The sequence below is a fragment of the Spodoptera frugiperda genome, chromosome 27 (assembly GCF_023101765.2).
Source record: "Spodoptera frugiperda isolate SF20-4 chromosome 27, AGI-APGP_CSIRO_Sfru_2.0, whole genome shotgun sequence".
Lineage (NCBI taxonomy): Eukaryota > Metazoa > Arthropoda > Insecta > Lepidoptera > Noctuidae > Spodoptera > Spodoptera frugiperda.
The window spans coordinates 7,035,612-7,323,969 of record NC_064238.1 but is presented as its reverse complement, the minus strand read 5'-3'; the positions used below and the strand labels follow the sequence as shown (position 1 = coordinate 7,323,969).

Sequence of the window (288,358 nt, the reverse complement as noted above, 5' to 3'; positions counted from 1 at the left end):
GGTGTGGTGTGGTGTGGTGTGGTGTGGTGTGGTGTGGTGTGGTGTGGTGTGGTGTGGTGTGGTGTGGTGTGGTGTGGTGTGGTGTGGTGTGGTGTGGTGTGGTGTGGTGTGGTGTGGTGTGGTGTGGTGTAGGGTGGTGCGGTGTGTGGTGTGGTGCGATGTGTGGTGTGTATTATATTATTACTCATGATATACCAGAAGAGCTTCCGTATCATCATAAGTAAGTGACTTGATGTAGTTTGTTATAGTTTTTTTACAGTTGTAGTAGTTTTTATTGTGTACGTTTATGTTTTTATTAATCCTATTGTATAGTCTAGCTGAGAGGTAACAAAATTGTCTGCTCGCAAATTTGGTTTTACATTGGGTAACTGCTGCTATTTTATCATTTCTCCTTTTCTGTGTTGTGCTCACCTTATATGGGAGCGTTTTATGTGTTTTTAGGACCAATTGGGTTATATACAGTTTTCTCACTGAGAGTAAACCACTGAATTCATATAGGTTTTTAGTAGAGTATCTTTTATTTTTAAAGTACATCACTTTTATCAGTGCTCGTTGAGCACGTTCCACGTCCATAAATCTGGTCTTTGCTGCCCCTCCCCAGATGGGGATACAATACAGAAGAACGGATTGCGCTAAAGCAATATAAATCTCGTTAAGGAGGTTCCTAGGCCGCTTATCACTTCTCAACATTTTAGTTGAGGCTACATGTCTCAGTGTTTTGAACATCCAAGTAAGTTTTCTAACCCTACCGTTTACATGTTCAAGGTGAGGGTACCACGATAGAAACTGGTCAACCATCACGCCTAAATATTTCGTCTTAGGGACTCTGTTTAAGAATGGACAGTTACAGGATATGCTGTTTGTATCTCCACATGTGTGTACTCTAAGGTTGAGGTCATTGTTGGGTTGTGTCCGGTTACTAACACTGAAACATATAAAGTTCGTCTTGGTGGTATTCAAAGTTAGTAAGTTATTTTTCAGCCATTCTGCTATGTGGGCAATCCCTGCCTCTGCGCTCAGCCTAACATCATGCCAAGTATTACCAGCAAATACCACAGCAGTATCATCGGCGTACGCCAATACTCTGGAGTTTATTAACTTAATATTGCACAAGTCATTAATATATATTAAAAGAGGGTAGGTCCTAGAACACTACCCTGTGGCACGCCGTATGATACCTCTGCTTCGTCGCTTAGGTGCTGTCCTATTTTTACTTTTTGCTTTCTGTTGGACAGGTAATCTATGAGTAAGCTGAGCGCTGTACCTCTTATTCCAACCTTTTGCAATTTGTTTACAAGGATAGGGACAGAGACGGTGTCAAATGCTTTTTTGAGATCTAAGAAAATGGCCAAGCATTTGTTTCCCATATCCAGTTGCTCAGTTATGTGAGATGTTAAAGCAGTTACAGCATCTTCGGTACTTATAGCCTGTCTGAAGCCAAATTGTGAAGGAGATAGTAAATTGAATTTGTTGAGGAATTTAGTGAGTCTAGAGTTTATAATCTTTTCGAGAATTTTTGATATAGCTGGTAAGACCGAGATAGGTCTATAATTATTGACATCGTCCCTGCCCCCCCCTTTATGCACTGGGGTAATAATAGACTGCTTTAGGGGCGACGGGAAGACGCCTTGTTGGAGACAGATATTGGCAAGGTGAGTTATTACAGGAACGACCTCCTTCCTGACAAATTTTAAAAAATTTGTAGAGATGTTGTCCCATCCCGGGGCGCTATCGGATTTTAAATTCATCAATATACCGTTCACTTCAGTCACATCCGTGTCCAGTAATACGAAAGTGTTAGGAGGAGATGAATCTGGGTGGACAGGGATATGGACATTATTTAAGCTTGGTTGAATTTGTTGGGCTAGTTTTTTACCCACGTTAGCGAAATAATCATTGATGTAATTTATCGAGTCCTGAGAGGTAGGTTTTATGTTTAACAGTTCTAAATTTTGACTTAAATGTGTATGTAATATGTATATCATATCTATTTTCATTTTAAATTTCATTTACAATAGCGATTTTAGTCTTATTGTGGGAAATTACTTATAATATGTATCTATTTACTAAAATATTAATATATTTTCGTTTCGTATCTTTCAATAAAAGTCAATGGCCACGCTCGAAGAATTAAAGAAAAACAATGCTTAGGTTTCAAAAATAAATAACCAAACCACCTTCATACCTTTTTTTCATCATTATTAAGCAAGAATCCATTATGTTTCTTGCCCTAACGTGTCATCCAAAGTCATTGAGTCTGATCATAATTGAATGCATTTGGAAGGATAACTACATTAGATACGTTACTAGTTTTATTTCAACATTTCAATAAAAAGAAAGCATTATCCTACATCTCACCTCTAGACATAAGGCTCAGAAGATATTGGCACCAGATTGAACATAAAAAAGTCAACCTAAAAACATCAAATTGTTAAGGATTCTCAATTCTCCAAATGGGCAGTTTAGTAAAGAGTTTGATTTTGTGCCAGTATGAAAATACGTTCAACCTCTATAAAGTGGGATTTATAACATAATTGATGAAAAAATGTGTTGATGCATTGAAGCCCTATCTACCCTTTTGGCGAATAAAAAATTTAATATAACAAGGGACTCGTAACAAAACTAACAAAAAAAGTTTTACATTTTACTCTGTCTACCTTTTTTATGAAATCAAATGCGTTATAGTGTATCATGTGATGTTATCATAATAAACTGCAAATATAAATATACATAAGGTATTATAAACACATTACCTGAGCATCGCGCTGTCGGTTAAAAGGTACTATACTGACAGCCCTAGAACAACATCTGTAATAAAACGATATTCTGTCTTACAAGTTTTTGCCACCTTGATGACGTCTGATGAGCAGATCCTGTATTGATCGTAACAGCTGCTTAACGAACCGGTTTCAAGGTTTACCGGCACATACTCATATTCTACGAAATTGTTGATCGAAGATGGACGTTGATACTGTGTGGAAGAAATATTAATAATATTCAAGATATTTTTCAAAATGAAGTGCCTAGTATTTATTTGTGCTGCGTCTCTGGTAGCTTTGGCGACATGTGCTCCAAGAACAGGCATTAGAGGTTAGTATATAGTATCGTCTTGCTATTTTTATTAAATTAAACGTGAAGTTTACTTCGTTCGTTTGTAAATGAATGATTAATTGTGTTCGCCCGTAGTTCTAATGTTTTGTAGTATGATTAGGATGTGTGGTAAAATGACGCGCAAATCGGTTAGGAACTACGACTTATTTAGTGGTAAAGTGTAAATCATATTTTACAAGTATTTGAGTATAATAATATCGTAGTGTTTATTGTAAATGATCACAGATAGAAGTCAACTTTACAAACACAAAACTCATTAGTTTGATTGCCTTCACAGTACATTGATTAGATCAATATTTGTGCTAGAAACGAGTATTAGATATCTACAATTGTATTAACAGAAGTGCCAATACAGTATATTTGCTTTTGAACACTAATGTACCAAGATTATGTTTCAACGAATCGTGCAAAGGTCACTGACACTTTGTTATTCGCGGCGTGATAATATCACAGATTTGTAAACAAGGTTATACAGATTCAGTTGAAGAATTTTAGGCTCGGGTCTTTCCCGATAGCGAAACGAGTTATTTTAAATTATAATAAAATTGAATGACTTGCCTCGCCCGTTCAGAGTACCAGTATCGAGCAAAATGTCTTAACCTCGAAACAGTATTTCGGTAGGTTTTATGAATGTTCCGATTATTATAAATGCACGGACTCTTGAATTACTCGAGTAGATAACAATAACTACGATGCTTTTGTATAATTTTACAACATTTGAATTTAAATTATGAAGTCAGTATTAAAAGTTACATCGGATAACTTACATTTAATTTGTGCACCTCTGCCTACTAGTTCCATTTAGTAGTATGTAACTACATTATCGATTTCCACGATTACTGTTAGCTCAATAATATAATTTATTTCAATTAATCCACAAATAAGCAATTTTTACATGTCACAGTGGAGTTTTATCCCTTCGTCTACATCTACCTGAAGCGAAAAGTGCTGCAGTCAAAGTAGCAGAATTGATATAAAATAAAAAGAATACTCTTCTAGATAATTGGTTCTCAAATCATTATCGTATTAGAAAAAAAAAACAGGACTATCTAATGCAACATTCTTTTATAAAATCAAACTATCTACACTAACATATAAAACTGAAGAGTTTGTTTAAACGCGGTAATCTCCGGACCTACTTACTAGTCCGATTTGAAAAAAATATCTTTTTCTATAAAACATCACGCTACGATCAAAACGAGCAGAGCAGAGCGGGTGAAACCGCGTGGAAATAGCTAGTTGGTTATAAATGTCGTCACTTCTAAAGATACAAACTCTTCAACTTCCCCATTACTAAACAAAAAATGAACAATTAGTTAGTCGGATCTACTAATTATATTCCCTAGAAACAGTACTTACCTATAATTTTTGTTACTAACTTGATAACTTACACAAAAATGGTAATGCAGTGATAGTCTTTGACACGCTTATCTTTCAGAAAAGCAGTCAGCGACGCAAGATGTGACTGACAAGTTTGAACATGTCCACGCTCCAAGACCAAGACGACAAGCCTTGGATACCGTTGACATAGTGTACATCGATGCTGCAGCCATAAATCCATCGAAAGTTAATTTACAAAACAAGGAGACAATTCATCTACAACCAGTTAACGATGTGACCAATCTCCAAAATATGTATAAGTTCGCATCAGCATCCGACTCAAAATTAGAATTGGTGTCACAAAATTCCAATTTCGAAGTATATAAACTGAAGGATGGAGATGAGAAAACGCCACAAGCTTCTAACAATCAGTATTTCCAATATGACAATGGGCAGAATTTTGTGGAAGACAGGGAACCACCACCACCACCACCAGACCATCATGATCCACCGCCGCCACCACCCCCAGATCATCATCATCCACCACCACCGCCACCTCCGCATCACCATCATCATCCGCCCCCTCCTTATGGTTATCCTCCTCCCCCACATCATCATCATCATCCACCCCCACCACCCCCTGACGATTACAGATCAAATTACTATGACCAATACAATTCCTATTATGACGATTATTATAATAGACCTCCTCCTCCACACGACGGTAGAAGAATTTATGATGACAGACAGACAAGACAATCGCCAAATGACAGACCATATCATCGTGGGCCACCACCGTATCGCGGTGGACCTCCTGACAGATTTTATGGTAGACCACCCCCGCATCATGGTGGACCACCAGATCGTTTTGATGGCAGACCACCACACCATGGCGGACCTCCTGATAGGTTTGATCGCCGGCCTCCACACCACGGTGGGCCTCCAGATAGATTTGATAGGAGACCACCCCCACACCATGGCGGACCGCCACACAATGATCCCTGGTCGAACCGTCCACGGCCTCCCCCTCCTAATAGTGGCGAACAACCCAATGACAAAGAAAATGAAAACTACCAAAATGATTCTACTACTTCCACTACAACAACTACAACTGTCGCTCCAGATGACGATGATCAATACCAACTCGATGTAAGATTTGCTGATGATGAGAAATTGCCAGCAGATGAAACGACAAAGAATGTCAAGAATCCTAAAAGGGGAGCTGTTACCACACTACCTATTCTTTCTCGTCTATTTCAAGCCGCTGCTGTTACTCCAGCCGATTGATTCTATTTTTTACACGTTTCTGTATTATTCAAAGTATTATTTACACTAATATATACAATTGTAACTAGTTAACCGATGATTGTTAACTCTGATTCCTATAATTGTTAAAGTTTATAAAAAATATATACTGATTCAATGTTATTGCTGTTTAATTCATCCTATTGAATTTAGTCACGTTCTTTGACTAAGCTATGAAAGGCTTTAATCTGAAGAACATTAATAAAACATAATAGTGATCTACCTACTAATTAAGAAAAAAACAGAACAAAAGCAAAGATGGTTTTTTCAATGATGATACTGTTTTTATCAAAGCAACCCATCCATGTCAATACTTGTTGAGTTTTTTGCTACTCTATGATGAATATTGTATGTTACGTACATGACGTTTGAATAATGGTACTTATGATTGGTATTAACGTTTTTTGTGTTGTTTACAGAGAAGCGGTCACCTATGGGCCCACCTGCAAACCGAGGACCTCCACCTAACAGGGGCCCACCTCCCAATAGAGGGCCTCCTCCGAACAGAGGACCTCCTCCAAATAGAGGACCACCTAACAAGGGACCTCCACAAAACGAATATTATGATCAAGGTCCCGTACCTGGAAATACTGGTATGCCAAATTACAACGGTGTGACAGAAGGTTATCAGAATCAAAATCCAAATCAAGTCACAAATAAACCACAAGATAATGCAAACAAGGAACAAATTGTTGCCGTACTGCAAGAATTTTTAGGTGATCGCTTCAATGGTGATGCTACTGGAAAACCACCAATTACTCCTAGTCAGCACTACCCTCCGATATACCAAGCAGTAGCTGTAACTCCAGAAGAATGATTTATAGATAACCAGTTTACTATTTCCCGAGTGGTCTCAGATGAGGACCACTTTATTTGAAAATTTTATGAGAGAAAGAGACTGAAGGAAATAGATGAACATTTCGTATATCGTTCTACTGATCGACTGCCATTTTAATATTGTCATTACTTTTGTATTTAATATTTTTATAATCTAATTTAAATTGGCTGGAGTCCAGACTTTAGAATATATTATTTATTTATTTTTGTACAATGAATTCTAAAATTATAATATAGAAATTGTGTGTTCTTTTTCATTATTCTCCCTATGACACAAACATTAATATCTATTTCATTACGTAAACTTGTTATAAATACTGTTAATCACTTTAACTTGAGTTTTAAGAATTAAATAAATGGTCATTAAATTGCCACTGCTGGCCAAAGGCCACACGGAGAAGGTTTGAGCATTAATCACCAATTTCAATTTTATAATTAGAAATAATAAGCCCAGGTTTCCTCATAATGTTTTCCTTCACCGTTTGTCAGCAGTGTCTAAATAATCTTAGAAAGTACATATAACTCAGAAAAAGTCACAATGGTACTTGCCTTTGGTAGGTTTCGAACCCGTACACTCATATATAAGAAACGGGCGTTATAAACAGGCATCGGGCATTTTAAGAATACTTTAGTTAATTTTCCTTCACTGTACTATCTCCTAATAAATTATACTTGACAGTAAAATAAAACAATTAATTTAAACAAATTTAAAAAGTATACTTAACATTTTAATGTTATCCCGTACATTATTTCACTTTTTAATAAAAATAAATGACAAAATTGTAACACTTTTTCGTATGCCAAAATTATAAACAAATCTACTAGAAAAATTCGAACATAATGCACTTTTAGATACATATTTACATTTAAAATCACTGTTAAATATTAAATTCTGCAAAATTATAGCGGTAAAATAAATATAGATATAAAATTAGCAGGAAAAACACAAATTAAATGTAGATTATCCAAAGGTGGGTTTGCATCTTCCGTCGGCAGTGCGCTGGTAGCCAGTTGCACATCCAGCCGCGAAATTTTCTCGTCCTTTGTCATCACCATCAGTTGCATTCTTAGTAGTGGTTTCTACAGGCTTAACCGTAGTAGCAACAGTTGTAGGTACAGTAGGTGGCGTAGTCACTTCCACTGGCTTTCTGGCTGCTGCCGCTGCTGCTGCAAAATCTTCCTCAGACTTCTCCTCACGAAAGACAATGCTTGAAGCCGCATCGTTATTCTGCTGCGCCTTTTTGTTTTCACCAGGAAACAGAGAATTCAAGTTCTGACGAACTTTGCTTAGTGAATTATGCACTCTTTGACGATAGTCGTTTAGAAAAGTCTGCGGGATTCCATCAGCACTATATTGCAAACTTAAAACAACACAAAATAAAATGGCGATTGTTAATTTCATTTTGTGAAATGTCTCTGTTCGTGTCACGTCTTGTGATAATTTTCTGTGGACTGAAGTATCGAGAATGACTTCGGCTTATAAGATAACTTATTTGACCTAATAAAAATTATCTTACAACATACTCCAAGAATTGATTATAATAATACCAGTGAGCTAATGCGTCAAAATAATCTTCCTTAATGTAATACTAAACTTATTTCCGTCCATTTTCAAAGCGCCACCTGAAAATAAAAGTTTAAATAAAAATACAACCAAACTTTCTGACATTCAAATTAGGTACAATGTTAATTCTCGAATATTTTTATTATCATGTCATTAAAAAAGTACTTGTAAGGTTTTTCCTTTTTGAGTAAAAGTTACCTTATAATCGATATAATTAATGTCACAGGTCGCAGTACACATATCTTAATTAATCTTTGTAATTTAATGACTAAGTACCTAATCATACTTATGCTAAACTTGTCATAATAACCAAATTACAATACCTCAAAATCTCTGCCTGCAGTTGCCTAGTTTGTCACGTCTCTGTCCAATGGGGCATTCTAATTCTGGTACTCGAATAATTTGAGAATGTTGTGTCAAACTCTCCTCCGTCGTGGTCGCCATTCGTAGTTTTTCTTGAATATTAAACACAACTCGTGCATCAGTACGGATACACAAGCTCAGCACCATCACTATGAGAAACAACACATATTTCGCGTCCATGTTAACGTATTGTATGTAGCAAACTACGTTGCTACTATATATAGTTAGTGCGACCAGTCACCATGGTTGTCTGCACACTCCGTTAATGTCCATGTATGAGCCAGCTTGACATCTTTGCGCGTTAGAAGGCACATCTATCATTTTAGGCTGTGAATTATCATCCTTTTTCTTACGGTATGGATCTTCTCGTAAACTACTCGTTTTAGGAAACACCTTTTCTTTTGTGAAAGTGTTTTGAAAATCTTTTATTGGATTTCCAAATATATCGAGAAGAAACTGTCCAGTGAATGATGTGCTAGCGCTAGCTCCAACTAGGATGCTAATTAATATACTAAACACAATTAAACACGTCGACACAGAAGTCATTTTACAATACTAAAACATATCGGTCCTCGCTGTTCGTTTATCAGCTAACATTTACCAGGCGGCTACACAAATACGATAACATCCACAAGTCTCATGTTAATTTATCACCAATTAACTATTAGTTTATAATATTTGACATATTTTCGGACACATCACCTAAATATTAAATCAATACTATAGTATACTGTACCACTTAATTTATTTCTATCTTATGTATATTTAAGCACAATTATTCACCAACCACTGGGGTCCTTGAATTAATAGTCAAAACCAATAGATTTTTTTATAACTAGCACAACCACACACACGGTCTACCACAACGACAAGTGTTGTAAACTGATCTTGTTCAATTTATCGAAATGTAGGTCATTCCTAGTCTTGAACCACTGATTAGATCCACTGGACTGCTTCTAACCGTCATTTCTTTCACAAAATTTAAGAAGTTTTAGCGTATTTTAATATTGTCGTGACCAATCATGGAACTTATTTACCTTGTGCACATTTCCTCGACGGAAATATTTAAATCATTATTATTATTTTATTAAGTTCTTCCTGCACTTTAAATCTCTAGATATGGGCGTACCTTCCTTAGTTCCTCATTTAACTTATTCTTGTCACAATCCGGATGCATATCACAGTATAAGTTTAGCCACATGACCATTTGTTTGTTAGCATTATGTTTATCAACATGATGTTGAGTGTATGGTTCGAGGTCGAGTAATTCTGGCTTTGTTTTTACGATGACGTATTTATCGTAGTGCTCGTTCTTCTCAAGTACAACTTTATAATCTTGATTGTCCTTTGGTACAAGCACAATGAGCGCAAGTTCGGTGTTCCCTTTTGTGTTCTTCAAATAATCTAAACTGGTACGTTGGTCAGATTCATTTGGTATGTCAACTTCATAGAAATTTGCTTGTGGGTCCGAGTCTTCTACAGGCTTTTGTAATACTAGACCCTGACTTGAAAATCCGAAGCAGTATAATAGCACTACAACCAAAATTAAATTATCCATCACTGTTTTCTGGTTACGTCTGTCTAGAACTAGCCGCGGATAAAGAATATGAAGTGCTGCTGAGTTTTTAATCAATACTTCGTGCACGAGGTACCCTCTACTATAAATTGACCATTTGATCCCATTACATCAATTGACTTCTATCATTGTGTCTATTGCCAATTGACTAACAAAAATGCATGCCTACAGTATTTTGCCGCTGGAGTGGATCACTCCAAATTGAAAGGTCAATCGATATGTTTTACTCGTGTTTAGAAACTTTCTAGAATGATGCCATCATACACTTAGACACAATTATTCGGCAATACGTTATATAACATCACGTGAAACAATGTTTGATAATTATGAAAAGTTAGACAAGTTAGAATTCACATGTCAAAACTTTTTACCAATAACATTATTATTATTCTTTATTTATTTCCATTATTTTCAATAGTTGTTAATTCCTTTTTAAACATTTAATTATGAAAAAAAAAATTACAAATATAAAAAACAGTAGCCCACCAGTAACGGGAGAAACCCAAGCTACCAGCGGTCAGGGCTCAACAGAGAGGAATTTCCGGATAATACGCGCCGTATCCAAAAGTCCTGCTTTCTGCATCAGCCCCTTGACCCAACCATCTAACGTTAGCCTACTTAGGTTTTGGTCGAGACTTTTGGCTATGAGGCCATTAGCAGATATGACTATCGGCACAATGATTGCTGAATCTACATCGCACATATTGACAATCTCATGATGGTTCTCATAACAATTATATTTACTTAATACTTTAATGTTTTTTCTTCCTTCTCCGACTCGAGAGTCCTCCTACTCAATAGTGACACTTATATAATAAACACTCACCAATGACGCAGTCAACAAAAATGAACTCAGCACTCACAGAATACCAACCACAGAATAGATAGATACATAATGAAATACAACAACAAAAGCAGCTTCACAACAAGTTGTTAAAAGTTGAAACTAAAACAAACAGCAACTCACTAATCCAGTAAGTAATAACAACCTAATTGATGATTACGTTGGTTGGATAAAGGGCTCTCATAGTTCATCATGCTGAAATCCTCGTTAGCCGCTCCCGCAATACAAATCCGCTTCAGCGATTTCATTCGTTTCGTTTCGGAACAAGATAGACCTATTTTTTGTTGGGAAACTGACCATTTGAATTAAATTTGAAGCCTTTGCTTTGCTTCGAAACAAGTTACTTTGTCGTACTCAAAGACTGGATTCTGTGTTCATTAATGCTTTAATTGATTCCCTTCTTCGCAGAACTGGTTGCAGAATAATTATTTTCTGGCTTATTAACTGGTGTTTAAATTCCATTTTTTATTTTATTCTGTTCTTTGTTTGTCGTAAGACCCGTTTCTAGAAACCTGTTACTTTATTGCCCAGTATCAGAACGTACCTATAGGTAACAGCAAAAGATGTTAAGTTGTAAACCTTTTATTATTTGATTAACACATCAGTGTAACGTAGCACCGATAATAATTTTTAGATTAATATATTGACATGATATTAACGAAATTCTCGTTAATAGAATGAAGCCTGAAAATTTGGACTGCTCAGTTGGTGCGGTGACTGGGCAACGGGTAGCGGGTTCAATTCCTGCCCGAAGCAACTCTTTGTGTGATCCACTAATTGTTGTTTCGGGTCTAGATGTTTGCTAGGCTCCAACGACACAGGAGAAAATCCAAATGCGGGCCAAAGCTTTTTTAAAACAAACTTTACCCTATACTTGTTTACAAGTTTACTCAATCATACGGAAACTAACCACAGCCTAAAAGGAGTACCACAAAGCTTCAGCAAAGTGCATTTCTCGCTAAAAATAACGCTGAAAAGTCATTTTAATAAACATATAATACAAAAATATGACTAAATGCTCATGTATAATACAAAACAAAGCTGGTAGTCAACAAAGGCTGGTTTCTACCAGCTACAATATCGAACAGAATAAAAGGACCTGTCATATCCTTTGACGGCATTGCTGACGCTTTAGAGTGAAAAATGCCACGCATTGGCCTCACGTGGAGGCATTTCATGATTAAAATACCTACCTCCGGCTATGATATTTTAATTAAACACCACATGTTTATATTTACACGAATAATAGGTGTACAGCGAAATAATTTTATCATTTTATCAAATAAAACACAATAGAATACTGTATTAATGTAATGGATATTAAATATGTAGGATTTTATTATCCAAACAAAAGGTTTGGAGTACCTATTACGTAAATTATAATATATGTTTTTAATTAAGACATTTCTCCCGTTTTCAAGGTTTTTATATCATGTAAATTATCAAGTTGGATGTTGATTGGTCTTCTTTTTTTATGGTCAGAGGGCTTAGTACGAGTTTGTTGTACGTTTAACGAGATCGAAACGAGAGCGCGTTCGGCGCTCTGATTGGTTGGTCCATACCATTGGCTCCGGTTTCGATTCTACCACATCATACCAAATTCTTTCGTTCCTCTTTTTCGTCCAGTCCATTTTTCTGTGCGATTCGCTTCCCTCTGCTATCAGTCGTTTATCGTTCAAGCGGAAGGTTCGGAAGCTACTTTTGAAGAGATTAGCACAGTCATGACTAATAATATTATATGTATAATACGTTTAACTAGTATATGTAATATCATTTTATTGTAAGTAACATCTTAGTTTATTGTAATTTTATATATATGTATAAATACTTAGGATTATATTTACGCAAGTCTATGGTATTCGGGTTTTATTAATTATTTTTATTGGATATGCTTGCTTCTTGCATCCTCCTTCATTCTGCATCATTCAAAGATTTGGCTGGAAAATAACTCCCATTAAGCCTACCTACGGTCCTACGTACGTACATAATTTTGTCTATGAAGCCTCTAACAAGCCTTTGTAACATAATATTAACTTCCACATATTTTATAATTTCAATTGGGACAAAGTACCCGAATCTAGTGTTATTAGTAGGTATCTACACCCTTAACTCAACTTACTCTGCACCCTTTTGAGTCGACAGGAGTGACACCGCGGCTTTACACGGCTTTACTGTTTCACGTCGGTTTTCTGTAAAACCGACGTGAAACAACGTTTGTGTTGTATTTCATTGTGTGAGGGAGATTACCAGAAGCCCAATTACCCTGCTTCCCAATCCCCGATTCCCCAACAACCCCTAAATTCCTAACCCCCAAAAGGCCGGCAACGCACTTGTAAGCGGCGATTGCTTACCATCAGGTGGTCTGTCAGCTCGTGTACCGGCTTATACCATAAGAAACTATAACTTCAGAAAACTATAAACTTAATGTTTAGTCATTATCGGATACAAATATGTATGATAATGTAAACTTACTTACTTATTTACTTCTATATGTAGGTATCTTGTTCTTGTGGTCTTATAACCTGTTTCCATAATTACTTATAGTGTATTCTTGTACTTTGTATAAAATTAAATGCACATATATTCAAAAAGTATAAAGAGAAAATACAGTTTTTCGTCCTAATTCTACATTATTACTATTCAGATATCATACTCCTGAACTAGTTTCGAAACCCATATCAAATTAAATATGTACATACTTCTAAATTTTAAATACATATCATTAACGATGAACGTTCTCCATAAACCACAACCATATTTGTATACCTTTACTACTTTACATTAGGTCTCTGTCCGCGTTGCGTCATTTGACGAATGCGTGCATTCTTCACAAACGATAGGCGAATTTAACGTTGCCGCTTCGTTGACAGTTTTCATTGTTTCAAGGCAAGACGCAAGCATTCGTCGCTTATATTCTGTGAATGATGCATGAAATCGTCAAATGACGCAACGTGGAGAGTTACTTTTAATGCCAACCATAAAACATTTCTGTTATCCATACGGAAATCGAACTTGCGATAATTCAATAGCAGCTGATAGTGCTATTTAAATAATATAACAAAGTAATAAAACATTTTTATTGCACACATTTTTGGTATAACATTAATCACAGTTTAACATTAACATAACAAATTATTTAACACTGGTACCTCTACTGCTTGATTCTACTGAAAACTGTCTGTCCGGCTGTTGCGACTTGTTGCACAAACTTTAGCTTTTTGGTCCACCACATCGGGTCTTGAAATGTTTGGACTTCTTTGGCTGTAACAAAAAATCATTTAAATAATGTATAAAAAGAATTATAGAAACACCGACATTATGTAAATACCGATTAAGTTGCATAGCGATTAAGGAAAATATAGAAAATATTTCCATATTCTACGATATTTAAGAATTAACTTGTTGGGATAGAATCTACTGTTTGACATCTACTAGTTATTTGGTAGGTACATGTCTTTCTCTTTCATTTTCTTCTATCAAAGATTATCATTTCCATCTCTACGTCATTCCATACACTTTTGTTTCACACCAATTCTCACATAGATCATCCATCTTGGTTATATTATAACTTTCGTGAGAACTAAATTAATTATGATGTTTTTGGCTTACGCGCGTAACTTATTGACGAGGAACTCGACTAGTATCAAGCCACGCCACACTACCCAGCGAGCAGCGTAACAGTCACGGCGTCTAGTGTCGCGGAATGCAGCTTATGAATATAAGCCTTTAGCATGGCTTGAAACTAGTCGAGTTCTTCGTCAAATAGTTGCGTGAGTAAGGCGAAATACATAATAACAAATCATCCATCTTTTATTCACCTTTCATGGTTCCTTTCTCTATTTAATTTCTTTATAGTCTCTAATGCCCTATAAAAATACTATCTCCTATAAGTCTTTTACTATTTCACCAATATTATCACTCAAAGAACAACGAGACTATCCGCATACACATGTATAACCCCAATAATCTACAAAATCATATCACCTCTAGGGGGTTGTTGACGACGGCAAGAAGTCACTCGCCGTAAAATAGTATCAGTTGGCTGAACCTGGAACGAAGAATTTGTCCAATATTACGATTTACACTTATCGAAAGTGTAACAACAAAACCCCCTAACGGAACAGCTCACACATGCACACCAACCTAGGAACTACCAACCGACATTCAAACATGCTCTCAAAGTCTTAAGATTTATAATTCATCGCCAAGCCAACTAAAGCAGTCACACCCAATACTTACATACATAGAATACACCTGTTTTAAGATAGCTCAATAAACATACATAGAAAGAATAAATAAATAAAATACATACTACATCCTATTTTATACCCTACATTACACTATTTATACATAGATAGTGTAAAAACGCATAACACTTTATAACAGATTTAACGCACGCTTCCATAAAGAAATGAACCGTACAAATACAAATAATCATTAAATTAATAATCAATTTATGGGACAAGTCCGCCACAACCTCCCAAAACCGCTGCAACTCCTGTAAGTTAGGATCTACAGTAGATACAACCATGAAAACACCGAAACACTGAAGTCCAGCGCGTCCCAGGAACATGAATGACTGTCTTGGATCCCGCAACGAAATAAATCAGAAGATATTATTAGAGGAGAAGAAAAAGAAAACGATAGTTTTCACTTCCCTCGGTGTATTTAATGCGGAAGACAGGACAGGACAGGACTTTAGCCTAAAGGCACAAAATAGACTGCCGAACTGGGAGCCCAGTCGCCAAGCACCACCGAAATTTGACTTAAAACTTGTTCCAAGGCATTGGGAACACATAAGACCCTGATCTGAAACAACTCACAGACTCAAAGAGAACCGACGTGAAACAACGCCTGCCTTGTGTTTCGTTGTGTGTGTGAGGTTACCGGAGGCCCAATTCTCTCCTTCCCAATGTTCCCAATCCCCAATTCGAACCCTTAAATTTCCAACCCCCAAAAACCGACAACGCACTTACAACGCCTCTGGTGTTTCAAGTGTCTATGGGCGGCGGCGATTGCTTACCATCAGGTGATACGACTGCTCGTATCGGCGAGTTCCATGAAAAAAACTCATACTAACCTCGTAAATACAGTTGTAAGACCACTGTGGATCGTCTTCCTCAGAAGAGGAGGATGATGATGAGGACGACGAAGAAGATGATGAAGACGAGGAAGATGAAGAATCCTTATGTTTTCTTCTTCCCTGGAAAAGAGAAATCGTTAACATAAATATGTATATTTTTTAAGGTAAGTGTCCCAGGCCCGCATCGTACGCATTTTGTATGACGTCATCAGTACGCATCGCATGTAGGCATTACCGATAATATGGTCCGTACGATGCGGATTAGTGCACGTAGTTGTATAAGTTTCTATACCATACAAACTAAAATCCGTTGCGTGCGATGCGGGCCTGTGGATGCCTACCTTTATACGGATCTGTTTATTCTAAAGTTTAGAATTGGATTACAAATTTTTATGTCAATTATCTTTTTGTAACTGTTTAACTAGAAATTAATACGTGTTTTCAAGTTTAAACCTAAGACAATCTGTCAGTAAATCAGTGGCAATTTTATATTCTAAAATTTTCTAAAGCTATTCCACAATGTTCTACTATTTTTATATGAAAAAAATATCATTCAAATACCTGTATACGTATGTCTATCGACATGTACAAGGGCCCCAATCCTGCTATTCACGAGCATCTCATTGAAGTGTCCATTGTGTGCCGATATAATGGATAAAGTATGATTCAGATATTATCTAGTAATCTTCGTCATGCTAACATTAGCAATTTATGTGAATGAAAAAAACTACCTACGTATTTTTTGCCATGAATAGATATAAGTTTTATAACTCGTGTGAGACATATTCAATGAATTGTGTTTTACGACTAAATCACGTTATTGTTTGGTGATGTAACTAACTAGTGAGTAGTGACACTCACCGCATTATCGTACAAAGCTACTCATAATTATGAGCCCCTGGCTTGTCTTGAAACTAGTCAAGTTACCTCGTCAAGTTACGTGAGTAAAAGGTAAAATTTTAAAATCAGCTGTCATTTACGATTGTTTTTTTTTATAAAATATTATCAATATGAGTAGCTACTTAAGAAGCTTTACAGTCTTTTTTATGAGACACACAAACAAAGTTTGCTTGAATGATTTTAAATGTACCTATTATGTAAATGTAACTACAATGTAATATGCATAAATATGAACATTAGTGTAGCTTAGTCATGTGCTGTGACTAAATTAGACTGACAAATGTATGCAAAGTCTATGTTTTATGAGCAGAATTTAATTTTTATTCCCCCCATTTTAATGGTGTGGACTAATCACATTTTCTTACTTTTACAAACGACTATTTCTGATTTCTCTTGGGTTTAGACGGCTCTGGTAAATAAATAACTTGCAGTTTCACATTCAAGTTTGGATAATTGAGTCTGGAACAACATTTTGCATTTTTTCTTTCAAATATCTATTTTAGTTTAAACTTTAAATATAATCAAATGCAAGAATGATTAATATTACGATCGTAATTGTATACCACGTAAAAAATCAATTTTATTCAAAAAAATCATATAACCACATAATTATATTCTAGATACGTTTTAAAAAATAAATAAAAATGATAATAGTTGTAGTTAAACCAACTGTTATCGACATAATAATTAACAATTATAGGAACAATCTTTTAAGCAAGGATACGCTTGTGGTAAGCGATCCTTCTTTACTAAGTTTTAAATAATTTAGAAACTATTTTCTTTAAGAAAGTTAAAGTAAAATTTTATATAGCAATTATACCCGGTTTCTAATACATTGGAAGCAGGTAAAATACCGTATTACAATATAATATTAATATGTACTTATTTTCTAATACACAGGGAATTCACGTAAACACCTCGATGACCTCAGACAGGATGATACCTATTACCTAGGTAATTTCTTTACCCGGGTAATCCCTTTATGAATAAAACTTACAAATAAATATTTGGTTTTTCTATAAGTTATTTTATATTAAGGAGTAGGAAAAGTGTCACTATAATGTACTACCTACCGTTTCACACACATAATACCGATTATAAATATATTATATTATTAATTACTAACCGTTTCACACACATAATACCGATTATAAATATATTATGAATTACTAGCTTCGACTCGGCTTCATCTGCGTTCCGTGAGAAAACATAACCTACTTATATGTTATTCCAGACCATAATCTACTCCTGTTCCAAATTTCATCCCGATCCCTTCAGCCGTTTTGACGTAAAGGAGTAGCAAACATACAAATTACGTTACGAAACTTATACCATGAGGTCCATGAGTACCAATGGAATCTGCCATAGGGCCTCTTGTAGTCTAGTTGACCAACTAGAAAATTTAAAATCATTAGATGTCATGTTTTTATTTAAATTGATAAATGGGTATATAGACTCCCCTGAACTTTTAGAAAAAATACGGATTTGCGTCCCGCGTAGTGGTAGCCGCTTAATGAACCGAAAAACCTTCGTTCTGCCTCACAGTCGAACAAATTTAGGCCAGTTTTCTCCGATATCCCGTATGCTTTCTCTTGCTAACTCCACCCGTGATGACATTGATCTCTTTGCTGGTTCTTTGGCCTCAGTGAGGTCTAAACTCAGAGATTTGTTTATTTAAATTAAGAGTTCTTTATTATTCTCTATTAGTTCTTTATTATTATCTATTTGTTTATTTAAATTAAGTGTAGCTTACCTATATTACTGGTTTTCATTAATTAAACCCAGTTTGCATAATTATTTGGATTAGATTAGTTTAGGTATTATTTTTATGTGTCTTACTATGTGCATGCCGGATTCACATCTAGTAGATGTCAATCAGACATTATATCCTATATTTTATATATTGAATGTGAGATTGTACATCAGTTTTGTGAATTACAATAAAAAAAAAAAAAAAAAAAACTAGGATAAGATCATAATTTGTTTTTCTAGTTGAAATATATGTGTTATACTTACGCCATCACAACATCCACAGCACGCGCATCCTCTGTCATCCTCTTCGGAAGAGGATGATGATGAGGATGATGACGAAGATGACGATGACGACGACGATGAAGAGTCAGAGGATGATGATGAATCAGAATCGGAGCCACCTTTGCCACATCTGCTTTTCTGTAAACGAAATTAGAATAATTTGAGTCACCTAGCTTTACTGACTGACAGACTGACATACTATTTATTTTCTTATTACTTTTTTAATTATTTTTGTTTTGTGCTTATGGTTTAAATGGAATAAATGAAATAACCTACACTCAGACAGAAATCAGGTCTTTAAGAATTTATCATAGCATCGCGAATGCATTTTTAAACACAGTTTCTTAGTACATGCACATATTCTTGAGAATCTATTATTCTATAATCTATACCATTATTCTAGGAGATAGAAAGAGTCTGGTAAATCTGTAGTCTAGTGTCCCAAAAAGCCAGTTACGCACTTATAACTTCTCTGGTATTGCGGGTGTCCATGTGCGACGCTGATTGCTTACCGTCAGGTGATCCGTCTTTCGTCAAATTTTTGTTTTTTTTTCGATGGGATCCTAAATCCTAATACTCGAATGTAAACCACGCATCAAAAATGGAGATGGCATTTTATACACAAACATGATAGCAGACCAGATGTTTAGTGGGTTATAATAACAAATTGGCACAAATTCGAAACTACTGATACACCGCATCCTTCACCCGTGATCTGCTCTTAATATTATTTTACGTCATTTGGCTAACATGCTCAAGGCTATTTAGATTAATAGGCCAGTACTGTTATTAAAGGATTTCTTTTTTAGTCTGGTGGACTCGTATGTGGTGTCAAATTCTGCTAGACCAATCCAGTTGACCAATTAATGTACTAATGTCTCAAGGTCAATTACCAACTAACAGGACTTCAAAATTACTGCCATGCTACAAAAAGCGTACAAAAGTGACGGTTTCGTGTCAACCTTTTCTCCAGATATTATTTTATTTATTATCCCATTGGGTCAAGAAAATAAGTACATACCTACACAGATTGTACAAGTGTTTATTTCTCTAGTAAATCAAATAATTGAAGAAGCCTCATAAATGAATAAAATTTTGGTAAATATGCATTTCTTTCACTGACATTAATTATTTAATTTTGTTGTAGAAAAATACTGTGTTGTTATCCTATTTTACACTCTTTACTATCAACTATAGTAACTTAACTATTAAGTAATTCAAAACAATGAAATAAAAATTAATATAGGTATAAAAACAAACGATAAATAGCTAATTAGCAATAAAATATGGCGTCGATAAGGTATATCGCCAACACTCAAATTGTATGAGGAAAATGATAAAAAATGTACTCCTGCGCATGTTATGGTACTTACACAACACTGGTCACATCGTGAACGGGAACCACTGAAAGAAAAAAAAAACAAAATATGTATAGAAACTCAGTTAACTTTTTTTACAAGTTTTTGTGTAATAGTAAATCACGAAAGTGGATATTTCCACCATGTGAGAATTCGTGTATCACTATTGCATTAGCTCAAAGTTCACTTCAGATAAATGATCGTTTTTAATTCATATTCCCCAGTTAGTTGCAGTTGCAAAGAATTAAACCTTATTGCCATTCACAGGGCGCATTTCCATTCACATAGATGATACAAACGTTGCTTCAAAAATAATAATAACTGGTTTAAGAGTTACATTACACTAGGAAACAGCAATTACGATAAGCAATAATAATTTAACTCGTTAAAGCTGTTAAAAACGGCGACAGTCGCCAGTTATCGAGTGCAATCCCAATTCCAATCTTAAAATGGGGAACAACACATAAAAACGCAATTACACTTTGCTCGCTGTGGGAATTAGACGCCTTAGGAATCGAGTCTTGTGTGCCAGATTAGTAGTTGGGGTGAAAACTTTTGCTAAGGTAAAATGTTCAGTGTTTGGGTATAGACTTACCAAGACCTGGCTTCTGTTAACGCGAGTACTGCTAGTGTTACTAGTAGGAAGATCAGAGCTTTATTCATCTTGATGATGTCTCTGTAAGATGATAAAAATGTAACATAAACATTACGCTTTTTTTAAGAGGGAAGAAAATCATCCAATGGCTTCTCTCGCATTAGGTGAGGCGAGAGGTAGTGTCATGCTCTTACTGACTAAAAACTACCCTGTTTCTACTTCTGCTCTTTGAGTCGGAGCCCCGGTAAATTAGTTAGGTAGTTCACAGCTCCGGATAAACATCATGCTTATAATTTCTCAACGTGGTGTGCAGAAGTATAGGTACTTTAGTACAGCAATTTTAGAGACTAAACTTGAAAGTTTTGAATCTCTTTCAATCTTAAGCTTTCTGATGATGAAAACATTGGATACAATTTCAGGCTCTGTTATTTAATAGAGAATTTCATTAGTTCAATTGAGTTTTAAACTCACAATAGCAATAGCAACAAGCACTGAAAGTGTATTTAACATTCTACATTACTCCGAGAATGCGAATATTATTTTTGGGGTTTTCCTCACACGAGCGTTATTAGTCAAACTTTTTATATTTATCCCTGTTATCTATGCAGTTACTTTGAATTTCTATGTTGGAGAATTGGCACTCTATTGAATATTCTAATAACATTACCAAATAAATTTTAAAAGAAATAGTACTTACCAAATATCCCCAAATCAAAACAAACTGTAATTTTCAAACTTTCATTTAACACAAATACACTATCTCTCAGTCCCAAAGATCTGCACCAACTGAATTCTCTAGGTATCACAATTATCAAATTTGGGTCGAATTTACTTAACTCTTAGGTTCAAGTCAATAGGGTCAAATAAATAAACTGATATTGCAAAATATCGCCTCAAAAACCAATCTATACGATCTCACTGTTTAAAATACACAGTATCTCAGTATCTTCGCATTATATATATTTTTGTGTTCCCGTTATCAATATTATGTTGTTATTTTTAAGGTCAAGTCGCAAATGTGACCTTTGGTAATATTTTGATATGTATTTGAATGTAATTTTAATAAAAATATCTATAGTTTAGTTTCATCTTGTTGTCTTCATATGAGGTTCATTAGGAATTATTCTTATTATTTTAAAGTGCACAGAAAATCTTCAAAGGTGTTTAGTTTCTACGTCGTCAAGTGTACCAGTACAGTTATCTATATAAATATTTACAAATCGTCATTATCTAATGTATTCGTAGAACTACTTATCAAAATAATAACATTACACGTCCATTTTCAACAAGAACTTTGATTAACCAATTGTTATGTAAGTTAAAGTTCAGTTTAACTGGAGATCACTGGATTTTTCTCAGAAATAGTATGGAAAGAATGTGTTGTTAGGGAAAAAGAATGCTTAGAATTAGGCCCAGGGTCATTCACTGATAAGAATTTGAATGTTTGAGAATAATCTATCGTTAGATATATCAAAGAAGTTCACCACAGTCAAACAGTATTTACCTTTATTAATGTATTACTAATATTGAAATAAATTGATATAATATTAATTTAATTACATTTACAATGTATTTGTAGACTACGGTAGCTTTGATAAGGTAACTATTCAGGAAAAGCGAACATGCTTCATAGTAACAATAATGGTAAACCTAACTATGTTTATAACAGAACTCAAGTTCTCCTATAAGACCTATACCTAGATGCATTTTTAGGGATGTTACTGCTTAACCAAACTACCAAGTGATGACCAAAATAAATAGCTGAGAGACCCAAAGCGTACTTATACCGATGTCTGACTCCCTGACCATGTCCGCGGTTTTCCTATTCTACGCCATTATTGTACACGCTCAATTCACTCAGCTTTATCGGGATTATTCGATAAACGGTCCACAGTCAGCGAGAAAACAAGCTCCTTACACAAATAGGGGATTTTAATATCCTTAAGTAGTGATGATACTGGCCTCTCGTATAAAAGACTTGCAAAGTAATCCACAGAGGGCGCGCGGCTATCGCACGAATCTGCTTGAGTCATCTCATCCTTTTCAAATAAATAGGGTCCGAAATATCTGAAAGCAACGTTTTATTTTTTATCCATAATTCAATTGCAAACACATTTTTAAAGGGTTGTGTTGATGTCTTCCTTATTATTTTCCTCTTTGATAATGATAAGAGTGTTGTGCTTTGTCTAATGTTGTTATAGATTGGTGATGTTTTAATAACATTCATATATGTGGGTTGGTAGGTTGTTAATTACCTAAGTGTAATATAAAAACAAAGTTTAATTAGTATGACCTCAGTCGTTCGCTTTTCATGTTGCCATACGTAAATATTGCATTAATAAAATTGTGGCCGCAATTTTTCCTGCAAGATAAATCATTTCCAACCCTTTCCAACGGCGCAGACACGGAAACAGTCATTTGGAAAATTCAGCAGTGCAGGAAGCCATACGTCACATTAGGCACGCCGCTCACAGAGCAAAGTGTTCCCCTGAATGTGTTCGTGTTCTGTTCCGCTCGCACCACTATATCAAACTCATTATCAAACGCCCCCAATGTACGCAAATAAATCGCTTTTATTGCTCAACTCGCACTCATTGAATTTACCTTCCAATACTAAACGTTACGTACTCTCAAGTAAAATTATGAACCGGTTTAAAACTTCTCGATGAAGTGGAGTTCGAAAATAGCATTATAAATTCACCGGTTTACAATCACAGCGCTACTTGGCGAAGGCAAAAAACCTTGGCGGGAAACTCGTTCTAACTTTTCCTATTTTTCTGCGTTAATTTCACCTGAACCCATTACACTTTGCAACAATTCTTAGTGAGAACGTTTCTATTAGGCTGTTCAAATTGCATTTTAAATGACTTTCCGAGACTTCGGAGAGGACATCTTGGAGACCTTTCATGTTTGCTGATTACTTGTTATTGGCTTGTTATCAACATTAATTTTTAAGACTAGTATTCAAAAACAATCTCTTTTATTACAAATTTGTCCTAGGTGGTCTAGAGGTGAAGTTAAATGACTCGAATCACAGAAACTAGTTTGCAAACGTCACGCTCCGTTGTCCTACCAAAGATACTATTCTAGTGTAACTCGCTACGTACTCTAGTCAATCTTTTCGCAAAAAGTCAGGGACAGAGTACTTGAAAGTATTTATGTTATGCAAATCTAAGAGCTGGAGTTAACGGCAGGTAATCATACCGTACCCATAAGGATGAGACGTGGAAAGTACCTAAAGCGTAAAAGTAGTATCCAAGTTGAGCAATGAAATGTTAAGGATGAATAAGTTAATTGGCCCCCGGGGCGTATCGGCGGGCCCTCCTGTGGCACAGAGGAATGCATTTAAATTGGATTTTAAGAGTAGAAATCACCGGCGTTCTCTCCGCCTCTCCCAGCCTTGTTAGAGCCAATCTCAAAGTTTACGTAAACGAATAAACCTCCGCCGTGAAACCGAATTTATCGGTATCCATTCAAACTATATTTATCTATGATCGTTAGTCCATTTAAACGAATTGCAAAGTGGTGCTGGGAAATCTATTTAATATTAACGACCTGAGTATTGAATTCTTGTTTCTTTATTTACAATTAAATATTATACATAGTTATATCAATATTATGACTCCAAGATTAAAGAACGCCTGACCTCTACGCGAATTCAGATGATAAAAGTTAAGGTGCGAAAGCAAAAGTACGTATTACATTACTTATTAAATTTTGGTATTGAATAATGACATAAATTAATCATATCGTGCTCTCTTATAATGTCCTTAGATGAACAAATACTTTTATCGTCCTTTACAGTTGCAAATACACAATCTGTTACATTCAAATACAAAGCCATGAAATGAATAACAATTTATGGAAGAACACAACAGTTTAGTTCTTATGATACTATAGTTCCTAATAAATAACAATTCAAACATAATAATATAACAATTCTTGACTCAAAATACACAAAACACAGAGTTGAAATACAACGACAAAAAAAAGCAATAACAAAGTACTAAGAACCAATTCATATTTGGAACATGAGCGATAATTACGTAATAACAGCAAACGTTTTAATTACTTCTGCTGCAAATATTGAAATAATTAAGTGTTGAGAAATTAAACAGGAGAGCTCTTGTAATATAACGCTGTATATAAGGACTTTCAGGCATTTATTTGTACGTAATCATTATAAACTAAGTGGAATGAAGGATTTGTATTTAGTCGCTGAAACTCGCTTCAAACGAATTACCTAAATAAAGGCATTAATTAATAGCTCTGATTGGATATTTTATGAGACCTATTTCGTGAGCTATTTTCGTACCTAAATTATGTAATGTTATCTGTTAGATAGTAATGAGTCTACGGCCTTGCTCACTTAGCTGATATAATAAAAATCTTAAGCGTAAATTCGAGTCACTTTTGTGTAATTGAGTAAAAAGTTTTCCATTAATAATAAATAGTGAGTTCATTTAGTTAAATCGAAACAGCGTTAACTTAATAATCTTACTAAAGACCTCCTATTCAGTATAACGACTATATTGGATAAATTAACTAAAAAATCACGGTTTACTTGCGTACATTAATGGAGAAAAGCTCTACTAGTTTCGAGTCACAGAGGGACTCTTTATCATGAGCAGCGTGCGCAGACGCGGCGACATCGCGCAGCCTACTGTTTGAGTAAACCTTGATGGTTTAGTTAATTCAGTATGTCTCACGATAGTTTTTATAAAAATTATATTGGACAAACACTAGCTTTTATATTTTGGACTACGCGTTTTCCACTGTTTTTCTAGTACTTTTAGGCAAGTTCATAACCCAAGATTTTATAGAAAGTCTGTTTAGCTAACACTAAACCATAGAGGAAGTCATAATTTTCCCTGTCTTCTTGTACTCGTATAACTAGACATAGTGGGCCCATGAAGGGTCCTTAAGTCGAATTAATGAATGTATCCCCAATGTACATAATTAACATTTACGAGACATTATTCAAGTGACCTTGCCGTCTATAAATCTCTCGTCTCCAGGAGGTCCCTGCCTCCCTCCCTTATATACTGGATTTTTATGTAAACTCTAAACACTCTGATGCTTGTACGGTATCTTTTGGAAAATACATAAATACTTACTTATGTTGACCGAGTGGTTGCAAAAGCGAGTGCCGGCAAGGAGTCTCGGGTTTGATTCCCGGGTCGGGCAAAGTATTGCTGGGCCATATTCGGTTTTCGAAAAATTCTCAGTAGTAGCACGGAGTCTGGAATTTTGCCCAGTTAGCTATTATATGGGACTTATAACACGAATAGCAAAAAGTAGGTGTACATTGTACAGTGGTATTACGTGCCGTAATGTGCACCTTTGCCTACCTCTTCGGGGATAAAAGGCGTGACGATACAACAACTTACTTTTGTTTTGAAGTGATTCCTAGTCCTAGCTAGTTTAGTCGTCACCAGAATTACTGTCAGCTTGGCAGATATTGTTCGATTTCTAATTGTGAACATTTTAGACCCATTTTCAGTATTTATATTAGAAGAAGTATAGCAGAAGTCTAGAATATTCCGGTAGTCAATATGAACCAATAACTTTATTCATAGCAATTTGTAAGTTATTTTAGCCAATCTGCGGCTTACCCTGAGATTTCAGATTAATGAAGCAATCTAAAGCGTTATGTTGCTAATATCATTAAGATAATTATCAGTATTAGAGTAAATTATTTCCATTATATTTTCTATCTAGTCACCTACCCCGGTAATGATCTACTATCAGCTACATAATATTGGTTTTACCTTATTGTGTTTTATGGTGACATATTAGGTTAGGCTCCTAGTTTAGTTTACCTTTTTATTGATATTTATTTACTTAATAATATTTAGTTAATGTTGAGATGCCATTTGGCTTAGGCAAGCTGTTCTTGTAATTGACATTATAAGGACAAGACTGGTAGTAAATAAAAACAAAATTGGTAACTTATGAAATCCAAGATTTGTGTATCTCGACTTATTAGTCGATTTAATAACGTTACCCCACAAAATCAGTCGTTGCTATAATCTTGTCCTCATAATCAAATCATTAAACTTTCTTCAAACGAAACCTTGAAACTATAATGAAAGTGCAACTCAATGGAGTTTCTATCGATCACAAATCGACGTATCCAAGCTACATCTGCTGATCTTATTACAGCAACGGTGAGGAGCGGTCTCAGGAGAAATTGAATGGTATTGTTGAATTTTCGCAAATGGCCTGGGCCGTTCACGCCACACAAGCCGAGCCGTGACAGCTAAGAGACCTGGGACACTATTACTTGTCTCATGAATAAGTACTTGTAGATACATATACCATGTCTGTTTGTCTATCGACTGTTCTTGTTCTACTGATTCCTTGGCATATGCTGTCTGTTTATTGTATAAAGGGTTTGATCGTTTGACTTAGTATGGATCTTACAATTCATTGAACAATTGTTTCATTTATTTATTAAGAGGTAGCTGTTATGTTGTAGGAATTATTATGAAATGTAGGTCCATATAATACAATTCATCTTATGCAATGTGTTTCGCATTATAGTAAAACGTATAAAATGTCTCCCATTATTCCACATCAATCTCAAAATATAATAAGAAATTCAACCCCAACATATATGTCTGACCTTTCATGATACGATATTCCGATTTGTGTTCAACCCCCTGAATTTTTGTTACTCATCCACTAACCTGACCGGGGCCTGTCCACTTAACTTGAATAATGATGTGCGAGGGAAAAGGATCGGTGAGCCGAACCGGCAAAATGCGAACCTCCGTGCAATCCGCCCGCCGCCGCGCCGCCCGTCGAACCAACTCAGCGATTGAAAAACTAATGTAGAACTTTCCTTTTAATCTATTTTTAATCTTGGACTGTTCATTTTTTATCTAGAACTCTTTCCCCGTGAAAACGCGGATAATAAATCTAAGGACGTCAGATTATACGTCCTTATTTTGTAAACGAACGTAATTATAAATGAAATCTCGTGTGACATAAAATCTAGACGAGGCCTAATAATAAAATGTAAGCAGAAGGCGGCGATGTAGTTGCGGTGCGTAACCCCGTGGAAAGAAAACGGCTTTCTTTACGAGCTATTCCGCTGAGCCAATATTTCTCCGCGACAGTGCTCGGCATCATAAAATAAAACGAAAAATTCCAGCACACTGCCTCGAGCCGCCATGAAATCATAAGAGGCGAGATTTTATACCCTATCGGCCAACACACTTCGTCAGGTGATTAATATCATAAATAATACCAGGACAGGCCGCGTTGTTCTTTTTATGTTACGGACATTATGTAAAAGATTACAATGAAAACAATTACAACATAAACAATGTAGTTATTGAAATAACTTCGATTGCGTGAAATATTTATTACGCTGTTGCTTTCTACAAATTCAAAGGAGCAGAGAAGAATAAATGTTTGTGTTGATAAGGCTCGTGTACTGGTAGCGACTAGTCGAATGGGGGTGTGGAGTGCACTTATTATGTTCTGCGCTCGAGTCTCGTACGACAACCGCTTGACAAAATACTCTGCCAATTGTGTCGGAGTACCGCCCTCAATTGTTCCACATGAAAAATGGCCTATTCGGATTGTTCCCGAACAAATGCGTGCCGTGCGGGTGATTACGCTTTGTTTTAGGTATAAGTACGACAAAAAATTCGCTGTGAAAAAGCTGAAATTTTCGCTTCCGCCCTCTTGAGTTGTGAGCAAGCAGTGTTTAAACTAAGGCCAATTGTTTCGCCTTGAAAAATTATTTTCCGCAAAAGAACAAACATACTTATTCTTTTATTTAGAGTACAATGGAGTCGGTTTCGTGTTTTATATATTATATGTCCATTACATAGTGTTAAGTGTCCATTGTCAGCGTCAGAAGGCCAAACATTTTGTGAAATTGTAAGAATAATAATAATTTAAAGATGAACGTCGTCGATGGAAATCATAACAGGGATTTTACTGCTCAACGAGCGATTGGAGCGAGAATACCAAAGATTGTTTCAGAGCTCGAGCAGGATTGGGGCGATAATAACAATGTCGTCACTTCCTCAATCTAACTTCTTCAATATTTCCTGTCGAACCGATTTCCTATAAATTTTTATCCGTCTGGAATATTTTTATTTGGTTTCTTTTCGACTGTACCTATTTTTTTTTTTTAAGGAAGGAAAATCGTCATCCATCCATTCCATCACTTCTCTCGCCTTAGGCGAGGCGAGAAGGAGTGTCAGACTTTTACTGACTAAAAACCACCACGTTCCGTCTTCTGCTATTCGAGCCGAAGCCCCGGCCACTGCTAACCAAAGCCTCTTTTTACGCAAAGAAGGCTTTAATCACCATGCTTGCTCAATGGGGGTTGGTGATTTCAAACTTATAATTAGATATTATAAGCCCAGGTTCACAGTAGTTCACAGTTTGTGAAGGAAATATTGTAAGGGAGTCTAAATGATTTTAGAAAGTACATATAACTCGGGAAATGTCACATTAATACTTGTCGCTGATAGATTTCGAGCCCGCATCCTCATGCATGAGAAGTGGTCTTAAACCTTCGTGGTAACTATTTTTAATTACCTTCTCTAGAAGAATTATATACTTAGTCCTTTATCAGCTACTATATTAGTTATAAAATTTGTACCTAGTCATAAAAACTGACAACCGTCGTCGTCGTGTTGAACGGAATTCTCTTCAAGGAAAAATAAGAAATGCTTTTCAGAACGGAATTTTCCAAGAACATTTATACCTATATAATATAAATCTTACTAATATTATAAATGCAAATGTTTGTGAGTTTGTTTGTATTTTTGTTACTCAATCACGTCAAAATGGCTGAAGGGATCGGGATGAAATTTGGAACAGGAGTAGATTATGGTTTGAAATAACACATAGAACACCTTTTATCCCACGGGATCACGGGCAAAACAGCTAGCAGAAGCTAGTATGGAATATAAAATTATCGATCAAAATCAGAGGAGATGTCTTTAAGAGGATGACTATTCGATTTTCTCGTACACCGATGGTTTCGATACGTTGGTAGGGTAGACTGGGGGCCAACGTAACACATTTTGTTTGACGCGCTCTGGTGTAAAATCTATTTGTTTTTTATAAAAATAATTAGTGAATTTAGGGGCACTAGTTATTCATTTAAAGTATTTTTTACTCGTAATTGACTAATGTTATAAACGAAGCCTAAAAATTGAGTTAGATCTCAAGGCGTGTGATTGTTACAATTGTACCCATCGTGTGGTCAATTGTAACAAAAGATTTTTATGAAATAAAACACAAGTGGGTTGAGTAAGAATACTCGAAGTAATTTTTAATTGCAGTCTTATCAGTTATGAATCAGTATTTAATCACAAAAACAAATTATTTATTTAAATATTTAAACTGAACACAATTATATTTAAACTAGAAGCACATAGCTATTCTGGCTTTATTCAACAAACAAAAGCGATATTTATTTGACAAATTCAAATTAGGAGCCTTACTGTTCGTTTTAAGTTTGGTAATAGCTCTGTAACATTTATAAAACACGAAATAAACAACTTTTTTCTGTTTGTATGGTGTTACAATTGTCCACTGTTACAAATATCCCCATCCACGTGACTCATATTCATTGGCATATTAAATTATAAAAATCTAGAAATAAACTAAAACTCTGCTAAAACAAACAAAACAACTCAAGTTGAATAAAGTAATGACAAAAGAGAATATAAATAAAAACTAATCAATAAAGTTCTACAAAAACAAGACAAAACCACTCTTCGGCAGTGCAGGTCTTCGTCAGATTCAACAATATTTTTAGTTTTCTCTTTTTGCTGCTCTCCCTTTCGTATTCCTTTGCCCTTTCCTTTTTCCCGACCTTTTGTACTATCTGCACTAAAATTCTTTTTAATTTGTTTTGCTTTTTTCCTTGTTTCTGCTTCTCTACGTATAGGTTCTTTTTCTGGGGTATCTATATATTGCAGTCTTCCTTTTCCAATTTCCGAAATTGGACATGTGGACAAGTGTAACACGGGGACAATTGTAACGTTTCAATTGTCCCCGTCGTCAGTGGTACAACTGTCCTTAATACACAATCTGTGGAAAAATTGAAATAACTAATACTATACTAAATATTATTAAATAAGCATTAGGCTACGTAAAATACAATAGCTCAGAAGGCGACTTAATGAAAAATCTCGATAGAATATTGATAATTTAATTAGATATTACACAATTAATTAGTACGAAAAACTTACTTTGGTGCTGCAGAAATAAAATTTCGTCGTTAACACGTCAGTTTCGCAGCTCGCGCGCTGCTGGCTAGTGAGCAGGTCGGGAGGGGTCCTGCGCGTATTCAGGCTCACGCACACATGCGTTAATGGCTTAATAGTCAAAATATCGCCAATGTTACAATTGTCCACTGTTACTACTGCCCCCAGTCTACCCTACCTATCTTTAAAGGTATTTCTGTTTATCAAAAATCATAAATTTGAATTCCCAAATAATTCTTCCAGCTTTTTCACTACTACCTACACCATTGGTGGAATTACCGAATACCCGGTATTCGGTTCCTAGGTACTCGGTAATACAAATTTCGACCCCAATTTCTCATGTATTTTTTACTCTCTATCCTATCTCCAGATCCAGACACAAAAGGTCAAAGAAGAAGCAAAAAACTAGAAGCAAATATCTTTAGACGATGCGAACAAAGTCGCGGGTATAGTTAGTAACCTAAATAAAAGATATCCATATCACAACCATATTAATATTCTAAAACTGACTCAAAGGATCAAACAACAAATCCCTCTAATTAATACTTGAAAGTTCGATATTTACATGTCAATTAACGGCTTGAGTAATGAAACTAATTATAACAATTACAACTATGATTAACTGGAAATTAATTTGCGTAAATAAATTAAATCGTTCGCGGGATTAGGAATAACGTTTTATTAGGTAAGGTTAGTATAATAATTTGTTGATTGATTTAATAACATTTATAATTAGATATCGTATGTATACATACTAGGGTGTCACATGCTGAAACACGCGTCGGATTTGAGATAAAACTTGACATTTGTTGAGCTTCACGTTTCAGTTCACTCCAAGTGTGAAACTCAAGACAGATCGCGATGGAGGATTTTTATAGACGGAGGCGCCCTCTGCCCCAAGTAGGGAACAATAAAGGAAAAGTTGACATTTATCTGTTTTTTAAAAATGTTGTCCCATATTTGGATTTTTCCAGTATCGGATACAGATACCAATTTCATTCAGGAAAAATAGGTATTCTCTATAAAATAATTCTGTATCTTTAATATAAAAGTCGAAATTTAAACTTAAGATTTGGGCTTAGAACCCACTTTATACCTGCTGGAGCTGCGGACTACCTGGCGGGTTTAACAGGGCTCCAGTGCGAAAAGGAGGACTAGGAACTGGGTGGTTTTTAGTCAGTAAAAGTCTGACACCCCCTCTTACCTCGCCCGACGCGGGAGAAGTTATTGGATGATTTTCCCCACAAAACAAAATATCTTCAAGATACAAACAGGAATCACCTCTAGGCAAAACTTATCTTCTTAGGTGATTTCTTTTGATGATTGCATAAGCATTTTTAACACCAGATTAGATCTGATATAATGAATTATACATTAAAGTTACAAACTCATGTAAAATTATTTCTATTTCGTCTAAAATAATAAATATGAAAGGTATAATATGCCCGTCACGCAAAAACGGCTCATTCTGTGTAGTGTAGTAAAAATATTTTATGATTGTGAATTTATTCAAGTGTATAGGTGCGATATGTGCCTATAAAAGCAATATTCGTACATACTCTATGAATGTACTTAGAAAAAGTTTGACGTTCATAAATACGTTGAATCATTTCTACGTAGCACTTCGTAGCAACGTGTCTACGTTAACAGACACACTTTATGAAGAATCGAACTTCAAATATTCTTATCTTATTTCGTTGACTTGAATTTGATCTATCAAAGTAGAAACAGTAACAAACAAATTGATTACTATCATTTAGTCCATGTTTCCATAAATACGTGAATACTTAATAGACTTTTTATTAAACAAAAAAAAGTGTATTGCCTACTTCTAACTGGCAATTTACACATTCCATATTTGAAAATTGATTTAAAAAACACTTATTTAAAAAATAAAATATCACAGATAAAATATGCTACCATAAACACGTGAATACTTAATAAACTTTTTATTAAACAAAACAAAAAAATGTCGTCAACTTCTAACTGGCAATTTACACATTCTATATTTGAAAATTGATTTAGAAACAAATATATAAAAAATAAAATATCACAGATAAAATAAAAAATTAAACATACAAATTAAAGAGCAAGCCTTAAAACATTATCACGTCAAAGTTATCGGGATAAATGAATGGTAATTAATTAATTAGTGTGAACCCTTTGCGATGTGTCCCTGAAGAGTCATTACTTAATTACCATTACTCCTGGGCTGGCCCCAGCTCCACTAGATACGATAAGATATATTGCCACTACCTTTTATACCTGTTTTAGTAAAATTGTAGTTTATACAGAAACTTTTCAAATGACTCTTGTCTGTGATCGATTTATAGATTAAAGTTGTGGGTCGTTGAAGTAATTTTATTTTATTATAGTACTTTTGGTCAGAAATATTGTCCTCGGCTAAAATACTCGGATGAAAGTATTCACGCGTCTATTTATAGCGCAGACTATGATACTAGTTTAAGTGCAAATGTACCCCCACGCGAGGTATTTATTTTTAAACTTCAGTGGACCGTAACAGGTAACGTATGACCTTGCTTTATACTGCCATTTTCCTCCACAGGAAAGAACGCGGTGCTAGCATTATTCAAAGCCAGACTTTACTAATGCATTTTATGGTCGAGGGTAATATTTACGAGGCCCAGGTGAACGCAAAAAACGTACGTAAGCACCTCATCGGGGCCGATTTTAATATTAGTTTAACGCAATATTACTACGGAGCTCATCCCTAGCTTAAAAATAAAGTTCAACTTATGAATATTAAAGAAAAAAAAAGACGGTCTTGCCAAGCCAACAAATAAGTAGTTATTTATTGTTTGTTATCACCGCATTCTAATTGCTTGTTATCTTTCTTTTAGCACCCAGGACTTAAGGAGCCGTTCTATAATCCCGGTATTAAGAGTTATATGTGGCGAGGGATTTGAAACGTGTTTGCCCCTATTTTCGGAGGCCAAACCGTCGCGTCCCGCTATCCCTAAGGATTTCATTCCGAAAAACCTCCATAAATATTTCTTACAGTATTTGTATCTTCCTTGGAGTATCGTTAGCACAATGTTTCCCTTTTTCCTCTGAACACGGTAAGCATCTGCTCCCACAAACTAGATCTACACAATCAGTATGAACAGTGAAAATCTACAGTAAGTGTAAATTTTAAATATATGAATTACCCAATTTATTTTGATCATTCTGGCAAGTCTAACTAGACTAGCCCACTATGCAGGAAATATTAAAGTGCACAAGTGTATTCTCTCTGTTCTCTCACTCTCTGAACCTGATGGGACGGCAGACAGACACGACCGGAGAGAGTCACAAGACCAAGGCTTTACGTACTTTCTGAGGCACGGTGGTGAAACACCGCCGAACTTGCTGACTCCAAACTAAAAATTGACATCTTCCTCAGAAAACTCCATTATCACTTCTTGGCAGAAATCAAAGCCATGTTGCACAGGAGGCGGTCACCTAACCACTGTGCCAACCGTGCAGTCAACACAAGTCCAGTAGTTTTAGGAGCCTATTTAAATAAAGTTACAAGTTACAGTCACACGGTTAGTGTTCTACTAAAGCTTGACTAACAGTGCGTACCATCCCTCAAAACGACCAGCATTTTATATCAATTAGTGGACTGTCGGGAAAAATATGAAAACAATTTATTTCTGAGAGAATAGTAGTCATTTGTTCTGATTACATCGCGCTGTAATCAACATTATACAGTGATGTACGATTCATATAACTGACGGACGAATGATAAGGTGCTATTTTTGCCGTATAATATTCCTGTTTAATTCATTTAGTCATATGTACAAATTATTCATTTATAGTCTTTATAATTATGTAGATGATCCTTAAGCGCAATTAATAAGTGCAAAAATAATTCCCTACTATAATTTTGGGATCGGAATACACTAGTCACATTAAGTAATTTATTATCTTATTGATAACATAGATTATAAGGATATTGAAGTTATTATTTCATACATCTTTCCTAAGGAAATAGCATTAATTTAATTATGTTTTTATTATGTACCACTGCACCAGCACCTGGCTAGCTGGACGTGACGAACAAAAACGCTTTAATACATTTGCTCCAACGTCATTACAGTTTATCGGTACTTTGGCGCGAACCCGAAATAAATAGCCGCTATCAAAGAGCGATTACACAAACTGTTCACAAGCTCATAAAAAGACAAACATTACGAAATCTGTGATGTCAAAGAAAAATAAATCGGTAATAAAGTTTAACGGGCCAACAATAATGTTATAATGGATGTTACAAAAACCGATGTTTTACAATATTAACTGTCATTTTGTATCATACGTTCATCTTTAGGGATCACTCAATAATACACTTTATGGAACAAATCGTTCTCATCGGTTTTTTATAAGCTAGGTAAGTACATAGTTTTCCGTCTGCTACAAAGCCTTACTTTTTTGAGAGGGCAATCATCCAATGTTCTCCCTTGGCGAGACGAGAGATGGTGTCAGACTCTTACTGACTAAAAACCACCCACTGTACCTACACCTGCTTTTCGAGCCAGAGCCCCTGTAACCCGATAGGTAGTCTACAGCTCCGGGTCGGGCATTAGCCCTACTGGGCCCTATCTGTGGTGGTCTGATGGCTCTTTGAAGCACGCGTGACCCACACAGGTCTGGTTCTGGTCGAGCGGCGAGCTACCCTTGCTCACCGTTCGCAGACCCGTTGGCGATCCTGTAGAAATATCACGATAAAAAAATATTTATTGTGATATGAAGAAAAATTCCCATTTCGCGTTTCACAGCAATAATAAAACAAACTAGTCCAGTAGTTTTAGAGCTAATTCAAATAAACAAAAGAATAACCGAAAGTTTTCTTAACCAATATATAGAATTTTCTTTTCTGTACTCTGTATAATATACAGAGTTTCAATTATATTTGTAAAAAAATCCAATTTGCAAACGCTAAAATACTTTTCTTTACTCAGGAATTAATTTCCTCTGTACTGCACAACGAGACAGATCAATTGGAACCTAATTTAGGTCGAATGTGATGAATCGGTTACTGTTTGCGCAACGCTCTGCCTTTGCCAGCTAACCAATCTGACTTCACGTAACACCATGTGCTTTATTCCTCGAAAAAGATAGGCAGGACTACACATATTGAATGTAGTATCCAACTTTTTATAATTTGTGAGTCCTATGTATTAAAAAGCGTACCTATTACCAATTGCAATGTTGCACTTAACCCTTTAAAAGTCATTACATAATACCATAGAAATATTACATATATCTTTGGGTAGAGAAACCCTTTACTTGGCAGTCATGCTTAACTACCAACGAGGCAGTTAAATTCTTTTTTATTTACATATTTAATTGGGATAAAAAGTATCCTATGTGTTATTTCAGACCATAATCTACCCCTGTTCCAAATTTCATCCCGATCCCTTCAGCCGTTTTGACTTGATTAAGTAACAAACATACACACAAACTCACAAACATTCGCATTTATAATATTAGTAAGATAAGATGTATGAACATCTCAGAATGAACAATTATTCAACTACTGAGTCTAAAGATCTAATAGATGCCATAGTACGAGTATTATCTAGGTATTTTATACAAAAACTATTTTTCTCCTTTAAAAAGTATTCAGAGTCCATTATTTTTCTTTTCTTTTACATTCCAGTTCTAGTAGCGTAGTAAATTCTGCTTACGCGTGTCTCAACTTTAGATAGACTGCTTCGTCTCTTCCCGTGGGCATCGTAGTAGGTGACTTAGAAAATATATAAGAAAAATGCTCTTTGAATAACGGCTTTATAGGTATGAGTTTTAGGTACAAATGTTATTAGAACGTAAAACGTCATGCCTTTTAGCTCCCGAAGGGGTGTGCAAAAGTACATATTGTCTAAGAAGCAGTCCCTTTTTACCAGTTATGTCTAAGTCCTATTTCATAAGGATAAGGAGCCAATGCCATATACCATATTTTATAATATAAACCAGCGGTAAGCATTCGGCGCCACCCATGGACATCCGAAACACCGGAGACGTTACAATAGTGCGTTGCCGGCCTTTTGGGGGCTAGAAATTTAAGGGTTATTGGGGATTTGGAAGGGGTTAATTGGGCCTCCAGTAACCTCACTCACACAACGAAACACAACGCAAGCATTGTTTTATGTCGGTTTTCTTTGTATCTATCCGGTCGGGCCGACCCATTCGTCCGAAGCATAGCTCTCCCACACTTAAAATATATAGCCTAACACCAGACAGGTTAATTCCAGACACAAGACTGACTATTACCTATAGATAAATTTTCAAAAACTCCAATAATACTTTGCCCGACCAGACTTCTTGCTCAGCAGTAGTATTTGTGACCTCTGCTACTACGTTTTACTACACCCAAATCCATTTACCTACTTTAGCAATAGATTTTGTTGAGGTAATATAAATTTTATTGTATATATTTTGAAGGTATCGAAACTCAAGCTTAATTGCAATTCACGCCATTCACGTTTATGTGCCTGGCAAAAACATCTGGCCCGTTGATTGCTTACGTTTTTATGTGCACTTAGGAACTCAAACACCATTCCCGTGGAAAATGTATCCAGGTACCTAAATAATGCAATCACAAAGCTCCACATTTATTACCATATCGTAATTTATATTTAAATTGCCAACGGTATTTTTTTCACAACAAATGTTAAAAGGTTCTCTCGGAATTTCTGAAATGTTTCAACTTTCAAGCAACTATCTTATGATCATTTCGATTGTAAAGAGGTCTGGGTTACCAGATTACAATCTTCGCAGAATGTGCGCCATCTTGGCTGACTCCATTAGCAAATTACCTGTATTTCTGATTACATTAATGTCCCAATAGCTTTTCATCACGACTGTTGGTCGGAGTGGTATTTTTAGGGCTTCAGGTAATTTGAAAATCATCAATTAGGTTAAAAACATTTGAGTGAACAGCGAGTTTCATTGGTATTTGTCTATAGCAGATGTTATGTTAAAAGTTAGTATCTCTAATAATGCTCTCGTGAAAGCGAAACCGTGTATCTCGATCCTTTGGGGGATTTTAAGTAACCACATCGTAAGGGTCAACTGAAAGGTTTGACCATACAACAAGCACATGGAACCCGAACAATGGATATGGACATTTATTCATATTTAACTGTATTCTTTATTTTAGTGTATAGTTTTTTATTCATGTTACCTATATTTCCTTGCGTTTTAGTATTGTAATAGTAGGAATCTAGGTTATGATAGGTACAAAAACCGGTACTATGATCCTGGTATTTAAATGGAACTCTATTCATTTATGAAACCTAAAACCCAACTATAATTTAGTATTAGATACACACCATTCCAACAAACAAGCAAATGAAATATGAATTTTAGAGAGTCGTACCAAAAAGTTGGTACGCCTATAAATTCATTTTTATGACATTCACTAAATAAGTTATCTGTGTGTAGGTGGGTACGTTGTTTGTAATAAATACAATGCAGACAGATGGCGCGTATACTGTATACCAACCTACAAACTACAAATTACATTACGTATTTACAAAAAAAGCTTTTAAACATCCACACATAAAACCAGAGTTTATTAACAACAACTTTGAACTCGACAAAGCTAACAGCCAACATCAAATCCAACTAAATCAAAGTAAAACAAGAGCCAACATTACGCAAATAGTTTCCCAAAACTAAAATAATAAGATGTTGAAGTGTAACAACAGCCGGACACGGGATAAGGGCATTTGAATAGCCCCTAGGTGCGTTAGTTATTCAGCTCGCGACTCGCCGGCCGCCGCCGCGCGCTCGTAAATCAAACTCGCCATTCGCTTATGCATTATACAGTTTTATTTGTGCGAGTCCGCTGAATAGGTAATAAACTATGGCAGGTGAAATGCCCTGCGTGTTCGAATGCGCCGAGAATTTGAAACGTAGGCAAATATACGTCTGTTTACTACGCCCGTGGAACAACATATAGTGTTGCGATTGGATTACGTATGTTCGTGGTTTGCGACGATCTGACATGGGTTTTTAATGAAATTCGGTCAAATGTGTGATTTATTTCGTTTCAAACTGATAAACAACATCAGATTGGAAATGTACATTTATTTGGAATCTCATCTGTTTCTATTGATTTAGATTTTCAAAGTGTAGCTGTAGAATCAAATTCAATAGTTAGATGGACGACAAATTACCTACTAACGTAACCACAACATGAAACCGAGTATCTCCTAGTAAACTCTATACTGAAACTTTACACCTAATACGTATTAACCTACTAATTAAAATCACCATCTCATTTGCTAGTACACGGGCACAGGTTATTAGGCATTTTCCGAAGGTCCCTCCATCTAGCGGCGCGACGGAGCAGAAAATTCATTGCGGTCCTCACTCCACAGTCCACACGGGCCTGCACTAGTTCGTACATCTGAGGCCGGCCTGCGCTAATCCTCTTACTAATTTCATTATTTTACTACCAACTTTTTACCTTTTTTATCCATTCAATTAAGAGGTTTAGCTTCGTGAAACAAGAAAAGTTTTTCATACTGCTTTTCCGTGAAGTCTTTTAGACATGTTGCGGTTATATGATGTTTTGTAATGTGTGTAGTGAAAATAAATAATAAGAAATTATTAATGTTGTGTGATTACATACTTAAGTACTGTAACTAAGTGATTTTTGTGTGTTACAAAGAACAGCCTTAATAAGCTTATCGATATTCATGATTATAGAATTTGCTCATATGTTTTTTATATATACCAACAAAGGGTCTTCATCGACACTTCAAAAAAAACCTACATGACCTACAATAAAAAACCTTCATGATCTCGTTACCAGAACACAACAAAATAAGCACTTTATTGGTTGTATTGATTTTATTATTATTACAGGACAGATACAATCCGGACGGCGATCACCATTCATGTTAATGAAATAGCGAATAAAATGATCGTAATTACGAGAACGTTTTTACTGCATTGTTGGTGCCCGTCGCCGAATCACCTGACATTACCGTTGCGACAATATTTCCAACGAATTGGCCATTTATTCAAGCACCAGACATAATAACTTTTGTAATTACAATATCAACATTTACATTGCATAACCTCGTTCGTCATCCCGACGTTTAAGGGGATATTTTATCTACAGAAACGTGTATATGATTCGAGGATTTTGTATAGGGATTTTATGTTAAAAATATTTAAGAGTTTTAGTTAATTCCCTTAATTTTTTGCGGGTACAATACGAGGTTATAGCAGATATATTTAAGTGTGGGAGAGCCATTCTCGGGTACGAATGGGCTGGCTCGACCGGAGTGATATCACGGCCTCACAGAAATCTGACGTGAAACAACTTCACGTGAAACAGCTTGCGTTGTGTTTCGTTGTATGAGTGAGGTTACCGGAGGCCCATTTACCCGATCTTCCTAATCCTCAATTCCTCAAAAAATCTTAAATTCCTAACCTCAATAGGCCGACCGCAGTTGTAATGCTTCTGGTGTTTCGGGTGTCCATGGACAGCGGCAATTGCTTACCATCAGGTGATCCGTCCGCTCGATTACCGGCTTAAACCATAATAAATGCACCTATGTTATTTATTTATTACATCTTTATGTTATTACATCTACACTATTTTATTTGGTAGAGTCTTTCTTCAGCTGATATAATACGAGTTACAGTTTTAATTCAGGACCAATTAATTAACCTGATTTTTCAGTAATACGCTTCCCATATAATAGTAAACACATGCTCAAGGTAAATGGCTACGTCAACGATGTTTAATTTGATATTCTATGCGAGTGACAGGGACAAAGAGACTATCAAAAGGAATTTAATTGAATTTCACATCGTCTGATTATATGCTTCATACACACACAGATTAGTAACTTTGAGACTGCTTATAAACACAATGCTTTGTTGTTTCTGTTATCTAATTATATTAGAAATATAGGTACCTAGGTACGTACAAACTAACAACAGTTATGCATGATGTTATTATCTCTGTCAAAGTCAAAGTCAAATCATTTATTCCAATTAAACCATAAATAGGTAAAATAAAGAAATAAATAATTGTCTGTCAGTCGGATAGACTGACTGAGTTAGTGAAGCTAAATGCTCGTTCCAAAGTGTAACATCGAATGGAGAATAACGAGAAAGAAGCTCCATTGGTTTAAAAAAATATATGTTTATAATTTCTCTGGGAGATTTTTCCAATCAATAATTGTACATATATGTGAGAACAATGCAATGTTATTGCAACACGCAACAGAAATGGTAGAACTAGTTTAACACTTGTTCTTCTTCACACACACATAAACAAACACACACGCACGCACACACACGCACTCACACACGCGCACACACACATTCACATCTTTAATTATATTCTCTTTTTGTTGAATTTAATTTTAATTACTATTTTCTTAAGTTATTGTGTTAATTATCACGCTATGCAAATGGGGAGGGGCAGAGTCTTCTACTACAGGCATTTTTTTGTCTAAAAGAGGATTCTGTACACACTATTGTAAAGAAATTTTTGACACAATAAAAATATTCTTATTCTTATTCTTACATATAGGTATGTGAGAACAATGCAGCGTTATTGCAACGCGCAACACAAATGTTAGAACTGGTTTTTGTTCTTATTCGAGTATTTCTAATTTTAATTTAATTTTAATACTGTGGGTGTTCATAAACATTTCAATTAATTAATAGAGTACAAGTTTAGACCTAAGCCTACTTTTAGATGAACGATAGATGATAGTCATAATATTGACTATTAATTTTAGACTTTACTAACACTTTTTTTAAATAAACCTAACTATATTCGACAAACAAAATAATCATGTGAATGTGTAAAACATATATTGTATGTACAGTGTAAACAGTACGCATTTCATAAAACAAGCGTTGGGCCGAGTCTGTATATTGAGTGAGGTTTATATTGAAAGTTTGTTCCGAGCCGACGCGGGCCCTAAGGACACACATTCCACTTTGTTCTTCCACACAACTTTAAGAAGTTGCTTAACAGATGTTCGCCCTGACTTTTGTCCCCAAGTAAGTCATGTACCCCTTGTAACATACATTTTATGTGCGACGAAAATAATGTCTGTCTGTAGGCGAAGTAATATATTGTGACTGAGTTCGTGAGATATTCGATTCTAGTATTTATCTAGTAGATTGTATGCTGGTAGTAATACTTAACGTCTACTTGCGTCCCTATTGTGTAAGTATTTTATAGTTAGACGAGCTTCTACCCGCGGCTCCATCCGCGGAAAATTAAAAAAATAGGGTTGTACTATCCCTAACATTTAGGGGGATAAAAAATAGATGTTGGCCGATTCTCATAGATGATAAGCACAAAAAATATTATCAAAATCGGTCAAGCCGTTTCGGAGTAGTATGGCAACGAAAACTGTGACACGAGAAATTTAAGTATATATTAGATTTGACTTCTGAAGTAATCAATGATCATGAAAATATGTTTAACCGTAGGTACCTGAAATTTTACCTGTTATTATTTTCCTAAAAGTATCTTCATCACTGTTTGATGATTACATAATTTCTAAATGTAAAGAGTGCAACCTTTTAGTTTGTTTCTCTAAAAAGATAGGAAAAAAGAAAGTCTTGATCTGTTCCAAATATTTATAGATGGCGTTTAAACACAGTTGAATCTAATTGAAAGTAGGAAGCAAAGGTTTCAGATTGTTACAAACCAAGATATTTACCTCATCACGGCCGGAAATTAGTCTAACAGAAGGTCTAACAATTCAATAACTGTAAACAATAAAAATAATAAATAATACCTATATCTAACCTATTGACTACTTATATTATTATAGCAGCACCACTACGATTGTCTGACAGGCGAAACATATTTTCGAAACTGAAGTATCTCATTGAGTTGCAGGCGAGACCAAAATAGAAGCTCAAAATACTAGCTAAACGTGACTTGCCGATATTGCATCATTTGTACCACATCCGACCGCATGTGCACGTACTCCTGATCTTGAACGCTGCACTGTATTGCTCATAACTTATGTACGAACACACACCACTGCACTTTGTCATTCTAGTTCAACTACACCCAAATTAATCATACCGACATTGAGAATCAGATACAATTTCAATAACTACTAATTATTATATTCACGTTTAATAATCAGCGTTTGCACGGCGCATCAATTAATGATCTTTGATTATACTAGTTACACGAATGTCAGCTCAATAAAGAAGGTTGGCGAACTCATCGGTGCTTCAAAATTTAATTTAGTTCTAAAATGTGTTCTACCTTTATAAATTTAGATCGCCTACCTTCCGCAACCCACACCAGATTACACAAGCAATTAAACTGTCCTCCGGGATTTGACGGTGGTTTATTAACCTGCAACCTTAGAAAAACATAATTGAATGTAGTGTAAAATTTTTGGAAAGCAAAGACCTCTTCGAAAAACTCTCCCGTGTAATGGAAATCGTGCCCCTCGGCCCCCAGGGCATCGCGGATTCTCTGCACAAAAGGCCCAACAAAAAGGTCCTGCCGTCACATGAACATTGTAAAACTCGGCCTCGTATTCACGTCTCCACTCACAAACCAATAGCGTCTTAAAAACTTCACATGTAAGATTCAATTTTGTTCTACAAAGATTGTTTTGTAACAGTTTTTTCCAATCCGATAATGCGACCTTAGCGTCGGGATCATGGTTTACTACAAATTGTATTAGTGTAGTAGATTTAACTATTTACGCGGTGTACGGTCCGGCCGAGCGGTCGCGTGACTCCTGTCTGCCTTCTGGAATGCTGATTCTTTTGTTATCATACCTGTGCGATAAATTTTTAGAACATCGAATACCTACAAGAGAAGGTATAAAATAGTATTGGCTCCGTGAAAAGATTGTGTTTTGCAGATTGGATTCATATTTCGAGATTCATGTTTACGAATGTCCAATATCTTTTGACCATCAAGCAGACGATGCATGTCGAGATGTATATCAGTATCAAGGCTATCGTAGTACATGAACGCGGAACTAGTACATCGGAGTAGGATACTCAGCGTAGCTTCATCTCGAGTGCATCTCTCACGATCACGGGAGCTTTCGCCTCTAAGGAATCGATTATCCGTAGACGTCTCGCATTCCTCAGATATCGTCTTCATCTCGGCGCCGATATGACGACGTGCATTAAAATGTTTATGTATAATGTTGTGATGGAATCATGTTCTAGTTAGTTCTGTTGGTAACTAGTTTTGTTGATATCTTACAAGCAAATAATATGTTTACCACAACTTTAAGCCACAATCGTAAAACAATTAATTTTTTCTTGATATATTTGTAGCGAAGCTACTTTTTATATGAAAAAGTCACTATAGTTAACCTTGATTTTCATATCAAAATTCATAACAATATTTAAAAGGATTTCTTGTTTAAATTCTTTCGACAATCCTCCTATAGAGCTTTTTGTTCTCAACATTTCGCAGAATTTACTTTTGGTAAAACTGTTTAACTTAGTTTATAGTTTTTATATTTGTATCTTATCAGATTATCGAGCCTTTCTTATACAGACAATTTGAGAGAACCTTGATCTCAATTAAAATAAGTACCTTCTTGCCTATCCTCATTGAAGAAGTACGCAGAGATTATAGGTATGGATAGAAGAAGAAGGCATCTCAACGTACATGTCCGTAGAAAAACAATTTAGTGTTACCGTATACCTTCATATATACGTAGGAGTGGAATCTTAGTATGAAAATAACATAAAGCCACGAAAACACAACAACAAGCATTATCTCGCCAAAATCCTTGTATCGAGTTCTGGAATCGTTCGCATTGTTGTCCTTTGTGTTCGCGTTCGCATTCGTTTTCCATCGTACACCATTATTCACATTAAGTGGACAGATCTCGGGTCAGATCCAGGCACAAGAAAAGCACAAAAAGTGCCCGCTTTATCCGAGCATGATAAATCTACTTCAAATCCGAGAATAGCGTCTTTTATGAACGAAATTGAAATAAACCGACCGTGCGGATAACGGCTAAGTAAGAAGATCGAGATCCCTTTAGAATATATTGGTGAATCATTTTCATTCATCAAGCCTACTTAGAATACGTCTCCCAGTACTTGTGTAGATAGGGCCTTTCAAAGTAGTTTACATCATTAATTTATTTTGCCAGGGAACAAACTCTCCAATTTAGTTCGTGTATTTTTATTGTTGTACAAACTTGTTGGGCGGTCGGGTTGGACCGTGTGGATCTGCAGAATAATTCGGTCGCATGTTATTATGTGTTTTCGTGTTTACTTCTTGTATAATATATGTGTTTATGTGTGTATTACTGTGAATTAGTGATATTCACTACGAGAAATAAACACTTCCCACAATTATAAAAGAGTGTGTCTAGTCTATCGATCTCAAAAAAAATGTGTAGTTAGGTACATACAGTTACATATACAATAACTATTTATTTAACCAAAGAACCTGGTTTATTTTCTTTTAAAATAGTCAACAACAATTCGAAACATTCATAAACCAATTCTTTGATTTTATTTCTCACTGAAACATTTATTTTCGTTTTCTCTTATTCCACATAATAGATCGTTCGGAAGATATGTCCCTATTTTTAGTGGTAGAGATGAAATCGAGCGTGAAATGGTTACCACACGGAGCGGTTGTCTCGTGAACAAACGAATACCGGATCGCCGTTTGCCGCCGGGGCGTTTGCCGGAAAATTGGCTGGCACACCACTATGCTCCGGCTTAATAATAACAATGTATTGAATGTCTACCCTAGCCGTGATGGGGAACTCTACTGATACAATAGCTGTTACGGTGTATTGATTAATTAAAGTGATAAAATTATACCCTTACGAATGTATACATAAAGTAGTAGTTGCTGACATGGAATTACCTATAGTTTTATTTTACGACTGCCACGTTGGTCGAATGGTTGCAAGCACAACTGCCGGGCAAGAGTTCTCGGGTTCGATTCCCGGGTCGGGCGAAGTATTACTGGGCATTTTTCGGTTTTTCGAAAATTTCTCAGTGGTAGCACAGAGTCTGGAAATGTGCCCGGTATATGGCAATAGGCTCACCACCTATTACATGGGACTCATAAATTGTGAAATGTGGGTGAACATTTGTATTATGTGCCATAATGTGCACCTCTGTCTACCCCTTCGGAGATTAAAGGCGTGAAGTTATAAATATTTTTATTTTAATAGGAGTAATTGTTGCAGATAGAATTAGACCAAACAGATGCGTGTTCAAAGTACGTGATAATGTAATCACTCAAGAGCATATTACGAACTTCTTGCTCTATCTTCGTTTAGAAAGTAAAACTGTCATCGTTTGTATTTCAGAGATAGACTGACGGATTTTCCGTCGGTCTGTCATTGCCATAATTATACTTTTTAATGAATATCAATTTCGTTTCGGTTTTTTATACAGTTTAAAAATAAATATTTTAGCGTTAATCGGATTTCAATAGCGAGTAAATTGTTCTATACTTTGTTTCGATTTATGTCAAGTATAAGAAGTGACCAAAAATGAGCGATGACGAGCCTGAAGAGAACCAAATGCGCAATGCATTAAGTGAAATTGCTAAAGAAGTTCAAAAGTGTGTATTTATAATAAACTTCAGTATATTATTCAGTAGATGAGATCACAAGAAACCACTGGATACAGGTTGCTTCTAATCAGCCGATCTAGAAATCATTGGTCCTGAAATGGTGAAGATCATGATGGTATATACAGTTTTCAGGAGAGGACACTAGTCCGTAAGCAACGGTTTCATTGGTGTACCGATGGTACACATTAACTATTGGTACCTACTATCTAAGTAAAGAGCTAAGTCCTTACTTTATCGCAAAAAATGTCATTGTGATCAGGGCACCCTATGAATTTACACTACATGACTTCAAACCAGCCACCCTTTTCGCAAGTTTTAATAGATATGGGTATCCAAATTATTTCGATGTGAAAGATCACGGTCAGGTGCTGATCTTATTCGTGCTACGGTCTACGTTGCTACGCCGTAGCTACGACTGCGACCAATTTCGTAGGCTCGTCTTTTTAAAATATGTTTTAGTTCATCGCTTCATTTCTTATTACTTTTTCAGACTTCATAAGGACACTATATCTGCGAAAAATAGCAATATAAAATGTGACGATAATTGTGCTGAAGAAATTTTAGGTCAACTTATAAAATGCAAGACATCTTTGAATTTGAGAACAGTTCAAATAAAAAGATTAAAAAATACACTAAAAACTGCTTGCGGTAAGTGACGTTGATGTCTTCAATACGAATTTAAAAGGCATTGAGTGACTCTTATTTTACCTTTAAAAACCATTTATTATTATTATTACACCCATTATTTTTTTACAGCTGTTGCCAAAACTATGTCATCAACTAAAGCGAGTGAAATAGCAACGCTAACAAGTCACTTAGATTTTGCTAGAAAGAATTATTTGAATTTAATACGACAGCAAAGTGAGAAAGACGAAATAATTACTAACTTAAGCACAGAAAACCACGCTTTACGAGAACAGCTTCAATTTTTCGAAAAAGTCATTGATCTTGGATATCAGGAATTACAGAAAAATAAATCTGGAGAAAGGGTAGAAAATATTTCTAGCCTTGAACAACTGAAACAAATTTTAGCTTGCTGTGGACAGTATTATGCGGATTACTGCAACGAACACGAGAAACGCATTCGGCTGGAACAAAAAAATAGATTCCTCGACACATTGATTACAATGGAAAATAATTTAAAACCTAAAGATAAAATAGGCTCCGTTTGTATTAACAAGGATAAAAAATTCCCTGCGCCAATCCCACGGCAACGCGTTGCTTTCGCGCGGTCTGAGTTAAAACTAGGGTCTCATCAAAGAAACTTCACTAATTTCACCATGACAAAAATTGAATTAAATAAACATTCACTATCACCAACAAATAGCCGGGATTTAGACTTGACAACACATTTAAAAACAGTGAAGCAACTTCTTAATGATCAAAATAATCTCATTAAAGATTTGAAGAGCCTAACGAAAGTAATAAATGTTGATGAAACTTATTGAGAATGTTTATTTATAGTATCGTGTTAATGTGTATACTCGTATTTACAAGGTTCGTAATTCCGGGAAATCCAAATAAGCATGTTATGTATTATAGCAACAAATATTTTCAGTCCCTATAGGACTAAAAATATTATAAACTAAACACATACGTGTTGGCCGTTTATATTAAGTTGCTGGAGTCGTCGTCTCCTCTTCCCACCTCCCATTAGGTCGGCAACGCACTTGCAACAAATCAACAGATCCCATGTTGACTGTCTATTTTTGGACAAGCCCCCTACATCTTCTGAAATCGTTGCAACTACAGTTACTGTAAGTCAGTTACCTACTGACTGAACATACCAGTATCATTAGAAAGCCCATTTGGCGCTCTGATTGGCCGGCTCGAATGAACCAACCAACTAGGGCGCCGTATGTGCTTTCGTTTCGATTACTTTAAACGTAAAGCAAACTCGTAGTAAAGTTTCAGAGCAATGAAGTCCGGTACATTCTCACATTGGACATAAATAACTATCTTGGATCTCACAACAAAATAAATCAGAAGATTTTATTAAAGAAGAAGAAAAAAACTAGATTCCACTTCAGTCTGTGAATTTTAATGCATGTTGACTTGCCTATTTTACCGAATCTACCTATATTTTTATTATCTTTTATTACTCCCGCTTCTTTATACATATTATTATTAATTTGAGTTAAGAAATTAATATTCAATACTGAGATGAAAAAAAAAATCATCAATAATAAATGGCAACTATTTACACCATAGACACACATGAACAAATTAAGTACTGTCACTGTCAACTGTCAATAGTGTCAACGTGCAGTGCGTGACATTGACATTAGATTGTGTGATGTGAGAAAGAGAAAACGAAACGAATTCTCAATCAAATCTGCAAGGCAAGCCGTTGTCGCACGTGTTGTAACACCGCGGTATACGTAGTTACGATAATACATTTTATTACATTAATCTAAGAATAACACTGATGCATGTTGCTTAAAGTCTGTGCAACTACGATATTGAAACACAGTGGTGCAGTCAGAAAGTATAGCCAGTGTAGTAGAAACGCTAAAATGTCTTTAGAAGAAGCGAAACAATTCGCCGCACACCGGGCAGTTGATGAGTATGTAAAGAAAGATTGTATTTTTGGTGTCGGTAGCGGATCTACAGTCGTTTATGCGGTCCAACGACTTGCTGAACGTGTAGAGACTGAGAAGTTGAAGGTGACCTGCATTCCCACATCGTTTCAAGCTAAACAGCTGATTATCAAACATAAGCTTACATTGGGCGAGTTGGAGACGCATCCGGTGATTGATGTCACTATCGATGGAGCCGACGAAGTAGACGCCGATATGACGCTGATCAAGGGTGGTGGTGGTTGCTTATTACAAGAGAAGATAGTAGCCTCTTGCTCTAAGAAACTCATCGTTATAGCAGACTACACTAAAGATTCTGTGAAATTAGGAGATAGATACAAAAAGGGTATACCGATAGAAGTTGTGCCAATGGCATATGTTCCTATTCAAAATAAGATACAGGCTCTGTATGGTGGAGAAGTAAAGTTACGCAAAGCTGTTGCTAAGGCTGGACCGGTAGTGACTGACAATGGTAACTTCATCCTTGACTGGATATTCACCAACCAGGACTTGAGATGGGACAAAGTCAATAGCATTATAAAAATGATCCCTGGTGTGGTTGAAACAGGATTGTTTGTAAACATGTGTGAGAAAGCTTACTTTGGCCAGCCTGAAGGCAGTGTCATAGAGCGGTTTGGTATACATCCTTAAAGATCCAAAATACTAATATGTCATAAGCTCAGCTTTTCTTTTATGAATGTACTTTGTAATAGTTTTAAGTTTAATATCTTTATCAATGCTTTTAAAACTAAAACTTATATTCTTTAAAAGTAATGTGGGATAGAAATTTTTGCCTTTTATACAAGAAATTAATATCTACTCTGGCATAAATGACTAGAGATTTGATAACAGTTTTCATATTTTATTTTTACTTTAATATAAAAAAGACATTAGAAGTACCAAGTACTTCCATATCAAAATTTATAAATGAACCTATTGGACTGTGATATAAAAAAACATTTCATGAAATGATGAAATAGAGGTTTATCAGCACCAAAGACATGTTATCAGTAAAAAAAGTGAACTATTGTTACTTCGCAATCAAATGCCTCATGGTTAGTTTGTAATAATTTGATAAGCATTTTGTTCCACTGATTTAAGCCAGCATCCTACAACATAATCGTTGGGAATCTCGAATAATTATAGTACTAATCTTTCAGCAACAGAATGCATTTTTCTCCAAAATTTTATCTAATAAAGCATCATAATTATGTTTTGTACAAATATACTTTAGGTAGCTATGAACTGTAATATCATTGATAAAAAACATACTGTATATTTAAAACATTTAGATTTCATTGTAAACTAATAGAAATTGTAATTAGAATAGAAAAATCATTGTAGATGTTAAAATGAATCAAACAAGAGACACGCTACATAAAAATACACTAAAACTTGCTAATAAAAAAGATTAGAAAAAAACTAATAATGTAATTGAAACAACCATTGTACTTCTTTGATTTAATCAAATGAGAAACAATTCAAATAAAAATACAATTACACTTTGGCAAATAAAAATTAGGTACATAGAGTTGATCAAAGAAATCAATTTTAGAGGTAGAACACTGATTGAGAATATAATTATGTATGTATTAGGCCTTAAGCTTAAACTTAATGTAATTTAAAACTTACAAACTAAGAGAAATTATTTCCTTAGACAATAAAACCATATACAATGTGCTAGGCGACCAGATCTTAGATTCAGATCTTATCTTTACTTATTATAGTGTTTACCTGTATTGATTTTCATAGTGAACATGTTTAATACACATATTTGGGAATGTATGTTTGCCTTTTTTAAATATATTCCAATTGCATATTTATGTTGTAGCTATTTTATTTGGTCATAATATAATATAAGATAGACTCATGCACCTTTCAAGACGATAGATTTAACTATTTAGTCTTATTTGAAAGTAGGTAAAGGGTAAGAGTAAAGCAATGCATTGAGCACATTTAGAATTTAAAATGCTGCCAATAAGACATCAGACTGTTGAAATTTTAAAATTGAACAACTGTGGGTACAAATTAAAACAATAATTACAAAAACAAACAATTTGAAACACTCAATTTGTGCAAATAGTAACCAAACTATTGGCAGTATGTGTGAGACACACTAAACTAAAACTAATGTGAACTACCAACTAACAATTTTTTCATTGCATCCACTAAAATAATAACTGGAACATATTACTAAGCAATATTGATCACACTTGGTGTAAACTTATACTAAGACAAGATGCTATATAGCGATAAATCTTAAACAAGAAATAATAGCAGGTGCTGTCAAGTGGCACTGGTCAGCTCTAAACTATTAATTTTGCTGTTCTCAAGGTTATTTTATTTTTCTATCTGTCTGAATATTTGTTACATTATTTTCACATAATTGCTTGTTCTTCTCCATAGGAATCTATAGAATGAGCAAATAGCTTCACTAGAGGACTGACCGATAGACTGACATTTTTAATATTTTGTTTTGATGTTGAAAAGTGCTTTGAAATAAATTATTTTACCTTGACTTTGAATATTAAGGGTCTAATTCAGAATATTTTAAGTTGCTAATAGATTTTTTATGTAAAATACATAAAGTTATCCATCAGTTGGATTACCAGAATGTTAATTAAGATATTAAGCAGCAGGCTCTTAAAATAATAATGCCCAGCTTTAGTTGCCTTTAAAATTATCAATATTGTGTCTTTATAGATTTTTGTGACTTTTCAATCCACATAAGCTGTAAGTTACAATTAAAAATAATCATAATACTTTAAAGTTATAAAATATATATAAGTAAGTGGCTTCTTAAGTTTCTAATCTGTGACAAAAAGTGAGATTATACTCTTAAAATATGATATTTGTTTCCCAAAAAATAATTATTGGGGTGATAAAAGAGGAACTACTAGTATATTTATGCCTATCTACATAACATCGAGATATATTAATTTTTTTTTAATTGGCAACTGTATCTCCAATTCAAAAAGATATTTTTTATGATATTTGCGGGTAGAATGAAGACGAAATTATTTTTAATACTGTCTAAAATAAAAACTGGATACCCTGTGGAAGTATGATAGAGATATTTTCAGAAGATAGTAGATAGATGTAAATCTAAAATAATTGCATTATGTAAATGACTTAAGTATTTTGTTGCAGTCGAACATTTTTAGAACATAGTTACCACACATTGCTGCATAGATTCGGGTAAATTCTAATAGAGACTTGTTTTTTTCATTATGCGCAAAAACTCCTCTTGATTTATTTCTCCATCGCCATCTCTGTCCGCTTCGTCTATCATCTCATGCAGTTCTTCATCTGTCAGGTTTTCACCAAGTTCCTTAGCTACTCTCTTGAGATTCTTAAATGAGATCTTACCTGAAATGTTGAGGCAATACATTTAACATAGAAACCAATATGACTACACAGTTGGATCATCCCGCATGGAGCTACTCTGTGTGATCCACAAATTGTTGTTTCAGGTGTGTAACTTGTATGTTTGTTAACACACAACACAGGAGAAATTACCAGCGCGGAGCAACTATTTTTATAGAGCAAAAAAATGCTTGTTGTTATTTCTAGTTATGACTCATGACATAACATGCCATCAGATATCTTCACATAATCTAACAAACAGAATGATAAAAAATTACTTGACCTGTACAACCATGTTGAAACTTGGATGTCTTATTATCATTTAAATCAGTATTACACAAGTATCTTGGCTTTACAAATGATAACATTTTGTATTTTTTTTCTGAAATAAACTATAAATGGGATTATGTATACACAAACCTGTCTCATCATCATCAAACAGTTTAAATGCTTTCATTATTTCTTCTTTAGTATCTTTTTCTGCCATTTTGACAGTCATCAACTCTTGGAAGTCTTCAAATGATACTTTTCCATCACCTTTATCTATTTCTGCAATCATCTTTTTTATTTCTTCCTTCTTAGGTTCAAAGCCTAGAGCTCGGATAGCTACTTTTAATTCTTTTGTATCTATTTTCCCTGTATTTTCTGTGTCAAAAAGATCAAATGCTTCCTTGATGTCTTTCCTCTGTTCATCTGATAACTCAAACTTAGGCCCTGACTTCTTGCGGACGCCCCCTGTGTTGTTGGCAACTGTTTTCTTCTGAACAGCTACAGCGTTTGCCTGGAATTTCAAAGAGAGTATACGTGTCGGTATTTCGTTAGCATACATTAACTGATATATCCAACACGAAAAAAATAAAACAAGGTGATATTAGTATATGTTACGGTAAATAGAAGTTTCATTATTCTTTATGATATACAAATAAAACAGGGACAAACACAACAAACGGCGTGTGACAATAATAAATCAATATGTACAAACATTCACTTACCATAATTACAATTTATAAAACAATTATATTCCGAGAAGCGTTTCACTTTACCGCCTACAGGAGACGTTTCATAACTATAGCAGTTTACGAGGACCAGAATTAAATTCAATATATCGATCGAACTGCTATTTTTAATTTGAAATCAAATACCAATATTATTGATATGACCTGCCTGTGCCTGTTGTCTTGACAATACACTGACGTTTACTTGTCATCTGTCACTGTTACTTGTCATTGTCAGATTCATGGGGTGTCCATAGATAGAAATAGCTATAAACACCATAGATAAAAATAATCTTCTGTGATGGTTTTCCGTACCAAAATAAAATTCTTCATTACTTATTTTAAGTACACATTTGATCATCCCTGATTCCCTGAAGGGATAGAATATCGCTTACAGGTAATTGAAAATGAAAGCACAGTTTATAAAAAAAACGTCATGTATTGCATTTAAATTTTGATCGAATAAATTTTATTCAAATAACAATGGGTAGGTAATATTTTATAAAAACAAATCATAGAATAAATTAATATTTGATCTTTAGGCGGAACACCACTTTTAGGGTGCCGAGGGCATGGTTCCTATGGATTTCATGAGGTGATAGCAGTGGGGTAGGCGGCTTCTATGTCCTATTTTCTGCAGCGTGGCTGCGGCCTGGGCGAGCATACCGGCGCGTTCACCTGGCGCGGCTAGTACGGCAGCCGGTAAGTGCTTGCATGCCATGTACAGCGCTACTGCGCGTTCGCCGTCTCCACCGCCGCCTTCCGAGGCTCGCTCTGGTAAATGTTTAATCATTCGTCAGTCTTAGGTTTTTAGAGATATCGTTTATATTCATTCCATTTATTATGCTACCATTTATGTTCCACGAAAATGAAGCATGGTGTCGAGATGTAATAGCCAAACAAAAGGTTAACATAACATACACAATCAAAAATGCCTTCATACCTTTTCCACAAATAATAGAAGATCGATTAAGCCTGGGTCTGAGGCTACCGTCAAGCAGTTGCTGAGTACGTCGCGGCGCCGCGCCCGCCATCATACGACACACTGCAGATTGCAGGAACACTCGTGATGTCACCCACTGAAACATTATTATCAAACAATTTAGTTTTGACCAAGCATTGCTAGGGATTTTCTGTCGAAATTCTTATCGGTCTTTAAAAAGACCGAAACACATTCTTTGCTTCACAAACTTAACAAACATAAGCTTAATTGTTATTATTTTTACAAATGTAGTGAACTTTTTCTATACTCCGTCTTAAAAAAAGTATTACTGCAAGTTGAAAAACGATATTTGAAGTAGCGATGTACATATTACGAGCATAGACCATACACCTATGCCCATGTCTTATGCCGTACAAAATTGTCAGAAGATTGATTTAGTAGATATTATTTAGTAGATATTGTTGTGATACTAACCGGCAAATTCTGCGAGATCCGTCTCAAAGAATGCAGATCCCGTTGGAAAGCGCGCAGTTGTGCGTGCGGGGCGCAGAAACCATCAGTTTGTCTTGCGCCTGCCGCCTCCCACACTCCCGCGCGGACTTCTAGCACCCAGTCACAGCATAGCACCTGCATCAACTGCCCACACAACATAGCTTAGTTAATAACTACTTCATTATTATTTATACACAATAAAGTGTGATCTCCTTTTTACATTGATATGAAGGGTTATTAGAAAAACGATACATTTCTGGCAAAGGATTAAACACATTTAGTAGGGAACATATTATTATAAAGCATTTTAAACTGTTCAAAAAGATTTTGTTACCTAATTTATAACTTTTTACATAAAGAACATGAAAGGTACGGAATATTATATGGTATTTCTAATCACCCTGTATCTTACGTTACAAATCGATTGCAGCAGTAGGTTTACATTAAAATATCACAAAAGTTAGAGTTTGTCAGCATACCAACTGTTTTCCATATTTTCAACTTATAGGATTAGGTGCAAATAATACATTATGCACAATATTAATACATATTAACGAAAATTAACAACAGCAACGTTAAAAACGACTGAAAAGGTAACTAACAATAGGTTTTATGTGTCTATAGCTATTTACAGTGTTTAGTTTTAACTGCAAGTGATTGACTCAGCAAGGACAATGTTATTTAAACATAATGACATCACATGCTGCTATTTCAAAATATTTTGAAAATATAATACAACATACTAGAAACACTTCACGATATGTGAAGAGCTAATCTAAGAATTAAGTTTTGGATCAGATACGAACTATCGTTTAATCATACCATGGATAGGAGAACGTGCATGAGATCAATTCCTAACATAGCAACAAATTAAATAAATAATACAACAAATTAATGAATTTCTACACATGCTTTCTAGTAAAACTATTCAACAATGATCAACTACTAACAATAAACCCGCTAAGAATAAACTATCTACTTAAAACTAAATATAAAAGCAATAAAGATAAAAAAATAAACCATGCAAGAACATCTTCGATGCGGCGGATGCAACTAATGCGAGATTTGCTTTGTAGTAATATTGCACAACTCATGTAAACCAGTGCAATGCAACTACAATGCACTCCCGTAATAGTTATTTCTTCAAGCTCCATCTAGTTGCTAATATCATTCAAAGAATACAAAACTGAAATGAGCATAAAAATAACAAGCAAAAAAAGAAAAATAAAATGGTAAAATTTATATTAGAATAATGTGATTGAAATCGTTTTTGATAAGTTTTTGAAACTTACCAACATCAGCTGTGTGGGTTTTCGGCAGCAGTAGTACGCTAGGGAGTCTGCTAGTCTGGTTCCAGCGATGTCGCACACCTGTAATATGAAAATAGATATAATTTAGTTCATGTAATTCTAATAATTAATTAGTTCCAATAAGTTAAATGTACTCATTTGAAAATTGGCGAAAACTGCGTTACTTTTAAAGTAAACCCGAATCGAATAGAACTTAAAACCCTTCACATGTACTTTTTGTATAATAAGACAAGGTTCCGATTACTGAAGCAGGTAAAAAGAGAATATCTATCTAAACGTTGCCACTAAACCGAATGTTAACTATTCAAATCGGATAGCTAACAGCGTTGAGTGCTTTTTGCGACAGATAACAGATTGATCTAGGTATATTATACTAGATCAAAACACATAAAAGACGAGTACAATCTCTCACCGAACATTTTCACCAACGGATAAAATTCACTCACTGGCATAAAATAAACACTGAATGTAAATAAATGGCACACACCTTGAGTATCGTCTCAGCGGTCCTGTCGAACGAGCGTTCATCTCGACACTGAGCGAGGCTCAACAAGCCGCGCCGGCTTTTGTACGCCATATGCAACGCCCTACGAATAATAGTACAATAGCTATATTTTCATCAGCTCGTGTTTATGCTATGAAAGACAATAGTTATTAATACAACAACTATAAACTATACACTTTTGTTTTATAAACACCAGTGCGACTAGAATTTCTAAGTTTTCGCATGTATGACAATCTTCTCATTGTTAATTAGACGGCTGTACAATAATAATTTATTTTAATTTATATATGTTATTGACCCGCATTTTATACATAGACGATAATTATAAGGAGTAATCATTAATTTTGCTGCGTTTATCAGTTGAAAAAGTGTTTTAAACAAAAGTGTAAAATTCATCCCAATTTTGATTTTTAACTAAGGTAAGTTGCATAACAAACTCCACATGAGAATATATTAGTCCTTAATGTACCTAAATACCAAGTATACGTACCCTGGCAAGGGGTCTTCACAGTTAGCAAGTGGTTCAGGCAGCATGTTGAGACGGTCGTCGATCTCCACGGCTTTGCCGGTGTCGGCCAGCAACCAGGTAGCGGCGACACCTACGATGTTCGCCCACCACTCCATCACGGGGTCCCAACAACCTGGTCGGTGAATACCAACTATTTATTTAATTTTATGTGGTAGTTCATTGGTTGATTAAGGGAAAATTGATAAGTTGTATGAAATCTTAATGTCCTTCCAGCAATCTCCAAATCTCTGAATTCTTTAGGTTGTTGATCAGAAGAAAAAGTGATTTGTAATATACCTAATGATATTCTTTGTATGAACCACAAATAGTTGTTCCAATCTGAATGTTATGTGTGTGCTACATTATGTGTTTATTTGGCACCAGAAAAATCCTTATACGGGGCTAAAATTCGCACAGCCACCGAGAGACGGGTAGCAGTATTCCTTAAGTCATGGAGATATATATAAAATACGATTCTCAAGTCACCTGCCAAATCCATAAAGGACAGTGGGCTGATGATGAGAGTGGCAAAGTTGGAAACTAACCTGTATGATGTGGCGCATCAGTGGACACGTCATCAGTGATCAGCTTGATAAGTTCCAGTACATCGCGCGTGTTACTACGCTCGTCAGCACAGAGGAGCATTTGCAGGCTCTTCTGCAGAAGTTCCAGGTGATACGCCTGGAAATAGAGATTTGGTAAGTTCTTATCTACTTTGATATTCTTATAAAGTAAGATCTTGTTGTACTATTCCTTAAGCGTAATAAACTTCCTATAATCAGGTACAGAATAAGTTGTAATGAATTACAAATACTAATTCAGTTTAGAGGAAGCAAACGCTTTACCTATTTATATAACACTTTCTTATTTAATTTTTCAGAAATCCTGTTTCAAGAATCGTTTATATTTTGAAGTTAGCCTAAATCTCTTTTTCTGAGGTTTCGTAAAGGGAATTGTGAGATGAGAAGCTAAACTTAGCACGAACGAGGCGAGTGAGTAGGTATGGAATGTAATATTCTATTATCATTTGCTATAAAAACTATTGTACATTTCGTTCTCACATAGTAGTAATAAGATTAAATTAAGACAAACGTTCAAATCATTTGACTAAAAAAAAGCTTACATCAGAAAAAACCGATTTCCTAGACATTTGTCTTCTAAAATTCAATGCATTTATTAACTATTAACACATACATTATAACTTAACTCTTATCATACCAGTCTTAGCCAGGCATGATAAACATACCTCGATTTATGTAACGATACAATATTATGTCATAATATTGACAGCTCGAAGGGAAACTATGCTTAGGCTGATTCATTTGCATGCAGTGATACAATAAGATTGTTTAATTCATTAACTAATACCATCTGCTAGTGATGTCATTGATACAAGTAAGAGGTTTAGCTTAAACTATTGTAGAAGGTAATGTAAGGTAAGCTATTTTATACCTTAGGAAAGACAGTGTAAGGTTTTTATTTGTGTGGTATCTTTTAAGTGATACCTTTCAAAGATTTGGTCTCCTAATAATGTGTCTACTTACTCCTTTGTAAACTTCAATTGAGAAATTGTTGAAGAGATGATTTGGACGTTAATATCTTATTTGAATCAATATTTCAGAAGTTGTCTGTCCCAACTATAATCGAAACCTCATTCAAAAGTCTAAATGAAATTCATTTAAAAATGTTTTAAGAATTGTTGATCACGAATAACCAGTTATCTCTGTCAGTTTATTGTAATTTCTGCTGAGAAAAATAACCAAAATAATAATAAATAATCTCATACCCTCATAGCATAAGCCAATGGATCAGCAGGATCAGGCAGGCGACAGAAGAGTGCGGCGGCGGGCGGGTTCCGTTCGTAGGTCCAGCGGCGCGTGCGCAGGAAGCGCATCCCGCGCGCGCTGCCCACCCAGCGCAGGCGCACCGGCCACTCCGACAGACCGTCCGTCCAACCACGGCACAGGCTTAAGTAGTAGCTGGGGATTCAAGCAGATACTGATTATTTTACTTGGTTATTTAGTAAGTGCAAATGTGTTACTGGTTCTTTTAATAAAATTGCTTCTGGGGTGGGGTTCCAAATTTCGTCGTGAACGGCGTGGATGGTAAAGAAGAATGCATTTATGAGTAATTTCATATTACAAATAGGTATTTCCCATTATCAACAGTCTCAAGACAAAAAACAACGGGCAATTCCTTTGATCAAAATCATTTTAAAAATGAGTAGACAATCATAAACTAAAACACATTTATACTTACCCGCACAACCAATTGCCGAACTTAGGCATATAGTCCTTGAACACAAGCGCGGCAGTTACGTAAGTATCAGCCAAAAGGTGTCTATTGCCGGTCACTTCAGCCAAGTTAACAGCTTGGAGGGCCAAGAGCACTCGTTCACTCCTACCACTGTGACTTGACAGAATCTCTAGCTGTGCAAGCCTATGGGATACCGTTGATACTTCTGCAGCCCAGTGCTTTGTGGCTCTTCTTGAAGGGCTGTGAAACAAAAAAAAATAAATGTTGAAAGTAAATAATTATATGGACGTTTGGCACAGTGGCAGGGCAACTGGCTGCTGCGCAACGTCTTGCGTGTGTGATTCTACGCGGAACAATTTATTGTGTGATCCATAAATTGTTGTTTCAGGTCTGGATGTAATGTGTATTTAAAATTGTATGTTTGCAAAATGTACCTATGACAGAGGAGAAAAACCTAGTGTGTGTGGCCATGTATTTAAAATATATACCAACGTCTGTAAATTTTATGTGTTTAAGAAAAAAATTGCTATTAGAAAACTTACCTATCACTCCACAAATCACCAGCGCGCCGTGCAAGGAAGGATCCAAAGGGAAGTCTCTGCAATAACTGCCTTAGTACCGCGGCAGTGAGTGCAGAGTACTTCGCCTGACCCTGTCCACCCGCTTGTACGCTCTTCCCACAAACCGCTAAACTTCGATGTAGTTCCAACCGAGCGTTTTCCAAGTCACCCTGTAAATTATAAAATTCATGAATAAGTTGTTGGTTAAAGTCGTAGTATTGCTTATTACAGGCAATCCCACACTGCGTGCATCATTGAGAAATTCGAAAATCTTTCAATCAAATAACGACTTTAAGTAATATTGTTTTAAAGTGTAATCTGTATACCCTGGTAAACCAATCAATCAGTGAAGAGACAGTACAAAACTGCACTAGTTAGGTTCATATAAATTATGTGTAATGTATACTCACTTTTTTCACAAAGTTGTCAGCTTGCCGTTTGTGTTTGTAGAACAGACCAGCTTCCTTAGATTGCGACTTTGGTACGGAATCTCCATACACTAGCAACTTTATCAGACAGCCTCCCAGTATGAAAAAGTTGATTAGATATATGAAGAAAGTACTGAATAACCATGTTCCCCACGAAATTCCTGTAGAACCTAGAATGAGAACATTATAATTAAATTAAAATATTTTTTTAGGGGAAAATCATCTAATGTATTCTCCCAACTTGGGCGAGCATTTAAATCTATATCACAATACTGTAAAATTTTAATTTTACTAAATACTAACTAATTTATGATCAGTGAGTAAATAGAATATCAATTTTCTATTTGCCATTTCTAATAAGAAATAAGCAAATATAATAATATAAATATAAAGTTTGGTGGTTGTTTCTTATTATTATTTCCTTTGCTATTAGAAAAATAACCCAGATTATATAATAAAATACTGAAACTAAATGTATGAATAAAACTTTAAATAATCTTACCAAAGTCATCATCAGCCAATATTTTTCTTTGATCCACTCTTGCAGAGAAGTCTGTGACTGTAGACTCCAGCATATAACTTCCAAAGAAGGTGCTGAAGGGGTTAAATGCTATCAAACCGACCATGAAAGCACATAATGCTAACCGTGAATGATCACCCATACCCATGACAATCTTAGAATTCGAGTACTTATCTTCAACCTGGAAATACACACATTACACACAAAATTAATTTTATTTTAATATCTATCTTTATTTTAATCAAGTGTCAGGTAGTACACATTATTATGCATAATTATTTGTAATTTTCTGTGTGTCATCATAGAAGTCTAAAGTTTTTTTTAGACTTCTAAGACTAAGACTTTATTTGAAAAGACATTCTGATTTTCAGGTAAGTATATGTACTGCTATAATTCTATGTCTCTATTTGTACTCTATAAACAAATATGTAATTGGCAAATCTCATTAAAAATCATAAGAAATTACTGTTATGTCTAATAAACAATGACTCAGAGTAATAAAACTAATGGATCTTAATCCTCTTGAGCATGATACCTAAGTTTCTTTAATTTATTTATAAAATCATTATAACAGATATAGTTAGTTAATATGACAATACTGACCTTGCATTCAGGTGACGAAGGTGAATCACTGTCAAATCCATGCGGTGAGCTGGATGGTGATGAGATGTCACTGTGCGGAGGTGTGTATGTCACATCAAACATTGGCTCCTTCACTCCAGACTTCTGGAATGCCTGCTTCAGAGCCTGATTCTCTTGTTTTAAACGAGTATTCTGGTTCTGTAGGTACTTAATGTATTCTATTGTTTTCCTTAAAATAGCTGATTTGTTCAACTGGAATTTGAAAGAAGGTCATAAGAAAAAAAGTCAGTAATTGCAATTATAATTATATTCCAATGAGATCTTAGTAGTTTAAATAAATACTAGTAAAATGTTTTCATTTTAGAGCTTAAAGTAAAATTCTTAAAACATTCCTAGATAGACAATCTAGAATATTCTAGATAGATTCTTATTAGAAAAAGTAATCAATTTTAAAAGATTCTAAATGGAATAAAGGTTCATTAACCTGTTTATTTAATACTATCACTCAACTTTGTTTATCACTATTTGTAAAGCCATGATGAAAGTATAACAGTTATTGCATCATACTCTTAAAAAGCTGATGCAACATATTAGTATTAGTAAACAAATTATACATACTTTTGCTTCCTCTCCAACAAGCATATTCTTAAGTTCTACTATTCTATCATTAATACTAGTTCTGTACCGCCTCTCTATAGCATTGTGCGCACTACGTTTCACTTCTTTAACCTTCGGCACTCCCATATTCGGAGCCTGACTTAGAGTAATCTTTTCACCGTCTAGAACAACTGGTATTCCCGTTAAAAGTGTTGGGCCATTATTACTGGTGAAAAACTGTAAGGGACGGTTTTCTGTATTTGTTTTAGCATTTGTGATGATGCCTTGTGTGGTTCCTGGAAAATATGCAATGATTTATTAGTCAAATGTCAAAGAATATTTACTATACTTTTAGTTTTAAAAATGGTATGCCATACATTTCTTACATAGAGATAACATTTCTATAAATTATTGTTAGGTACATTGAGACCTACTATGTTAAGTATGCTGATATGGATTTTGTAATCAATAACAAAGTTTTTAAATGATAAGGATCATAAAAGACATTACCTTGTACAGGTGCACTGGTGTACATGAAAGTTTGTGTCTCTGGGCTAATGATATTAGATTGCAACACAACAGGAGAAAAACTTGCATCAGATGTTTTTAGAATAAGCGGTGTCACTCCTTTGGTATTGTTCTGTATCAGCAAAGGTTGGTTTGCAGGCTTCGTTTTAGCTGGCTGGGTTATTTGTGTAGTTCCAGTATCCATATGCATTAAGGGTTGCCGGCCGTCTGGGATCTGTTGCACATTTGGCGCCAAATTCACATAAACAGGACTCTGAACTACCTGCTGCACAATCATGGGGGCTTGTGCAGGCACTCTCCGGCGCCCATGCTGCGTGACATCAGGCAGCGGCGCACCATCATTAACAGGCAAATTATAAACGTCTTCTCTTGGACTCACAGCTTGTACAGGACTACTTTTAGGCTGCGGAGTGCTTATTGAGTGTGCCTTGGCTCTGTGTGCATACTGTGACACCACAGGATTTCCAATATAATTGAAGCATGGTGACAACTGGGGTTGTGATGGTACTTCGGACTTAATTTTAGTGTCAACACTTAGAAGCGGGTGATCATCAACACGAGACAACTCATCTTCAAGGGTCTTCATAAAATCACCGTCGCATCCACTGAGGAAATCTGTAATTATTCAATAGTTGCGTGTATTACTCATACTTAATACGACGTAACACTTGCAAGTAGTAAACACGACTTACCTTCTATTTCAGCGATGTCATTGATGTTAAACACATCCGAATTCATAAATGAGCCTTCCGGCCCCATTCCGAAATCCATTTTAATCACTTAAATCATTTAAAAACGTATTTTTCTATCTTCACAATAAAATAAACATGTTTACGTTTTTTGGCAGTTTTGATAGATAGCTCACATTTGACTGAATTTGACATAATTCGCATGATTCCATTCAACCAATCAAATGAAAGAAAATAGGTGGTGTGATACGACGTCATTTTCTTGTTAAGTTGCGTTCAAAAACTATTAACTTATTAGAATCTTATTAGAAGAGTGATTGAATGAAACTTTTCTTAATAGAACTTAACAAATGTAGGAAGTGCTCCTCATATTAATGTTAAAACTTATTTGAATAATTTAGATGCGTGATAATGTAGATCATTATGCAAATACATTAAACAAAATCTATTATTGCATGCCCTACCCTAGTGAAAGACTTTATTATGAGTACCTATTTTTTTTATGTAAAGTAAAATAAATATTATTATAATTAATTCTTCATTAAATAATGGTTTAACAAGTGCTCATTTTAGTTAATATTATAAATAAATCCTTGTACCACATACCAATGACCAGACCACCACAATAACCAATCCATAAAGATTTGGAATAGTAATAATATTTAGCGTATTTTTCACGCATTGATATCAATTACAGGTATGAATTTATAACAATTTGTGAGTATTCAAAACTAATGTAAAACAATTTTTTATTTCTCTTGTCTTTCTTAACTTTTAGTGTTGCCCACTTCCATAAACAGTGCAACCGAAATACGCTCTATGGTTATTATTTTCCCAGTCCGAGTAAAACCTCTAACAATATCTCGTTGGTAATATCACTACCCCTCACTAGATGGCGCTGTACAAAACATTTATTTTTATCCAAGCTAGATGGCGCAGCAGTGTTAATCCGTACAAGCCATATTATATATTTGTTTCATTTAATGTTTTGAGATTTTTTACTCATATTAATATTTTGTTATGTACTAATTTCAGACTTATTATTTTAGTTATAAGTTTCAGCGGTATTCATGTTACCACCACCCACTACTGCCATCTAGTGTTGAAAGAGATATATGTAAAACCGTAGCAGTCGTAGATCGTAGCAATAAGGGTAGCAAAAAAGGACTTGGATTTTTTAACTAGATTACTTTTTGTTTACTAGTTCTTAGGTTTTTATCCGTGGATAGTGGTCTTAATTATATTTTGCAACAAGGGAAATGAAATAATCATTCTTAATTGATATTAAACGTTTAATTTATATTTATAACATTATATTATCTGTAAATATAGAGTTCTTACTATAATAATATGTAGTTACGAGATAAACAAACTCGATCTATTATAACTTAAGTGTATAGATACAGTAGAACTACACATTAAAGTACGTAGGTACAATATTTTCAAAACTCAACTTAATTTATGAGCTATAGTAGTGCAATAACATCATACGTATTGACTTATATTTATGTAGGCACAAAAATGGATATATAATAATTACAATTTAACATTTAATTAACAAAAATGTGAGGTATTTAATTCTTAAGGCGATTAGATGTACGATGTTCGGCACCGGAGGGCGCCGAACATGATTCCTAATGCCTTAAAAGTGGTGAGAAACCACAGAACACAAGAGTGCCTAAGGTACACCTACTGGAATGTCCTAACATAGATAATGTTTAAATTACAACAAACAAAGGCACAAAATAGTGAGACCTACCGAAGTGTAGCTTCTACACACACAATCCGTGATTTAAATTAATTAATTATTTAGATAATATTTGCATACACATTAAGGTAGATACGTTCGTAGATATCTATGGCATTTTCAAACTAGACTAAAGTAACAAATCAGTCTTCCAATCAATTATTACCAAATAATAAGTAATGTGTTCATTAACTTAAGAATTACATAAAATTATATGGTTACTCTTAGGATTTCAATATACATTGACACTTAGAAATCATGTACATATTAAAAGATGTGATAATTATATAAAGCAGGTCGATAAATGAAGTTAAAATTGAAAATGTGCAGCTTTGTACACTAGATAATTTGAGAATACAAGAAACAAGAACAACGAGTCTTAAGATGAAATCACACGGTATCTAAGTAATTACACTCGTAGATCATAATAATTATATGAAAAATAAACTAGACATTTACGTATAACAGCGCATTGCAACGATTTTACTATTTACCACAAACCTAATAATAACATTGAGCATTCTTAACTAAGTGTTGATGCAATATCTTAACGCTAATATGAACCACCGTGCTTGTGCAAACATTTTATATTGAAGATATAGTGAGCACAACTAGATATTTAACAACGAACATTTATGGCAATCGACGAACAAATCAATAAATTAATCTAACCCGTAACGTAAGGAAACTATAAGTAATCTTGGTAGTATAGTGGTCAGTTTGAAGTAACGTCGCTATCCGCGGTGACGTGAGTGCGTCGCATGCAAGGTTTCTTCGGTATCGTTAAGTTAGGATGTATATACTATGTCATTCACTATTTCACGTATTAGTATGGCATGCTGCGACGCGGTGGACTAGAGTAGCTGTGGCTAGCGTGAGGTAGTAGCGGCATTTCAGTCTATAAACATCACAGTCGCGGACAACAAATTGCACAATAATATGTCTAGGCGGAACCGCCCAGGACGCGGCGGCATGGCCGGCGCAGCCTAAGTGTGAAGTTACCAGTTCAACTAATAAAATATTAAATACTAGTTAAAGCTAACTTATTCCGCTATTTATTAACAAAGACATAAATGTTATAAAACAAAAAACTAGAGAAGAAATAAACAAAAATAAAATCACAAAAGGTGTCGTCCAGCAACAAACGGAAATTTGATTTCGTTTTCAAGCTTCAACGACACTTTGAAATAAATAGAGAAGAAGAAGAAAATAGGGAGAAGAAGAGTGGCCGCGGGGCCCATTGCAATCACCCGGCCGGAGCGCCCGGTCATCGGCGGCGTGCGCGCGCGGCACGGCCTACCAGTTAGCCTACATAAGTGTCTTACTTCTAACTTTGTACGACTAATTCAGTCTTTTGAATGTACATTCCACGTTGTCGTTTGTTCAATCTCTTTCGCTTCCACAATCTAATGCAAAATTACGCGGCGGAACAATAACACCAGGCGGCTGGTCTATATCGCGACGACGAGGTACAGATAAATCTTCAACATGATCATCGTCCTGAGCAGGCGAGCGTGGCGAGTGTGGAGGTGACCGAGGGGGCGTGCGGGGTGCTAGGGCAGCATGTGCGGCTGCAGCTAGTGCCATCGCGTGTAGAGCTTCCCGCCCTCCGTCTCTAGCCCCTTCTAACGCTTGTTGCAGAAAAGAGGGATCTATCAGAGGCGTCGATGGGTTGCCATCATCACCTCCGCCTCCTGCTCCAGTTAAACCATACGGGAATGCTGCTCCATTAGATTCTCTTTTGACTCCCCGACTCATGGGGCGACTGGTTGTTATGCCAAGCTTTTTCACTTTGTCGTACAATGTACGCGAGGGCACGCCATATTTGCGTGATGCCTGCAGTGCACTCATCCCGTTTCGCACACATTCAATTGCTGATAAAATATCCGATCTTGTATATTGTTTATATCGTTTCCATTCGGGTTTCTGTTGAGGTGGAACGTACGGGGCTAGCCCAGCTCTCACGTCTGGTTGGAAATTAGTTGGTGGTGGTGATGGGTGGAACGTGCGTTGGCTTTCATCTTCAAAGGATCTTTCAGTGTATGGAGAGTGAGCATCTTCTGACCGGTCTGATCTGTTGTAATGAGGAGATGAAGCACGCGAGGATAGTCTACGAGGGCGGTAGTCAAAACCGCGGTGAGGACTCGAAGCGCGTTCAGATTCATGTGCCGAACCATTGGAGTGCAGGCGAGGTGGTGCGTGTTGACTAACAGGATGGCAAACGAGTGACATTGGCTGCGATGAATCTACCGGAGAGGTTTGAGCGAGAACATTTCTTAAGATTGGAGTGTCACGTGTGGCTAGCATACTAGATAGTTTCTTACGTTTGAGAGGATTCATATCAGCAGAGTCGTAGGCAGCAGAAAGGACGGGTGCGGCGGGTGGTGGTGGCCAGCGCGAGGGAGGCGCGGGTGCGGGCGGAGATACACTGGAGGGCGCAGCGGGCACCACGCGCGGCGGGGACGCGGCTGGAGTGCGCTCCGTGCTGCCGGGCCGCCGTCGTAGTTCCGTCATGTCGAAGAGACCCTTTACTTCCAGCTGTTCAGCGACTTTCATAATGTGTGGGATATGAGTTTGCGCCACGTTTACCTCTCCCGTGTACATGTATTCAAGGAGCGCACGCATCTCGTAATCTTTAACTCCAGGGAAAAGGATGCTGCAGTGGTCCATCGGAACATCAGCTAGTATGGACTGAAAGTACGGAGAGTTAGCAGCCAGAACGACTCGGTGGGCCTTGAAGGTGACCTGGTCGTCGACCACTAGTGTGCAGTCCACATACGTCTCTCCTTTGATGAGAGCTTCTAGGATTTCGACCAAGTTGGTCTTGTGGTGATTCCATTTCAAACAAAACGTTTGCGGTCCTTCGACGCTCCCCATTTTTCTTAGTTGGGATTCTGAAAACGAAAGAAAAATAATTTAGATAAGAATAATATATAATAAGGCATACAATATGTATTAATAATATTATAATAACATTGCATATTTAAAGTAAATCCGCCCCTAACACCCAAGCCACTGACCGTATATTCTTAATCACCAATATTTTTTTATAATAATACAAGAACACTATAAGATGAATAAGTTTAAGAAACAACTAAATAAGTTTTGTATTTAATTTTCAAGAATTAACATTTAAAAGTTGTAAAGAAGTAATTCACAGGTTAATAAATTTGTGAACAATAAAGAAAGTACAGGTTCCTAGTATTTGCAAATTTTAATTTAATTTCACGTCACATAATAATCACAAAATAAATTGACATCGCACTAAATAAACTTAAAAACTTTTTTAAACTTCATAATTAAATATATACCTGGCAAAATATCGTCATTAGTTGAACCGGGATACATTTTGGAAAAATATTCCAAGTCACGCACAACTCGATCGAAAGTTATAGTCCTTGCGTACACAAAGTTGGTGCAACCTGTGCACGATGCGCATCGCTGTGCGACTGGCACTGACTGACGACGTACACCGCGGCTCAGCGCGACTACTCGACTGCACCGCCCTTCCCCATTTACATATTACGCTCTATAGCCCTTCCACACTGCCAAATTGACTTTTTACCTTTTATTCGGCAGGTAAAATCGAAGTTAGGGGACCGATGAAAGCAGTAACGCCGGATTCCCTCCTGTTGTGTTCCCCATAAATTTGCACCACACCGGTTCACGCATTTTCGTCTTTATTTTCCAAACAATTATGTATAATATTCCGTAGCAAAATATTGATGCTTACTATATTTATAAAAACTATGAATACGAAACAGGTCCTCGATATCAGCCGGCTACGAATTCGTAGCAATAACACATCTACGAAAGTAAAATTAAAAACAATAAATGCAAACTTACCGCAAAAGAAAATGAATCCAGCTTCTACACGTCAACAATGTTGTTGTAATAAATTTTTGAAACAGGAAAACTCATGTGAAAATTGTCAGCACTTGCACTTATCCAAAGTTCGTAGCACGTTCGGGGTAGTTTCGCGCGAGTGGAGAAGTGTCGAGTACGCCCTGCGTGTGGGGGCGGCGTGCTCTTGCGAGCGTCTGGCAGTGACTGTGTTGGTGGAAGGCGGCCGGTCGCGGCCTGCGTTCGCCTCCTCCCCGCGCCTCGTGTGCGCTTTTTACGCACGCAGCGCAGCGTGCCGGAGTGCAGTGCAATTGCGTGCGGGCGAGAGGGCGCGGGCGCGGGGCCGGCGCGCCCGACGAATTGCAGCGCGCTGAGGAGGGCTTTCGACGCTGTGTGCGTGAGTGCGCACGCGCATCTATACAGCAATTGTCGTAGTGTGCGCCGCGAACGCTGCTTGCTCGCCGTCAACACGATAAAATAAAGCCGAAATCAGCTTATAAAAAATTAATGCCGCGCCTCACTGCTTCTTTGTATGTTAACGTTGAACTTCGCGTTCTGCTTTCGGAATTAAAAAACATCAATGGTCTTTAAGCGCCCATTGTGTAGATATTCTAATGAACATGCAGTTGTTTTCTTTACCTATAGGTGATTTATGCAGATATATTCATTTGATACATCGCGATCGTTACTTAGCTAATTTGGTTATTAAATTTCATTAAAAATTACAGGAGCCCTGTAATATTTTTGGTAGAGATAAGTCTGTTTCGTAAATAAGAAAATGCATAGCTACCTAGAAAAAGGACTGATAGGTTAAATAGTTTCATAAACAAAAAAATATACATGTAGAATGTAGACATCCAAGCACTCACAATAAGAGAACCCTTCTCTAAAGAAAGTCGCTGAAACCGCTGATGTAACTAATCAACCAACAATTCGACGCGCAATGATTAAAATTTCGATACAAACATGACCGTCCTAAAATTCCCAAAAGTGAGTGAACAACGCTACCAAACGGGGTCATTGACACATTGCTCGCGTAGGGAACGCTAAAATAGCGCGAAATGCACTCAAAAATAGACCAAGCTGTGTGTGCAATATTTTTTGTTAAGCGAGGCTTGTCTTCCGCCAAACTTGGGGGACGCATCTTCGAAAATACGTCATTCTTATTATTTTAAGACGCGTTTAGACGCAAGAAACTAATATTTACTTTAACATTCAAGCATAAAATTCATTGTTGTCTATCTAGAGACGAAAGAACTGACGTAAATAGATTAAAATTTCCAATGTATTGACTATATGCAAAAGTTTAGATAATTTTCACCCTAATACCGACCGAAATAACGCTTTATAAAGAATAACAAGCAATAATAAATGATACAGCCGATGTATGAAAGCTAAATTCACAACACATTAACGAAATAAAACGTCAATCTTCATGATCGGGGTTAAACATCCCATAATCAAGATGATACGGGATGCGAGACCATCCTTGGTAATACAATGAAAATAATATAGAATAGGGTATGACGGATAAATTAATGGCATTTATAGAAAGGGGGGAAACACTATGCAATTATTTATATGGTTACAAATAGTAGAAATAATATTTTAAAGAGTGTATACCAAGGCAAGCATTGTCTTAGCTTTTAACACGGTCTAATGAATCGTAGAGATTACATTGCAATAGTTCTTTAACAAAAAACACGATTTTTTAAACTCACTATTAAATAGCCATACTGTAGAGATACTTTTATATTAAGTATACTTACGTTCTTCAAACATCGATATACGCCAATATTATTTCGCCGAATCTATCACGGATTTTGTTCTCAAACTTTCTCACGATTCACGAATCTATGCAAAACCCGAATTCCAATAGTTAAACAATGGGTGTGAATGTCAGAGCAATTCTTTCGTATCAATAGTGAAGTGTGGAGTGCACTTGAAGCCTTTCAACTGCCATTTGCATATCGATATCGACCTCGACTCTAAGCACCAATTCTATTATTAATTCGATTACCTACGTAAGCGAATGTGGGAATGTTTTGTAGGCTATTAAATGTCAATAAAGTTTGTATAGGTTTGTAATAACTTTCTTTCTAAGCTACTGTAAGTAGTACTACTGTAGCCTGCTACTCCAAAACGAATGCCAGAAAGTACTTTTAATTTTAGTCTTGCCAATAGCAAATTCGTATGGTCCGGAAATAAAAATTAGCAACATATTTCATAACAAATTTGCAGACAATGGTATGCAACGATTAAATTAACAAAAAAGAACAACAGAACAGCGGTCAACCACACGACCGTTAAAATTTCACGATAATTTGGCTATTGCTCCGGAAACACGAATGCAAATGTGCTATTGTCAATACTTACAGTTATAACCTTTGATACGAATGTCGGCGTCGATAATTAGTTTAGCGATTCGCGGAAGATGTCTCATACCTACATTGCGTACAGGCTATTAAACCTTACCAAAACACGCATTTGCAATTCATTGCCAGCCATTGAACTTATATTTAGTGACAATTGATAAACAATGCGCTTAGTGGGGGATAAAAGTGCATTATGCTAATACCAGCATAAACAGAAACGCATCGCGACCTATCCCACGAACGCACGCGTAACAAAAACTGCGAGACGGGGGATAGAAAAAAAGCTAATAAAAAAGCAATAATGCCATCCCGCATGGTGGCTTGTTGAGATCCGAAATTGACGAGACTGATGAACTGTAAGGGATATTTATCTATGTACGATAACTGACGCGACACATAACAGTTCCAATTAAAATCATACGCGTATAAAAGTCAGCGAATAACATTCCTCCTCTGATCGTAAATTCCAAAAAGAATTTTGTCGTTATCAGTATTTTTCGTAGTATTTCGCATACGCATAATCAACGCTCAGAAAATATCACGTAACGTAAGTAGACTATAAATGCTTGTGTAGATACTTCATGTAATAATTATACAATATAAACATACAGTGGTTAGAGTAAATGCGTTAATTTTGCATAATGAGCGAAGGGTTGCCGGCATAAAGAGATAATTGTAATTTTACGCGTCCTCATCATTTGTCACCAGCATCCTGCCACGCGCCCTTACTGAATTTATTATTTTATATTATCTGTGGGGAGATTCTACCCTTATCTACAATTAACTATTAAGAGATATTAAATAATAGACTGTACAGAATCCCTCATTTCGCACACTTCACTTTTTTATAGGATTAAATAGATTCATTGTTAAATAGGATTAATGTTGGTTTGAGTTGACTTTGAAAAATGTTTTGACTCTACAGTAACACGTACACAATGTTGGACCGAAAATCTATAGTATTTAATTGTTAATGCTAGTTTTCATACAATTAACTCTTTTCTAGTATTTTTGGGGTTTTATTATGAAAGTTTCACTTACTTTAAGCTTGAGTAATTTAGTATCTAGACTTTCAAAATAAATCTTCCTGTTAACATTGGTCCTAAACTCACGCAACACATAGCACATAAAGTAAATAAGCCTCACGAAGTTTAAATGCGACGCTCACAATGATATCAAGGGACATGATGGCATACCTAATATATTCAGTTTGGGCCTGTGATCGTCGTCGCGGCGTCCACGCCCGGCGACCCCGGATGCGGTTCATTGTAGCGAAACTCCCCGGACCCCGAGGTGAAACAATACACTCTTTCCTTCTATTGTCTATTGCTCGCCCGCACAAGCTCCTATTCTAATTTCAAAATTTAAATACATATAAGTAAAATGCGAAATTATATTTTAAAAAGTATCTACCTAATGTTTATGACACAAGTAGGTACCCAATTTATTAGGTAGAAATGTTTCGTATGGCAACATTTTGTACCAAAAATACCACCCTTGCTCAGTTGTTTTATTCGAAAATTAGAAAGATATAATCATATTAACCACCCCAAAACACAATAAACATAATTCAAGTCGTAGTAACGAAAATGTCATTTTTTTTATTCAGAAATAACGTCGGTTCGCTCAAAAACGGGTCAAGTGGATATAGAAAAAAAAGTATTAAATTAAAAAAATGGGCGGTTCTGCTAAGTATCGTTGTCAAAATATCGGCGAGCACCTGCCTAGACAGAGCGGCGCGTAACGAACTAACGTATCTATTATATTCGGTTAATAATACCCAGTAGAACATTTACACATTTGCAGTTGACATCTTAGAAAAATTGCTGTCAATTTACGTATCAACAATTAAAACTTTTTTTACAATCACTCTTGTAAGCGCCGCCATCTTAAACAATTACAGACTCAACTCAAAGCTTTACGTATCTTGCATTTTACGACGCTTAAGCTTCATTTATCCGGCACTGCGTGATAAGCATCTTATAAAGTATATCCAGAGATAATTCGCTTCTCGCGGCCATGTTGCCTTCGACCGCGCCCGATAAAATAAAACAACCGCGGGCTCGACGCTTTTTGACTTTTTTTATACAGGATCATTTTTCTTGCCGACTCGGCCAAGGGATTATCTATGTGCCATGCCATTAGAAAATGGTCCTTCGGTACATAGTAATAAGAGTCCGTGGAATCTGGAGGCTGTAGAGTGGACGTCCTTGGGCGGACTCGATCTGCTAGGCGAGAGATCGTCCCATCGCGCTGCGCTGGTCGTTGCACCGAAACTATACTTTTAAAATGCATTGGAAAGTCGAAAACTTATTCTTGTGATATTTTCGAGAAACGGCTGTTCAATTACCTGTTTGTGAGGTTCAAAGTTGTTACTAAGTAGGTGTTACGTTAATTAATGCATAAATGGAAGAAGAGTTGGGTGTAAAATTAAATATAGGTATCTGTTAGCAGCCTTTTAAAACTGGACAATAATTTTGGAAAATAACTCTAACTTTCAACCAACAGATTTCTCCTCATTAGCTACGAAGTTAAATATAATAAATAGTACTCGTTAAAATATGCAAGGGAATGTTTTGTAAGAGTAGAGCAGTTTGTTTTAGTTCGCGCCCATCACTAATGAGTCAAAATGTGTTGCCCTCGAATTTACGACTTGACGATGTCGCTAAATGTTGAAAAAACCGCCTCATGTCGTAACAACGGACCAAACTGCCATCATATGGCTTGTTATCTACTGTTTTAGAAAACAAGTTTCGCAATTCACTTTGTCAGAATGCTTTAAAAACGCAGAAAATGTTACGTGACTGCCAAAAATGCAGCTGAATTGTTAGGAAATCGTTGATAAACATCTGAAAATGCGTAGAGTTCTTCGTTATAATGCTTGTTTACATCATTGTTTTTGTCAAGTTAATAATGCAACACTATTAATAATCAACTACATAATGATACTCAAACTACAAATTCTAGAATAACAGTCCTGAAAACTATGAAAAACTATCTTAAAACTAATGTTGAACAAACCTTCACCACAGTCATTCACAGACACATCCAAATTCAAACCGCATTTAACTCCACACACCAAAAAAAAAAAAACTACCAGTTCAACCACGCAAAATATGCACACAAAACAATACAGGGTGGAATAAAATAAACAAACAACGCGCTAGTGTTGTGAATAGTAACGTGGTGTGTTTTAGCAAAATCAATAGCATGTTATGAGCTTCCGTTATTTCCGTCGTACGTATAATAACTGCATGGCCGGTGCGAATAGATGGACCGTGCGATATGCGGCGGGGACTAATTACAGGTATCATTTGCAATAAACTCGTCCACCCTGTGTATGCGGTGCGAATGTAGGACTAGCTTTTATCGAGTGATGAGTAATTGCCGGGTTTCATGTAGCAATTGTATTGGGTTTTTCTGTTCGACAAAGAAATTGACGGTTTGTTTTTCGTTTCGTTGTTTTGTAGTAGAATTTTGTATAATCTAGTATTGTGGACTTGTAAGTGCTATTGATTAAGTAAAACAAGTTGCTTCTGACAAATTCACAATTCCCTTGAATGATTTCCTGCTAAAGAAAGTTTGCAAAGACACCAAATTTTCGACGTTATTTACCTTAAAGTACTACTAGGTATCAAAATATTACTGGACCCAAATCCAGTCTCCAAACATATTTTTCTAGATTCAGCTATCAAAACCAAAATCTCATAGTCAGCATACGCATTTACGACCAGTAATAGTCACTCAGTCAACGTAGCACTTATCAGATCTCCCAATAACTGACGATATTCTTTAACTTTGAAGACGACGATGAGTATGCACTGCACCCTTACTTATTACATTTCTAAGTAACAAAATGATAGTGCAATTTGTATCCAAATACCGATCAAGCACCAATAACATATGTCAATAGAGAACCCTACAATGTTTACTGGTTTTATGCTCGCTTTATTCGCGAACACCCCTCCGTTGCTATGGGGTTGTGGTCAAAATTGTATTTTTATTATAATTGCTACGTTTTTATTGAGACCCCGTCGAGGGTTAATATTGTATAGCCCTGTTAGAAACTAGTTGATAGCTAAAATAATCATTTATTAGTTTACTGTTTGTTTTGCGATATCTAAGTCTATATGAGACCTAAACTAGCAGTGCAAGAATTAAGAGCATTTACTTATTTTAACATCTAATTATAAATTAATTACTTTAAAACAAATTCGCTACGTTATTTGCTTTGCTTACACACGCATATAATATGTCGTCAACGTCGATACCAAATAAAAATATATCTCAATTTCAAACGATTGCGCAGCAAAAATACAAAACAGGAGAAAACAAAATATAAATATCATTTAAGCGTAAGATCACATTGACAGTTTTACTATTCAAATAATAGCAAAAAAAGCGAATACGTCCGGCTGTCCATACTCAATTGGACCCGCATCAAAAGGCTTACTATAAACCCCTTTTCTCATTTTTATATCACGAAAAAGTTGCCCACGACCATTTCGTTGGCAAATATGAGTTGATCCTATTGTCAAGTATCGTCCATAATAAAACTATTCGTGTCGAATTCAAATGTCCTTTTTACTACGGTGAAATTACTCATAATATGATGTGGGAGACAATATAATACTTTTTATTTATTTATTTGTAGATTCTCGGGATCTGAGTTGAGTTGTTTGCATTCAGTTTTCAATGAGTTTATTGGTGTGAAAGAAAACTTCACTTCAATTTTAAAAACGATAATTCAAGTTCAATAATTACTTACACCTATTTATTCTAAAAAACCGTCCTGAGGGTAATAAGTATACTTTAGTGCCTATATTAATGCAAAAACCATAATACTTGATTCCTATCAGTAGATGCTATCGGCCTATACATAACCATTTGTCCAAACGTCACCACGAGGGCTTGTAAATCACATTCGTTTGTCATTTGTGTACCAATTTTACCATCGATATTGCAATTTGTCATTCCGTTATCATCTATTATCGCAATGCATTAGGTTTCTGAGTACAGATAGCATTATCTCTAACTAGAATTCGCTCAGCGTGATTACGGAACGGAGGCGTAACGTGTCACGCAGATTTCTAGGCTCGTTTTTATATTTTTAAAGTTCTAGATAAATTTTTAGACTGCCTGTTACATTTAATCCTCGACTGCATAGGATGAGTTACGAGTATTTGGTCCCGTAGTAAAAGGGGGCGTATCTAATGCCGTAATGGGTACAATTCCAGGTTCTCTATTAATCATCACAATCGAAAAACCAGCTAGGCTTGTAAACTAACTTAAGTTCGGAATCGAACAAAACTCGAGATACTCGCAATTGGAACCTTGAGACCTACAACAAACAGTCCATTTCTGTGAAAATATTACCAAGTTATTTTGAAAGTATTGATGGAAAATGTCTATGTAGCTTTTCTAATCATGATAGCGCAAACATTGTCATTGAAATAACAATGTATCATTTTTTATGCTACCACGTGTAACACGGTAACCATAGCTTTTGGTATAAATATACTTCATATGTCTACATACATTGTACAAGGTGTCTCAAAAGAAAGTTCACATTTAAATATTTTTTTAAAAGAAAAGTCTTAGATTTATTGAAAAAAAAATTATTGTATATTGAAGTACACTCTTTGGGAATTTATTTTTTAAAAATAACATCGTCCAAATGTATAGGTTGCGCTCTCGAGTCATTTAGTCGGGCACTAAAATTGCCTATGACAGCTCGGCGGTAGTCTCCGTGAACTGCCATTTCATGGGATACTTTTAATTGTGCCAAGGAAGTGGGTTTATTAGCGTAAACTTTTGATTTGACATAACCCCACTGGAAAAAATCCATAGGCGTTAAATCGGGACTCCGTGGAGGCCTAAACCTCGCCTGGAGATTAATTTGTTAGGAAAAAATTCTCGAACTCGAGGCAGAGATCTGTTGGACGTGTGTGAAGTTGCTCCATCCTGCTGGAACCATGTTCTTTGGTTGTAACCAGGAAAGTTTTGCAGTTGGGGTACGAAAAACTAACATCTCCACATAACGCTCTGAATTCACTGTGAGTGTGCGTCCTCTTCCATCTTCAAAAAAGGGCCGATAATTCGGCCAAGTTATTTTGAAAGTATTGATGGAAAATGTCTAGGTATGTAGCTTTTCTAATCATGATAGCGCAAACATTGTCATTGAAATAACAATGTATCATTTTTTATGCTACCACGTGTAACACGGTAACCATAGCTTTTGGTATAAATATACTTCATATGTCTACTTACATTGTATTTTGAGATACGCGTGCCACCTATATGCAGGAACGTGCTTATTATAGTAATTGCATATGTAAGTAGCATGTAATATAATAGATAGCTAATTCCGGAAAATCCATACTGTCTGTGTTATCATGGAATAGCTAAATGCCTGGAAAACTACCAACATTTGCCTACAAACTGAATGGTCGTCATTGGCTAAAATGTTTAAGGTTAGCAACGCTATAAAAATCGGCAATAAAATTGTATTGATTCAATTGAAATATCAATACATTTTGATGGATTTTAATTCTCTTTTCAATTACTGTTTATTTTATTAGTAACAACATGCTATGTCCAATATCTATTCTACTATTAGTCAACGTGCAACTATGCCTCGTATCATCAGTTTCATAGTGCGTAACGCATAGATTTCCCAATCAACCTCACGTATTGTGAATTCTATAAAAAAATTGGTAACTTGTTTGCGAAAGTAGCATTTTATGCAACGCACATAATGCAAGTTAGGAACGTGTGACGCGACTATAATATGCGTATCGCGCAAAACGCACACGCACGATTCCTGCGCGCAGATACAGTGCGTACGCCCGATAACGCAAGCCGACCGCGATAACATGCCGTCCATGTTGATACTGCATAGAAATTTGCTCACACAAATACCCCGATGGACTTTTACCCGCTTATCTACGTTGATTATATTTCAAATCAATCGGCCAAATAAACTTCCGACGAGTAAATATGTACAAGAACTCGTAGCATATTAGCTTGGTTGTGGCTACGCACTCATACAAACTGAGGGCCATTCACACACATGCCAAAATTGTACGCATACTAAATAAAACAAGCGTACACACAAGGACATGGCTGTCTAGAGATATTCGCAGTATGAATCAAGGGGTATCCCCGACCTACAAAGAATTGCAAGCTCGTACAAATAATGCGCAGTCCACTTTTGTGGTTCAGTCACCGTAATGATGACATAACAATGACGAATGTAAGGCGCGTGCGCTTGCAAAAAATGTCTGCCTTTGTTGTAGGCGGGCGTGAAATTACGTCAATTTCGCACAATTGTACCAGGAGAATATGAGTCTGTAAGAGGTGTTTTTGTTATTGCGAATAATGGCCAGTCAACCTTGCGGGCGCGGGCGGCGCCGTGGCTTAATTGTTCTACTTTTTTCGCAGATTTTTTATCACTCTTTTTAATGATTTATTCATAAACGTTTTGCTGACAAATCTTAACGAATTCCATCGATTAATTTATGTTTATTAATTTCATCTTTAGTAAACAAATCGTAATTTTGATCAAATCTACCGTTTACCACGTCATATTACTTAACATTGTGTAACGTGATCTTTCATGGAGTAACTAATGAACATTAGTAATCGTTCCTTGCCTCTGCATTACGAACAGAATAAATAAATACCGCAGTTTAGTACGAATTACTTTACTTTGATCAAAACAAAATTGGTAGAAAATTAAATCTGTGCGGAGATTCGCGTAATTTCATTAGGATAGCATAAGTTGTTGAAAGTGATTTGGCGCGCTAATATGGCGGCAACACCTCGTGTCACCGCCATGATTAACAAAACATGATTGCTAGATATTTTATCTACAATAATTACGAACAAGGATTTCTTAATCGAAATATATCCGTGTAATCGATTACCTAGTTATCACCTATTTTTACGCTACTACTTAAATGTATTTCTATAATAAATTTTATAATCATTTACCCAAAGTTGCCAATGACAAAATCGATGTCATAATTTTTTTCGTCTATTTTGTATGTAAGTACGTATTGTCCGACAACAATTCGTGAAGAGAGGTCTACTACGGTTTCTGTCAAAATTTAATTCTATGTATGAAGTAGAGTAATTTTCTTCATAAACCACAAAATGTATGAACAAATTTGTACTAGGGTATTAGGAGGTAGCAGGAGTCGGCTGCTAAGAGGTTTCTCAGTACCACGTGACATGTATACATAATAGTCTGTGCTACTTATATAGCGAGATTTAATGACTATCAGCCATGACGAGTGATGTCGATGATTCATTTTGGCAACTGGTTGGCGAGGAGGCGTTGCCAATTTGTTATCGCACACATACACATATTCGCACACATTAGCAACTACCATGATAACGTGTTCTGATGCCCTGGTGCTTAGTATACCTACTGCTAAACGCAACGCTATTGGTTGATAAGTGTACGAATACATATTCATACAAAATACCATGTTATATGAAGATTTTATTTGCGAAACTTGTAGTGTTTTGAAAGAACTGAAATTGTTACAATATGTGGACGATACGTAGTCATCAGTACTGAAGAATATGAAATGGAATATATAAAAAAACACGTGTAAATAGATATATTTTATCTATTCCGTTGCGATATTTTTAACCTAAACAGATTGTTGAACAACGCAGCCGAGGCTACTCAGATTTTGAGGCCAAGGTTTAACTGCTAATATGTAGATATTTTATGTAAGATAAATACACATATATTTGTATTTTGAAAGGTTGAAAAACTGGTGGCATTTACCTATTTAAATGTTAACTTAAAGTAGACTGTGCATAAAATTATAGTTTAGCATAATGGCTGTGTTATTTTACATTGAATTATTGACCGGGTAGTGAACGTGTGTCACGTCCTCCGATGTATGTTTTTAGTTCATTAATTCGTAAATCAACCCCTTGAATGTGGTGTATATTGATAGTTTGAGTGAAGGGACGTTGTGGGCCGTCCGCGCTGGTCCGCGGCCTCGTGACCAAAATACGCGCTTTGAATAATTGAAGCATAGGGCCACTACCACCTCGACCCCCTCTCCACTAACTCACCGGACTTTTAGTTTTTATCGGTTCATTAAAATACAACGCGAATTATTGATGATCGTTCCAATACCCTCCACTGCTACTGAGAATTATACGAATTAATCGAATAAATATTTCACGAACTCAATGCTATTCTACCATTGAACAAAAAATCAAAAAAGTTGAACCTTATTCCTTGGTTGCGTAACTTAGTGAAATGTTTGTCAATTTCCGTAGCCTAGAACCAAGTCATAGAGTAAACATCGTTATCATTTCAGATCAAAAATCGTATTTACGCATCAAACAGCCTTTAGGCCCACCAACCAACCAAACAGAAAGCGGGCAATTTACAACAGTCACTCACGAAATAATTGAAGATACATTTGTCTATCAGTAATTACATAGAAAGATTCGGCTGTCGTAGGTTCAGCCACTATTTGTCTTCCACACGCAAATGTGGCGGGGAATTAGTGTGAATAATTGATACGTGTCATTTGGCAACCAACCACCCTGACCCACCACCTCGTGTCACCAAACTTAACATACCCACATTACCCACGCTTCTCCAACTACTTACCAGCTGAACATTTCTTTAATAAGTTTTTTTATGAAGACAGTTTCCCTGTACCTACCTATGTTTCTTCCTAATAAAGTTCATATTTTGAGGATGATTTGGACGGTAGTTTAGATGCAGATTCGTAAGGTAAGAGGTACGGGTGATCGTTTGTTTGTTTAACAGGAAGAGCTACTTAGACACAACATTATTCACGAAGGCTTGCAGTAAACAGATTTCTCGTGCAAACAATACTAAATATATCATGGAATCGATACCTAGACGAGAATACAGAATGAGTTTCCATGCCGTTTGACCCGAGCGAGAGATGTGCTAGCGGAATCGGTGTAATTATACAAAAACATTCGTTCAGTAAAATGCGTGGTCGATGAAGATGTGGTGTTGTCCACGCACTTTGGTGGTGGTATGGTGGTGATGCCCCACATCGATATTTCGTGCATTATTGAATAGTCGCGTGTGGCCTCCCGAATTTCCAATGTTTGGCGATTGATGTGTAGATTGACTTTTGTCATTTGCCTCGGCCATGTCAAACAGTAAAATGTTTTTCTATGCCTTCTCCACAAATTGTTGGATCGAATCGTAATGGACTGGCGAGTGATTGAAGTATATAAATATTTTTTGTCCCCCCATCTATCTGATTGGCACGGCGATGGATGAAAGCTGTTGTTTTCTTTATTCACGTGATCGATTAGTCGGTGTTTGTGGGTGTTACGAATTTGTTCGCGATCGATGATAACGAAATAATGAGGGGTAGTAACAATGCCTAAGCGTTACCTTGTCCATAATATGCCACGTGTGAGCTTGGTTACCATAGAAAGGAGTACACTATGATTCATATTATAAAAAAAAACTGAAAAGCATTTTATCTATTTTTTATAGAACCACAGGTTCTTTTTGTAATAGTGTTTACAGCCCATTATTGAGGTGTTGTGGACCGTTATGCTATAGTGATAAGAGTAACGCAACTTTGCGCAAGAGTCAGGAACTGTGGGTGGTCTACGCAAATTTTATGATAGCCAATTTTTTACGCAAAAGCGGTACCTTTGCAAGCGATGATATAAAATTGCGGCACCTTTTGTTCGTAAGCGCCAGTGCAGATATCGAAACCTTAAAAAAGAAAGTTTTATTTCCAAGAAACAGTTACATGGTTTTTTTGTAAAGATAGCGCCGCTTTGTGAATTGAAAATATGTTAAAGGATTTTTAAAGAAATGTTCTTTACTGATCCTCGTAAAAAGAGGAAATAGTTATCAGGTATTGCAGCTGTAGGCAACTAACTAAAAAGACGCTTAAAAAGATGGTATTTAAAAAGATTTTAGGATTTGATATGTTTTTTGGTATTGTAGAGTTTTGGTTAAAAGGCCTTTAAAAAATACATTCTAAAAAGGTTTTAGGATTTGATACGTGGCGGGTATTAAAGAACTTAGTGTCGTACTTCGTATACTCCTTTAAAATAAATCTTCATGAATATAAGTCGATGTTGTCGATAAATAATCAAATACAAATTATGTGGATGTCAACCATATTATTAAATAGAGCCTATACTTTTCTAAGGAATAAATATTCCCTGAAGTTATGCGAGGTATCTTAATAGCTCAACCGGGGGGATAAGTGCAGCATTGTAGAGGCTTTTACTCATACACTAACCATAAGACACTTAAAACGACCCAACTCCATCTGCAGTACTTTCTATGATAAATATTACTCGCGTGAAACATTTATCTATCTTCTACGATGTTTAATAGTTGTCCATTAGATTCGTGTAAAGGAGAAATGCTTTCGAAAAGTACCGTTACGGTCCTCCGAACGTCAAATAAAAGAGAAACCCTATCCCGCACTTATTAACTATTAACCCTTTAGCACGTTTTCTGCAGAGAATAGCGACGAATAGCGCAATTTTTATGACTTTACGACACAGCTCAAATGTTGCAGAACTTCCCGCAAAGACGCCGACACAAAATGATAATAACTAAATAAAGGGGTACTATAAAAACAAACGGAAAGGGTTTACAACAATGCGGAAAAATTACGCAATGACAGTTTTTGTGATGACATGAAAAAACTTCGCAGGTACGCAAAAGGGTCTTTTGTTGTGCCGGTGTTGGGTCCGTGCGGTTCGAAAAAAAGGTTCAGACTGCGAATACAAGTGCCATTCATTAGCACAATGACAGTGTATGCAAATATCTGCAAATGTTTTTACGATGATCCTTTATATTTTGACAGCAGGGCATTATGCGTACGGTCTCGGCTACCGAATTCGATTATGAATATTGTAAACCTATTATCGATTCCGGAAAGTAGTTCTAAAAAGTTATTTGTTCGAAATTGTTACGATTTAGTTGTTTTGTCCATTGTTTGTTTCTTGTTTCTTGCTAATATTGGTTATGTTCTTGATTGACATGACAGCGATGCTCCATGCTTGGACCAATGAGAGCTTCTATGTCGACTATGTTGTTTGTATTAGGTTGATCTTGTAGGTATTTATTGTTATACATATGTACATATATCTAATATCTATTCTATGATATGTTATTATTAGATACTTGCCTGTTTCTTGCTCCTACCATTACAGTATTGCTTGATCAGTTTCTAAATAAAGCACACTATTTCTTTGATGTGTTCGCTAATGTCATATCGTATCCAGGGAACACAGAAATTAGATCATGACCATCTAGTTAGTATATTAGCAAGTTTTGATTCTCAATAGTGTCAAGGCAAATGATGTGTTACTAGAATTAAATCGTTCTCGAATTTCCCAAAAAAAGTAAAAAAAGCAGATGTTGTCAATGTATTCTTACTTATCATAATATATAACATAATTTCGTGGTATTTCTCGTTAAACTAAAAACTTCTTTCACCAAAACAACGTCTAACCATATCAACTGCATGATGTTTGCCCCTTTTGAACTTGATCTTTTTATCAAGTGTGGCTTCGAGCCCAAAATTATATCAGCGTCGTCGCCGCATTCCGCGTTCACGCACACACGTATACACCCCACTCATATTAACAATATGCACACATCCACCACACTGGGTATGTCCAATTGGTTGGCGATCTAGGAAAATATTGAAATTGAGGATAATGTAATGTATGGTTGGGTATAATAAAAAGAGGGAGGATAAATATCCAGTTTTCGGCTCATACACACCATAAAATTGTAGTTATTTTATACTCACTTATTAATTTACATGCTTGTGATATTAATCATATTATTAATGACACACAAAAATGTCCTTAACTATTTTGAGTTTGGCGTACAGGTGAAGTTTCAGTCAAAATAAAATTACGCAAAAATATATAAAAGTTCAAAACTCTTTTTCGTGTCTTTCTTCTTCAATAAAAGAAGGAACAATAAAAATATACCGCCAATACAGTTCACAGACGTTCAAAGATGGTGCGAGACAGCATTTAATCTATCAGCATATACGAACACACATGCATGAAACTGCTTCAAGATGATGGAGGCAGACGCACACACCCGCAAGATTCGTGGCACGTACTACGAGGTTCAATCTCACAAACGATACTCGTAATAGAGCACAATTAACTTAAGGAGCTTATGTGCGTTGTGAGTTGGAAGTGAGTTTGATGTTCGTGGTAGGATGTCGTGCATCTATACGCACACAAGGGATTGGCTAGACACGAATATTGCTCGCTATGCTAATGCAGCGGAGATTGGGCAGGTCGATGGCCGCTCCCGGACGCTACGAAGTCATTCGGCAGAACCCGTCGCCCACCCTCGCTCGCCCTCACAATAATTTAATCGTCTCCTTGGTATCTCTGCCCAAAATTCTTGGGCTTGCTTTGCATTTTGCGTTAGACTGTAAGATGACATTCGTTGAGATTAGGTGCCTTGGTTGATTTATGATGTTGACGCTTTGTTTTCTAGTTTTGAGTGCTAGAAAGTTAGTAATGAGGATTTATGGGTATTTTCCACATATTTCTATTATATATTGGTTTGTACATAGAAGGAATTACATTAAAGGAAATTATTTTATAACTGGCCCTATTTGTCATATTTCGGTATTTCCCTATTACGTGTATCTAAAATGTCGTTAAATTATTGTAGGCACATAAAGTATTAATACAAAGTTTCCTTAAAATGCAATTATGTAATAGCAAACACGCTGGCCTCAAATGTCCAGTCCAAACTCTACACTACATAAAACATGCATTATGTCATGCAGGTAGGTAAGTATTAGTCAAACAGAAACTCCAAAATCTCAAATGGATAATAATGACAAAGTTAGAAGTGTCCGGGCGGCTCCGCTGGCCAGTGACCTTGAGTGGTGCGCGGGCGCAATAGATTAGTCAGGCAACGACACACATACGCGCCACCCTACGATACTACGCGTATGTGTGAGTAGCCACATAAAGTTGGGGTGCGGCCTGCATGTTTTTTAGATCCATATGATTTTGATAGCATGAGAACTTTGATGATATTATAATATTCGTGGTAAACACATCTGGCCAGAGGAAGCCTACCCCAACACGCTTGGTGGAGGGTTAGGTAAAATCAAACACAAAGGATAACTAAGTACTTACTTTAAGACTAATCACGATTTATCTATGCAGAGTATATGTATGTATCAAACATAATTTTGCCGTCAACTTAGACAATCATTTAAAAACAAAACTTAATAACCATTTTACTAAATTACACACGAATCAAAACTATACAATAATTTACCGTAAATTATCTTAGTTAGAAAAAATGTTGGTTGCGTGGGCGTTTTGACAGGAGAAAAGACAGCCGACGACGCAGCGCATAATGGATGCATAATAATGGTGTGCCACATCTCGTGAAAGTGCATCGCTGCAGCGGCAGCAGCCTTGAGCCGGAGCCTTTCCCTCGTCCATCAAACGCGCGCGGGGCTCGCCTCTTAACATAACACCATACATTAGGCTATCGAACGACATTTATCGCGCAGCCGAGACTTCATTAGGCGGCAGCCAATGAGGCGACACTTACAATATGTACGGAGTAAAATACATCATGTTTCAAAAGCATTCTCCTTATACCGCATGCGAATTGATTATACCAAGGCAGCTCCTGTAACTGTAAAACACGTTTCAGGAGTCCACATGTTTTGCTTTTCAAGTTTAAACAACCATAAACAGACAAAGCTTGGTATAAAACATGACTAGCTTTGATTCTGAAAGGGTTCGTTGTTTACAAAGTAACAAGTAACAGAACTCCCCTTGCGGTGGTGCGATAGGCGTGCCATGCATGGCTATAAGGCAAGTACATCCTGGAGAGCGCGGGGGCGGCGAGCGTGGGTGCGGGAAGACTCAAGCGGTTATTTCGGTATGCACATTGCATGCGGCGCGGGCGACGCCGGCATCGGCATAAGCGCAGCAGCGCACTTGCCACTCGAAATAGTCAGGTCAGGGACCGCGAGTATCGCCTCGATCCTGCCCCAAGGTCAAGTCTCTGCAGCACCGCCACCTCCCACCCCCGCCCCCCTCGAGCCGCCGCTATGCACATTAATGTAAACGCCTCACGACTCACGCCTTGCCGATGTTCTTTACAAAATTCGGTTACCGGGTCCATTTTAACGCTTCATTTCGTTGCACCGATATTACAATTATATAATTTATCTGACCTCACAAAATCGCACTACTAGACTTGCACAGTAGTTATGGCAGACGTTGATGATGAAAAAAAAACAATGCATTAGGAACAATATGAACAATGCATTCCGAAAAATGTCGCTAAACGTGACGCTATAAAGTTTTAATGGATTCTTAATTTCCAATATTTAAATTAACATCGCGAGATAAAACCGCGAACTGCGCAGTATCACTAAACAGGCACAAAACTCGCGATAAATGGCAAATGAATATCGATGACAAAAGATATTCAGCCAATAATTACTATCTAGGAGACCAACCCCTTAACTGGCCTGAAAACTACCCCTAAAATCTTAATTGTATCTCTAATAATTATTACTACATAGTAATAACAATATTGCTAGTAGTTTCCTAAAATTAACCTAAACCAAGGTCATTATTAACAAATGATCGATTTCAAATTACACAACCAATTATTGTTTCTTAATTAAATGGTATCCATTTTGCAAAACAGAATCACACGTTTTGATTAGTTCGTGCAAAAAATATGCACCAATATTGTTTTCAACATCTCTGTGTCTAAAACCTGTCTCAACCAATACTACAACTCCAAACCCATCACGATATAAAATCTGGTAGAAAATGGTTAAGATTAAAAATATTGAATTATACAAGAATACTCCAATATTTAAAGAAACCTTACATACGTTAAACTAAATAGGAAATGTACCAGAAAAAGCTCACTCCATTTGCAAAACAATTCACAAACAAACAGCATTACCTTCATAATCACAATTAATACTACGAGTAATTGTAAGTTAAATATTATGGATAAGGGCAAGGCTCCATAAATAGATACTTCCTATATACAGGAATACCTAAGGAACACAGCGACAAAATGCTGGTTCGACGACGTAAACAATAACAGGATTCACCCTCATGTTAACCATCATTGTTATGGCTTCAGCTTCCCTCAGGTTTAGTCATCGACACCAAATTGTAGGGGACCCTCAACCAAATGTCCTTAATTACACTGTCACACCTGAAAGCCGATATTGGCTTCGCCATCCTTCCTATTTTGGATTTGCAGGATAAATGAACTGGACGTAGCAGTTTTTGATCATTAAACAACAACATCAAACATTTTACTAGAACCTCTGTTAAGTATCGCTATTGATGATGTCCTACAAGTTTGTCATTACGGTACTTTAACACAGTCAATACTAGAAATCACCAATCAGTTCTTTACAAAAATATAGTCAATACTAGAAATTCCCAATTACTTATTTACTAAACAAAATATGAGTGGGATTTCCATTGACCATTATTATTTGAAAGGACTCCAGAATCAAGGATTTCCATGTTCTGTTCAAACTGTACAGTTATAATCATCTCTGCCTACGATAGGAAGCATCGTTAATAAAATCACTGCACAACATTCATCAGACATGACATCATAATTCACAAATCGATTAAATTCAATACAAAAATCCATTGTTTCCATTATCATATCAATTGTCCATCTTTGATCTAATCTTAGCAATGATTTAAAACAGGAATATTTTTGTTTAAAAAATGTCGATGCTTCTAGCAAAGGAGAGATCAAGGCGTCCGTTGGCGAGGACATTGCACTTCGTACCTCCCCCCCTCGGCCCTTTGGTCCTTCCCCCCAATGGCCCTGCCGAAAGTCGCTAACCAATGTTACCAGCTAGCCGACCGGATTAGAGTGTTTAGTCACCGTTGCACTTCGGATGTTTCGTTTATTTACGAAAATGATCCAACCCTGATGTTACGAATTAAAATAGTATTAGTTGCTATGACTCAATTATAATGGCACTTACGTACTTTGTTCTTTAATTGGATATACGATAATTTAATTTAATAACACATCTATAATAGTATCTGTAGTATATTAAGAAATAATCGATTTCATTCTAAAATCATTTTCGATTAGGTTTTACGCAGCCATTAATACTTAGGTAACCCCATTTTATTATCTGCGTACGAGTAGATGAACATAATCACTTACATCAGCTGTTTTGTTGCATAATAAAGCTGAAAATAACCACTTGGATAGTGGCATTAAACCTATATGTCACAAATTACAAAATGACTAAATATATTTGGACACGTCATCCTGTAAACACATAGTCAACAGCAACAATATTTCCCCTACATTTGTACTATTATTTGCCGTTACTATCTAATCATTTATTGGGTCATCCATTACGTATTAACCGTTCCATCTTTATAGTCGGAACGTCTAGTACATTTCCAGATAGTTATCTGGCCGTCAATTCTGAATCGGGCAAGTATCTGGAATTGAATGGGAGGATTGCATCAACACCGTCGCATTGGCTGCAACCGGCGCAGACGCACCGCTTCCCGTTACTTGCTATGTAACAAGTACATGGTTTGTATGTACTTACGTGTACCGTTAGCAACGGAACCCTAAATAAGTGTTTATCAAGGAGTTTTCGTGTATTGTCTTCATTATAAATCTACATAAAGACGGATTTTAAAAGAAATGACAATTCAAATTCAATATTCACTATTTGATTTTCTGAATATTTTTAAATTTAAATTTTTAGAGTTCTACTAAACTCTATCAAACTGATAGACACTACGATTCTGGACCATTCAGTGACGCTTATAAGGTCTTCCTACAATTCATGTCATTTAAACATCCAGCAATTAAACATACGACATAACTCATTTACTTAAACATAGAAAATTAACATTTCTTAAGTAAGTACCTACTTTAATTTTTTTTTCATAATTTTATTGTCCCTACACAAAGCTCCTGTTGCTGACGCTACGTCTACTAGAGTCACTAGAGATGCAGTGACGACGACGGGCGGTGCGCGCGGGGCGCGGTTGCTCGGCCTGCCTCAACATGCGCCGCGTTCTTCTATGCGCTCGCGCATGCATCGGCGCGTGACGTCGCCGTTTCCTGGATCATGAACTATGTACAAGCATTTATATTACTTAGCACTTTTATAATGGTGGGTTAATTTTTTGATATTAGTTTTGCTAATAATAATTATAGAAGTTAGTTTTGAATGGGTAATGTTGGTAAAATTAGTATGGCAAAATCAAATCATTGTATTGCATTTTGAACAAAGCAATCTAAAACATATAGGTACACAATAGGCGAACTATCTATTACCTAAACAAAACCAACGTTGTTATTTACAAACTTAAAAATAACTAAACACAAAAAAGGCCAGATAAATATAGAAAACTGTGATGTCCCACTTACGGGGAAGTGGACCGTTCCCGAAACAAGACAGGAGTTAAAATGTTTACCGAGACATGTCCAGCTGATTGGAATAACCAGCTCCGCTCGTCCACTGTTTTAACTTGTTATTAAGACTGCGGTGTTACAACGTCCTATTGTCCATATGAAAGGTCCAAACGTCCATCTTTTAACGGTTTTAAAATAGCCATTCGAATATTCATTCCGTTTGGTCCTAAAAAGACAGTAAAAATGCCATTAAATTAGTATTAGCTGATTTTCATTCCTGTCAGGCTTTGGAATTCAATTGTATGTGTGTGATTTTTACGGTTGTATCCAATGGAGTTGGTGTTTCTCATAGGTACTAGCTATTATTACTAGCAATTGATACTAGTTAGGTATTTATATAGCTATAACTGATTAAATAGTTTAGAAGAACGCTAATAAAAAAAATGCTTTTTCAAGCTACTTTTAAAATGTTCTTAACACCTCAGCATAATGTTTTGCTGGGTCAAACCTGTCATAACCTATAAAAACCGCATAGAATAATGTAGATAGATAGACCTATTTGCTGGAAAAACTTGTTAGGTATATGAAATAACAATAAGAGACAATGAGAATATAAGAGCACAGCTGCGTAAAGATTGTACACACAGCAAAATAGTACCACAAGTCATCAAATAGCTATTAAGTAGACATATTGTCAAAACTATGTCTTTGTCACACATTTCGGCGTACCGCATATTACTTAGTATTACTAATTCATATATTGGCCAGTCATTTCATAGCCTAGGTCTAAACCAAATACCTATACATGTGCAATGTACTGTATAAAAACTCTTCACAATGTTGTTCTTGCTACGGAGAGTTGATATTGTAGAGTGAGACTGCTGCTGATAATTTTATTTTTAGAGAAATTAAATAAATAATGCAAGGCACACTGAATGTTAATTAGTCATTTAAAACTGCGTGAAATGACTGAATCTGAGTGAAAAGCAACAAAGAAGTGTAAGCAGATGGATATATTATATTATCAATGTTAACCGGATAATGTCCACACTGTCCACGACTGAATACTCGAACAAACACGTTATTCTTTTAAGATGGAGTTTTCTATCATTTCCATACTTCGGTAGTCGGTTGACTACACTAAGATCATTAGAAATGAGTACACGGGCCCATCTCTCGCTAGCTTTTCTTAGGCTGGAAAATCATCAACGATTTCTCGCACCTTGGGCTCGCCCAAGGTGCGAGAAATCATTGATGATTTTGCGAGAGGAAATATCAGATTCTTACTGACTATTAAAATCCACCCCGTTCCAACTTCTACTTTTTGAGCCGGAGCCCCGTTAAACCCGCTAGGTAGTCCGCAGCTCCGGATCTCTCCCTAGCTTAGCAAAAGTTTAAGATAAGTATAGCCTGGTCTAGAAATGGCTAAGTAAAATTTATTACCAATTACATATACGAATAATAATAACTACCTGACTAATTAGGCTAATTACAAAATTTACTTTAGATTAGTAAATAAATAATCAATACTTTCTTTGTCTGCGAAATGAATAATCTGTTAGCAACTGGAACATGATACAAGACCTCGTTATTTATCTATTTGGCACGATAGAGTAATAGAACAATGAATTTTCTATTAACTTTTATTCTCTTCCCAATTTGTCATACAATAACATTGTTATGTTATTAATAGGTGTGACGTTTCACGCCTTTAGGTCTTCAAAGGAATAGGTATTGTTACACCTGCTTTTCACCAGTAATGTAATGAGTTCCAAGTAGTCTTCCAATTATATACATATATTGTTCTTAGTATAAATATTCAAAATATTGCTTTGTTATTACCGAGAATTATTGAAAAACCTTAATTACTTTTCTTGTACCAGTAGCCCAATCCGAGCTAGACTACGACAACCGAGCAAGGATCTTAGACTCTAATATATCAAGTATTATCTTGGTTCACAACCATATAGGTATTACTTGTACTTATTGAATTTTTTTTAAAAGATTCTCGCGTTGAATTTTCTATAGTAAAAATAAACAAACGACGGCGTATCGGTGAATTGCATTCACTATTCAATTGCCGAAAGAGTACCGTTGCAGATGGGGTTTACCAAAAAGCAGTTTTGAATGAAATAAAATTACCCACAGACAATGAAACGAATTTTTTAGAAAGCAAAGACTTGCAATAAAAAAAAGGAAAGGAATATTTTGAACTGGATTATTTTAGCGATCTCCAACCCGCTTATTACATATAGAGATTTTGGTAAACCATTTTATGTAGGAAAGCCGAAAAGTCCATATAGTAGAAGACGATGAACTTAATTTTAAACTCTTTAATAACATATTATGCTGTGATATAAATGGAAAAAATATTGACAAAAGTAAGTACCTATTCTGAGATTTCAGACGGTTTGCACAACAGTAACCGCACGTAGTCGATATGTTCAACTTTAAAAGGAGATATGTCTATTTAAGATTTAACATTCGAAAATTGGTAATGAGGTCACACATTATAATTACATATGTATAATAATCATTAGCTAACAATTTGTATATTTGATAATAGCGTAATAACTGTCGGACCTACGACAACAATGTCCCATTTATATATTTGTGTAGCAGTAACAATGATAATGCTATCACTCTGCAAATTATCAGAGTGTGGCCAAATCGCTAATTGTAATGGTCAGTTCCATAATTAGTTGTACAATTATAGTTGTTATTATTTATACAAGAAGGTCAGAAGGTGTACAAAATTTTCCAAAACCATAATGGGTTAGGTTAGGTTAGGTGCAACACGTGGTGTTGATTGCTAACCAATTAGAGAAAAGTGTTGTAGTAATCAGCTGTATGCTTATTAATTTATTGCGTACTCTAAAGTACACAGATCTGGGAACAAATGAGGTCTCTTTTTACTGGGACTCTATTCTTGCCAATATTGCAAAGCTACATGTTTTCCTAGTACACTCACTCTTGGCTTACATATATGTGTGTAAGTAACTACTAAGGTCGGCACCTGTGACTCCTCTGGTGTTCTGGTGTTGCTGGCGGCGCTGATCGTTTACCATTAGGCGACACGTCTAATTGTTTGCCCCCTTTTACCTAAAAAAAACTAACTACTTACTGTAGTGATTAGGTACTAGGCCACTAGCAAAACACGGCGAGCTTCTTATTTTCTTGAATAAAATATGATCGCAAGTCCCCCACACATTAGTAAGCGGATGGTGCGTTGTAAAATCAAAAAGAAAAGAGTTCAATTATATTTAGCAATCTCCCCTGTAATTACAGAGCAAGTTTCCTTAATTACAGTTCCCCAATAAAAGGATAGGAGCTTCCTACTTCCCACGTATGGGGGTGGGCAACGCATGCGCGACATGTGAGCGATGCGGCTTATTATTAAATAAATATAAAACTGTGTTTACCTGCGTAGAGTTACTGAAGAAGCTTCGTAGACATGACAGGGTTTTGTTGAGAAATTGTTTCAACTATTTTTTCTTCTTGAGTAGGTTCTTACATATATTATTTTAAATAGGAGCAAAATATTAGGTACGTAATCAAAGCAATTCAGACTTTATGCAGTTAAATAAAGTCTTTGCTTCCATGAAGAATTTGAAATAGAAAAACAATTAATTAATTATAGTTACGTTTATGATCTAGAAAGATACAAAGACATTAGCAAAATATATTTACCTGAATACAAAGTTGATTTTAAAAGTATTTCCATTTAAATGAAACCTACTGCCGAAAACAGGTAGCCTTATATTAGTAGTATATACTTAATTATTAGTAGTCTAGATTGCTCAAAGAATAATATAATATACTTAAGTATGTAATCTACCTCGATAATGGAATACTATATTAGTATAGATAAATCAGACACCTCTATCCATCTCTAGTTCAACATCCACATCTACGCATGTATGTGCGTAAGTTGATATAAAATAAAAAGAGATTAGTTCCGACTGCACATTAAGACCTGCGCATGCGCTCGCAACAGACGGAGTTTTTCAGCCGACAGCCACGATTAATTCATTACGTGTTATATTACATTAAATTCATTTATTTATAGCACGTCTACTGTTTATTGAAAACCTTTATAAATAGTAAATGTTAGGGTTTTGTGAGTAATGTTGAGTAAGGTAAAGGTAGATTTAATGAATAATTATTAAGATTTTTGGGTGAATAAAAAGTATTTACCTTAGTAAGATATCAACAGAGAATTTTGATAATCTGAAATCCTAATGACAACACGTGGTCTGTACCTTTAGCACGAGTTTGTAATACGTTCAACGAAAACGAAACGAGAGCGCGTTCGGCGCTTTGATTGGCCGGCGCGAATAAATCAACCAATCAGAACGCAGTCGGCGCTCTGATTTTTATAAAAACTATCGTGAGATATACTGCGCAGACACGGCGACGTCGCCGCGTCTGCGTACGCTGATCATGATGAAGAGTCCATCTGTGACTCAAAACTAGTAGAGCTTTTCTCCATTATAATACGTGAGTAAACCGTGGTTTTTAGTTAAGTTGATCTAGGAATATTACTTTTACCTAGCATTCAAGCCTACGACAACCCCACTAACGACTCAATGTGTAAATTTTTGTATTTTTATTATCTGAAAGTGAGTCGTAAAGTGTGCCAAAAAACTGACAATTCATTGAAAGAGGTAAGCAATTAAGAGAAAGCGGCAATCGGCAACATGAAAGCAAATCCAATATGGATTCGTAAGGATCTAAGGGACAGAGAAGGTGAAATTTTTACACAAAGCTTTAGGTTAACGACACTTTGCCGATATTTAGGAATCATTATTAAAAAAATAAACATTCGTTTAAGTCAAACACCAATGTGTAAATGGCTGTAAATCTCATTGTTTCTTTTTCGCTATTTGTCTTTTGAAAAATTGACCATATTGGGTGTTGAGGCAACCCTTTCGCTGTACTGTTTTAAAATTTCTTTTATTTTTTCTTTAGCTATGGTATATTATGCAAAACGAAATGACCAAAGGGGTACAAAGTAAACAATTGGCGAGCCAAGATTGTTTTTTTGTAACGAGTAGTAATTGTTGTTTTGTACATAATGTATTTGCAATACCTATATATAATGATGCATCATCAGCCTGTTCTCGTCCAATGCTGGACATAGGCCTTTTCAAAGGCACGTTAATTGTGCAACGTATCTAACAAAATTTTAAACTAAGAACAGATACATATATCAAAAGCCAATCAATAAAATATTCTTCAATCACAACAAAAAAGAAAATACAATTGTATTCGTATTTCGTTTGCACAGTTATTAAGATAGGAATAACATAGAAGGGTTGACATGGCCAGTAATTATCCGACGATATTACGGGAGCTACTTAATTGCCAGCTTAAGTATAGGTCTGGTGGAAACACAATACATTTGTAATCATATTGTATTTATTGAAATTTTCAGTTCAATTCGATTTGAGTTTTGATTTTTCATTCATTTTGATGTTTTATTTCAAATAGCATTGTTAGTAATATAAGTTTTTAAACTGACATGGTCACTAACAATATCATTAGAACTCGAGACGGGATATTTACCAGAGAGTGCGTGATCATGATCATCATGATTTTACAACAGTGCCAAAATATCGGAATCTCATAGAATTAATAAACATAGTTAATATACCGTTTTAAGCATACAGCATTGTTAGTAATTAGACTTAAAAAAAATGAGATTTTGGAAAGTCAGTTTTGCACCTGGGAATCGAATCTAAAACTTGAGCTTACGATCAATCGACGACGGACGAGGCAGTCACTAAATAAACATTTCATCTAAATATTTTGTTTTATCAATCAAAAAATACATTAAAACTACACACAAATATTTCATATTTTTTATATTAGATTTCATCTGGGGGCACGGCAGTGCCCCCGCCAAGTCGAGCAAAAAAAAAGCGGCACGGCCGTACCATCCTTTTCTCGAAGCAATTCGGGCCTTTTTCGACCCCCTATAATTCGATTGTGGATAAAGCAAGAAACCTGAATCTTCAGTAACTAATCCGGCATTGTATAAACACGGAATATTTAAGATTTCAGTCAATTTGAACCAGTAGTTTAAGAATGACAACTTGTTAAAGTTTCTAAATTTTGTCACTCACTGACTCACCGATCATCAAAAGTCCAAGGCACTTCTAGCAGACTTAGAAGCTTCATATTTGGAATACATATAGAGTTTAGTGTCTTAATCATGGGAAAACTTAAATATTTTGTAATTTCGGTCCAGTTTTCCAAATACACCAACTGCATCAATAACTTTGTAATCCCATATAAATATATGGGATTACAAAGTTATTTATGCAGTTGGTGGTTGGTGGTGGTTATAAATTTAATAGGTGTAGATAGGTACCTACCAAGAGGAAGACTACATATAAAAATAAGAAAATATCATAAGACCTTTAACAAAATTCGTTAGAAGTAGATGGTATCAAAAAGAAAGGCTCTACAAAAAGAAGTGAGATCCCATCAAAAACATCCTGTAAAAAACCCAAGTCTCGCAGCTCAGTCTTTCTACCGTCAAAAGTTGTGAGATCCATGTAATACCAAGTCGGTTAATCTATTTAGTGTCTACTTGAAGGACCTTCTGTCTTAAGTTATTACATAAGTTATTATCATGCCAATATTAAAAATATTTAACGTTTTAAACAAATAGATCGACTTGGACATCGCATGAAAACAAAATGAATATTACAATATTATATTAGATTCTTTAGTCTCTCGCGCCTCACGCGATTGAAACTCTCGTTCCTGTTGGTCGCTGGCCCGTCGTGCTGTGTAGTGTGATACATACTAATAATCAAATCAAGCGATGTCCAAGTCGATCTATTTGTTTAAAACGTTAAATATTTTTAATATTGGCATGATAATAACTTATGTAATAACTTAAGACAGAAGGTCCTTCAAGTAGACACTAAATAGATTAACCGACTTGGTATTACATGGATCTCACAACTTTTGACGGTAGAAAGACTGAGCTGCGAGACTTGGGTTTTTTACAGGATGTTTTTGATGGGATAACATTTTTATCATACTACTAATACAAAAATCACAATATATAAAAATACTTCAGCTCAAGAACGTCATTGTTCTGTAGCACATTCGTTTATTTCGGGGCAATATACTGTATGCTAATTATATTTTACGATTTAAAGTTCATTATCGCCAAAACTAGTAAACTGTAGTTTGGGTTTTCATGTGTGAAAGAGGTAAAATTATTCATATTTCATGACCGTGCGACATTAAATAATAACTTGTTACTTAAACAAACACTTTACAGTCGAATAAATAAGAAAAGGTATGAAGGGTTTTGCTATGCAATACTTAGAGAGTTACTGCCGCACTCAGAGACATTTAATCATTACTTAAACTATTTCTTAGTAAAGACTTTGTATCGAAAACTATTGCTAATTTCTGGGTTAAGTATTTATATGTCTCTGAGTGCGGTAGTAAGAAAAAGCATCGGATTTGATTTCATGACGATTTTTGGTTAGATTCTCAGATCGCATAGATAATAAAGAATATTTTGAGATCACGCTGAATTATTAGTAGCAAGTTATCTTAGCAACAAAACTCACAGCTTGCCTATTGGCAAACGGCCACCATAGCCTCCTGTGTGAAAACCTGACACCAGAGGTATTAACGCAAAAAAAAAAAAAAAAAAAAAAAAAAAAAAAAAAAAAAAAGAGGTATTAACGCACTTGCGTTGCAAACTGTAAAATTGTGCAATCGTTTCTGTTAGGTTAAACGACTAACTGAAAATGAAAATTGCATAATTTTTCAAAACCCGTGCGTCAGCATAGCATGACGTCAGATGATTAAAAAATACAAAACTCTATTCATAACCCAAACACGAATAAACGATAGCGATTCTAAATTCAAATAAAAAGAAAAAAAACAAATGCACTACGTTCTAGAGTGGCCAATGACATTTAACAGCCAGCTCGAAGTGTCACGTCGATCAATGAACCTCATTGTTGTGGCTTGCGAAACTGTATTAACATATTGACATTCTCGTACTCGCTTATAAATTGCGAATTTCATTAATTAAAACGTTACGATTCCACTTATTCAAATGGCCGGCGATTTGAATAAGTGGCCTGCCTTTACGCTGCGTGTTTTGCTCGCAATTTCATTACAAAACTCTGCCTAAGTAGTTTATAAATAGGTTTATTAATTCGCCAATTAACTTTGGTAGTTAAATAAGTTACTGGGTATAACTATAAACATTATATTAAATGCTGAAACAAAAGATTTTGTATTGATCAGAATTGTTAAAAAAATGTTTCATTACATCACATTTAATTATAAGAATTGGACATAGAAAAATACCAAGAAAAAAAACGTATTACCTACCAAATACTTTTCTTAAGACAAAATATTTTTTTTTTCTAACTATGCTTGTAGGTCCCTAGAGATAAACTTTTCTAAAATAACTCGTTATTTTCTAAACAATAAAATAACACAAAAAGCCGTTCCTAAAAAATATGCACCTTTTATGCACTTCTAAAAGTCCGATAAATAATAGCGTCTCCGAAACAGGGATGGTCAAGTCGTTGGCGGGTCAGAGGTGACCAACGTTCAGCTCGCACCCTGCACCCTTTCGCAATTGCATTCTAGATGGCCGGGAGACGGATAAAACTGACCGTTTTTGTAATTACAATAACAATGGACATTTTATTGAATGGATATTCGATTGATAGATGCGAGTTTATGAAGTATTGTGTGAAAATATTTACACCTGTGGTCCAGAAATTGCCTAAAAATAAGCGTATAGGTCAAACACAACCCTTATTTATACATTACTTACGTTATAGATATTTTTCGTAGTATTTTCAATGCCATATTTTTTTAATTACCTTACGAAAATTTTAATTTATTTTTAATAGATTTTCTTAATAAGCTTTATGGTACCTAAATTCTATGTTAAGTTCAATGTCAGAGTTAGCAAGTGAAATTCTCAAATACCCATAGGGTACGGAGTATCCCATGAGGTCACCGGTCATCGGTCAGGGGTGACCAACGGCCGTCCAAGGGGTTGCGAATAAAACTGTTTGACCGTGAACAAATACATCTTGTTAGAGATTTTATTACTAGTTTGGCGATTAAAAAAAATGTGTGTTAAGGAATTTGCTGGTTGGCATGGAACAGGTATAAATTATTATAGCACTAACATGGAACGAACTACAATATGTTGCGACTGCTATGAGTACGCATGATGATGCTTGTCTTAGTATAAGATATTCAATTGGTATAAACTGCAAAATTAATCGATGTTTTATTAAAATATGTTATCTTCATGTCGGCAAATTATCGTGTGCCTTACCATGTTTTGAGTAAGATAAATAGTTCAGAACTTTTCGTTCCAATATTTTTTCTATTCAACGTCACATTTGACATTATTTACATAAAAACAAAAATAAATACCAATCAAACAATTAATTTGTACAAAACACGTAACAACGAAAGCAACATGGATAGCAAAAAGCGAAAGTCTACCTATTACCGGTACAAAATGATGATGTTTTGACAATAACTGCTGACTTGCATAATACATTGCCGACTACACAACTATCGCATTGTTTATTACATTATTATGTAGAGCTATTAGTCATATGCGAAGTTCAATGTCAGGATTAAGTTCAAGTTCTCAGTCCCATGAGGTCAGCGGTCAGAGGTGACCAACGGATCGCGAATGTCCGAGTTCGCTCGCCAATCCCTTCACTATGCAACCCCACCTGTTCCCAGACACCATTGTCCAAACACAATACAACTTTACTCAACTCCATAACCCATTATCACCTCCCTAAAATATTTCGCAATTTTTGTCTTATCATTCACCTCGAATATTTTAGCAAAAGATTACCAATGAATAGCAACTAATAGCTATGGTATGCCAGATAACTAAAATATCGGTTTTAGCGATTCCGGAATTCGTAAAAAAGCAACAATAGATGCTCCAATTACCTCATTGCTAAGAATTTTAACGTGCGAATTGTTGAAAATTTACTCTTACCTAGTTTCGTAGTTTAAAAAAATATCCCACAAAAAGTGAATTTCTTTGTTGGATAAATAATAATTTGGACAATAACGGAGGGATTGGATGGTTCGTTGATTAAAGGAACCGGGTTTGTCCGTCCGTTCGTCACCTCTGACCCACGCTTGACCGGTGCGTCCCTAAGACGATCTGCTAAACATTTTAGATTAGCAAGGTTCTTGCTAGCTTCGACAAGTATTATTATTTTCATCTATAAAAAAGGTTGACATTGGGATAATTGTTATCTACTTTTCAATATCCACTAAAATTGGAATAATTCCACGCCAGTTTTCATGTTTTTCGTAGTTTTGTAACGATGTAGAAGTTTGTTAGTGTATATTTGATAATTATAACTTCATAATATGCAATCTCGTTTTTGCTATTAAAAATATTGATTTTATTAATTAGAACCTTGTATACATAGAGTTAAGGTACGATTTATTTATATCTTATTAGGTAAACGAGACACAAGGTATTTTCCGCACGATAAGCGTTTTATCTATGCGTTCGTGAATCAGCGGCGAATTTTTCGTTCGCCGTCAAAACATTACTTTAGGCACGTATTTAGGTACTTTATTTTGGCGGACAAATATTTTTTATGCGTAAAGGAAATAATCTTTGGCACTGAGGTTATCATTTGATAAGGTTTTAACCATTGTTTAATAGTAAAACACATTTTTACTATAATTATTATATTATAATAATGACTATATGATTGTTTCGTAAACATAATATTTGGAACTCAATGACTGAATTTTTCAGGTCATTTTAATTAAAATGTAATATATCGTATATAATATTGTAATATCATCGGACTACATTTTGAATTCATTAAATAATGATCACTTACTCTTTGGTCTAAGGAATATAACTTCGTAAATCTTGGGTTTTCTGAAATCATGTACCTATTATTTTCGAAATTCTCAAAAAGGTAGTATGAAATTAGAATAATAGAGCAAACAAGTTTGTCATATTCAAAATCGAGTTTCTGAGCATTATTTTCAATACACGAAATGCATTATCCACCGAAATTCAACAAAACTACGTTCCGTTAAACCACAATACATTTAACCAATCATTTAATAATAAACGTCACATCAAATTTCACACTAGTGCACAAAATCGTGCATAATACTGCACTGGACAGCGGTCAGTCGAATTTACGATTCTTTTATTTACTAAGCTTATTAAACCCTATCCTTTGTGAATATTTTAAGGGTAATTAATAGAAGGGGTTATTGTGCAAAATCTTTCTTTCTTTCCTTCTTTGTTCATCCGTGTTTGTGCATTGTGCTCAGCCCTTGTATTGTGCACAGTTTTGTTTAACCGATCATTAGCCCAGTGGGCAGTTTTGCACTGACCACGGGCATTGCATACATTTTCTCACAGATATAAGTTAGCGTGACCGTTAGCTTGTGATTAATGATCAAGAAATTATTGTACTTTTTTTGGTATGTTAACTTACCTAGATTTTTAGTTTCAGTAAAAAAACTAGCAAATGAAATAAGTAATCGATCTGTTAATACGTAACATACTTATTCTCACGTTTCATATTGAAGAAAATAAAAATATATAGTTTTTTCAGCGATATTTTATTTAGCATCACATACACTGACAATAATTTCTCTTGTAAGTAGAGTCTTACTCGACAAATATTAAATAGGGTGTTACATAGAAAATACCCGTATGTCAAATTTAGCACACATACAACTGAATACCTATCACATATTACAAAGCTCACTAGCTCAAGCATAAGTCAATCAATACTCGTGTAGACAGACCTAGCCATGACATAATTCTCACTGAAATACGTTGTGAAACTACTAGAAAACATTAACGTATTCACTCTTCAATACAACAATGGGCAAACTGCATTCATGCAGGACTGACCGCTGCATACAACTCGATCCTCGATGACCTCTAACCTCCAAGCGATCTTCATGCAACCGTCCGACAATTGTGCAAAGACTGGTTCCAAATCTTCATACAAAATCCGTGTGAATCAATTGATCGTATAAATAAAATAGTAGAATAATAGAATTGCGAGCCAAAACCGGATAAATATTAACATAAACTTAGTTAAAACCTGTAAATATAGATGCAAGATAAACTACACTCTTTGTATCTAACATTCGTGCTATGGTAGAGACTCTACTACACTTTATTTAATATAATATTTACCTCTTCAATACATAGTGTTTATGTCCGCCTGATACCACAACTACATACACAACTGTACATAACACACAAACGTAGATAACGCAAAAACAATTCAATGAGCAGATGTGAGTGTGTGCGTGTGTAGGTATTTGCAGGACGCGAAGCGATTTGCCATAGTCGCGTATGTAGTGGTTCGCGAATCAGATCAGACGAGAGGAAGGAGGATCGCCCTCCCGCGCGGCCAGCCAATGGGAGGACTTCCCGCCGCGACCGAGCACCGTGTAGACTTGTACCGATATCGCGAATATATTAGCACATGTACACGCTTCCTCTTGTATACGTATCATATCTTTTTTGTCTATGTACGTAGCAATTTAACGATGTTTCATTGGTGGATTTTAAAGTTCAATGAATATATAACGTGTATTTATTTACTGAATACCTATGTACGTTGTCATTCACGAGTGACGCAACTATGAATGAGACCTCTTCCGTATTATGCGGCCTTGGTACCGCGACGCGAACGCAAAGTTTCTACGCGGCTCTGCCGAAGGTTTCTGAACAATAGTTCGCGTTGAAACGTCAAACATCTCTCAATTCCCGGCCGGAAGCACAAAAACAAAAGGCGAGGGGTGAATTCTATTAAGAAATGGGAGGATTACGTCTAATGAGATTCCAAAACGCGGGGATTGGACTATGTTTAGCAATGCAATGTGCAACCCTTCTCCGTGTAAAATATCTCAATTTAAACGTTTTAAAACACGTGTTCGAGCTTGTGATCCCTGGAGACGTGCGGGATAACACATTGCTTGTTGCTCCAGTTAATTATGCTGGAAAAAAATTAAGCGCTTTTATACCGACATTAAACAAATTCTCACATTCTTGTGGCCGTTGCTATAATGAGATGAATGATTCAAACAGAGGCATAATAAATGAGCCAATCTAATGGCTTGTTTTGGCACAACGCCTAGCTATCTTAGCTCCAAAACAAAAAAAAATGAAGCTAATTTTGCTTTCTTCTTTCTCACTCATAACTGATTGAAAAATGAAAATCTGTCTAAATATACAAAAGAAAGACGTAGACACCAAAATTATCAAAACACCATCTACTAAATCTAAATATTAAAACAATACCCCGTTCAACCGCAACCCCTTTATAAATTAATGGCAAAAAAACTCAAGGGATGTATCGGGATTAGCCCTCTGTGTCGCAGAGCAAAAACTCATTGCACATGGGCGTATTTCAATTAGCTGTCAGTTTGTCAACTACACCACCATTATTCAATCGGATATGCGCTTGCGACTATTTTACCCCTTCCCCCATTGGTGATTCAAAAATAACCTCAAGTATCTTAAGTACTTCGATACTTTGCATGAGTGACGATTTTAGAATAGAAAATGCTTTGTTGTTTTGTGGTTGAAATGTTTCAGTAACTTTGGCAGAGAAATAATGGAATAAAAATACCACTTCAGGTACTGTACCTATTGATGACATAATATACAGTTCTCAACTTAAATGTAGAGAGACAGAAATGGTGTGAATTAAACGATATCAAATTATTTTGTTCCTTACTGAAAATCTAAAAGCGCTATTCAAACGACTTCAAAAAAGAAGGAGATTCTCTGTTTGACCAGTATGTATACTTTTTGCGGGATTATCTCACGATTGACCGAAACGATTTTGATGCGATTTGTAGAAAAAGAGCAGGATCTAGTATAAACGACTGCAAAAAGAGGAGATTTAAGTTTGTTTATTAAACGTAGTTTACTGAATTTTTTTATACCTACTACTACACCATTGCTAACTATTAATGCGAACTTGGAAATCGGTTGTAATTAAATATGCCATAATGCCACCGTGTATTATGATACACGCCTTCTTCTCTTCATGTCAAAAGTACAGTTTTGATTGCAGCTTCCTATAACGATTTCACATCCTCAAAAACAAATCTCGGTTGATTTTTTGCCGATCGCGGATATTCCATTTAACCCTTTAATGCAGAGGAAGTGTAGGTAAGTAGGTCAGATAGTACATTGCACATGCACATGTTGTGAAAGCGGGGTAAAAAATACCCCCTTTATTGCGCTTTGTTTCCAAAGGTGAAAAAAAATTTTGATTATTGCCTGCAATTTGTACCCTCGATGGCGTATAGTTGGTGTGGTTTGGGTTGGTAGTTGAGGGTTTAATTGTATTTCAAATACAAATTCATTAAAAATATTTAAACGATATAAAAATGGCGTTATTTCAAATTATTTAGTTCATCATAATTAAGTCTACTGTGTTCTATTGCTCTTAAGTTACTTTTCTCGCATAATCTGCTTCAAATATTGAAAGGAAAGCAAAAGGCCTTTTTTGTACAATCATCTGTTACCTACGTTATGTACGAATAGTATGTTATTAAATTTTTATGATTGTATTTTATAAAGTAAGATAAGTACGTTACACTTAGTGGCCAATACAGAACATCATCACTATGCCTAACAAACCAGCATTTTATCAAATTTTTTGCTCTCTCGCATACGTTCAACCCTTCCCGCGATCTTACCAGCCATTCTTTGCCTACCAAAACGTTTTTTGTTCGTTCCTTTTTAAATGGCACATGCAGTGAGAGCCAGTTTTTTAAGGCACGTCAACCAATTTTACTAAAACGCAATATCATCAGCCTACCTGGACTGTCTCGCTGCCTATTCTTTTAATAGATCATCCTTAATCGATTAAACCTTGACAAAGGTTACCAGCCTCCATACAAAGTTCCAAAACTTTCTTTTAAGAGTTAAATCAAATAAGAGAAGAATTTAACTGACTAGACTTTACGTTAAAATATTGCCAACATCACAGTAACATGAGAAACCTTTCACCAAAAAACGCACGAACTCTAAGAAACCTTAGCCTCCGTCAACATTTTTTTACGCAGCTAACAGTAAACCCGAATCCTACGATATCTTCACCAAAACAAACGGTCTCGCGAAATGTCAGATTCGATGGATTCCAAAATCGGGAACAAAAAAGTCAGGTAAAAAGTCATATACCGGTATAATTGTCACAAATTAAAGCAAAAAACTTCGAACAAAAGGTATCAAAATTCTGCAAGCCACACGAGCAGGTAGGCGAACTTTATAAATCTAAGGTTTTTTCACAAGGAAATTGTGCAAAAGCGTGGGACGGCCCGATATAACTGTACTCTGCAAGACATCGGCTCGATCCGGAACATAAATCTTCTGTCTGATTATACAATGAAGAATGATATTCGACTATAAATCGCAGTTTTTTATAAAATACATTTTTTTTCACTATTCCACTAGTCGTAGCATTCTAGGATGAGTTTCTGAAAGCGATTGTTAATCCAGACGTGATAGGTCATTTTATAAAAGAATAAATATGACAATATAGGAAACGTCACCTCATCTTTAACTCAGCTACCAACTTTTGGAAAAGCTCCTATGTAACATGTATCGAAAGACCAATATGAAAGATCCTTTCGATAAAAAAATGTGACCATACAACCAAAATTATATTAATTGGCAACACAATATTCATCGTCACGAGTCCTCGCCTACAACTTGCCAAGTTTACTTTTATTAAAAGTAAACAATTCGGTCGCGACCAAAAGTGCCTTGATAGTTTTTTGTTAAAAAGAATTTTGTGCAAAAACGTTTAGTCGAACAAAAACGAAAATCTGCTCTCGCGGGTTCGTAACGTGATAAGTTTATTTTGAAATCGAGATCCTAGTTTATCGGCTTATGGCAAAAATTTTGGACCCTATACAAAACTGTTTTATGAAATAAAAACTCATAGTCACTGTAGCCAAAAGCTACGATGATAAATGTTTTAATATTGTTACGAACTTTTTTTAGTTTCAGTTGCTAAGTTAGAGAGTGCGAGTGTTATTATACATACATTTTGAGCAGTGGCGGGAAACGGTCACAAAATTTTATATATATAGACGTATTTCTTTAAAGCAAGCTTCAAATATATCTCATAATCACGTAGGATTCGCTCTCAAATGATAGATCTAAGCACAGATAGGTACCTACCTATAGACATCTTGTAATCTCTATATTTCAAGTTTCCTATATACCCTAACCAATATTTATTACCCTCAACATAATTCGACACAACACTCGCAGTTTCCCAAACTCAAAACACATTAACGTTTCAAGAATCGCAATGAACAACATGTGCGAGTAATATTTTCTTATTCAAACACCATTTCGTTAGCTCTGCGTTCTGTGAGGGCAAACTTGAACATTTGCGTGGTGTCGTTGAACCCTCCTGAACAAAAACTCCCCCGAGTTTCAGTTGCGCAGACGCCGTTCTCACGCCAGCACTGAACTCTGACACCGGTAAAAACTTGCCAAACTATACGTTGAATGTATACACGCTAAAATGTTTACAGTACCATGAGGCAGACGGTTTATGACAAAACTTGTTTAATATTTAGCGGGATTTATGTATGTGTTTTTGTTTTTAATTTTCCTTTGATCTACGTTTCGATCGTTGCCTGTGATATATAATCTTACTGTCTTTTGTGGTATATAATCTTACTTAAGTTTATTGAAGTAAATGAACCACTATATATTTTTCAAACTTTATGTGCCGTAAGGTGCACCTCTCTCTACCCCTTCAGGGATAAAAGGCGTAACGTTGACGATATTTTTCAAACTGCCAAAGTATTTACGAAGTTTTATTTACTTTAATACAAACAGCAACTTTGTATTTCAATGTATCGATCTAAATAATATACAATTTTCTTCCACTATACAGCAGCTACAAAATCGTTCAATTAATGCGACAAATACATCACAATGTAGATAATTATAACACAAACAGTTGATATTGAACTATTTCGTACAAAGTACAGACATTAGCTGTGACATTGGTCGCTAATTTTGCTTGCCAGACGACCCTGTGCTGCTTATTGGCTCATTATACTCTGAAAGAAAGATCTCTTTTAAACATTGGTTTGAAGATCTTTGAAGATATGCTAAACAAGGCACAGGAGATATATTAAAATAAGAATATTACAGAATAATACATAAGAATTTACATTTTCAGATCAAATTCTAATAATGCTAAAACTATTCACTTATGAAATAACAATAAAATTGTTCTTCGGAAACTTGTTCTATGGATAGTTAGTATTTTATCCAATTAATTTGGAAAGCCAACTCTTTTTTACAAAACGACAAAATATGAGTTTCTTTGTTCAATAAAACACGTTATAATTCGATTACAAAATAATAGTTAGCATGTGGCATCGCAGGAAGTAGTTTGACGCGAATGCGATGTTTCCTGCGCCCTGCCGCGAACTCTCATTATTCTTTCAGCAAATATGTTGTGACTACCCTTTACTTGCCTGGGGGCGGACGACGCAAATGATCTTTCTTGCCCTTATAATGATTGCATCATTATCGATCATTAAAGGGTACGAAGTCACCACATGTCCGCTATACGTGGCTATACCGCCAGTTTGACGCCACAAGGTGGATTAAGAAATTTACTGCTTCTATTTAATTTGAAAATAATGATTAATGGGTAAGTTTTTAAACTGACATGGTCACTAACACTCAGTCAGTTTATCCGTGATCATGGCGCTTGCAACAGTGCCGAAATATCGGAAACTCATTAAAATAACATGGTAAATATCCCGTTGTAACTTCTAATTCTAGTATTAATGGGTAAAATAAGAAAATTAAATAAAGATTTACATACAACGAAAGTAAGCTCAACCATAGGGCACCTAAAATAGGATGGAAATCTTTTAGCAATGAAAATGTTGAACGTAGTTTTAGGTCCAATATCAAAGTTGAGGTGACCACGAAACTAGTGTTATAGTGCCAATCCAATTACTTTGAAAGCAATATTGATTGGATTCCAAGATTCTCATCGTATCATTTCCAAGAACGCAATTGTATTAAAGCAAAAATTCGACGATACCGACGTAAAAAACGAGCTAAAATTTAACCCGTTAGGTGCTTCAACAAACTATTTGCACCTTGCAAATACATTTTACCATTGTACGGTATCGCAGTACCATTCAATCGTGCACAAATCATAACGGTATAATCTATTGAACGATCTTAGCTGTCATCACTTCCCCAATACTACAGAATTGTGGGAACAAATTATCGCAAACACTTCGGCAGTGCGCAAAAAAGTGTTGCACAAAAGCAAAAAGCAATACTCCCACGCTTTCAAAGGGTTGAACATGCACCTGACCTATATTAAATTGTGTAAAAAAATCTGTGTTTTCTTTATCATATTTTTTGCTCATTATTCACATTGAAGATATCAAGAGAATGCGTTTGATTTTGTAGTGTCACCATCAGTTCTATAGTTTGAGAAACTTTCTGAATTAAAAATAGTGATATTTTCATATCTTCTTTAAATTTTAATTTGATTGAAACCAAAAAAATTTATGCTGAATTATTTATTAACGATAAAAACATATTTACATAACAGAAATAGCTTCATTTCAATACCAAAACACTCCTATTGTGTTTGGAATATTTATGTAATAAGAGTACTAAATAAACATGGAAACAGGTTGCATAGATAACATATCACCATTCAATGTATTTACATAACAAATAACAACAAACCGATTTGTCCGGCATTACTCTACATTGTAATCACCCCACTTGCGCAGGAGTTGCGCACAATGCGCGTATTGTTGGCGCGGCGCAGGTAGATGCTAAAGGGTTATCCGCTTATGCAAAAAATACACTAAAACTATCCGATTAACACCACTACAAAACACGACTTAGGGCCGATAGATCCCATGTGATGATTCTGTTAATAGCCTTAACTTTTTTAATATCCTTGAAGTGTGCAGTCATAATAAAATTATTTTCATCAATTTACTTCAACGTGCTAAAGATCAAAGTTACGACGTAATCGTAACTAACAATATATTCATAGTCAACTTTCGCTAAAACAACAATGACGCAATTGCAGATATTTAAGAAAAACCTTTTATTTCGCTACCTTTAGACGCTCGATTACCATCGACTTTCACTCTAAAGCGAATAATAAATAAATTGCCGTATATGAAACGGTGTGCGTGTCTGTATTTTGGTTCACGCCTCAACAACATGGGGTTTCGTGAATTTGGCGGCCTTTAACGAAGGTGCTTCATTAACTATTCATTGACGAGAACGCGTGAGCCGACAGGGGAGGGTGAAAAGGCCGACAGGCGATGTGTTGCAAAATGAATAAATAGTGGCGAGAAATAGGGGCAGTTCGCTAAGGTAACGACCAGTGTAACTCAATAATGCAGCCAAATGTTCGGTTTTACACTGAAAACCCTGCCTGGCAGAGCGGAGCAATGAACAAGGAGGCCTAATAAGGCTGGTCCTGAAACTACAGCGCGAAACAAAGCATTGGTAATGAGAAATGCTGACACGATAATGCCATGGCAAACAGTTGCAATCGACAGTTCGCAACCGCCCCCTTCTCGTCAAGCCTTTATTAAACTATTATGTTTTAAGTACATTTTATCGGACTTCGATGGCATAATCATTGTTAGTTTATAATGTTTTGAAATGCAAATGTTGGCTACTATATTTTCTCTTACCTTTTAATTTTCTTTTATTGCTATGAAACGTTTATAAGAATCGACTGGACCTCAATATTTTAGTTAGATACACGCATACGTGGACAGACAAACACATTCGGAGATATAACCAGTAACCACTAGATCAACAAAGCATTCTTCACATCTTCTTACTACATATTACTCGTATAATAAGTAAAAAACTGCATTAGACAGATATGTGTGCGCAAATGTATAAAAAACTCAGCGTTGGAGCACCATGTGCAGTCGCAGGTGCCCTCCGTTCCCACACAACCCTTTCAGCAACCGACCTCTCTGTTCGCGTCGCCCCCGCACCTCAGCCGTCCCTCAAAAACTGAATAAAAACTACACTCTATAAACAAACAACACGAAAACCAACCTAATCACCAAAACACAAAGTCCTTTTTCAAATATCAAAGGTCACGGCTTTTATTCCCTTTCAACCCGCTGCAGTCATTAGTTCCAAATTCTACCTGTTCCGATTTATAGAGGCTGTCGTGTCATTAGATTTATTGTGGATATAATGCAATCCTCTCCATATTTTTTGCTTTTGATTCGGACTAAGTATGTGCAGTTCTGTGTATAAAAAAGTTACTAAAATACCTGTTAAATAAACTAAAGTTTACGTAAAAAATGTTAAAGTTGATGTCTTCTTATTGGAATCTTATACTTAATTCGGAAACAGTTGGAAAAGTGCGTTTTATTATTATATACTTTATGTCTTTGTATTACAGTTCATTTTATTATCATAAGTAGTATATGCCAAATGTTAAACAGACTAGACATTATGGCTAATTTGACCTGAAATTAGATTTTACTTGTTACTTTTTACCAACACAGATTTTTACTACGCCGCGTCACAATAAAAGTAGCCAGAATTTTTTGCTAAAAACCGGTGCGCGGTCAGATTGCTAATCCTTAAAAAAGGCCATATCAGAGAGATAAAACGCAAAAAAATCCCTTTGTCCCGTTATCTGTCTGTTTTTGTAAATGGGATGTGTTTTGTAGCCAATTAAAGTTAGAAAGGACCCGGCTGTTGGTCCATAATAAATCGCAACCCTACACGAAATGTTTCCGGCGCGACGAGTGGCCAGCCTATTCCGTTTTCAAAGTGATCATTTGCATTCGAAATTTAAGTATTTGTGTGTTACTGGCTGGCTTATGTAATTCGTATTTTGTTTTACTTTTTTTTGTCAAATTGTAAATGGAAAATGTATATCTCGGTCGTTGTTTATGATTCCATGCTCAACTCTGTAATAATACAATTTGTCCTCATTTTGCTTTAGTCATATAAATTTTTTACTTATTTTGAGGTCACATGTAACGTCAGCAAACTTTCCTATACATATTTCTTTCCGCAAACGATTAATTTTATATTTTAGTACAGGAACAAAAGACCAAAATCGGTTTATTAAAATAATCACATTAATATGAAAAAAGAAGTTGACAGTTTTAGATAAAGTTATCCTCGATTTCAAAATTGGGCATTTCCTTTCAATCCTTATCTTTATTACTCCATAGATAAGTAATAAACAAAATACGCATATTATACGTTTTTGAAAAAAAAAATGTAAAACGTGTTATCAAAATTCCCCTAGACGTTTATAAAGAGTGGTGAATTAATTCGGCTTGCGTGACGTAGCGCGTTTCTATTGGTCGAGGCGCTCAAGCTGCGCACGATTGCAGATCATGACGATATTCAGCCTTCACATCTGCCTATCTAGCCTGACCCATAATTACTTATTGATATTTATTGCCCTCACATGGCAAGGGTAAGTTTGCATGGCGATCAGAGTTAATTTCTTATACATCAAAATTTAAGACATACGACATACTACTACTACATCTACAATATCATCTACACTATCTAAAGACACAGGTAAAACAATAAATTCTTCACACTACATACATAAACCTAATAATTGTAAGCTAAAATAATCTCTAAAACAAAAGCATTAAGAGTAATGAATGCTGATTAAACATGACTAAGCTTATTTCCTTTCATAAAGTCCAAGACAGATTTGTCTTCATGTTGTTGCAAATAGGTCATCAGGATTCTCGTGGGCGATGATCATACTAAAGTGCCAATAAAATTTTAAACAGAACAGTAGTTACCTATAATATGTCGGATCTAAAAGGACAAACACAATTTCGACACAATTCCGAATAGCATACAAAGATACACCTTAAAGTATTTCTCAAAAGACAGATTTCATACCCGTCATACCGAAAATCTAATAAGAATATGTGTATATTCCTACATACAGCAAAAACGACCTTAAATAAATAGCCTTACTGTTTATTGTTTGTCAAATAGTAATCGGCACATAAATAAAAACATAGTAATAACACTCGAGTATTAAGATATATGGAACCCTGAAACGAAGGCCGAGATAACATCAAAGCAGAAAAGATTACTCGCATCGAGTAGCGCTGCATTACAGAAAAAACTAAAGGGCATCTACAAATATTTGACAATGCTACGTGTATGCGCTAGAGTGTTTCCGTAACCGATATTTCTCATTAAACGCGTTTGTTTGTCGTTCGATAAAAAGCCGTGGCCAATGATGGCCGGTGGCCGCGGAAGGGGTTACTATCTCAACCCTCCACTGCTGAGGAGGCAAACAAGCAGATGTTCGCAGCTACAATTACATAATCAACAGTTATCGTATTCAAATGGACTCGCATTGATTTCGACCACTAACCGTACGGACGTTGTATGCAAACCAAATATTTTATGCATCTCTACAATCAACGAAATATCTAGCCACGATGAGATTGAGTTTCAAAGCGAACAAAGATTTAGTTAATTGTTTAAACAAGTAGCACATCGATCGATTTGATAGCTGGTTATCGTAGCTTCTCATTGTAACGATTGAAATGTGTTACCCAATAATTGAAATTGAAAGTCATAAAGAAAGCAAGAGATTCGTATTATTGTAGAGTCACTGGAGCACCGGGTAACGATTGTTACGTTCATGTGGCAACTAGCCACTCGATTTTAGGGGTCCGTACTACCGGGACGCATGCGCAACGAGGCGAAACACTTGTGAAGGTACATCGCTGTGTTTGTTGAGAGCTTGTGTACCGAGATGTATAGAGAAGCGTCGGTGGATGACTAGTTACTTTGTTTCTTGTCGTTTGAACAGTTCGGTGGTACAAGTGGTGATCACGATGCGCTCTGTACGTAACGGTGCAGTGGTGTCTGACTCACAGGGAACTGACCTACGGGCATGCAGCTGAGTGCATTGACGCCGCAGCCAACGCACTTATCACTGGCATGCCTCTTAAAAGATAATGTTTAGAACATGCCCTTTACGACTGATGAATAACACATGTTTCGTGTATTCATGTCTGACTACCCTGAATTATATTTAAAGGTCAGAAACACAGTATTTATCAAATTATAGCATTGAACAAAATGTTTACAATGTCTGCACGAATTTTAATAACAGCTACAGTCAAGGATTGAGTCGAACACAATTTTACGGAACGTGTAATAAACAGTTTTTCCTCAATATAATTTGAATGTTTTTATTTGTTTACGAGTTTAAATAATAAATAACAACGAGAAAAGTAACCAGACGAAAATATTCGTAGTAAAAACTATGTAGCAATATTTGCGTAGCGAAATTGTCGCAGAAATAATTGCGTAGCGAATTCGCGTAGAAGTTCGTAGCAAAATTAGCGTAGATTATTTGCGTAGCGGTTACGTTGAAGGTCTTGTAGTCGATTTCGCGTAGCAGCTAGATTCCTACTCTACGTCGTAGGTCGTAGGTAAGTAGTTATATCAACTAAAATGTAAGGGCCAACCGACTGAGTGATCGATACTAAGATAAAATATTTTATTTCAAATAGCACAATCTATAGTTAAAAACAGACTGTTTATCATGAAACACAAAATATTAATCGTGAAATCGTCAACTTGACCGTAATTCGTGTGATCTAACCAAGGCCCAGCCGGATGATAAGGCGTGTGTTTCACAATAGCAGAATTATTTGCGGCGGAGGGCCAACCGTCGCCTTGAGATGCGCGCACAAACAACTGTAGCGAACGACTCCGCTGAAATCTCGGACACTGGCGCACAAAACTGTTTAATTTGATATGTAGGATCTTATGTGTCACGTGTTCTTTTAGATATATTTCTTTTTGATTACGAAGATATTTAATTTTGTATATTATTGTTTGGAGTATAAAAACGATAACCAAATTCTCCAATGCAAAATCTTCTTAAAATGTTTAGCAAAACATTAATTTTATATTCAAAGTTAATTTAAAAGAATGTCTAACGAAATTATCGTCAAAAAAATATTACCAGGGCGTACGTGACAGACAAAGTCGCAAAGGGCTTTCATCGGCGAGTGTACGCGGTGCGCACACGCATCGTAGGTATGTGTAAGTGGGTCAATGGCGGCGCGTGACGCTGACGCGGCCCTTTGCGAGCCGTAGGGCTTGCCTTGAACCGTCCCACTAATACCGGCAGCTTGACTGTATTAATTTGCGCTCGAATTTCTGCTAAAAATAAAAAAAATAAAGTCTAGGCCGCCATTGATAGAGATAGAAACAACATCCGCCATTTTTTATTTGTTGTTCGTCACCTTGATTGTGTGTTAGTGTGAAACTGTTATTTTCGAACTACACTTGCAGATAAACATCTATTGTATGAGTAATGTTTAATGCGTATCAATGTAACTATTATATATTATATACCCCTTTATTTGGATGATTCAAGAAGCTATTATTATTAAACTATGTACAGGGTCAATGGCCTACGGTTTCCTCGAAGCCAATAAAGCGAATTGAGTCATGATCCTGTGCTATATACGACAATGGGGATTTCGAAGTGGTTGATACAAAGACGAGATTTCCACCCGACGTATTTCGTGTCATGAATGAAACTAATAACAAATTGAAAAACTTATATACATATATTTCATGAATCTGTATCTACTACATTGAGTACGAACCTATTCCCATAGACTGGTCTCAATTTCAATGCTGTAATACAAAACAATAAAATAGCAGTAATAAGGATGTTTCCGATCAAGGAATCGAACCTTTTTTGTCAGGAGTTGGAACGGGGTGGTTTTTAGTCAGTAAGATATCTGACACTCTCTCTTGCCTCACTCAAGGCGGGAGAAGTCATTGAATCATTTTCCCCCCTCAAAAAAAGCAATCGAACCTGAGACCTCATGGTTGTCAATCAACTACACAGTGATGTAGCTTCTTTCTTTTGACAATTTTGCAATTATTTTAAAACTAAATAGTCTAGTAACTAGATAGATATGACTAAATATCTATATCCTCCTGTACTCAACAAAGAGGTATACCGATGTACATATGCTGATGACAAAATATTTATAAGCCTACATATTTTATTGCAATAGGGTCTCAAACTCTGACCACACTTTGCACAATAATTAGGTACCTGAGAAATACTCGTAGTGGGCTTAACGTTATGCAAGGTTCCTGTTTTCGACCAGTCCGTTACCAGTTTGTATGCATAATTTAAAATGGCGACCGAACCAAATACTTAAATGTAGCTTTTTGATTTATAAACGCTCATGTTAATTGATACAGACAGTATTTATGATAGTCATTAAAAATAGCGATCAAATAAGTGATGTGTGTTGTTTTTTTTTTTATTCCATAGGTATATTTATTTAAACATACTCTAAAATAACATTTAATTTACACAATACTTGTAAAGTAAAATTAAAATAATATTTAAGAATTTCAAAATAGGAGTCGACCAGTAGCGGGATAGTCGGGCATTGTCCAATTAAATTATTTTATTGATGAGTAAACGTTATCTTAATACAATATTCCAATATATGTATACGTAATATCATGCTTATAACATTACCCCAAACAGGTGAGCTAGAAACCAGTTACTCATACTACCATAACATGTTAACAATATTGAAATTCACTACAGTGTTAAATTACAAAACCTAATTACAGATTTCTTTCAGAACTTCGATTCCTTAATCAACACCGACCATAAAGAAATAACCAAATAAAAACTCAAAAAACATATTATGTTGTAGGTAACTACAGAGCCCTTAAAATAAACAGTTAAGAAAACATCAACAACAATAATAAAACCTAAAAAACTAATTACACTAAGATTTAATGAGCAAACTGAGTAAAATTATAGTGAAAATTACTCATTCGCGCTTTTACTGGTAAATTAATTGGACTTACTTTATGACGTTCTGAGAGCGATCTTTCGCAACAAATTACGACTAGTTTTGTTAGTCGTTTTCAATTCACGTCACTAATTTCCGACCGAGGCCATGTTCATTCAAAATTTATTAGTAGTAAATAGTAATAAAATATATTTGCATAATTTGAGAAAAATATATCATTTGAGATCTTTAATGTATTGAAAAGTTACTTAAAAATAGATATAAGTTAGAAAAGTAATATGTATCTGATTTGGATATTCGTCTCTTATCTTCTTGTATATACAAATGAATTTCTGTTCGTTAGTCTCGCTAAAACTCGAAAACCGCTGTACCAATTTGGCTAACTTTGGTCTTGAATAATTTGTGAAATTCCAGGGAAAGTTTTAAAGGAGTAAAAAAAGGCTGTACGAAATTTGCCGGTCAGCTAGTCGAAAATAAAAAAAAACAAAATGTGCGAAATTAAACTCAATAAACTGATGGTTTAGTTACAAGAAACATCCTTGAACATGACCAAATAGCAACATTTTTGTGAATAAAATTCAGTGACACTGAGACGACGTCAATTTTTCAACATTTCGCATTTACGTATATCTGCGATTTACGTATCAGTATCCATCAGGGAAATCTGTTAAACAAATCGTTGTCAATTTTCGCAAACATCTATTTTTTCGGCGTCTGACCTCATACATACCTAAATATTAATTCGCAAGGCGATTTGAATACGCGTGTTCAAATATTTACGAAGATAAGGGTATGTTTATACTGCTGTATTTACTATTTTCCTGTAGCTAAAGATTGACGAGGAAGCTGCCCTAACGACTGATAGTCACGGTTTGAGCGTCCGAATTGAAGGTCTGAAACTGATTGCAGTGTAATAAACGTGGAACATTTAGAGAACAACGTACCGGTAGTACAGATACTACTTCTAAAGCAAGCACGTGCAAAGACGATTTGCATAAGGGCCGTTGTCAATGTTAACACCGGTGGGCAATGGACAGAAGGTCTCACCGACCTTCCGCCGCCTAACCGAGGCCCTTTGATTCGCCATGACGCCACTTAGCGCTCCGTTTGTGGAAACACCTTTATGGTTTATGAAAATACAACGATAAATAAAATTTAAATAAATTTTGCAATTGAAATTCTTAACGGTTAGTCGGGATGTCGGAATAAAAGGATGTGACTGTTATAAAATTTGTATTTTTTTATAATTTTCAGAGTAGGTATGCCTAATTATTGAGCGAGCTTTTGTCCATAGAAGAGAAACATTATTTTCAACAGTATTTAATATTTGTTAATTCTATTTAATAACTACATCATCATTACCTTTAACCGTTTCATATTTCATGGAAGAAATAGAACTTAACTTTACGTGAATAATGATTACTATATTACTATAAAAAAAATACAGCCCAGAATTGTTACCAGGGACAATCTCAAGCACACGAATTAAGAATACTCTGTATTATGTCTCCGTAAAGGAGTCCCTAGTACTGTAACTACCAATTTATTGCAACACAGTAATTTATGAAAACAAAGCTAAGGTATTTATCAATATTATTAACATTTAGTTTGGGTCATGGCATGCAATATTATGAATATGTACGATAGGGCCGATCAAGGCGACAATTATCATTAATAGATTATTATCAACTACACGATGACTTCAAACACCGAGACTCTGGAACTGGAAACTTCGATTATCATTGAATTTGAAGGTAATATGGTATTAAAACGCTGCCAAATCTGTGAGAAACGAATTTAGGAAATAATGTTCATTGAATCACCCTTTGTGAGAATAAAAGATTGTTTTATAATGCCCTACACTAGGCTTTCCTCCTGTGTCGTAGGTGCGTTTACAAGCATACAACTTCACATACACATGACATCCAGACCTGGAACAACAATCTGTGGATCACACAAAGAGTTGTTTCGTGCGGGAAGCGAACCCGCGACACGTAGCAGGCAGCCAGTTGCCCAACCATCATGGCAACCATACAGTTTTATGCAGGAGAATTGATCGTCACTACTGTACTTGTATTTGACCTATCGGCAAGTCTGTAAAACCATAATTTAAGACCCAAATCTATTATTATATCTAGAAATTATGATGTAAGTAAAAAAAAAACATTCGGTTTAATAAGAATCACGTCTTATTCTATCAAATACGTAGAACTAACTGAACATAATTCAAAATACGTAATCGACGTAAGAACCTAAAATTAGTACCTCATACATACTCACTCTGTGCACAATGCTCACACGTAATCATCTTACAACTGGGGACTTAAATAACCGGGTCATGTCCACGATATCCTGACGACTGGACCGCTGTTCCATATTCGCGACTGCAAGGTTGTGTTACTCAACACTACGTTTACACGTGTCGAGTTCGGGCGCGACGACCTCTGCCGAACACTTCCGATTCGCATGCACAACAACTCTGAATATTTTGAAAGTCGAAGGTGATCATCATACGGAAACCAAGATCACGAGGCTGGCGCACAGATTATATAGATACAGAATACACATCTTAAATAATACCTCGTTATTGTTATTTTTATTTCGCTTTATCTATGGTAACACGTTCTTAATTTAAATAAAGAGGTTTCCTACATTTGTTTTGTTTTTTGGTGGAATTATTAACCTTTTCAATGCTGTAATTAGTTAATTAGAATTAATTTACGCGTAGGCAACTTAATAGCGTACGAACTTAGTTTAAAGTTATCAACTTATTTCTGTATATAGATCGAAACCTTCGACGTAGTTGATCGATTAGTTCGAAATAAAAATAACTCGCCTTTTTTATTGATTGAAGCAGAATATTCTAGTACCTGCCAGTATCTACGATTCACTTGTCGTTCTAAATTTACAATTTCAAGGAACTGGATTTTTAAATGGGTCAATACAAACCACAATATGTAATAAGAATTCCGATGACGTTCTCTTTATACTGTGTAAACTCGGATAGCGATCAAAACACAAGCTTTTGTAAGACCGACTATGCAACTTTGACTTGTTAACAAACTGGATTTTTACATAAAACTTGAGATAAACGGAGGTCGTTAAATATAATATATAACGAAGTATGTTGTTGTCGTTGCAAGAGTCGCCATCTGACGGTTGAGAGTGTAATGTATGGGCTTTATTAGCGCGCATGCAAATTCGAGTTACCGCCGAGCTGACCTGAATTCGACACCGCTAGCTATGGCGCGCAGTGGCGTAGCACGCGTAGCACTGCGTAGCGGAACGACGTAACCGACATTTGACAAAAAGAAGAAAAAGAAGTTAGTAGATACTTACTTTAGGTTACCTAAAGACTTCCTAGAACATATTTAGTAATGCAATGATATTTTATCAGTCCACGTGCCCAGGTGTGCGGCCTAAGTGGCGTCTAAATGTCTAGGCGTTATCAATCCTAGAGACAATCCAATTACATAGTTGCGGCACACATACGTGCCAATTTACTTGTTAGTTATTAGCAATGTTTATTAACTAAACATGTTTTATTTTACACAATAGCTGCTTAGTTTGATTCTTTATCTACTAATAGGTATGTAGGCATTAAATAGTTATTGCAATCAAGTTTTAAAATAACAAAGAAAATGAACGTAAACTTTAATGGAATATCGAATACCGTCTTATTGAACTCAATACGCTCTGATGCAATACTAAATTCATCAAAACAGACGCTTACTTCTTACTACAAGAACTTAAAAATGTTAAATAAACTACTTCATTGATGTTTCCAATTCTCAACGGATCGCTGAATATTTATCAGCCATTAATTTCTGGATAAAATTCTAAAAACGTGTCTCGCATTCCATTAGCGGCTCGTATTGACTGTGTGGCCCTCGGCTTCGGTAGGTACCTACATTGAGGTCTGCCAATGTCAAGTTGCCGAGTCGCGCATTCTAAAGACTTGGTTGTACGAAGTAACGGGACAATCCACAAATATGTGGACTGGAAACCTACTGGTTCTGCACTACGTGATCCAGTTCCACGATAATGTCGACACAAGAAATCAGCAATGGAAAATATGAGATCACTCTCTTGGATACAACTGCGTAGGTATGTGTATGTAGGTAGGTATATACCCACGTCGGTATACGTACGAAAATTGTAACCATATTACGCATTTTATCGAAATAGGTCACGTTATCGTATTTTCATGAGATGCCGTAAATAGTGACTGAAATAATTAATATCTATTGGTGCTGTACCAAGGTTTATTCAATAGCTTTTGTAATACAACAAACAAGCATGTATGTTACTCTCAAAATACTTTAAATACCATATAAGTAAGTAGTTACTAAATAACATCTGTATGCATGTGTGAACGCTATTCTAAATGGCTTTAAATTAATCCAAAACGTAGGGAAAAAGTCCTTCGTGGCAACAATTAAGGAAAACTCAAAGCAAACAACTATTTATCATCAAATTAATCAGCATTGCGGTCAACTGCTATACAGTTGAAGCCCTTCAATAACACATTCAACCGTCGTGTGCGCACACATCGACACCAACTACAGCAAGCGCAGAATCGACACAAACAATGTCTATGTACGTGTGTAGGTTAACGCACACACACGTGTGCCGAAGACTTTGTTTTGCTGTTGAGATTCGCGCGTGCAGTTGCGCAAGCGCTGGTGGAGGCCATTGACTCGCATGGCGGCCATGTTGGCGGCGCGGGCGCGGTAGTGGAGCGCGCGAATCCAGCGACTTCTGTTCCGCGGCATGTCGCAATCGTGTGTTTACGCCTCACCGACGCCGATGTCGATCGTCGCCATTTGCTAGATAACAAGCCCAACTGCTAAATAACTATCTCTTTGAACCGCTACATATCCAACTTATTGCTCTACTAAAGATTATTTAGCAAACACTTGTATACGTTTGAGGGAATTAGACGTAAATAAGGGACCTAATATCTAACTGCTATAGATAATCCGTTTTATTACAAAAAGAAATAGTCAGATACTTTCAACTCATTTGATGTCATAAAATTCTTTGATACTTACCACTTGATACCTAATCACAGAATTTTATGACTTGAAACCTAATTAACAACTACCTAGGTACCTAAATTTTGAAACCAAATGTCATTTTATTTTCACAAAATTAAACCTGAATCGAAAAATCGGGAAGAATATGTACCTTTCGTCTTTATTACCATTACAAAAATACCTTTAAGTATCGTACTTAGGTATACCTAGGTCTTTACGTAGTTAGGTACTTGTTTGTCAACGTACCTTTTACAGAGTCGTAAAGTTTATAAAAGGCTTTTTATGTGCTATTAATTACAGAGAAATAGTTTTTTTATGAGGATCCACAAATTTCACAAAATACCATTAACGTTCTTTTAAGTAGGTGTATTGTAAGGAACATAATCTCATACATTTTATAAATACCTACATGTGTAGAGAGTAGGTATATTATAAATACATATTTTTGATATTTGGACCCCAAATTTTGTCTTATATCTCTGTCTTGTATCATTTCAAGGCAAAGTAGCCTAAAAAGGCCGAAATCGGCACGTGAAAACTGTAAAATTAAGAAAATTTCCACCGCCGCGTACAGTCGGTCAAACATGTAATTTAATAATTCGTGTCGCATCGATTAAGCGGGTTCTCAAGGCGATTTATACTGCGAGGACAAACAATCAACGATGGGCTTCGGAGCCGAAGGAAAATTCGACACAAATCGATGGTCATTCCATTGATTTTCATATTTTCGTGAACGTAATTTGTTCGCGCAAATAGAAACTTATTTTGCCCGGTGTACGTTGCGCAACTATATTCGCGAACAGATAACAGTAGGTATGTATAGCCCCTCCGTCCTCGCAGAATCCGGTCTCAAGCGTCCCTCTCACTCACACTCGCGCTATCGCTCTATATCTGTCTCGCAAACACTATGACATAGATACCACTCGAGTTGCGAAACAGCGCGGATTATATAGCAGGTGGATTGTGCCGTAAACGAGTTTAAATAACTACTTTCACATGCCTCTGAATACATAAACACACATAGAATACAATTTGTATATAATATACAACAGAAATATGCCACAAAATATACCAAATGCAAATCTGACAACTTGATAGAGTCGCATTTAAACAACATCTTTAATGCGTCGTAAAATTCATAATATATTTGTTTTTCTAATTCAGAATGAATTGAACTGCAGTAGATAACAGATTATACAATTTTGAATATTAAGATGTAAAAGAAGATGTTATATTTTATTCTTATAAGTATAGGCTTCTTTTATATTAAACATCTAACGATTTAGTTGTTTTCTTGTATGAATTCAATGTGGACGCTCTTGGCTCAAAGTACCAGGCGAACATAACAGGTGCGGTATCGATAACGAACAAAGATAAAGTTATAAACTCACACATATCTAGATATCAGTAGGTAATCGTATCGCTATCGTACATAAGCGTCTGCATCGTTGTCTTATCGACCTCCTTACTCAAACCCTTCAAGTATTGGATTTGCAACGCAATTTGCGAATAGTGGCATTGGAGGCGGAGTCCGCGATATCCAATGCAAAGGCTAACAGGACGCATGCGCTATGATGGTGTAAAATAGTGCTGAGCCGATGCGTGCGTTTTGATTCCCATTTATTCGAGGCGACACGCCACCGATAGCCCACGATAAGATAAGCTTAATCGATATTTTCGCGCGATTTGCCGCCCGCCAGCACGAAAGGTCACTCATGTTGCGAAATAATGTAAAGAACGCCGATGTTATGAACACAGCACGATAGGACACAAAATGATAACATCAGAGTCATGAAACTAAATCCTTGAATAAATATGTTACACATGTTGTTGGAAGAGGAAAGTGTTGTGACGATTGAGGGATTTCCTCCTAACCTAAATACGTCACAGGGAAAACGCACTGGACTTTCGAAGATACGTCATAACATATAACAAATATCTTTTAAAGTTCTAAAAAGCCAACGTTTTCATACAAGTAACGCAATTACCTAAAGCAATTTACTAACAAAGAATACAAATATCTTTGTCAGCACAAAGCAAAAGTAAACTCAACTGCGTGGAGCAGCCCTAACAGCCTTACTATCAACTATTATTATAATATCAATAATAAATCGCGTCCACAACTCTAACCTTGTCTATTTACTGAACAATTATGGTAATGTACCTAATTGCAAACCGCAAGCACAATTTTCCATAGGTAATGTACGTAATAGAAGAACGCGAATCGTGAATAACCAATGGTTGCTGTCGTATGGGTGGTTATATGGTTCCATGAACCGTCTAGTAGGTGGGCAAACCATTTCACTTGTCTTAGTCGGTGACATTGACAAGCTGCATTATAGATGAGGTAATCACGGCAAATGGCGTGCAACGCTGGTCTAGACTGACCGCACTATTTCTGTTCGTTCCGCTGTCGACATGGTTCACGTTAAGCTTTGCGTAGTAAATGGTAGATAGGATAATGTTTTATATCTGTCCTATATAAACAGGATTTGATAGGCGTTTCTACACAATGTTACGTATTTTAAAATCTATATTTTTAATTAAGAACTATTATGAAATACTTGTAGTGTTTCCAGTAGCGTTTTCATCGCAGATTCCAACACTAAACGACCTTCTTCTTTAGAAAGTCGGGAAACACTCTCCAGATCAATTTTATAGCTAAATTCCAACATTTTTTGCACAAAAAAATATTAATTATTTAGTTTACACATCGTTAATTAATCATAACCTTAGTAGACAACTCTAGTCAAATCCGGTAAAAAAATTAAACTCTTTCACAAGCGTTTTATTTACCTACCTAAATTATATTTTCATTTAATAATAAATAAATAAATTTACTCTTATAATTTAATTAATGAATTTCAAGGACTACTTAATTACCTACAGACACTTAAAGCTTTCCACAACTAAGTATAGTCTGCATAGGTACTCAAATCCACTTAATTCCTTTAGTTTTAAAAAGATCATCAGCGTTGCATCCCATTCAATCATTAGCGCTACCGAATAATTTACGATTTGTAGCCGAAAGTCAACCGGTGATTAATGACCGGAGTTACTTAAGCGGGATTTGCGATATTTTTTGTTTACTCACAAACATAATAATTGAGTGATTTATGAACTAGAGACCATTAGATTTGACACGACTCGTTGCCAAAGTGTCGAAAGAGTCCGTCCTTTGCATATGCTTCGGTTGTGCTATCATTAAGCTTGCATTTACTGCTAAAATAACATCCAAGAAAAAAATATAGTTTTTATGCAGTTTCAGTATTGTTATCAGTTTCTTTTTTATTTCTACATTATTTTTTCGAACAATATTATAAACAAACGACGTGATATTGATTGCCAGTTATTAAATTCTCTTATTATCTGTACTTAACCTAGATATAAGTACAAACTTAAGTAAACTCATGAAATTTAATAAAACATTTAGCTATCGCGCTTTTAGTTATTACGCTGGGAATCCTCCCCCTCCCCTCCCCTTTTGGACAAAGGCCCAATTTATGAATGTTTTGTTAAAACATATTCTTTATAGACGCTTGATTACCTAATCACAGCAATACCACATTAGGGACACATATGGTCTTAAGTTAATATAAATATCCAAATATATATTCTCTTCACATAGCAACTACCTATATAATTTTGCCGTGACCTGCAATAAACAGAATGAGGCTCAAAGGACACATACTTAAAGATATTACCTTCTTAAAAATGTATCGTTATTGTCAATGTCCATTTGTATAATTTGTTTTTAGTTATGGGTAGCAACCTAATGAAGGTAGACTTGATGAGTGGAAGCCAATATGGAAAACGAAACAGCAATATGAAATATCATTCCTAGAATTTTCAAAATGCTTTCTATGATACTATTGTTTGTTTAATATTTGGTATGATTATAACTAGACATGAAGTCCGATAGGTATAAAATCTTTCCTGCTACGCTTTTCCGTAACTTTCAACTCGATTGACGCGAACTCGAGCGCGGTCCACCATTTCATTGGTGGTGAGAATAAACTCGACCAATGACGGATAATGACGTACATTTAATTTTGATGATTTTTTTAATGGACAATTGTGCCGATGTCGACTATTCTGCCAATGTCAAAAGTAAATTGGAATAGCAAGTGAGCGGAATTTTGTAATTTTGATGATCTATTTCATTATTGAATTCTATAGAAATAGGTCTCATATTTGACGTAAAAATTTGAAGACGTCATAATGCACATTTCATTCAAAATTCATAGAGAATATGGATTTTAACGTTTTGAAAAAAGTATTGAATTTGGCAAGTAGGAAACTAGCCTATTCTTTACTTTATAGACCTAAGTCTGCATCATACTCAGGACCTTAAATCTCAACACCAGCTTTACTCATGACCAATAATACAGTCATTAAGTTGTTTGAGATGGTTTACTATATTTGCCACTTACCATTTCAATTCTACTTTTTTTTCGCTCTCAAAATAATCTTACTACCAGAGACATATTTTACGATTACTTAAACTACTCTTTACTAAGGAATTAGCAACGGAAACAATTGCTAAGGACTGGGTTAATTAACCATTAAATGACTCTGAGTACGGCAGTTAAAGTATTAACTATTTAACAAAGTGTTGACTAAATTGTCAAACAAAATATTACTAAGTAGAGATTAAAGTTAGGTTCAAAACTAAAACTATTACGTTTTGACACTTAACAGTTGAACTCAAGTTTGGTGACCCCGAAACCGTGCGTGACAACAACTTAGCTAGAATTATTTCAATTAAAATTAGCTGACAAAACAGTATGGACGAAAGCCGCCATTTTATTAATATTTTGTAAGTAAACTTTATGATTCGCAATCGGGTTTATTGAATCAGTTGCCATGTAGGTAATTTAGTAAAAACGTCTTTGTTGACGAAAATACTTATCGAGTATTAAGTATTAAGTTAATTAATATACATTTGGTATTTTTGCTATGATACTTCTTACAAAGTTTACAGGGGTCTTAGTATGAGTTTGCTTTACGTTTAACGAGATCGAAAGGACCAACCAATCACAACGTTGGAACGCGCTCTATTTCGATCTCGTTAAAGGTCAAGCGCCGAACTCGTAATAAGACCTCAGGCCGTCTTAGACGTTACAATCTTAGCTTATGCATAACTGCAACACCAAACGCATCTCGATTTGTTGTTGATCATCACTGGTTTTACTGACCATACGACACCTACGACCAAGAGTTTTCCAAAAATATAAATTTTATCCAAAATAATATATTATTTAATGGAATAATTGTAAGGAAATGTGTTTGACCACCACAAAAGGGTGACAGATTGGTTCACCTTATAAAGAGTATCGGTCAATCTTGCGTGACGCACTGGTCGGAAAGTTTGTACACAAAAATTGTAAGGAACATTGTTTTCTTCAGTAGTTATGCAAATAAAAATAAATAATAAGATTGATATTACTAATAAATCGTGTGATTTTAAAAGAAGAAATTTTGAAATAACTCTACACTAGCCATTTGCTCAAAAACTGAACACAGACATGTTAACGATAGCATTGTTTAATGTTTACTCTGTTAATTATTCTCGTTCTTAAAAAGTTAAGAACACAATGGTTAATGGTCAATGGTCTAAATAGGAAAAAGTTCACTAATAGTCTAGTATGCTAACAATATTGTCACAAAATTCCTTAAAACTAATCGTAGAGTTATTTTAAACACTGACATATTGTTCCCATAACACACATCCCAATAATTCAGCATCTCACAATGTGTAAAAACATCGTAAAAAATAATTACTCCTTTACCTTTGAGTATAATGGCATGGCTTAGCTCCATATGTTACCGATAAAGTTCCAAATAATTAACATTAAGCCGCTACCTTTATAGAAATTATTTAAATAAAATGCTTTCTTAAACTTAACGTAACATCAGGCCTATTATTTTACAAGAGGGAGGTGGATGCTTTTCTAAATAACCGATCATTTTTGGCAACACTGGAGAAACAGTGTTGAGATCAAACAAAGAGTTCGATAAAATTTATATTTAGAAATTAGATAGTGAAAAACAAAGAACAATAATTGCAAAGAATTGCAATTAGTCATTATAATATACTATCTCCCCTTAAACATCTTAAGGAGAAATAGCATCGCTTTGAAAGAACTTATTTTACACAGAAAATAGGTTCTATAAATATAGAATGCAGTAATCTACCTCTTCTAAGTTATTAGTCCAATTAGAACGTTTTCAAACGATTTTCCTTCAACTGCTACGCGATGAATGATGTTATCAATGTGATCTACCTGTTGATCGGATTCGGACCTCAGCCACTATTTACTTTTTGATTTTATTCGTAAATCACACACGAGTCGGAGGGAAATATCGCTGTCGCAGCATCCAATACCAGCGAGACGAGTTTTTATCCCGTTTTTTCATCGTCTGTATAGTCTGTATACAAGCAGGTTGACAGAGACGAACTAGGAACGTTTTTCCATATTCATCCTATAATTCCACCATTTTAATATATTCATGACTGTTATAAAGGATACGAATTTATTCAAATGCCACTGAAATATTGAACTATAAAAGTAAACATTTGAATTTTTAATTGGCATACTTTAATCGCACGGCAAATCGCGCCGGACAAAGTAGCTTTGGTATAAAAACATGTAAAATTTTTGTCGCTAACGTTAATTAAACCGTAGGTATTATAATTTCAGCGGTATCACGATCACGAATCCGCCCCGCGGTTCTGTTGAGTTATTTAATAGTGTTTTTTGTGCGGTGGCGGGCGATTGCGCTCTGCCACCCTCGGGCTTCGCGCAAAAAAACCCTCTGCTTCACAAATACTTAGAATGTTGTTTTGTAGGAGTGCGGGGCGCGGGAGGTGAGGCTCGAGGGGCGCGCGAGATCGCTATCGCACGCACCCAATGCACGCACTATCCTAAAGCTAGCCACTTAATTGTTATGTATGACGCGAAGCCTAAATAAAAATTCGCCCTCATAGTTTCGGACTGAGAACTCTTTCGGAAACGTTGACAAAAACCGAAAGTGAAAATAAAAAAAATGGGGTACCTCGAGCAGTCCGTTTGTGTCGGATGCGGCATCAATCAATTTCATAATCAATCACGAAAGATATTTGCTGGGGGACTACCTACACGACACGATCTCAAGTGCAAGTGGATACTTCCTAACTCTAAACAAATTGGTGAACTCTTAAGACACTTGAAAACAGTCGTAAAAGTTTCGATAACAATCTGCCAATAGCCTTTGGCATCTTATAATCCAATAAGAAATTGGTGGCGCTCGTATCGCGTTATGTCACCATCAAAACATTTTTACATGAGAAGTTTGGTTACATCAGCACATGTCACGCTGTATTCTCGTAGAAAAGGAGCCAAATATTATAAATTCACATAAAATACACACACATATGAATAGACAAGACAGCACGACAGGTGGGTGCATAGCAACCTGTTCCCCACTACCCAAAATGACGGCAAAAACTCTCACTAACCCTTTGGGGCTCAAATTAGAAATGTTTCTTTGGATGGCATTAATAGCAGTATGGGAAAGGCCATATTGCATGTAGCATCCATCTGATGTTTAAAAATGGGTTTGTTTTGTCCAAATTGTTATGTTGAGTTTGATATGTGTTGGTAGTTGGAGGATTAAATTTGAAGTAACTTTTTTACTCTTAAATAAGCAAGCGATTTAATATTTGCTAATGAATTGACTTGGCTACGGATTCTAGAGAATACTGAAAAATATATGCACATACACATCTCCTCTAATACATTTTTACTTAGGTAAGTTGGTAAGCATTGAACATAAACAAAGTTATCTAAGCACTTAAATAACTTATAGGTAAACATTATACTTTCCAAACGGAAATCTGTACAATATTATCAAAATATTGAAATCTTAGCACATTACTAATACATAATAGTTACATTGTGTTGGCTGACTTCGTTACCGGATGTAAGAAGACCATCAGTGCACGGAAGTGTCACCCCTGGCCACTATTGCCCCTCGGTGGATTTATTAGCATATTATTTTACTTGAAACTTTATTTTTTTTTTGTTACGTTCGCAACATATTTTTCCTTGCATACATTCGTATCCTTGACGTTTTCGGTGTTGTTAGGGTAGCTGCACAAAAATGCGTATTGGTGCGTGCGTGTCGCGAGAAACCGACGGGGGGAGCTCATTAAGGTAAAAAGCCGAGTGCAAACGGCGACTAATGGCGAATTACACGAAGGGGAGCAATAGCCGACGACGTTTGACGACCAACGTGCGTATTGTTACCTGATTCCCTGCGTATTTTGACCGAAAGAAAATTTTATATAATTTTCACGAAGAAACCTTACGCTCGCCTGCTTGGGTGTGTTAGCCAATCACGTTTCCTTCATAAACAACTAACGTATGGATTCTTTCAGGAGCCTATCAAGGCTTTATTAGGATTTAGGTAACTGGCACAAACAAAATATTTGCACTTTGCTACCTTCCAATGTTAATGCATATTTTATAAACTCCTCCACTATCGTTAATAAGCAGTTTAGCTTATAAACTGCTAGATACCTCTATGAAATATTTTCTGTGAAATTCTAAGCTATAATTGTCTGTTTGCATTCGATAACCTGCAATTACAAGACTATAATTAACATTCGCCTGATCCTCAAAACCTAATTGAAAATGCATGATGCGCGCGAAGTGTCCGCCAGACAGCAACAGTCAGGGTGCATGGCAGCGACTAGACAGGAGTGGCGGGAGGAAGAGTGCGCGGCGCGCGGGGGCGGAGGGCTATCAGCATTTCGGCGCGTCCGCGCTCCCCGCCCGCCCCGCGCCCGCACCGCGCCGAATTCGCCCTGCACTACCCGCCATGTTCCCCTCCAACACAACCTAACCTTGAAAATAGTTTTTACCGGCTGGAGGGTATTCACCCCGAACCCAAATTCCGAGGCCTGTTGCACACTAGCCCTATTCTCACTACCCGACCCATTCTCCAATAGGAATCATGTTGCTTTCTAACAAATCGCGTAGTGTGCTTTGCTTGCAGTGAGTTTACGCGGACCGGCAGGCAAAGGATATTTGACTATGTAGTTTTTTAGGCAAGTCGTGAGCTCGCTGCTTGTTGGCGGGATTTGTTAGTGACTCGTTGTACCTTTTATGCGGCTAAGGAATTTTGATGCGATCAAAATAGCCTATCATATTTTGTTATGACAACAATGACAAAAAATCCCGAATAAGAATGTTGTATTTGGATGGATTCAGGACATAATTTTGCATGTAAGGCTGAATAGAATTTTGTAGTTAAGACTTCATTAAAATATTTTTTAGTCATTCTGTGAGGTGACCTAAATCATCAGCTACGCCCCCTATGTCTGGCAAAAATAGAAGCGAAATTAAATGTTTTGCACTTATGCCTTCTTAATGATTATTTCGTAGTTAATTTATGTTTGAATGCAATTTTTTTTGGTGAAATCATTAATTACCTGCATTGCCTGTCTGTAATAGTGTAGCTATTATTTATTAACTTGTCGTAGTAGGTGCTTGCTTCATGTACCTATGCTTGTTGTTTTGTCAAATTTGTATTAGCTGTTGTTTCACCTAATATAAAATAAATAGACTAATTTGACCCTTCGTGTTCAAAAACATTACTTAAGTAAAATGCTTAAATGTTAGATAACTGCTCTATTACATAGAATTTTCAAAACATCAGGTTTACAGCAAATCCATTGCGATTTGCATTCGTAAAGTCAAACTCAGTTAAAAAAATTATGCTACATTCACTAAAACCTCGCATACAGGCGTAAACATACCTACGATTTAAGCATAAAATTAACCCTCAATCCTTTAATCAAGCCCCGACTGATAGGCGTGGACAATATAAAAATTCATCCGCGGAGAAAGAAATAAGAAAACGTGGGTCACTATTTACCTGCAACTTGCATCGCTGAGAGGTAAAAAAGGCGATCGGCTTACATAGAGAGAGAAGGGTAGCGAGCTCGCTGCGACCAGCAAAAAAGGCATAAAACAAGCGCGGCCTGCAATGGGCAACCGCCTACGCGAAGCGGCGCGGAGGCGAGCCGGGCAACCGGTGCCGCCCTCCCGCGCCTCATTATTAAATGCAAGCCGTACTTATGCAGCTTATATTCAAGGAATATAAGAGCGTATGCTTTCTCTTTAGGTATTGTTTTGATACATATTTTTTCAGTAGATACCTACTACGAAAGTACTTTAAGAGGACAAGAATAAAAGGGTTGACCATTTTGCGATGTTATGAAGTCATCACTTTTCAATTGCTATTAACTAATCTGACCTCATTTTCTGCCACTCCGCATTGTAATCAAATAACAACATTCTTCCAAATACCCGATTGAGTTACGAAGCTATTGAATGGATCTTATTTTAATATCGCACACGTGCATTTGGCGTATTCACTTCCCCCCTTGCTTTTTTGAAGACTCGTTCAATATGCGTAGAGGTTTATAAAATGTACACAAATAATTCAATATGCGGGTTTTACAACTTATGGGTATCCATCGTATGAAAATTTTATTTAATTTAGGTTTCTGTCTATCCAAATGGGCAAACAGTGAAAACTTTGACCTAGGTCAAAAATAAACTATAGCAGGTCTATTGTAAATGGCATTGAAGCCTAACAAATTCTAAGAAAAATATCCTCCAAAACCCTCTATGCTGCTTAGTTATCTTCAAATAAAATACTGCCAATCAATCAAGTGAACTCATGAATCGAGCTGCCAACGAGGCGAGTCGCGCCGACCTCAAAAGTGAATGGTCAAAGGCGAGTTCTTTTATCAAAACACAGGATAGTCATGAGTCGGCAATTAACGAGCAACCCTCACTGCACAATGCACATTTTGATTGGTAGCCAGCTGCCCGTGGCGGCAAAAAAACTGCTTTCTAAATTACTACTATCAACCGCGCTCGCATCTAGTGCACACCCGCCTTGCTTAAGATCATAATCGCCGTCCAAAACCATACTTCCGTATCAAATATACGTTGGCAAGAATTAACGAACTTCTCGACAACCGTTTTCGGTGAATTCGAATGGAAGCGAGTTAGATTCTAACCAGAAAATGTAATCATTATCACTTCCTTGAGCACAGTCTCAAGACCCTGTGTTTACTCATTATTAAATATTTAACTCTTTTATTTTTAATGCATACTTATCACTTCCTGCATGTTGAATGGCAATGCTAGTTAATTTACTCAAATGTTTTTTACACGCATCGCAAGTATGAATAAACCTTCATATGTTTGTCCACCTAGTTTGTTGTAAATACGATGTAGGTACGTTCTCCATCGAATATCGTAGTTCGGGTCTATCTACGAACTAAAATTTTGTTTTAGATAAAAGCTGCGAGTGACTCGCCGGCTTCGTTGCAGCGAAGCTCGAGATAAGGAACTGTTTACACTGCTTGAGTCAATGTCCTCCTCCTGTGCACACACAAGGAAAACCTTGGAGTAGACAAAATGGTCTTCCGTGTTAACAGCGAACGTTGAGGGCGTTGATCTATCATTGCCATTGATCGAACATTAATCGCTGTGTGCTGCTTTTATAAATACGCAATTACTATTACAATTACAAATGGTAGGGCTCTATGACTACCTGACATTAGGTCGACACAAACAATGCGAGTATCGGCGATTATGTTGATAAAGGCGAAGCGACTCAGACAAGACCATTTGGGTTATAATGTTAATGGACACAAATGAGGTACTATACAATTTTTTATTTATTTTCCAGACGTTTTTATACCAATAGATATCAAATTCATCAGGATAACAACAAACTAGGTACTGGAAACAGAGTAAATACACCAAGCACTTCTTTAGGCAGGAGGATGATGTAGGATACCTAAATACATAACAATGGATTGAATGAGATCTAATTTCTGCGATACAAAATGGAGAAAAATATTTTATTTGCCTAAAGTATCGTCATCGCAATCATCTAAACTACACAGTCCTATAATCAAAATAATATCTATGTCGACTCTATCGTAGGGCATCGTCTATGTTCCCATGCGCCCCTAGCGACTGACTCGTAAATAAATTGAGCCTGCATTAGTGGCAATTGTTCGCTATTGCCGCCGACGCTGAATGCACCTTCCTTGCTATGGACGGCATTGCAAGTTATGCTCTAATAATACTGGTACACGTCATCATTTTGTTATCATAGCGCATTGATGAATGAACCAATGCGTATTGCCCTTGCTTTGCTACTTACGGTCAAGATTGATCATAATGTAGGTAAATGACGAGTTGGGAGAAAACAACTGGATAAATTGAAACATTAAAAATCATCATCAGTCGAGAGACGTTCCACTGTTGAAGAAAGGCCTCCCCCTTAGTTCTTCAAGTAGAACGACAAAGACATTAAAAATAGTCGCCAAAAATTACTTGGCGGTAGAGTATGAGCGATTCTGTCTATTAACTTGTTTAAGTATAGGTGGGTTTATTATGTCCGAAACCCTTAAATCCCACTTAAAACAAGTCGGTATATCAAACTAACAGTATTTTTATAATACACACCGTATTAATTAACGGAGCAAATGAAAGAGATTGGGATTAATTATGAAAACAGTAATAGAACAATATTTTTATATTAGCGTGAGTTACGGAGATAAGGCCACGTTTGCACTTAACACTCGTAGTTCTAAGGTGCAGACTTCATTATCTCACGAACTTAATCATTTGTACATTTGCTACTTTTAGTTTGTTGTCGCATATTTGGATTTGAAGATATTTAGGTACAAACCTACGTTCTACCTACTACTTTTGTGGTTTTGGACTCCCATAATGGTATTAAAACTTATATTCTGCAGCCTTAGGTCCTCATCCTTCAAGAATATCAGATATTTGCTCAAAGAACATTATCTTAACAAAAACTTAGGACCGACTTATAACGTTAAAAATATCTGCATCCTTATAAAAATCATCCAAAGCTACTTATAAAAAATCTGCATCAAAAATTAAAAATGTGACCCTAAAAACGTCTAAGTCATTGTTTATTATAACGTTTCCAATCTTCTCTAAGCCCCCACTGGGCCCAATGAACTTAGACAAAATGATAGACCGTTGCAAAAAAGGATTTCTTCAGAAAGAAATCGCAGATACACTGGCCATTAACTTTTTTTGAATTTCGAAAAAAGCATTCGAGATATAACGGGACCAGCTAAATTATTGCGTATAATCTTCGCCCTTTGTTTTTTATTTGATAGTTTTAAAAAAAGGTTTGTTCCCACACTATTTTATCATTTGATTTCGAAATAGTTTTTGCTCAGTACCTAATTATGTACTTATTATCTTTGTGCTACCTTACGTGGACCAGGTGGTGAAGTGAAAGATAAATAAGAGATTTTAGTCCTCAAAATCGCAGTTCACATCATACAAAAACGCAGACAATGCTGCTAAAACTTTAAATTCTAATCAAAATGTTAATCCTTTGGGTCCCGTACCTAAGATAAATAAGTAGATATCAATTAAATCTTTCCCTTTAGGTGCGTATAAAGCATTAAGACGCCATCTGTACTATAAGCATCCACCTACAAATATGAGATTTTTTTACAAATTTTAATCGCGATATCTTCTGGCTGTCAAACTAAAACCAAAATCTTTTTCTCAACTCATTGGATTTGGTAGTCGTTACACGCAAATTAAAATAAATATTATGAATAGAATCCCGCGATCCCACGGCGTTGCACAAAGAATGCACAAGTCACAGCACCTGTGTCACTGCATCCCCGATCAATAGGACACGGACACACGAAATATAAAAAGATAACAAGTGCCATTCAAATAAAAAAAAAGTTATCAAAAGCCAAAACTTGTATAAATTCGAAAGAAATAAAAATTGATAGAGCCTTTAATAACGAGAATACTGACAGGTCTATTACTCTGTAATAGTATGGAGGGTAAGTAGTATCATGCAAATGTTTTTTTTTAATCAATTCCATATTCAAATTTGACGTTACCTATGAAGGTACGATCAGAGTTAAATAAATTGTTAGCTGCCGGTAAATAATCCTCATAAATATTTCGCCGACATGCATAGCTAGTAGCGTCCCTATAATTAATGAAGCTTCCTAATTTAAAAGACGAAAAGTAACTAACAAAGTGAGACGTATTAAACCCCCTACTAAGTATGAATCTACGAGTTAACTAGACTGCCTAGGGCAAATCTTGTCTATAAACCCCTGAAATATATTAAAACATAGGGTAGACTGGGGGCCAACGTAACACATTTTGTTTGACACGCTCTGGTGTAAAATCTATTTGGTTTTTATAAAAATAATTAGCGAATTTAGGGGCACTAGTTATTCATTTAAAGTATTTTTTACTCGTAATTGACTAAAAATTGATTTTAGTATAGTTTGCATTGCATCGTGTGGTCAATTGTAACAAAAGATTTTTATAAAATGCGGTTTGATAAATATCTACACAACGAATTTTAAATTTCAAACGTTATTTCAAAGTCGGGACCTGTCCCTTTTATGTTAGGCGAATAAAGTTTATTAGGAAAGTGGTATAAAGGTTTGATACAAAAAATCTATAGATATTGTAAAAGGTCGCCCTGTGTCGCTTCACAAAAACCATTGCGTTATCGTAGGCCTCCGCTCATTTGTATTTTTTTTTTTCGTTTTGATAGAAAAGTGAGGGCAGGTAGATGAGGCGACTCGCAAACATTGGATATTTTCTTTCTAAACCTATGTCTTCGGTCAATTGTGTGTCCCTGGCTTATAGGTAGGAGGTAGGTAGGTAGAGTTAGGTATAAAGAATCGTACAATTGTCCAGTTACATAGTTATTTGACAATCTACCTACTTACTAATTCTATAAGTATTGTTTGCATTGCAAGAAACTTTTCATGAATAAAAGTTGTAGTTTATTATCTCGTTGGAGAAGGTTATGTTAAGCGAATATATTAGTATAGCTGCATATTAAAAGCATTTCTTGCAAATTCATAGGTACCTCTAGCTACGTGTGCGAGTTGCCAGTGTGTGTACCTAATACTTAGATACCTATACGTCTTTACGAGAATTAAATTGAAAGTTACCTAGGCCTAAACTAACAGGCTAACCTTTTAATTCCAATCCATTGTTTTCTAATACTTTCTGTAGGTAATTGATCTAACCAAAGGGTCGAACCCGGACTACCAAGTGCAAAGATGTAACCAGTCTTACCAGTTATCCAGGCATAGGATACGAGCGCCATCTGTGGCGCAAAGCACGAATCACACAGGGCAATACAATTTTATTTTACGTTTTAAAGATACAAAATTTGAAAATTACATTATGTATAAACTAATTAATTTTTGTATTAATTATAAAACGTGTTTTAATTGGAGATTTTCATACCTTGTCTCATCTACTCATTTATCGATTGATAATGTTGCAAGAGTAGAAATATCAAATGTCAGTGTCAATTCAACAAAATTACAAGAGTTGCTTGTCATTGTCACTGTCTATCGGTCGGTCGATGTCTGGAGTTGTGTATGTTCGTGATTCGAAAACTGTAATAACTTCGTTTCCTTTTTTAACAGCAATTATTTGGCAATTAATTATTATAGTACTACTTTTGCCGAGTAATCTTTGTTTGATATTTGAAACGGTATCAAAAATGGAAGACAAAAACGTCGAATTCATACCAAAGGTGAGTTTTGTAACACTACTTTGTATTAAATTACATAAATATTTTACTGTAACAACTTCAACTACAATACAGAATATTAACAGAATTTTCCAGAACTAAAAAATGACCGTCTGCTTCGTGCTGCTCTCGGAAAAGAAGTAGATAAAGTTCCGGTATGGGTAATGCGGCAGGCCGGCAGATATCTTCCAGAATTTCAGGAAGTGAGGTCAAAGCATGATTTCTTTACGGTGTGCAGAACACCTGAGTTGGCTTGCGAGGTGACCTTGCAGCCATTGAGAAGATATCCACACTTAGATGCTTCAATTATATTCAGTGACATTCTCGTTATTCCACAAGCACTCGGAATGATAGTAGAAATGCACCCAGGTGTTGTAAGTATACCTTTATCAAGAATAAATAATCAGTAAAATGAATAAAACCTTTTTAACAAATAACTTTGATGTTTCAGGGCCCTGTATTTCCCAGTCCACTTCAAGATCCATCAGAAATTGATAATTTAAAAGAGGAAGGTGCTGTTGACCGACTTCTATATGTTGGCAAAGCCATTACTTTAACTAGGCATAGAATCGAGGGCAAAGTACCATTGATTGGTTTCACTGGAGCTCCAGTAAGTTGGAATACATTCAAGTCATTATTTATTATAAATAGTTACCTAATAAAAAACATCAAGTCATCATGATATTCACTACAAAGTATTATTATCATTTATGCTCACTTATATAATTTCTATTAATAATTTATGTCAATATTGTCGTGATAAGTGTTTTCTCACAATTAATTTTAAAAAAATGTTTGGAAAATTTCAGTTTACGTTGATGGGATACATGATTGAAGGTGGCGGCAGTAAGACAATGTCCAAAACTAAGGAATGGTTAGAAAAATATCCCAAGGATGTTCACAAACTGCTCAGTCTACTTACCAGAGTTATTATAGACTATTTAATTATGCAGGTAATGTATTTTTACTGCACTTCTTTCTAAATAAATTTCTTAGTTAATCTTCTTTCTAAACTAAGAAAGTAAGTAGTTTTTATAAGTTGGTAATCATGCCTCAACATCAAAATAATACTGTACTTTTTAACTTTAAAACTAGCAAATTGTCACCCAATAATGTTCTAATGTTTACAAAAATGACCTCTATGATAAGGAGGTCATCCTATCTACAGTCTCAAAAATTCAAGGCTAAATACTGAACTTTGCAATAACTATTTGTTCAGGTGGAATTTTTACAAAAACTTATGTTCTTACAGGTGGAGAGTGGAGCTCAGTTACTGCAAGTATTTGAGTCAAGTGCTGATCATCTGAACAGAGATCAGTTTGTTGAGTTTTCTGCTCCATATCTAAAAGATATTAGAAGTGGCGTCAAAAATAAAATTGATGCGAAAAAACTGGAACAAGTTCCTATGGTAAGCTTTAGTAAAAAAAAATGTTTTAATTATGTAAAAAAGTATTAATATTTTTTTTATATGTTTTTCCTAACTTATTGAAAGGTATAACAATCTCAATCCTATTTGATTCAAACCTATTTATTCTGTTTACAGACTGTATTTGCCAAAGGTGGTGGACCATACCTTGATGTTCAGACTGGATTAGGATATGAGACTGTTGGGTTAGACTGGACTGTAGACCCAGAAGAAGCAAGAAAGATTGTCGGTGATAACATCACTCTACAAGGCAATCTTGATCCACAGGATTTGTATAAGACTCCAGTGAGTAATACTTTTTAACTTTAAAACCCTTTATTTATGAGACCAAATGTGTAGATTACATTATTTTTATTACATACTTTTTGTGTTTCAGGAGGAAATCACTAAAATGACAATAGATATGGTTCAAAAGTTTGGTAAAAAGCGATACATAGCCAACTTGGGACATGGGATCACACCACAAACGCCTCTGGAAAGTATGAAAGCATTCACAGAGGCAGTTCATGAGGCTTTGTAAATATTTTTGTTTATATTGTGCTTTAATATTCCATTTTTTGTTGTCTGTTGTTTTTTTAAGATGTTTAATATAATTATATAATTTCTTTTTTAGATGTTGTGGAATAAACTGGGATAGGGATGTATTATAGTCAAACAACAATGTGTTTTAATTACAAAGCTATTTATTAAAAAATGAGTATCTATAAATAAGTTTACATAGAATAAGTGGTTTTGGAATTCTGACTGGTGGCTGGTATATCTTCATCGTGGCTGCCTACTGATTTCTTGATGTACTGAAAACAGAAATATAATTATTTAGATGACTGAAAACCACTGTTGGCAACATTTTAGTATGCATCTTCCCCCTTCTTTTTTTCTGACTATAATTGTGCCATTACAAACATGCAAATGACTATCATTCACAATTTTCATAAGTGAGAGTGAGACGTCTGATAAAAATTACTTATTACACAGTTTGCATGTGGCTGCAATGGCCCAACTATAATTGCATAGTCTACTGAGTCTACACTCCTGTATTAATTGGTTTATCACCAGTGGAAGTAATCTAGATACCCACCTGTGGATTCACTTGTATCTGTTCATCCATCTCTTGAATATACTGGTGCAGTTTTGTGCAAGCAGCCATTTGTTGTTCTAGCACACATAAAGTTTCAGGCGACGCATATTTCTCCGGACTGTCCAAGAACACTACCATTCCATCTTTTTGATTAATCATTGCATATATTTCACCTTCTTCAATCTGCAGAACAAAATCACATGTAGTGTTAATTAAATATTAGTTTTATGATGATTATAGTACCACATTACTGCATAGTTCTTTATCAGTATGTATTGTAGCTATTGTAATTATATAAAACTCTGGTGTTTGAAAACACTTAAATTATATTGGTGATTTTGAGTACAAAAGTACATTTTAAAGAAATAAAAGTTAACTGGCACCTTTTCAATAAGAAACTGAGAACATACTTAGCCGTAAATAAGAATATTTAGGAAGGAATTAACTCACCATGTTAAGAATGTAACTCTCAGCTTGTGATGGTCCAGTGAGCTGCACTCGAGCAGCGACATCACTCAATGAAAGTGTTAAAAATGTCTTTGTCAACCTCTGAATGTTCTTTTTGTACATAGAACTTAAAACCTGAAAGCATACAAACAGTTATTATACGAGTTACTCATTTTGGTCTTATAGTTAACATTATATAAGTTGTTTTATCTTCTTCTTATAAATATAAATCAAAATTAATTATTAGCATTAACATTACCACATGGATTTTTGTAATTGTGTATTATGTGATGTGGAAGGTTTTACTGTAGAAGACTGTAGCTGCCAGTAGTAAGGTAATATTGGTTTTGGTGTACCTAGTAAAGTAATTATAATGGATCATCTTACTTGGTTCACTAGGCCCATATTTTTGTCCCTAATGAAGGTATCGCGATGTTTGATAGCAGCATGCTGAGAAGTAGCCAGCTCATGGTAAGCTGCTGACAGAGGCTTCAGGAAGCGACACACTACTTGTGAAGCATACTTTGGCATTGGTAGTATCTGTAAGAAAAGGAATACTTTTTAATATCATGCATTTTCATAGTATTTTTAAAACATTGTGTGTTATTGTAACAGCAATAACAAAATTGTCAATTACACCAATAAGAGTTTAGTGTAGGGGACAGAGCTTTATCCAGCTGAATATCTGAGCCTTATATTATGAACTGGCTGTTATTTGCATTACTTGTTTGCTAACATACTATGGGAATTTTATAAGTATTAAGAGTGTAAACAAATACCTTTCCATGTAGAATAAATGAGACCAATATGTACTTCTTATAAGCTTCTAACATGATGTGAGATACCACCATTGCTGGCACTGTGACCACTACTTCAAAGAAATACAAAGCTCTATCGTAGTTCTTCATTGCAGTGTAGATCATGCCTCCATAGTAGTAGTACAGAAGGAAATGTTTCGAGTCATTGTTACCACCGAGCTAGAAAAAAATAAGACAATTATGATTAGATTTTTTTACATAATTATATGTTCACAATAAACATGTACCCACTTAACCATGAAGATTTCTGATAGGTATCTTAAATCTGATAAAGTCTTTCTGGTTTACAAGTAGTAGGAATCCAATGAGACCTTGTGTCAGATAATTATTAATTGATAACTATACCTACATCTATTACAATTTTCTTTATAAAGTTTACTAAATAAACATTTACCTCAGATCCAATACCAGTAACATCAGTATCCAAGAACTCTAAAGCAGGTTTCAAGCATTTTGAGAGTAAGCAGAGTTGGCAAAGATCTGCATGGATAGATGTTAGCTGTGAATCAAAGAGCTGTATCTTCCTAATAGCTTTCTTCAAGATTTCAATCCCTCTGATTGGTTGCTTTATTTCTACCAAGTAATTTGTTAACTGATGACACAGCTCGGCATCTGAAAGTTATTATTGTTGTTAGTTAAGAGTAGCTATATGTATTAAATAAAATTCCAATTATGTATTAAATAAAATTCCAATTATATTAATGTTACATACATAATTCTGGTGAAAATCTCACTTGCTCTCCATTGCAGTTGGTTATAAAATCATGAATCTGTTTGAACATTGTCGATTTGTCTACATCAGCACCCTGATTGGAAATAAGAATTTTGTTATAAGTCCAGTCATTACAGTACAAATTAAACTTATTCTATAACTAGTATACCTGTTGAAGTGAGAATTTTGCGACAAGGACTGCTAAGACTCCTAAAGAATGTTGCTGAATATCCAGTGTCTCTAAAACTGTAGAAAGATGTGCAGTGTTCCTTTGTAAAACCTCATCCGACTTTCCTATTACTTCGCACAACTCACGAAAAGAACCTGTAAGCACAACATACTGTAAACAAGTTCAACATTTTGAATAGCAAAACAAGTTTGAAAAATCTACTTACCTGATGCCGACATAGTCCTAACATTATCCACAAACTGTTCTAAGGGCGAAGCCATTTTAGCTGGTGTTAAACTATGGCACGATATTAAGCGTTAAATGGGTTTTATAGTATTGAAAGTTGTATTTCAATGCAATTTATAGAAAAACAGACACACCGCGAGAATAGCAGATTTTCATTAAAATTAAATGTCAAAGTCAAATCAAACGTCAAACTCAAAAATTATCTGTTCAGGTTTGTGTTACTAGATTTAAAATTAAAGTGTATGCTTGATGGCTAAACCAGCAACGATTAAAAAAATACAGTACTGTAGTCTGTGGTTTCAACAGTGTCATTAGTTTGACATAATGTCATTTGTCAATGTCAATAATGTCAATTTGTCTTGCCAACGAACGATCGATCTTCTGCTTTCCAGAATTTTGACCTATTATAGAAATATCTATTTTTAGTTAAGAGTTTGAGTAATAAAATAATGGCTATTTTACATAGAGCTCTATTTACGTGGTTTATTTTCTTAGTATTTTTAATACTACTATGTCTAAGACTAGAATCGAGGACTCACTGGAATTGGTTTATTGTTTTCATACCGATGTGGGTTTATGATAGTATTTTATTAATTTACGTGTTATTCCATATGATTTCACACTGTAGGAATGGTATAGAAAGATTTAGAGGGACTATAAACAAAAATGTGTGGTACATAGCTGCAATAGGTTTAAAAATGGCAGCACAAATTATCATATGCATCAAATTAGAATACACTAGAGTAAACCTGCCAATATACGTTGTTATGACTCCTATTTGGATGTTATTACCGGTGCTTTGTGTGGAAGTTTTCATGCATTTGATAAAACACTCAAGTGGAAGCAGTAGGTACTAAAATGTGAAGCTATAAACTATGAAAACACAAGTTTTCTGCTATTTTGGACTATATAAACTCAACTGAAGGTGAAGCATGTGACAAGGAGTGATGTAGATAATTTTAAACTTGGCACACATTCATTGAGACTGAGTATGTTTGCACATGTCAAATCATTTGTGGCTGCGTTGAAATATTTGGTGATATAATAATTCCTTTGGAGGTTTAACCAGAAGATAACTATTTCAAGATGCATTCAATGCGTGATAGTATTCCTGAGATAAAACAGTTGACTGTGACTGAGATTCCAGCTGGTAGTACTGCAGTTCTAAATTGCCACAGCAATGATGTGGATCACAACTTTATGTTCTGGCTTTTCAATGGCACAGACGTAATTGGTCCTGGCAATGTGTACAACGAACAGAAATATAAGTATGAAGTTCTCTCTGGGAAACTGCACATTCATGTAAGTGTACAAACTAATATATTAACAGATAACTGCTCAAGGTTAAACAATGTCAAGGGACAAATTTAGATTGTCATAAATATTTTTGTCATTTTTTGTTTATTTTGTTGCCTATAATTACATAATTGTTTTTAGGATGTGTCTGCCAGAGATTCTGGGTACTACCACTGTATTTCTAAGAAAGTCAATGGGATTGGTTACACTGTGGGACAAGTGGATATGATAGTCAGTGGTTCAGCATTTACGGCTATAGATGCAGTGAAACTAATTGCAATTATTGTGTCTATTGTGGTGATTATTGGCTGCGCTGTGCTTTACTATAACTTGAGAAAAGATTGGAAGAGATATGAGGGCAGAGGAATTGTACCAGGTAATTTGTGATTGTAAAAAGTTGAACTGTTATTGCAAAATGACATTTATATCTTAACCCTGTAAATTAAATTTACAGTGGATGAAGTAGAGGATGATGACGGTGAAGGAGACGAGATATACAACCGAACCACCACTCCGACACAACCACCAAGACAACTTAGCCAGCCAGTCGCAGGCCCAAGTAGGAATCAATCATCTGAACATCTACTCTATGGTATAGACAATCAAGGTTTAGATACAGACTTTAATTCAGTGTTTGAAAATATACAAATTAAGTCACCAAATGCAAGTCTGATTTAGTTATAAAAAGTAAATAAAATTTGTTATACTTTCATACTTGTGATAAGCAAACCAATACTAGTGTAGAAAATCAATTTTGTAAATTCTCTCAGTAAGTAAATTCTCATATGTAAATTAAGATGTATTCTAGTTAGTAGTAAGACTAGTATACTGTACAAATAAAATGTTTCTATTTTAGTTTACAATTGCATTTATTTTACTTATTCTAAAAACATAATGTTAGTGATGAAACTTTGAAATATTTTCAGAAAGTAACATCAGCTGCTGCAGTGCTTGTACTTTGTTTTTCAGATATTGTGGACTGGTCATTAGTACTTTGTGACTGTGTTGTAGTGTCCAATGTTTCATCTTCTTCATCATCACCATCAATCTCCATCTCAAACACTCTCACTTTCCTGTAACTTTTAGAAAGGACAACAGCTACTTTGCGACCCCCTGACACTGCTATCCGAAAGCCATCCATTTTATCCAACACTTTGAAAACACCTGTTTCAATCAAAGTTGAAATGTTCTTTTTATTAACTTTCTCATTGAACAAAAATAGTTTTGGTTTTAAAACACATTCAGGAGCATTTACTTGAATGATTCCTAATGGCAATTGAATAAATATAGAACTTTCTTCATTGCGAGGATGTGACGTCAAGACTGATAGATATTCAGGAGAATAGAATTGCAAGTCCAATACTGATAAAAGCTCATCATCAGGCTTTTTATCTCCTAAAATAAGAGTTGAGAAAGTGTATTTCATTGCAGTCACTGAGCATGCCTTATCTTTTATTTTTATAGACATGAAATGTATTCCATCATTTACATTATTAGAATCTACAAATGCTGTCACAAAGCTACTTTCAGAATCGTAATAGGCTTGACAAATTTTCAAGTTTTCACTTAGTTTCCCATCAGATTTGTCTTCGTAACATTTTATATTGAATATTGGTGACATATATCTGCCTGTTTCTTTTTTCGAAATATCAAACACTTGGCCCACTGTTGATTTCAAATGCTGTTGCTGTTGAACAAGAGAGAACTTTTTAAATTCTGCTAAAGAAAATATTGTGTCATTGTCTTTTAGTAGACAGGAGTTGTCTTTAAGAAACTTGCGCCATGGATTGTCTTCATCTTCAGGCAGTATTGTTAACTCTTGGTCCTCCAAGTACTGGCCCAATCTCTCAAGGTTGAATTTTACAGGTTTATCTGGCAATGTTTCTGCACTCTCAACTTGTACATTGTCAAAGTTGTATAAGAATTCTGCAATATGACCAAGTTCCTGTTGAGTAATCTTGACTATTTCACTTGGAGTTTGTTCCCCAAGCAATCTGACAATAACCACAAAAAGCCATCTGAAGAATGCTTTGTAGTTGCGCATTGATGTGTCAATGACCTGTTGCAATTCTAGACATTTATTTAGAAAAGCACAGCAGGCTCTTATGGCTTCAGTTACTGTAGATTCTTCAATACCCAGAATCTGGAAGAAAAGTTGGAACATTATTATTTACTTTTATTTTATGAACTTGACATTGTTATTTCTTGACATAATTGCAATTATGTTCTAAAATGTTGATACAAGTCTTACCTGGTATCTATCTGGTATCCTAGTGAGTCCTCTTAGTTCAGAAAGATAGTATGTTAAATTCTGTCCCACTATATTCAACTGTTTGAGGACCAATTTCTGTATAGTTGAGTAACTCAATTCTATGGAGTTACCAAACTTTTTCAAATCATTTACTGTTAATTTCTGGAGTAAATATAATTCTAGTTCATCTGATGGTGTCCCTGTAAAAAAAAGTTAATATATAATAATAAATTTCTTTATTTTCTTTTCACAATGACACTTATTGTGAAAAGAAAATAAAGACTTTTGGTTTTAACAAAGGAATACAATATTAAATTTTAATTGTAATAATATAAATAAATTAAGTTATAAAGTAAATAAATACACACCCAACATGAGCAGTTCCAATAAATCAGCAGAAACTCCACCTTCAGGGACTGATGCAGCATACTCAGCCATTTTTGTGTCCATTTCCAGCAAAATATGTTCCCAAGCTTCAGTAATTGAAATCATGGTCTGATCAAGGTATGATATCATTTTAACAATATCACCGTGCTTCTTAGCTACTATGTACATTTCTTCAGCAAAAGCTGACAGTACACTGGTGTTTATGAGTGACACAAACAGATGGCTAGTCATTCTATCCAGATAGAGGACTTGCATCATACTGAAGTCATCTGACATACAAATATCAAGTACTTTGTACTCTCCGAAATCGTCTTTAGCAACCTGTGCAAGATGAATTGTGCCAAAGGGATAGCGCCCAAATATGTTCAAGTAAATGTACCCTGTCCCATAGCCCACCATTAACATATTCAACTGATTTGGAGGAATGAATTCTTTGTAATCTTTGATATTTTCATCAGTCCCTTGGCTGTTCCCATTACATGATGGTAAGTTTTGTAAAAATATTGAAGAATCATCCTGAAAATTATTAATGAGTTCTAGTTATTTATAGTCATAGATTTTTTTTTAAATACTCGAGTATGATGAAGGTGCTTTACATACATAAATACTAGGATCAGTAGCACTCTCCAGTGTCTCGGACCTCACAGCCCAGGTGATGCATGTAATACCAAATCTATTGGTATCAAATTCATCAGGATCCTCTTGCTCCAGATCATATCTGTCCAGTATTTCCTTGTCTTCTATATCCACTATGAACACAGCTCCTGAACTGTATCCAATTGCTAGAGCCTGTAAAGTTAATAAAATCGATTTTAGTCTGATGATATGATATGGAGAATAATTTGGAAATGCATGGATTTAGGGAATAGGATTAAGTGACTTTTTTTCAATAGTGCAGATCATTGGCTCAATAGTTCAGACAACTAATCAGAAGAGGAGGAAAATTCAGTTACAAAAAGTACCTTTCCATCAGGCCTCCAAGCCATGGCACAAACTGTAACATTTTCTTTGGGAGGTGGCAAATTCCATACTTTTTGCCAGTGGAGTCTATGAATTTGGACTTCACCTGAAATCAATGTAATATAATGGGGTTAGCCTTTTTCATCTACTTATTAGAAATAATATAATATTAAACATTATCGCAATATAGTACTCGTTAATCGCTCAGTATCCTTTGGGTGGGATCAATATAAAATACCTATTATTACCTTTGAAATTGCTCAGCGCCAAGAGATCAAGCCGGTTACTCCATACCATCAAATCTACTTTATATGCAACATGTCTTTCGCCCACTTGTCGCATGCCGCAGTGATACATTTTGTATCAATTTTGATGGACGAATACAGGTATTGGGTGTCCTCCTTATCTTCAAGAAATAGTAGTTTACTGTTTAAAACATTTCTTGCTACAGTTCCCGTTTTGCTTCAAAATATTGTAAACAGTAATTTGACATTGTATTGCATTGACAATTGACAGATTCTACAACCACCCATAGACGATCAAAGGGGCAACCACATCTAAGGAACTATATTTTCTGGCGACGAAATAAATTATCAATGCTATTATAACCATATTTTGTAGGTGTACAGAATACTTTTTCATTTTATTTGATAAATAAAAAATTAAGTTATCCGACTCTAATGTTTTCTTTTTTTGGCAACCGTCGAAACCATATTGTTGATGTCATCTGTCAGATTTCTTGATATTTGATAAATCAGCACATCTTATCAGTTGTGTTCTGGCTCTGGCAGTTCATTGTTGATTGTTGTGGCTTGTGTGGCTATCGTGGTTTCTCCGAATATAAACAATAACTTTCCTGTTTAACGAAGGACTGTCCGGTAGTTAAAAACTCTATAATATCCCATTGCTAATAAATTGGAACCCAAAATTTGCCAGATTGTAAGTGTAATGGCTGTAATTCCAAAAAATACTATGAGAGAAGTTGATGTTGAGTGCTTATCACAACAAATTGATGAATATGAGTTACTGAAATCTATGTACCCAAATCAAGGAGAAATTATTTTAAGTGATAAAGATACTATTAACGAAATAAGGAACTTTGTAGACAATAAAACAGATTATGTTCCTCCACACCTAGATTTCAAATTAAATCTACTTGTAGATGGACTCAAGTTAGAAATTTTCATAAATTTACCTAGCTGTTACCCAAAAGAAGAACCAGACATATATGTTAGATGTAATAAAATGAATCGACAAAATGAATCAGCTTTAAATTCAAAGCTTTCACAGTACATAAAAGAAAATCATATGGGAGAAGTTTGCCTCTATACAGCCATTTCATGGTTGCAAGAAAATGTTGATAAATTTGCAGTAATTTCAGAAGAAAGCAATATGTTAGAAGCAAAATCTAGTCAAGAAACTAAGGATGAATTTGCAAGGCTTTGGATTTATTCTCATCACATTTATAATAAAAAGAAAAGAGAAGAAATTGTAAAGAAAGCAAGAGAACTGAAGTTAACAGGATTTCTTTTGGCGGGAAAACCTGGGATTGTTTGTATTGAAGGACATCACAGTGATTGTAAAGAGTGGTGGAAAGATATAAAATCAATGACTTGGAAGAAAATAATGATTCGAAGGACAGAGATATTTGAGCCTAGTGAGGAAAAAACTTTTAAAAAGTTCTCAAGCTTTGAAGAACTTTGTCTTGTGAATCCAGTGCATAATAAGCATTCCAACATGAGTGAACTGTCGAAGTTAATGACTGTACTTGGCTTAAATCAAATATTTAATGATTTATTTGGACTAAATGATGACTAAAATTTTATTTCTAATTTAACAGATATACCTAGAAATATCTCTATGGTATAAATTATATTTACTGAGATTGGTGCTTTATTTTTATGTAGGTATAAATTGATATTATTTTTATATAATTATAGGGTAACCTACCTATTTAATTCTGTTATACCTATAAGATATTGATTCTTTTTATTTTATGTTGCATGTTCTGAGCTTTTCAAAAACTACCTCTATTCTTATTCTCTCTTGTTTTGTTGTATATTTAAATATAATTTTGTGAAACAAATTAAAAATATTTCTTTTTATATTTTTCATATTTCTTTGGTCTTTTATTTTATCATACCCTAACTGCTTGTAGTGATTGTACTGTAGATGGTGATTTCCCATGGATATTGATATGCCATCACTAATGACATGTCGTAACTTAGTAGAAAATTAAATTGAAATTATAATCTTTAGATGAAGGCGATTTTAGTTGTTCTAAACATTTCTGGTAATAATATTCCATTGCAATGAATAAAACACGTAGTTTAATATTGTATGTGGTGGGTACATCGATTGTTGTAGGATTCCCCATTCCGACAGGATGTTGGTCAAATGTTGCTAACTTTTGGACGCACATTTAATGCAGATCATACTTATCATTTTTAAAGGATACAAAATATATGAAATTTTTGGGGGCCTTGCCACCTATGTTGATACGGCTGCACATATCTACGACAGATACACGGCTATTATGTCCCTACCTCAGAGCTCACTGGCCTGCGCAATACACGATTAGATTACTAGGTATTTTACTAATATGTACTGTAATGGGCAAGAATCAAGCAAAAATGGTATTATGAGACACAAATTACTTGCAAATTTATCAATTGTTGTATTTGATATTATTGTCTGGAACTTTTATGATTTTTGTTATTCACAAAATATTCGTGTAGGACTGAAATTATTCTTAAACTCTACGACAAAATACAATGACTCAAGTATAGTAAAAAAATAATGTCATTTAGATTTTTGATAACAACTGTACCGTGTCATGTCAATGTCAGATAAACGTCAAATCGTCAACAAAATTCGTAAAATTATCCAAAAGGATTTGGTTAAACTCATTTATTTGTTGGTATGGCAAAGAAATGTCGAAATGTAAGAAGAACTTACACGACTGCTTGGTACTGTAGTATTCTCAAGAAAATAAACGTGCATTTATGAAATAATAACACTGTGAAATCAAGTTAAAAGTTTGGGTTATTCATTTGAAAAAGTGATCAAGACTACCGGCTTGTTTACAATGATTTCTCAAATAGTTGTAATTGTAACAACTGTTAAATTACTATTTATTCCACTATAGTAAGTATAAAATCGCAATTGAATTGAAATTCCAGCTTAATTATTAGTTTTCATAATCTTATAATCAAATGTTGATTATCGAAAATTGATTAACATGTCTACGTCCGGTAGAGCAAATACTTAATATATATATTGACCTATGTGGAACCTAACAATGTTGGGATTTTAGTTGTACAAATTCAATTAATCAGATTTATTAACATTGTTTTATCATCATCATTTTCAGTCATTCCACAGACTTCGAAGTCCATCGAAACTGGCTGGCTATCACACATAACTTGACACTAGACAAATGGTATTATGACAATACTTCAGAATGGACCCTGGATTACCCACCATTCTTTGCATGGCTGGAGTTTGTGATGTCATTTGTTGCCAAACATTTCGACCCGCAAATGCTGTACTTAACTAATTTGAACTACAAATCTGATATGACTATACTATTCCAAAGGCTGTCCGTTATTTTTTTGGATTTTGTGTATGTCTACAGTGTAAAGAGGTCAGTATAACTCAGATTTTTTAAAATTGATTTGATTTTTTTAGAAGAAACTTATGTTTGAGGACCCTTTTATAAATTTAAAATTTCTGTAGCTTGCAGTAATAAAATAAATAATAACAAAATGAAAATACCTCTAGGTATTTAGAAAACATTTGTCTTACAATCTTTGTAAAAATGTTACAGGTTGTCCAGTTTCATTGGTGATGGGAAGCTTCTGGTTTTCATATTATTGATGTCCTGTCCAGGTCTGTTGATGATAGACCACATACACTTCCAGTACAATGGATTCTTATTTGGAATTCTTTTATATTCCATATCACATATAATAGAAGTAAGTTATTATTATAATACATTTTTTATGGTATAAGCTGGTAAGCAAGCAGATGGATCAACTGATGGTGAGCAATCACCGCCGCCTATGCACACCCGAAACACCAGAAGGGTAACAAGTGCATTACCAGTATTTAGAAATTAGGAATTTAAGGGTTGTTGGTCTGCCGCGCCAGATTAGTGCGTGGCGGGACGAGCTCCGGCGCGATCTCATGGCGGAATGGCAACAGCGACTGTCGCAACCGAGGGCTGGGCTCGCTGTCATTGCAGCGGTAAGTCCCCTCTTTGAGGAGTGGCTAGAGAGGCACGGCGTCCTCACCTACCGCCTGACGCAGGTGCTTAATTGGAAGCTTCGGTATTTTCCTGTTTCTGATTGGGCGGGAAAAACGCCCGGGTGTCAACTGCGAAGACCGCCCGGAACACGGTGGAAATACGCTTGCGGTCTGCCCTGCGTGGGCTGAGCACCGCATTGTCCTCAGGGATGTGGTCGGCGACGGCACCCTCTCGCGTCCGGCACTGATACAAGCCATGGTGCGGAGCGAGGGGGACTATGCCGTCTCCTCCTTCTGCGAAGCAGTCATGCTAGCTTGGAGGAGGCGGGGCGCGTGAGAGAAAGAACCTCTTCACGCCCCAGCCGTCGCGAGAGACACTCCGGGCGTCGGGGATCGCGCGACGATCTCCGGCCACCGTAAGTGCGGGTCTGCGGACGACGAGCAAGGGTAGCTCGCCGCCCGACCAGAACCAGACCCGTGCGTCGCGTTCCGCGCGCGCTTTTAAGAGCCATCAGACCACCACAGATGGGGCCCAGTAGGGCTGATGCCTGATCCGGAGCTGCGGACAACCTAGCGGGTTTACCGGGGCTCCGGCTCGGAGGAGTAGGAACGGGATGGTTTTTAGTCAGTAAGAGTCTGACACTCCCTCTCGCCTCGCCCAAGGCGGGAGAAGTCATTGGATGATTTTCCACTGTAAAAAAAAAAAAAAAAAAAAGGGTTGTTGGTGAATCAGTGATTGGGAAGATTTGAAAGGAGGATACACAAAATGCAACCTGTGTAGTTTTATAGATTTTATTAGAGAATTTAAATGTATAGACAGTCATGTGAATTAGATTTAAAAATTCAATATGTTTCAATATTTATAAAAAATTTGTTTGTTTCAGAATAATTGTCTGATAGCAGCATTTTGGTTTGCAGTGCTGTTGAATTTGAAGCACATATTTTTGTATGTGGCTCCTGTGTACATTGTGTACTTGTTCAGGGCATATTGCTTTACAATATCTTCAGTTGATGGTGTCCATACTCCTTGGTACTCATTCTCTTTGACAAATCTCTTTAAACTGGCATTCACAGTGATATTTGTCTTTGGACTCTCATTTGGACCTTTTATTTATCATATTCCACAGGTAACATATATTATGAATATAGCATTAAATTGGATATAATAATTCAAATGATTAGCTTTTAAAGGCAAATGCAATCCGCAATACTTTTTGTTTTATTGTTTAATTTTGTCTACAGATTCTTTCGAGGCTATTTCCCTTCAAAAGAGGATTATGTCATGCTTATTGGGCACCTAACTTTTGGGCGATATACAACTTTGTTGATAAGGTTCTACAAACTATTGGTAAGAATAAAATACATTAACATTTAAAATGTAGAAAATATTTGTTAGCAATGCCTTCATAGTTGGGTAAAGAAATGCAGATATTCATCTGTAAATAGTTGGGAGAGAATGCCATATTAATATATGCCTTATGTACCATTACTTGTTTTTGGGTTAAAGCTTAAAAAACCTAATTAAAAAAGCTAATTTCAGACTAGAGCATGATGATAGAACCCACCCAACATTACTTTTTTCAAACCTTTTATTTGCCTCCCAAATTCCATGTATGATGGTCACACTTGCAGAGCATAGCAATAAAGAAATTATAAACAATATTTTTCCAAGAGGTAAGTAGTTGTATGATAATTTTTGTATTTTATATTAGGTACAAAATTAGGACTACTGCGGATCCCAAGAGCTGAAGCGTCCATGACGGGAGGACTGGTACAGCAGTACGACCATGCAGTGTTACCATCAATCACTCCAACCATGACCATAGTTCTAACTGTCGTGACGATGATACCAGCACTCATTAAACTGTGGCATTTGTGCGCTGATAGAAGATACAGGGTGTTAAGTTTTGTAAGGTATGTTATGAATTTCTGTCCAGTAGTTTATATTACAGTGCATCCATATATTTCGAGCAGGAAAGCAGCTCGTAAACCGCTTGTGAGTATCTTGCTATTGCGTGTGAGTGCTGTGTATAGTACATGAATTTTTTTTTTGTTAATTATGGAACCAACCGCCTTAAATTTTCTTTACTGCCTCCATTTTTTTAAATTATATAATATCCCTAAAACCTGCTCCAAAGTCTCAAAACTATTATGCTGAAAAATGAACTGAAACAAAATCGGTTCAGCCAAACGCGAGATAATTGCGCACAAACATACATATCTACATACTCGTACATACTTATAGGTATACAGGTCAAACTGAGAACCTCCTCTGATTGAAGTCGGTTAAAAATTCACGCGTGCTGTATAAATAGACCTATTAATCAAGTAAATTAATACTATTTATTCACAGAAGCATTCTTTTTTATGTATATTTCCTTTTTGTCGATTATGAGGGCACATCACGATGTGGCCACCCAAATCACGAATTCGTGAGTCGGCTAATGCAACGTGATTGGTCTAAGACCATGATCCAAGACATTTCTACGTGTATTGTATGCATAGTACGTAATTTCAAGGTGTAAAGTGTTTCTAATTATATATTTATTTTTGTATAATCAGGTGTATGGTGGTCTGTGCGGCTTGCTCCTTTTTGTTCGGCTGGCACGTTCATGAAAAGGCCATACTGATGATCCTGGTGCCGTTGACGTACGTAAACATTATATTTACAAGAATTATAATATTAATTGACCGCCTCGTTGGCCGAGTGGTTTCAAGTGCGACTCGGGGTGGGTCTCGGGTTCGATTCCTGGGTCGAAGGAAGTACTGCAGAGCTTTTTTCGGTTTTTCGAAAATTTGTCAGTATATGAATGGATATGAATTAAAACTGAGAACTTGCAAGTTTTCATATAATTCAACTCTCTAGTCCTTCAGGAAAAATTTAAAGCAATAAAAACTCTTTTTGTTACAGTTTCCTCTCAGTACTGGGCGACGTTGACGGCAAACAATTTTTAATTTTAACAACAGTCGGAAACTATTCTCTATTCCCACTGCTATATCCAAAGAATTTATTCTCCATTAAGTTTTTCATATTATTGACACATGTAGCTTTAGCTTTTGTTAATATTAGAACTTTATATGAACCTGCAAAAGTTAAAGGCGGTAGGAGGATAAGAGTACTTCGCTTGCCTATGTTGAGGCAAATAGAGTCTTTATATTTATATGGTTTAATAGTACTTTGTGTGTACGATAATGCTATTCATGCGCTCTGGGGCTTAGACAAAACGTTGCCATTCTTACCCCTAATGCTTACATCCGTATATTGTTCGGTAGGAGTGATATACGTATGGCTTTGTTATTATTATTATTTCTTAACGTTCAATGTTAGTCAAGTCCCCACAGTATGCTCGGTTAACTTAGCAGAAAAATATAAAAAGACGAGTTAAATTATACAGATATATAGTTGTTACTACCGTAGTGGACATGTTTAAATTGAAATCGCGATTAATATAAAGAGAAAAACTATTTTGGAAGACTATTAGACATACATAATAGAATTGCTAGAAGTTGTAGAAGAAGTTATATTGTTTCAATGATTACCCTAATCTCCAACAGGACTCAAAGCTACACTAGCGCCAAATGATGAACAGTAAAAGTAAACTTCACTCCTATTGTGGGTAATTAATTTTGTATTCTTTTTTAACGTGTCCATGCTCTGGTTGTTTGCTGTGTATTGCTTTTCTCATTCCACAAACAATTGAATAAAAAAAAATCAAGCGAGAAATTACCACTTAAGGGCCTTTTCACACGTTTCTGTTGGCGTATAGTTGGAGCCGGGAATCTAGTGGCGAAGTATATTTAGTTATGTGCGTTAGCTTTCGCATATTCCGGTACGTTTTAACTTAAATTTGCCGCCGGATAACCGCCAACCGGAGCGTGTGGAAAGGGCCTTATTCCGTTATCGAACGTATTTCGAAACCTAACATTGATTGTATGTACTTTACTTCTAAGTAATGTCTACTAGTCGTATTATATCTGAAAATACGTTGCATGGTGCTGGTAGGGACTGAGTAATATAGGTAAATACCCTGGACCCTCCAGCTTTTACATATCCATTTCATCAGTTTAGGATAGAGACAGATTAGATAGGTAATTGTTGGTTGCTTGCTACCTTAGACTATCCAAAGCAGTCTAGTGGTATCTTTACTACAGAAAAGGTAAAGATACCGGGTGAGTTCGGGTCTTTCGATTTTATTACAAAGCATTATAATTGAAAATATACTTATTAAAGAAAGTCTACATGAGATAGCTGTAGCTATAAAACAACTTTTAAAACGCCAAAGTAGTCCAGCCCCAGCAACTTCGACAAAAATTAGTCAAAATGCATTGATCGATTTTCAACCATATTCCTTTCGAATAAAGTTAAAAATGTATTAGCTGGACCGATTTTTGTCGAAGTATTCGGATTATCCGTTATATTACATTGTTGTAAGCTTATTCGTAGTGAGAACTGATGATTTTATATAGATTTAGAATTAAGTCAAAGTTTGCTTGTAAATGAAATGTGACGCATGTAAATATTGCTGTTCAATGGACGACAGAAGGAAAATAAACGTTTTGTAAATCAATAACATGGTTTTATATTTTGTAAAAAGGTAATAGTAAGGCCGGCAACGCACCTGTGTCTCCTCTGGTGTTGCGGGTGTCCATAGGCGGTGCTGTGCGCTTACTACCAGGTGATCCGTCTGCCCGTTTGCCTACTATTCCATAAAAAAGTAAATACGTACTTTTACGTAGACAAGCTCCAAAACTACATCATACACATAAAATCTTACAGTTAACAGCGATTGTTTATGAGGACGAATACTAACTTGTTAGGCACACCATTGAACGGATTCTAACGAAATTAGGCATACGGATAGACCGTGATCTGAATTTAAATAGGCACATAGGGTTCCTCCCAGCAATGTGGGCGGACCCAGGTTCTCTTCAAAATATCTTACAACACCCACATGTTTGTGTGTGTATCTTACATATTCAAAAGCCTTCCACATCTGTAATTATTGTAGATATTTATAAGAACGATGTAGATCTCTATTTGTGTAATACAAGACAAACTCGAAAGGACACGTACGCGTGTTTACACGGAATAAAGTGAAGGCGTGCGTCGATCGTGGCATGAATATTCATGGGAGCCTAAACACAGCCGTCGTGTACCTTATTACACGCAAATTTTAAGGTGTGAAGTGTCACTTATGTTCTCATTGATGCTAATATCTTGAGAATTGTTTACGAAGGAACCGAGCTTGAGGGAAATTTGTAATTGATGGGTTTTGATTCGGTTTGTGAACAGGCAATCTGAGTCTTATTCGCACGGCACCCCATAATCTATGAGGCTTTGTTTTAAGTTACTTGTAATCTGTATTCAGTTATAGGTACCGTTTGTTAAAAAAAGATTAATAGGAAGATTGAAGATACGATACTATTTCATCAGGGGTTATGGAAATTGCGAGAATTAAAAGTAAAACACAGAAGAAACCTAACAAAAAAAAGCTAATGAGCTCCCGAATAAACAGTAACGTTCGGAAATAATTCATGGTTTAATAATCATCCAGGAATCGTGAATATTTTTCCCGTTCACACATGAACAGATAGGTAAAGTTATTCGTAATAGGTTCAATCGCACGATTCATTGGATTGGAAGTTTGAAAATAAAAGGGAAATGGAGCGGAAGGAGTTGTTCATTCAGATTGTGATTCAGCAATTTGTTACTTAACTTGCTGTTAGTTATTGCAATGAAAACAATAACCACGTTTTAATGGGCACACGATGTGTGAACGTTTTGTTCAAATTGAAATTCACGTGCAAATAAACTATAAATGTTTACTTTATTTGTTATCATAATGCGATTGCGATTCCAATGCCAATATAAGGTTAAATTAAAAATTATAATATTATGAAATCAATATAAACACGTATGTATAGTTAAACAATAAATTAATTCATTTAACGTCATACAAGTAACTATAAAGAGGTTTAAAACTAATAGGTAAGTGTTAAAAATAATTAAGTAAATATAGCTAAATATTAGTTTAAAATATAATCTACCTCCGAAACATTAAACTTAGGGAATTAGGCACTAACGGCACGAGCAGGCACTACAGGTGCTGCTGCTGCTACTGTTGCAGATGTTGGCTTCGTAAGTCTTATGAATCTATTGCGCCAGCGGCGAAGCTGGGTCTGGCTGACCGGTCGAACCTCTGCCGATGTGTCCGGAAAGACCGATGGTAAGTCCATTCTGAAATCAAACATTATGTCGGTATTAATAATTAATTGTAAACAACTACTATGCTGCTTTCTACCGTTCTTCCCGCGAGCGTCGTAATAGCCGAATACGGGACTACACATCTGACACAGCCCAGGCAGCCGAACTTTTAAACTGCAATCCCCGATCAGTCTGAAGTATGAAGATTTTTTTATGGTATAAGCCAGTAAATGTATCGACGGATAGCCTGATGGTAAGCAATCGCCGCCGCTCATGGACACCTGAACACCAGAGGCGTTACAAGTGCGTGCGGGGATTGGGAAGATTGGGAAGGGGGGATAATTGGGCCTCCAGTAACCTCACCCACACAACGAAACAACACAAGCATTGTTTCACGTCGGTTTTCTGTGAGACCGTGGTATCACTCTGGTCGTGCCGGCCTATTTGTGCCGAGGCACGGCGCTCTCACACTTAAAATACTATGTAGAAGAAGCTCATTGTCTAGTGGACTGTGACAAGCTGTTATTGTTGAAATTAACGGCACGTCAGCTTCAGCGTTCAGATTGACACACGTTCTAATCCGATTTTAATTGGTTGCTGATAAGCTGATAATACTAACTCAATAGAATCTCTTGGGGGTAGTATAATTTCAGGGTAGAGCCTCTGAGGTGCTTGCAAAGATTTCCTTTGGATGCTCTTCGCAGACCTGTTTATAGAAAACATAAATAAAATACCAAATTGGGGTAGCTACTCATAAAACTACAAATGCCCTAAGGACGAGAATAGAGTTTCTGATGATGCAGCACTTGTACCTAACTCCTCTGGTGTTACGGGTGTCATCAAGCGATTCGACCGCTCGTTTGCCACCCTATGCTAAGTAAAGTGACGTGAATAAGCCGCATTAACCTTAAATTGGTATCTTAACATGTATCATCATTACGATCACAGAAAACAGAAAATGCAAACTAACATAACAGAGGCTTTAGACTTCTCAGTGGTTTGGCCTACAATGGGTCGGAGCATGATGTCGAATAGAGAGCGCGGCATGCCAATGAGTCCCACTGACATATTGGATTCCAACAACTTCTCCTCTGGACCAGACACGACGAGATGCAAGAAATCTAGTCGAGTACTTAATCTAAAATAAAAGAACGAAGGTTAAGAGCTGAGTACAAAAAAAAATATAACTTTCGTGAGACATACTAAATTAATTACTATGTTATCGCCTTAGTCACGTACTGTTTGACGAGGAACTCGACGTGTTTCAAGCCATGCTAGAGGCTCATATTCATGTAGCATTCAGGAAACTGCGCCGAGTAGCAGTGCGACAATCACCGCGTCGTGTGACACTAGTTGAGTTCCTCGTCAAACAGTTACGTGATTAAGCCGAAAACATAATAATTAATAAAAAAATGTCTGCTTTTATTCAACTTTTGTTTTTGTGTGAAAAATATGAGAATGTAGGCATTCACTTACTGCGTATATTTGATAACTCCTAATCCCATTAAACGAAAGTCGATAGGTCTTCGACAGAACATTTCGTTCATGAGCGGGGATCGTGTGTTAAGCTTCTTGACATGATGTACACAGGCCCCCATTAGAACTTTCTTCTCCTCAGGAATCATTTTCGAGTGGTATCCAGTCTTCAACGTGTGTTCCACCGTGTTGAATATCTCAGATTTTAATACTCGGTGACATTCTAGTTCTGAAATAGATATTTAGAAGAAATTGTGTGAAATTAATTGTGAATGATGTAAGCACAAGGTTAAACTGTCATAAAATAGGTAAATACTTAACCAATTTGATGAAAATTTCTGCGTCCGAGAGCCAAGTAAACAATTTGTACGGACATGCGTACAAAAGTTTCAAATAATCGTGCATCTTTATCAGACAACGACCGCCTCTTCTTCTCCTTGCCCATGTGATGAAATTTTTTCATTTCTCCACCACCTGGTTCATAAAATTCATGAAGAATATTAGAAAGTAAACATGTCATATTTTTTAGGTATTCTACATGTATAAGGTTAAAAAATAATTTAGCAAATCCATCCTTAAGATCGGTAACGCACTTGCAGTGCCGGCGTAGGGGCCACTGACACCCCGGGCAAAAATATTGTGGCGCCCACTTGAAGGAAGCAATATCAAGTGTTAGTAGTAGTTTTTAATTTTTTTGGCGCCCAGACTTTGTCGCCCTGGGCCAACGGCCCATCACGGCCCCCCCTAACGCCGGCACTGCGCACTTGTGACCCCTCTAATTGCTTACCATCAGTGTCCATGGTCTCAGTTTGCTTTACGTTTAAAATCTATTACGTCTGATTGGTTGGTTTATTCGAACTGGCCAATAACAGCGCCAAACGCGCTCTCGTTTTGATTGTTTTAAACGTAAAACAAACTCGTACTAAGGGTGACCATCAACTCGTTTAACCTATTACATAAAAATAAAAAAAAGGTACGTAATATCTAAAGTAACTTACCTATAAGCAAAATGCAGTATTCTTTGGCTACTAAAATCCTCAAATCTGATAAGTTTTCGCGAAACTGATTTTCCAAAATTTCACATTGCTTAGTCCTTACTTTATTTGCTAGGTCTGCTATGCGTTTGGACATTTCTTCTGCTATCTAAAAATGTAAAAATTAGATACTAGTTTACATAAGTAACGTAGTAGAAGTAGTGCCAATATGTACTTAATAGGTTCTCGTACCTGCAAATAGTAAGCACAGCAGAATATGAGAGCTCTGAGAAACCTTTCTGTGGAAGGCAAATGTAACAAGTCAATGAGCATCGGACTCAATATGCTAACAGGAGCAGTGTATAGTGCTATGTCTTTCACATCCTGAAAATTGAGAATTGATTCTTTAATGTAGGTAGATATAGGTACCTATATACAAGTATGTACCTGTGTACAAGTACAATATTGTACAAGTACATTATACAAAAGGTAGCTTAAATAACTTGTAATAACTTGGTTTGATAACTTGGCTATTGAAAAAATTTAAAGTGATCGGTAGTTCGATCGCATTCTCGGCAGTCATTGGTCGAGATTATTCTCACAATGTTTCGAATTGACAATTACAGAATAGCTTCTAGTTGTACAGCAAAGAAGTCGTTTACCATTTGCCATGTAACTACTCGTATGTAGGGGATTATTTATCTCTTGTGGTAGTAGTAACAAACCACAACATATTAGATGTTAATTTTGGAATTGCAAAATAGTAATACGATTTTCAAGCCAAACATGCTCACTTGGAGCAAAGAAAATAATATCTACATTTATAAAAGAAAAAGATAAACTAATAAAACCTGTAGGGTAACTAAATCAACTTTTCCCGGTGTCGGTTTCCTTTGGTACCGTCGTTTGTATCGAAGCTACAAAGAAAAACATTACAAAGGTAAGTAAATTCACTTAAATATTTATATTGCATTAAAATGAAAGGTTACGAGTATATGGGTTACCTGTTCAATTAAATCAATATCATCTCTGAATTCGATAGTGCCAGTCGGTGCTTTGCTTGTTATTTGAACAGCCTCTACGTGAGCTGGTGGCAGATCACTGAAAATTTAATAAAAAGTACCACATTTCCACACTATTTCATTTACCTTGTGACCACAAACGCAACTACCAAGAAACGGGTTTCCAATTCTCAATCGGGTAAAGCATTACCTATTTGATATGTATAATAGTATTCTGCCTATAAACTTAGATTAACACATTATAAGTGCCTATTAGTTTTGTTTATAACATTTATCAGATGTCTTTAAGCCCCCCAAAAGACTTTAAAGCGTTACTACGTTTGCTTTCAAGGTCAGTATTGTTTTTGCTTTTTCCCTAAGTACTCTATTAGCACCCAACTATATTGAGTTGACTAGCATCTTGGACGTCTTATCTAAAGGTAAACTAAAAAGATTATATCACAAACCTTACAAATAATAATCCTTGTGTTTGCTCATCCCAAGTCCAGTGTCCATTCTCATACAACCCTCCGAAGCCTCCCTCATCGTCTTCATCAGCCATTTTTGGTTAATGAAATAACATTTACATTTGACATAAATATATAAAAGTTTGATATTAATGGGCAATTATCATTGCCGGTATGAACTAAATACAAAGAGTAAGTGAGTAAGTAAATAATAAGTATAGGGGAAATGTTTTCGGTTGATAGGTTTTGACATAAATGTCAATATGTCAATGTAAAATTATTCATACTTCTAATTGTCATCATACCTAAACAAATCGGGAAACGAATAAAGGTAAGGATTTATTTCACACCACACTCTGCACTCCTCAGTTCACCCACACATTAAATCCATAAATCGGTGGACCCCAGGCCCAAGACTCTATGGCCGCTCAAATACTTACGCAGTGCATCTCCAATTTTAATTAGTCCAGAGGGACAACAGGGTTTCTTTGGTGATAGTGTGTAAGGAGCAAGAGTATAATAAGGTACACACTATTGATGCAAGACTGATGTGTGACTGTGTCAGAGATATGTTTTCTCAGGGTCCCATGGAAATCCCGATGAAATTGTTAGTCGAAAACTAGCTACAATAATGGAACTTTTCGCTTTGTTTAAGTAAGCAAATAAAACAAAACATTATTTAATCACATTTAATAGACTAAAATATGCAAACAATGAAGATACATTTCATATAGGCAAATACATAGTACATACATACAATTAACCCGCTAGGCAGTCCGCAGCCCCACCCGCATCCTACTGCCATAGTCTGACCTTAAGCGTGGTAACCTAACGAAAATGAAGCTGACGTCTCCTCCGTTTCAGCAGCTTCATCATCGATTTGAACCTTCGCAACCAGAGAATTCTTTGCACCTCATTAACTGGTGTAATCACATCTGGTTCCTCAATAAACCCTTCTGGAGCGGCCAATCTGCCAGAAAAGTTAAGGAAAATATAGTACCTGGCTTGGTATAGATAAACTTTCTATTATTTTATTGTGTATTTTAAGCTGGTGATCTATTCTTGATGTTCCTTCTGGAGTTAAAGGCTTTCCATTATTTATTTCAGTTACCTACAGTCAAGCAATTAAACAGTATATTCGTTATATTATATTATCAATGTCTGGTAATAATCCAGTAGATAAAATAGAAATAAATGTTGTGAATTTTAAAACTTAAACTCATACTCGACGTTTGTCTTGGGTGGTATCACAATTTCAGGATAGGTGCCTCCTTGTGTAGATTTCTTACTGCAGACACTTCTTCCCGATGTCGAACTTTTAGTGATGCTTCTACCACTGATGGTTCTAACACCACTGAGGATATAACCAAAAGATTAGTGATGGGTAATCGCTATATTGCAAATGGTTTTCATAAAAACTTGCCATCATTGCCTAATTCATTTCTGTCGTGCCTATTCTGCTTCATCTACATAATATAGGTTTAAATTAAGTAATAAAATTGTATTCATTGGTCGTAGATACTTACATTACCCCAGACCTTGACTTGTCAGGTGTAGTCACAGGTGGTAAGAACCTGAGCATAATGTCGAACAGATCGCGTTGCATCCCTATGATGCCCACAATTATTTTATTGTCCACTAAGTCATTATCCGTTCCAGCCACAACCAATCGCAGGAATTCTAGTCGTGGAGTAAGCCTACCATAACAAAAAAGATTTAATTCAATTTGTAACAAATAATAGCAAAACAAAATGGTATAATATAAGATTTCTTCAAGAGACCCAGTACAAAGAGTGTATAATCCAAATAGAGACTTTTTCCTGTGTAGGATTCAGATCACTGGAACACAGCCCGTTGCCCGTACTTTAATAGAAGAAAAATTATATCTTACTGAGGATATTTGGTAACTCCGAGTCCCAACATGCGGTAGTCTACTGGTCTGGCAGGACAGAACATTTCATTCATAAGCGGTGAATGTGTAAAGACGCCTCGGTGGCGACGAGAGCAATTGCCGTAAAGCACATCTTGTACAAATGGAGGCTGTTGTGATATTTCTGTCTGACTGGTCTGGACCTTAGCGGCTCGTGGTCGTGATTTGGACTCATTTGCATTGAAAGCCTCCGATTTTAATATACGGTGAGTTTCTATTTCTGTTGGTAATTAAATAGCACACAGATAATACTTTAAATCGTGACCAGATAAATACCATACGGAAGCAATATTTTAAAGAGAATTTAAATCTCATGCTTATACAGGTAAAATATTATTAAGAAAGTCTAAGTATATTTTTTAGTCAACTAACAACTACATGTATGAAAGACGGAATCAGTTACCAATTTGATGTAAATGTCTACGTCCAAGAGCCAAATAAACTATCTGAATACACATTCGTATGAATATCTCAAACGAATGAGCATCTTTCCCGAGTAGGGAGCGTTTATTCTTCATGGGGCCCATGTGGTGGAACGGCTTCATGTCGTCTGCACCTGCACAGGAACAATAAAATAATCTTAAGTAATAGTGGTAGACAGATAGAGCATATATAGGTACATCGTAACTAGTCCTTTTCGTCAGTTACGTTATGAGTCCCATGCATGGACCAGCTTATTGCTAAGTATCGGATATGATGAAGACTATCGGATGATTAAGGATTATTGAAATAAAAAGATGGTGCGTAGTTTGAACGATGAGCGGTTTAATCGAGAGAGACAGAGGTGTCATCTACAGTCATAAATTGTAAATTAGGATGCGTTCACTAAAACATATATTTAAATAGGGACTGCGTTCATATTTCAACAGGATAAAATTCAAAACTTCGTGATATTACAGAGTTATCGAAGATCAAAAAAAAAATTCAAAATATTTCGACGGACCCAAAAATGCTTAGGACTAATGAGCAAGGGAGTCGTCGATAGTCACATTTGATACCGATTCATTAACGAGAAAGTCTTAAGTAAAATTTTATTAAACACTAACTAGAATTAGCTTACCAGTAAGAATAACGCAGTATTCTTTAGCAACTAACACTCGAAGATCAGATAAGTTATCACGAAGTTCATCCTCCAGTATTCCACTGTCCGCAGTCCTGACCTTTGTGTCCAGTTCCCGATTACGTAAAACCATTTTATCTGTAACCTGATGAAATCATATTGCTGTGATAAGTTTAAAAGTCATTGAGAGATCTATGTTTCAAAACCGCTGACTTCTGGTTTATAATGAATGGTGATGGAGTACCATCATTGGATGATGGTGCCTTTAGGAATTTATCTGAAAACGGTAACAAAACTGCTAAAATAGACCTTTAATCAGGCCTGAATCCTAATATCTCTTGGTCGTAGCAAGAACAGATGGGTAGTTAATAAGGTCGGGTGATTCCTAACCCTCAAAAGGCTGATAACGCACTTGTAACGCCTCTGGTATTTCAAGTGTCTTTAGGCGCCGGCGATTGCTTACCATCAGGTAATCGGTTTGCTTGTTTACGTTTAAAAAAAGTCGTCGTCACCTGTAATGTGTAAGCGCAATAGAGAATGAGTGCTCTCAGAAATCTTTCTCCTGTAGGTATATGTAACATGTTAATGAGTTTGATACTCAAAAAGTTCACAGGCGCAGTGTATATCACAAGGTCTTTGACGTCCTGAAACGTTGAAAGTTGTTTTAGAAGTGATTAATACTAATCTGAATAATGCAGAAACCTCATTTCGTGGACACAACTCCAAATGGATATCATGCTAAAAAAATAATTTAAAAAACTGCAGTAATTAATATTTTTGCGAAACTATTACTATGACCAAATTTATATTAATTTATATAAACTATACTAAATTTATAATAAACTATAACCTTTAAAAAGCAAAAGTAACAAATTAAGATTCGAATGGTCACCTGTAATGAAATTATATCAGGCTGGCCTGGTAATAATTTCCGTTGAAAATATCGACGATAACGCATCTAAACAAAAAAAAAAAAAACAGTAATTATAGACATAGTCGCACTTAGATATTTTTAGTTATTTTTTATTACAACTAGCTGATCTGGTACACTTCTTTCTTGAGAAAGGCACTCTTTTGGTTGATATGATAATGATTACGTTATGTATTATTTCCTACGTCTCCATATAACGGGTGAAGTCTATTTATCGAAGTACTTAACCTCTTTTAACCTGTAGATTTATCGAAAGACCCAAAAACCCTATTGTTCTCGAAATAATCTAAGTTTTCATAACGATTGAATCGAAAAAGATCGGAGAAGTCATGTTTATGTTTTAGAAAGTATTTACCTGTTCAATAAGATCGACATCTTCTCTAAATTGCATGTGATTAGACGGCGCATAGTAAAAATCTGCTGGATCTTCTTCCACCTGGGCATGTATGTGACTGTAACATTGAATACAACTAGTAGCACAATATAAAATATAACACTTACTTTTCACCGATTTTTTATAGTACTACTACATCAGTAGCTATAAAGTTTATGGTTATAAAATAAAAAAAAAAACTGTTTAAAAACCAACTCCTAGAATTCAAAAAAATAAAAGGTAAAATCTAAAAAACGAACAATAATTACTTTTAGTCATACGTACGGGTAGGTTACCCACCCAATGATTGGGAAGCAGTCTTTGCCACAATGTACAAAAAAAGAAACATACAGACGAATTGAGAACCTCCTCCTTTTTGGGATTGGGAAGTTTGTTAAAAACCATTGTAAGAATTGAAGACCTTACAATTATCAAACTACACCTGAAAAGATCCTGCTCAGTGGTGTGCTATTGGCGAAGCCTATGTCCAGCAGTGAATGCAAATGAACTGAAATACATACCTTACATATGTCATTTGATCTTCACCATCATCCCATGCCCAATGACCATTTTCATATAGTCCAATATGAAAGTCATCATCATCATCACTCATATTATTATAAGCTGTTATATATAAAGTTTCACTTAATGCAAAACAAGCCAATAATTATAATGAAACGTCGCTGACTGACGCTTTTGACTTTTGACTCAAAGAATATTCAAAGCTACGGACTATTCTAAAAAGAAATATCAGTCCTTATGGGTATTTGTACCAGTATTTAACAAGGAGGAGGTTGGTTTAAATAAAGTTGCATGTGATGGTATGGAGAGTTCCATGAACAAATACAAATAGGAGATGTCATAACTGGATTTCCCTTTAACATAACGCGTTACACTTTACGGGGAGCGCGTGACGTTACAAACCACGCCCCAGCTGCGGACTACCTAGCGGGTTTACAGGGGCTCTGGCTCGAAAAGAAGGAGTAGGAACAGGGTGGTTTTTAGTCAGTAAGAGTCTGACACTCCCTCTCGTCTTGCCCAAGACAAGAGAGATAGGTTGGTTTATTGGAGCCGACCAATCAGGGCGTCGAACGCGGTCTCGTTTTGATCTCTTAAACGTAAAACAAACTTATACTAAACTCTCAGGCAGTCGTGCTCTCTGATCAACCTGAACCTTTTAAAGACGCCTATTTAGTGTTTTAATTATGGTAAACTGTCTTATGTAGTCCTCTACATGGCCACCAGGCCATGTAACAACTAATTATAAGACTCCATCAAATCCTTCGCAGAAAAACAGACAATCAATATTATGACTCCGAACTGAATCAGATTAACTTTTCAATTCTCTTATGAATATTAAAATCTTTTAACTAATACTGTAATCTATTCCTAAGTCTTTATTTAAGGTTCGTATTAGACGTGCTTAGTGTCGTGCTTAAGGCCCAGACTGCCAACAGCGAGTATCAATGTAAATATCACGAAGCAACGGGGTGCATCTAATAAACTTGTTCTAAGGAGACGAGAGGGGTACTTAGTACACTAAGTATCGGATCGATCTCGCTACTAAAAGCATAAACATGTTTTATGACAGAGCTGCAATTGTATCTCTTCAATATCGAGCATTAATTTCATGTTTTGTTGCATTCATATTGTTTTGTATTTAAATCGATTTTGTTGTTGGGTTTAGAGTTGTGAAGGTTGCATGGTAAACTTGATTTCTATTCGATCAAATAAAAATAGATATTTAGTATGTAAATTAATTTCATGTTTAGAAAATCTTTTATAATCTTATGCGGTATTCACTGACATTATACATATTTTCTTTAGTCAATGAATCTGCTGTCTGTGTTCTACACTGATTAAATGGCCACTATAATACATACAATGCAGGTACAAATTATTCTTACTTACTACAAAAGAAAGCATCCCTCAACAAATCTAGATTAAACCTGACCATTCTTAAAACGTTTAGCAATACAAATGCAACCAGCAACTCAATTCGGGATCTTTAAAACAGATGTACACAACACTAGTAGCAAATGTCTTTCCTATCCGCTTTGCGAGCTCACGTAGTACAGTTTACGTCTCTGGAACACCGGTTTATGACTGCGGAGTAGATTGAACATCGCTCTCGGCAAAGGATTATACTCCGTCGAACGTGCTTCTCAACGAATAGGTGTACTTCATCCCTGTATCAACACCGACTGGCTTTTGATTTCATCCAATGCAATCGTATCGCTCTTTATTAAATTTCCTTGGCTTTTAACCTAGATATTCTGATGCAATAATAGGTATCTAGTTTAGTTCATCAGTGGGAAATGCCTGCGAGGAAAATATTATAAGGAACGCCTGTCTGATGCATTTATTTATCGTCTTTTAACTATAGAATTGCCTTTGGAAGTTCTGATAATTTTAAGCATTGGTTTTAGATTCCAGGTATACCTAGCAATACCTGAATGACTTTAAACCTCTCCTGCTATCTTTCACCTGTTAACTTCAAATAAAACAATAAACAAAAACATATTTGTTCAATTAAAAAGTTATGCCAATAAACTAGTGTCGAATATTTCCGATGTTGCTACTGTATCAAAAAAAGTGTACCACATATCAACTTCCACAGGTTACTAATAAATAAATGAAACTACAGTTTAGTTTTCACCGACAATGAAACAGTCGAAATTTTGTGAAGAATGTTCATTGAGTTAGAAATATGTTCGGTTTACCAGTTACACGTACGCTTTGTTTGTTCGTGTAAACGTTAGTGGAGCTTGAAGCGACATTCTATTTGCATGCCTATGTAGGCTGAATGTAATTTTTGTTAGGCTCGAACGAGGATTTTTATACCAACACCTCGGTGTCTTACGTGGCGTGATAAATTATTGTTACCACTTCTGTGAATCGATAATTTTGCAGACAGCTAGTTCTAAGAATCGTGTTTTTTAATAGCTGATTTAACATGACATCTTTGAACTAAACTTTAGGATATTTTAAAGTTAAAAATAATTTGTCTCGGGTTACCTTTTGAGAAAAAAGGGGTGTCTATTAAAATTTGGGCTAGATTATTTTATCACTACATTGTTTAAAACAAAGTCGCTCTGTCTTTATTTCCCTTTGTATGCTTAATTCTTTAAAACTACGCAACGGATTTTGATGCAGCCTATTTTTTAATAGGTGGATTTTTTTTATGGATTAGTTGGCAAACGAGTCACCTGATGGTAAGCGATCAGCGCCCCCCATGGACACCCGCAACACCAGAGGAGTCACAGGTGCGTTGCCGACCTTTAGAGTGAATCAAAAGGATGGTTTATATGTATGTATAATACATGCATAATATTGGGCTCGCTGTCATCGCAGCGGTAAGTCCCCTCTTTGAGGAGTGGCTAGAGAGGCGCCACGGCGTCCTCACCTACCGCCTGACGCAGGTGCTTACCGGACATGGGAGTTTCGGTAGGTTCCTGTTCCTTATTGGGCGGGAGGAAACGCCCGGGTGTCATCACTGTGAGGACCGCCCGGAGGACACGGTAGAACATACGGTGGCGGTGTGCCCTGCGTGGGCTGAGCACCGCCAAGTCCTCAGGGATGTGGTCGGCGACGGCGACCTCTCGCGCCCGGCACTGGTTCAGGCCATGGTGCGGAGCGAGAGGGACTGGGATGCCGTCTCCTCCTTCTGCGAAGCAGTCATGCTAGCTAAGGAGGAGGCGGGGCGCGTGAGAGAACAAACCTCCTCACGCCCCAGCCGTCGCGAGAGACAGTCCGGGCGTCGGGGATCGCGAGACGATCTCCGGCCACCGTAAGTGGGGCCTGCGGACGGCGAGCAAGGGTAGCTCACCGCCCGAACAGAACCAGACCCGTGCGTGCGGCGCGTCGCGTTCCGCGCGCGCCTCAAAGAGCCATCAGACCACCACAGATGGGGCCCAGCAGGGCTGATGCCTGACCCGGAGCTGCGGACTACCTAGCGGGTTTACCGGGGCTCCGGCTCGAAAAATAAATACAGGAGAAGGAACGGGGTGGTTTTATTTTAGTCAGTAAAGTCTGACACTCCCTCTCGCCTCACCCAAGGCGAGAAAAGTCATTGGATGATTTTTTTGTAAAAAAAAAAAAAAAAAAAAACATGCATAATATACCATCATTGCACCCATGCGAAGCTGGGGCGGGTCGCTAGTTTCAAATAACTCGTAAAACCCTGACTTCACAAAAGTATTTCACTAAACATTAGAAATATTAACTAAACTAAAATTGTGTTAAATACCAGTGGTTCACCTTTTATGCTTTGAGAACTAAAATTATGCTCGTATTAAGTACTTTGTTTCGGACCTATAAAGGTTTCGGGTAGATAATAAAACCCATTGGGTCGCAGTTGGTGCTCATTGGACTACTAAACAGTGAATGTTTCATATCAAATAAAATAATAATGTTTAATGTTTCTGGGTAACTAAAAATCAGTAGTTTTAGATTTAGATAATTTTGTAATGTTATATTTTTTTTCTGGGGCAACTTCAGATACATTTATGGCTATGGGATGAACAGCGACAACTGTATAGAATACAGTCAGTACTATTCTTCTCGTGGGTTTGGGAGACGCCGGCTAAAGGTTTATACCTAACCTTTTAAAATGTGATTGTTTCCACCTACCAAACGTGGAGATTATGGTAAACTAACTATGACCTATAGTCATAAGTTGCCAGTTGAAGACTATGATGATGAAGTTCTTAAATGCTTTCAATCAAGCCAGTTAGCACACGAGAACGAATAAAACGTGCTCTATTCCTTTTGGAATATCAAGAACATTTGTTGTTGAACCCTTAGTGTTTAAAGAAGTGGAGCGTTAACGATACATAGGTACATTTACTTTGAATGTTTTAATGGTTCCCTGTTAGTAACCGCGCTAATCCCCAACCGTGTGTTAAACTAAGTAGATACTCATTTGATCACATGCCAGGGCGCACACGATCAAAGCAACGTGTCGCAGCCTTATGTGCGATCGTGTGTAGCAGCCAATTCAATGAATTAACACAAGTGACACACATGCTCCATTTTTTTTTGTTTATTCATGTACAAAAGTATGACGACAAACGTTACCGCATTTTTTTTATGCGGTTTCCATACTTTGCTTTCGTTTACGCCTGTGGTTTTGCTTGTGCAGAAGTACCTTTTTACTTTGAAGTTTAATCTTATTCATCAACCACCGAAAGGATTTAAGTACGTTGTTATTTAACTGTTTGTCCTAGTTGGTGTTTAAAGATATCGCAGACCAAACTTAATTAAGTTTAATGGATTAAAATTAAATGTAAAAAGGTACACAAACAGAATTAATTTTGCGTTCACAATATTAAAATAAAAATGTAATATAAAGTACGAATGTTGTTAGTTTGTTATTCACTCTATTTCCAAATGTTTGCATCCGAACGCGGGTAAAGTTGTAAGTGATTTTATTGTCCGTTCTACAAAGTAAAGAATAAGAGCACGGACCGATAAGTGGACTAGCGCTATGCACTTATTTAGTTTCTTACTTTCTTGCGTACACTGACCTAGGTATCTAAAGAAGATTCCATTTTACAATAATCTGTAGGGTTACTCGGTCATATCTTTATTTGTTGTACAAAATACCGCTTGAATTTGCATACGCCTCTCCTAGTACCCTTTAGCACTAAAAGCACACAAGTATGCTCACTCCGTTTATAACAAACACATAATAGCTTTTATCCCGAATTGGAAATAACTTAGAACATTTTATAAGTTTTAAGGTCCGGAGTTGTATGCACTAGTAACATTAACATAACTTTATATTCAGTGAAGCCGAGCAAACTTACTAGTGACGCCGTAAATTCTGCCGAACTTACAAACACGCTGGATGGAGATTCCGATTTGGAAGTTATAGCTGTCCATGAATTATAATCATGAATAAGATGTTGAAATATGGAAGATCATAAGTCGCGCACCGATGAATCTTTAACATTTTCTGGAAACGAGTTTGGAAAATCAACTATATAAGTTATTTATTTGTTTATCTGACTGTGTTGAAGTGTGGTTATTAAGAAATCATCGCTGTTAGATAATCTCTGTGTATAAAATCAATTACTGTTCGTTAGTCTCGCTAAAACTCGACGTCGGCGGGACCGATTTGGCTGATTTTGGTCTTGAATGAATTGTGAAAGTCCAAGGAAGGTTTATAAGGAGAACAAAATGTTTGAGGTGGTACAAAGTTTGCTGTGTTAGCTAGTTTGTGTATAAATATTGTTTATGAACTAAAGAACAGTGATGTTAGTGTTGTACTTGTACATTTATATAAAAAAAAAGTTGATATCGAATCTGTTTCAGGCGAAAATGAGCACGACCAACTTGTTGAGCTATATCTGTCAATGTAACGTTTGTAAACAACCTCGTAACTTCGCGAGGAATAATTTTCTTTTGAATTGTATTATTTTGTTTGAATGAAAATATTGTTTTTTAAAGTAATTTGTTAGATATGGACGATGATGATGACGAAGACTACTATTTTGGGGTGTACGAGGGTGGACACTGGGTTTGGGACGAACAAATACAAGCACTGCTGTTCATATGGTAAAAATATTTGTAGTTATCCAGTGTTATTAACATTTAAAGACTAACCTGTAGTATTTCCAGTATTAAGGGCTTTGGTATAGTGTGAAATAAGACGGGCGTCCTCGAAACTACGCGTGTTAGCCGTAAGAATATTTAATTCCGCGGCTTCGGGATTGCTGTTATATGTATCTACGTACATATGTACATACATACTAATTAGATTTTATATTACATACGACGCTGAAAAATAACAAAATATACTGACTAAAATCCACCGGATCCTACTCCCGTTAGGAAATCAGCAGCGCCATGTCGGCATCAGACCTACTCAGCCCTATCTGTGGTGGTCTGATGGCTCTTTGGGGCGCGCGCGAGACGCGACGCGCCGCACGCACGGGTGAATGCACCGTACGCACGAGTGGGGGGAGGCCTATGTTCAACAGTGAACGTATTGTGACCTGTGGCTGATATGATGATGATGTTGATGCTTATAAGATAGTACTACATACTATATGTCGATGTATAATTTATAATTTACAGTGACAATCCTCCCGTGCACAGAGTACACATACAAACAAAAACAAAATTACCTACCGGTACCGTAAAGTTTAAAGATGAAGTTGACATAATTGAACAGGTGATTAAACATATTTATTTTGTACTTACTTTTTTTAAATTAAATGGGCCGACGTTTGGCCGCTATCTCGCCTGATGGTAAGTGATGATGCGGCCTACAATGGAGCACGTCTGCCCATAAGCAACCTATTCACTCGGGCTTTGAAGACACCCAGGTTATACCCATCAGGAAACACTATTGTACCACTTATTGATAATTATTTGTTATGTGCGACTATACTTACTTATAGTACCTACATACCTATTCGTTTATTGAGTGGTTATAATTGGGAATATGCGGTCACCGGTGACTGCTCTCGCACACCTTCATTGTAGATTTTAATATTTATTATAAAGCAAAAGTGGACTGGTACTGGATGGTGGTGATATTGAGGCAGTGTTTCGCAATGGGGAGGAACAAGGTGTTAAAGTCAGATTGCTTTACTTTAAAACCTACCTACAATCTAACCCCATTGTTGGATTTCGAATGGTTAATTATCCCTTTAGAGATTGACAGGCATTAAGTTATGTAATTGAATCTTTTCGGTAAGACGGTATTTTTCTTAATTTTAACATGAAAATACTTCTTCTTAGATCCGTTATCGGCGACTTTATCGAAGAAGATTGAAAATAGGAGAAGCAGACGTAATCACTCTGCAGGTTATAGTTGATTTTCCTTATTACCTTTTTTATTTTATATTTATTTATTGTTTTCACACGAGGCTTCGTTGTATGTGGTCAAAGGAAGAAAGTAGACTATACATTCTCCGCCCTCCTATAATTAGCTCAAAAAAACCAAAACCTACAATAAAAAGTCTCTTTGTGACATGTGTATTTTGTCTAAATACCCTTATTTATTATAAAATATTGCCTTATCATTAATATTTCAGGATATAAAAGACTTAGCATTGTTCACGGCTCCCACCAGCATTCTCACCCCCAAACTTATACGCATGTTACACACTCCGACCATAGAGAGATTCCTGCGAGCACTCATTCTTTACTGCGCTTACTATCTGCAGGTAACAAATATGATGTATAGTTTTATCAACAATAAAGTACCTAAGAATGTACTAATAATTCTAAAAAAATACGTCTCGTTGGGGGACCGCATGAATACGGACTGCACACCGTCGCCCACGCCGCTATATTTCTATTTTCTGCGTTATAGTTAAGTACTTAAACATCAATTTACTTTAATGTTAACACCAAGCATGTGATACTTATGAACAAATCGTAGATAAGTAAGAAATAATTAGGAGCGGTCCCCCAACGCGACGTATTTTTTTTAGAATTATTAGTACATTCTTAGGTACTTTAAGATTAAGTTTCTTTTATTATTTTTTACTTTTTAAAGGGAAAATAAGTTTTTATGTCGGGGGTTTTTTAAATTTTTAATTTAATTTTTTATTACTTTTTAAAGGGAAATTAAGTTTTTATGTCGGGGGTTTTTTTAAATTTTTAATTTAATTTTTTATTTTATACTTTTTGTAGGTTAGGTTAATTTAGGCTTAGTATAACATATGCTTACTATAATTTCAATTCTATTTATTTTAAGGTAAAGATTACATTGAAGGTCAAGCTCGTTCGCTTTGATTTTTTTTTTAATTTATTAATTACTAGTTTTTGTTTCTATAAGTAGGCTAAAGATTACATTGGTGCAGGTTTTATATTTTTGTATTTTATAAAATATTTAATTATATTTTTAATTTTTTTTATTATATTTTTTTTATTTTTTTATTTTGTTAATACGAAAAAATGTTATGTTTCAATATTTTCTTTCAGTGCGGTTTCTTTGAAACCCCATCCTAGTATATTTGCAGACCTTCGGTTAATCTCCCGCTTACGTCACGTTCACCGCCCATAACTTTAAAACGGCTCAACCGATTTTCATCAAACATGTCTAAAAACACTCGCACATAAATCCTCTTTAATACGAAAAAAACTAAATTGAAATCACTGCATCCGTTCGGGAGTTATGATGCCACAGACAGACAGACAGACAGACACGTCAAACTTATAACACCCCTCTTTTTGCGTCGGGGGTTAAAAATATGAAGTAAGACGCGTAGGCTCTGCGTAGACACCACGAAGCAAGTACGTAGCGAGTGCGTAGCAAACGCGTAGCGAGCGCGTAGCAAGCGGTGTGCAAGAGGGACGGAGCTATGTAGGTTGTATAGCTCCATCCATCTTGCACTGCTCAATGATCGACAATTCTGACACAATTGTAATAGCAGACTAAGGCCCCAGTACGTAGCCAGCGCGTTATTGCTTTGCTTCAGGCTTTGTATAGACCTTGTGTATCGTCGACTATTATTACATTGTGGTTTGTATGTACTTAATTTAAAAATGTTGTTTATGATAATTTTGTATTCTGTATACTTTTCAAAGAAAGGCACAGAAAGATTTTTGTTTATGTAAGATAATTCTCGCGTACTTGATTACTTAATTATTTACACTGCACTAATAACTTTAATGTACATACTACTACATTTTTCACCAGACAGCTGCCGAAATGTCGAAACGAATGTCAGAACTTATATCAAAAGTGAGGACCTTGAACTGTGATCGAATCGAAAATGAGTTCCAAGATAACTTAGCTGATCTGAGGCTGTTAGTAGCTAAAGAATATTGCATGTTTCTGATTGGTGAGTGTTTACAATTCAAAACTAATTCAATTATACTGCTTATTCACGAAATTGTTCGATGAGGTTACTCGACTAGTTTCAAGTAACGCCGGGGTCTATAAATTATGAGCAGCATCTGTGACACCCGACGTGGCCATTATCAGGCGGCCAAATGATTTACATATTTACAATAATAGTATTGTAATGTAGCTTCAACTTCATCAAATGCCATTTAGGTTTCAATATGTCCTAAAACTGTACCCTCAGGATGAGCAGCAGAATCCTCAATTTTTTCTTATTTACTTAAGTGCGATCCCCAGTTCAACTGCTAGGCGTTGCGATTACAGCAAACTTCTACTAAAGAGGGAAGTTCTGGTTCAGCTGCGATTGTACTCCAGCTGATATTAATGATTTGTTCTACAGGTGGGGGTGACATGAAGAAATACCACCACATGGGCCAACACAAGTATAGCCGGTCTTTGTCAGACATGGACGAAAGACTATTTGAAACATTTGTGCGCATGAGTATACAAATAGTGTGGATAGCGCTCGGTCGAAAATGTTTTTATCAAATAGGTAACTGTCGTACTCAGAGTCATTTAATGATTACTTAAACTATTCCTTAGTAACGATTTTGTTCCGAAAACAATTGCTAAGAACTGGGTTCAGTAACCATTAAATGACTCTGAGTACGGGCGTAAATGTTGTAAAACAAAATAAATATTCCTCAGAGTTCCTCAAAACGCGTTATGGTGCCCAGTTCAGGTTTTAGTTCCTCGTAAACATTTTTGTTCCTTGTTATCAATAAGACTACCATGTTCAATACGAATTGAGAATTCAGACATCTTTTTCTCAAAATAGAACAAACCCTGAGACAGAATTTAGCACTCAAGACTTGTACAATATTTTATCCTTAGAATGTGAAACTCATCGTATATTAAAGTCGGATCTATTTAATCCTGTGGAGCATTCGTTGAAGACAGAATTTATACCTCGAATGGAGCGGGAGGAACGGTCAGCATTGTTTGGACATTGTATTCGCCTGGACAGAAAGCTGAGGACCCGATCACCACTGTTGAATGATGTGTTTTGCCAGAGACCCATTGATTACCGGTTATTGGGACTTGCAGTGGTCAATTATCCACAGTAAGTGAACATATTTTAGTAAATATTTATTGCAGTTACGCCACATGAGTAAACCATTCACGCACTCATGTACAAGTGCACTAAAATGCTAAGGACTTTGCAAGTATATAGTTTAATTGTGGTGGTTGTTTTTCAACAGTTCTTCCCAAAAGTATCAAACCTAGTTAAAAACTGTATTAATTTCTTGTATTAATTTCACGTCCTAAAAGACAATTTGCAATTTTAAGGTTGTCACCTCGACTGAAGTATTTATACACGATTGTGGCTGGTACAGAAGAGGATTTAGCAAACTCCAATTTAACGTTGGGTATTATTGGTCTACCTCGAGTTCAATTTGACACCATACTACGTCTTCTACCGCCTCCATATGACCTAAATTCAAAAAGTTCTATGTAAGTGGACATTACCTTCTTCTTAACGCTAAGACATTAAAGAAGTTTTGGAAGAAGAGGCAGTATTTAAGGGTGCTCTTCAGCTCTTAATGATGGCATGTTCAGTAGCTGGCTGTGATTGCTGTGAGATATATAAGCCTAGGTCGATGATTTACGGAATGGGTTAGTTCATCATCAGAATGAGGAAATGTATTGACATTTACTATAATCAATATCTGTAATTATGTAGAATTTATTTATTCCGCATTACACTTATTATGAAAATGTTTACGAATCTGTTTTTAGAGGTACTGTTTTGTTCAGATCGTTACAGAGCTCAAGAAGCTACATGAAAAAAGTTCACTTGGTACTTCCACCTATCAATATACCACATAAAGAAGCAACTGAGTAAGTAGTTTCCATATTTAGTCATTTGTGAAGATCATGAATAAATTCACTAACAATAAAGTAGCATGGATTTCCGCAAAATAACGCCTGACTCTATTTTATACATAAATAAATTACTTCCAAGACTTTAAAGTCGCCAATAAAATGCTGATGGTAGGGGAAGACCGAGGGAAGATTTGTGTTAAGATCCAAGAATTTGTGACAGCATGACTGATGACGGCATAGATTTTTTTATAATTATTGAAACTAGAGTGACAATCACATCACACATCACATCAACAGCATGTTAGTGGCCACTGCTGATTAAAAATGTCGTGGTGGCCCGGAGGCTTAAGACGTCCGCTTCTCATGCATGAGGGTGCGGGTTCGAAACCTATCAACGGCAAGTAGCAAGGTCGAGTTATATGTACATACTTTTTAAACAGGCTGTTGATGTGATGTGAAGATGTACTTTCTAAGATTATTTAGACACCAATCACATACTGTGAAGGAAAATATCGCGAGGAAACCTGGGCTTATAATGTCTAACTATAAGTTTGAAATCACCAACCTGCATTGAACAAGCGTGGTGATTAATGCTCAAATCTTCTCCGTGTGATAAGTGGTCTTTGGATTGATAATAATATCTCATTATTTTAATTTTAGCGGATTTTACCCTCCATCATTTCCTGATAAAGTTGTTCAAGGGAACCCTATCAATAAAGTACAGCTCAAACGATGGCTCAAAAGATTGAAATCATTTGGAAATTGTACACATTGACACACTGACAATACTAAATACTTTATATGAGTACTAAAATATATGAATTTAATTTAAATTTTCTTTATCTTTGTCATGTATAAGCTACACAAATAGAGGTAATCGTCTCCATTTAGATTTTTTTCTAATCATTATTTTTTAAGATTCATGGTATACTTATAAATCACATTTAAATATATTGTATTGTACTTATCTTCAGTGAATTATTTTATTTTGTGTGTTTTAATAACAGCTATCCCTTAGCGCTAAGCAAGGTTAATAAAATGATACGAGTATTTTTTACATCTGTAAATGCCTGAGACCGATAAAGTCTAATTTTTTAATCCTGCTTTATCGAATAAAATATGATGTAGTTCTAGATTCAAAGGTTGACTTAAACCTGCGGACTGCCTAACGGGTTACTGGGGCTCCGTCTCGAAAAGCAGGAGTAGGAACAGGGTGGTTTTTAGTTAGTAAGAGTCTGACACTTCCTCTCGTCTCGCCCAAGGCGGGAAAAGTCAATAGATGATTTTCCCGGCTCAAAAAAAGGATTCAAAGGTTAATCTGACAGTTTTAGCTACTTCTCTAAATACCCAATTTGATGGCTCTTAACATTTCGTTGAAATAACCTAATGAATACTCAACATTGTCTAATGATTTATATCAATCTATCAAAAATATCAATCATTCTTTGAACACGTTAATAGCGCCTAAAACTAGCCTATCACGCTATGTAATATGATGACAGGTAAATGAAAGTTTGGCATTTAGGATTACTGTTTCATATTTAGTTAATTGATGGAAATAATTAATTATTCGTTAAAGTCTAGTTAAGGATTTATAAACCTTTCGAACTGAATTTCTAGTAAAGGTAAAGTAGGACTACAGAGAGAGGACAATAAACAGACATAGAAAGCAGCATTTGAATTAACAAATAAAATTGGATTGTCTATCTGTAATAGGCTACCTACCGTTTTTTACTACATGCGTATGAATATACATACGATACATACCCTAAAATAATATTTTTTACAATTTTTGTGTGTCTTTCTGTTTGTTCTGGCTAATATCTGAAATGACTGGACCGATTTGGATAGTCCATTTATCGAGAAAGTTATAAAACATCACGCTACGATCAGTAGGAGCCGAGCAGAGCCGGTTAAACCGCGCCTGAGTAGCTAGTTTTGATTTAAAGTTACATCCTTTTAAAATAAAAAATATAGTTTCATAGAAAAGCGTTTTAATTAAATAATATAAGTACTTAAAAAAGAAGAACAGCAACGTCTAGACTAGATACCGTATATTATCTTGAGCTATGTGCACGATGCTTGTTCACAATCCGTTGGTACCTTCGGAGCCACTTTCTTCGCTGTTTGTCATCACAGGGCTTTCGAGGATATGATTCTGTTGGGAACTCACTCGGTAATTCACTGTGGAATGATAAATGAGAGGAAATATATATATGTACTAGAATTGGAACTTAAAACGGTATATTTACCATGTTTGTCATTATTCATGTGTTTCCGATATTTCGGCACCTTTGAGGTGAGTATATTATTATGTATCTATTACTATATTTCCGTGCACATGTGAAAGAAACAAAATAACCTATATCTCATCCTAATTATGTTCCTATGTGCGAACGCCTGACATTCTCTCTCACCTCGCCTAAGGCGGAAGAAGGGAGTTAAATGATTCTAACACAAATAAAAATACCATACCATTGTTCAGCTATTTTATTTTTTTGCCCCGGTATACCTATAGGAAAGAAACCTAATAAGGTGGCAGGCGATAATAGTGATGTAACGTTAATAAATAGACACAATTTGTCTCATCGAGAACGGTTGCAATGTTGCACATTACATGGCAATACGTCGAACGTATTCTATTTGCGGACGATCGATTTGCGCGCTTTAATTACCTCACGATAAAGCACTTTAAAACAAATAGTTGGTTAGTTAGCTAGTTGCGCCTACTCCGTATATTTTCGCGAAATAAGAATATGATCAAACCCTTTGCCTGATTTTATTCGGACCAGTTCAGCATTATGATTTAAGTTACAAACATGATAGTTATTAACCATCCCATTTATATAATTTAAACTAATATGTAAAGCTGGAGAGTTTGTTTGTTTGAACGCGCTAATCTCTCGAGCTATATACATCATAGCTACTTCCGCGCGGTTTCACCCGCTCTGCTCGGCTCCTATTGGTCATAGCGTGATGTTTTATAGCCTATAACCTTCCTCGATAAATGCACTATTCAACACAAAAAGAATTATTCAAATCGGACCAGTAGTTCCTGAGATTAGCGCGTTCAAACAAACAAACAAACAAACAATCAAACAAACTCTTCAGCTTTATAATATTAAGTATAGATGATGTGTGTCAATGCAAGTCATTAATTTGCTGATCAAGACAACAACACGCCTATTTATATGAGGGTTAAGCCGAGGTCTAAGTACGCATAATTCAATACTTTTCGCAAGTTATGTTTTAAATGTAATGTGGGATGAGACATAATCATTCTAATTAGTCATAATTTTTATTATTTGAAAATCCAGTGACAGGAATACAAAATGATTTACGATTGAATTCCTTTCGCAATCTTCTCAGACATTTAAAAGCAGTCGTTAGGAATTCTTTGAAATCAGAAATGCATGTATGGAATGCGCCGACGCTTTAGTATGAAATGATCGAGGCCAGAGCTGTTTCGTTGTCATTTTAAATGATTTCAATTGTTTGATGTGTACTAACCGTTACTTGCGACTTTATTCGTGTAGTACATATCTTTGACAAAGAAGACTTTTAACGCACGATGGTTATCATATAGAAATTGTGACTGCTCCTAAGCTGGAACGCTCGTCGTCGATTTTTTCGAAAATTTATAAGGAAGTATGTAATAGCACATGGTCTGAGATAGTGTCCAGCCTGACTTATACTAGCCCCTTATTATATGAGACTCATAACATAACTGATGACAAGTAGGTGTTGCAAAATGCACTTTTCAGGGATTAAGTAAGGTTTAAATTTAAATAATATTATTAGCACTTACTCATACTCATCAGAACCCCGAGGAGGTAACTCAATGCTGCTGTACATTGGCGCCTGCCCCAACGTTGATTTCTTTCGAGATGTTGCACTTTTTGTACTTCTCGAACTCGATCTAAAATATATTTGAATATGTAGTTAAAAACATTGTCACTTTAAATACAATATTATTTAGTATTTATAGCCAGCACGTGTAAAAAAGGCTTCAAGAGCAAACGTTCCATGAAATACCCAATAACGATTAAAATAGGTAACTTCTTCTTAAAAACAACAAGGTTTTTAAGTATATTGAAACTTCGTAAAAACAAATAAATAAAATATTAAATAGAGTTATCCTAATAATATTACAAACGCAAAAGTTTGTATGTTTGTTTGTTTGTTACTTCTTCACGCAAAAACTGCTGAAGGGATCGGGATGAAATTTGGAACAGGGGTAGATTAAAAAGATTCTATCCCACGGGAACGCGGACGAAGCCGCTGACAGAAGCTAGTTTAGTATATGAATACACAATGCGTACACAAGCTTAGTATACCCAGTGTAAAATAAGACCGCTACCAAATACATGAAACTCGGTTTTTTAGTGGTATAGGATTCTTTATCACCAGCATTGTCGCCTTATCGTATTTTTTTTCTGGAACGGTCTTTTTACACCGATTATGTATGAATACGCAATAATAAATGAATACGCACTTATTAAGGTTGCTACTGCTGGCCTCAGGTTCTCTACACACTTCTCTCAATAAAATATCGAACCGTGCTCTTGCCAACCCTAGTATTCCCAATGAGATGTGGCTTTGTTGCAACAAGTTTTCCGGCATTGATAAAGCACATTCCATGTAAGTGAGGCGGGAACTTAAACTAAACGTTTTATGTATTATACAATTGGTTGCAGATTTCCAAGTGGATACTAATAATACTAATGGGTACACCGTGAGATATTAATAGGTAAAATGTTGATAGAATTTTGAAAAAGACATGTCGTGGAGCGAATATTGGAACAGAGAAACTGCCGCACTCGGAGACATTTAATGATTACTTAAACTATTCCTTAGTAACGATTTTGAATCGAAAACAATTGTTAAGGACTGGGTTAAGTAACCATTAAATTACTCTGAAAATGGCAGAAAGACTTATTGCATTAGTAGGCTAATGTTAGATATCAGACTATTTTGGTTAGTGCTAATAATAAAGGGACATTTTTACTAATCATTGTCATTTGTATTGTACTATAGTCAAGATATGATAGATATGGATGTATTTTTTTCCTAGACTTTTCTCTTACCGAGGATACTGGACAATACCAAGGCCGAACATACGGTGGTCAATATTCCGCTTGCTACAGTGCACCTCATTTATCAGAGGTGACATCATATCCACTTTATATTTCTTAACTATACAGTGACCAATCAACACTTGGCGTTCATGAGGGGTCCTCGGTACTATTTTTTTGTCCCCAGTCAATTTATGTTCCGCCGAATTGAATAAATCCGACTTAAACATTCTATGGACTTCCAATTCTGAAATATGAACATTTATAAAGAAGTTTTTATAGGAAATTTTGTTTGTTGAACGCGGGATAAAATATTGATGGTGTTTTGCAAGTTCGAATGTAAATTCTGGCAAAGTGACAGTTGTAATAAAAACTATCGGAGAGGTGGCTGTAAAAATTTGATTTCTGCAAGTTACTGAGATATTGGTAAAAAGGTATATCGTAAGAAATTTGCTAACGACGCTTACCAATTTCATCAAACGATTTTCTGCCCAGTGCTATCCATATGATCTGTATGCTCATTCGTACGAAGGTCTCAAATAAGAAGCTCTCTTTTCTGTTCATGGATCGCATCTTTTTAGATGGGCCCATGTGATGGAATTTTGCGAATTCGCCAGAACCTGAGACCACAAATTTTTATTGAAATATTGTATTTATTTTCTTATCTTGACTAAATGACATCCACGAAAAGAATCTACTTTTTCATATTAGGGTACAACCATTCCTATTTTTTCGGATTACCTGATGGTAAGTAATCGCCGCCACCCACGGACACCCAGAACACCAGAGGCGTTACATGTGCGTTGGCGGCCTTTTGAGGGTTAGGAATTTAAGGGTTTTTGGGGATTGAAAAGGGGGTGTGATTGGGCCTCCGGTAACGTCACTCACATAACACTCCGGAAACTCAACGCAAGCGTTGTTTTATATCGGTTTTCAGTGAGGTCGTGGTATCACTGCGGTCGAAACGGCCCATTCTCCGTCTCTCCCACACTTAAAACCTCCCGAAACCTCGAGCTTTCTCTCCATACAGCATAAGGTAAATAGCAGTAACTGTACCATTTATCAGGTTCGAATATTCTTTGGCAACAAGTAAGCGCAGGTCTTCTAAATTGTCCATGTAATGCATTTCTACTTCTACGCTTCTCTCCGTTCGAATTTTGGTCATGAGTTCAATCGTACGATTGTTCATCGTATCCGAAGTCTATAGATAAAATGAGAAAATGTATAAGTATCGTTAACCACTGGTTATACAGTATGGAGATCAATGAAACTAGTGCAAGTAGTGCTCGTCCACAAAAGCATAATACAATTAATATTTCAACGAAAACAGAAAAATATTTTTTTTTCAAACCAAACCGCGTTCGACGCTTTGATTGGCCGGCTCGAATGAACCAACCAATCATAGCGCCGAACGCCCTCTTATTTTAAACGTAAAGCAAACTCATACTAAGGGTATTGAATACAGTATTATAAAAAAGAAAAAAAAGAAAATTATGTATTTAACCTGCAGATGGTATTGGCAATAGAAAATGAGAGCTCGCAATATTCGCTCAGTAGCTGGCAGGTGCAGTAGGTTTATCAAGTATGGCTTCAAGATCTTGATGGGAGCAGTGAACAGGACTACGTCTTTCACGTCCTATAGAAAATATTTAGATTTAGATTTCAGCCATGAACGTCTCACTGCAGGGTAAAGGCATCCCTACCTTCCTTCCACTCCTCTCTGATTAAAGCTATAGAAAAACTTCTATCCTATAGAAAAGCAGGGCGTAAATATTTGCAATAAGATGTCTATAATTACATCTGCTAGATTTTATTGCAACGTCACGCCTTTTATCCCCGAAAGGGTAGACAGAGGTGCACATTACGGCATCGGTTTCAATTCCCGGGTCGGGCAAAGTATTACTGGGCTTTTCTCGGTTTTTCGAAAACTTCTCAGTAGTAGCACGGATAATGGAACCGTGCCCAGTATATGGCAATAGGCTCACCCCCTATTACATGGGACTTATAACACAAATGGTGAAAAGTTAGTGTACTAGTTTTTATTACATTACAATATTTTGTTACATTACACAAGACATAGCAGTGTAATATAATTTTTAAACGAATCTGATGTTTTAAACGAAGATACTGTAACGAATATATTACGTAACATATCATTAATTACAGTTAAATATTGAGATTACAGGGATTTAATTGGGATTACAACCTGAAGAGTAACCACATCGTCGGGTTCCGCCTTTCGCTGCATTCGTTTTCTGAATCGATTCTGAAATAATAAATTCTGAATTATTATTTTGGATTTTCACATCACACATTTGTTCGTGTGTTCGTACGTTCGTTCCTTCGTTTGTTTGTTCGTTCGTTTGACATAATTTCCATTGCCAGGCGACTAGGGCATCCGGAGCTGCGGACTACCTAGCGGGTTTACCGGGGCTCCGATTCGAAAAGCAGGAGTAGGAACGGGGTGGTTTTTAGTCAGTAAGAGTCTGACACTCCCTCTTGCCTCGCCCAAGGCGAGAAAAGTCATTGGATGATTTTCCCCCGCCAAAAAAGGCGACTAGGGGATCGCACTTTAAAAGGTTCAGAATTATCAGACAGCGTTGATGCTTGATCACTTGCAAGCGTATAATCCCTAACTCTGCTTTTACTATACCCGCGGGAAGAGGTGGGGTGGTGATAAATGTTTGTACTACAGTTTAATAGTGTCGCGTATTTGCCTGTTCATTAAGGTCGATATCTTCCCTGAACTCCACTGAGCCTAGTATAGCAGTAGCTAGCTGGGGAGCGTCTGGTGGCTCCTCGGGCAGGTCACTGTAACGGTAGAGAAACAGAATGTCACTTGCAGAATAGTATTTTATCTTTATTCTACCATTTCACCAGGTAAGTTGTATTGTAATAAAAGATGAGCTTATTCGATAATAAATACTGCTATACTGCCTTACACCTAAAATTATTCATGACGCCATTACTAACAAATCAGCCGGAGATGGCTGTAAACGAAATGTTCTACTGAAGCTGTTATAACTGTCCACAGTTTTAACCAGAAATTTAAAAACTAAAATGCAGTAAATATGAATAAATCAAAGAGGTTTGCATAAAATATTTGTGTACCTAAGCCATGTACCTATGCTCTACACATACAAAAACCAATTTTTTTATTTTTAAATTTGATAGGTCGACGTTTGGCCTCTAAGGTAAGTGTGATATGATACCCTATAGATACCTTTTGAACACAAGTGCATTCACTTTTTCATCCCAAGCCCAGTGTCCATTCTCATAAAGACCTCCGATTACATCATCGTCATCATCATCCAGAGGTTTCGACATTCTGTTTACTTATTCAAAGTTATGAGATAAAATTTCTAAAATAAATCTATTTAGACAAACGAATACATCACTAAAATAAATCTATTTAGACAAACAAATAACACTATACAAAATTAAGTATATTGATAAAATCTGACACAGTACGTTACATAATAACAGAAATCAAAGAGTAAAGTCAAAATTATAGAGAGTAAAGATGAGCAAAGAGTAATAAAGTTTGAAAAAGCATGCAGTTTTTTTTTTAATGAAACCTGCATGCTTTTTCATGTATGTCCCTACGGCCGAGATTAATCCATAATAGGATTACGGTAAGCTATTAATTTCGGCTATTAATTGATCTTATTTAAGCGTGGGAGAGCCATGCTTCGACACCAATGGGCCGGCTCGACCGAAGTGATATCACGGCCTCACAGAAAACCGACGTGAAACAACAGTTTTGAAACGACGACAACGTTGTGGAACGATTAAACTTAGATGTTATTAAAAATATATTGATTCCATTATCGAATTCGAAACAATGTAGGAACCTACGCACGTTGTATTACATAAGTATAATCGAAACACGAAATTGGAGTAAAGATATCACCTCATGAAACGTGACTTAGGGGTCTAATTGGAGGGGATCTCGTGAAGATTTTAGCACACAATAAATATAACCTAGCTATGATACAGGGTGAGGGCTAAGGGAGTCTTTGAAAGTGTTTGTTGGACCGTAAGCAAGGCTCGCTCGGCCGTCCGTGAACCGCTCATGGGTTCCTAACGAATTCATACACCACCGATGTAGTGGAAACTCGGGCAAGGGCGAAATCATATTAATAGATACAAACAAGATACCATGAAATTGGATTATGTTAATAAACATTGTTAATATTTTATAAGCTCGGGGATTTATGATATTATAAACGGGTTAGTTTCCAGATTAATACGAAGAGTCTTTTGAAACAATGGCGACGATTGGAAGCGAAAGTTGGTTCTTTCAGTTGTTTAAAATTGTTCAGTTGTTCATTTTCCAATATTTCCTTAAAGAATTGGTAAAACTGATGGTAAGTTTAGTATCTCCAGTTGTAGACGTTTTTATTATTTGTACATAAATGAGATAATTTTTTTGGGCCTTTTCTGAAAGTGCCAATATAGAATTCTAACATTAAGGACTAGGGTGGATCGTCATATAGGTACCGAAGTTGTGGCACTTTTAGAAAAGGCTCAAAAAGAAACCGTAATGATATTCTTTGTGAAGTAAAGATCGACACTACTTTTTCAAATAAAAAAGTTTGTATAACGAAACCGCAGGGCAAAAGGTACTAAAATATATTACGCTTCATATAAAGCAGTATTTATTTAAGTCCTTACTGTCGGCACTAAACATTTATGGTACACATGTCCGTCTCAGCTATTTCAGAAGTCCAATCAAAGTTGCAAGTCCACTGACTTAAGGATCGTTATTATGTATAGCCACAGATTAACAGATGGGTGTTTGTGAGTTTGTGTGTGGGATGCAACTGCCAATCATTGCGGTTCTAGTAACAGGATAATCTTTGCAAAGACTTTCGTGTGTGATTATTACTTATTACTTGTATGTGTTGTGTTGATTCATGTGTTTATGTGACTACATTTCTATGATTTGTAGAAGAAAAAATTAGTAATTTGTGTTGTTTTAACGTTGTGTCGGTCCGTTTTTGTGTAAGTAAAATTGACCAATTTAAAAACATTATAAAAAAAATCTTAGAATGGCACAGAGTTAGAACAGAACTGTTATATTGTATAATAATGAAATTCAAAATGTGAAAGATTGTTCATTCAAACAGGATGTTTGTCTGTCAATCAAGTTGAAACTACTGAACGGATTTTGATGAAATTTGGTATACAGAGAGGGTATTAGGTGACTTAGGTGATAAGACACATGTTATCCCACGAAAACGCGGGCGAAGCCGCCGGCAGAAACTAGTCGATAAAATTCCTAAGTTTCTAACTAGGACAGTGGTCGTCTGAACTGAAATATAGACGAGAAAAATTGATCCTGTAGACGGAAACGTGCCGAAGTAACTCTAGCGTCTACCTATTTAAGTTTAGAGCGACCCAATACATTTTTTAAATGTAGGTACGAACCCAAATAAAATTACATTGGAGAGCTAGGTGTAGGTAGTGTGGGTCGCAGCCAATTTTCATTTCATTGTTACAAAACTTCACTGCTTTGTAGATTTTTCTGTTCCGCGTGTCTTTTGTTAGAAGTAGGTATATTTCTTTATGGAATCGGTGGCAAACGAGCTGACGGGCCACCTAATGGTAAGAGATCAGTGCCGCCCATGGACTAAAAACATGAACATGAATGAATGAATGGCATGAATTAAAAAAAAATACGTCTCGTTGGGGGACCGCATTCATACGGACTGTACACCGCCGCCTTATTTCTATTTTCTGTGTAAGTACTTAAACATCAATTTACTTTAATGTTAACACCAAGCATGTGATACTTATGAACAAATCGTAGATAAGTAAGAAATAATTAGGAGCGGTCCCCCAACGCGACGTATTTTTTTTTAAATTATTAGTACATTCTTAGGTACTTTAAGATTAAGTTTCTTTTATTATTTTTTACTTTTTAAAGGTAAATTAATTTTTATGTCGGGGGTTTTTTAAATTTTTAATTTAATTTTTTGCTACTGCAGTTATTTGCACTTGTATGTCCTCGACACTCCGTCTGCTTCGTGCAATATCTTATCTACGAATTGTGAAGTACCTACATAATATCAAATTCAATGTTCATAAAGTAAGTGATAATTGCATTGTTATCATATCTAGCATACTTTAAAACATGACGGCATCATACTGCAATCCAATTTCACCACATTGTGATCGAAACAAAAAAATCCAGACACTGTTAAAATTATTCATGTATATTTTAAACAAAAACAACGTCTCAAGTAGACACTATGAAAGAAAATAAAATACGACACGCGACGTACGGCCTTGCATTTGTGTCAATAAGCATTTGACGTTTTAGGAGCACAAAGAGACCGGCTATTGGCCCCATTTAAGAACCATTACTTGATATACATCTCATACGATACACTCGTAAGCGGCTCCCATAAAATCTTATGAAAATAGATCTTAAAACTAGTGTTCAAAATGTCGTTAGTAACTTGTGCATCTATCGAAAAGGAGTATGAAAAACTAAATAATGTGAAACGGGACGATATACAGAATTTAATGGCGTGGTTGAAAGGAGTGGCGCATTTACCTCATGAATTTATTACAGGTAACATTTCACGTTAATGTAATTATTGTGATAAATATTGTAATTATATCTTCTCTTCTACAACTGTGTGTGGTTCTTTCTTTGATAGACCATTATAGATTAGGTTTGCATAGTTCACCCATTTTATTTTAGCTAAATATATCGCAGTGTGTTACAACTAGACACAAAAGATATCTTCTTTATTTAAAAGAAATTGCTTATTTCACAGTCCGATAGACAATTTTGATTAAATCCCAATTTAAGATATTAGGTAATATGTAAAATACAATTTTGTAATGTTTGTAATAAAAATAATCATGTTACGAAATATGTTTTTTTTTTAACAAATTCCTTCGTATATTATAAAGCATATGAAATCACATTTTACAATAATACATAACTTTATATAATGGCCTATACCACAATAAAAACAAAAACAATTTTAATGAATTCAAGCACGATTTAATACAGCATAAACATATCAATTAACAGTTTAATGTTAGATTTCCGGGTAAAACAATAAACTGTAGCTAATACAGAGGTATAATTTTCAGAATTGGACGTGATATTAGCATATCATAGTTGTGCATGCGACGCCGATTTAACGAAACGGGTCATTGATGTCAATTACACTCTTAAAACTTTGTTCCCGTTTTACCAGAATAGAAAAGTCGATGCATGTTTGGATATGGCGATGCAGACTTGGTGAGTGCTAATTTATTGGTTTTGTATTAATTTTTTTTTGGTTAGTTGGTGTTTGAAACCTGTATAGTCATTGTCTCCAGAAAGATTAAAGTCAAAGTCAAAGTCAAAGTCAAAGCATTTATTTCAATTAATCCTAAATTAGGCACTTTTGAAACGTCAAATTGAATTGTCCGTCAGTCTGTCTGTCAGTGAAGCTAGGCGCTCGTTCCAAAGTGTTGCTTCGAATGGAGAAGAACGAGCAAGAAACTCCATCGTTACTCTTTTCAAAAAATGTTTTTTACAATATCTCTGATACATTATTTGATCATTTACCTATTGTATATATATGTAGGAACAATGTAACGACAATACGACGTCAAAACTATGGGACAATAAAACCAATTTGTAAAGAATATAAATTAAAAAAGCGGGTTGTTTCAAACATAGTGCCCACATATGTACACTTACAATTTTGAAATAATGCTTCTATACAAATAAAAAATAATCTTTAATTTAATTTTTCAAATAAAAAATAAATAAATAACTGCTTGATGCCACAGGATCCCTAGACTACATTGGAATAAATTAGTACTTTAATTTAACGTGTAACTAGTGATCGTATTAGAGCATTGTCTAGTGTGAGCGAGTGTCCAGTGGAGCCGGACCAACATGCTGCCACACATTTTTATCTTCAATATAATCTGACAGTTTATAATATGCCTGTTTACACAGTTCACGCTTTATACAAGATTTAAATTTTTTCTCGTTCAGATTCAGTATGGTGGTTGGTAGTTTATTGTAACACTTAACACAAAATCCCATGAAGGATTTCTGCACTTTGGACAATCGGAATTGCGGTATAGCTAACTTATTTTTACCTCTCGTATTAAAATTGTGTCTGTCGCTTCTTTTTTCAAACAATTGTTGATTTTTTCTCACGTACATAATATTTTCGTAAATGAATTGAGAAGGCACTGTAAGAATGTTTATAGTTTTAAATAGTTCTCTCAAAGATTCGCGACGGGGCAAGTTATATATTGCTCGAATAGCTCGCTTTTGCAAAATAAAAATTGATTCTACATCCGCAGCTCGCCCCCACAGCAAAATGCCGTAAGACATTATGCTGTGAAAATAACTAAAATAAACAAGCCTTGCCGTACCTACGTCCGTTAGCTGCCTAATCTGTCTAACTGCATAAGCAGCTGAGCTTAGTCTCCCCGAAAGTGCTTTTATATGGGGCCCCCATTGTAATCTGTCATCTAATGTGATACCCAAAAATACAGTCTCCTTAACAAATTCTAACTTTTGTCCGTTCAAAGCAACATAACATTCGTTATTTTGTACGTTTGGCAAGCAAAATTTAATACATTTGGTTTTTTTCTCATTAAGCGCCAAGTTATTAATAGTAAACCACTCATAGACTCGAAGAATGGAGCTGTTCACGTCGTCAAAATTATTCGTACGTCGACCTATTTTAAAAATCAGTGATGTATCATCTGCAAACAGAACCATTTTTGGTTCATTTTCGAATATGAGTGGCAAATCGTTTATGTACACTAAAAAGAGGAAAGGACCCAATATTGAACCTTGAGGAACGCCCATTTTTATCTCAGACCCTTGTGAATTAACACCGTTAATATGAACTTTTAGCTGCCTATCTCCTAGATATGATTTCAATAGACGGAGCGCAGTGTTTCTAATCCCGTAATGATTTAATTTCAGCAAAAGTGTCTCGTGGTCAACGCAATCAAATGCTTTTGAGAGGTCACAAAAAACACCTATGGCATCCTGTGCTTCCTCCCAGGCACCAAATATTTCTTTCATTAAAGTAACACCGGCGTCAGTTGTACAACGACCTTTAGTGAAACCATACTGCTGATGGTGGAAGATGGAGTTTTTATTAAAATGATGAAGCATCTGAGACAGTATCAACTTTTCAAACACTTTGCTAAGGACCGGCAAAATAGATACAGGCCTATAATTATTAGGTTCTGTGGTTTCGCCGCTTTTAAATAGTGGGATAACCTTGCTATATTTCATAAGGTCAGGAAAAACACCGTCATCTATACTTTTATTAAAAATCATAGCCAGACAGGGCGCTATAGTTTGAATAATTGTTTTGCAGACTTTCACTGATAGTCCCCAAAGATCTTCAGTTGATTTTATTTTAATTTCTTTAAAGACCTTTACGATCTCTAGAGGATTCGTATATTGAAAAATAAAGTCATGTTGACATGATTTTACATTTTTTTTAAGCAAACTAGCTGAGAGTGTAGCTGAAGAATTTAAATCTCTAGTTATTTTAATAGGAATATTAGTAAAAAAATTTTCAAACTCCTGTGCTACATCACATTTTGAAGAAATTTGTCCAATTTCAGATCTTAATTTAATTTCTGAATTATGTATTTTTTTCCTACCAGTCTCGTTTTGTATAATTTTCCAAGTTGTCTTTATTTTGTCATCAGCTGATTTTATTTTATTGCTGATATAAAGACGTTTTGCGGCTTTGCACACTAATCTAAAAGTCTTTGAGTACGATGTTACATATTGTTGAAAATGGGGGTCGTTATTATATGGTTTCATGCCATAAAGATCAAAAAGTTTATTTCTACTCTTTCGAATACCTACAGTAGCCCAATCGCTAAATACAAATTTGGTATGAATATCTTTATTTTTGAGTGGCAAAATATTGTTAAATTCCTTGTTTAATAATTCAAAGAAATCGTTGTACAACTTATTCACATTACTAATATCAAATGTTTTTATACTTAATTTACTAGCTAAAGAATTGTTTAATTTCTCCAAATTTCTAAGTGTAGTTTGTCTAAATCTTATTTGAGTTTTTAGCAAAGGTAAATAAGAGCTATACGCAACCATCAGTCCACAGTGGTCGGATGGCAAGCTATTTATAATATGTTTTTCTTTGTAATCACAATTACAAAAAACATTATCAATGCAGGTGGCAGTCGAGGATGTTATTCTAGTTGGTTCTAAAAAAACATTTTTTAAATTAAATGATCCAAACAAATTTAACAATTCCATACTGCTTGTACTATTTTCTAATAAATTAATATTGAAATCGCCACAAACAATTATTGACTTGTGACTAGTAGAAACCTTTCTTAAAACATCCTCCATGACAGAATCAAATAAAGGAAGATTCTGATAATTAGGTGGTCTATAAACACAAACTACAACATGTCTATCCAGCTCAACACAGGACAACTCAATGGTGTGTTCAACTGACAGTGCTACAATGTCTTTCCTTTCTTTAGATTTAATACTATTTTTAACTAATATTAGGGACCCACCATGTAATATTTGTTTTCTACTGAAATTACTAATTACATTGTAGTTTTCTAGATTTAAAGATGTTAGTTGGTCCTCCTTTAACCAATGCTCTGATAGACAAATTAAATCAAACTTAGTTTTTTCTAAAAACAGCTCTAATTCTAAGATTTTTGAGGAACAGCCTTGAATGTTAATATAAAATAATTTAAGGTTGTGCTGCTCCTGTGTATAATTATTTTGAAATAGTTTTATACTGCCAGAATTTACCTTATCATTCATATGATTTATAAAGGTACCTTCTGTTGTCTTATAATCTAGTTTAAACCTAGTGTCTCTGTGCTGTTAGACACTCTAGACAGCACAGATTTGTCACTACAACTACTATCTGTTATATTACTTATAACAGTGTTAATATTATTTGCTATAAGTATAGCAATTTTCTGTCTACATTTTTTTGAAAGGTGTATACCTTTCTTGTTAAATATAAGATTACTAATAAATTTATTAGTATCAAAAAATAAAAGTCTGTCATTTTGACATGTCATTTTGTGTAGTATGTTATTGAGTACACCTATGTACTTATTCTTTGAAGAAGAAAGTGTATTTGAATATGGGAAAGCACACACAATTATTTTCCCACTATTTGATTTTAATAAGGTGTCCACACCATTCACAACATCCCCCTTGTTAAACCTAAACTGTTGCCTACCATTAAAACTAAAACTGATTTTTCATCCAAGTCAGTATGAGTTATTTGTTTTATAATTTTGTTATAACTCATATTGTGGTAACTATTGTTTATATAACTATGATCAAGATGATCATACATCATTTGGCCTAGTCCGGAACCTAGCTCATCACTATAAACATATGTTTTATAGTTATGTTTACTATTTAACTGACTTTTAATTGATTTTATTAGAGTTGGTCCCGGTGTAATTGAAGTCTCAGGAGGCTGAGGTTGGTTCACACAACTGCATTGTAGGTCATTTGCCAATGACTCATACCTCTCTGCGTTGTACTTCACCATATCCATCAGCTCCGAGGCCTCCAGTAAGCGTTCACTTAACTGTTGTTGGGATTGCTTATATTTATCAAAGATGTCTTGCAACATACCTTCCTTATTATATAAATCTTTGTGCAGGCTCTGAATGTCAGTATCGTACATCCTTCTACAGTGATCCAGTTCACTGTTGCAAGATTGAAGATCTTTTATTAAATTACTTCTATCTTTTCTTAAACTCAGAATCACTTTTTTTAATTTTTGTTTTTTCAGTGAATTCTGAGTACGTTTAATTAATTTATTAATTTTAATATACTTTTTTAACTTGTTGTGACTTCTAAAAGGGGAGATGTGTACGGTATCCTCACCAGTCAAGTCTATAGTAACTGGCTCCCTACACTGGAGTCCACTACCAATTAACTCGTCATACAGTGTGTTCGTGTCAATGTGTTGTGTATGGACTTGATTTAACTGTGAGCAAGATATGATCCTATGGGCATCGCACAATTCAGATTCTAGTTCTGTAATTCGTTGAAGAGCAGCTTCATGCGTGTTATTGCAGTCTTGGAATGTCGAGATTGTGTACTGAAGCTGGCTGTGTTGGTCGAGCACGTCCATATACTGGACATGCAATTCAGCCAGTTCGTTCTTCAGTGAAGCATTCTTGTCCACAATGGTCTTGACCTCCACTTCACTGTCCTCTCGCTCCTGCAGTAGTTGGCTGCATAGATGTTTTGACCCCTCCAGTTCCTTGAGAGTAAGCCGCAACTTCTCTTCTAGGTCTCTTACTGTGGTAGCCCTGCGAGTCATCATCTTCTCAGTAAATTGTATTCCTTGTTTTCTGAAAAGTATAAGATTAAGCTAAGTGGTAGCAATAATTAACAATACTAGTATGATGTGAACAATGTAGGTAGACCAAAAAATAAATTAATTTAGATGCAAGTTGAATTTTAGTAAAAGAATTGGTAAATACAAATAGACTAGACTATTAAGAGATTAAAAATTAAGATAGATATATTTAGCAGACAAAGCTAACTTGTAAAAAGGTAGAATAATCTGGGAAGGGACAGAATACAAAGTTTTTATAGTAGAAGGTAGTAAGTTTAAGAGATTTTTTACTTTAAAATTGGTCTAGTGAGGTTAATGTGCAGTGATTTATGTAGTTTATTATTGTCTGGGCTATGTTTTCGTCATCGATTCTGCTTCCACCTATTGTCAAGCAAAAGGAGACATAAACGGTGCCGGTGTGTACGGGACGTTACTCAAAGAATTGAGTAGGGTAAACTTGTATGCGGTGTTCGTATTACAATTAAAGCTACACAGTAATTATAATTCTAATAGTATAAATACAAGAAAAACACAATACTCCCCTGGTTTTATGATTTCAAATCCACCGTCGTTGTTCCTTTGACAGGTTGTCAAATCGTAATCACAATTAACGTTTATTTGTTTATTTTTGCCGTAGAATTCCACGAAAACACTCGACACAATACTTAATTACTATATTTAACTAGTTAACAATAAGTTATTAGGTTTAAATAATTATAATTAATTAATTTTATTAAATTATCTAGGAGGACGTTTCTAACACAACCGACTCCCAGTGTTGCCAGAGAAAAAAAAACTATAGACCAGTATAACTGTGAATGAGTGAGATAGTTCTATTTAAAGATTGTGTTTGTGGATGTAGAGTGAACTTAATCAATATATTTTTATAATAAAATCCGTTTGTTATTTAAGTACTTATTGAAATCTGAATAATCTAGTGGTTGCAAATACGTCTGCCGAGTTAATATATATAGTGTTGGACGATTCAACATCTAAACCCTATTATATCTGATAGGGCATTGTGTCTGATTTACGATATGTCGTGTCCTATATCCTGCCACGACTAATCATTATGATTGGTGTAAAGTGGAGGTAGGTACTTTGACGATAAAATTGTATTTTGTACTATTGGTCGACTAGTAACAACTGCGACTACGGAAAAAGGAAGCTTTGGGGCCGTGTTTGGCCGTATTGAGACCCTAAAACCCGATAGGTTTTATTTTTCTGTTTAAAAATAATATGTGATGATGAGTTTTTTCCTATTCTTAATAAAATATTATCATGTTCTGTTTCTTTTCAGGCTAATTTATCCATTACCGACACTAACAAAGAAGGGTTTTAGATCAATATACTGTGAATTATTGGATGCAGATCCCAAAAAGTTTGTCTACGCTGATGTTATCAAGTAAGTAAAATTAAATAATTTTTAATCAACAAAAACCAATAATAAAAGATAAAACAAATTATCTACACAAAGATTGAATGTTCATCCCTAAAAGGCCGGCAACGCACTTGTAACTCTGAAGTCCCGGAGCTGCGGACTGATCCGGCTCGAAAAGCAGGAGTAGGATAGGGGTGGTTTTTAGTAAAAGTCTGACACTCCCTCTCGTCTCGCCCAAGGTGAAAGAAGTCATTGAATGATTTTCCCCGCTCAAAAAATAAAAAAAAACTCCTCTGGAATGGCAAATGACTACGAGCAATGATAACAATTGCTTACCATCAGGTGATCCATCAGCTCGTTTACCAACCTATATCATAAAGAAAAAAAGGTATATAAAAATCAGCAGAGTATATATCTTTCAATATAACTTTCTAGATGTTACGTCGCGGCACTAGCCTAAACTAAATTCAACCCGCTACGGGAATACCGAAAATAAATTTTGCCTAGTCCCAGTCTAATAGTATGATAATACATGTATGATATTTGCAAATAAATTCATAGTTTCAGATTTTTTTATAGGTATCTGGTATTTTATCGTCTCTTTGGTCACGAGCACGATTATCAAGTATTAAGTCTTAGGTTCGATGGTTTAGTATTTAATATTCTCATAATGAGTCTGATACATGAAAATGCTCTCGCTTTCTAGTAGAGATTACATGAGCCTGTAACATACTTGGCAAAGAGCGTTAGTTACCTTATGAATCCTGTATCCTTAGTACGAGCTTGCTTTATGTTTAAATTATCTTAATCGAAATAAGAGCGCGTTTGGCGCTCTGATTGGTTGGTTTATTCGAGAGGTCCAATCCGAGTGCTCTCGTTTCGATTACTTTAAACGTAAATTAAACTCATACTAAGGGTACTGGTAATAAAAAGGCGTACTACGTTACATTAATTCAGATTTTATATTGTATAATTTCAGGGCATTCCTAATGATAATGGATCTATGGCAATACGAAGAGGGCACAGTCCCAGGCGTGGCCCTTATCGTAAACTTGGACAGGGTGTCGCTGGGACACATCTCACGGGTCAACTTGACGGTGGCACAACAGTTCTTTTATTTCTTACAAGTGAGTTCCTTATAAAATATCCTGCTCACTAAATATGCAAGCACTTCATAAAGGACACCCCCAGGACTATCTCATTAAGTGTGTTTCTATAATGCTCAAGTATTCTCCATCCATTGTATAAGACAAAGATGCTGACCTACTTGTAACGTGGGTACTGGGTACCTCTACATCCACAATCTTTTCATAATTGTTTTTGTTGTTACGATACCGGGAACTTGTATTAATTTTCAAATGCCTGCAACAGATTTACTGCGAACTACTATTATTTTTAGAAAAAAACTTAATTGTTATCAAAGTGAACAGGTTTTGTTTTTAATTTAAAACTTATTAGACTCGTCTATCGTTTCCAGGAAGCTATGTTTGTCAGCCTCAAAGAATTCCATTTCATCAATGCTCCAACATTTGTAGATAAGTTACTATCTATGGTGAAGCCATTTATGAAAGACGAACTACTTGATATATTAAAGGTCCATCAAGCTGATGCCAATTCTTTAGAAGAATTTATAGCAATAGAAGATTTGGTCAAGGACAACAAAAATGTTCTGAAAGGTCAATATTTGTTCCCAATATTTCATTTTATTATATAATAAAAAGCAAATGTTACAGTATCCTTATTATTTCAGATGAAATGTTCAACAAACTAAAAGCGAACCACAAGTTTTTCGAGGACGAAGCAAAGAAAAGAGTTGACGAATCAAAGAGGCCGGACGGTCCCAAAACTTTAAGTAGTTTCTTTCCAGGCATGGAAGAATCTTTCAAGAAACTAGAAATAGATTAAAATGACCACGAATTGAGTTCTGCCTTGTGTAAAAAGGTAGATTTGGGGACATATATAGAGAAATTTAAAAAGGAGTGTAGGTTAAGGAATTGTTTATTTTCCGATCAACCGTGTCGAGATGGTAGAAGGAGATTGTAAGTAGTACAAATATAGATATAATGCAGTGTGTATTGACACTAGTACGTGACAACACGTGCAGTTCGCGGCGCGGGTAGCAAGTGACACAAAGGAAATTGCTTCTTTGCATAGCGGTGTGCTTGCCACCTCTAGCAAAACGACCAAAAATCCCACTACACGTAATATTCGACGGACTTCGGTACTTGTATAACCTAGAAAAGATTTTTCAACTGATTCACTTAGGTTTATTTCTATTTTTAGACTATGTTCTATCTCATTGTTGTGTAAAGGTCACAGTTATCTACTACTTCGGATCCTTTGTTATGTTTATGTTATTTTTCATTTGTGTACAATAAATAATGTATTGTTTTCTAACGTTATTAAATATGTTTGTATTTTTATCTTAAAGGTTTGGAAAGTATGTAAATTGGAACTAATTGCGCATATATTATGTCTTCATGAACGTGAACGTGAATTAGAAAAGTCACAGGATTTAAATGCGTTAGTTTGTGCTCTATTGTCGCGTTTACAACCACTAGACTTACAAGATAGGCAAAAGTTAAAATTTAAGTACCAAAGTAATATTTTGTCAACTCGAGTAAAACTTTGTTTAATTTCCTCCCGCACTGTATCGGAGTTTTAAATCTTAGTTTTGATGCTGTTCATAAGTTTGAGAATTCTTGAAAACTCTATAATATTTACTTGGCGGGTTGGTATCGGCTAACCAACGCTTTTGTCTGGAAAATTGAGGTCACACGGCGAACAATGTATCAACATTGTCGTCGCATTCTATTGATACAATCATTTCGATCGTAATGGCGTAATGGCCGAAAATAAAATACCTAAAACTGGACTGCAATCGGTGCACTATTGTCCCTAAATAGTGCACAAAAGAAATTCGATTTTAGCGAAAAGCTTCCATTCTCTTGGAGATAAAAGAATAACGATTTCGAGTAAGCCCAAAGGTTTTGGTGTAGATAAATACAATTTTTAAATGCCTTCACTAACCCTTTAATGCTAGTGCTTTGTAAGCCTTTTTGAAGAAAAATTAACCAAGTTTTATTCCATCATTTACCACAATATTTATGTATGGAACTGCTGGGTTCAGGAGCCTAGTGTTATTGGAAAATTAGGTATAATGTATGAGTCCGGTGTATTGCCGTAGTCCTTTTCCTTATAACATATTGGGACTAATAAAATAACTCGTGGTAGATATAAATTAGGCTCATAATTTTCTGTAAAAACTACATAGGTATGTATAACGTGTATAATGTTCACAGGCTTTTCTAAATAAATTTGAATTTCCGAGAATAACTTTTTTAGTAGGTGCTATAAAATACAATTTCCACGACGTTAGAAAGGGACATTAAAAAAACTTGAAAAACTAATTTAATCTACGGGGTGTAGATTTTGAACTCCAGATAAGAGGGCTGTCTCCTCCGAGCCTCACGACCTTGACCGACAATGGAATGTCGGTCAAAGTTAAGCTTTTTCAGCATTCCATTCCCGCAGACGCGAAAAAGTAAATTGCTGTCTAGGAAAAGACTTATATTTTCCACCAAAATATTTACCGAGGCGGTCTTATTTTTTATTGTTTTCCATTACAGAAAAAAGGATTGACGAAATGTGTTTCTCGCTAATGCCTAATACTAATTCTCTGAGCGAAACATCTTTTCGGTTCAACAATGATTGTTGTTGTGTAGCAAGCGTGTGGTTTTATATAATTACATTAGGTACATGTAATTGTGTGCACGGATTAATATATTATTGTCAAATCCCATTTGCGTACAAGCAATGCGCGTTACTCACGCTTGTAAACTAACGTTGACATGTGTGTCATGACCTAGTCCGGTCCATCATCATGAGACGGTGTCATGAAGTTCGTTGCGTACCTGTCTCATTAAGCATCCCGTCTGAAATGAACCCTTGCGTGATTCAATTATTAATGAGAAGCCACGGTCACTTAGTTACATTAGTTCATTAATGTGGGTGGAACACCAAGCCGCCGTCTTCTTACATATAACATAATGCCGACCCACCTTCGAGATTGTTCGACATACTTCGGACCTACATAAATTACTTGCAGCTCGAAACAAAAGGTAACACAATATAGGACGTCGCTCTCCATACTTAATACGTTTAAACTGTGCCACAGTTGAATACGGTGTAAATACTAAAAGAGAATTTAACACGAATAAAACGAAAGATTTCAATACTAAAATCGACGGATGGAATAAAGTGCATGTGCTGTTACATAGTAAATAATTCTGGCGAGAGCTACGCCATCCGCACTTGCAATAAAACGAACAATGCAATTTAGCTAGTGCTGCATTCATGCGATGGTTTCTCTGTAAAAGTTGGTTGTTCCAACCGTGCATGGCTCTCGATTACCGACACGGGTAAATATAAAACAAAATACCGGGAATCACAGAACGTACTGTGACATCCGACGTCGTTTAGTTTACTGCATAAGTAAATGTAAGAAGAACGGACCATTTCCGATTACTATTGGGTAAGCTACCGTTAGAATAGGTCAATCGCGGAATTCCTGAAAAGGTTAGCAATAAATTATCACTATGATTTTATGCACAAGTGTCATAGAATACTGTAAAAAAATGGTTATTCCTTTTTAATTAAAATACGTGTGATGGAACAAAGTCAGCAATATTCCCGCGGGTTCCACAATCAAAGCTTTTCTACATATTTATTGTTAAACTGTAAAACAACAGTAAAAAGAGCAATACAACTGGACAACATGGTTACAGAGCGCGCTTCCTCATAAAATGCAGCGACGTCCGATTTGTGGGAACAGCATATAAAAATTTCAAAGAGCCTGTATGCGCGTGCAGTGTCCGCGGCGGCATCACTCGCCGCTTGCATAAAACATGCAAATTGGACCACTTCACTGGTGTGGTGTGCCTAAGTTCACTCGCTTTTGCACTTTTATGTAAAATTGTTGGCCATTAGTCATGTAAATATCGTTAACTGCAACTCTAACGCACCTCTATAGCATTATTCTAAAAATTATCTTTTATTCTTATGCAAGCGGGCCAACACCAAGCCTTTGTTATCGAATCTCATTTGTTTTAATTATCTTATATGAAAGCATACATAATTTAGAAAATGAGCACCTAAGCAGCTCTTTGTTTTGTATATGGTCATGGTGCCTAGTTCTTCAATAGCGTTTTAATTGGCATTGTGGTGCAAAAATGATTTTAATTATAATTGGGAATGCAAGAGCACAATGGACCGTTAAATGATGACGGATTGTCGGCGGCGATTGTTTAGCGTATGCGACTGAATAGCGAACGTTCGGTGCAGTAATGAGCTTCTGAAGTATTTAATGAATGTCTGCTTTCATTCTAAGCAGATACATGTCGGCCTTTGTCCTCTTGGTTACATCAAAAACTGTAAAATTGATTGTAATGCGTGAGCTTTTCAGCGTTAAAATTGTTTGGTAAAAGTAGTTTAATGTACAGTCATTCTTTTAGGCTCTCCCGCAGTTTGTACACAGATAATTTGTCGTCGTGATGGAAATATAAAGTGTTAATACTTTTTCTCATTCCGAGAAAAAAATTAAGCTACGACCTCTGCGTCGTCTTGGGAGTAGATAAAGTTTGTCCTGTCGAAGGTGGCTGGGTGGAGATTAACCGCGGCGAGGTCTTGCGTCGACTTCATCAATTATGTCCCGCCCCCCGACTCCGCTTGATCCCCTGCTGGCTCGTCCAGAACCAGAGGCACGCCTCCCCGCATCTGCTTCGTGATGAGACCGTTTGCAGTTTGTGAATGATTGATCTCCGCACAATAAATAGTCACGTATCTCAAGACAAATGTTGGCCATCAGGAACGACTGCTCACTTTGATTTCTTCCGAGTTTTTATATTGTTGAGCGTAGATCAAATGGTAATGTGCATTCCTTCATAATATCATGTTGTTGAGGTAGTTAATAGATACCACGACTTCATATGACTGCATTGTTTTACCTGAGCCAGTATGTACATTAGACGTGATTGTCCTGACTCTATCGTACATTGAATATTAGCCTGTCAGCTTTAACAATAATGGCTAACCTTTATTCCCGGCTATTGCTGGAACCAGAGCACACAGTAGTGGATAATGTGCGCTATTTAACAACATCGTATATCTAACAGGAGCGTATGCAACCGGCAGCAGTGATCATTGTTCCATTGTTTATGGTTGCACAATTATGTCGGTATTGGCGTTGAAACCGCGGCTGAAAACAAATTGAATGTATTAAACTCCCAGTACAACTTTATACACAGTTTATACAGCGTGTTTTACGATATACGCGTGTTATTTTGCTTTATGTTCGTATTATGTTGTCGTGGGTACCTACATAGACGTGACAAAATAACAAACGTGTAAGGACAACGACCAGTCTTGTAAGTTCGCTAGTCGCCGGTCGACTGTCGATAGTTGCTATTTATGCTGTTAGTTTAGCATATGAAAACTGTTCTTTTTGTAAAGTACGTGTTTGCGAACAATTGGAAGTGGCTCTGCTAGTTTCTTGTGTGACCTGAAAGGTGGTCCATAGTGAGTAGAGTTGCACCGACTGCGATCACAAAAAGGTTACGATGTGTGGATCTTATCGTGCTCCCTATTCGTATGTTACAGATCGCCGTGACACAGCATCATTTCAAAGGCTTTGCATCTCTTTTATTGGCAGGTGTTCGATCTTATCAAGTGCGAAATGATGTATAGTTGTACTAAAGTATACATCGCAATGTAATGGATATTTTTTAAAGAGTTTTGCATATAACATATTTTTAACACTCTCCAATCCATTAATCTCGTGTCGGCGTAAAATTGAGTTTAATCGTATACATCGAGTATTGGCACTAATTGCTTTAAAAATTCCAAAAATATCTAAGTAACATATTTTTTAATAAAATTTTGTTTAATCTTTAATCCGTGAGTTTATATGCCAAATATTGATGCATAAAAATCTATATAATTGTATAACATTAACCATGTTTTAATAAAATATTTACTATTATAATTTGATGCAGATATAGTTGTGGACATAAATTAGTTCAATAGTTGCTGATTGTATAAATGTTTACAAAATCCTGTCAACACACAAGTTTGCTCGACAAAATGTGGACAATAAATTTTAGAATTACGTCACGAATATCTCCGCGCTGTATTCTCAAATCTGTGTCAGGTAGGTGACGAACGACGTAATTAATAAAGTGGAACTAAGTATTGATTCAAGAGGAGGGCCGAGGGTTTTATCAAAAATGGCATTTAAAATATTGTAATTGGAGTGGCCGATGGGCCGGTGTGGGCCACTTGGTGGGAGCGACTCGAGAGCGACCTTTCTCCTCTAATGGATACCGAAAACCTTCTTCACTTTTACGCGAAAAATCTTTTTGGAAAATAAATGAATCCATACCGTATGTAAATCGGACGCCTTCGAAAGTTTTTATTGAAAAACTTGAAGAACTGATGAAAATGGGGCCGCGACGTTTAAGATATCTCCGTTCATCTTATGAATGTACCCGCTGAATCCCAAATGTTCTTACTTTTGCATAAGTTACTTTTATATCGGCGGGTCGTGGTTCCGTGTGTCGTACATTGTGGGACTGTACGTGGTGAGTAATGTGTGCCCATTAGTTGCAGCAATGTGGTGCGACTAATAAAGTATTAATCGAATTATGCTAAAGGGTATCTGGTATAATTAAGTTATTTAAGATTAATTAAAGGCGAGAGGGGCGCAGCACTTTCAGGCTCGGAGGGTACAGAGCCTCCGCAGAGAGCCTGAGTAATTGATAAAGCTAACCCTACTACCCTTAATCACGGTCAGCTCAAACTTAAACTCGATAAATAGTTATTTATTAAGTTGTCTGAAAACTTATTACTAGACTCCACTTGGATTTATGATATTTATGTTTACCTATTACGTATTTACGCTATCTTATTTAATTATTTATGTTCTTGGAACAGATAGTTCGCAGAGCTTTTACCTAACGTCCTCTATACACATAGTATGGCTACTCGTATTTTCACCCGTTGTAAATTATATTCGTCCACCGGTTTGCCTATTTCAAAATTTAATGTTTCTGATTTACAACTCATCCATTAATATACTTACATAGATTTAGCGACGCGAATTTTCGACATTTTCGTTCGCATACGTGAGAAACCAGATCAAGTGAAGATTCCGCAAATAGAGAAGCAAACAGGTTTGCCTTCTCTACCGCGGTGTGTGCCAGCGTCCCGTTAGGCCCCAGGAGAGGTGGGAGTGAAGGGCGGCAGAAGTTCGATTCAACCGCCTTGGCCAGGGACCAGAATGCTTTACTACCCGCTGGGTAAGAAGCCAGTTTGTTCCCTATTCGGCCAATGTGGTTGAACCGGGCCATCCGTAATGCCTTTTTGCATGACTTGGCAGCCCTGTTATAGGCTCTCTTCCTCTGAAGAGTGTCTCTCTGGGCCTTACGACGCCTGGCATCCGCCCATGCCAAGTATGCCGCATGCTTTCGCGCTTCAGCACGTCTGCAGTCGGCATCGAACCATGGACGAGTCCCACCGAAAGATGTCGCGTCAGAGAATGGAATGTAGTATTCCATGCCCCGAACACCCCTGTTATGGCATCCGCACAAGCTGACGGGTCTTCAGTAGAGAAGCAGACAGGCCGCCAAGGATAGGATGCAAAAAAGGATCGCATCCCATCCCAATCTGCTGACTTGTACCGCCACATCCGCCGAGATCCTCTGGGACGAGGATCCGGTGGGGAGTACGTGGATACTCGTATTTTCACCCGTTGTAAATTATATTCGTCCACCGGTTTGCCTATTTCAAAATTTAATGTCTCTGATTTACAACTCATCCATTAATATACTTACATAGATTTAGCGGGCACAGTTATATGAAATGATCTGTAAGGACTTAATTTAAATCTCCGTATGGACATAAATAACGAGATAATTGCATAAATAATGCGAGTTCTGGATCTGTGAAGATTTCGTGATGCCTTGTTTACAGTTGTCTATTATTTATGCCACGCGACGCCGTGACTCATACGCTCCGGCTCTACTAGGCTACTTATTAATAAACATACAAAAAATAAACTGCCGACTTCCTTTCGCGTGCCTACAGACATAAAAGTTCTTCGTGCGTATCCTAACAAAAACATAAATTAGGTAAATTTATATCAGGGGTCATCCCTCCGTTACAATATGTTCGTAACGACACCGAGGGTCAATGCGCAGTCAAATCTCCCCCGCAACAATTCAGGCGGCTCCGGATCGGCAAAATTATCAAAACTTTTTAACTTACAACTTTTCCTTAAACGAGTGGAGCGGGCTTTTTCATTCGTTTGGAGCTTTCGCGGGTCTCAGTGTCCGCGATCGTGCCATCCTTGTTGCTCGCGGAGCGGCGGCAGAGGCGGCGGCAAGCCTCGGCTCGGCTGTTGTCTCGCGCGTGCCGGTTCCAGCCGGGCCGGTTCGGCCACGCGAAACATTTTCAGTTCTCATCGCTGCGATGCCGGTGGCGCACGTCACGCTTGTCGCCCGCCGACGACGCTGCGTTACGACGATCGTGGCGTACTTCTTTAACAACTAATAAATCAAGCGAACCGAACGAAGTAAACCCTCACGAACAGATTATAACTCGATATGAGATAACAGGCTCGCGGCTCGACTGCGGTGATTAATCACACAAGTCCGTTCAACTCGAATGATCTGAACGGAAGAATAATCTCTCCGATTTCGGTTTAGTTGCGCGTAATGTAAACAGATAAACATTGAAGTTTTCCGGTATCTTTTGTTGACTTGAGGATAGCAGTAGTTGTAGGAGCACTGTATGGACTGATGCGAGGAACTATGCTCGTGTGGGAGAACGTGTAGTTAGTGTGTGCGGTCTAGATGTGCGTTGGGTAGAGCCGCGGCGTGTACGATGGGTGCTAGTGGACAATGGACAGCTGGGGTGCTGTGGGTGGTGCTGGCGTCGGTGCTGGCTGACTCCTGGACTGCGTACCAGGAGCAGCCGTGCTGCCGGCCTGTGTCGCATCACCGCGTGAGGCACCACAGAGGTGAGTCATCATTACCTTAGCCACACAACTTTAGTTACAAACAGTCAAAAGAGTTTTTATTCAGGTGAGTAACTAGACTACACGCAGTTCACTGGCCGAGGCAATTAGTCACAGCATTATGTGGGACGGCCAGATACGACATCATTACAAGTTTAAATATTTACCGAAGACGTTTGGATGTTTAAAGTATTCTGTAGATAACTGCTGCAACTCTTACGTATTTGAGTCATATAAGAGACGTAAACTGACTCATAAAACTTTTTATTTAATACAACATTCTTATGAACGTTGAACTAGGCGCTCGAAACTTTTGAGTATGGTTTAACTTACTTTGAATTAAATTAAATTCCTAATATTTATTTAAGCCTAAGAGAAATGATTTGTGTTTGAACTTTAGAGTAAAATAAAACGGATTTAGTTTACAATTTAGGATATCGCATATGAGTTGAAGAGATAATCGGCTATAAGCTCATCAGTTGAATGTGAGTCGGTAACATAAAAGTTGTGCCATGTTCTTTGCTCGATAGAGTCACGCGAACTTATGTTTGTGTGCTGTCGATCCACAGCGGGCTGCCCGGGCCCCGGCACCGAACGGGAAGCACACACGAACACTCAACCAACCATTTACCCTCTCCTACAATCGTAAAAACACCATAAATGAATAAAAAGATACGAAAAACTGTAAACAAACCTATTCTGGGGAAATCCAGTCGGAATTCTTTATGTATCACATTTTTTATCTGTACGTATACTTGGAATAAAATGAGGAATTTAGTCAAAGTACCTTTTAGTGGACATTGGAGAGGACACCTTATCTAAATTTCATATAAATGGTGACTATTTGAAAGTTTTTCAACTAAGACATTTCTCCTCTTCTCGTGATAGTTTGTTAAAAGTAACTAAGTTGTAAATTCAAGACTAAATTTAAACAAAGTTGTAATACGACAAAGTAACAACAAAATAACCACAGTCATCTAGAGACAGTTTGTAAACCAAAGAAAATGTTTTTTTTTTAGTATAACATCTTATAAACTCATGTTATTTTAAGTTTATTCACTTTACTAACTGTGTAGAAAGTCTGTTTCGTGTTTAAAATACATTTAATTTCACTACGATTCATTTCCGAATTCTTTTTGGACATTGGAAGGACAATTGGCGTTATTAGCACGAAGCAAGCATTCCGGGGCGACGCGTCAGCGAACGTTAAGAACGCACTATATTAAAAAGTTTGATCTCATCTGAATATTATTTCGTCTACAGACGTAGACAGCAAAATATGTATTCTTCTTTACCATTAAAATGTATTCCTAATAAAAAAGAAATGTCGGTTGGAGTGCATTCAAAATTCAAAAAAATTATATCGAACGGACGGAAGACTTTGGTTCGAAACCGTTAATTTTAAAAAGTTTGTAACGTTTTTCTGGAAAAATAAACTTTAACTTTATCTATTCATTTGCTAAATGTTTTAGATATTAATCAGATAATATAATCTGGTAATTAAACGGTATAAAAGAATGCCGTAGATATGTTAATTATGTCATAAAGTCAAATTAAACGGTTCCACATTTAAATATAACTTTGCATGGCTAATTGGTGGAATCACGGAGGTAAATTGACAGAGAGAAAAAACCACATTCCAATTATAGACGTTTCAACGGATTAAGATAATAATCTGTGGTTATGTGTAGCACAACAATTACACAATGTCTTGATAGTTTTATTGTTCAGTAACTCAGTAGCTATTCTCCTGTTTGAGTTACGGCCGCGGTCAGTCAGCACACCGGTAGCACAAAAACGATATTTATTGCATCGGAATAAAGATGATGTCAATGTCATACTGGAACTATGGAACGTCCATTGATTGTTCAAAGAATGAATGCACCCGATTTAAGCTGAATAAAGTTTTATGAATCGAAATGCTGTTAAACATCCTTAAATATCTTTACAAAGGGCAAGTATTTGTAATACTCGTATCTTATTGTAAGGAGCTTACTTCTCACAGTTAACGAAGGGGCCCCTTTCTGTGGATTGTGGAGCAAAAAATATTATGCACGATGGGTGCTAGGGGGCGCGGTGCGAAGGTGAGGGGCGGAGGATCATGCGAACCGGTTCAGCGTGCGCCCGCGCAGGTAATCGACTCGAGCTCCTTTTAGCTAGGGCTGATCTGAACTCGATTGTATAACGGCTTTGTTTTATGTCTATTCTATTTGGAATAATTATCACTTCGTTTTTAAATATAAATAACTTGACATAACTAAAATTTTAATACAAATAAAGTACTGATAAAAGTTTAATAAACTTCAGAATTTAAAGTAGGTAAAGAGAAATATTATTCACACCAAAACTCACAAAAAATCAAAAGCGTTTAAACATTGTAGTAACAAAATAAAAAATGCGAATTCGTGACCTTTATCATTTGGCTCGCCACTTAACAGTTGGCAACCCTGCACTTGGCTAAATTAAGTAATAAACGAGCCAACATAATCGAAGCATAAGCTATGCCCAACAGTTTTTATTATAACGTGCTACATCATTCCAATAGAATGTATCTTAATGGTCGTGGCTATTAGGCTAGGCACGCATGTCTGCGTTCGCCGTTTTTTTCTTTTATTTATGACTTAATTTACATGCTACGAAGATTATAATGTAGTGGTTAGCGATGAAGATAGTGTAGCGAAATTTGTTAGAAGTAGAATGTAGTGCGCACTGGCACCTAACTTAATTTATCGCCTATCGACAAAGTTAAGCGGGAGCATGCTTAGCTGCTTACAGTACCTGGCTGTTAGAATTTAACGGTAAAGTATTGTTACACAATTTTGCAGCACATTTTCCTGTGGTCTAGAACTAAGCTGAGTTATAATGTGAAAGCTCTATTTATCGGTAATGGTGCTCGGAGAAATTATGCTGGACTCGATATGATAATACTGCCATTAATGATTTGTTGTGTAATGCTGACGCCATGCATACAGTCCGCAATTTAGTGTGTGGATTGGATTAGTGAGGGATTTATGTTTAATTTCAAAGATATTTTAGAATACCTTCTGACAATAATACCTAAATAGTTTCTTTTTACAAAATTTCTAATTGTTAGACGATGTAGTTAGGCACTTGTGTGTATGATACTGAAGCCAAAACCGTTGAAACTCAACGCCGACCACAACCTAGTTGGGAAAAGGCCAGGAGCAAAAGTAACGTTAATCCAAAACAAAAGTTCGTTACGTTTCCCTTTCGGCCGTTTACTTTTATTTTAGAAGCCTAAACAGGTACTTGTTACCCACAATTACTTTACGGAGCATTACACGTCGTTCAGAGGGTGATTTTAGCTAAACAGAGTGTGGCAACAAGAGTAATGTTCGCGTTAGTCGGTCGCCCCCGCCTGGCGTGTGGTCCCATCGGCGAGAGGCCGGCAATCGTTCTGACAGCGAGCGATGTTATCGCTATTTAATATAAACCTATTTACTCGTACCGTACCTCGCTGGCCCGCATGCCGTACCGCGGTACCGCTATGCTCGCTACACCCACAGGTATCGCTTACCGAATTATCTTTGGACGGCGGATCATGCTCGTTGCTTTGAGCATATCTCCATGTTTTGTTCTCACGGCTTGCTTATTCATGCTCCGATGTGCAGGTTATGTTCTTGTTATGTGTTTATACGGGCTTATTGCGTCGGTTTCTGATTCATCGAACTATAAATACCTAATTATATCAAAGTGGGCATTACATATTGTTTAAAAGGTAACATGTAGCCTAGTGTGTAAGTTTAAAATGATTAATCTATCTTTGTGTCCCATTCAGATCCTTGCTATTTTAGTGTGAATAGTATCATAATATGCAGAAACTCCAAACAAGCTCCACAAAAGAACCCCTAATAGAAAACAGTTAAAATTGTTTGGTGTCATAAACAGTAGAACCATAGAACGGTTGAGTGCTTGGACTATAAATAGAGATTAATGTATTCCGGAAACATGAAGGTTCAGCTTTGAACCGTTAAAGAGTTTGCGGTAACCAGAAAACTCTTAAATCCAAAGTGTTCGTCAATAGAAGGATTTTTTTTAATACCAGCCTTTTAGGTATTGTCGTGTAGGAATGTTTTGTACACATTCTTGTATTGTCGAAATACAGACTGTTTATTTATATGCTTCTATTTTTTTATAGATCAGGAAGTTGAATTTTTTGTATGTTGTCGCTACTGCTACAAATAGCACCTAGGACCAATAAGAACTGAGGAATTCCCAAGGTTAGACGAAAATAAATCGAATCATGCTTACTATGTATGACTGTAGACATAAAATACATATCAATCAAAGACCAATGCCAATCCATTTCACATGCAGCTACTAAGTACAAAATACTTCATAAAAGCTATTCCGAATAGCCTGAAACAAGACCTAAGTACCAGAATCTAGGCTACTACTAACCTAGTTGCAGAGTTTCCTCTTAAAAACGCCGACAATTGCGTTGAATTGAAAACCTGACGCCTTCCACTGAAGTTGTAATGATCACGTCGCTGTCGGCCGTTATAATCACTCTAATTAAGTTATCTAGACTACACGGCTTTACCTAGGATTTAACGAGTTCCACGAAACGGTGTTATTTATCGTCGTTTTCTCGTACATTTTAAATAATGCTCGTCTACAATTCTATGTTAGAGCACTTTGTTGTTTGAAGTGCTTGACTTCCACGTTTGTTAAAAGCTTTTTAAAATTTTAAGGTATTTTAAAGGCTTACTTTCATAGTTAAGTTATTATGAATTAAGATGGAAAACCGGTTTCTTGTCCTGCTAGAAGAACATGGCCTCTAGCCAATGGCCACGTTAGCGCTTGTCTACAGAGAGAGTAGAAAACTCAATGTATAAGGATGACACTGACAAATGTCAAAATCTACATCAATCCCATATCATAGTTTTCTACTCTATTTGTAGACAAGCGCTAAATCGCATTTGGCTAGAAGCTCAGGAATCATGTTCAACAATTCTGTCCAATGTCTTACAATTTTATGCTCTAATTTCCTTCTTGAATTCTTCTATAATCTCGTTTCTTGTCATCGAACACCAATAAGTGCTCTTTGCAGCCTTCTAATAAAATTCCTAGAACAATTTGCTTATTTCAATGAAATCATTTGCGTAAAAGCTCTGATTTTTAAACAATAACTTTGTTAAAAATCCATTTTGCTAGTCAAGTAAAGTAAATAGAATAATTTAATATTCACGTTTTACTAGAAATTAATAAAAAATTGCCATCAATTATTTTTAATTCACTTACATCAACTGCATAAAATCTACTATAGTACCCTAACCAAATAAGGCCTATGCCCCAATAAAGCCTATTTTGAAAATTTCCCTCTTCCCGATGTCAAATGGTCGCCACAGTTTGTAGAAGTGTGCATGCACATTACTTAACTAATTTGAGCACAGCAAGCAACCCGTGCCGCGATTATGTTGGAACCTACAGACGAAAACAATCACGACGTGGAGCGCACTTTAGTTTTTATAAAATTCGAGTAGCGTAAACTGTTAGTATTTTTATATTTATCAGTATACGACGTGCCGTGTTTTGTCTGTATGACAATTATACATTTAGCCATCTCCTCACATTAGTGAAATAGCTATAATATCGGTGTATTTCATATAATCGTTGTTTTGTTTACCTATGTGCCATGCCCTAATAACTTGGGTTTTCGTTGGGATATGTTGGAGTTTTTTGTTAGAATACTACTAGAAATAAAGCTATTTTAGTATTTCACTTAGCGTAACTTCATTATTGACTTTATAAAAACCTAAAATTGTCTCTACAGATCTTTCACCTATCTCTGATAACAAAGTATATAATTATTACTACAGCCCCTTTGTAGTAAAATGCACCAAAATCTCTTCAGCAATTTCGACTTAAAGCTCAACAAACAAACTCACTATTCACAACACCAAACCAAACAGGTAAATCGAAAACCTAAACCCTTTGTCTAAGAACAGTCACAAAAGTCGTACACTACAAACATTATCGCTTTCCTATCTTCATACTAACGTATTACAATAATGTACCGAGTAAAGTCTAGCCAATATCGTACGGAATCGTGTAGGGATTTCCTTGCAGTGTTAAGCGAGGTTTATTGGCCGTGTAACGTCGCAAGCAAGTCGAGCTTGTGTAAATCGAACTGACAGACCTGTCTCACGTTGACTGACGTTGCTTTAACTGCGCTATAGTATGTGTTATTGAACGTATACCTATACAACTTTAATTTGATTTTGTTATTCAAAAGCCCTTTTAAGTTTGAATTGATTTTGGTGAGATTTGGTTGGTGTGTTGTCTGTGATTCGTTTAGTTGGTATGTCCGTTTGTGTTTATGTCTGTTGGTGTGTATGTTGTCTGTGGAGATTGAGATGATGTTGATGAATGATGGAATTATGAGCAGCCGGGTATTTTATAAGTTTTTAAACTGACATGGTCACTAATACTAGTATTAGAACTCGAAAAGCGCGCCATGATCACGGATGAACAGTTCATCCGTGATCATGGCGCTTGCAACAGTGCCGACATATCGGAAACTCATAGAAATTAATAAACATGGTAAATATCCCGTCTCAAGTTCTAATACTAGAGCTAGGTATTATGTTTGGAAAGTTGTAATTGCAACGTATGCACTGTTTGATAATCGATTTTTAGTCTAAACAATGTATCATTTCATAGTCAAAACTCATTGTGAGCAGAATATAATAGAGATCGATTTATAAAAATGAAATATATACAATTCTATTTCCCAGATATCAGTTAAAAACACTTCTCGTTTATATTGCGTCGGGAAACGATTTCCATGAAATATCATTCAATGAAAATTGATATATTTATTTTTCATTTCGGAATCAAAGTAAATAGAACTTTATCACTATGCTTTTAATAGTATTTTTCCTAATCTGGCACATAGCTTCGTATATAAAGTGCACTGAGAACAGGTGCACTCTGGCTGTATGGATAATCTATAGCTTTTTAGGATTTATGGCTGCCCGTATAAAATAAGAGTACATTCCGGTTTCGTGCGCTTTTGTGCGTTTAAAAAGGAAGATTGCAATGTCCGTGTAAATTGCAATTGAAGTAGCAGTGTCCAATGAATCCTTTTAATATTTTTGTTATCGCTTGATTTGATTTCAGATGAACGTTACAGAAAGAATAAGTTACAAAATAATTTTACCTAGGTTCGTTTACTTCGGGATACTATGTGATAACTTAGGAAAACACCACGTACTCTAGTATAAGCTGTTTTTCTTATGTTTTTAACCGACCTCAAAAAAGGTTCTCAGTTTGACCTGTTAGTATGTATGTTTGTGCGCGATTATCTCGTGTTTGGCTTAACCAATTTTGATGCGGTTTCAGTATAGTATTTTTCAAACTTCGGAAAAAAAAGGATTGGTTACTTGACTAAAGACGAACATACTTAGATCTTTTTGTAAATATGTTTAGTTCTGTTTTATTCGTTACCATTATTAAATTACGGTAAAATTCTACAATAAAACGAAGTTAATAGAAAACCAGGAAGCATTGAAAAGTATAATAAATTCTGTTTCATACCTGTTTAAACATAGCACCAATACCATCACATCGGAGTTATACGATTATACGTTGTATTTAAAGTTTTAGAACTCATCTAAATTGCATGGAGGCGGCGGGCAGGTGTCGTTTCCCGCGTAAGGCATAAAACTTGACGGACAGATTGCCATCTCGGGGCCGATAGACTGACAATATCAATTTTATGTTTGTTTAGACGTTAAACCCGGTTTTAGTATTATATCTAACAGAATTATGTAAAAGCTCTTAGCGGTACATAATCCTTGGCTAAGAATATAACGGCTTAAGTCGACATTTATGATAAGGTTTTCCGCAGAAGACTCGGGAATGTTACACTCAACACTCTTGCATAATATTGTTATAATCCGCATGTTTATACCATGAATTTTCATATAATATCTCCGAATAAAATAAATCCGTGTCATTAACACACAATCTCAATATAAGTCTTAATCTTATTTAATAGAAATATTATGTCACGCTAAAGTAGACCCATTAAGATAAGTTGCATAGATTTTATTATAAAAATACCGAGTCGTGTTAATCCAAAAACACCTACGAGCTATAAAACCAATCGTAATTGGTTATCAAGGTATCGATATAAAAAGCATATCGATTCTCTTACATTGTGACAGAGATGTTTATCGACGTTACAAATTACGAGTCGAATGTATTTACTTTCACTTTATTATTGACCCTAATGGAACCGATAGCGTTTATTTACAAGGACGGGAGACTATTGAGTGTGGTATTCAAATATTGCTCTGTATAACCGATAAGGCCGGTAATGTGATACTTTACCGGTTTTGTTGGGTCAAGTAACACCAAGTGTTAGAATAGGAAAGTGACCGATTTTCTGGGAAGAAAAATCCATTTAAAATATTTAGGTGAGATAGAGTGAGCGAGGAAAACTGTAGACGTTGTAAAAAAAAACTGACACAGTTCCTTTTGAATGAATTCACTAGTCCAATATACTCCTATCAGAAAATTTAAACAACTCGTAATACACATTCAAATTCCAATAACTGTTATCAAAAACGAACAACCGTCAGCCCTCAAACATTATAAACCTGCTGTCCAACTGTTGCGCATCAGAAAAAGTCTATATAAAAAAAAAACAAATATGACATCGTATGGCCATTACTTAAGCATCAGGGGAACTACGGCTGACATTGAGGGAGACCCCGACACAATGTCGACACCGGTGCACCAACAGCATCGCTTTTATTACAGAGATATTCAATAGACACTATCTGTTACTGTCAATACTAACATTCTGAATGGTTCACCGACTTATCTAAATCGCTTTACATGTAAGTAGTGTTCGTGTTAGCCGTAAGCCGGGGCTGCTTATCTATCGTTATGCTTTGGCTGCTACGGGCCAGTTGACCGATACTTGATGGGCATGTTAGAATTAAGTGCTCAGAAATCGGATACATTAATTTCATAACCAGTTTTCGAAAAAAAAACTTTTAACGTCATTACCTTGAGAAACGGAATATATCAGAATTGTTTGTTTAAGCTCTCATTGTATTGTATGTATATTTGCGAGAGCGAGTACCTACAAAATCAAGATATTGTTATGTTCTTATTCCCTTAGCGCTGTAGATGTGTTCATGTTCGAGCCTTCGCGCCTGTACTCCGTGTCAGGTAGCGATACTTATCGCACATTCCCGAGGTATTATACTCGAAGGCACTCGTTCAACTAAAGTATGAGCTGGTGTTCCGACACTCTGATAAAGGCAGGCACCAAATAGATGAACAGTCGACTGATGTACGTTAAACTTTTCTTATGAACGTAACATTGTCCTCAATGGCGCGACGAGTTTTGTTCAAACGTGATTCTTGTTTTCCCTTCCAACGTTTCTCTATTATATGGGAACTGGTAATAAATTAACCCTTTATACAAATAAAAAATACGGTGTTGGTATCATCCATTCATTCACTTTACCTATTTGTTTGTTTCTGATACTCTGAACTCTGCGCCTCATTATTTGTCGTAAAACATCAATAAATATTGTCTACACATAGATTTGTCGTTATTTTTAATAATAAATTCTCTGTTGGTTAACCTGTTATTTATTTTGTGGTGACTATTTATGTTCTAATATTGTACCTATGTTTGTAGTAAAACTATTTTTATATCATTCATGTAAGAGCTTTGGTGACCCGGATAAAAGCAAAACTCTTATTTGGATTTATTCCAACTATTTAATTAACTGTCTACGTTAAAAGTAGTCCCACCGTTCAAAGAAGCTCGATAATAAACATGATTGCAATGAATAAAGCAAATAGATAGGCATTTAACTTATTTATCGTTCAATTAAGTAAGTGATGTTACAAATTCCCGGAGTGTCGGCGGCGGATGAAAATTAAATGGCTGAATTTCCGTGCCACAAATATAGACATCAGTTCCGGCGCGCGACGCACGCACTCTGTATTCGCGCTGCGTATACGCGCACTACGCGCATACATTTAACATTTCAGCCAAACGAATTAAATTTCGATATGCGTAAAAGCAACACGAACAATAAATTGGCAATTATTTCCAATTTTTTGTGCAATTCATACCCGCCGGGTTGTGTTTATGGGAACGCTTAGTTGAGTGGAATGATTGTGTAAAACTGTTGGACGGGCTCCAACGAGCGGGCACGCGGGTGTGCCGCGAGAAACAAACGCCACAAATAAAGTCAAATAAGTGAGCCAAGCGGCAAGCAGAACGGTGGCCCGCGCCCGCTGCAATTGCAGTATCGAGTGTTTTATTGGACCGTGATGAAATATCGATATGAATCATAGACGCGTGCCCGATACATTCGTCCGACATTCACAGGAAAAGCTCTTGTACCCGTAAACTTATTTAAGTATGTACTATGTACTGAAGCAAGTTTCACAAGCAGCGGATTGATAAAACATTGCATTTTTCTCTGTAAGCGTATGTGACAAGACAAGTTCGAAGAACGGTCACCGAGTTATTTCTGTAGCGCTGTCCTTTATTCTGAGAACTGGTTTGTGTATGTAAGTATGTATCAATGTGCCATTCTGCGTCGGGTTGTGTTGCTTAGTTCGCGGTACGATAGGAACAATCTGACGGAAATGATGGAGATACCCTCGGCTTCACGATATCTTGTTACCTGCGACATGTCTAGGTTTCGTTTCATATTCCTAAGAAATTTCTTCAAAATTTCCAATTAGCGCTCGAAGATACTGGGATTTCAGCCTTTATACGTCCCTCTATTAACGTTGACTTCAGTCCCCTTCATAAAAATTAAGAGACGAATAAAACGTTCTGACATTCCACAAATGAAGAATGATTTGCGGTTTAAATGAAAGTACTTAGCGGTGCCATTAAGTGTAATATTATGTTTGTGTCACATGTCTATTGAGGATGAATTGCCTGGAATCCTGAAGTGAATAGTTTTATAATTGACATCAATTGTCTGGCTCGTTCTATGGTTATTAATAGGTTTATCACGTGGCAGCCGCTGGTTATCTTTTGTGGAGGTTCGTTTGTTAGTAAAGTTATTCTCACGGTTCGTTGAAGGACTAACTGGTTTTTGTACTCATTTGAAAACGTTACAATTAAAGATTTTATCTAAAACTCCACCTACAAAATTACGTAAATGGTCAGCGATGAATAAATCAATTAAGTAGAAACACATGCGTCGGACTTGGCGTCTATTTCTACGTGTGCCGGGAGCCGGGAGCCGGCAGCCGGGTACAGAAGAGGCGCGTGTTCTCTTGGCTGGCTCTGGCAGCGCTCCAGTCGTTTCAATTTGATCCCGCCCCGCGCCCACTGTAAACATCCCTAAATGATAAACGCATAATTTAACGCCCCAACGAAACACGAAAAATTGTGCATCCATTTATTTTCTCGATCATAGGAGCGTGAAGACGTTCATATTTGAAATTTATGATTTCACGCTCTGCTATAATAGTAACAATACGTTATTCTGTATTTAATTTTCTACTTTGATATATTTTTAACGTGGTTCTTACTATAGTTCACGTTTTATGTTCATAGAAATGGATTATTAACGCTGGTCGGAACGTCAAGCCTTGATTACTGAGCCAATAAAACCAGATAGCAGCCGTTATATCGCTCGCCTTTATGAAGTTTTTATAAGCAGTTAAGAAGTTTATTAATCCAAAGAGAGATGTAAAGATTTTTAAGATTATTAAAGGGAGTTGAATGCAGTAAGGAATATTTTATTACTTACAGTGTAGCGGTTAATTGAAGGTTGGTTTAATGAGCGGCGGTTGCCCTTAACACTGGCTAAGCAATACGGTAAACAGTATTAAAACTTTTAGTACCGCATAGGTACTGTTTTATTTCTACTGAACTACTGTTCCACAATAATGCTTCCTTAAAATAAATTAAAGAATCAGTTGGGCTAGAAAGTGTTACAAACACAGGCTCTCAAAAATAATCTCAGAATATTGTTGAACCATCAGGCTCCAGGAATATTCAGAGAGTATTGTGTAAGAGCCGCTTGTCGCGTGGCAAGGTAACAGCGGCACGTATATCGGGTAGTCGCGGGAGCGCAGCGTGGTCGCGGCGGCCCGCCGATACCATCGCAGCCTTCGTCGCAGCCCCACATAAATCTAGCTTTGATACATTTTGGTAAGGAGCCAAGAGCGGTGCATCGGCCGGCCCGCGATCCACTCGACCTGTGCATCGCGAAATAACATTTGCTTTTATTTGAACCGCACCTCACTTTTTATTACATTGTTCGAACCTGGAACAATATTTTTACCGTTTTTTACAGTACATAAAAGACATAAAAATTGTATAGTGAAGCGGATTGTGTATTCATCTGAAACGACCTAAACTGCTCTAGAATTTAAAAGCCCACTTAACAATAAGGTAACATTTACGTAAACGTTACACATTTTACAAAAGACTTTTATTAAAGGTCTTAATTTATTAAAATAAATTACATGAACGACATTTAGTTTGTGTACAAAAACGTATACTGTTGAGTAGAAAATAGAAGGAAGTGTACATTGTACAATAAGATTAGGTATAGGTATGTTTGGTTAGTTTCTTCGCTGCATTGTTTGGTTCCAAACAAGGTAACTGCTTTTGTCTTCTTGGCACATACATATGTATGTATGTAGGTAGTTACGTATGTAATACAAATTCTTGTATTTTTGCTTTGACCCACTCAATTAGGTTTCACAATGAGTCTGTTGTATTGTAGCTGACAACAAAATTGTGGCGTGTAATCGCTTGTTGGAACCCGTCTGCTGAGTGCAGTAATACTGCTACACCGCTGACTCACTCCGCTCTGTTCATTCGATATTCATATTAAACAAATCCGATTGTAACAAAGATTTATCTTGCGCAATAAAGGTATTGTGTACCCGAAGCTCGGCGCTTTCATACTCAAATAAATACATTGTAAAGTTATTTTATGAAGAGGCTACGGCCATGCAGGTGTAATGAATCACGTGCAAGCATTGACTGATATTATTTGTGTCCGTCCCCACCCGGGGCGGCCATGTTTCTACGCGAATATCTGCCAACTTAATTATTATAAAAAGTGGGTCATTTATACACGAATAAATTCAAGTTATATTTATCATGTCTTTAATGAAAATTGCGCCGTATTTCAATAAATCCGTGCTTTATTTTCTTCTGAATAGGTCAGGTATTCTGAAAGATGTCGAGCTATACATATGGTTTGAAGAGGTTGTTGCTAGGTGCGCAATCATACTAGTAGAAAATGTAATAAGTCCTAATTAATAACTTCTATGCTGTACTCTTAACTTAGGTTATAAATCTTGTCCGACAATTAACTAGAAAGCAAGCGAGGTCGTTTACCTGACCAAATGAATGAGTACGCAGACAAAATGTTTGACGTACCGCATTCATCTCCTTAGCGATATAACTGTTGTTCATAATTAGGCGCTAAATTTCCACTGGCCGGGTAAAGGTCAGCAATTAGAGAGCTCACTTTTCTTGGGATGGACGATAAGTTGGCTAAGTAATAGGGTTCATTTTCAAGTCGGCGTGGTTCGCTCGTTAATCACTGCTTTGCGCGTTGCCCATGCTTCCGTCGCGTCGCCGACCGACGCCGGAACACCAGCTTATTTTTGATTGTTTTTGATAAAACAAACAAAGACAAATGAATAAGCCAAATCGTTTATCATAACCGGTTTAAACTGAACCTTCTTTTGCGGTACATACATTTTTCTTGGCGAATATGTCTCTGTTTATCTTGTGTCACAGCTAATTTATGAAGACGTATGTTTTATTACAAAGAGCGAACAAAAAGTACTGGATATAAATCTGAATCAGTGCGGCGCGTCGTATTTTATATTGTTACCAATTCGCAGGTTTGACACTGAAATGTCTTAATAGCTTTGTCGCAGGCGTATGAAATTCAATGAAACCGTTTTGTAATTTATTAAGTGCATATCGCGAGCTTGTGAGAATTACTCGGGGCGGGCGGTGGGAGCGTGTTATGAAAAAGCGATCACCAGCGACGGGAGCTTTGCTCGCTCCGCACCCGTTACCAAATTAATGTGTCACGAACTGTATCGCCCTATGATATTGATGTTGAAAAATGATGCCATTTGACGTTTGATTGCAATCGTAAATCTCTAGCGAGCTGTTCGAGTATTGCGTCGCTCTATTTGTAATTGACGGTTTACTAAATTCGGTGGTACGTTACCGCACGGTGACTAATCTATTATTCTTTATACTAGTTTTTCTACGAATCATGAGACCACAAAACATATTTGAGGTAATTTATCACTGAAATGTTGCGAACGCATAAACTTTGTATCCATATCCATGTATCGGGTATCCGCGTAACTGGACAACATACGGTGGTAAAAAAGTTCTTTTTCAAGAGACAACCTTTCGCGAAGATCACGGTTAAACCGCCGACTGACCTTTTTCCTTCCAAAACTACATAAGGGATGTTGATGTACTATCAAAAAGTAGATATTTAACTTTCAAGGTCTATTACGCTTCGCCAAGATAAATGGGGAGGATAAAAGTTGCGTTATAACGATGTAGATAAAATGTAGTCGGGTATAGCTGAATCAGTTGATATGATACTAATTCGGTTATTATTTGTATAAGCCATAACGTGGGTAATGATTAATAGTGGCATTATTCGGCGAATATGTGGAGCCGAGGCCGAGATCGGAATGATTATCGTGTGGCTCACGCTTCGCTGATCACAGCACAAAATTAATTTACGTATAAGGCGGGCGGGAGCTACGCTATGTCCTATATCAACTGTGTATCAGTCTTACGCTTGTTTTCACATGCGGGGTGGCCAGGAATATGAAGGGCTGGTATCCATCCATTGCGGTTTGCTTTCATATAGGTACACCTAATTGGTGCCGAGTATCTTCACTCCAGTGATTAACCGCTGGAAAATATTTTGATAATTTATGTAGAGGCTATTGTAAAACACAAATCATATACTCAGAAATAATTATTATATTCTGTAAATGTGTAATTAATTTATCATAGATTTTGTGATCATAAAATTGTGAATCAGTTTTCACCTGAAATATTGGAAATTAATTTTAAGGTTACACAAAATCGTGTCGATTGCCAAAAGATGTTAATAAAAATTATAATTAAATCATCTACGTATACTGTATTGTGATAAAATTTATCTAAAACCTGTACGTATAGTAACACACACACTCACTTCCACAAGGAAATCTACTTAGAAATATTTCTAACTACACCACAAATATACGAAGGGCCATATTTTGAGTCGGCTTGTCAGTTCGTGATCCGGCAACTTGTATTCATAGGTCGGCTTGGCTGTCGGCCTGTCGAGCTCGGCTTCACTGGAATTGATCTGTAAAATTGATTTCCATTCGTGCCATGCTGAGGAACAAAGGGTTCGCGACTGCCTCAGGCTGACGTTGCCTCGTTGCTTCGATGGCTCGTTGCACTGTCGTGTCGCAAAGATAAGCAGTTGCTGTACCGGCTAAATGTATAGGCTATTTGGTCTGCCTCGATAACGTTTTGATAAACGTTCGTACGGCGTGCTGGATTCTTCTCAGTCAATGATTTGTTTAGTACTTGTAGCCTGTATCTTACCTGTATAGTACCTGTTCCATATTTTTTACCATTTGGTTTAATGTTTTGTACAGAGATTTCGACAATAGTCTGCAGGTTACATAGTAAGTTTTATTTTTGATCTAAATGTGTAGGTAAACCATACTGCTACCCTTCTTTTCTGACATTCAAACATATGAAAAGGTATTAAAATTAACTTTTTAATAAAAGTTCCTGCGTTACAAACGCCCTAGCTTACGTACAATTTTTATTCAGATGTTTATGAAAAACAAAGCAACGAATATAGCTCCAAAGGTTTTCTGTTCTGTTCATATAAACTGATATAAATAAGGTTATGATTATTCTGGACCGTCCACTTAGAACAAGAAATGTGTGTCATTTATATTTAGAACGTAGTTAACATTCGGATCGTTTATAAACAGTTTTATAACTTTCAAAACAGATATTTGACGTTCAATATTGTTAAATTACGTGGACATTTGTATTTAACGAGAATGCTATGTATAGATACTAAAGATGGTTTCAACCAGAAATCGTTCTACTTTCGAACATTTGAGATAAGAATACCTTTCCAATATCAATTTTATTTTTCGATGTTTGTCAATGTGCGAATCGATTGGCCGTCGGAACGTAGAACGCAGGACGCAATTTTAGAACAATGAGGTGGGAAATTGGTTTCTAGCATGAGTAGGTAGTAGGTAGGTCTGGCGGGTAAACTGGCGGTATCCTCCGAGTTCTGATGGCGATTGTACTTGTATAACAAAACCTAATCTATCCACTGCGGGCTGCGGCTTTGTGAATATTTGTCAGTTCTGAATTTGGGACGTGCCATTGTTATTTCGTGGGAACTAGATTTTATTTTAGGCTACACTATAAACCTGGATCTCACTCCTGCGAATTGCTTTTTTGAGTAACAGATAGAACTTTGGTCAAGATAGAGGCAAATTTTATACATATAAAAGGTAAACTAATTTGCTTCTTAGTGTGTCGTCTGATTTACTCAAAACATTAAAAAGAAATTCGAAATACAGAAAAATCTGATATTAAGAACTTAAACTTACCTACATTTTTAAATAATTATGTTGAAATTTCTAGTTAAGTGTCTAGCTAGTTCTTAATTACATTAATCGGTGCTGTGAAAAAGCAAACTAACATTAATTAATTGACTGACTGACTGACACTTTTGACTTTCACAAGTTCTTGCTAATACTTCAATTAAGTAAATTAAATGTTTCGTCTTTGATTTGTGTCGGCTATGTAAACATAGCATGTAAGTATAGTGCAATATTATGTAGCATTATTTTATGTTGTACAGCTAACAGTAATAGGCATCGCCTGCAAGCCCTAGCCAAACCACAATATTCCATTTTGTGCAATTGGTTTTATAAAAGTGCATTATGAACAAGTCATTCTGGAACTGTTTTTGATTAAAGTTTACATGAACAAATATTTTATGGATAAGAGAATGAAATACATTATAACTAAACTTGGTTACGTAAGGTTAAGAATTCTAGTTTCTCCAGTTTCAAGTACTAACTGGCAAACTTAGAGACATTTAATGATTACTTAAACTATTCCTTAATAAGGATTTTGTATCGACATCTGAGTTAACCATTTAATGAATCTGAGTTCGGAGGTAAGTTTCAAAACCTTAAATATAGAAACAAATAGTAATGAAATCAAAAAAACAAATGTATGTATTTAGTTTGCAACTGTAAAAGACAAACAACCGATTAATAAGAAAACATATTTCAGTTTCAACAAAACATAAATTTCATACCAAAATTAGAATCAATTATTTAACGGCATTTTAGCCTCGTTTAGACTCTAAAATTGGACATAATTTCGTCGTGTCAAGGCTCTTTACTTACAAACTATAATTACTATGAATGTTAGATTTGGAAACGATATTTTAATGGTTATTGGGACTGTGATGCACTGCCTACGTGTTTTGCCAGTATCGTTTGAATGAAGTAACATTATAGAGCAATTAGTTCTGATGGTGTAGGCGTGATAGAGTGATACCCCTTGATCGCTTATAGCTATCATTATGTTTTCTAATTGCAATACTCAACGGGATAATGACTTATTTAAGAATTACCATAATGGGTTACGCTTTGGTTGTATTATGAATTTATATGCAGCGTATAATTCTAACATTAATATGCGGTTCAATGGTTCGTTCTGAGAGGTTTCAATAAACGTACAGTTATGTGTCATGTTGATAATATTTCAAATGAATTTGTTGTCTACAGGTGAACAAATTAGTGGAAATGGTATGTACAAGATATTTGTTTGCTTCTAACTTGTAGTAGTTTTATGTACCTGTTGGTTTGATGTCTAATTAACCTAGACAATGGATACAATTGGATGATATTTAACAATACCTTTCAATCCATAGCATGAAGACTGATACTAAAAAACTCCCATAATACTTACTTTGTTCGCCCTGGTGATTGAAACCTAACAATAACACGAACTAAACAATTGTGTCAATTTAACAAATTAACGAGTCCGAATAACATTCATATGCGTTTAAAATAGCTCTATCTTAGGTTTATTTATAGGCAAAGCGACTGTCATTCTGTCTAAAATTAGACCTCAGTAAAAAGGCTTTCAATGTGAGACCCGTTTCGAGACAGATAGACATATTCGTAACCACTGACCGATATTTGGGTTTATGTGCGAGATTTCGTAAGAGAGGTAACCAGGGTTGTGGTTAATCGTGAGTATTCGGTTACAGTAACCACGTTTGACCCGTAGGTACACGTTTTATGATAGCGGTATCACCTTGTACGACGGATTAAGTTGAATAGAGGCAATGGGTAATGCAAGCAGTGATGAATACTTGATCTGTTATACCTCAATTGAATTTCAATCTTATTGTTTTGGAATAACGTTGAAAATATATTTTCACGAAACTTGAATTATACCCAGAAGAGGCTATTTTCTGTAGATACTTCTTGTTACTAAATATACGAAACGGCTAACATTTTTGTGTATTTCCTTGAAAAGGGACCTAAAGGTTACCTTGTCTCGAGTGGGTATTGAAACAGTTTCAAGTAACTGTCAATGTTTTATGTTCATGTCTACATCACTTGTAGGACTTGTTCTTGGAATTCCATCTCTGTAACATCTCTAAAAGACTGTCGTAGATTCTCTAAACTACCTATAAATGCACTTGTCAGTTGTAAGTTTCTACTTTACTATTCTGAGACCCCGCTGAGAAACATTATCAAATGACTTGTCGAATTAATATTATTTTCTTTGGTAAAACCGTAACATCGCTTTGGATGTATTGGGCAATCCTAATATGTATTGCAATCAAAACTTACACATACAAAATCACCACACTATTTCAGCTAAGTATATGATGAAGGAAGCGAAATACTAAGATATTCAGTTATCTGACATTGTTGACAAATGTTAGAAATTTACAGCTGTTGCAAATAGTATTGCCGCCATAAATTAGACGAATCTTACCTGTACATTACTTTGTAGGTACATGCAAGTAAAACTCGTGACTTGTTTATTAGATGTGACCGCGTAGATGCTCGTATTCGTGAGGAACTGCTATCGTAAATCTGCCTGGACCGGAATGGGTTACAGCATCGAAACCATAAATTGGCCATCCATAGTTTACGATTCGGTTTGAAAGGAACCCGACGGATCTCGCCCTCCATACAGATGGGACACACACTTTAACTTTGATACTAAAACATTTGCAATTTTTATACTACCGAAAAGTTAACTTGGAGCGGAAAATTGTTCGTCTTACCTCAGAATTTTGATGTTAAAAGACGGCGAAATTCTCGTCCGCGAACTTTTAATCTGAACTTAAGCTTCATCAATATAAATTGACGTTAAACTTGTCATCCGGGTCACGTCGGCGCCAATTTTAGAGGAGTGACGGTTCTTCTATATTTAAATGACGATGATATTGTGACTGTCGGAGTCGCGGGGGACCGGCAGGATGGCGCCCGTGTTCACTTCAAGTGCTAATTGAAATGTACCCAAGAGTTATGTATATTTCAAGGCATTAAACGGGCTCGCGGGCACACGATTCCGGGCCGACGCCGCTTCTTCATTAAGAATACATTACTTCATTAAAGCTTTTACACTAAATTTCTTTCCCATTCGCTTGTGATTGTGACCCGTTAGTTTTGAAACTAAAGGTTTGCTTGTTTGTTACTCGTAGTTTGATTGATTGAAAAGTTATTTACATTTAGCCGATATATGTACATATAACATCCACAAATTAGTATTTTTAAAGTTGTTCAGCAATTCTTTGTAGTTCATATTTTCTCGAACATAAAATCACCGTAGTTGAATACCAATACTCCTTGAACTGTGAGCTATTGTCTTACAGTTGGAACCTTTGTGATACTGATAGCATTGGATTTCATTAACAAAACAATAAGAGCAAATGCTCACACAGAAACAGTAAACGCTAGCAGCCAGAGTGATCCTTTGGTGAATCGGAAATAGGCCCGAAATAATTCCGATGCGACGGAATCAATCAAAGCTAGGTGTGCCTTGAACGCTCATTGATATGCAAGGGATCCATTTATTACTTGGCATTCAATTTGCAAATATTTTCTTAGGAAGAGTAAGAGTATTAACTTAAATATTTATGAAGAAATAAATCCATCTATTCTGTTCGTTAGCAAACACGAAGTACTTTGGAATATCTAGTGGCAACATAGTTTTAATAAAGACGTACATTCTGCGGAGCTAGTAACAGCGTGCGTGCCAGCAACCAGCAAAACATATATAACATTTCGCTTTTGGTATTTGCAGTGATACGAGGGTTGTTTATTTATTTGTAAGGATTAAACGCGAGCCGAGCCCGAATAGTGAGCGCAGAGCGGTAGTGGTTCCTACTTAAACTTTGCTAAACGGCCAGCTCTGTTGAAAGCCTTCTAAACTCCCACTGCGTTTTACGCTTCCCATTCTATGTTGAAATAATATTGGCAAGGATTACTACACAACTCACGACTACTGTTTACTTGTTTGGCCACAGTCGGAGCAGATGTGACAGTTTGTAAAGTTCAGTAATTATGAGCCAGGCGACATATAAATTGAGTTTGAAAAACGTGACTAGATTTACTTTCAATTGATTTTATTTTATTAATTTAAACTTTGAATTTGAAGTTAGAACACATGCTTTATTTATCTCAAATTGATTCGATTTCCATAATAAACGTTTACTAAAATCATAACTGGCATTAACAACTGAGCATTGTTTGTGAACTTGTCAAAAGTTTCGAATCATTCTGGACAAGTTTCACCTTTCGTACCTACAGGCGGTACAGGCGGTAGCGGGACTGCGCCCGATGCGAAACTGACTGGCCACTGTCTAGATTAGAGGCTACTCTGAAATTGCTGGCAACTTTTATTTATCTGCGGTTTTCAAATTACGAAGACTTTTGGTCACGTTTGTACATGCAATTAGTCACTGGCAACATTCGTATATTTTTTACATATAGTTTTGCTACAAAATTGTAGCAGTTGGTTGCCGTTTTTTAAGACTATATAATATGTATTCTATAACTAACTTCCATCGATAATCGTAAACCGACAAACTGTAGTCACAAATTATCTTTGTTTATATTACTTTTACCAGCCATAATAATTCATAACCAGCAACCGTAACAAATGTATACAACCGAAATAATTCCTGTCTCGTTATAGCTCGTCCGTTTGATTGATTATTTATTTTTATTGCTCCAGACATGAGCGAGATAGTACGATAAAATTAGAAAGAAACGTCAAAGAAACTGATAGGGTCATCAATAAAATTTTATTTAATGTCGATCAAAAACGTCAGTATCTGATAACTGTCAGGTGATTTATTTAAAAGGTGAAAAATGATACTGTAGGTAATCAGGACGGGCGTGCGTATCTACTGGGTGTAATAAATCATTGAAATGACTTTATACTGTAGCGTATGAAATAGTAATACGGGAGCATGCATTTTAATGATAGTGCGCCCATATGTGGCTTTGTCGCCCGATATTTTGTTTACTTGATTGGAGTTCGAATGTTGACAAAACTGTGAGCTGTTAATTTATAGATAGGGCCCATAAGTTTGTGTTTCGATGAGATAAATGTGTGAAAGCATGAATAGTAATCAAGATATTACGAGTGTTCAATATACATGGGTATTATTCTAGGGTCAATAAATCAATAAAGATAAACAAAGTATATGTATGGACAGTGGAAGAAATTTAATTTAACTAATTATTTTATGATTTAAGCAAAGAAGTAGTAAAATACTAAATTAGACTTATTTATTTACTAGCTTTTACTAGTAACTTCGCCCGTTTCCGTGGTACAAAAAGTACCCTCTCACCCAAGTCAGCTCATACCCTGTCTGTATACCAAATTTCATCAAAATCCGATAAGTAGTTTCAGCGTGATTGACGGATAAACATTCAAACTTCCAAACAAACAAACTTTCACATTTATAATATGACTGTGATTTAAAATCATCTTAAACTATCATTACAGGGATAGCTAAGAACTTAAACTAATAATATTGTAACGTGAAATATGTATTATGCAACCTATCATAAAGTTCACATTAGCATGATCCTAATGACCTCACAGCTTAGCAGGACGTTATGAGTTGCTTACACTCGAACATTCACATCTTTACATGTACGTACAATAACTACCTTTGACCATATTCCATGCAGTCAACCGTTACAGTAAGTACACGCATTCAAGCAGGTTTTGTGAAAGGAGTTGGAAATAAAACTTTCAGATTGATTTATGTGCAGTATTTACAAGTGAATGCTAAAAGCACCTGTGGGTAACATTATTGTTTTCAATTATAATGGTAATTAGCCAACTCGTGGAAACAAAACGTACGCCGTTTCCACCGGCCATTGTGTTTTAAAGAAATATTTTCTTTTCCCCGTGTATACTGTATAATAAATCATTGCGTACATTTTGTTTGTGATTTCTCGCTAAGTTAACGGGTTTTCTTATGAATTTTCACTTTATTCTCAGAGGTATTTACAGCTTTAGAATTTATTTAATATTCAATGATGAATGCTCTGTTGGCGTTGGGTTCGCTAGTCACGGTGGCTATGTTAGGTGCTCAGTATATTCAGTGTATTCAGTAAATGGAACTGGAATTCTTAATGTTGTCATGAACTCTGGAGTCGGTCGATAATGCAATGAAAATAGTCCTCATAGAGAGACAAAATTTAACAGTCACTAAAGTAATTGTATGTGCTACTTTATAAATAAATCTTTAGAACTATACTTGCCCCTTTCTTCTTCTTTCTTTTTGAGGTGTAAAGTCGTCTACTGCCTTCTCCTGCATTGGATGAGGCGAAAGAAAATGAGTGTCAGACTCTTACTGACTAAAAACCTCCATTTCTATTCATGCTTCGAGCCGGAGCCCCGGTAACCCGTTAGGTTATTTGCAGCTCCGGATAACTATACTTACTCCTTGTTTGGTTTTCTGTATATTTATAATACGTATGCAAATATTTTTTATAAACCTGATCACTCACTATATAAGTATAAGCATATTCAAGGATTTCCATTCTATTTCCTTAATTGCTCGCTACAGATGTTAACATTGATAACAGATTAGCCAATTACAGATCAATGTAATTAAACTGTACTGCCTACGTACGAGACTAGAATTGAGCAATACTATGTTAGTAAGCCCCATACCTAATTAAAATTAATATTAATCCCGTCAGTGGGACTTATATTGATTGCTTGTCTTTTTGATTTCTTAATAGGAAATGTTAATTAATTTAAATACTGCCTTTTGATATGCAAAAAGGCATATCAATTATATCTCTATCATGTGCTTACAATCTTATAAAATATAGGTTGCAAGGAGTTTATACATTCCGAACTATTTTCGTCTAACTCATTTAAAAGACACGTCATGATAGAAACTGTAAAAAATGGAATTTATGTCACACGCGGTCGGAGATGAACCGTCAGTCAAAACACGTTAGGGGCACACAGAGAAGTAAACACACAAATTAACAGTGTCACAGACATCAACAGTATACATTACAATAAGCAACGTTTTACGTAGAAAATAAGATTTATTTTCTAAAAGCGCAAAGCTCTCCGATTTCTCCGAGACATTTGCGGCCGGATGACTTACTAATGTATCGGATTACCACGAATAACAAACTAGTAATGCCTAACCAGTGAGTGTGGTCAGCCGCCCATAGCTCGTTTACATAATAACTACCAAATCGAGTTTATTACGTTACGTTTGAATGCTATTCATTCATGTTACCTCATTTACTAAATTATAATTTGTTTACCATTAATTTGTAAACGTATATCTTGTTGCTGTTCATTTGTTTGCATTTTCTTAACGGCTTCTTCTTTAGGAATGTTAACTCAATGAAAGATAAATTGTATGTTTTATTGAGTAGTGTGTAGGTACAACTATCTAATAAAATACGTTAAAATTGACACCTTCATTAATTGAATTGCGTTTGTTAGTTTCCAGTAGAGCTTTCCTTGTTAGTTACGTTAGTAGTCAAGCAATTATGGCACTTGTTCTCACAGGCTGGATTATGAGCTACATTCATCATCATGCAAAGCAGGACTGCGTTGAGCTGTTTGTTCGTCAATGCGAAATGCACATAAAGCTAATTGTGGCAACAGCTTAAGCAAACAGCGGAGGTGCGGGACATTGTCCGCGGTCGTAATCGCCCTGTACCGTTCGTTGACGGCCCTTCCTTACTTTCATTAAAGATACATTACTCCTTTTATTCTTGTTTAGATTGCAAATTCTCTCCCAGTCCTTTGTCTCATTTAGCATTTATTTACGGCGTATTCAATTTAAATACCGCTCCTTTCGCGTTTTATCGCTGTAGAAATTGCCTGAGTTGGACCTTGCTGTTTTATTTATTTGTCAGTTTTGTTCTTGTTGTTGGTAGGCTCCGATTCTGTTTAACTTTGAAGGTTGTCTTACATTAGGTACATTATTTATCGTTGTAACTTATACTAAATCTTCTTTAAATCTTCTCTTCCATAATTCATTTGACAGTACAATGAGCTGATCGGCATTATTGATATCTATTATAGCTATTCTATTTAATGTATTCTCGAGAGAAGTACTTATATATCAAGATTAAGTAAACAATGTTTCTCAGGGTTTTCCCTTCGTAAAACGTTGCTTGTTCTCTTTTTAGTTGCTACTTAATTAACACATAATTGTAGTTGAAAATTTCAACGATGGGCCGATCATTAGGGTTTTAAAAATACGTTTCGTTATGTCAGGCGTGAGTTTGTAGAAGCGTAATTAAAACTTAAAACTTGTATTATGGGTAAAGCGCGGCGGGAATGTGAACTGTGCCAAGTGTCGGATTTGGTACGTGCCGTGAGTCCGCAATGCAAGCCGGCTCGACTTCACCTCCCGGTTTCCTCCACAAGCCAGTTTCACTCACTTCCCGGCTTCCGTTCATCTTAAAGAAAGATTTTCCAAGATGTAGGTGAAGGTTTTACGGTTGGTTATCCTTCATTTTCATATTTGAATATTTTGACACCGAGTTCTAGGTATTGGGAATTTTTATTTATTTTTTACTATAACAGTTGTAAAGTCCTACATCATATTTGAAAATACTTTTGATGTGTACATAAATACGCTATAATTTATTATATTAATGTTATATTTTTTAACTTTATTGCCAAAGCATTTATGAGCTTGGTGCATACAAGTTCACATACACATGACGCCCAGATCCGAAACAACAATTTGTGAATCTCACAAAGTGTTACTCCGTGCGGGAAACGAACCCACTGCACGTTGCACGGCAGCCAGTTTGCCTGTGCAGTCAATAAATGTTAGTTGAGAATAAATAAAACTACTCATATTTAACAAATACTTTTAAATAAATTTAGCTTTTTACTATCATGAAATTTACCTAAATAATCGTAATAACAAACTTACAAAGATTGCAGTAGAAATGAGAGTAGCAAAACTCTTTTTATTACAATAAATTCCTAATAGAATATTTTGACTAAACAACTTCTTACTTATTTATTTTAAACAAGTTAATCAGTGGGTTATTTAAAGCAATGTTTTAAAATCACTTTGAATGTCAGATGTTCATTTGTGGGAGCTGGCTGGGAGGCTAATTAAAACGAGGCGTGCAAGGCTGGTATGTCGACGCCGACGGGACGACGAGACGCCTCCGAGAGCTATTTGCCCTCCTTATTGCCCTTTTCAGCCCATAGTCGGCACCTACAAGGATCTACTACTACATTTTGAACTGTGAACCACACAAGCCTTTTGTGCAGCCGGTAATAGGAGCCACAAACAGCTTACTGTATGTAAATATAGGTAGTTATGTGAGTTCCCGCTGTTGTTCGGTCAAATATGTGCTCGGGAACAATATTTATTTGGGATTTGTAGACTTCGTTTTTATTCTCGGATCTGATAAATTCTGTTATGATTTGGGTTGGATGGATCTTACGTAATATGATGTTGTTCTCAATCGATATTAAGGTTATGATTATTTGATTATGTATGTCAATATTTATTAGTATTGTTAATCAGTTAGTTACTATGTAGTTTATTATTTTGTTGTACTTAACCATGACCATTTTCCCACTAATCCTGGTTAACAAATTAACCGAACTATTCATGAATAATTACAACGTCAGTAACACAAACTAAATTCCAGAAATAACTATCGGATCGTCTTTATTCCTAGCGTAATATTAATTTCCGCGCGTAAACTTGTACAAAGTTCTGAGTACGAGACGACTTAATTTAAGATTAACAATATGCTCTTAGACAGGCGTAGGAGGCTGAAATCCTGACCTTAATGTTTCCACTCACTGAAAACATTGTTCTTTACGGATAATACCGAAATACAGGTACGAACTTTCAAGTCAAACTCAAAATTATTCAGCAAAGTGCTCATGTAAATGAAATATTAAATTCATTTCTTACATAAAGGTGGAAATTTTGAAATCCGCTGCGATTTGAATTAGAGCGTATTATGTTAACTTTATGCTAAAGTGTCTAATTGTATTATGGGTTCAAAAGTTGTGACATTTTAATTAAAATTACAACTCGTTTTGTGTCCGTCCATCGTACGTGTCCTGTGTACGTGACGTACATTGTAACAAACTTGTATGACCTACTCTTAGGAAATTATGTAATTCGTTAATATTACGAATAACTTCGAACATTAAATTTTAATTTGAAATAAGGAATGCCATAATTGGAACCTTTTGTTTAATTAAAACGTAATGCTTGCTTCGTAATTTGTAAGGACCAGAGCTAATTAAACACGTAATTATAACTACAGATATTTCAAGGATTTAGTGTAGGAGATTATTAAGGTTAAGGTAAAGAGTCCGTTGTTATCGTATTGTTAGAGGTCCGTAGAGGATAATATATAGTTGACAGTTCACTAAAGTCACCGCAAAAGTGGTCTGTAATATCAATCAATTTCTGTCAGTGGCGACGTAACAGATCTACCATCTCGGTCCCGCGGGAGGCCAGTTTGGCTCATCCAGAAAAGGAAAGTCACGAATTCATGACGGTACCATTCTAACTCCCAACAAAATAAGTATATTTTGCTGATTCGAGACGAAATTTGCAAGTCTGCCAAGAATATTCGTACCAAATCGTTTTCCTATAATTGGAGTACATGTGAATTTGTATTCAGTGGCGCATCCACGGCGGATGGAATTTCGCCATTTCGTGGGAACCTCGTCCTCCATCATGCGTGCTTATTGAAGTAATTTGTGTAGCCCTGCGTGTATCAGACTGTGTTACTTGAATTTTATTGTGGGTATACGTATATTTGCTATATGTACTGAGATATGAAATTGGCCAACCGTTTACCCAAATGCTCAGTGGCTGTAAAATTATTGATAAGATGAAGCGTAGTTTGCAAAAGACGAGCAAAGCGGAGAAGATCCAGTTAATGGGGATCCTTGGGGTTAGGTTCAGGGAATGTTAGGTAAAAGTTTTAATGATCGTAGTTAGTCTTCATAATGCGTTAACTACTGTTACAATTAGTGGTAAATCGTGACGGAAATTACTCTTCACTTTCAGTAATTTACCACTCGATCCTAACTAAATACTTCTCATCTATTGATTACAATTGGCAAGCGATGGCTATTTATCTCGTTCAGAATATTTACGAAAGCTAATAACAACATGCACACAGCCAAAACTGTCAAACAAATCGACTACAATAAAAAATCTCATAATATTTTTTTCATGATATTCGTAGCAGCTACGAAAAGCGTAGACGTGCTACGCGCGTAGCAATAGTTGATTGTAGGCTGCACATTGTACGTGTACGCTTTTGAATGAGCTGAATTAAATTTCACACATAAGTATATGCATATGTTTTGTATTGTATATTTATATGTATTGTATGTATAGAACGTGTGTTACGCATCCGCCTGCCGGTCCATTGTTCCCGCTTTGCATCAACACTTCTGTTATTTAGACATGCGTCGGAAATGAGAAAGAGTAGACAAGTTAATTGTATTGTTAACATTATTACTAATGTGAATGTTTTATTCTGTAAAAGATTTATGCAAAATAAAATGTAAACTTATTTTTTTATTGAAAGCTTTTTAATATTTTAAGCATGGTACATATTTTTAAGAATAGTTAATGTATTAATAGTTGAATGTATTTATTATTATTCCACGCCAAAAATTATCAATCAATTTTAATGACATTTTGTGTACAAGATTAGGGGTCCCCCAACAAAGTTGCACATAATGTACTATCCTTTCCAGTTCGGGATATTTTCGACCCCCTAGCTAGATCATTTCCAGAATAAATATATGAGATGATAAGATACATGTTTTATCTTCTTATGCGAGTAAGAGCTAGTAAACATATAAATTCGTAATGAATTACAAATGAACCTCAAATTATTGTGTCATCACCCTCCTTCCCCTAAATTGGTGCCAGACAAGGGGATTATTAATGACAATTAGGGAGTAATGAAGTTGTGAAGTTTGGTGATTTTTAAGGATTCTTTTGATTTTGTATAAATTGTTGGCGTGTTATATATTTTTCTATTTTCCTTGGCATTTTTTTCCTATTATTTTGTCCGTTATCAATGGTGAATGTTTTTGAGCACTTCGAATTGAAAACGCCTAATATTATGTTGTGATTTATATGAGTCAAACATCTTGTAGGTATTATAACTGATATCTTTTTAAATATTTTACATTTATTAATTATTAGATATGGAGAGACCGTCTCGACACCCGCTAAGTATAAGTGTGTATCTGCCAGATACACGAAATGGTTTTTATTGCATTTTTAGCTTCAACGTACCTGTATCTATCCAATAAAAAAATATCAAAAAAATTGTAACAGCCGAACATGGTTTTTTTTCAGACGCATAAGTATTTATCTGAATTAGCTAGGAAATAAATACAACGTACAAATATGTAAGTTCCAGTTAAATAGTAGTACGCGGGGGGATCGAGACGCGGGGTGCGGGCATCTGCCGCTCGCTTAGTTCTTCGCGGTAACAGCGAGCGGCACGCGCGAGCGGTGCGTTATATTTTATTTATATAGTGAACGCTATAAATTCTTAGTATCGTTAAAGCAAAATGCAATTAAAAGGCGACAGAATCTCACCATGTCACCACCAAATGAGATTTATTCGTCACCTAGACAAGGTAAGTCCTAATGATAATTATTATGGAATTTTAGCCATTCCCGGTGCATAAGTGTGTATCTACGTAGTTACACATTTATACACTGGATTCAATTTTAATTGTAAAATGTATCTAGGCACTTAACTACTTATTCCATGGATATCGCGTAAAATATTCGATAAATATTCCATTGAAAAAGTGTGGATGTGGCAGTTAGAGTATTGATACATTCTAAGACCGGAGTAAAATTATCTATGTGTTATAAAACAAAACCATAAACCTTTACAAACAAAATTTCCTTGTAAACATAAACTGTACTTAATTTTAAACTCAGTTACCAAATTTCAAACCATAAATCCTTAAAATGACAAAGATATGACAATTTATAATTTTTGCAATCTTAAATTCGCTCTCCTGTAAAATTTAACTTTTTCAGTTACTTACTTATACTTAGGACGTGTCGGTCTGCACTCCACACCCCCAAGTATGACAGTGTCCCCATCATCTAATGGTGTGGGACTTAACCAACTTACTATTATAATGACGTGATATTGCTCATTCAATTCTTTTTTGCTGTACAAAAAATATTTTGACAAGTACATACGTCCCTATTTACTTTAATTTGTGGAGTGGGTGCCACTGTCCCATTGTATTTGTTTGCACGTAACAGCACCGTGAGCGTGACGCCGGGACACCGACGGGGGGACACCGGGACAGTGCGGTATCAGCGACACGCTTCGCTAATCACGTGTCGTCGCCCGCATCCGCACACGCCATATTTAATTCCCCTTCAAACTACGTTCGGACGTTTTTGTCATTTCACACCTATTTATTTGTGTGTTTAATGTTTTAGCATGATAGTTGTTTTTTTTTTGATTAATAATATTAATATTACACTAACTGCCGCACTTAGAGTCATTTAATTGTTACTTAACCCAGTCCTTAGCATTTATTTTTGGAACAAAATCATTACTAAGGAATTGTTTAAGTAATCATTTAATATCTCTAAGTGTAGCGGTAAGATGTCATAAGTACCTACAAACACATTGTTTTTAAGCCTCTGAACGAAAAGTGTCCGATAAATAGAAAGTACCTACATAGTAATAGACTCTCTGTATAAACTCCAGAGCCTATCTAAACTGGTCTAGATAAAAAAAGTTAAAATGGGTTCAGAAAAGCACCAAAAAGGTAAACTAAGCTGCAAACATAAATAAGTTACCTACTTTTTGAAAAGCCATTCAATATTTAAATGAATTCAGCCCTGTAACACAGTTTCCAAAAGTTGTAGCTAACGGTAAAAGTTATGACCATTTTAAGTTAGGTTAGGATATCGTCTAGTACACTCATGCCAGTGTAAATCAAATCAATCCATCACTCAGCTACGTGGACCGACAGCTTTTTCATGGTACCTGACGACCGTTCTCATCTAAGCGGGTCTATTCAGTTAGGTGTAACGGTTCTCTCTTGGAAAATAGAAAACGAAGCAAAAAATTACAACTACAAAAATGTCCTATTTCTCGTCTGAAATTTGTGAAAAAGCCTTGTTGTATTCGGAATAAAGGTTTATTTTTTTATAGTTTTATTCTCAAAGCTTTTACCGTAGTTTTAAAAGTATATCACTACTTTTGAAACTGTTGAATAAAATTGTAACAATTGCATTCTAATGGAATAAATGTGTTGACAACACACTTTAATTAAAGTTACTACGAGTATCAGTAATGTTGGATTCAAATAAATCTACGAATGAAATAGTAAATTTTATTGTATCTGATTTTGAAATATTCGATGTCCGTCACACTGCGTTAACCAGCTCTCCGAGCAACAGGGTTAAGCGTTGAAATAACCAATACACAAGGCAGAAGGTAATGGTAAATTAATAAATTGACAGTTATATGAATGTGTATTAATTACCGCCGATCAGCGCCATTAATGAGGTAATAACACTCACCTCAATCCTCATTATCTTTACCAGATTAATTCGATGCTTTCCCGAGTTCACGAAATTGCTTTGTACAAAATTCAGACGACAGCCCGCGACGCGAGCTGACAGGAGCCCAAAGCTCATTTCACGGCGGCCGCACTCATATTTTACACTATCCAAGAGGCATTCTAAATAGCGAGAAAAATCTTGTTTGCTTTCGTGTATAAACATTCTTTGTCGCTCCGTCCTAGAGTACAATTTTGCCTAAAAAGGGTCGTATAGGTGAATATACGAAGCTTTTAGTGACATCATACGGCGAACTAGTTCGGTTATAATGTAAGGTCGCTAGTAAACATATTAGAATTCGTGGCAGAAGCAGAAGTAGCAAAGAGTTACCTCGCTCGCTCCACGGTCCTGGAGGCACAAACTCTGTTACATCAGTAATGCTGTTTGAATTAATGTAGACCACACTGCGTAAGTGTTATATGAGATTGAATTAATTAAGTAATTTATTTAGTAACATTACGTAATCGCTTTTGATCCCGAAGGATTAGGCAGGTGTTCTATCTCACATATCGCCGGTTATATTTAATCTCCATGCGATAAGGGGTGACTGTGTTGTTAATTTTCTACTCATCGAACCGATTTTAATCCCGATAACAATGTTTTGCTTTAGACAACGGAATGATAGATTTTGGTATGAAAACACTTTTATTTTTTAAAGGTAACAAATATGTCAATCTTTGTCAGGGATGAAAAATTGTGTGCATAACCGTCGCTATATTTTGCTTTGCTACACAAAAAATATTTCATGTCAAAGCGTAATGGAAAAAACGTCTACGTAAAGTGTAATAAACTAAAAGTGATGCGTGGTTCATACACTGACATTCTAATCGGATTGGAATCAGGTACGAGCCACACAGTATTTTGAACATAAAACCATACCAAAAGACTTGTACAAAAAGTTTCAAGGAAACGACAGCCTTAAAGTCTTGAAAATCTTGCATCTGGGGGTACGTCGTATATATGAGTGCACTAAACCGCCTTATCTCCCCTACTTGTTTAGATAGACGTCGGCTTCTTCCGTAGGATGCATCTTTAGAAGTTCAAAGATAAGATTTTATGTTGAAAATAATATAGAGCAACGAATGGGGAGGGTTGTACTCTGTATTGTGTATTGCTGAGACTATTAACTGCACAAGTTCAAGGGTCGTTTCATTGCATATGTAGCAGTAGGGATTGGATGAGGTTATTATAACAAAAGTTCGGTATTTGGGGCGCGAGTTGCGTTGCCAAGCGGCAGGACTGTCGAGGTCATGACACGGCGTAGTTGAATCTGCCGTCACCTTAGTGGTGCGGGTCCACTCTGCACTCACTGACCTACATCCGCTTTGGCACCGTTCACAATCGCCGCTTCAACTTAATTGTCCCGACACTTTGGCCTTCCTAACGACTGTGCCGCAATCGGCCGATTTAAGGGGCGCTCCGAACACTGCGACTGCAGCGCCGCTGGCCGGCGACATCCATCCGACACCGAGTCAAAGGCCGCATTGGAGATGACGTTATGCAAATGATACCTTTGTCGCAATTCAACGTTTGTTAGCAAAACACTTGTTCCTTTTCACAATAATAAAATACCGTTGCAGTGGCATGTGTATCTACATAATGCATGGTCTTGTCGAATAAAGTAAAAATACGACACATTGTGAGAGTGCCACGTTACGGGAATATACAATGAAAAGAGGGAGGATTACAATTTGCCTTTGTGATGGCGTCGTCGAATTACATTAATCTGGCGTACTTGTGCCGAGGCGGCGCCGCAACCAACTTGATTAAAAATTCTATTAGTTGAAAGGCACAGACATCTTCTTAATAGATAAAGTGCACGCCTGTAGTTGTGGTGACTTGCGGTTACGATGCTTGTTATGGGGGACCCGACATGCTGGTGCTAACCTTAATTAGATTTTTCTATACCGTGATAGCTATTTAGTTAATAATGCTTGTATTTTATCTTTAGTGGAAATGAGAAGGCAGCATTGAATTTTCATGATATTGAGGGAGTTGTATACTTGTATTAGCAAACCAATCGTAAGTACGTACGTTCCTACCCACATTTTGTATCACAACTTTTTGCTCAGCTTAGGTTCTCGCCAGTCAATTGTTAGGTTTCACGGTCTCTCTGGGTAAAGAAATAAGTCGTGCGTAGTGTTCCAATTACGTTCGGGTGTAAAGTCCATTTACGCGTGCGGGTGCGGGGCTAGAGCGAAAGTTTACGCAAATCATTATGCTTCATCTAATTTCGATTTCGCAAACTGAAGATTACGTTAGTAAACGTAGCAGACCGTGCTAAACTGTAATTAAATTTAAGATTTTTTTCCAAATCGAATATTACATTTAGCAATACACATTTGTATAGACACCATAGTTAATTACCCTTTTTGCTGGGAAGTAGGTTAAGTAAATGTATGCTACCTTAAATACGTAATACTGTACAATGAGGGGTTGTAAACATTTGTAACTAAATTAAGTGAAGCATCGTCACCTCACCGTGGTAATTGTAACAGCGAAATCCGTGTAAAAACAACACGCCATCAGGCGCTTCTCTTCGGCTTAATGAGCGCCCCGGGCGTCCGCTCGACACTCCAGCCGCCATATATCTGTACAATTTTTTGCTCCAACCCTTTATGTAAAATACTCAATTGAAACATTGAATCGAATACGCAGTAATGTTTACTCATTACATTGTTTTTGTTAAAATTAATTTACATTTTGATTACTTTGGGCCGGAGTTTTTGTCTTGTAATTATTTGAGACGTTTATTTACAGATAGATGAATATTTTCAACAAAAACTCTTCATTTCCAACGTAAACAATATTTTATCGAAGTATTTTTTGTTTACACTTCATTCTAAGAAACTATAAAAACGTAGATCATGGTAGAGTTGTCTAAGTTCCGTAGTAGTACTCTATCAACATACCCTTAGGATTTTACCCGTCTCCAAAAGTAACTGGGATTTAAACCGTGACTATAAATGTGCCAATTTTCATACCAATCCTTTGAGGATTGCGGCCTCTAGTTTTGGACATAGGCGTACATACAAAAGTTTTTTGTTTATATAAATATTTATTGTAAACCTTACTTATCACAAGGGAATACAGGTTTAAAGGATTTTAAATCCAAATAACAGCAAAATGTTCGTTGGAATTGTACGATTAAATAAATAAATCACTGTATTTTAGCAAAACACGTCAGTGAGTGCGGTTCTCTAAAGTATTTTCTTTTAGATATCAACGTGGAGTAGAGAGCCAAGCGCGGCAACACAGCGGCGACTCGGACAGTGCAGATTTACGAAGACTGCCGTTATCTGGAACCGCATCTCCGACCGGACGAACGCGCAACTGAAACACGCAAAAAGAATACAACACACCCCAACTATTGAATTCACAAACAGAAAAATAAGCTGAGATGTGAGAACCGAATCTCGTTTCGCCAGACCTGCGTCTGTAGACACTGCCTTCGAGTTGAAAACTTTAAACAATGATAGGGGACACTACACCAGTCGCTTAGTAAAACGTTTACTAGAGAATTGTTCTTTTTAAGTACACAGACAACTCTCTCTGCAAGTCGCCGACATTCATGTGAGCTCTTTGTAAATACGTAGACTTTATTTGAACTGCTGGTGTCTGATTTACTTTCGGGTTTCGTGTACTGGGACGTTAACTGGGAGTTATGGGACTGTTTTATTACCTATGTAAATTCCAATGCATACGTATAAATACCATCGCCTTTTAAGAGCAAAATGTTTTTAAAATTCATAATGACATACATACTTCTTTATTGAAATGTATAGGGAGGTTCGAACACGATTCCCGCAACTGGATTTACCGATATTTGCTGCGCATTCTTCTTTGTGAGTTGTTTTGAAGCTTTGAGCGTTATCTGGTATCGTAAATTGTATTGAACATGCTTACAAGTACAAGTTTTCTCTAAAATATTATATTTAGACGCTCGTTCCTTTAAAAGTTTGTAGAATATTATTGTAAGACTTACCTTTCCACTATTTTAATATTTGGCTATAAGTAAAATTTATTTATTGAACGTTGCTTTAAAACACTGAGATAATTAATACCGAAGTTCTGGGCTAAAGCTAATTAGTTTAATACCAGTACGCATGCATAATGCGTATCTATAAAGCGCTAATTTTATCATTTTCGAATCCAGGCAAGGGTATTAATACACTGCCGTAAATAGGGCCGTTGCACACCAGCTACAATTGCGTTGAAATAAAAAAGAAAAACAAATCTGCGTCGCAGCTGCTGCGGTCTGCACCAACATATTTAGTTCGCAACAATTCCTTTTCTTATTTTAAACGTTTTTTGCTTAAGCTAATATACGGAGTACGGAGCCATGTTAAGTTGTTAACAACTTAATACGTTCGTACGTTCTGCCATGTGCGTTTTGACTAATTGTTTCGTGACTCGAATAACGTTTTGTAATTATATGCAGATGTTTCGAACTTAAAACTTTTTTCTTACTTTCGACTGGATCATTTCAGGAAATCCTTTGTTTTAAATTATTTTTTAAAGGAATCATACGAAACGAGAATTTGGAAATGTTGCCAAAAACAACAGAACGACGGAACTTTTATTGGATAGACATTTTTTTGTACAAATACGTTTGTTTGGTATTACCAATCAAATCTTTACTTCACGTTCTTCTGTCTGTTCTGTATGAAAATAGCAGAATGCGGTATGTAGGTAATTAGTTCACAATGCATTTTATCATAATTATTTTAATTTTGCTGTACTTTAATACCTACTTAATGCCACTATAGATACAACAGAGTGATTTAACAAAAAACAAAACAAACTCTAAAGTCCATTCAAATATCCAATCAATCATATTCATCATCAAAAAAAAAAAGAAACAAGTACCAATACAGCATTCAGCAGAAGTGTAAGTACCAGTGGCACGTTTCAGCTAACAGTCGACCGCCGAGCCGCCCGTTTACTTGTTGCGGTATTTAACCCTCCCAACGCGATGGTATCAGCATAATGCGGTCGTCATTGCTGCCGTCGTGCGATACCTCACCTCGTTATTATGGATTTACATTTTAACCGCACTTACCCTACAGCCTATTTGCTGTAAATTAATTTATTAACATTATCACGTCACTTTGTATGAATATTTTCGATGATGGGTCAGTTTTATAGCGCATTTTGTAGGGTTAATTGTGTTATGTTAAAGGTGAAATTGTTACATAGTGCAAAAACATTATGTAGTATATTGTGCCTGTAGTTTCTAACACCTTATTTTAAAGCCAGTTATTTTGTTTAGGCATCAAACGTATTGACTTTAATGAACTGACGTATAGAATATATTAACCTATTCATCTTAAAATAAACTATTTACCTAAAAACTCAATAGTAGATACTAGACTAATAAATACTATAAACTAAACTAATCAATACCAATCACAATAAAATACCTAAATAAAGAAGACGGTCAATAAAATTAAATCCGTATAAATTACAATCAATGTTTACGAAACCAAATTCGGTATTCGGATAAAATAAATTTCGAGTCGCGCTTAAAATAAGGAAATTGGTTCTTTTACCTCAAAAATACGTTTAAAAAATAAATCTCTTTTACTTTCGGGTCCGGCTGCGTTGAGGGAAATTGAAGGTTACTGGTTGAAACGGTGAATATATCTACTGTTCACAATTTAAAGTTAAAACTGTGAATAGTTAAAAAATACCAATCCCAGTTTCACAGTGGTTCCATTTCCCGAGAACTGTATGTTTCCATTTTTAAATTAAACCACTATTTTACCCTAAATTGAAACAAAACAACAAAAACATATCCTTGAAATTGGTACAGCTGTTTCTAAGTAATGCGCCACACATACATTTCACCGTTTTGTTTTTATTTAAAAATGATACGTATTTAATATTGAATAAAGTCTACTTTAGACTTTAGATAGTCAACTACTCTATTATATTGCAAGAAGATAATGTGCCAATGCAGCAACATTGGACCCCACGCTTCATTAGAGTGTCAAACAATAGGTTCATTAGTGTCATAATTACCGCTGTCCAGTGGTGTCAACATATCCCTGGCTTATCACGTCATTCGATGATCAAATCATCGCAGTATCATAATTAGCCCTCATTTGTGCACTATGGAATTTATAACTAACCACTACACCCATACCTCTACCATAAGTTTAAAGTAATAGTGTTAGTCAATACTCGATAGCGATATCATTAGAACTTAAAACGTGATATTTACTTACCATGTTTATTAGTTTATGTGAGTAACATAGTAAATATCCCATTTTAAGTTCTAATGATATTAGTAGTGACTATGTCAGTATAAAAACTCGATAGCAATGATGTTTTTTTTTTTTTTGGAAAATCTTAGTTCCTTAAATGACCAATAGAGGCGCTGCAAAATTGGTCATATAAACAAAAAATACGTTTTTGTTATTGAGTATCGACAAATGTACGTAGTTTAAATTCGTAGTAGAGGTACTAAGCCTGGCTACACACTTCCGACATAATCAACTTGTAGGACGATTAATTGGAAAAGGATCGGACCCAACTTTTTGATGGAGGAAATAGCTGTCCGCACTTACTTTACTTTGATTCGATGACCATCGATCCTGCAAATTGAGTGCGAAAGGGAAATTAGGATGCCTGTCTGTTTTTTAATTTGAATAAAGATGGTGACTGTGGTGTAGAATTAAACAACTTATAGTTTGTTGAGAAACACATTTTTTATGGACTTCCACAAATAATTCAAGACTAATCCAGCCGATCTCGAGTTTTAGCGAGACTAACGAACAGCTATTGTTGTTTATACATATAATAGGCATAAAACCGGGTTACACAAAAACTTTATGTAAATCATTAACATTAAAATATTTTATGACGAACATTATATTTTACCACAAAACCGTATTGGTTACTAATTTATCGCTGTGAGTGATTTGATAGTAAGTAGGACAATTATTGTACTAGATTTAATGTACTGGATAAATACGATACAGAGATATACATATAATTTTACCGCTTAATTAATGTTGTTTAAATACACACAAAATACAGGACAAATGTTATGAATGTGCCATTCATATTATTTTGGGACGAAGCTATAAAAACAATTATGTGTTCCATCGTCAACGATGCGTTTCTATTGTGACATAAAATTGACATGCTTTTAAATCTTCTGCGATAAATGCTATAGCCGTTTTATTTTTATGTTTCAAAATTATGCATGTTTTCCCATTTCATCGTGAAAAAATTGCCTCTTTGTTTATTGCTAACTTGGTAACACATTTTCAAACAATTTCCATCATCGTATCTCTTATTTTCCCGAAAGATGTTGTGTGTAAGGTTATATTGCAGCTTTTTAAATATACATACATGGCATTTGATAAATAATTTTAAATATATCGTATGCAACTCTACTCATAGCTACTAGCGGGTTTACCGGGGCTCCGGCTCGAAAAGCAGGAGTAGGAACAGGGTAGATTTTAGTCAGTAAGAGTCTAACAATCCCGCTCGCCTCGCCATGGCTAGAAAAGTCATTGGATGGTTTTCTCCCCTTAAAAAAAGCTACATACATAAACTCAATCCTTTGACGAATGGCAAGGGGGTGTAGGGGGTTAGAATTTCATAAAACCCATCAAATTTACTTACAGACAATAATCCTACAAGCATAAGCCTTAAAGTTTAATTATAGTTAAGTAGAGGTCGTTGTAAACGTGACGATGTCGAGCGCCGGTGTCACGAGATCTTGCGTGCGCGCCGGTCGGACCACCTGCCAATAACTACCGCCTCCTTACCCGGGAGTTATAATTAGTTGCCGTCGAAAATTGCATATGGCATACTTTGTTTTGTTTTTTGATTTAATTTTTTTTTTGTATTGGATTTGATTTTATAATAATAATTATGTGTATATGCGTTGTCCATGTGTCTATACAAGATTTTTATCGGCAAATAATACTGTCTTTAAATAAATATTTTCCGGTTTCTGTATTTACTTTTTGATAATATATCTGTAATCAAATCCATTTGCTCGTCTATATTTTTAATAGTGATATTTAGATTCTTATCAGAAATATTTTTGATTTTGATGTAAGTCCTGATAAAGGTAGATATAAAACTCATAAGAGTACATAATATAATGTATCAGTAATTTTAAGCTTGTGATAAGAATTTAAATATAACTTAAAGAAAAGTACTATAAGGTTTGTAAATTCTTATTTTTAAGAACTTATTGACAAAACCTAAATTTAAAAAAGTTATTAATGAGAAATCTCCTAAAACGAAATTATTACAGAGATAATACAAGAAAAAACATAAATGTAGTGTAAATATGACAGCAGCCATGTCATTTCTATTATTTCTTCATTATAATGATTAATAGTGGCAAGCTATCATTATTTTATAAACAGTCGAAAAAATGGATTGTCTATTTGTAAGCGTAGCTTCCTGTCATTTGGGTTATATGGTAATTAGGGTAAACAGAAACCCATGCTTTTGATTTTATTATATTGTAATGATGGCACGTCACACAAGGGTTACTTTTATGTGTTTAATGTAATCAACTGGTTGTTGGTTAGTTATTTTAATGTGGGTAATGTTAAGCGTATTTAATTGTAGTTCCTAATTGAATAGTTTGTGTGTGTGACAAGTGATATAAATAATTATACCTTTTTTTATTACGGTTTTAGGTTTAATGCACAGGTACATTAGAAATCTTTGAATCTTTGGTGTCTTTTTATAAAGGGGGAATATCATCCAATGACTTCTCTTACCAGTGCGAGGCGAGAGGGAGCGTCAGACTCTTACTGACTAAAAACCACCCCGTTCCTTCTCCTGCATTTCTAGCCAGAGTCCGTTAGGTAGTCTGCAGTTCCGAATCTTTGATGTCTAGATTTTTGCTAGTTTCATTGCATTGTCGCGAAAAAAAGGTGTCAGAGAAAACCATTTCTATTTCACGTAATGTCACATATTTTTATAAAACTTCTGTTATTAAAATATACATATAAAATAATGTACAGCGACTACAATTTGTCTGCATAAAATATTGTTATTATATTTCGATAGCCAATTCTTATGCAAATGATGGAATACTTAAAAATCCATTGCATAATCCCGCCATGAATCGAGTTTATAACTTTTATGAATATTTGCTGTTCATAAATTGTGATTTATAAAATGAATAACTAACAAATCTAAAGTTTAGTTTACTGTTGTAATTATTCAACGGTTGATTATAGATTTCGAAATTACTATTCTGAATCAACTGATTATACGCTTTTAGATATTTCCGTACATTAAATTATTACTTAAACATATAGTGTTGTGTAGTATAAATAAAAGACCAAACAAATAAATTGTACCCAATAGTACATTTTGAGCAAATTGCAATTACGCCAAAAAAATAATTCATCGTCTAAAGGATGAAAAAAATACTATGGAGTTTCTTCCTCATTCTGCTCCATTTATTTATTTATTTGTATAATAAATGCTTTGACTTTGACTTAGATCTAATACCTAAGTTTCTGCGATGAAATAAAACCAAATATACATAAATTAGATTTACTACATAAAAATAATTTGTCGTCTAGATCTAAGAACATTCTAGTATAACACACTACATATGCCCTGACTAAAACTACAAATAACTTCAGCCCAAATCGTAACTTTCTTGTGACATAAGAAGTTTGTGATACTGCAGTGCATATACTGTACTGTACTAACAACTAAACATGCTGTATTTCTTTGTTACAGATCATATACGAGAATTCTCCTGCGGGAGTCTCTTCTACCGTACTTTGTATCTCAATGAGGACAGAAACACACTTTACGTTGGTGCCATGTAAGTATGCAATGCAATTTTGTATAATATATAATGTAGGCTATTTATTTGCTAAGTTGTCATACTAGTAATGGTTACAATATAAGATCCCACTCTTTTAATCACTGTGGTAGAGGTAGTCATCCAGGTTTTATGAGACAGAGTTAAAGAGCAAACGGATAACCTTGACTGAGGGCTGAGAGCTCTATTAAAACAGGTGAGCCTATTGCCATACACAGGGTACAATTCTAGATTCCATGCTTTTAAGAATTATATTCGACAATGTAGATTTTTTTTTAAATACCATGGTTGTTAACTTTATAGTAAACCGCAGACGGCTTAGGTATTACAATTGCTAATATTGAATCGCAAATTAATTGCGGTAGGCATAGTTTACCTTCCAATTTGACCAGTAGATCTAAATCCATAACTTAGCCACAAGCTCCTCAATTATTATAGAACATTAATAGATATTAATCTAAAAGCTAACTTAGCAAGCAAATTAATTCGAAGCAAACAATTCCTAGTAATTACTCGCAGTTAGTCAAAAATACCGGTCGTATTATGTTGTTTTTACTGTTAATTATTTCTGTGTTATCAGAAAGAGAAATATAAATACAAAAGGGTACAATTGTGGCTGATTAGTGTTGTTACCATAACCACTTGCGTCACCGTCATGATTTACATGGGAAATGGGTTCATGACATGAAACCACATTATCCACCAATTTCTGTCAACTTTTGTTCGTTCATGCTGCCCGTTTTTCCCTGTCCAGACGTTTACGTTGAAATGTATGGACGGTGACACTATTTTTTCTGAATGAGTTTTGTTGTTACGGTTTTAAATATTTCTTGTTTTGAATTTTTGAACCGCTAGCGCTGGCTGAGTGAGTTGCGAGTCGAGCAAAGTAATATATACTTTTCTAAGTAGTAATTCTCGGTATTATTTTCTTAGTAAGTAAATAAAGATGTGTATTTTGTGTCCGTATCCTTTTAGAAACAGATACTTAAAGTTACTGGACTCGCATTCTTTTAAACGGAATATTGATGGATTTAAAACGACTAAGACATTAATGGCACAAACTTAGACTCAGACTTTTAAATAAATTAAATCCCAATGGCTTGAACTAGTCTAGATTCTAGATGCGCTTAATTACCTAACTTCTTAGAGTAAATCCGATATTTAATTCACGAAAGTCTTCGAATCTTTCTGACTTACTTCGTACATCTTTAAAAGTTCTTTTCATTTAATGGTTTTGTTTGTTTGTCTGTCTGTTTAGACAGATATCCATCAAATGTCCGAATATCATAATGCTTTTATTCCCCACGAGATTACATTTTACTCTATCCAAACATGGCCGGAGCAATGCACATTTATGATATTTTTTTTATGTAATTCCCTCGTCCAATGCATAATATTTCTTTTTCATGTGTACGCGTGAACTTTTTACCTACCTCATCAAGTAGAGTGTAGTTTTAACATTATGATATTTTAAATACATACCTGAAAGTCCACTTTTTGGAATTTTATACAAATGAAGATTGCTTGTTAATTTGAAAACTAGTTATATAGTTAATTAGGGAATTGTGCTAATCTTATAAGCACTTACACCAGTAAATCTTATAATAATTGTTGTATTTGCTTTAATCGTTAGGGAAATAGACACAAAAATGAAAGCTGTACTGTTTATTCATGATTTAACTTTTATAACATTTCGTATAAACTAACTAAAGGATAAGTAATGCAAGAATAAAGACCAAAGATAGCGTTTACTGCAAAATATGAATATTATATCATTACTAACAGGATAGTGGTCTCCTTGGAATATTCATGCAGAAAGCGTTTTGCAGTTTATTTTGTTACTTGAGTAATGTGCTATAAGTATGTGCAGCTTCCTACGAATATTATAAATGTTGAAGTTTGTGTGTATGGATGTTTGTTACTGTTTCACGTAAAAACTACTGAAGGGATATGGATGAAATATGGGATAGGAACTACTACTTTTAGGCTAGTAAATAATAAATAATAAAACGTGTTTCAAAGATAAAATAATTTTAATTAAGAAAATAATTGTACCGAGGAAGACTTTTAAAATATCTACAACAAATACGTATACACTAGAGTAAATGAAGATTATTTTAAAAATAATGTACAAAAGTAACAATATTTCATGTCCAACATGAACAAGTAACACAAGACCTTACGATAGTCGTAACCACTTCACGTATGTGAGTACAAATACAAGAAAACACATAAATCTAACACTTTCAACTACAATACATTCTCAAATTCTCAAACTTCAACAAATACGACGTGAACTTACCATTTATTTTGTTAACAAACCATATATACTGGGTACTGTAAATTAAGACTTGTTACAAAGTGTTAGAGTTGGTAATGAACTTTCATCAAAAGATTATAAATTACTAGTGGGATATTGTCGATTCACAAGTCGGACTACTGAGTATGGATATGACAAAGTATACTTTTTATTATGATTTTTTATTTGTAGAACACGAATTATAATATAGTGCTTGGTGGTACGTGATAGGCTCACTCTATATGACAATGAGGCTGCATGACATTATTTAAACGTACAAAAATTATCGTGAACACAAATTGTCAATAAAGACACTAAAACTAGACAGTCGAACTTACAAAGCATTAATGCTAAACGGCCAACAATTCAGCGCAATTTATGCGATCCGTTGAGCAGATAGTGGCCACAAAAAATAATAGAAAAAGGTTGTCTGTGCACATGCATATGGTACCCGCTACCCGCCAGTGCACCCGCCCACTAGAACCAAGCTCATTCAATTCCAACGTGGATTGTCTTACTTTTGTTATTTGAATACGTAATGTAGCTAAGAAACTATTATTATCTCGTGCTTCTACAACTGCATTACAGTTATTTCCATAAACAATTTCATTTAAGTGGCCATTTTTGTTCCAGGGATCGTGTATTCAGACTAAATATGACTGATATTAGTCAGTCGCATTGTGAGGTAAGCATACTTAAGTTACTGTTATTGGAATTGTTAGTACTTTGTAGTTTACAAAGGTTTACTGACTGACACTAATGGTGTTAGAAAAGTGAATAGATCTTAGGAGATGTTTAGAATCTACCTAAATTACATACTTATTGGTGACGTAGGTGTTAAGACACCTGTTAAAGACGTTTTATGTAGACCCTTTTCTCTCTGACCACGAAATATTGTTAAGTTTAGAACATGATCGTTTGCAAGTCTTAATCCATGGATGAAGTCAGAAACAGATTATTCGATAGAACTAGTTTTGATTAAAGGACTTAGTTACTCTGAGTTCTACCTCTTATACAGCTAAACGTTACTATCCGAGTTTGAGACCTTAAACCGCACTTAGTAAAATTTAAATTTGACTGCAATTGCAATTTGGACTGCAACGACCACTCACAGAATATCACCCTAAAATAAAGTTCTAAAACTTTACTTTTTTCTAAAGTAAAGCGAACCGCTTGTTTACGGTTGCTGAATTCTAAAGAACACTCTGGTGGCACTACACTGGATTTTTAATGCATCTTGCTTTCATATAAGCTTTTTCTACATTTTCACACGTAAGTGTCATACTCTTTTGACATTAAAACCCTTATATTCGGTTGTAAAGAGGACGCGTGCGTTTTATTTCATACTTACGTCGAGTATCAGGTATGTTTAAATAAAAATGAAGTGTTATTAGTTGTCTATAAAAAGACAAGTTCCACACTATTTTCAGGGCGTTGAATCAGAGATTCAGAGCAGACGTATATTTCACGTGTGTTTAATATCTAGAGCTGGATTATTTCTGTAGCACGTCAACTTTTGAATGGCCCAACGAGGCGAGGGAATGGTAGACAACTGTTTTGATTTCAAGCTGAAATAAAATGTCTGAATTTATTATACTGTTTTATTGTTAGACAATAAAGCTTTATTTGCTATTCGTATTAATTTGAAATGATAGCTATTTATGTATTATTCACGGTTTTGGAATTCATTTAGAGACAGGGGCGCGACATATGCTAGCGGTAGACACAGACATGATTACTGAATTAGCAGACACATGTTTAGTTAAGCACATGTTTTGCAGTTATTAACATGTGCATGTTTCGCAGCGGGACGCGTTGTTGCTGGAGGCGAGCAACGTGGCCAGGTGTGTGAGTAAGGGCAAGTCTGAGCCCTTCGAGTGCAGGAACCACATTCGGGTGCTCCAGCCACTCGGAGACGGGGAGAGGTTATATGTGTGCGGGACTAATGCACACAGTCCTAAAGACTGGGTCGTCTATGTAAGTATTTTTTGGTAACAATTTGTTGAGATGTTCTCGGAAGTGTCCGGTTCGATCAGCAAGGTCTGATTAAGTACTACAGAGTACGCAAATATGCTTGAATTCATGTCCTTATTTGAAAAAGCTTTTATTCCACGAAGGAATGTGTTAAGGTAGTCCTTAACCTACCCCTTCGTGGAATAAAAACTCTGATGTTTCGTTATCAACTTTTATATTTGCAAAGCTAAATAAAACGTGAATAGACGAGCAATTGAAGCGACAAACTCAATTGTTACGACTACAATAAAAAATAAAACAAAACAAACGTATTTCATATAAAAAAAAGAAAACAAACAAACTTCAATTTAAAACTAGCACGAACAACAAAAAAGGTTTTCTAAAATACTCGAGTCCCAAAACTGTAATCTTCTCCCCAATTTATAAAGTGTTGATGAGATTATCTTAATTACTTCAGTAATTAAAGGTTCGACCCGTAACTAACAAAGAAAATTTAGTCTTTAAATCTAAAGGGTAGAGTAACATTCTCTTAACGATTAACCGTAAAATGGTTAATAGCTTCTATCACCATTAAGTAGTTCGATCAGTCCGACAGTTAGTAGTTACTAGCCCCAACTAGTTACCAAATGTAAGATTGATCTCTTCATTGTCATCGTCATTTATCTTACAGAGACCGAGAGAACACTTACTTTGTAATAGAAGTTTAACTTTTCATTTACCATTTTTCTTGTGCCATTTTGTGTATTTATGCACAGTAAATGAAATGATGATCTATTCTCTATTTTCTATTAGTTAAAATTAATTATGTATTTTGAAATCCCGTAAAATGAAATTACACATACAGCCTACTGTACTATAATGAAATTGTATAGTGATGCACTAAATATTTGGTAATATAGTTTGCATTTACGTTTGTAAATAATGTCGTTGACGTCATTTCGTATGACGTAGAGTTGTGTAAATCCTCCAGAATGCTTAAGGTTACGGTTGTTTGTCTCACTTTCTTTGAACAATTTAATAAATCTTATTTATTTTCATTTAGCTGAATCTCACTCACTTGCCCCGACATGAGTACGTGCCGGGCGTAGGGCTAGGAGTGGCGAAGTGTCCTTACGACCCGGCAGACAACAGCACAGCAGTGTGGGTGACGGATGGCAACCCTGGCGGACTTCCCACTCTGTACGCGGGAACTAACGCAGAGTTCACGAAAGCAGACCCTGTTATATTTCGAAACGATTTGTACGACTTTCGAACAGGACAGAAGAAATATAACTTTAAAAGAACATTGAAGTACGATTCAAAGTGGCTTGACAGTAAGTTAATTTCTTCTTCTTTTTAGATTCAGCTGTAATATGACCTTTACAGACAGATCTGACTTGGCAGACGACCTTGGTACGTGGCAACTTCAAAGAAAAATTAAGGATTTCGCGCGAGTTCGTGCCACGCCACAAGTCATGTCTGTCTGAGGGAATCTTCACTGTAATTGTATTTATGCTCTCTCGTAACAGCAATGGTCACAAAACACGCCTGTAGTTGGCAAACTTTTGCAGTCGAAACAATTTATTATCAATTTAAATGTCAATGTAAATCAAATATTCCAAATAGTTGTCCATTGTGTAGTAGAATTGTTACAATATTTTGCGAAATTATGACCGCAGCCGACGCAATATAAATTCTCTTGGAAGTACAACCAATAAGCATGATTAATACACCTTAAATAAGACCAAGAATGTTCAACTCATTGTAGAGTGAAGGTATTAATTTGAATAACTACATCTCATTTATTATGGCTGAAATTGGGCAGTAGTTGATTGTTATAATAGTAGTGAATATTAATATGTTGCGGTTTTAGTAGGCATATCAAAATATTCTACGTTTATTAACTAAATATTAAACTGCCATGTTATTGGACATTTGTTTAATAAACTATTCGCCCTTCTGATGTTATTTTTTGTGGAAGATGATAAAAACAAATGTATGTCTAAATAGTCTAACAAAAGTACCCATATCTGGAATATCTTCATCTGCGATCAAAATTTACAATGGCCATGCAAAATATCAGCATTATTGAATGAATAAACCTGGGGACGTTCATTATATTAATCGGGATATTGGGTCCCTTATTCCGTACGTTCTTTTACGAGACTACGATAAAACCTATAGGTGCTTACTCTTTATCGTAGGAACATAAAAGGAAATAAAGAAGAACCTTGTACAATGTCTGACCTGTCAGCTAAACGACCCGAAATAAAAGCCTACATTTTTATTAGTTATAGCTTCTGCCCGCGACTCCGTCCGCGCGGATGTCGGTCTTCGCGTGGAAGTTTTATTTCTCCATTTTGAGTAACTCTGACAACGACATCTTATAAATATCTATTGGACCCAAATACGGCGAGGCCCATAATAATTAAGGAGATCCCTCTATTGAGCTACTGCTGTTGACCAGAATAAAACTGAAAAATAAAGATTTTTTTCTACTTATTTTTCCAGGACAAAAAGTAACCTATTTTATGCCCAGGATAATAAGACATAATTATACCAAGTTTCATCGAAATCAAACCGTTAGTTTTCACGTGATGCCTGGACATATATAGACAGACAGACAAAAAAATTATAATCACATATTTGGGTTTGGTATCGATCCAGTAACACCCTGCTATTTATTTTTTCTATATTTTTAATGAGCAGAATTGACCCTTCTACAGATTTATTATAGCCCGCGACTTCGTTCGCGTGGAATAGTGACTTCCGGCAAATTTTTGGTTTTAACCACATAGTTCCCGATTTCCCGGGATCTCTTCAAAAATGAGATGTGGAAGATATTCTAGGGAACTCCTCAAAAATCAACATAATGAGCTCTGCGTTTGAATTTAATAGATGTATACTCACTTAGGGCATTGAAAAAATAGATTAAAAACGGACTTAAACTAAAGAAATATTATAATCTTTCCGAACTTAAGATGAAAACTAACTTAAAACTAAAGAATTAAAGAAAGCTACGAATTACGAATTTATAACAATTAAAAAAGAAATTATATTACAACCTATCCTCAATGCTATAATAACCAATCTTAAACTAAATAATTTAAAAGAGACGACTTAAATCTAATTAATTTATAAATTATAGACTTACAATTTTATTAAACAAACTAACTACAGTAACTAATAATTATCGATATCAAACTAAACCTACGTTAAATAATTTAACCAGAAAACCAGGAAAACTCAACAAATAAACTTTTTAATAGACAAATACAACGAAACCAATTTAGAATACACGAAACAGCAGGACCACTGCAGACAAATAATCATACGACTTATAGTATACTATTTCCACAACAGTACCGAAGCGCTCGGCCGATACCCAACCAAATGAATGTAACGAAATTTAACGTTTATTTTTATTTTTTTAAATAAAAACTATCCTATGTCCTTTCTAAGGTTCTAAACTATATCTGTACCAAATTTCAACCAAATCCGTCAAATAGTTGCGGAAATTAATGATGCTTATACCAATAAGCATAGAATAGTGTTCGACGTGATTCTTTAATTTGACATAACTTTTTTATTTATGAACCGATTGACATGAAACAAACACTAAATGTAAATTTAAGCATCCCACAATATATTCGTGAAAACCGCATCCAACTCGGACCAGCCGTTTCTGAGATTAGCGCGCACAGACGAACAGACAAACAGACAAACAGACAAACAGACAAACAGACAAACAGACAAACAGACAAACAGACAAACAGACAAACAGACAAACAGACAAAAAAAAAGTTAATTACATTTTTGGGTTCGACATCGACATAACAATAACCCCTGCTATTTTTTTTATTTTTATTTTCAATGTACAGACAGCACTTTTCTACGATTTTATTATATGTATAGATTGGAAATGTTAAGGAAAGGCAATTTTATTCGGAGCATCTCGGGATTTCCACAATAAATACATTTGCTAATGAAATCGTAATCCAGAAACGATAAAACTGTAATCGCATGTTGGTATAATATTATTCCGAGATGCTACAATGTTTTTAATTTGCCGCAGAAACTAATTTCGTGGGCTCTTTCGACGTCGGAGAGTACGTGCTATTCTTCTTTCGAGAAACTGCTGTGGAGTTTATGAACTGCGGGAAAGCTGTCTACTCGAGAGTGGCGAGAGTCTGTAAACACGATACCGGTGGAAAACATATATTAAGCCAGAACTGGGCCACATATTTGAAAGCGAGGCTCAATTGTAGTATACCGGGAGAGTTCCCCTTCTATTTTGATGAAATTCGTAAGTAAAACTTCTGTTATGTAAGTTTTCAATCTTTTAATTGTATCTACGCTTTTTAATAGCCGTATTTCAATTCAACTTTTATAGAATTTAACATTTTCGGGCTTTCATTTCATTGCTACGTTGTAAAGTCGGATTTTATTTGGGGCGCAAGTTTGTAGTCACATTTAAGTATCTCAGCATTAAATTCTGTGAAAGTCTCGAGTGAATACTTATTTGCTACCTTTATGGATCTTTAGTTTCGTTGCAAGTTAAGTACTATTTATAAAATGTTAAAAGCGTGCAGGATGTGCATATACTAAGTTTAACGATGACTTTTATTTTGAAACTAACACTAAAACGCGTGATCCAGAGAGCGTGTACCAAATGCCGGGAGATACGACGCGGTTTTATGCGGCATTCACAACGGGAGCGAGCGACGGCCTGGTTGGCTCAGCCATTTGCACTTACACCATGGACGACATACAGGAGGCATTCGCCGGAAGATTCAAGGAACAGGTATTACTTTACTGCCACAATTAAATGCCAGACATATTCTAGGAAAGCTATAAAAACTCCGCATACTCCGTTTAAACTTCATTCCAACCGCTTTTAATCTTGAAGCATAAGTAAATTGGACTGTTTTGTATTTAGGTACTCCTAAAACCACTAAAAGATTTCATCCTTATTGAAATGAAAACATGATAGAACTGAATGGATCGGCCAGTTGTATACCAATCACTTCACCCTTTAAACCCCATTAACTCAATTAACGGAAAGTGACTGGTGTACTTCAGTGTAACCCTTCGGGAAATGCATGTTTGTATGTATGTGTTGATGCACAAGTGAAATAACCCCAGCAGACTGGTCCCACGGGCTCACCATGTGACGTATCAAATGTCGCAAAAGGACGTAGATATCTCTTTCGCGTTTAATTGAATGATCTACGAATGTACCACAATGGATGCTCCATCCCAACTTTGTATTTAAACAGTATAATATTATAAGTGATTAAAATTATTAACAACTGTAATTTCTTACTCCGCGTACTGGAATTAAGCTTACGAGTGCGCTAGTTATGAATAATTATGCTGTATTTTACTCTTTACCTCTTTTCATATAAATACGTTCTTTGCAAAGGCTTTTTATAGATAGTTGGTGCTTTATGCAGTGAAAAAGAGAATATTTAGATAATGGGTAGCATTTCTTGCATTTTTATGAATGTTTTTTAGAAACGACCTAAAGGATTTGAGGTTTTATTTAAGAGAAAAGAAGTCTTTGTCGTCGCATTATTTTAATTTTCACCGCATCTACCTACTGCAATTTCAACTTACATTAGCCCCTAAATTACCGATTGTTCTACCATAATGTTTCATGATTACAATGTGCTTACTCAGGCATCATCCAGTTCAGCATGGCTGCCTGTGCTAAGAGCTCGCGTGCCAGTTCCCAGGCCTGGCACTTGTGTCAACAATACAGAGGCTCTTCCCGACAATGTGCTCAATTTTATCAGGTAAAATTACTTATATTAATATTATTAATTTATTTGTTTAGTTTATTACTCTTTGTGCTTATGTCATATTACGTAAGTTCTATTACGTCGAAAACCTGCGCAGTTCATAAATAGAATTAGCCCTAATTACTGAAAGCAGCAGACGTATTATATCTAAATAACTAAGATTTATATGATACGTCATGTACCTGCTCTCGTGTACATCGTCAACCGCGCTAAAAATAAACAGCGCTAATTTGCAAGTCTGTGTGATTAATAAGGTGTATTAAGTAGGTGTGCACACTTTCAAGATATTGGTAATGTTAGAGTTTAATCTCGCTCTCAGGAGACTAATCTGAGCAAGGTTAGAGGGCGTTAGTTCGACGCGTATCCTTTAATTGGGTCACACACTAATTGATGGCGCGCTGCGAGATTCCTACTCTATTCTAATTTAGGGAACTTAAATAGGTTTCGGATATTCGGATAATTGTCAAAACTAATAGAAAGGAAGGCTCCGGGGATCTGTTAGGTGTCAACTGAAAAGTTTGTAGCTTTGCTATAACGTAAATCGGTTTAGAACGTTGCTATTGGGACTTTGCGCGTTGGTTTTCTCTGAGAGAGTTTAGATTGTCTTGACCCACGTGGGTCTGATAAGGATTTATGGACGTCACATGTTTCAGACTGATGTTGATGTCTTTTCTATACTATCCGAGACAATTTTAAAGTAGTACCTAATGCATATAGATAAAGTTATGATAATAAGATAACTATCAAGAGATTTAGTTTTTGTTAAAACATGTTGTTGAGTTTTTATCTTCAAATTGGGAATAGTAGAGTAGACAATGTTTTGTCTGAACTTCCATAGGACACGATTTGGGTTTTTTAGACTATGTAGAATAACAGAAACTTAACACTAAACACAATTGAATATTGGATTTCGTAATCGTCTACGCCTAGACCCATTGTAGTGACACAGGGCTGTAACCGAAGCATCTAGATTAATTGCCTAGCTCGAGCCTAATTGACAGGAAATCCTATTGTTGCTATGAGGAGTTATTTATGTATTTTGTCGGTGTTTCGAAAACGTGGCTATAGAGAAACATTGATAAAATGGAAATTGTGTTAGACAAACGTGATAGTGGTATCTTGTTGCACTGGATCAAACGAACCTGGGTAGTTGACCTACTTCTACTAGTCAATCTGGTTTCACAATCGGTCTTGCATTTCTTGCCTGTTATTTTGTACGAAGCTTTTGCCTCTGATATCTTTGATACCGTTTCGCTGTGAAGTGGTCGAATCTGCAACTACCGAGCAAGGTTTTAGTATCTAGTTAATTGAATTTTCCAAATTCTCGGTTATATTGTTAAGCTTATCGATGTATATAGGTTTTAATTATAAGGGTTTTATGAAATCTCGACTTATTTATCAATAATTGGAGTAGGTAACTGACGTAGTGAAAAATCATGTCATAAATCTTCTGTATACACATAACGTTACGTATTTCAGAAATAAACACTAATTCATTTATCTTCCTCGCTAGGTCTCATCCATTAATGGACTCGGCGGTGCGTCACGAAGGGGATGCCCCAGCCTTCTACAAACGGGACCTGGTGCTTACCACCATCGTAGTCGACCGGCAGTTTGTCGACATGTTGGGGGATGATATCACGTACACCGTGTTCTATGCTGGCACCAGTAAGTTGACTATAATATACATATTTTTACTTTAAATCTGCGGACTACCTAGCGGGCTTACCGGGGCTCCGGCTCGAAAAGCAGGAGTAGGAACGGGTTGATTTTTACTCAGTAAGAGTCTGACACTCTCTCGCCTTACTCAAGGCGGGAGAAGTAATTGGATGATTTTCCCCTCTCAAACAAAAGGTGTGATACTATATCATCAGAGTGCCTGTATGACTAGATGTTTAAATGTGAAATTAAAGAGATAAGTAACAGATTTCCTTCAAGGTACAAAGCCGCGAGGTCTTATAAATATGTATTATGCTACAAAAGATTCATGAACTTTAAACAGGTCAAATAGGGATTTAAGTGATCTTTTTCATTTTATTTCATAGCGGTTAAAGTAATGACATAGTATCATATAATTTTACGATGACATTGTCATAAAATGTAGTGGATTTTCTATAAAATTTAACTAAAGCAGCTATTGTATATGTTTTTATCATGTACAGACTAGACACCAGCAAATGAAGGTACACTTAAATAACTTTGAACTCCAAAACTAAATTGACAGTTTAGGATAGCTTGAATCCATCCATTGCCATCCATATTTAACACTGACATATTTTTTTTTATTTTGCGTAGGTGCAGGTGAAGTTTACAAAATAGTGCAATGGGCTGGGGGCGGGGGCGGCGGATCCCCCCGTTCCTACTCCTGTGGCCGGAACCACGGTAAACCCACTAGGAAGTCGCTCCGGCACACTTAGTTTTTTTTAATTTTGCGTAGGTGCAGGTGAAGTTTACAAGATAGTGCAATGGGCTGGGGGCGGGGGCGGCGGATCCCGTGTGGCTGACGTGTGGCGGGCAGCTGGGGATGAACCAGTGCGGGCTTTGGCCATCTCCAGGCGATTGCACGCGTTGTACTTAGCTACTGATAACCGGCTTCGACAACTGCCGTTAAGAGCGTGTGCGCACCGGTGAGTATATTAAGGACATTATCTCAAGAAGTCTTTTTTAGATTAGGTGTCGTAACGACAGTCGTTCAGTCTAAATTTATTATCATCAATTGTCACTTATTACACTTATGAATTACTAGCTTCTGCTAGCTGCTTCGCCCGTGGTCCCGTGGGATAAAAAGTATCCTATCATTCAAGTCAGCTTACACCCTGTTTGTATACCAAATTTCATCAAAATCTGTTCAGTAGTTTCAGCGTGATTGACGGATAAACTTAGAAACAAACTAAATTTCACATTTATAATACTAATATAGGTATAGTGTGATCATGGGAGGGCTATATACATGTATAGACTTGCTTATACCTATATCTATAACTTAGATTATCGCAAGTTCTATAGGATAGGGTCCGTGTGCGGGCGCGTTGTGTCTCCGACTGATAAGCAACAGCTGCTATTTACTTAATAGTAGGTGGGTACCTACTGACCATTGTCATTTGAAGTTTTCCTTATCTATGCTGATCAAGTAATGAGTGAGTTGTAAACAGCTGCAAGTCTGTTCAATGTTGGTGGTAATTATGAAATTGTTATTGGGGGATTTTAAGTCCCTGCAGTTTGCCAATTTTGTTCCGATTTGCTAATGCAAATCTGAAAGCTAATGCTTTCAATAATCGTACAAGTCTGTAAACAGCGCGTAGTTACTAACTATACAGAAAGATAATAGAATGCAGGCGAAACGCACGCAACGCACATATTAAAAGATTTTGTGCCGTAAATAATACCCAATACAAAACATCTGTTCACAGCACGCTGAATGACTGCAATTTCCTCCAAATCAAAAAGTACTCTCATTTATGACTAGTTTAAGATCTATAAACACAATTCAATTGTTAAGCTGGTATAACGAAAATAATAAACATTTCGTTGCTCTGTAAAATATCCAATTTCACGAGTTAAGACCTAAGTGGTTTTAGTAGCTCTCGAATGTTTTATGTCGCCACAAAAGTATAAACTACCCAGGAAAACTAAACAAGAACGTTTTAACATTTTAAACTTTTTCCTTTCGAAATAGGTACGACAGTTGTGTTCGGTGCGTGTTGGATCCCTATTGTGGATGGGATAAAGAAGTGGGGGCCTGCCGTCCATACAGTCCAGGGTTACTCCATGATGCCACCAACTCCACTCCCTCGATATGCGAGGCCAGTGCTCCTCTGAAGACTGTGAGAGCTGGATATGGACAGAGTGTCCATTTAGCAGCTTATGGAAAGACTCCTGAAGCGCTAAAAGACCAGCATGTCATCTGGTACCATCATTCGAGAGAGAAAGGACGATACAAAATTAATTATAAGTAAGTGGGACGATCATGGCTGAAATCTAAATCTAAATCTAAGTGTCTTGCTCTTACTTCTTTAAAGGTCTTCCATATCTCTAAATTTTGTTGTACGCGCTTAACGTGTCAAATACGCATGTCGCTCATGACTATAAGCCCTTAGTGTGACTTGAAACTAATCGAATTACCTCGTCAAACACATAGATGTGCCGTACAACATAATTTGTTTGATACGTCTACTGTACTAAAAAGTTATAATTTCTCTTACGTTAATATTAAATTTTGCTTGTCCAGTTGGGATCGAGTTCTGCAGACGTCAGAACGAGGTCTGGTGTTACTGTCGGTAACAGAATCGGATCGAGGCCGGTACGAGTGTTATTTCGGACCCACCTTGATCGCTTCTTATAACTTGGACATCGATATACACAGGTAACTGAGATCTTCCACATTTGTTATTTATACTAGGCAAGCTATTAAAATCGCATGATGTTATAAAAGAAGTTTAAGATAAAAAATATATCAAGAGTTTGCTGTGTCATTATAACTTCATTAGGTAGGTATAGTGCTGAAACAAAGACATACTGTGGAGTGTGGTTGAGTTCCAGAATTGCATTTTCGATGTAATTAGTAAATAAATCATTTGTCTACATTATGTCACACTTGGGACCCATTTATCATCATAAAATGTATTACAGATGTACTCAACCGAGTAAGTCACAGGAATACAAGCAAGTGTACTCAGACTGGTGCCATGAGTTCGAGAAGTACAAGAGCGCCATGAAGGCTTGGGAATCACGGCAAATGGTAAGCTTAGCAAACATTATAATCCTTATCCCTTTCATAATAGAGATGAAAATAAGTTACCTACTTAATCGAATATGGATCGAACAGATTTTGTATTTTAGACGTCATCCCTAAAATACCCTAAAAGGGTACGTTATTTTAGGCTAAATGTCCCTTCCCTATTAAAAGGTATTGGAATACTAGGGGTGTACCTTTCTGCAATTTTTAACATTTCGGGACTAATGGAAGATGTCCATGTTACATCGAACGCCCGCATCCTGACCTCGTTAATCTTGTTTTCAAGCTCTTTCAGGCTTCAAGCGCACAGATTTGTATGGCCAGGTCCACTTTAAACCTTACGTGACAGAATATCCTCCTGGATTTCTCAAGCGAACACTATCATTTGATTTTAGTTTGTAATAGATACGGTATAAAATGTTCTTTTTTGTAAGTTCTACTTACGTATTTAAATAAACGCTCCAACTTGAAACTAAGACCAAGAAACTCTTTGAGTATGTCGGCCACAGAAATACTTTAGAACAGCAGTTTAACTTCAATCGACGTGCCAGACAATTTAGTCGATGAACGTTTGGAAACTCAATAAGTACCTAACTTAGAAAGAACTTTACTCCAAAAATTAAGTTCAGCACGTTTAATTTTTAACGTAATTTCGATTCACCTTGTAAACGAAAGTCGATTTTAAATAGCTTCGAAGCTAACGTCACACTTTTTATGTTGTTGTTAAAAATAATCATAGTTAACCATCCAATTGTTACTAACAACGGTTATCAAATCAACAATCGGTCGGTTGGAGTTTTATTTCCAAAACTCTAGAGCTTTATTACGGCCAATTTACTAGTTTTAACTTAACAACTCGGACTGAATATTTAATAACATTATTGTGCGTAATTATGTACATTCGTGTTGGTTCCATACAAAACACGTATTAAGGTTAACTTGGGTTCATAGGGCCGATATTACATGGGCTAGACAGTTTATTGTCAGAAATAAGAGCGTTTAAATACATTTGAAGGTCATTTATATTCCTAGAAAGTTTTTATAATTCCTTGCTAACTGCGAAGTGCGACTTTGAATCTTCTATGAGGTTGATGTTGTAGACAATAGACCGCAATGTAAACTAGAATTGACACTCAATGTTTGAAATATCCCGATATTGCCATTCTAATAAATTTTTAAACTCATATTTTAACGTATCAAATTGGAACGCTTTCCATATAAAATTCATGCCCTCTTCAGCATCAACAGCTTACTTATTGGCAACGATTTGTACCCAATGACTCACTCAAGACGTTTCCTTTCCAAACAAAATATATTGAACGATATTGTATATTTCAGCAATGCTCCAAAAGCCTGAATGCATCGAGCCAGCAAAACAGTATGTCCAACGAGATCGTGGCTTCGCTGCGGTGATAGGGCACAGCTCGCTAGTGATTAATGAACGATTACACACACCGAGCCACGCTAACGTAAACTAGCCGATATTTTGCAGACGCATTCTCATCCCCTTACTATCGTACCGTTCTAACAGAGCACATGTGAAGCTATCTTGATGTATGAGTACAAGGATTTTGTTCCTCTTCCTCTAATCTTGTAAAACAAACTCGTTTCTTGTACTTAAAATAAAATGAAATCTTCCTACTTTCTGTAAGAATATTGTAAAGCAAAATATTTTTCACATTAATTAGAACTGTCAGCGGAGTAAGTAACATTCACCCAGCATGAGTTGACAGACGAGATACGATGGTTGGGGAGTCTCCAACTAAAAGGGGAACGATAATGTAGTGAGGGGATGATCTGTTAAAATAGATTTGTTGTCCGTTCCGAAGAGTGCGCGGTGATGGATGACTGACTTCTGTTCAACTTTCGCGTACAAGTTTTTCTTTGTTATCCAATAAAGTATCGCATAGTTTATATTAGTCATAAGTAATCGAGGAATAAAATATTAACGAAAGCGACTGAATATAATATAGTAAGGACAACGGTCTCGTCGAAATATTTAGCGCTTCAATGAACGAGTCGGACCGTTCGCCTTCGCAATGAAAATCTACTGTAAATATGTCAAAAATGTCAGATTATAAGGGTGCGACGCCACCTGTATAAAATGCTGTGATATCAGTTCTCATTGGATCATTGTGCTGGCGCATTAAATTGTAATTTGTGATAAAATTATTTGCAAAAAATTATTAGACTTAAAAAAATCTTAGTTTAATACTGTAAGCACAAATATAGATTGCACCAACTTTCAACAAAGATATTTACATAATTATACACGCCACTTTGTTTAACGGTAAAATAAAATGTGACAGTTCCTTGTGTTGACTAAGTTCATAAATAACGTTTAAGTTTGGTGCAGTCGATGGTAAGCCCGTACTTGACAAGTGAAGTACCTAAACTTATTTATAGGAGGTCGTGTTCCCCGAGTTTGGGAGTGTTTAAAATAAAGAGCAATACAAACGCCAACTTAGATGTAAGATATGATGTAATGAGGACATGCTTGTTTGTACCGTGTCGAGTCGATGCGTAGACTTGTAGTTGTCATTATTTTGTTTGTATGATTTAGTTCAAGTAGCGGCTGACTGTTGCGTGTTGACACTGCTCTACATTGTAGTACCGCGGTTTGTGTTTCAAAAACTTGTTATTGATTTGTTGCCATAAAATGTAATTTTAGGCCCGACTTCGGACTTTGAAACCGAATTTAATAGTTGGTCGTGTTTTCAGTTGAGTTTATAATAATCTCGCTAGAATAGTGCCTTGTGAAGCATGCTTACATTACGATAAATAAAAACTTATTAAAGTTTATTGAGTAGATAATATTTTTGTGTACCGTGTAAAGAGAAATCGATGACGATAGTTGGTAAGTGATTCATTCGTAAAATAAAGCAATAACGTTCCACTGAATTAATAGTCACCAGTATTATATAATATAAATGATCTGCAGAGAGTAGATAGAGATTGTATTCGAGAAAAATATAGACTTTAAGATATGAGACGTGCGATGCGTGCGATACGTCGTGCGATATAGTTATGTCGATGTTACTGGCTGAACGGAGCCTCGCTTAGTTTGTCCTCCGAATTGTTATTTATTGTTGTCTCGCCAATAATGGAATTTTGTTTAAATAAAATTAAAAATAAGTTAATTAGTTAGCCAGGTAATGTTATTCCCCAATATAATCTTGTATACTTTCTCATGCTGCCTTGTATAAAGATAAAATCGTACTTGTTGTATGTTGTGATTGAAGTTCAAATTATACAAAGCGGTGTTAGAAAACTTCGCATTTTTTCTATTTATTAATTACATTTTTGTTTAAGTATAATTAACAGTAATTGTCATTACTCAAATGTTACTTATTGTATAAAAATACTTATTGTAAATAATTACAAATGTAGAAGAAACGCTATGAAATATGTTTATTGTAAATTATATAATTAAGTTAGGTTATAAGCAATTGTTTTATAAAAGAAACAAGAAAATAAATTATTTTAGATCTAAATCTGTGTTGTAATTTATCTAACTCCTTTATTACATGGGCAAGAAAAAATAATTGGCAAGAAAAAATAATTCACTAAGTAAAAAATAGACATTACTATCTCGTATATTTAAAAAAATACAACATATTAAATAGTTCTCCTTTTAATCGTTTAAATATTTTAGAGTATCAGTAGTTTAGTTTAGTAGACACAATAATAAAATATTTGTTAGCATCCTTTTTTATTTATTATTTTTAGGGGTTATTGTATATGAAATGGACACATCAAGCCCAGCGTACTATATTAACATTAGTTATTTACATCAAATAAGTATAATTATAGCTGTATAAATGAAAAGGAATCATTAACCAGGTCTAGATTGCAGGTTATCTTGCCCTTATCAAATCCCATAGTCCTCTTGCGATAGTATCTGTTAGTATCGTAGAATTCATCCAATAGAAAACTCTGTCCCTCAGAGAAGACAAAATAAAAACCTTTTTCATAAAACAAGCAGATCTTTTAACAATATTCATCAGTTTTTCATGTACTTAATGCGGCAACCAAACTGAACAATCTCGGACACGGAAGATTTTAAAATCTCGATAAGAGAGTCAACAATGCGAATGCGACCGCTGACAATTCATGAGATCGAGTAAAGTCGAGGGCACTTGTTCGGCAAGCGGACACTGGCAATAAGCTGGAATAATTCTCGTAACAAGAACAAAAATATGCTGAACGTTCTCCATTGAGTATAATAAATCAGTTTCGGCGCGTCTGAGCCTCTGTTAATGCGTGTCAACAGCCGGGACATTGATGACACAAGGGCTTACAGCGGCGGCACCAAGTGCGTTCAATACTTCATAATACCATTTAAATTACAAACGAGACAACTTAAAAAATAAAAATTAATTAATACCCGTCCTTAACGCCAAAACTTAAATGTACTTTCCAGATTATGGCCCTCCGAAAAAATTATGCGCGATTATAACTGGAATTCTCAATAATAAGCCATTCTTATATCTCTTTACGGGCAATGAAACAGTAATTTGGGTATCGTAAACGGCGCCTGTCTTAGATTGGCGAACATCATAGAATTTAATTACTGAGGGAGACTGGAATAATTGGCGACTCGCCTGTAATGGCCGCGCTTTACGGCCAAATTAATAGATTTCCGCAGCGGGACCCGTTGAACCTCCACTGAACTCATTTTGATATTAATTGCTGACCTAAAATCAGCCCACTAATATACTTTAATAATTGAAATGGTCAATTAATTATAAATTGTCTCGCTGATATTGATGTCCTGTGGTTATTGAATCGAAGGATTGAATTGAAGTTGTCCGGCCATTCGTAAGATTAATTATTATCGTTACCGATATATTTTACTGGATGTAGAACAAATGTAGGTCGGAGTCTCACATTGCTGCCACAGACTATAAATAATTCTATTGATGAGACAATTGGCGCCAGTGAGCCGCGACTTTGTCGAACATATGTAGGTACGTAGGTAGGGACAAATCGGTGAATATCGGAAAGTTAATTAATTACGGTTACGTTTCAGTAAATAGAACAATTATGACAAATGGCTGCCTTGATTTATGAAAGGGAAACTATTGGTAGATATATTGAATGCCAATCATATCAGACGTCTGTCTAGTGAGCGACAGCGAGTAAATGTGTAATGAATTAAATATTTGATTTCATTTTGTCTGTTTGGTAGATATTCAGACATTGGTGCTAAGGTTAAGTCCTTGAGGGAAATCCGTAAGAAACGAAATTAATATTTAACTACCAATCTAACTAACTAGGAATTTACTGAAAAGTTATATAAAATACAAATGTTACAACAAAAACAATCAGAGCCACGAATACACTCCATATCTCCATCTAGTCTCGCCTGCCAACATCTAGAACTAAATTAAAACTACAGAAGACATGTCGAACTCATTGCAAAGTTTTCATTTTAATGTAGTCTAATTAATTCTCAGCCTGTGTTCTGGTTTGATGCAGTATGCAAATAAAACGCAACGCCTACCTCCTCCAGCTTTGTAATGAGTTTAAAAAAGTTAAACAAAGTCCTCATTTTGATAAATCGTCCTACTTGAACTGTTTCAATACAGTTGACTATGGCAAAGAGCCAAAAATTAATACGAAGAGAAAAGCCAAGGAGTTATAATTTAAAAACTTTTCTTCTTTTCTTTTTTTGTCACCTGTGGACCATATAACAAGGCTTTAGCAGAATTTTATCCTTCAAGGCAATTAAAAAAGGGTTTTCGCATTCAACAGAGGCGCTAGTGTCGCAAATAAGGATTCATAACTATTATTACTTAATGAAGAAAATCTTCGCAACTATTTAAATCAACAGGTGGCAAAATTCTTAGTCAAATTAAATTTTAGTTTTACGAGTCAGAAAGCGAAGTTTCACTATAATTAAGACTTTTAAGAAGTTGAAAGATATTTAATCTTGTCATCATAACATTTTACAGTTGGTTGCTATGACTGAAGTAGAGATTAGTCTAGAGACTAACAGTAGCGTCCAACAACCTCTAGTCGGAGGGAGGCAATGCGAAAGACACACAAACAGACCTTTGTTACAAGTTTCAAGCATCGGTAACGTGTAAAAGTTGTAACGAGCTTTACGATGAAACCGGAGTTTATAGTTAATTTGTACCACTGCTTGTAATCACGAACTTCCCTTATTTACAACCTTTATGTTTCGCCGACATGATACGGTCCCGTATTATTTAGATACCTACCGAACTGATTAACTTTGGTGTTATTTTCAGCTCAGCTTTTTCGATGTAATTAAAGTTTCTGGGTAGTTTTTGTAATTTACTTACCTATTCCATATTAATGTTTATGTGTGTTTACATACTGAAATAACTCTGGCTGTTAATTCGAGTCGATTGCGGTGCAATCAAATGCAAAATAGATTTGATAATCAGGAAAAACACTTTTAAATCATAATCTTTAATTAACTGCAATATTAAATAAGCTTCAACGTATTTGGTTAAAAAAGCCAGTTAGGTACATAAATATAACATAGGAGGTAAAGCTCTGAAAGCTTACAAATAAGTTTAGCTTTCAGAGTTTTTTTGGGGGGGAAAATCATCCAACGACTTCTCCGGAGGTAGGAGGGACTGGGTGACTCTTATTGTCTAAAAACCACCCGTTTCTACTCCTGCTTTTCGAGCCGGAGCCCCGGTAAACCCGTTAGGCAGTCCGCAGCTCCAGCACCTAACTAGCTAAACTTGATCTTGTAAGGGATATATTTAACAAAACAAATAATTTATAGTGACTAGTGTAACTACAATATAACTAGCCCACATTGAGTCATAAACAAACAATAATATATTCATAATAGCAATACAGCATACAGCTGCACGGCGAGCTGGCCACGGTAATCGACATTCAAGTAGTTTCCCATAACTTGTAGTTAATCCGTTAATAATATCAATCATTCTGACATTATCCGTATCGTAAGCTCGGCTATAACTGTACGCAATTATTCTTTTATATTATAATAATATATATCTACTATGTTAGTTGTAGACTTCTCATTAAAAACATGGAGCTAGTAATTATGTGTAGTGTATGGAAACATCCTTGATTGCATCCGATAGATAACAATAAGTATTGTTACTTTAAAATCATATTTTACTCTCACGTAAATTAATGGAAAAATCTCTACTAGTTTCGAGTCACAGAGGGAGTCTTCATCATGAGCAGCGTGCGCAGACGCGGCGTATCGTGAAGTCTACCCCAGTAGGCAGTAGTTATTATAAAAATAAGTATTTCTATTTTGAAAAAATAATAACAATTAACAATAAAAATGTAATAAAAATTTAAAATATTAACAAAGCTGTGATATTTTGGATTTAGAGACAATTAATTCTATCACTATATTTATTCACAATTTGTAAGAAACCTTGATCATTTTTAACGTTAAAGCTGAAAATTAATACTTTACAAAAACAAAATTAAAATAAATACAAAAATAACCTTGTTATATCTAAACTATTACTTTTTAATAAGTAACAGAGATAGACGGGACCCCGGAGACTGACAGAGCCTTTAAAGTATGAGACAAAAGCCTAAAAAATATAATTGTACTCAAAATCTTCCGCGGAACAGAAACGGGCGCCTGTACGAGTATGAACAACACATGTACTACAAACTCGTTGCTTTTTTATTTTTCTCAGTGCTCCAACCGCATAAATTACGTCTTTCCTGCAACTCGTTGAATGTTACTTTATTTTTTGTTTTAAGCCAATTTAATTTATAGCTTTGTTTGTAGGTTGTCCGGAACAAATGTTAGGTAAATGTAGATCTTCATTTCAGTGTGTCGTCACTATATCAAAATAGACTGACTTACTTAGTTGTTGACATGTGCGTGACTACCGAACAAGGAATTTCCGAATGGCCAGTGATTAATTTTATTTTTAACCCCCGACGCAAAAAGAGGGGTGTTATAAGTTTGACGTGTCTGTCTGTCTGTGGCATCATAACTCTCGAACGGATGCAGTGATTTCAATTTAGTTTTTTTCGTATTAAAGGGGACTTATGTGCGAGTGTTGTTAGACATGTTTGATGAAAATCGGTTGAGCCGTTTTAAAGTTATGGGCGGTGAAAGTAACGTAAGTGGGAGATTAACCGAAGGTCTGCAAATATACTGGGATGGGGTCTCAAATGAAACCGCACTGAAAGAAAATATTGAAAGATATAATTTTTTCGTATTAACAAAAATAAAAAAATAAATAAAAAATTTAAAAAAATAAAAAATTATATTAAAAATTAAAAAAAATTAAAAATAAAATTAAATATTTTATAAAATACAAAAATATAAAACCTGCACCAATGTAATCTTTAGCCTACTTATAGAAACAAAAACTAGTAAATAATAAGTAAAAAAAAATCAAAGCGAACGAGCTTGACCTTGAATGTAATCTTTACCTTAACAAGAATTGAAATTATAGTAAGTATATGTAACCTAACTTAACCTAACCTATAAAAAGTATGAAATAAAAAATTAAATTAAAAATTTAAAAAACCCCCGACACAAAAACTTAATTTCCCTTTAAAAAGTAAAAAATAATAAATAGAAAAAAATACGTCGCGTTGGGGGACCGCATGAATACGGACTGCACACCGCCGCCCGCGCCGCTATATTTCTATTTTCTGCGTTATAGTTGAGTACTTAAACATCAATTTACTTTAATGTTAACACCAAGCATGTGATACTTATGACAAAATCGTAGATAAGTAAGAAATAATTAGGAGCGGTCCCCCAACGCGACGTATTTTTTTCTATTTATTATTTTTTATTTGTTTCTGATTTATCAGGAATATGGTGGTAGGAATTTGTCTTACGTCTTAGGAAGCCGCTAAATGAAGGTCGCTGCCAACAGTCCGACACAAAAGTGAATGGCAGAGCGGACGACATGTGACCGATATGATGTTGTCAGTTATCACAGTGGAGATCAGAATTTGTAGCCAGTACGTAACAAACGCCTCATTAAAATGAGAACAATGTCCATGGTACTAATGACGTAAGTTCATAACTAGCCAAAACTATACGTGGTGCACTTTTGTCAATCCATCCTGGGACCGAACAGTATAATGTTATGTTATCAAAATAAACCTTTAGTAAGCCGTCTTCGGAGTTACGACTCGAAGGCTGTGTCATCATAATAAAATGCAAATTGACACAGATTTAATCCGGACTTATACCGCGGAGCCTAATAACTGTTAATAATCCGGGGCGACGAGCTTCCGACGGCCGTGTCACGACATCACGTACTAATACACGCTTCCAATGTTTGCTTGACTGTCTTCCAACTGTTTTAGTTTACTTGGTACCCTGTGTGTTATAGTGACCTTTATTGATGTCCTTTTTATGCTATTGAGTGTAGGAAAAATCGTGATATTTCGAAAATAATCAGACGTCATTACTTAAATGCACCCATCAAGTTTAAAATCCGGCAACGCACCTGTGACTCCTCTGGTGTTCCGGGTGTCCATGGTCGGCGCTGATCGCTTACCATCAGGTGAGGCGTCTGCTCGTTTGCCACCTACTCCATAAAAATACTGATTATGGATTATCAACACACAATTCATCGACAATCTTTTTTTTAAGACCTACGTGACATCAGAAAATGAGATTCATTTTACAAATACCTGGCTATTATCGAAATAGTAACCGTTATTATAAATTCTTCCTTTAGCGTAAATGTGAATAAAAATGTTCCCATGACCTCAAAACTAGCTAATAGCGCTACAAATTGCGCTTTAATGTTCGATTAGGTACTTTGAAGTGACGCCATCAATAGACGTAACTACCTACTAAGTAGTTCTAACTTAATGCTCTTCTACGAATGAGACACAGTCGCTTTGATCATGTAAGTTAATTATGTTAAGGCACACATTACTAATAATATTCCAGCGACTATGCCAGTTTCACTTAGTTTAGCTCCTTTAATCGGATAACTTCTAGCTACGTTAGTACGTCAGGAAACATTCGCTCCCAGAGCTCCGACCGGCCCGGGTAGGCCCGATCGTTAGCAAGGGCTAAAATAATGAAATGTAAATTAATACGTCATCTTGGATTAGCAGAGGATCGAGTTCTTTAATCCTATTAGCCCGACTTGTCGTTAACGATAGGCCTCTATTACAATATGCCGACAAATTATTCAAATCACTAAGATTTTTAATTGGGTCCCTTTTGATAAAGTGAGAAAGGGACGAGTCAAACCAAATAATCAGCCGAGTAAATATAAAGTAAGGCGTTAAAATTGTACAAACAGATATTTATTTGCGAGGGAAGTTAGGGGCCTTCGTTTCTAATGGATATGTAAGGCCTACTAATTAAACTTTTTTAATCTGAGCAGCGGCAGCAAGGTGTCGACGGCTCGAGGCCACTCGGCCTCATCGAGATAGCTCTTTCTCAATTTAAGGATCTCGGCCAAGCCCTCTGATAAGCCCCAGATTTAGCGCTGAGCGAATTTGTTCGGGTAATTTACTTTCCAAGTTGCGAAGACAATAAAAGTTGCGTCGGCCTTACTTTTGAGTAGCTTTATTTTGTTTTGTGTAATGAAGACTTATTTTACAAGCGATAACTTTGTTTTTTGTTAAATGAGTCCATGTATGTTCAGTGAAGTTGGTGTATAATCAGATGGTGAGCAAACAATCATGAGATTTAATAGTCGCTACACGCCAGACTCGGTCTGTAGATACGTACTCTCAGAGTGCAGGTAAGTGGGCAATCTCCGTTTGTGTTACCTTGATTTATAGATCTAATTAAATACCTTTACGCAGACCATGAATTGTCTCAGAATCCCCGGTATTTCGTTTCCGTTTACCAATGTAATAAACGTCTGCGTAAGCAGATATTGTACTAAGATAGATGCGCTCGTAACTCTATTTTCTTATGAAACTTAGTAATAGTTTTGGCTATTTCATAATACATAAAGGTTGTGCTATCTGCAGCTTACATTGTATTTAACACGTACGCGATTCACATTGATAAATATTTTAATAAAAAAGATTTTTTTTAATACATAGAAACACGATAAAATACACGCAATAAATACATAAAAATACAATGTATGAATGAATACATTTAACTAGTAAACCACGTCATCAAAACTCAAATTGGACGACAGCTGACGACAGTGTACGATATATACCTCTGTGATATATACGTCGTGTCTACACTCAAACGACAACTGACAGATTGTCTATCGGATCTACGTATAAGTAAGATTTAAGATGCGTGTCACGGGCCGAAGCCTGTCAACGACGACCTCATCCATCAACCCTTTCTCACCACGGCCACGGGTAAAAAGTAGTAAAAACTTATTTTATATACAGTCACCTAAACAGTGGACCTCCACACTGATATATGTTACTACGAGTAGGTACACAGTAAGTTGGGTGAACCTATTTCAAAAAGTTGCTTAAATTTACAGTATATTTAGGGCTTACTTTCAAAGGTCAATACTCTAATATATTGCTTCTATTCACTTTAGAAAAGTATCCATTTCAGAATCCAGAGTATATACAGAATAAAATCCATTCTAACCTGATTTCATTCCATTATCAAACCTACCTATATATAAAGTATATATAATATGTAGATAATTAAGACAATGTATTTTATTGTTTAATTAAAAAATATCTCAGTACTATAGTGACCTAATTATTCGGTGTTTAACTTTTATACCAAATGTTAAAGTAGCCCTTCCCCCCTGTACTTAAGGTTGATGTTTTATATCACCACACTTAATTCCAGTGAGCCCTCACTTGGACACAATACGGGGTGGGACGAGCGGGCCCTTGCTGACTTGACACATATCTCTCGGACCGTATATATTGCATATTGGTGATATTCGACTCCAACAAAATCAGCTTCGAAAAAGACAACAATACTATTTAAGTCGATCTTACGTATCATCAAATAAGTTTCCAAATTGATCTTATTTTTCTGTTTTTTGCAGCTTATTTTATTCAAGTTAACGAATAAACAAATAAATGAAGGTTGGACGAATAAACAAAGGATTTTCAAATTTCTCAGCAATAGGTAATCTATTATAATATAACATTGCTAAATCTAAGCTATATCGGGCTTAGTTACCCGGTTTTGTGTATTTAGGTCCGTTTCCCTGATGTCCCTAGACACCGGTAACTAACGTTAATTTTCCCTTTAGGCTTGCCCTACTAACCAATTGTACACAATTACGTCTCGTTCTACTTACCAGGCCTAGGCATTCGTACATAGATCACGTAGTACAACTTAAAAGATGCTGAAAAAGAAATAGAAGAAACAAAGCCTACGTTTACTTCATAGCTCTATTGTTTGAGCGTACTCATACTTCAACAGTTAGGCAACTTTTATATGGTAATGAATACGCTTACGCGAGTGGGGTAGGGGTCACAGTCACGTGATGTGCCGTGCACTCACCCGTGGATAACTGCCAATAACAGTATGTTTTACCCTGCCATTAAGTTACGCTATGTTGTATGTCTACGTGGCTCCGAGTCTGCGTCAAACCTGCAGCCGCATTTAAAACAACCCCTTTTACTGTAATTACTAGATACCGACCGACTTTGACTCACGAACACACGACATTTATGATTTCGTTCGTTGGAACCAATTTAACACGCTAATGCCGTTCCTCTTTGCAAAACATTACAAATATATACTCCATTACGAGTTTTATACTCGTATTTGTAATAGAGCTGAAAACTTAACGTATCGACCGGCAATAAAATATAGGGTTGGTCGTAAAGAAGCCGATACTTTGACTAGCAGAGGCTGCGGAGGCGAATGTTTGTGTATCAGGGAGCGTTTCCCGCTATAAATCAGCTCATGAGTGTGGGAAAATAGTAAAAGCGAAGGATGCGGTCTGCAAGTGGGCATCGGCGATACGCTGTGTGCACACAATGCGGGTTTACATACTGGCGCACGAAAATGCTTTATTTTGGACCATGTTTTGTCAAAACATAACCGTATTCCCGAGGAGGCACTAATAGACACTTGAAAAATAAATAGGATCTATTTTTCAAGTGTCCACGTCTCGTAGGCAATCGAAATGAGAGCCCAAGTTTCGTAGGCACGAACTTTCCGAGTGTCGGCTCGTGGCTAAGGGTTCAAAATGAATTATTATACTGTCTCATGAAAAAAAATCACTTCCCCAAGTAATGAAAACTCGAGCTGATGCGCTCGAGTGCTGGTACTCGAGTCCGGCGGATATTACGGCAATATATTTCAATTACACATAAGAAAAAGAACAAGTCGTTTGAAGTAGCTGAAAGGCCAGATTACAGTCGTGGAGGAAATAATAAGGAAGACCCCGCTAACGAGCCGGGGACGGCAACTTTTAAAAAAGAAAACGTGTGGGGAGGCAAGATGCTTGTTGAGGGTGATTAAATTTCATAAGTATTATTATTTTCAGGTACTCTGTGCGAGTACCTGAAAAAGGTGAAATAACTTTGTATTTTTATATTTGGGGCTAGATTCGTGTAGATCTTTTATTCATTTTCTTTTTATTTTATTCGAGTTTGTTGATGGTTGACATCTGTACTATTAATCCTAGTTTTTTGGTTGGTAGACCACGGGTTAGCAGGAAAACAAACAACTTTTTAGGCTGCGTATGTATTTTTGGCGTGCAGGGAAGTTGGGCGCGGACGTAGGGCGAAGATTTGTGCGATTCAATGGAATTTAATTACTCGCTAGCGGCCGAGCCATAACGACGCAAAAATATTTATGTTTATTGTCGGAGCTAATGCCGGAATGAGACCACACGGACCGCACCACGAGATGCACTTAATGTTCCTATTATTAATATAAGGTACGCACTTACACGATGACTGATGATCAAAGTAAAGTAATGTAAGTGTAATCATAAATTTATATGATCGTGGCTATAGTTACAGTTAAATCATGCCATTTTAACACAAGACGTCACATGTCCTATTTTATTAATCTCAAATTCAACTTGAAATAAAATGAAATAATTTAATTTACTCTTTCCTATAAGAACACTAAAAACAACAAGCCACAAGTCCTCCACATATTCAATAAAGAAACACGAAACACAAAACGTTTAACAAGGCGGTACGGGTATGACCACGACCATACGTCTTTGAAATCGAACAAATGTCACACAGGTCATATTTATTTCCGGACTCGACAATACCCGGTCATTGGAACTTGAGCGTGATGTTTCCACCACATTTCTCGTAATAGCGCGCTTTTATAACCGAAGCGTAATGAAACTCGTTTAAATATCACAAAAGTGGTTGGATTACGGCTGCCGAGCACTTTATACTGCTTAATTACAGCCCTCAACAGAAATAATTGGGAACTTGGGGATTATAGCCGGACTTTACAGAATTAAAGATTTCGTCGAAATGACGAATTGAATCCGATTGGCTCGCTTCAAGTTACCGATTACAATTGCCATTTGTCAAGTGATTGGCGAGTTCTTTCGTTCTAATTAATGAATTGTTTCTTTATTCTTTTTAAAGGAACTTTGTATTTGGTGAAAATTTGTGATTGTACTTCGCTCCTGATAGTATTGAGTGCTTCATTAATTCCTCTTAATGGGCTCTTAAGGCGCTATGGATTTTGATAGGGTTGTTCCCATGTATTGCTCGTACTTATCTTATTTGCATTTATAAACTAACTCATTTACATTACATACGTAGGTGTTATCCCGATTACAAAATAATAACCTTAATCAAGAACTTCCTTATTTGCTTTGGTCTGCAAATGTTGACATTAATAGTTTTTTTTTTCTTTTTCTATAACCTGAGTAACAAAATTGTATCTGAATTGTATTGGCACTAGACCACTGCAATAAATCGCCAGTCCATAAGTAAATATCGCAAAGTTCTAAAACAACAATTGATCGAGTTGTCAAAATAGCCAGAGTTTAGCTAGATTTAGTTCGATAGTGAGCTGGAACAATAGATTGAGTGGAATCCCAGTAAGCTGAGTGAATCCATCGGGCGTACGACACGACGGGACATCATTTTGTATTGTTCGTTAACTGAATGGGAACAAATGAGTTCATGATTTAGCATGCGATGTGTATCACATCTGAATATCGGATCGCGCCGAGCTTCGTTTGCGTTATGAATCAATAACTCTGTTAAGCTGTGTTTTCATTAGGGATTATTCAGCATTACGAACGTCGACGGTGCGAAATCGGTTGCCGTTTTATAGCGACTCATTAGTCTGTTTATATTCAGATAATCTTACCCTAATCCGTTTCTGTTAATATAATGTCTCTTTAGTCCAAAGCCGCTCGCTTTTCAAATAATTTATTTGATGTTTTCAGTCTTACATTGACTTTGAAATAAACATAATATTTAATACACGAACAGCTTCCTATTTCTAATATTAAACGCTCGCCTTTCCCATTCTCATCAGGCGCAAACAAGCCTTCTCAGTGGTATTTAATTGCGTATATTATTGCGTATCACCCCGTACAGCGTTTCAGCACGTTCAGATCTAATTGCATCGTTAAAGATAAAACTAGGACGCAATAACGCACCTAATCTCAATAATGCGTTCTCTTCCGTAAAGTATGACTGCATACGTTGAAAACAGCTAGAGCTGATTGGGATTGGCACCGAATCAAAACAGAAAAATATTTCAAAGTTGGATGGAAATCTATAACGTTTTAATAACGGAACACACGTTCGCAAAAGTTAAACTATTACCCGTTCCGATGTTGTTGGCACCTCTAGTTGCATCGTTTCAGCCAGTTACAGCAAAACTTTAGTACCTACGGGAAAATATTGAATGACGATGTTACGACTAGTTATAGAGGTACCTAACTACGCATTTACCTAACAGCGTTTTCCAGTACAAGCACACATGTTTCTTACTACACGTCAATAATTGATATGAACGACATAAAACAGTTACCAAGTTTTCACTTAGGTACCTTCCTTGCCGCCTTTTGTTTTATAAACTTTGCGTGTAGGAAATGAGTTTTATGCTCAATAAATCTGTTATGCTTATGTAGTCCTTAGTCAACCGGATATAAATATCAATTTTGCATGAGCTATGTGACCATAATGTGCATGTACTTAACGTAGCTGCATTGCATTGACTGCTAATAGTTTATTTGTTTTATGTGTTTCCTCTATATAGTTTGCAAGAATCAGATTTTTCTTAATAATCACTAACTGCCGCACTCATAGACATTTAATGTTTACTTAAAATATTCCTTAGTAACGTTTTTTTTTCCGAAAACAATTTCTAAGGACTGGGTTAAGTAACCATTAAATGACTCTGAGTAGAGCGCTAAGACAGTTTTTACTTTACGTAGAATAAGAGATTATTTCCTGAGGCAGTAAATGGAAGATGTAAATATAATAAGATTTTTAATCTCATTCTGCGTTAAAGTTGGGGACAGTAAAATTTTTTCTCGGAGTAAAAATGAAATATGGAGGCAAGTCCACGTTTCAAGGTGACCTAATTACGCGTCTCGAATCAACTGACACCCGTGTAATCCAATGAGTCTTCGTTAACCGTGCCCTATATACATTATAAATACATATTCATATACATATGTACACCTAAATAATCCAATGAACTTAAATAGGTAATAATAATACAAAAGTTCAATTTAGTTCTACAGTACTTTAACTATGGAACTACAACGACAATAAATATTACTTCGAATACTAAAAGATTATAAAGCAAAGTACTTTGGCTATAAAAAATATTGCTTATAAAGTTAATGGTAATATAAAAAGTGTATTAGTAAAGAGAAATTGTTCGTGTGGCCAGTGGCCAGCGCAAACTGATTAATTCTCCGGCGCTGTGCGAACTCCAGAAATATTAGCTCCACGGATATGAGATTGCTAATTCCACTAATGCAGCGGACAAATATCGCAAGTTCCCCTTACTCCACACTTGCATTTCAACCATTTTGCCAAATCTATTTTACCAAGCAGTCGGAGAAAGCCAGATATATTCGGAAATTAAAAAGCAATTCGATTAATAGGTACAGTTGTTGTAACTCATTTTGTAGAATTAGCAATCATTGGAAGTGTCAAAGGTCTGTAGAGCTGTAGCTTTGATACAAGAGCAGGCGTGTTACGCATCCCAACAACCTGGTAAGCAAGGAATTTAATTTAAAAACTTCCACGTAACAGGCTTGTATGTTCGCCCCTGATTTTTGCTACGCATGAGAATTTCGTACGCTTACCTACTTTTACTTTTTACTAAGCAGGGATATAAAATTACGCAGACAGACGGATTGTTTTCGTAAGTATAATACACATCATGCGAACTTGCGTGTCACTTTGAAACAGTCAAAATTTGATTATGATGTAATAATAGGAATAAAACATATGATTATTGCCCGTAATAAACGAGAAAAGTTTTACAGCAATGACGTTGTTCAAGTTAGGAAACTACATGGTACAAGGCTTCAAAGGATGGTAGGAATCGAAACGCAATAAAAGGGCGGTGGTCCATTCAAAAGTTATTTGCAGCTTAAAGTTAAAAAACATCAGTCATACGTAGGCCACCCCTCACGCACAAGTGCAGTCTATTCATTTGCCGGATGGATTAATTTCCGCCGTGAGATCGTTCCAAAGGGAAATGCGATTGGAACAAAGTGTACGCGACTGGTGTAGGGAGGGGCGGCTGATATGCCGTGTTATGTCCATTTTTCTTTTAAAGGGTTAAAACGAATAGGCTTTTATTTTAAAACAAATCTTACACCTACGCATAAACATGTAATTTGAAATTTCATACAACGGCCGTCAGATATTGGCTGGGCCTTATTACCTTCCCATACGATGGACGTGTTTCGGGTATTGTTCTGCCGGAGCGCGTCATAACAAGCTCCTCGCCTTATTTTCTGCGTCGGGCCTGTTGCCCACCGAGATTTAACTTTATTGCAATGCCGGCACACTGCCAAAGCTGTACTGGATGATTATTATGAGACTTCTTATTCTTCGAGGAATGAAAGACATGTTTATTTTTCGAATTATTATTTTATGAACTTGGAATGTTTTGTTCTTGTATATTCTATTTAGATTTTCCGCAGTCCTATTTTGTTTTATGTATGTTATACGTCGTGCTCAGCACACAATTTCTATTCATTTCCCGAGTCACTTCGATTTTCTAAATTTATGTGCGCAAGTTTATGATGCATTTTACGATGGCCTCTCGGTCAAACACGCGACTCCTAAGGTTTATGGTACTCACGCAGAGTTTATAACAGGCCTAAAATAAAGGTTATTACTGACAAAAACTCGGCATAAACAGTCATAATGATGAGCAGGATGGGATAATAAATTAAAGTATTTTATTTTCGCGCCACGAATTGATACATATTCCCATGCAGTTCCTCATCAGGGGGAACATTAAACAAACCACTTTGTGTTATGGTAATTACTTGTGTAGAGTTTCTTTAATGGACTTAGTTACAAAAGTATTTACGCAAGGAACGTCTATTTGAATGGTGTAAACATAATTTGTGGACAAAGTTGTAGATGTAATGTTCTGCGTGACGATGTTGGCAACACAAGCGGCGGGATTTAATTAAAACTGTCACATGTTGTTAATTTTTGTAAGGATTGAGAAAATTACACTTTGCGACCATTATGATTAGAAGTTTAAAACAAACATTTGGTACGTGAGGATCTCTTGAGTTCCATTTTAATATGTAAATAGGATTATACTTGATGACTACAAAATTAGGTGAGTGGTTTTTAAATACAAATGTTCTGTCACCCTTAGAGTTAGCGCAGTCGTATATAGAAGAAAAAAAAACTTTTATTTACGAAAACATACGGAACTCTTCTCACTTTAAGATACCCATTTATACATGTCTACAGGCAATGATATCAACAGAAACGCGTCGAGTCGAAATCCCCGAACAGTCTTACGTTAAAATTGAAGCGCTGTTGAATTTTAATAGTTATCATCCGTAACGTCGGTCCCGGGAGCTGCGTTGGACACGGTGTCTTTGCTAAAATCCGGCATACGCCGCTGATAGATGACATTTAGTGCAGACACAGTTGTTCCCCAGAGTACCTTTAGCTTCACGCCGTTGAACAAGTGCCAATGAGGACCAATCTCCAGGCAAATTTGCAAAAATAAGCTGAAATGGACTAGAAATGAGCTTCCGACCCTTTTTTTATTTTGATTATAATTATATTCTTTATTTTATAACAATTTTATATAAATTATCACACATTCTTACTTAGTTATGTCAAGTTTAAAAAATAATAACGATATTATTATTTGTTTTGTGCTATAACGTTATGACTTCTGGTATTTCGTCATCGTCCTGAAAAAGTATAAATAATTGTTTATTATAATAATTCATTCATTTCGCAATAGTATTCTTTCACACCTATTCATGTGGTATAATTTAAAAATGCCTTAAATGAAAAACACAATCAGAAAAAAAACTTTACTCCACAGACTTTTGAGAGATCTCTTTTGATTTTGAGAGATTGATAAACGGTACGTTTTTTTTCTGATTGGATCTTTCATTTAATTACTACATATCCTAATTACTCTACCCGGTGTGGTGAATTAGATCCCATATCTCTTGGTCATCTCATACTTGTACAAAGAGAGCGGACTTCAGTTATAGGTATGTCTAAAAAAACTCTATTCTTGAAAAAGAAGTCCAAAGTAAAGAACTAGCACAGAATGTAAGCCAGTCGTAAGTTTCTTTCATTTCTAAAGTTTTAAGAAGGCGATCCTAGTTGTAAAATACTGTTTCTTTATTCTTAGAAACTTACAGTGACAATTTACAGAAAAACTAGAATGATCTAATGAAACTAGAATTATGTCTACACTAAAGTTTTAATTATAATTATCTCCAGATTTTGTTCACATACGAACAATAGACATACCATGGCAAGTTACTAAATCAACAAGAAACTTAAGGAACAAACAATCAACTAACTTTTAATAGATTTCAATTCCGAAACTTGCAAGAATTTTGAGAATTTCACGATTTAGGGACTTATTGGAAACTGGTACACAATCCAAGAACCCAGCGATTAAAATTAAACTTACATCCTAGTTACTTATAGTGGTAGAATAATACATGGTTAGGTACAATCTGTACAACTATCTGGTAAGAAGGTACGAAAATAAAGAATTTTCTTTTAACACGAATGATGATGGGTATGAAAAAATATTAGACACATTTTTTTTTAATTTTGTCATATAATATAACAATACTTAGATAAAACGAATCAAAGTTTGGGAGTGGGAGCAAATACGTCATTTCCACGTATGAAATGTACCTAGAAGTGACGCCACGCGATATTTCAAATCGATATATCTTCGAATGTATTGATTACCGTAAGAAAAAAAATACGTGTATAATATACAAGACGGACATTAAAATACAAATTAATCATCTACCCAATTCTGTACTGACTCCATCTTTATTTTACCTGCATACCAAGTAACCGTGCAGACTGTACTATTAGTGGTCCTTACCATTTCTTTTGGAGCCTGCATCCTTCTAGCCATACCATAAGTCGCCTGATTTTGAGGTTGGTTGTTTATCACCGCATTCCTATCGACTTGATTGTATACTCTATTCGCAAACCGCACAGAGTTTGTATATCTTTTCAACATTGTAATACTTTCAGTAGTGGTTGGGATTATATGTGTCAGTTTATATTTGTCTTCGTAATAAGACACAAGTTTTAGCATGAGCACATCTCCAAGAACTTGCTTTTGCGCGCTGAGAGCATTCTGTAACAAAAAATATGGCACTTGAAAAAACAACCCTCGGGTTTTTATTGACGATTCTTTTTACACTGGTCTTAATTTTCTGTTACACAAACAAAACACCCACGTTTTGTTTTTCTATACTATTCACAAATCGGTCATGATATTTCAACGCTTAATGAAAAATGTTAGCTGCAAAACTACAAATGTAGTGAGCAGACATAGCAATTAATAAGTACCTATGTAATATCAATACATACATAATAAACAGTTTGTTGGCTCACCAGGTAAGAAACGACCTCAATCATAACGATACACTTTCCATTTATATTAAGAACAAATTATAGATAATTGAGTATTTAAAAATGGTCGATCAAACTCCGAAGACAAATAAAGACAATGTAATACTAACTTGACTTCTCCTGTAACTCTTGACTGGAACTGTAGTGTGATGAACGTGTTCAATATGTTTGGTAGCATCTGAAGAATGTTTAGGTCTATAGATTAACGTTCCCAAATCTTTTAGGAAACTGTCGAATTCACCGTCGAACTTCTCTGCATTCTCACTGACTGGGCTCTGTATCAACGAATTTTATTTTATATTCACCTTTAAAAATAATTAGGTATTATTTATAAATGAACTCGCACTAGTACCTGTGTTGAGTGTACAACAATATTAGACTTTAATATGCAAACGATAACAACGCTTATCAACTGTCGACGCAACGTCCTGTTCATGAAAACTATCGAACTGAACAACATGTAGCTCACTCCATAATCGTACAATGTTGATAAGGTGCTATTTGCCACTGCGTCTTTACGATTCACGTCAATATTTTTCAAATGTTTATTGTTCCGGACGTTGGCGTTGTTTTATTGTAAGATGGAATGCCATCAATAGGTAGGAGCATGTGTATCGTGCGACTACATGCAAGCGAAGTTAAGGCAGAATCTGAGCGTAGGTTTAATGGTTTCGCCTTGATCCTGAACGAGTCGGGAGCTCGCAGTTACACAGCTAGATTTATTAGTTCAATTACCCAGGCCCTGTTCGGAGCCGCTTCGCTTGCTTGAGCGCAGACGCCAACAACTAAATTTTGCTCAGGTTGCAACACATTCTGTGTTCACCTTTTTTGTCTCTTTGCAGCGATTTTAATGTACAAACCTAAATTAGGAACGCTTTGTTGTTGCTGAATAGACTTGGCTTTTTTACAAGAATTTAGCTATTGTTGCCAATCTTTTTGGTGATCGTCTGTTGTTTTGATACTGTCGTGTGTTTTTTAAACATCGACTTGTATGTAGTTCAAGTTAACTGTAATGTGTATGGATAAGGGAAATGACTTTGTAACGGCACTATAGTTTAGAGAACAATGTTGATAAATCGTGTGAATGAAAACTATGTCACACTGGTTGTTTACTAATGACATTAATGGTTTTTATACACGTTAGTAAACTTCTTACAAATACTTCTTGAACAGTAGGTAGTACATAATCCACAATTAACTTCTGAGAAATTAATAATACCATGTACTCAAGAATTACATACTTAATGTCCCAACTTACATTGTTTATACCCATCTGTTTTGAACAAATTCTGAAAGTACTCTATTAAATAAGGATAAAAGCGTATTAAAGTAAATTGAAAATGTCGTATGAGCTTTACTTGAAAAGCATTAGCGCTGTCTATTTTACATTTCGAGGTCAAGAAAATGGGTGAGGAGTCAGATAAATTCCATTTTGTTTTCATGGAATGATCCTTCGTAAAATAACTAAGATTACCAAATACCAGGGAATACGTAAATAATACAGTATGGAGATCACTCATATGATTTAAATGAAACTGCAAGTAGTGCTCGTCCACAGAGACATAATACAACTAAATATTTCAACTAAATAAATTTAACGAAAACCGAATAATCAATTTAATAATTGAAATTGACTACATAAGAGCTGTAATTTTGTAGGTTGTGTAGGAATGTGTATTAATATAAATAGACGTAAAGAACGTTCAAATCAGCTCAAAGAGAATAATGCACATTTTAGCTTATCTACTGCGCCTATTTCGCTCATTTTTCGTATATGATAAAAAATGTGGTTTAAATTATGTCATAAGAGGTTTTTCTAGATAGTATATTATCTATAACTTAATTGATTCCCAAAAGGTCCTAAGGATAAATAAAATACTTTAGTATTTTCAGACCTTTTTTGAAATTAAGTTGTGGAACTAGTTTCAGCTGAATGTCAGTATTTTACGAGAAGCTACACCTCCCCTTACAACGCAAAAAGCTGATACGACACTCTTTTTCAGACTTTTGGACTACTTACTAGCCATAAATTTTATAGGACGTGACATTCTTGTGCTGAAAGGAAGTTTTAATGTTGAATGAATCAGGAGTGACTGGTTCTAAGAATAGTTAAAAGATATTAAGTAATTTTTCGTAAGAAGCGATTTAGCTATTTAAAAACGATTCTCGTTTATTTCTGTGTTTTTTGTTTATGATTCTATATTATAGTGTTAAGCGTTTAAGAACCATGTGTACTTTACAATAATTACAGAAAGATTACATGTCCAACAATGCAGAACAGTTCTATACCTAGTAATTTTCTTTTATTTAGGTTATATAATGGCTAACTGCAAGTTTTATTAGAAAATTGATTATACAACATAATTGACTGCAGCGTTAATATAGAATTCTTGATAGTGCAATAGTAATATAGTTACGTGATTTTGATTTTTATTGCTATTTGTAATTAAGTACAATGTTGTGGAGCGGAGCGGAGCGGGCTGCGACCACAAACACCCCCTGTCGATACAACTTGGCCAACTTTCAAATTTGTGGGTTGGCGCTTTCAGTGCCCGCTTATATGCACTCAGCTTTACATACGAAATTGTTAAGAGATTGCAGAAGTCCGAACGTGTCCAGGAACTTGTATTTCTAACATAAATTTGATTCCTTGCATATGTACATCGCCTTAATTTTACTTGATCGATTACTTTCAAATATTTTCATCAACTTCTTTAGCCATTTCCCTATTTTGGAATGCATAATAATAAATCAAAAATTTAAAACGGCTACACGATATGTCAATGACGTCAGACTAATAAGGAAACAAACATAAGTGTTCTTTTTATTATTGTATTAATTTTTTTCAAAATACTTCTCATAAAAATACGTCTAATATAAAATACGTCTCATTTTGTAGTTCAAAACTTAAATACATTTTTACACATAAAAACTCCTTCGATAAAATGTACAATTTCGCACCTAATAACCTTTACAGCCGTTCAATATACGTGTTGGTAACTATCTAACATACAAAAATATTTGCTCAATATAAAAGAGAATCATCGAAATGATTGACGCACATAATTTCTGAAATAACGAATTAAATTAGATAAGTTATTTTCAGTATTATTCTTTATTTATATTGGCCAAAATATCATACCTGGACGAAGGTAGGGCAAGCTGCTTATATGTTATAATTATAAAATTAAAGATTGTTTACCTCAATAAATTGTACTTAACTTTTTAAATTCCTCAAAAGGCGATTAATTAAATTGTTGACGGCAATTAAGTAGTACTTTATTTATAACCAGCGTACACGACCACGATCGCGTGTTATAAGTGAATATAAAACGATTACATTGTTCTATTACATTTCTGACAGACCTACTGCTTTCTTTACCTAATTTAAAATGAAAAGGGTGAAACTACTCGAGTCATTTACCATATCTAGTTCACGTACATACATACATAACCTCACGCCTGTCTCCTATGGGGGTAGGCAGAGGCCATGGCCTGCTCGGCAGAGACAATGGAACGCCAATTGCTACGATTTTTACACACTTCTTTCGCTTCATCAACAATCATCAGTCTTTTCGTGCATGCTCGTCGGTTAAAGGTACTTTTATCTAGTACACGTTTATACTAATTACAAGTAAGATAACGTTATCCAATTTAATTTTAATAAATAATGACGCCATAATGAGTTCCACAGAAATACCAAAGTTATTAAGGCAGGTAATATTCAACCACTTAGTCGGTAAAGTTCAGAGTAAAACTAATTCGTCGCTATTGCAAGAGAAAAAGATTTCGAGAACAATCAACTTCGTTACAACTTTAATTTTTTTCCGCTATAATAGTTGCCTCGAGTAATTTTCTGTGAAAAACCTTTAATGAAAACTTTAAAAATTCAAAGGCAGCTTCTTCATTATGAGAGGAAAATTAATCTAGAAGATTTTTATAATACTCTACAGTGCACGATACACCAAAGATCTCGAATCGAGCAAAATCCAAGGTGGTATTAACACCTTCAATGAAATGGTGACTCGAGTTAAAATGTAAAGTTTTCTAGTATTATACATAGATTCTATTTGTTTGATTTTAGTTTGGTTGCTCTAAATACCTCGAAACACGTAACAAGTTCCACCACACAGATTAGAAACTGCGTATATGCTGCAAACAGCTCGCAGCAAAGTTAATAGAGCTGTGCTATCCCACTGTCATTGTTGTCAGTGTTCGTCGGCAAAGTTTTACAACCAACAACCACCAACTCCGCGTCTGCAATTAAAACAACAATATTACGTGAGACTAAAACTGCTCGCTAAAAACATAATCCAAGTCGCTTTAGTGGCACTTACCGCGACGCACGTACCCAAGGAAACATCAATAAACTTTAAAGTTTATACATTTCGTAACAACAAATAAAATATCTTATTCTCGAGGCGCTCGCCAGTCGTGTGAAATCAATTTGTTGCCAGCTTAAATAAACTTATACGACTTGCACATGAAACTCTACGTAGGTGTCACTAGAATGCATGAAAAATCTCCCGTAATTGCCTAATAAAACCTCGAGATAAGTTGCTTCACTGGATTAAGTAACAGAGGAGCCAGCGATTTATTGACGCTGTGAATTATTTGCTCATACGTAAGTAGAAAGAGGTTTGCTGGCAATAATCGTATTTTCTACTTTAGCGGACAAAATATGTATAAAGGTGGGCACTAAACAATTCAGGTCAGCGACTCGTTATATTGATGGAACGGGTCCGAATGTGAGATAGTGTTCGCGGGCTGTGCCACCCGATAGCCGGCCGCGCTCATGAATATTGTAGCAGCACGCGCGTCCGCTGGATCCTCCAGATTCCGAGCCTGTATCAGGAGCTTTATATACCTACACCTTTACATTGTTTCCATGCAATCCCTAAATATAAGTACGGACCGCACCGGCCTCCGCACTTCATCGCTTTTTGTTTACGCAAAAAAGTTACATCTATGAATATTTTCTACATCGTTTTGGGATAGTGAGGACTTAGTTTATCTTTTTCGCTCAGGAATGGTAATGTATTGCGGCAAGAACTTTTTGCGGTTTAGATATTTTGACTGACCATACATAACATAGTCCGGTGTACGATCCTTTCGGGAATGACGATACAAATACGTAGTAAACGTAAAGTTGAAAGGTTAGAGTTGAGTACGTGATGAGTTAGATATATTATTCAGTTTGGGTGTGCAGCGTGACCGCGGGGCGGCGCGGGCGCGGCGCTGGCAGGCTCGCGTGTCGGCCGGCGCCGGGCGCAAGCACTAAGTGGTGTGGCGCGACGATAATACGTCAAACCGCCGACTGCGGTTCACCCACCCCGTCCGGCTAAAATTTAATAGTACTCCACTGTACCTAGCTCACAATACTACCCTGTTATCTCGACAGCGGTGTTAGACTTGGCAACTTGCGCCGATTACATCTAGAAGAGGTGTGAACTGTACTTCATTACTTAGGCATACTTACAGACACAACGGCAGTAGGTCACTATTCTATTAAATATTAATCCTTTTTTATTAAAAACGGAAGATTAACAATTCGAATACAAAACAGGATTAGTAAGCAACGGAGTTTTGTTTCCATCGACACATTGTAAAGTCAACAATAGAGTTTGCAAATTATTTTCATCACTCGCATGCAGCCTGCATACAATACGCTGTTCAATGGAGTGTCATTTTTACTTTTATTCCATTACGCACTTAAAATAACGTACGCATGCAATAGTTATGTGACTATGGGGA

The 288,358-nt window shown here is 35.9% G+C and overlaps 23 protein-coding genes across 34 annotated transcripts in view; 12 read left to right on the top strand and 11 right to left on the bottom strand.

Annotated features, from left to right (window-relative positions):
- The window catches only part of LOC118263611 (basic salivary proline-rich protein 3), an 8,308-nt gene extending 1,492 nt beyond the window's left edge, over positions 1 to 6,816 (top strand). The window contains exon 2 of the mRNA XM_035575705.2: positions 6,156 to 6,816. Coding sequence (XP_035431598.2) covers positions 6,156 to 6,553 — 398 coding nt within the window. The 3' untranslated portion in view covers positions 6,554 to 6,816. The remainder of the gene's footprint in view (positions 1 to 6,155) is intronic.
- LOC118263610 (uncharacterized) lies at positions 2,757 to 5,859 on the top strand. Its single transcript, XM_035575704.2, has 2 exons — positions 2,757 to 3,090; positions 4,550 to 5,859. The coding sequence occupies exons 1-2, from the start codon at positions 3,015 to 3,017 to the stop codon at positions 5,716 to 5,718; spliced, it is 1,245 nt and encodes a 414-aa protein (XP_035431597.2). The 5' UTR covers positions 2,757 to 3,014; the 3' UTR covers positions 5,719 to 5,859.
- A 453-nt stretch (positions 6,817 to 7,269) lies between the features above and the next one.
- LOC118263472 (growth-blocking peptide, long form) lies at positions 7,270 to 8,194 on the bottom strand. Its single transcript, XM_035575493.2, has one exon. The coding sequence runs from the start codon at positions 7,973 to 7,975 to the stop codon at positions 7,535 to 7,537; it is 441 nt and encodes a 146-aa protein (XP_035431386.2). The 5' UTR covers positions 7,976 to 8,194; the 3' UTR covers positions 7,270 to 7,534.
- A 5,789-nt stretch (positions 8,195 to 13,983) lies between these two features.
- Positions 13,984 to 21,832, bottom strand: LOC118263871 (osteocalcin 2-like). 2 transcript variants are annotated; one of them, XM_035576072.2, is made up of 7 exons: positions 21,588 to 21,832; positions 20,891 to 20,971; positions 20,311 to 20,341; positions 18,920 to 19,075; positions 16,001 to 16,123; positions 14,905 to 14,968; positions 13,984 to 14,181 (listed from the first exon to the last, which is right to left on the bottom strand). In XM_035576072.2, the coding sequence occupies exons 2-7, from the start codon at positions 20,956 to 20,958 to the stop codon at positions 14,072 to 14,074; spliced, it is 552 nt and encodes a 183-aa protein (XP_035431965.2). In that variant the 5' UTR covers positions 20,959 to 20,971; positions 21,588 to 21,832; the 3' UTR covers positions 13,984 to 14,071. The 2 variants fall into 2 exon arrangements, with proteins under 2 accessions (XP_035431965.2, XP_035431966.2); XM_035576073.2 differs by lacking the exon at positions 14,905 to 14,968 and having other exon boundaries at positions 21,588 to 21,828.
- A 24,650-nt stretch (positions 21,833 to 46,482) lies between these two features.
- Positions 46,483 to 48,201, top strand: LOC118263593 (uncharacterized). Its single transcript, XM_035575679.2, has 3 exons — positions 46,483 to 46,726; positions 47,229 to 47,386; positions 47,495 to 48,201. The coding sequence occupies exons 1-3, from the start codon at positions 46,656 to 46,658 to the stop codon at positions 48,184 to 48,186; spliced, it is 921 nt and encodes a 306-aa protein (XP_035431572.2). The 5' UTR covers positions 46,483 to 46,655; the 3' UTR covers positions 48,187 to 48,201.
- Positions 48,202 to 49,036: 835 nt separating this feature from the next.
- Positions 49,037 to 50,163, top strand: LOC118263912 (ribose-5-phosphate isomerase). The gene has a single exon (XM_035576149.2). The coding sequence runs from the start codon at positions 49,171 to 49,173 to the stop codon at positions 49,966 to 49,968; it is 798 nt and encodes a 265-aa protein (XP_035432042.1). The 5' UTR covers positions 49,037 to 49,170; the 3' UTR covers positions 49,969 to 50,163.
- Positions 50,164 to 50,763: 600 nt separating this feature from the next.
- Positions 50,764 to 53,893, bottom strand: LOC118263913 (uncharacterized). The gene is made up of 3 exons (XM_035576150.2): positions 53,676 to 53,893; positions 53,104 to 53,464; positions 50,764 to 52,686 (listed from the first exon to the last, which is right to left on the bottom strand). Exons 1-3 carry the CDS (start codon positions 53,676 to 53,678, stop codon positions 52,523 to 52,525), a joined length of 528 nt encoding a protein of 175 aa, XP_035432043.1. The 5' UTR covers positions 53,679 to 53,893; the 3' UTR covers positions 50,764 to 52,522.
- Positions 53,894 to 54,097: 204 nt separating this feature from the next.
- Positions 54,098 to 63,826, bottom strand: LOC118263910 (sterol regulatory element-binding protein 1). 2 transcript variants are annotated; one of them, XM_035576145.2, is made up of 16 exons: positions 63,600 to 63,826; positions 62,890 to 63,522; positions 62,401 to 62,675; positions 61,804 to 62,034; positions 61,183 to 61,381; positions 60,663 to 60,850; positions 60,235 to 60,422; positions 59,696 to 59,932; positions 59,223 to 59,415; positions 57,982 to 58,117; positions 57,419 to 57,569; positions 56,911 to 57,010; positions 56,406 to 56,483; positions 55,096 to 55,257; positions 54,622 to 54,757; positions 54,098 to 54,452 (listed from the first exon to the last, which is right to left on the bottom strand). In XM_035576145.2, exons 1-16 carry the CDS (start codon positions 63,676 to 63,678, stop codon positions 54,235 to 54,237), a joined length of 3,204 nt encoding a protein of 1,067 aa, XP_035432038.2. In that variant the 5' UTR covers positions 63,679 to 63,826; the 3' UTR covers positions 54,098 to 54,234. The 2 variants fall into 2 exon arrangements, with proteins under 2 accessions (XP_035432038.2, XP_050561614.1); XM_050705657.1 differs by having other exon boundaries at positions 57,419 to 57,587; positions 63,600 to 63,806.
- A 1,041-nt stretch (positions 63,827 to 64,867) lies between these two features.
- On the bottom strand, positions 64,868 to 69,931 carry LOC118263911 (translation initiation factor IF-2). Of its 2 annotated transcripts, none has more exons than XM_035576147.2 (2): positions 69,190 to 69,931; positions 64,868 to 68,237 (listed from the first exon to the last, which is right to left on the bottom strand). In XM_035576147.2, the coding sequence occupies exon 2, from the start codon at positions 68,218 to 68,220 to the stop codon at positions 66,727 to 66,729; it is 1,494 nt and encodes a 497-aa protein (XP_035432040.1). In that variant the 5' UTR covers positions 68,221 to 68,237; positions 69,190 to 69,931; the 3' UTR covers positions 64,868 to 66,726. The 2 variants fall into 2 exon arrangements, with proteins under 2 accessions (XP_035432040.1, XP_035432039.1); XM_035576146.2 differs by lacking the exon at positions 69,190 to 69,931 and adding an exon at positions 68,655 to 69,036.
- Positions 69,932 to 136,482: 66,551 nt separating this feature from the next.
- On the top strand, positions 136,483 to 138,763 carry LOC118263767 (uroporphyrinogen decarboxylase). The gene is made up of 7 exons (XM_050705660.1): positions 136,483 to 136,679; positions 136,763 to 137,050; positions 137,128 to 137,286; positions 137,486 to 137,629; positions 137,929 to 138,084; positions 138,220 to 138,387; positions 138,479 to 138,763. The coding sequence occupies exons 1-7, from the start codon at positions 136,506 to 136,508 to the stop codon at positions 138,620 to 138,622; spliced, it is 1,233 nt and encodes a 410-aa protein (XP_050561617.1). The 5' UTR covers positions 136,483 to 136,505; the 3' UTR covers positions 138,623 to 138,763.
- Positions 138,764 to 138,765: 2 nt separating this feature from the next.
- On the bottom strand, positions 138,766 to 141,753 carry LOC118263240 (COP9 signalosome complex subunit 3). The gene is made up of 9 exons (XM_035575074.2): positions 141,553 to 141,753; positions 141,327 to 141,481; positions 141,158 to 141,251; positions 140,840 to 141,057; positions 140,407 to 140,604; positions 140,015 to 140,167; positions 139,631 to 139,762; positions 139,181 to 139,363; positions 138,766 to 138,896 (listed from the first exon to the last, which is right to left on the bottom strand). The coding sequence occupies exons 1-9, from the start codon at positions 141,605 to 141,607 to the stop codon at positions 138,816 to 138,818; spliced, it is 1,269 nt and encodes a 422-aa protein (XP_035430967.2). The 5' UTR covers positions 141,608 to 141,753; the 3' UTR covers positions 138,766 to 138,815.
- A 268-nt stretch (positions 141,754 to 142,021) lies between these two features.
- LOC118263243 (transmembrane protein 60) lies at positions 142,022 to 142,429 on the top strand. Its single transcript, XM_035575077.2, has one exon. It carries the CDS (start codon positions 142,022 to 142,024, stop codon positions 142,427 to 142,429), a length of 408 nt encoding a protein of 135 aa, XP_035430970.1.
- A 229-nt stretch (positions 142,430 to 142,658) lies between these two features.
- LOC118263242 (uncharacterized) lies at positions 142,659 to 143,731 on the top strand. Its single transcript, XM_035575076.2, has 3 exons — positions 142,659 to 142,874; positions 143,010 to 143,244; positions 143,323 to 143,731. Exons 1-3 carry the CDS (start codon positions 142,659 to 142,661, stop codon positions 143,544 to 143,546), a joined length of 675 nt encoding a protein of 224 aa, XP_035430969.1. The 3' UTR covers positions 143,547 to 143,731.
- LOC118263244 (anaphase-promoting complex subunit 4) lies at positions 143,713 to 147,049 on the bottom strand. The gene is made up of 6 exons (XM_050705659.1): positions 146,715 to 147,049; positions 146,469 to 146,572; positions 146,107 to 146,295; positions 145,488 to 146,022; positions 145,120 to 145,319; positions 143,713 to 145,011 (listed from the first exon to the last, which is right to left on the bottom strand). The coding sequence occupies exons 1-6, from the start codon at positions 146,821 to 146,823 to the stop codon at positions 143,791 to 143,793; spliced, it is 2,358 nt and encodes a 785-aa protein (XP_050561616.1). The 5' UTR covers positions 146,824 to 147,049; the 3' UTR covers positions 143,713 to 143,790.
- Positions 147,050 to 147,237: 188 nt separating this feature from the next.
- On the top strand, positions 147,238 to 148,585 carry LOC118263241 (RWD domain-containing protein 2B). Its single transcript, XM_035575075.2, has one exon. It carries the CDS (start codon positions 147,415 to 147,417, stop codon positions 148,282 to 148,284), a length of 870 nt encoding a protein of 289 aa, XP_035430968.2. The 5' UTR covers positions 147,238 to 147,414; the 3' UTR covers positions 148,285 to 148,585.
- A 719-nt stretch (positions 148,586 to 149,304) lies between these two features.
- LOC118263245 (probable dolichyl pyrophosphate Glc1Man9GlcNAc2 alpha-1,3-glucosyltransferase) lies at positions 149,305 to 155,285 on the top strand. The gene is made up of 8 exons (XM_035575080.2): positions 149,305 to 149,613; positions 149,840 to 150,112; positions 150,296 to 150,443; positions 151,599 to 151,841; positions 151,957 to 152,062; positions 152,427 to 152,628; positions 153,277 to 153,363; positions 153,626 to 155,285. The coding sequence occupies exons 1-8, from the start codon at positions 149,555 to 149,557 to the stop codon at positions 154,098 to 154,100; spliced, it is 1,593 nt and encodes a 530-aa protein (XP_035430973.2). The 5' UTR covers positions 149,305 to 149,554; the 3' UTR covers positions 154,101 to 155,285.
- Positions 155,286 to 156,574: 1,289 nt separating this feature from the next.
- Positions 156,575 to 161,107, bottom strand: LOC118263551 (protein phosphatase 1 regulatory subunit 36). Of its 3 annotated transcripts, none has more exons than XM_035575616.2 (10): positions 160,843 to 161,107; positions 160,374 to 160,470; positions 160,221 to 160,286; positions 159,622 to 159,753; positions 159,394 to 159,538; positions 158,717 to 158,869; positions 158,396 to 158,624; positions 157,890 to 158,057; positions 157,539 to 157,625; positions 156,575 to 156,952 (listed from the first exon to the last, which is right to left on the bottom strand). In XM_035575616.2, exons 1-10 carry the CDS (start codon positions 160,923 to 160,925, stop codon positions 156,787 to 156,789), a joined length of 1,326 nt encoding a protein of 441 aa, XP_035431509.2. In that variant the 5' UTR covers positions 160,926 to 161,107; the 3' UTR covers positions 156,575 to 156,786. The 3 variants fall into 3 exon arrangements, with proteins under 3 accessions (XP_035431509.2, XP_035431510.2, XP_035431508.2); XM_035575615.2 differs by having other exon boundaries at positions 156,600 to 156,952; positions 160,838 to 161,106; XM_035575617.2 differs by lacking the exon at positions 157,539 to 157,625 and having other exon boundaries at positions 156,596 to 156,952; positions 160,838 to 161,106.
- Positions 161,108 to 161,512: 405 nt separating this feature from the next.
- On the bottom strand, positions 161,513 to 165,824 carry LOC118263835 (uncharacterized). Its single transcript, XM_035576027.2, has 10 exons — positions 165,653 to 165,824; positions 165,114 to 165,210; positions 164,720 to 164,785; positions 164,340 to 164,471; positions 163,828 to 163,972; positions 163,171 to 163,323; positions 162,729 to 162,987; positions 162,364 to 162,534; positions 162,063 to 162,191; positions 161,513 to 161,807 (listed from the first exon to the last, which is right to left on the bottom strand). Exons 1-10 carry the CDS (start codon positions 165,742 to 165,744, stop codon positions 161,666 to 161,668), a joined length of 1,386 nt encoding a protein of 461 aa, XP_035431920.2. The 5' UTR covers positions 165,745 to 165,824; the 3' UTR covers positions 161,513 to 161,665.
- A 5,655-nt stretch (positions 165,825 to 171,479) lies between these two features.
- On the top strand, positions 171,480 to 177,654 carry LOC118263768 (protein phosphatase 1 regulatory subunit 36). Its single transcript, XM_050705615.1, has 10 exons — positions 171,480 to 171,692; positions 172,215 to 172,311; positions 172,884 to 172,949; positions 173,180 to 173,311; positions 174,793 to 174,937; positions 175,340 to 175,492; positions 175,834 to 176,062; positions 176,290 to 176,454; positions 176,758 to 176,841; positions 177,487 to 177,654. Exons 1-10 carry the CDS (start codon positions 171,598 to 171,600, stop codon positions 177,599 to 177,601), a joined length of 1,281 nt encoding a protein of 426 aa, XP_050561572.1. The 5' UTR covers positions 171,480 to 171,597; the 3' UTR covers positions 177,602 to 177,654.
- Positions 177,655 to 178,809: 1,155 nt separating this feature from the next.
- Positions 178,810 to 188,137, bottom strand: LOC118263737 (uncharacterized). 5 transcript variants are annotated; one of them, XM_035575896.2, is made up of 10 exons: positions 185,125 to 185,388; positions 184,619 to 184,712; positions 184,108 to 184,167; positions 183,406 to 183,537; positions 182,958 to 183,102; positions 182,369 to 182,521; positions 181,914 to 182,148; positions 181,322 to 181,489; positions 180,635 to 180,745; positions 178,811 to 179,010 (listed from the first exon to the last, which is right to left on the bottom strand). In XM_035575896.2, the coding sequence occupies exons 1-10, from the start codon at positions 185,226 to 185,228 to the stop codon at positions 178,884 to 178,886; spliced, it is 1,329 nt and encodes a 442-aa protein (XP_035431789.1). In that variant the 5' UTR covers positions 185,229 to 185,388; the 3' UTR covers positions 178,811 to 178,883. The 5 variants fall into 5 exon arrangements, with proteins under 5 accessions (XP_035431791.1, XP_035431792.1, XP_035431789.1 ...); XM_035575897.2 differs by having other exon boundaries at positions 180,641 to 180,745; XM_035575900.2 differs by lacking the exon at positions 185,125 to 185,388 and adding an exon at positions 188,033 to 188,137 and having other exon boundaries at positions 178,812 to 179,010.
- Positions 188,138 to 188,212: 75 nt separating this feature from the next.
- Positions 188,213 to 198,057, top strand: LOC118263738 (alpha-tocopherol transfer protein-like). Its single transcript, XM_035575902.2, has 6 exons — positions 188,213 to 188,484; positions 189,018 to 189,168; positions 195,570 to 195,674; positions 196,630 to 196,777; positions 197,128 to 197,326; positions 197,401 to 198,057. The coding sequence occupies exons 1-6, from the start codon at positions 188,355 to 188,357 to the stop codon at positions 197,553 to 197,555; spliced, it is 888 nt and encodes a 295-aa protein (XP_035431795.2). The 5' UTR covers positions 188,213 to 188,354; the 3' UTR covers positions 197,556 to 198,057.
- Positions 198,058 to 205,036: 6,979 nt separating this feature from the next.
- Positions 205,037 to 265,089, top strand: LOC118263356 (semaphorin-2A-like). 3 transcript variants are annotated; one of them, XM_050705613.1, is made up of 15 exons: positions 205,060 to 205,725; positions 223,594 to 223,614; positions 246,717 to 246,804; positions 249,737 to 249,788; positions 250,910 to 251,080; positions 252,120 to 252,390; positions 255,132 to 255,362; positions 255,715 to 255,860; positions 256,739 to 256,854; positions 258,374 to 258,528; positions 259,298 to 259,487; positions 260,537 to 260,812; positions 261,089 to 261,223; positions 261,490 to 261,598; positions 262,934 to 265,089. In XM_050705613.1, the coding sequence occupies exons 1-15, from the start codon at positions 205,590 to 205,592 to the stop codon at positions 263,006 to 263,008; spliced, it is 2,172 nt and encodes a 723-aa protein (XP_050561570.1). In that variant the 5' UTR covers positions 205,060 to 205,589; the 3' UTR covers positions 263,009 to 265,089. The 3 variants fall into 3 exon arrangements, with proteins under 3 accessions (XP_050561571.1, XP_050561570.1, XP_050561569.1); XM_050705614.1 differs by lacking the exon at positions 223,594 to 223,614 and having other exon boundaries at positions 205,037 to 205,725; XM_050705612.1 differs by lacking the exon at positions 223,594 to 223,614 and having other exon boundaries at positions 261,490 to 265,089.
- Positions 265,090 to 280,840: 15,751 nt separating this feature from the next.
- On the bottom strand, positions 280,841 to 283,412 carry LOC118263568 (uncharacterized). The gene is made up of 4 exons (XM_035575635.2): positions 282,957 to 283,412; positions 282,715 to 282,879; positions 282,066 to 282,326; positions 280,841 to 280,890 (listed from the first exon to the last, which is right to left on the bottom strand). Exons 1-4 carry the CDS (start codon positions 283,062 to 283,064, stop codon positions 280,855 to 280,857), a joined length of 570 nt encoding a protein of 189 aa, XP_035431528.2. The 5' UTR covers positions 283,065 to 283,412; the 3' UTR covers positions 280,841 to 280,854.
- Between the last annotated feature and the right edge of the window lie 4,946 nt (positions 283,413 to 288,358).

What these genes read in the sequence shown, in the direction of transcription:
- LOC118263243 (XM_035575077.2), top strand. Translation starts at nt 142,022, where the DNA reads ATGGCTATTTTACATAGAGCTCTATTTACGTGGTTTATTTTCTTAGTA.
- LOC118263593 (XM_035575679.2), top strand. Translation starts at nt 46,656, where the DNA reads ATGAGCGATGACGAGCCTGAAGAGAACCAAATGCGCAATGCATTAAGT. An exon ending in ATTGCTAAAGAAGTTCAAAA is followed by an intron (nt 46,727 to 47,228) that starts GTGTGTATTTAT and finishes TTACTTTTTCAG; the next exon opens with ACTTCATAAGGACACTATAT. An exon ending in TACACTAAAAACTGCTTGCG is followed by an intron (nt 47,387 to 47,494) that starts GTAAGTGACGTT and finishes ATTTTTTTACAG; the next exon opens with CTGTTGCCAAAACTATGTCA.
- LOC118263768 (XM_050705615.1), top strand. Translation starts at nt 171,598, where the DNA reads ATGGACGATGATGATGACGAAGACTACTATTTTGGGGTGTACGAGGGT. An exon ending in CAAGCACTGCTGTTCATATG is followed by an intron (nt 171,693 to 172,214) that starts GTAAAAATATTT and finishes TATAATTTACAG; the next exon opens with TGACAATCCTCCCGTGCACA. An exon ending in AAGTTGACATAATTGAACAG is followed by an intron (nt 172,312 to 172,883) that starts GTGATTAAACAT and finishes ACTTCTTCTTAG; the next exon opens with ATCCGTTATCGGCGACTTTA.
- LOC118263356 (XM_050705612.1), top strand. Translation starts at nt 205,590, where the DNA reads ATGGGTGCTAGTGGACAATGGACAGCTGGGGTGCTGTGGGTGGTGCTG. An exon ending in ACACTTTACGTTGGTGCCAT is followed by an intron (nt 246,805 to 249,736) that starts GTAAGTATGCAA and finishes TTTTTGTTCCAG; the next exon opens with GGATCGTGTATTCAGACTAA. An exon ending in TTGGACATCGATATACACAG is followed by an intron (nt 261,224 to 261,489) that starts GTAACTGAGATC and finishes AATGTATTACAG; the next exon opens with ATGTACTCAACCGAGTAAGT.
- LOC118263871 (XM_035576072.2), bottom strand. Translation starts at nt 20,958, where the DNA reads ATGAATAAAGCTCTGATCTTCCTACTAGTAACACTAGCAGTACTCGCG. An exon ending in TTAACAGAAGCCAGGTCTTG is followed by an intron (nt 20,342 to 20,890) that starts GTAAGTCTATAC and finishes TTTTTCTTTCAG; the next exon opens with TGGTTCCCGTTCACGATGTG. An exon ending in TCGTCAACAACCCCCTAGAG is followed by an intron (nt 14,182 to 14,904) that starts GTGATATGATTT and finishes TTTTTGTTACAG; the next exon opens with CCAAAGAAGTCCAAACATTT.
- LOC118263472 (XM_035575493.2), bottom strand. Translation starts at nt 7,975, where the DNA reads ATGAAATTAACAATCGCCATTTTATTTTGTGTTGTTTTAAGTTTGCAA.
- LOC118263835 (XM_035576027.2), bottom strand. Translation starts at nt 165,744, where the DNA reads ATGAGTGATGATGATGATGACTTTCATATTGGACTATATGAAAATGGT. An exon ending in GATCAAATGACATATGTAAG is followed by an intron (nt 165,211 to 165,652) that starts GTATGTATTTCA and finishes TCAATGTTACAG; the next exon opens with TCACATACATGCCCAGGTGG. An exon ending in TAGACATTTACATCAAATTG is followed by an intron (nt 162,988 to 163,170) that starts GTAACTGATTCC and finishes AATTACCAACAG; the next exon opens with AAATAGAAACTCACCGTATA.
- LOC118263910 (XM_050705657.1), bottom strand. Translation starts at nt 63,678, where the DNA reads ATGGATTTCGGAATGGGGCCGGAAGGCTCATTTATGAATTCGGATGTG. An exon ending in GGTGATTTGTGGAGTGATAG is followed by an intron (nt 59,933 to 60,234) that starts GTAAGTTTTCTA and finishes TTTGTTTCACAG; the next exon opens with CCCTTCAAGAAGAGCCACAA. An exon ending in TTCGGCAATTGGTTGTGCGG is followed by an intron (nt 59,416 to 59,695) that starts GTAAGTATAAAT and finishes TTGAATCCCCAG; the next exon opens with CTACTACTTAAGCCTGTGCC.
- LOC118263241 (XM_035575075.2), top strand. Translation starts at nt 147,415, where the DNA reads ATGGCTGTAATTCCAAAAAATACTATGAGAGAAGTTGATGTTGAGTGC.
- LOC118263911 (XM_035576146.2), bottom strand. Translation starts at nt 68,691, where the DNA reads ATGTATCCCGGTTCAACTAATGACGATATTTTGCCAG. An exon ending in TAATGACGATATTTTGCCAG is followed by an intron (nt 68,238 to 68,654) that starts GTATATATTTAA and finishes TTTCGTTTTCAG; the next exon opens with AATCCCAACTAAGAAAAATG.
- LOC118263912 (XM_035576149.2), top strand. Translation starts at nt 49,171, where the DNA reads ATGTTGCTTAAAGTCTGTGCAACTACGATATTGAAACACAGTGGTGCA.
- LOC118263767 (XM_050705660.1), top strand. Translation starts at nt 136,506, where the DNA reads ATGTCTGGAGTTGTGTATGTTCGTGATTCGAAAACTGTAATAACTTCG. An exon ending in TAGAAATGCACCCAGGTGTT is followed by an intron (nt 137,051 to 137,127) that starts GTAAGTATACCT and finishes TTGATGTTTCAG; the next exon opens with GGCCCTGTATTTCCCAGTCC. An exon ending in AGGATTTGTATAAGACTCCA is followed by an intron (nt 138,388 to 138,478) that starts GTGAGTAATACT and finishes TTTGTGTTTCAG; the next exon opens with GAGGAAATCACTAAAATGAC.
- LOC118263568 (XM_035575635.2), bottom strand. Translation starts at nt 283,064, where the DNA reads ATGTTGTTCAGTTCGATAGTTTTCATGAACAGGACGTTGCGTCGACAG. An exon ending in TTGTTGTACACTCAACACAG is followed by an intron (nt 282,880 to 282,956) that starts GTACTAGTGCGA and finishes TCGTTGATACAG; the next exon opens with AGCCCAGTCAGTGAGAATGC. An exon ending in AGAGTTACAGGAGAAGTCAA is followed by an intron (nt 282,327 to 282,714) that starts GTTAGTATTACA and finishes TTTTTGTTACAG; the next exon opens with AATGCTCTCAGCGCGCAAAA.
- LOC118263245 (XM_035575080.2), top strand. Translation starts at nt 149,555, where the DNA reads ATGATTTCTCAAATAGTTGTAATTGTAACAACTGTTAAATTACTATTT. An exon ending in TTATTTATCATATTCCACAG is followed by an intron (nt 151,842 to 151,956) that starts GTAACATATATT and finishes TTTTGTCTACAG; the next exon opens with ATTCTTTCGAGGCTATTTCC. An exon ending in ATGATCCTGGTGCCGTTGAC is followed by an intron (nt 153,364 to 153,625) that starts GTACGTAAACAT and finishes TTTTTGTTACAG; the next exon opens with TTTCCTCTCAGTACTGGGCG.
- LOC118263551 (XM_035575615.2), bottom strand. Translation starts at nt 160,932, where the DNA reads ATGGCTGATGAAGACGATGAGGGAGGCTTCGGAGGGTTGTATGAGAAT. An exon ending in GCTGTGCTTACTATTTGCAG is followed by an intron (nt 159,539 to 159,621) that starts GTACGAGAACCT and finishes TTACATTTTTAG; the next exon opens with ATAGCAGAAGAAATGTCCAA. An exon ending in AAGTCTAAAGCCTCTGTTAT is followed by an intron (nt 157,626 to 157,889) that starts GTTAGTTTGCAT and finishes TTCTATAAACAG; the next exon opens with GTCTGCGAAGAGCATCCAAA.
- LOC118263737 (XM_035575896.2), bottom strand. Translation starts at nt 185,228, where the DNA reads ATGTCGAAACCTCTGGATGATGATGACGATGATGTAATCGGAGGTCTT. An exon ending in GGTATTGTCCAGTATCCTCG is followed by an intron (nt 181,490 to 181,913) that starts GTAAGAGAAAAG and finishes TAAAACGTTTAG; the next exon opens with TTTAAGTTCCCGCCTCACTT. An exon ending in CGGGGTTCTGATGAGTATGA is followed by an intron (nt 179,011 to 180,634) that starts GTAAGTGCTAAT and finishes ATCATTCCACAG; the next exon opens with TGAATTACCGAGTGAGTTCC.
- LOC118263244 (XM_050705659.1), bottom strand. Translation starts at nt 146,823, where the DNA reads ATGTATCACTGCGGCATGCGACAAGTGGGCGAAAGACATGTTGCATAT. An exon ending in CTTGGAGGCCTGATGGAAAG is followed by an intron (nt 146,296 to 146,468) that starts GTACTTTTTGTA and finishes TTAACTTTACAG; the next exon opens with GCTCTAGCAATTGGATACAG. An exon ending in GGATACCAGATAGATACCAG is followed by an intron (nt 145,012 to 145,119) that starts GTAAGACTTGTA and finishes CTTTTCTTCCAG; the next exon opens with ATTCTGGGTATTGAAGAATC.
- LOC118263240 (XM_035575074.2), bottom strand. Translation starts at nt 141,607, where the DNA reads ATGGCTTCGCCCTTAGAACAGTTTGTGGATAATGTTAGGACTATGTCG. An exon ending in GAGATTTTCACCAGAATTAT is followed by an intron (nt 141,058 to 141,157) that starts GTATGTAACATT and finishes AATAACTTTCAG; the next exon opens with ATGCCGAGCTGTGTCATCAG. An exon ending in AGATACAAGTGAATCCACAG is followed by an intron (nt 138,897 to 139,180) that starts GTGGGTATCTAG and finishes TTCTGTTTTCAG; the next exon opens with TACATCAAGAAATCAGTAGG.
- LOC118263610 (XM_035575704.2), top strand. Translation starts at nt 3,015, where the DNA reads ATGAAGTGCCTAGTATTTATTTGTGCTGCGTCTCTGGTAGCTTTGGCG. An exon ending in TCCAAGAACAGGCATTAGAG is followed by an intron (nt 3,091 to 4,549) that starts GTTAGTATATAG and finishes CTTATCTTTCAG; the next exon opens with AAAAGCAGTCAGCGACGCAA.
- LOC118263242 (XM_035575076.2), top strand. Translation starts at nt 142,659, where the DNA reads ATGCATTCAATGCGTGATAGTATTCCTGAGATAAAACAGTTGACTGTG. An exon ending in CTGGGAAACTGCACATTCAT is followed by an intron (nt 142,875 to 143,009) that starts GTAAGTGTACAA and finishes AATTGTTTTTAG; the next exon opens with GATGTGTCTGCCAGAGATTC. An exon ending in GGGCAGAGGAATTGTACCAG is followed by an intron (nt 143,245 to 143,322) that starts GTAATTTGTGAT and finishes TTAAATTTACAG; the next exon opens with TGGATGAAGTAGAGGATGAT.
- LOC118263913 (XM_035576150.2), bottom strand. An exon ending in GTTTGATGATGATGAGACAG is followed by an intron (nt 52,687 to 53,103) that starts GTTTGTGTATAC and finishes TCAACATTTCAG; the next exon opens with GTAAGATCTCATTTAAGAAT.
- LOC118263738 (XM_035575902.2), top strand. Translation starts at nt 188,355, where the DNA reads ATGTCGTTAGTAACTTGTGCATCTATCGAAAAGGAGTATGAAAAACTA. An exon ending in AGTTCTTTTATTTCTTACAA is followed by an intron (nt 196,778 to 197,127) that starts GTGAGTTCCTTA and finishes TATCGTTTCCAG; the next exon opens with GAAGCTATGTTTGTCAGCCT. An exon ending in CAACAAAAATGTTCTGAAAG is followed by an intron (nt 197,327 to 197,400) that starts GTCAATATTTGT and finishes TTATTATTTCAG; the next exon opens with ATGAAATGTTCAACAAACTA.